We start from the raw sequence: 263061 nt of genomic DNA on the forward strand, positions 1-263061 counted from the left end.
AAAAAGTTTTTGATATTTATCATAGAAAGCAGAAATTAACCGTGATAAAATAGAAAGGATTAAATCCCTAAATAATTTTTTCAAACTGCACTATCATAGTTGCTAATGGGCACACAGTAGGATTCAAATGAAATGCACCAACTTGTGAGACCAAAACCTGTATGGCATCCATCAGGTGTAAGTCATGAACTGATAGAATACAAGTAGAACACATGCAATGATTTTTGATTGTAATACTGCCAAATTAGGACCTATGCCTACAGCAGATGCTTTTACCTAAAATGTTTTACTAATTTAAATTAATTCAAACACTTCTATTTTAGTCACAAAAAATTAAGATATATAAAAATATGGACTTTATTACAAGACTTGATAATGCATTTTCCAGCTCTGACATGCAATGGAATGTGTGATCGAAATAATTAAATGTTGTAAGTAAATTTCACAAAAAAATTAGTAAAACACTAAATATTCTGACAATTTTTGCTATGAATGTTAGGATTAATACAATCTGATATTATACATTGGGATAATATGTACAGTGATTTATGTGATTAGAAAACAAAAATGCCTTACTTTTGATTTATATAAAAGATTTCTCTCTTTTTTGACTTTCTAAATAATATTAATTATACACTAACTTCAAATAAAGGCAATTCATTAAGTTGTGTAATTTTTCTATTTCTACTCTGCAATGTTATGGTACTTTATCATTTCAGTTGTCAAGAAAAGCAGCTTCTCTTTTTAATGGGTAAAGCTATATCCTATGTGTAAGCACTATTTAAATTAAAGACCATCAAGGAACATTTATTTATTTATTTTTTGTAGTCCTGCAACTCCTTTGCAGAGATCAACCAACATGAAAGCCTCATGAAAGCCAGGGAACCCTGGCATTTCACTAAATGTATATTTTAAAGCAGGCCTCAGCTTCCATCTTGCTTGAATTATTAGAATTTAACTTGTAGTGGATTTAGCACTCCATCTCCAAAAATGACAAATATTTAATATTCATATTCTTTCTGAGTGCAACAGCAGCAATTCAGCAGAACATGGTAATGTAGCCCAGGAATCCATGCTTAATTTTCTCTATCTAGCAAAGGCAGGATATTAAATATTGATATTTTCTCATAATGTTCTTCCTTTGCTTCTCACACATTTACAGTCAGGCTGAAGGCTTATTTTACAATCTAACTGCATTACACAGAAGTTTTCTCCATATATCAGACTTCTGCACAACTCTGAGCTAACCAAGGCTCACGTTCTGCACCTGCAAAACAAGGAGAGAATTCTCATCCTTCACAGTGATGTCAACAGTGATACTGAAGCTTGTTACATGCTGCCAGGTCCTTGCAGCTCCTTGTGGAATTGTAATGGTCACCATCCTCTCCACCTCACACAGATACAATCTGAATGGCACCAGCCAAAGCCAAGCTTTTAGGGAGGCTCCACTTAGGGCTTTCACTAGGCTTCACTTAGGCTTTCTCCACCCTAAGAAATTTTAGGGTTTCTTATCACAACCTACACAAGGATCTGGAGGAATTCTACACCTCTGTTAAGGCCTGTAATTATGCACATGACTGGGGATTGTTTCTTAAATATTCCCAAGTACTGTAATTCTCAACCTGTAGGGAACATTGATCCAAACTGTTCTGGGGGACCCTAAGCAGGTCCAAAAAGAGAATGAGAACAAAATGAACCAACAATCGCACTTTCAATACTACTCACACTTCTCTCTCTCAAACACACTGCTGCGGGCATTGCAAAATTAAATCCCAAAAGATACCTGTCTAAATAAACAGCCATGAACAACTAAGTACTGACATGCACATTTCTAGAAAATTTCTTGCTTGCACTACAGTGACTGATTAGAAGAGGTACCCACACAAAAGTGTAATGGGATAAACTCAGGATACAACAACACTTAACTACCTGAAGGTGTTATTTCCACAAATTCACAAGCAATTTAAACAAAGTAGTTTCCTAGCAGCTTCTACTCTCTGTTCCTCACCATGATTTCTGAATGTTTGTAGAGCAATTTGGAGAGTATATTAATTATGAACTATCTTAAATTGTAACTTAGATGGCAAAATTTTGTTAGTCCACCTACCTCATTTCCAACTTTGTAAGAGACAGTTCTGTTGCAGTTAAGACAGCCACAACACACAGAATAACACCCTACCACTTCAGAAGGCTTCAAGCCTCAGTCCTCCTTGCTCTTTAGCCACACCTTTCATCCCCCTCATGTTCATGCACGGCACCTGTGTTCCCTTTGAGGTTGGTCAGTGCCCCTGGGCACTCCATGGCTCGCTGCTGTCAGTGCTGCTCACAGCTGTACCCACGGGGGATGAGGCTGGGCCAGCCCCACTCCCAGCCACCACAAACTCTGTGTCTACACAGTTCTTTATGTAAGTTATGCATAAAACTGCTGAATTTTAATCATTAAGTTAGTAACTAAACTAATTACATGTTTGACATCTCTAGGAAAAAATACAGCTCTAATGCTGTCTAGCACATTTTCAGCTTATATCACACTACCAATTCCACACATTTATATAATTTAGGCTGGATTTGGTCAGTCACAACCAAAGCAAGCAAGGGTAAAGTGACCAGGGACATTTAAGTCTGAAAATACCATTGCTATGAAGCAAGGACAAAGAATATTTTGAATTTTGTTCAAAAGCCTAGGCATCCTGCACAGCTAAGCTTGTGCCTAAGGGCCTGTTAAAATGATCCACTACTGTTCCTCTCATCAGTGAATCTTACCTTTCCCTCCTAATGTTAGTGGAGCTCCAACAGGTATCACAGAAGGCATTTCATCATAGTTCAGAGGCTGCACTTTCCTTAAATCTTTTTACAACCACTGGCAAGCTGCCCATCTTGATCACACACCCTAAAGCACAGTCCAGATTATGCTGTCAAGAGCTGCATTCTTCCAATGGGCTTCTCACTAGATCCCAACAGAGATTCTTTTTGAGGGGATTGTTTCTTTATTTTATTTTTAAATCAGCTACCCCACAGTGCAAGTAGAAAAGCTACCTAACCAAAAAGGCACTGAATTGTGAGGATTAACAACTGTAACTACACTGCAAAAACCATGCTGTTATCCTACTTCACACTCGAAGGAGTTTCCACTCAATCATCATCACAAAGTACAAAGCTCCAGCCACCAGCATAGGAAATTTCACCAGTCTTAAACCTCAGCAATTTTCATTACATCTTTGAAAAGTCCTACCAAAAGCTTTCCTGACTGAGCAATACTAATCCTCAGAAAACCTAGACATTTCTCTAATTCCATGTGGGATTTCAAGATCTTTTCAGCAAAAGCAGTTTCAGCACCTGATCAGTAGTTTACAAGCCAGAGACATCAACAGGTAACAGGAATCTGCACTGCAGTTGTACAAACAGCTACAAGCAGTCTTAGCTACTACTGACTCATTTAACTCCCCTTAGGTGTTTGGCACCTCCTCTCAGGCAGAGGTCAGCAAAGCTGTGGGGACAGATAGTAAGTAACCCTCAGTATTTTCAACTTGAATTTCAGAGGTCTCCCTCAAACTTCTCCCTCGGTCACTGGACTTCAAGGAAGTGAGTGTGGATCAGTCTAAGATCCTGCTCTGTTTCCCTTGCAACCTCTCCAACTCTTGGCAGCAGAACAAAAACCTTCAGTGCTGCAGCTCTTTGCTAAATGAGTGACTCATCACTCAAGTTACAGATGAGGAAAGTCAAGGTTTTGCAAGTGTTGTGCTTCAGCAGAGGTCAGGCCACTGTTCAAACATCTCTTCTTGCTGGTACCTAGGGCACAGCCCCCGGGCAGCTGTGTAGGCCAGCACTGAACACCTCACACTGGCCTTGACTCTGCAAGGAAAAATGGCAACAAACAAATACAGCGAGCTGCAGCTCACATTCTCCACAAACAAGTGCAATAACCCACAATCATGCCATTGGCTGGAATTTCATCAGAAGAAATTAAGTTTCAAACAAAATCAAACACACTAAGGTTGTCTGGAACAGAATAAAAAGCAATGGCAAAATTCCACAACCCCCATGCTGTGCTGCAAACATGCAATCAAAAATAGAGTTCCATTATAAACAGACAACATCATAACAGCCTTTTTAAATTACAAACCTTCATCACTGTGAAAGAGACAGCTGTGCTAAATAAGAATGGGGTGGGAAGTCGCTCTTTTAAAGCCAGGGTTTTCTTCTAATAAAAATCCTCATTTTAACACCAAAACTTCAATGGGGAGAATTTTGTGGCTATTACCCCCAAAAGAGGCTCTGTTTCTTTCTGTGTACAACAAAGCAAGCTCCACTCCTGCTCTCAGTCCAGGCAAAAAGGCAGATGATTTCAGTTTATCTCAGTATTGTTTTTCAAGTCAGGAGGAAATGCCCGATGGAGAGCAGCACTAATCAGCCATCAGGAATGCAGGAAGGTTTACTGACTCTACAGAGCAAGCAACACACTCCCAGAACCAAGGTAAACTTGGTTTTAGACCTCCAGCATCAGGTTGGGGGGGGGGGGGGGGGGGTCCCCTTGTAAAGATCTGGGAAAAAAACAAGTGTCAGTCAGCGGAGTCCTTTCTCCTTAATAATATTTTTGGATGAGTCCTCCTCTCTATTATTCATGGGCTTCCAGGCTACCTCAAGCAGAGTTTAGAACCCAGCCTGCTTCCCCAAGTCTGGCCACTCATAAAATTGGACCTTTTCTACAGTATAATGCAGGATGCAGGTGTAAACTCCATAAAGTCCTGCCTGTATAAATAAACATTTACAATTAGATACTAGTCTGATACAACTTTAATTCCTACAGACTTCAATTTTTCAATAGCTTACATCAGAGGCCATAAAATATTTTAAGTAGTTTTTTCACATGGATCTGTGTTACATATATATTCTCCTCCAAACAGTGCATACTATTTAGACTGAAAATACTAAACAGGAATAAAAGAAAGCCAAACTGGGACATTCTTTAAAATACCTTTCACAACTGAACTGCATGCAATGCGTAGTAAAGGTTTTACTGCCATCTGGCTGCATTTAGAAAACATAACATAGCAAGAAGACCATCACTTGAAGAGTTTAAAATAAAAACCACAGAGACTAGTTGTTAAATAAAATCTGGACCACCAAAAAGAATCCAAAAGTCTGTTGCTATTATGCAGAGCCAAATACCTCCATTAGCTTCACCAGGGACAATTTTGGAACTATGGATCCAATGGATAGTCTTTGCAGCCCATAGCAGAGAGCCATGGGGGAATTCAGGAAATTCCCTATTCCTAGGGATATACATATGTCCTGTAGAATATATCTATATGTAGATAGAAAGACATAAATATAGAAAAAACAGGGGGGAAATTACATCATAAATTGAATGGCAAGATGGCAGAGTGTATTAAAGACAATGAAATAAGTCTTCTGCTCTAAGACAGAAGAACAGGGCAGGCCTAGCATTGACAGGTTTTCCCATCCACCTCATCCTCAAGAATTGTTCTCCTCTCGTAAGGCACAGGCTTCTGTCGTGGCCTGACCATTTCTGAAGGAGTCTCTTTCTGCCTCTACTCTGCGCAACGTGCTCTAAGAAGATCTGCTTTAACAGCAGGATTACACTGGATGCTCACCAGGGGTCCCTCTCAGCCCCAAGCACCCCGTAACTGTGGAGGACAGCGGCTATTTGCCGGCCCGCTGTGTTCAGCCACCCCGGCTGGGCGGTGCGGGAACGCGGACTGACACAGCCCTGGGGCTCCGCTGAGCCGGCCCCGCCCGCCCGTGCAGCCGCAATCGCGTCCCCCGGCAACGCCGCGCGGCCCGCGGGGTCCGCCCGCCAGCCTGAGGCAGCGCCGCCGCCGTTTCCCGAGGGGCACCGCGGGCCGGGCTGCTGCCCGAGGGGCCGCGCCGGCAGGTAGAGCCCGGGCAGGGGGAAAACGGGGCGCCGGCACCTCCGCCCGCGCCCTATTAGCCGTGCGGACCGCGGCGGGGAGCGCCTGGCGAGCGGTCCATGGCGCGCTTCCCACACGGCGGCAGCGGCGCTATGTTGGCCCGGTACCTCCGGCGGCTCCGGCACCCCTGCGGGCGCTGTAAGGAGGGGTGGGGGAGTTGCAGGGCAGCATACACTGCCCAGCCCGCAGCTCTCGGGGGCTTTGGGAGATACACCCTCCCCAGCCGCACCGCGGGCCCGCTCGGCGCCCCTCGGGGGCCGCCCGGCTGTGAGGCGGTGGCCGCGGTTTGGGGCGATGGGCGAACCCCGCCTGACACACGGGGCGGAACCCTCAGTGCGGCCGCGGGGTGCCCGGGAGGAGCTGGGCGAGGCCATTCTCACCGAGGGGGGAATGATGTTGCGCCGCGCGCGGAGAGGCCGCGGACGGGCCGGTTTCCCCCCCTGCTCCCGCCCTCATGGGCCGCGCCGGGTTTTGGCGGGCTTTTGGCTGGCGGGTGGCCGTCCCTCACAGCGTCTCTCCCGGTCCCTCAGCCATGCCCGCCTCCGAAGCCGTGCCACAGCCGTCCCCCAGCAAGAGGCAGAAGGGCTCGGGGCCTGGAGAAGCCTCCACACGGCTGCGCTTCACGAAGCTGTCCGAGAACGCCTTCGCCCCGTCCAGGGGCTCCGCGCGGGCTGCGGGCTACGATCTGTACAGGTGAGGGAGGGTGCGGGTACGGCACCCGCGGCGCGAGCCCGCGCTCGATGCCGCTCCGCTCGGCGAGCCCTGGGCACGGGGCTCCGGCGGCTGAGAGGGCCCTCGTGGCCTCTTGCCGAGCTGCGTCCCCGGACACTCTCGCTGGCCATGCAGGAGAGGACGCCAGAGCTGATCTAGTCGTAGCTCCCTTGCTTCTCCATCCTTCACCATTTTCGGGTATCTGTGGTCCAGCCATATTACAGCGTAGATTTCATCAGGCACAGATGCAGTCCTTGGCTAAAAGTCAGGCTTTACAGAGCATCCAGAATTGCTGTTGGTGCTCATATTGGCCAAGTTGCGTTCATCTTGAAAGGAAAATATGGTGGTGCGCATGGGTCCTCCTTGCCAGCACTTGCGCTTTTCTGCTTTCCTCCTGGCTCCGGGGTTGCTGCCTGCCAAAGGGCCTTGTAGCAGTTTGATAGTGCTCCTAGCTGGAAACCACGTGGGTTCATGTACAGACTTAGGTTTTGGTTTGAATTAATAATGGCCCTTCTTCGATGGCTTTCACTGTGTTCAGGAATACCTGTAGCTAGACTTGTGGTTGTGTGCATAGTGCTTCTGTGATCAAGTCACTAGTTTTGAACAAGTGAACTTTGCTGCTGCCACTTCCAACTTACCTTTTTTAGTATTACGTAGAATAACCAGTCTTTTTCTTCCTTCACCTCTCTGACTTCTTTCCTGAAGATTTACTGCACTACACCTTACCCTTTTTTCTTTTTATCCCTTTCATCTCACCGGGTTTGTTTTTGTTCTTGTTCCAATGTTGCACTGTAGACCTGGAAAAAGTCTGTTTTGTAGAAAACCTTTCAGTGCTTCCCATTATTTGAAAAACAGCTCTTCATCAAGGTAGAGACATGACAAGTATTGTCACCACTGCTTTTCATTAGGCCTCCAGTTGGGTAGCTTCAGCCAGTTCTTAAAATCTCTGTAGTTCAGAGTTTCCAGGAGAATCATGTGAATAATGAACTGTCAGACTGCTCAGAAAAAAAACATGTTGCCTAAAAGTTAACTTACTAGATTGTTACTTTTGATTACAACTAGTTCATCTGCTGTAGAAAGCTTAATCAGGCTGTATTATTCATAAAGTTTTTGCTATTGCACAAAAAATGTATTGCCATGTTCATCTAATGGTTATTTTAACATTTTTTTTTATTTTTTTAATATCTTACTAATTAAAAGCCATTTGAAACTGGCAGTTGCAGGAGTATGCTGTTCAAATGACACTTCTGGATCCTTAAACTAGCACCATCAGAATGGCAACATCTTGTGTTTTAGGATCTGCATTCAATTTTGCAAATCTGTATATATTTATTGTTTAAATTTCATGGTATAAATCCCCTGGCAGATTAATTCTGGGTAATTTTGTACTTTAAGTTACAGTAAAGAAACTTTAAAAAATATTCTATATAAACTATTGTTTCTTTCTTTAATGTAGTGCTTATGACTGTGTGATACCACCCATGGAAAAGGCTGTGGTGAAAACAGACATTCAAATAGCACTTCCTTCTGGGTGCTATGGCCGAGTAGGTGAGTACACAGCTGTCAAAAGGCTGCAGAGTCATTCTAGAACAGGTTTGGCAGCATCTTCACATCTCTGCCTAAAGCTTTCAGACTTAGTCAGCACAAAAAAGGGATGCCACGTGGCTGTGTGATTTACTTAATCTTGCAGTATTTTCCTGTTACCTGTTGTCAGACACATTTGAGGTTTGGTGTATGTTAGGTGGCCAAAGGATGATCAGCAAAAATGCCTGCACTCTACATACAACTTTGACTTTATAGGCCCCACAGTAGTTCATTATTTGTATGCAGTTTCAGAATTGAAATCACAAAAACTAATAGGTAATGGACATACATTGGCTGTTTAAAAATTAACCCCAGAGTACCAGTGTAGTAGAATTTGATGACATACTGTGATAGAATAGTTATAAGGACCTGTACAAGATATTCTGTTTATTTTGTGCATTCTTTATCTGAATTAGGTATGAATTCTTAATGTAAAAAAGCAATAGCCAGTCCAGTGGAAGAACATGATCAGAGTTTGCCATGTCCTTTTATGTAAAAGAACACATGCATTTCTCTTATCCCAAAGAAAATTTTAAAGATCATACCATTTTTAGTTCCACATCCCAGTAGGCTAAGGTAAGTAAAAACCCAAATCCCCACACATAATTTGTCTGTGTATAGCACTGCTTAGGAAATTCCTTGCCAGATTTTCCTTCATAACTTAAATGGATTGACCTAATATTCTTCTGAGATGATGCTGAACCAGTAGTAGTCACCAAAAATAAACCAAGATTAGACAGTCTGCTCCAGTTGCTTTCCTTGGAAGAACCTACTCTGCAATTGCAGGTCAAATAAAAATACGTTTCCATTACTTAAAGATTGAAATTTTATTGTTGCCTGTTGCAGCTGTTATTCTGTTTAATATATATGTAAACTCTTAACATAATTCCTGTAATATGTTTATTTTAAAAAGACTGGAAACAATTGTCATTCCCAAGACTCTGCAAACACACTATATAACCTATAAATACTGTCTTTTTAAAGAAATAAATTGTAATACTTAAAAAAAATTTTTTTCTAGCACCACGTTCTGGTTTAGCTGCAAAGCACTTCATTGATGTTGGAGGTAAGCTTTTTGTTCTTTTTATTAAGACTTGGTAAGTACTGATCACAGAAGTGCCTTAGTTTCACACTGTAATGTGCAAATAAATGATGGCTTCTTGGGGAGTCTGGCCAAAAGAGATAGCTGGGTAACACCTGAGAGAGACAGGTCATCATAATTATGTTAAGACTTTCTTAATTATAAAAAAGATTACTGATTTTTTTTTAATAATAACAGTATCCTACTTCTGTAGGCAGTGCCTGCCATAGAAGTTCCTTTTTGGCTTAGGCATTAAAGATTACTTCTTACATGCTGGTTTCTCCATTTTTTTAACCAGCAGATTAACTTGTGAATTGCATGTTTTTCTAAATTTTCAAAACTCAGGGGATACTCCCAGTATTACTGGCACCTTAATTAGGAGGCTGTTCAGAAATGCCATTGGATTAACCCAAAACATTACATAAGAGAGCTGTGTAAATACCTTTTCCACACTGGAACTAGTGCAGAGATTGGATGGTAACTATGGATCATATGCACTGCAATTTTTTCAAAAGCTGAAGAAACTACTTTAAAAAGTAGGTTTTTCTTCTTAAATGTGCATTTGGTGGTTCAACATTAAAACTTCAAGGTACACTCATACTACAGTTTCCTCTGGTGTTAGTAATCTCTAATGGTAGTACTTGTATAAGCTGGGAATGTCTTGGACTGGCATTTAATTTTTTTATTTAAATTATTTCTGCAAGCAGACTTCAAAATACATACCACAGGGAGGCCCAAACTCATATTTTCTACTGGAAATGCATTTCCTCTCTCTGAGAGAAAAACTCTAAAGCAGAATATAATTGTTTTCATGTGCACTGGTAGCTAGTCTTCTGAACTATGTAGTTAATACATACAAAATAAAAGAGTAAGCTAGTTTTATATTGGTATGAGAATATAGCTGTATGACAGTCATTTCCTTACAGCTCTGATGCTGTTACCTTGCCAGAGGTACAGGATTTGGATCTGTGCAAATTCATAGCTCTCTTATATTAGAGTTAAAAACAGATTTCTGCTTGACACTGAACAAGCTGAAGCTAGCAGAACAAATGGGGCCAGAATTTAGTCCAGCTGTCTTGATTTCTGATAGGGTATTACTACTAAAATTAGTAGTGCAGAGGTAAATAACTTCTTGACACATGATGGGGTTTTTCAGTTCCTTTTGCAAGACTGATTGGCATTTTTAGATCTCAGTATTTGCATATATATTGTTAGTTGTGCATCATAAGTATAAAGGATGTCATTATGAGATACTGTAATCATTTATTAATCTAAAACTTAATCTAATCTAGTTATCTCATACACTGACATTTACTAACCGGGTACCTCTCAAAATTTCTCCTGACAGCTGGTGTTATTGATGAGGATTACAGGGGAAATGTTGGTGTGGTACTGTTCAACTTTGGCAAGGAGACATTTGAAGGTAAGTGTTAAGCCTGGTAGAGCCTATTTTCAGCCATGTGACTGGGCATGAGAAACTAATTTTTTCTTTAAAAGTCTGTGCAGAGGTAGAACTAACTGGGAACATTTTTCTTCTCTCAGTTAACAAAAACATAGACACTTAATAATGTCCTGTCAAGGGAACATGTAAAGATTTTACTCATAGCAAATTAAGCAGCATGCAAAAAAACTGCCCCCAAAACCACCACACCACCACAAAAGCAAACCAAAACATCCCTACTTACCTAAGCTTTAGATTCACAAGCTGTACTGAAATGCAGCTTTGTATCAAGTTACTACCTTTCTCTGAAAAACAAGATTAGCTGAGTAGTATTTGAGGAAAACCTCCAGAATCCTGGGAAACATGAGTAAGAAAGACAGGATTTTCCCTTTATTACACTGTCTTTCTGCAAAAGGTCAGTTTTAAGTTTCAGTGCCCAGTTGCAAGAGATATGCTTTTGTGGCCTCTCCTACATTCACATCACAAGCTGCTTAAGGAAGTTCTGTGAGCCAGATTGGTTATTAGTGAGAAAAGCTCAGTTTTTCTTTTATCAGTTTGCCTTTTTCCCCCCAGATTCCTGGGTCTGGTTCATAAAAAGAGCTACATTATCCATAGAGCTGTCTCTCCATCTCTGCAGTACTTGTACATAATGAACTTAAGGTGCCAGAGTATGGCATCAGGAATGAATGGAAGGGCCTTGAGCTGGTACAACTGCTGACATTCACCACAGAAGGACCAAACAAAAGTTTATCTTAACCTGTATTTTTCTGGGTCTGTTAACATCTGTTTAGATAAGTTTCAAACAAGTGTTTTCACTTCTAGTATATTCTGATATTTTTGAAAGGAGATTGTCTGAAGTCTATATTCATTATTCACTTTTTTGAAGGAACTAATAATATTTTAACTTCTCTGCAGTTAAAAAAGGGGATAGAATTGCCCAGCTCATCTGTGAACGCATTTATTATCCTGAGCTAGAAGAAGTTGAAGTAAGTTGACAAAAGAAAATATTCCTGCTTTTTCAATGATAACTAGTTATGTATATAAGAGGAAATTGATTACATAGATAAATACTTGGATAAAATTACTTTCAGTGGTAAAACTGCATAGCAGCAGTACCACCTGAATGAAAGTCTTGATTCTTTGTGCATACTTGCATCGATTTTTTTTTTCTTTTTTCTTTTTTGGTAAGTTTTCAGAGTTTTTGAGGAACAGCTCCATATATGCTAGAAATGGTTGTCTCACAAGCATTTGTTTAAGCTTGTGCAAAAGATACTGTAAAGTGTCTTGCATACATTTTTTTGTTTCTTAATTTTAGCCCTTGTTACAAGTAAATGATAGACAATATCTTTTGTATAGAAACAAAAAAGAAGTTAAGGCACTAAACCAGCTTATCATAATTGATGTCTTTCAGGCTCTGGATGATACAGAACGTGGCGAAGGTGGCTTTGGCTCTACTGGAAAGAACTAAAAATTACTTGAATACACTTTCTATTTTTGTTTTTTGCTATACTATTCCTAAATTTTCATCTGAATTAGCAGTAGGATTCCTGGAGTACATAAGAATATTTCAAGTTTTATTGAGACTTCTCTGTATCTATTCTCCAGTGAATTTGTCTGCATAATGAGGAAATATGCATGACTGGCTTGACTTACTAGTTAGTTAATGTATTATTTTATTTTCTCTTTCAAGAAGTTTGGTCCTCAGCAATAAGAACACATTGTTTATGTGGCAATTATACTGTAATAAATGAAAAAATAACTTAATGATATATTTTATTTTACTTACCTAAACTACAACAGCCAATTGTTCCCTTGCCAGTTTTTGTTAGACTTCTGAACACTGTCTTCCACATGGGTCAGGATTTCATATGGAGAACCCATTTCATACAGCATCAGTGACAGTATCAACAGGACTTCCCACTCTGACACCAAAATCAGAATAAGACAAAGATACTTAATATTGCATCCTCTACAACCTGTCCATATATTTGTGTTTCTGTGTTTCAGCTAAAGTTCTGACTTTGATACTTAGCTGATCTTCAAGTGGCAGTTTTTTAGCTCTCTTATATTAAAAGAAAAAGCAATACAGTTTAAGTAACACAACTCACCTGGAAATAACTTCTATGTAGTAAATAAGAGCTATGAATTACACTTTTGGAATATTTGTTACAAATTTATCTATATGTTACTGTATGGAAGAAAAATTCTGAGTTATTGAAGCAGTGCACAGTTTGGTTTTTTAAATTCACTTTTGTCCAGTTAGCAGAATGTTTTTTGAATCTGTCCTAAACCTGATCCAATAAGTCTGTGGAATTTCTTAAATGACTCTCTGATTTTTAGGTGAAAGAACATGGAGAGAAGAGAAGAAACAAAAAAGGAAAGAAAAGTTACTATTTTCCCACTTTATGTAAAAGAATTAGAAAAGGCTCTGAAGCTCTCAAACACTTTTCCTGCAGCTGTCTGTACTTTTAAGATTTTCTTATCTGAAGATCACAGGTAGGAAATACTGTGCTTTAAGTTTTAGCAGTGGAAAGGACGCCTTTGTAGGCTGATGTTCATACTGCTCCTCTGCTGGGCAGTTTCAGCTCAGGATAATCATGTTGGTATTAATTTCATGTTCTTGTCTAGGACTATTTTTAGTGAAGTAGGCCCAAAATACGACACATTTTATACATTTTATCCGCCTGCCCTGCAAGGAGCTGGAAAATAAAGAGCAGTGTGACAGCATCCAGATCCCTTCAGCCATGGGATAGGCATTACACTGGCTTGGCAGTGCTAAAACGTCATTTTGCTGTTGGTCCTTACCCCTGTGCTTGGATCTGTACACCCAGACAGGCCATCAGGAGCAGGCACACCCTGTGAAACGCCACTGTAAGCAAGAGCACGTCATACCAATGCAGTCTAAATGAACTGGGAAAGCTGAGCTTGACACTAATTCAGTTCTATACCCTGCAATAAAGGAACTTAACAGGCTATTTAAAGGTCTTAAAATCTATGATCCTTTTGTGAAAAGCTTCCTCTTCTGGACTGTAAGTCAAGAGAAAGTTTTGCTGTAATTTTCAGTTTCCACCTCCCAAAGCAAACACCCAGTAGGGATTCCACTGATGAAGTCGTTTTTTAAAAAAGATGGTACAAGAGGCCTCACTTGGAACAGCAACCTACAAGGAAGAAGCTGGAGTTCAGGTGATACTCATTACTTGTTGTACCTGATGAAAACTGATCTGATGTCCATTTTTGAAAATAATGCTAATACTACAGATTCTGAGATAAGTTTTTGCTAAAACATGATCTCAGGAGCTAACTCAGACATATGAGGAAAAAACAAATTTACATATGCATGCCTGCAGTAACTTGTCAACATTAAAACCATTATCTGTCATTACCAGGAAAGGTTCACTCGTTTTGAAAATGGTGGAGTTCCTTTCCATTGTTTCTTGGTACTTCTCTAGAGAAGTGTCATTAGCTTTAGATTGCTGCAAGGCCCTTCCCACTAAGGACTTTGGGAATGTTAATCTGAAATGAGAAACGCTTTCAAGTTTTCCTTTACACTGAGGTCCTCTGTGCACCAAGCTATTGCACGTGGGTAGGGAATTCTGGTAATTCCTGTTGGGGTTTGCTTTTCTTCAATAGAAGTACCAAATCTATGAAAGACAAATACTTCTACCCAGGCAACAAGAGTTACCCATGTACTGACAGTTGATACTGCTACTGCAGATCAAGGCTTGCATTTGAAACTTGTAGAAACTTTGTACTAGGAGTGAGTAGAGGCTTTTTAAAACAGCATTTGCTACTCTGTGGTTCGAATCAAGGTATCTACATCTCTTTTATTTATATTCCCACAATTTCATTAATATGAAAAACAATGCCCACGCAATTATTTTCATGTTCCTTTTTTCCTATAATACCTACATTACAAGAGTATATTATCTTGGTATCTGGCAAGAGAGAGGGGACTGGGAAACAATCTCTTTCTTTACTTTATCTGAGACCTACCTCCATTACCTAGTTGTAATATAGTTTTGTAATTCAGTGACAAACTGCCCAAGTGTGTCATTGAGTCCACATGCTTCAGCTGGGGCAAGGAACTTCAGAAGTTAGCCAACAGTGCGCACAGGGCTCGCTTCTGTGTAGACAGATTCATGTCTCCAGAACCTGCCCCTGGGGTGTGATTCCCCAGGACTCACTGCAGGTATGAAACTGAAGAGATGCAAAGCTATTTCCAAAGTAACAAAAGGAAAATCACTTAAGTAAAAATTACATTGGGTTGTTCTTCACTATCACTGACCAGATCCAGGCAAAGTTAGTCTTATACAACTACTCACATCTGCGAGAGGAGTTACCTAAAGCTTGAAGAACAATCTTGTGGAACATCCTCCGTGTAAATGAAACATGAAGCCTTTATAAATTAAAAGTAATTTGTTGGGAATTCTTAACCACAGCAGAAAAGAACATTTTCCTGCAAGGAAAGGAGAAGGACATTGCTGACTTACAATCTACCTCAGTTTTTTTTTTAAATGGATTTGACTTGTTACAGGGATAGAGAAAATCTAGCCTTTCACCCCAGGTGAATTTGGAAGAAAGTTGAGATGCTTAACCCCACATTCACCTCCATGGTTTGAGTTGTATCATCAGATCTGAGAGGGTTCTATTTTTTGATTGCAGCTGCAATATTTATGATAACCTCTATGTCCTTAGAAAGGCAGAGGATCATAAGCTGATGAGGGTTTTGAAGGAACATGGGATTCCTATACAATTCCTACCACTTGAACTCTCCACTTTTGGACAAAAACCTTAAAACAAAAATTATGGCAGTAGTACCACTGCTACCATTGATCTTTATTTCTTTCTTTCCCCCAGAGTGTTAACCTGGTGTTTAGTAGTTGAGAATTTAGGCACAGCTTCCTCAGCTCAGCTGTTATATTACTCTACGGCATGGTAGGAATTGTTTTATCTATTTAATGTTTTCTAGATCAGCCACTAGATGGCACTTAAAGTTTGCTTTCTTTTCCACTTCTTTTTCAGAGGTATTTTTCAAAGATCTGTTCATCTATAATTAAGAGTTGATGACTCCCACTGGGACTATGTTGGTGGAAAGAAAGATGCAGCAATATTTGAGTGAAAGCAGGCAAAAGTATGACCATTAAAGGGGGAACAATGACAATAATTTAAATAAGATTTGGGTGGTTGCAGTGTTTGCATAATCCCTCCTGGCATGCAAGAGCAGTAGAGAAGCCTGTGGCTTTTCTCTCCTGCTGCGTTTCAACAAAAATGGAAAATTGTAATGAACAGCAACGTTTTTCCTATCTTTCGTATTCCCTGTGCTCTTACTCTCTCTTCCTCCATTCCTTTAAGTGGAATGCAGGCTACTTAAGGATTGCATTGTAATGAAAGTAGTGTATAGCCTGGTAAACTCTGCATTGGATTTTCCAAATCAGATGCCTCTGGCTGCAAGTTCAGGTTATAAATTAAAATTTACTTAATACATGTTAACTCACTAAGGGTGGGTGATATATAATAACCTGAATTATGTAAATTAAGGTTCTCTAGTTTCTGTATTGCTTGCTGCTCCTGTAATAACACAGTTTGGAGTGCTTGTATTTGTCTTCCTCTTAACCTTCTAATTTTTCTTTTTTCCTTTTTTTTTTTGTTAAATAACTATCCTTATATTTTGGCTTAAAGATGGTTAAGTAAGTTTTGGTATTAAGTAAACTTCTATGACCCTGCCTATTTCCTGTCCTGTCAAACCTTTCCTTGTAAGAATAACAGTGTCCTTTTATTTGGTGGAGTGTAGCATGATGTTTTTGGCAGGCACGACATTTTTGACTTGCATAAATTTGTGACCTCAAGTGCAAGAAAAGTGAATGCTTGCTTCAGTACCTCATGGTTTTTGTCTAAAAAGAAAAGTGTTCACATGGCTAACCATTACAATTTCTGAAGGAAAATTATCAGCACACTTATTCCACCTGATTGCACATGACTGCACTTCCAAAGAAAAGAACCAGAAATAAAAATAAGTATTTTGCACCTAGTTATGTAAGTTACTGAAAGCCTGAAAATATAGGGCAGACTGTACTGCCTTACTGGTTTCTGGAATTGGCACACATGGCACTTCCCTCACTAACAGCTATTTGGCAGTCTCTACCTCAGTAAGGATGTGATTCTGCAAAGTGTAAATTCGGGTCTGCTGCTGGGCAAAGGATGTCATTGCATAGTTAAAGGTTGCAGGATCAGGTCTGAAGTGAATTTACGTAATTCTTTTCCTAAACTTTCCCTCCATTAACTGTGTGGTTATTTAGCTCTTTACCACTGAAGTGAGGCTTTTCCCCTACTCAGAACACAGCAAGAAAGCCTTTTATCCTGCCAAGTCTGAAAGCCTGACAGATTAATTTTATAATTTGAGAGCTCTCATCCAGAAAATAAATACTGTATTTTAACATGTAAAGTATGTTTAAACAAACACATGTGAGCTGTGTATGCCTACTTGTTTTCCCTTAGAATCTGATGGGGTTTTCTTCATTGTCACAAAAATTTTATATTATCATTCTGCATATTAGAGAACATTTGTATAGTATAATTTGTAACAAGAGTTTTGTATCAATCAATACTGCTCATAGCCTTGAACTGAAGAAAGTTATCTTTTGTCTACTATTGATTGTAGCAAAGGAATGAATTTGCTTTCATTTTGTAAAAGGAAAAAGGAAAAACAAACAGACATGAATGTAGCATCCTTGGCCAGATTCTTTTAACATGAGTATTTTTGTTTATGGATTCCTACTGTGAAAGGTTGTCTCCATGTATCCAAGACAAAATAACTATGTGTCCTCGTTGGAAGGAAACATCTTTCCTTTGCAGCTTAACTGGTTGTGCCGTGGCTGGCAAGCACGGTAGTTATCCAGTGCTGTTTTGCTAATACACCTCAATCCCGATGACAGCCTTCCCACCTGCTTAGCTTACACTGTTCACTGCCAAATTCCAGGCTCCCTTCCTTAGGGTGCAGGAGAGCACCAAGGAATCCCACTTGTCAGGTTTTCACAGCAGCAAACACAAAAATACCAGTCTCACTATTCCACATAGGAGTTACCACAGGCAGCAAGCCAAGCTGATCAGCATTACAGGTAATTCAAGCCATTTAAATTCTGCAAGAGGATTTTTCTTCATCCTATATATGATGCTGTATCTTAGCAACATGTATAGGCTAGAGCAGTCAAAGAAAAGGAGGTGTTTTGTCAGGGGAGAAAGTATATTTCAGTCCTGTTCTTACCTTTCTTCTCAACTTGCATTTAAGTCATTAGCAACATGAGAAAACTGAAAAAGGAGCTGTGACAACAACAGGAAATCATGGATTCAGCAACAGAGAACTCATTGCTCTCCCAGGACATGAAGAGGAGATGACTGAGAGCTCCACTCATCTTGGTGAGGGTTATTTTGTTTGGGATGGGATTTTTTGTCTGGTTAGTTGGGTTTCAGTACTAATCATATCAATTAAGCTACTAAAAGTTCTCCAGGAAAAACTGGATAGAACTCACTGCCTGGAAGACTGCCACCAGATGTAAAGCCAAACTGCTGCACCAGGGAGGCAGCAAGGTACTGGGTTTTTTGTCAAAAATAATTTTTTATTGTACACTTTGTTATCAGTTTCTAGCCAAGAAAGGCTTTAAGAGTGGCTTTAAAGAGAGCCTCATATTTCTGGAAGCCTGACAGATGTTGTGTCCCACCCTAGGTCACCTGCAAAGAGCCCCCAGACTGCTGTTCATAACTTTTCCAAATGGCAGTTGAGTAAGACTGACTAATAGTCAAAACAGGCAAGCTTTCACTATTGTATCTTGAGCAGGCTGGAGGTCTGCTGTGTGGGAGAAAGAAGCCTCTGTTTGCATTTACTTTTTATTTGGATGACCTTTGAGATGCTTAGCATTTATGGGACAGCCTGGACTGAGCAGAAAAACACTCAGGCACTTCCAGGTAGTTTGGATCCTACAACAGGATTTTTAATTTTTCAATTCTGTCTGCTCCTGGCCACCTGCTTGCCAACAGAACCTGCCTATTTATTTTTGCATCATTATTTTCTGCTAATAAAGTTGATTTTAAAACTATAAAAACCTAAACTAATAACAATAATAACAAATGGGACTCTACCTCTGTCCCTCTCCTCCTGAAGTTTGCTATTCAAATGTACAGAACTAATGTCCAAAGCATGGCTGGATATTTATTACAGCATGCAAATGATCACTCATTCCAGAGCTGCATACATGCTAAATGAGAAATTATTACTCATTTGCAATTATTCCAGGAAATCTTGAGTAGCTGCCAAAATAATAAAACAGCTGGATGAGAAGAGGGATGGGATCAGTTTAAGCTGGCACTCAGGCAAAAGAAACTCATGCAAAGTCACAGCCATGGGTGTCTGGAAGACTCAGCTTTATCCCACTGTGGAGCTGGTGCACAACATCGTGCATTGTTACGTGCTAACAACATCTGCCCAGAAAATGAGTTGCTCCTCCAGTCTCCATTGGAGAACACCAAGTGCCTCTAGAGCCACAGATCAGCAAAAACAACACTGCATCAAAATCAGAACCGTGATAGGATTGTTCATCAAGACAGTGTTGATACTAACCCAGGTTAGAAATTATGTAAGTGGAGTTCATCGCAAATACTGCGACTGCACAAATAGAGTAGATGTGGAGAAAGCTAAGGCTTAAGTCATATTTCGTGATTCCTTAGGATCTCCCTGGATAAATCCTTTTCTCCTCATGCCACTGCTCATTGATCTCTACTGTCTGGACCACCAAACTTTCATCTCCAGGTGTGCTATCAGGTAATGGTAGAAGTGATTAAATAGGAAGTTGAAAAATTCATGTGAAACTTGCTCCCTTCTAATGAACAATAGAGGAAATAATTTGAACTGTATTTAAATGGTACAAAAGAAAAGTGCTTATAAGGTAGGCATTAGAATAAAAAATTACACCTAAGAGCAAAGCTCCTGGCTTAGCACTATAAAGCACATGCCAATAATCCAGGGAAACTCTTTTCCTAAAATCCATCATAGGTCCATTAAAAGTTGCTTCTTCTGCTGGTAAAAGTGCAGTCCATGGTCTCACTGGTCTGTGCATATTCCCAAAGTCTGGTGCTGTTGCTGGCAAAGCTTTATTATATTCCTACAATACATAGAGCACTGTGCAAATCCTAAACAAAAGAAAATGACATCCAACTGCTAACAAAGACCCTTTCCCACAGCCAAAGCAGCAGTCAGACAAAGGCTTCCTCTGAATCCTTGCTCATTGTGTGAAGCACAATTCAAACAATCATCAAATGGTATTAATCATGGTCTTCCATAGCTCTATAACTAATATCCTGCATGGTAAATACAATTTTCAGCAGCTGCGAAACTGATACAGCCTTCATCAAAATGCTAAGGGTACTGGCATTGCTTTAAAACTATCTCCATACTCAAACAGTTTCTGTGCACAGATGTCTTCAAGAAAAGTCAGAGGATTGCATGTTTTAATAGCTATGGAAGCATTTTATTCCCTCTGAAAAAAATATTTGGGTTCATATTTATTAATGCCTAATGCTCAAGGTCAAAAAGAACGCTCATATATTTGGCCAGAAGTGTTGCTTTGCATGAGATCAAGATGCCAGAAGGTTATACTTGATCAACAGTAGGTGCCCAAGGGATTTGATTGAAAACATTTGGAAGTATTGAATCAATAGCTGTCTAGATTCCTCTATCTATAAATGCAGTAGGTTTTAGTAAACATGTGTTGAGTGGTTTTAATTTACCTAAGGAAAATATGTTGGAATTATGTTTTTTTATGTGTTTCTGGGACATGAGCTCACAAATTGCCAAAGAACTTTGGCACAATTAAAAGGAGTGAGAGTCAGACAGACACTTCAAACGCTAGTAAGGGCAAATTTTGAATGTTTGCCAAGTGAAGTGCAATTAATCAGGGTCTCTGCACTATTTACTACTGAGAGATGACAAAAATCTGTCTAAGGAATAATTACCAAAAGAGACAACTGTGGGGTGGGACACAGCATTGGCCTCATATGATCTGCATACAAGAAGTCATTAATATAGAATTACATCTAGATACAGTATAGTCATAAGACTGAGGGACCTTCTCCCAGAGTTCCTTTTCTCCATGAAAATGAAACATAGTATGCTTCTATTATTCCAGAGGCTCAAAGTTATTCCTAAGGGCAATTAGTAGTCAGCTATGTCATACTCTCCCTAGAGATGCTGTGGAAACCCCTCTGGCTTGATGCAGACAAAGAAAGGGAAAAGCATAGCACCAAGAACAGCCCAGGATTGGCTGGTAGGTTGAGTAGATGATCTGACATGTCTTTTCCATCTATAATTTTCTTTTGTGGCTTCAATGCTGAAGGCCCTGTGGACATCCACAGTGTTCTTGCTTTCCTGGAAGCCTTAATAAAGATCTGGTTTGGAACTCAGAAATACAACTAATACCACTGAGCATATTATTCTAGTGTGGCATGAGAGACAAAAAAATGCCAGTGAGAACATACCCCATCAAGCTAGTTGGGTTTATTCTGGCTTTTAACACCAGGATCCCTGAAACACTTGTATCAATGCATTCTAGTTGCAATGGTTGTCAGCATGCTGCTTACTTCAGTGCAGAAAAATCCTGGTGCATACCCAGTTATTGTACTGTTTACCCAAGAGAGTGTTTGGATTTATAAGCTCACATTTGACCTGGTCCCGAGACTTTGGTTCGTTAGGAGATGCAGAAACTAATCTAGATATCCTCACTCAGCAACAAACATCTCGGTATTTCTTCTCTACTCTTCACCTAGTCTGTGCCTACCAGAAGCCTCTTCTCTATAGCACATCCCCTTGTAAAGCTCACAAAACAAGCTCACAAAAGCCTCTTTATCAGATTTACCCATCAGTCTGAAGACCAGACTTTCTACTGTACCCTATTGCCACTGGGATTACTTAAGGGGCAAACATAGTTCCCGTTCTACCTCAGAGTACAGAAGGAAGATTAACAATCTCTCTTGTCACCCAAAACTTGGTCACTTGCTTCTCCACAGCAGATACACCAGAAGCCCCTAAGGCAGAACCAGTTTGTGAGTAGTTTCTGTTGGTCCCTGGGGCTGAGTTCCTCAGCCAGCAGTCAGATTTCCAATGGTTTGCAAAGCCAAAAGATATTGTGCCAATACCTTAACTAGATGAAATATGGTAGCATGTAGCCTACAGCAACCCAGATCTGAATCTAGAAATCTGGCCTTTGGAGGACTGGTGGAACCAAAGGAATATTCTGACTCAGCTGGAGCAACTTCTCAGATCTGAAGGAAACTTTGCCCAGTGGGAACTCACAGCAGGTCACAGCTCAGTTTCTCATGAGATTGGCCACATCTGTTCTCTTTTATGCAAGAGAAACACTTCATTAGAGCCCTATGTAACCTTCTGTTGGGCAATACTGGGCACTCCTGGTTTCATCAAAAGATGAATCAGTGGGTTCCATTATTGCTTCATACCTCAACAATAAAGTTTTGGGTGGGTTCTTGGACAAGAATCTTGGCTCTGAGAGACATGTTTGATATGGTAGCCTTGGACACAACTATACAATAATTCAAGAACTTCTTACAAAACACATGTGTTTGCTTACATCAATAAGCATAAAATGAAAGCCAACATTTTTGCTATTGTATAAAATAGAACACCTCAATGCTACTATATCTCTTGAAGTCCAGGGGGACCTACACAGACAAACATACCCCTGCTATGTGACTTAAGACAATATCTTAAAATCCTGACCTTTCCATGTGCTGCAGAATGGCCTTGTGGAAAAACCTCTTCCAGAATTGAAAGCTGACTGTGAGGTCCACCACAGGCCAGTATCCCTGATATTCAGTGAATCATGCTGCACATATATGGAAGGCAGAACAGAATCTGGCACTTAGTAACATTTAAGTTGCTCTTATAAAGGCCATGTTGGTATCTTTTTGAATGTTTCTTATGAATTTAGCAGTTTATTTCTTGGCTCTATCACAATCCAGTTTACTCTCCAGAGTAAATTTGAAGTCTAAATGCAGCAGCATTCTATTACCAATCAGTCACCCACTACAGAGAAAAGTTCTTGGTGCCAAAACAATTTTGTTTGTTCCCATTCTACCCTAATGTAATATTGCTGCTATATGTTGTGCTCCAGAAAGCACCAGAGACTGTGGCTTCGCAGCTCTCCCTTTCCGCTAAATGTCTCACATAGATGACACACCCTCGCAGGGCCTGAGCTTGGGAACATCTGCCTGTTCCAAAACCCAGAGTTCCCACATAACTACATAATTCACTGCTATCGAGTTACTGGGCTAGCCACAAATTGACTAATGCAATAGTCATCAAGGATCAGGAGGTTGGAGCATGAGTGCTTAAATTTCAGGGCAGGGTGACTTGTCCTTTAGTATCACAAACACTTTATCAACACACAAATGAGGAAAATTCTCCATCTGCCCACCATGAACAGTACAAAAAGAAAAGGAAATCTACATACAGCCTTTAATTTCAAGGGATGTACCCTAGACAGGGCCTTTCAATATCTCCACTGGTGGGGAGAGCACCTGGGCCTTGGCACTGGAGAGCTTTGCTTGCCTTACTGTGACTGAGGAATATCATTCTCACAATGGATATCACTCCCTCTCCCTTAGTGTTTTCAGCAAACAAACTAAACAGCAACAGCAGTCAAGAGCAATTTCTTTTCCCCCACATACCTTACTGATAAAATAAAACTTGCCTGAAAAATTCTTTCAATCTTAACAAACCAAATTAGTCTTTTTCTAAGCTAGAAGGATCTTCTGAGTTGCTCCTTAAACTTAAGCTTCACATGACTCTTTGGTTATTTCTCATAGTCTTTTAGCCACCAAACCAGCTCATAACCCACAAAGAGAGACTGTGCTCCATCTATAACAAAAGGTGAGATTAGAGGGAAACAGAACTTACTACTTAAGTAGTTTAAAATCCTGAACACACTGATGATGTTCTCTTCACCAACCCAGCAATGCTACAAACACTCAGGAAGCAAGGCAATGAGAAAAGCCTGTAATTATTGGCTGCAGCTGTTTGCCCCAGCCAGTCTCCTGCCTTTGATAGCCAGTGTCACAGAATCATAGAATGCTTTGGGTAAGAAAGAACCTAAATATTACCTAGTTCAAACCCCTGACCATGGGCAAAGACACCTTCCACTAGACGAGGCTGTTCAGTGTCCCATCCAAAACTGGTATATACACCAGCATGAGTATCTGGTGATGATCTGCAAATGATTGCAGAATAAAAGACAGTCTGAATTCATTGACAAGGAACTAGTAGGGAGAGTTCATTTCAAAGTCTGCCTGTGCTCTACTGGAGCTGCTAATCTACTCTTTAGTAATCTGTTTTCTGAAAAGAGTTTTCTAAATGTTAAACCACAATATCTAAGCTAGAAAGTTATTTTACAATAGATCATCCTTCTCTGAATATCCCAGTACCAGCAATCATTCATATTATATGATTTGCATAGTAATCAGTGAGGAATGTAGTTCTAGAACTTTTTTTCTCCAACTAGCTGTTGCATTCACTACATAATTTTATCTTTTTCATATGAAAATGCTTATGATTTCATCTCGAATGAATTTATTGAGTCTGCAACGAAAACTCATCTTAGTGTTATATATTAAAAAACTAATTTTGGAAGAGGCAATTATTTAACAGCATTGGACTGCCGCTCTCTGGGACAGAGAGGTTTTTATTGCTTGAGGTGAGCAAGTAAACACATTAAGCTTCCCAAATCAGGCAGAGACAACAGGACTACAAAGGTTTCATGTACTTATTGTGGACTTCATCAAATATGTTTCTTTCTTTTTAATCCTTCACTGTATTACAGTTTGCCATTGCCTCTTCTGAGCTACCACCAAGACACATTTCATATGCATGTTCATAAGCCATTTAGTTGTTTGAGCTCCTCAAGCTCCCAGTGCCATAAGCACAGCTCACCTTTTCCCACCCATGTTAACTGGGTTAATCATGCTATCCACCGATGTTGACTGTTCTGTCTTTATGTCTTGAAGATAAGTTGAGACAAAAAAGTGAAACCAAGTCCTAGAACAGATTGTAGACACACAGTCTCCTTCTGCTAGCTCTGCAAAAGAGAATAAGCAAGTGCTGTTTGTTTTGTGCTTATACCTGAACATGCAGTACAGAATTAATAGATCAATTTACATTCTTATAATTCATGAAAAGAAATTTGTCTTCACGCCACCTGCTTCTTCTGACCTGAAGGGACCAGGTCCTGGGGAAAAGTGTGAAGGATTTCACATGATAAGCTGATTGGCATTGTTTTGGGCACTGTTTCATTCTTTAGAGCACTGATTCTTAGGCCATGTACTGTCAGCAATCACTGAAATGACTGTAAAATTCAGAAGGAAACTGTACAGTCAAAGGAGCAAAAGGGGAAATAAAAATAATGGCTTGATTTTCAGAATCCAACTTGATATGTATTTGGCTCTAAGTAAAAACCTCTATGGTATCACACCACAAAGTGGTTGAATGATTTTTTTTAAATAAGACATTTATACCACTTTAGAGGGGGAAAATAAGTAAGATACAATTTTTCCAATTAGCTTCTATAATGAAAAAGAGGAATGGAAAGGAACCTCTTGTATAGTATTAAGGTTGAAATTATGTCAAGTCCTCTTCAGTGGAACTTTTTCCACAGTGACTATACACCATGAGCTAACCTTTATACTCACTGTTGCTTTCTCTATATATGTACTTAAATGTGTTCTAGTAAAAGTGCAAAGCCCAAAGCCAATGGTCATCCTCAACCAGACTAAAGCAAGAGCTAAATGTCAACCAGCTGCTGAGCTCATAAATGCCTTTGAGGAAGAAAGGTAGAGAAGGAGAGGCTGGATTTGTTGCCACCCAAATGAAAACAAGCAGGATGAGCTTCACCTGTATTAGACTGCAGCAAATAGGAAGGGGCTGCTACTGAATGTCATTGTGGGGACTAGACTTGACTGAATCTTGGCTCTTCCTAGACATAAAAGTCTTGCCTTTAGGGTGGCAGACTGCTCTTATTTCAGATTTGAACTGCCACCTCAATATTAGTGTTGAAAGAGCTCCATATATCAGAAATTGCACAGCACAGTTTAGAGATGAGTTTACCTGTGATAAGTGGAAGGGCAACTCTAAAGTAGCTGTCAAAGAAAAGAATATTGTTTAAATTAAAAAATGGGGGAAACCTTTCAGTCAGCTTAGCAAAAAATAAGGTATGGAAGAGTTGGCAAAACCAGAAACCAGTGGAATAGTTCTTACATAACAGCAAATAACTTCTTTAGTTGATCTTGTTAATTTACTCAGGTAGATGGTAAAATGTTGTCCCTAGAGGTTGTGTGCAGGGGTGATAGGAAAGTGTAAGAGGAGGAGGCAGTTAAATGGTTGTAAAAGGGGTGGGCATAATATGACACAGTGCCAAGTCCAGCTAATGAAACTGCCTGAATTTATAGCTGGATAAAATATATTAACTTATGGGTCATTTGAGTTCTCAAGTGACAGGTCAGATCTGTGGAGTGGCAAGCACAGCATAATTATTGAAAGAAGCATTGGCAAACTTGTTGCCCTTATGTTTAGTAACATTCGATTTTATAAGCAGTTCTGGATGATAGCAAGCGCCTGTTCTGTCTATTAAATGCACACAAAGAAGTGACTCTGGAGGCTGGATTACTGGCACCAGGTCGAGGCATTACTGGGTGGGTGGGACATCTCTCCATCTCCATACATAACAATTTTTATTTGTATGTTACTTATGCTCTGACCCTCTGGGAGCTCAGAGCAAAATTCCAGTGACCTATGAAATTCTGCTTCTGAGCCAAAGTATCTGCACAGCACCCATCTCACACCCAGGCCTGTCAGTACTGCCAAAGTGATATTCTCATATCTATCAGAGCACATCCATCAGAGCAGGCTCAGCTAAGGAAGCACCAGGGCTCTTCTCTGCTCTTTGTTTTCCTTTCCTCTGCTGGAGCTGAGGATGGCTGTGTTGAACATGGGTGAGATCCCAGGGGTACTTTGAGGATTCAGGGTAAAATCTTGTTCCAGAGAAATGAATGTGAGTTTTGCCATTGACTTTGGTGGGGCCGGACTTCATTCATAAAGTGCTGACTGTTTTAATAGATTTACCAGCCCTGCAGGCAGCCCATGCAGAAGTGTAATAGATCTTGCACTCTTGCTTCTAGAAATGAATCCCCTGGCTCAGCCAAGGTCTGCAGAGAGCAGCTTCACTGTGCCAAGCCCTTCATCTGGGAAACCTACCAAGCCAGTATTGCACTGTAAGTTTGCAGCTTAGTGGGACTGACTTGTGCCTCCACCACAGGAATATAACTACACGTGCTGGAGGTGTAGCCCAGGTGGTTCTGCCTCACAGTGGGCTGGGCCCTCAAGCAATAGCAGCAAGGGTGGACTTTGCCAGTTTGCACCATGGCCAAGCTGGCCTCAGCAGCCTCAGCACAAAGTTGGCTGAAGCCACCATCCAAGCTAGCAGCTGCAGAAGCAGAGGGATGGAGCCTGGCTTGTTATAGGGCCAGGTCCCTGCTGCAGTAGCCAGCAGTGACCCTGTGCTAAAGCTGCAGAGAGGACTGTGGTCTGAGTGCTGCCTGCCATTTGTCCTGCTGCCTTGGCATGATGGCACCTTTTTAAAAAAAGAAAAAGAGGAGAGAGGGAATCCTGCTCCATTGTCTTACTGCAAGTGGAAAAGGGCTGAACTAATTCAAACCAAACTCCAAACAGAAACTCCTCCCAGGCAGAGACATTTTTCTGTCAAGTTTCAGCCCTGGGAGAATTTTTACAGCTGAGCAATAAACTCTTGAAACAGAGGTTAAGGCCTCACTAGCTCCAGGCTTTTAATACAAGAAGCAGCACAGACCAATGGGTACTCAATGTGTAGGAATGTGTCAGACTGAAGGAAGGCTGGATGTACTGGGGAAAGGAGGGGGTTAATTACCATAATTGCCCAACAAACATTTCCTAATATTGTCACTTTTTACCCAGAAGTTACAATTTCTGTTACTATAGAAGCAAGATGTTGATACTGGATTCATTTTCTGGGTTTTATTCCTTTTTGTCATTTTTCCCATGAACTAATAAGCCACAGTGGATTTGAAAGTATGAGCAAATGTGAACACTATACAAAGCACTTTTATGTTCTATTGACATTTTCTTCCCACCCTAATAATTTAGAGCTGTTAACATAAAAAAAATTAAGATGATCATACTTCCCATCACTTTCATTTCCCATATTTATGAAGGAAGAATTGTGAGTAATTTCCCATAGTTATTGTTTGCAGCACAACACATGGTCTCAATTACTGGGATAAGAAACATAGCGAGGGTATTGGTGAGGATAAATGATTTATCTGTGCATTTCATTCAAAATTCATTTTCCATGCCATAGTTTATATTACTTTGATCAACATCATCTTTCTTGTTTGACTTTATAAACATAATTCAACTATTCTGAGCAGGACCTTGGGTCACAAGAGATCAGTTTGCTGACATATTTCTGGAGCAGTGAAGCATAAGCAGAGTGATCCTGCACCAAACCTACTTTCTGAAAAGGTATCTACCCAAGAAGGGCAGATTTGGACAAACCTAGAGTAATGGAACAGAAAACAACCCCTGGATTTGACTTTTGTTCTCATTTCTAAGTAAATAAAAAGGGACAACAGCTAGTGTCAGGATCCATCCCCACATAGAACATAATTCCATGCATTAATTTGTATTTTCTTTCTGGCACTTGGAGGTCCTTCACTCTTTGAAAATGCCTTTCTGCATTAATGACCTGAGTGGTTGCAGGCCCATGGCTGATGTCTCTGCATGGGAGCTGTCTCCAGGCAGCTCTGTGACAGCCCTAGGGCACTTGGCTCCTGCTGCTCAAGGAGAGGCAGGTACCATTGGCATGTGACTTGCTGAACCAGCACATGCTATAAAGAGGCAGCTTTAGCACAGATCACACCAGCTCAGATGTGGCAGAATAAGTGGATTTATCATCCAGGGCTGGATTATTGCTGTAGATTTGAAGAGTGTGTCTGGTGGGGACAGGCTGGTGGCACTGCTGAGACTAGCAGCAAATGATGTTTGGTTAATTGCAGATTTTGTAGGGTGGGGGTTCAGCTGACACCAAAGACAGCATTATTTTCTTATTTTGTTATCCCGCCTTCCCAACTGGTGCTCAAAGACAATGTTCAGCTGCTTCTCTTGTAGGACTGCTCTTTGTTAGACATTGTGCAGAACATGAGATATTTAATGCTTAGAGGGTGGATGGGGAGGTGCCCCTGCATAAATCCTTCACCAATTCTCTATTTCTTAAATAAATTCCAGGCTGGTCTGTGGGGAACTCAAGACTGTGGTGTTTGTTAGCGCAAATGAGCCCAACACAAATAGTTGGTCTTTTTGACCAGAGGGTTGTGCAACTCCAGTGGACTTGGCCTTCAACCCAGGCCTGGCAGCCACATTGGGACCCACAATTTCCTCCCATGGTTTTATCTGTGCTGCAGAAAACACTTTTGTTCTCAGGATATTTTGGAATATAGGAGTGTGGAGTTTGCCTGTGTATGGGTCACAACATGATCTGTAGTAAATTCAGTCTCCTAAATGACATAATCATATTATAGGGCAAATGTATAACAGACAAATTCACACAGAGCTGGTTTTGTTGAAGAGTGAACTTTCAAATGACAGTTCTGCTTCCTGGTTCCTTACCCTTGCTCTGAGCACATGTGTAGTGGATTTTCTCAGCCTTTTTTTCTCCCTTCCATTTTTGGGTGCTGCTTTCAGTCTTAAACCATGAAACACACATGGTTTAAAGATAAAGACCAGGTCCCTTCAGGACCTCCAGCCATCCTTCACTGAAACTTTTCCATGGCATACAGCAGCTCTCATGGCCTGAGACTCCACCTGGGATTCTCCAGAACTGGCCTCAGTTATATCATGCCAGAGTTGTACCCCACAGCAGAAACTGTTGCTGGTCTAAGACACAGCAGCATCTCACTTCTGTGGAGCTTTGATGTGAGAGTTCTACTAACAGAGGATCTCTGAGCTTTCCATCCTTTGTTGTGGCTGCTTCTCCCCAGTGCTGTGAGGACACTGAGATCTTGAAAAGGTACTGGGATATCTTTCTGGAAGCATATTTGAAAAATGGAGGCAAAACCATTATAGCAAAAAACTTTCTGTGAAGGGGGTTCATGCCTTTGGCAAATACAAATTAAACATGGAGTGGGAAATCTGTTAAATTCTGTCTTGATCACTTACCTTTTTGTTTTCAATTCAGTAAATAAGGAATTATCTTTAAGGGTTTATTAATCTGCACACAATACCTTCTAAAGTCTCACATTATAATCTGGACTTGATGGGCCTTCCTGGGGTTTTTCTCTTTGGTTCATTTGGTAACTTCTTACCAGCCAAAGACCTGTGTGCTGCTTTGCAGTCGTTCCTAAAGTGCTGGTTGGCTCAGGAGCATCAGCCCTGGGGAAGGCTTTGCATTAAGGCTGGCAGCCTTGTGCAGCTGAATAGCACAAAGGCAGAAGGCTGGTGATGCATGTCAGAAAGCCTTCTGAGCAGCTGCCCTGCAGAGCCAGTGCTACTGCACTGTTCATTCCCCTCCTCCTCTCTTCCAGTTCCCTGTTGTTTCAGCTTTGCACTGATGTGAACACAGACTGGTTCCTTCATATTCCTTGTCTGCTCTGCACTGCCACCTTCCTTCTCTCTTCCTGCCCATCCCTTCTATCACAGGTTTCTCAAAGCAGCAGAAACTTGTGCTATCACCTTCTTCTCTGGACCCACCACTTACATTCCCAGTTCATATTCTGCGTGATTGTTGACTCCAGATCCACCTCAAATATTTTCCATCTACAGTTTATATTTGATGCAAAATGAAACTTGTGATAAAGGGTTTTAATGATGATAATTCATTTTTTTAATTTAAAAAGGCAACTTTGTATCAGAAGATTCCTTTAAAATTACAGAATAAATCTAAAGAAATCTGCATTGATAAGTGTTTTTATCTCTTTTCCATCTTTAAGGTATCTGTACTGTGGTAGAACTGGCAGCACTGAGAAGCTGAGACCCACAATCAGTTCTCTTGACCAAGAGAACTGGCACCACATCATCTCAGCATTTCAGGTAGGAAGTCCATTTTGCCACTATATGCCTGGATGCAAGCTGTGTTTAAATGCAATATCAGGATAAGGGCCACTGGTCTCATCCCCTGAACTTACTTGTTAATTCCTTTGTTAGCTGAATTACTCCTCAAAAGGCAAACATACATTATGGACTGGAACTTTGTTGCACAAGCCAAACTCGAAGTCAGCGCACTCCAGGCTTGGAAATTGCACATACAACTTCAAATTAAGAATCTGGGGAAGGCTTCATTATTTGGATGGTTTAGTGGAGCAGCACAACCCAAACCAGACCATGCACAGCATCACCTGCAATGGAGGAAGAGATCTCAGTGCTGGTGCTTAGTGCAGTGCAGGGCTTTGGGCTCCCATACTGTAAACCAGTTTCTGCATGATTTGTCTTGAGACACCTCTTTCCTCTGGTTGTTTTGTTTTTATGGTCTAAACTTAAAACCAAAGTGAAACTCAGCCAAAGTGCCCAGATTTCCTGGTTACAGGTTGAAACCAAGCAAAAAGTCCATAGTTGATATGGTTTCAACCTAAAACCATAAATAATTTTTTATTCACCTAAACTTCATTCCAAATTTACTCAAAACTTGGCCTGGATTTGCCTGAAACTTGGCCTATTATTGCTTGAAAATGAGCCCAGCTTCAGAGAGGTCCATGAACCTCCACAAACCTGGCCCAAGTCTCGAGTTTGTAATGAAACCCAAAACCAGGGGAGTTTCACCTGATTTGGGTTGGGTTATAGACATTTCTCACGGCTCTAGTATTTATTATGATTATAATAACAACACATTTATACAGAGCTGCAAGCACACACAGAGAAGTCCAGACAGCTTTCCTACCTGTCCAAGCTCACCAGCTCAGTCATGTGCTGGACTTGAGCTACAGTCAAACTCAGCCCCAGATGAGCAGATTAAAAAAATTAATTTCTCCTGGGTTGACTAAGCCCTAAAAAAAAAAAAAAAAAAAATCACCCAGAAGAACTTCAGACAGAAACTACAGGGATAAATAATCAATCTCCAAAGAAAACTAAGCAGTAGCCCTGTTTTCTGACTGGTTCATCCAGCAGCCTGAGAGATAAGCCAGGCAGGCTGGCAGAGCCCAGGTCCTGCTCACCAGCAGTGTCAATTTTGATTATCTCCATGCAACCTGCTGGCCCTACCCAAAATCTTTTTTTGCAGTAAATTATCAAGAACTGACACTGGTTTTGCTTAGGTTTTTTTTAAACTAAGTGGCAGCATGCTGGGTGGGGTATCTATGGGAAGAGACTCTCCAGGGGCTCTGTGCAAGGGCATGGGGTCATGCTCCTGGCTTTCTCAAGAGTGTGGGGAATGGCCAAGGCTCCAGCAGTCTCCATCTGAGATGCATTTTAGTGAAGAGGGGCTGTTCCCATGGCTTTATGCCAGCTGGGGCTGTCATGGCTGATGAGCCCCTGTGCTTCTTGTCCTCTTCTCCAGAGACACCTCAGTATTTTGGAGTCACTCCTGGCAGAATGGCCATTGTCTGTGAGCTCTCCCAAACCAAAACATCTGGTTCTCAGTTCTTGTCCTGTAAAACAAGGATGACAAACATATCCCAACCTCACAAGGGTGTAGCGAGGAACATCCTACAGCCCTGGGAGCCATAGAGAAGCTCATAAACAAACAAACCTGCAGATGTGAGAGCCAAGCCAGGGAGAGGCTGGGCCAGCGCTGCTGCCACGTGCATGGGAAAGGTCCAGCCCAAGAAAGGGGAAAAGCCCTTCCTTGTACTTAACAAAGACTTATCACAGCATCACTTTGGCCTGGGAGCACCAAGATACAGTATCTGACTAGACTCTTCAGACAAAACCACCTACATTTCTATGTGCACATGTGAGCATGTGTCTAAGCAGGCTGAGGACTCGGATGCATACCAACAAGCAGCCATGGCACATGCTGAGCTGGCTGGCACCAGCACAGGGCTGCAGCCCAGCTTTGCCAGCACACTCCCATTGGTCAGGCAACCTGGGCCTCCACAGACACTTCCTGTCACACAGCACAGTAGAAATAGAAAGGAGAGCTCAAAATACAAAAATAAACACTTTGTTGACTTCTCTGGGCCCCAAGGTTCCTCTCCTGAACTCAGTGGGAAGCTCATAACTGAGAAACTGGCTTGGGTGTGATATTCCTCAAAAGCATTTGTTATGAGGGTGTGAAATATTTGGCAAGTTTTAAGGACAACAGAAGCAGATTGTTGGAATTTGTCAGAGCTGAAGTCATCAACATCTTCAACATTTTTGCTGCACAGAAAGAGGGTCTCATCTTCAGGCAAACCAGAGCACACAGCCTGCTCCCGAGGGATCGGATTTCAAAGTCTCCAAGAGCAGCACCAGCCTTGGCGAATGGGGACCACCTCCAGCAGCCTGGCACCAGCAGTGCCTCTGCCTGCTCCGAGAGCAGCCTGGGCATGTCCTGCTCTGTGGGGACAGCAGCTGGTCCCTGCAGCACCTGCCTGGGGACCTGCAAGGGACAACTCAGAAGCACAAAGCACCAGGGCTTGTGCAGAACCAGCACATGTGAGTGAAGCAGAACATGCATTGGAGCGCTTTAGGCCACTGAATTACTGCAGCATTCTACCCTCTCCCTATTTTTTTCCCTCGTTTCTACTACAACTTCTACAATCATTACATTTTCATTGGTGTAAATGATGGCATATTTTGCCCCAAATCACACCTGTCTGCTTGCCCTGTCTGAAGTTTTCACAGCATCCCAAACCAGCACTATCCCGCAGGTTAATGTGACATCCCACACCTGAGGTGCCGATGGGGTTTGCACACCGAGCGCTCCAGGCAGCTCTGTGTAACCACAGGAGCTCACACAGGGGCTGCACAGGTCTCTGCAGGCATCCAACATGCTCAGGCCACAGGCAACAACTAGAAGCTCTGGGATTTTCTGAACACAAGGGTTTTAGCCAAGTGCTAGTCTGCCAAGATTGTGATAACATGAGGGCTTACTCTGGGCAACTACTCTGGTAGGACACTGCCAACCCGGATTTACTGGATTAATCTGGTGTACATCATATCTTGGCCTTAGCTGCCGGCCACTCCTGCAAGCAGAAAAGCTGCAAGATTTGCTCTGGGAGAGACTGAAGTAGACAAGATCCTGGGCTCAGATGTCCCAGTTTTTTGAAGCTGGTGTGTCCCATTAGCTCCCGTCCTACCTGGCACAGTGCAGCTGGGGGGCACTGAGAGCGGTGCACAGCTCCTGTCCTCCAGCCTCATCCAATGCTGAACTCTGGCTTCCCTTCTGTAACTGAAAAAATAAGATTTTCTCATCACAGGGAAGAAAGAAACTCTCTCCTCTTCATCTGGTGCCTACTCAGAAAGTAGCAGCACAATGTAAGCTGTTAACCCCACTAATTTGGGCCGAGACTATCAGGTCCACAAGAGTACTGTGAGGCTTTAATGGTTCAAGTGGCCATTCTTTCACAGCCAACATCAATTTTTAGAAGTGGTGAGAAAGCTTTTGCAATGCCAGCACCACCACGTCCTCCTTGGCCCAGAGCAGCAGGTTTGGTGCCTTGTGATGCACTCACCTGTTATGGTGCTGCTGGCAGGGACTGGCAGTGCCCAACTTGGGCCCAGGAAGGTACAGGCAACTGCTGGACATGAATCGTGGCATCCTGCTCAGGCCTGTCTGTGCTGAGGAGTCTTGACCTGATTAGCTCTTCCAAAGCACAAAGCTGAACTTGAATCACAGCACAGAATATTTATCTTAGAGAAAACCTGAGTATGACCCTTCAAGACCTGCCATAAGAAAGCAAATACTTGGGGTTCTTTGAAAGTCAGCTTAAAAGAGAGACTGTGGAAACAGCAGTGTTCTGCCAAAATACACGTGGGCTGTCAAGTTTACAAGATACTGTTACAACACACAATAAAAGAATTATTTGCTGTGTACAGTAACAAGCCATCTTTGTTAAAATCTGATAACCAAAAATTAGATTTATTATCCATGCAATCATCTATGTAGAGTCATATGCACAATCAGTTATTTCAAACAATTAAGCATTTTGTTATTTCCTTGAATTTGAAAAATATCCTTTAATTGCAAAAGTATACACATTTAGAAAGACCTCTACTTCAGTCTGTCTACTGCTTAGAGTCATTCTGGGGTCCCACTATCAAATGAAATACAGCAGATTATTTCAAAATCACACTGCAATTTACAAACCACTTTTTAATTGCAGGTTGCATGCAATGTTATTGGGCAAGCTTTGTGCTTCACTGAGACGCCAAGGAAGCTGCAAATATTCAAACTAATGGAAATGATCATACACATACAGCAACTAAAACCAAGAAACAAAAATTATATATCAGTTAAAGCACATTGCTGCAAAGAGACAGATGAATAATGTATAAAAAAAAGTGGATTTTTATGTGCAGATTGGTACAGCACATCTGGGTTTTCCATTTTAAAATGACTAAAAGAGCTACTGTCAAGATTTCTAGTTTCTGAAGCATAGCAAAGGCAATTTGCAGAACACTGTGGGCAACACTGGGGCTGCTGAAACACGGTCCAAGAACCTTTGGCATCATAAGGTGTTACATGGAGCTTAAATGTAAACCAACTCTACTGGATAGACTCCTGACAGGTCTTTCTGAAATCATCCTTCTCAGTTCCTCTCGGTGTTTAGGGGCTGAGAAAAAAAACTTAAACAGTACACTTACCTATAAACTATACAATCATGCACATTGGCACTAAAAATCATTCCCAACCTGCTGATATAGGAGTGCCATTTACAACTGTAAAGTTTTGATATATCTCACCATAGTTATGCAACATATGGAGAAAATACACTGTTCAACATTCTGGCACACTAATAAATAAAATCCAGACATGGTCTATTAAAAATATCGAAGTAATCCTGTGCACAAGCTTACTTTTTATATAGTTGTATTTGTTATGCAGAAGAAATCACAGAGAGCAATAATACAATTTGGGGTAAATTATAGGAGTACATTTCCCTTCCAAAGCTATTATAGCTCAATATATGTTCCTGCTATCAACTACAGTGCTGTCCCAGCAGCAGTTTCAGTGCTTCTTTCTTCCAGATTTTGTAGCATCACACCTCAGTACAATGTTCTGCCACCGCTGCTAAAAGATACACCATGGCATTTGCATATACAAGTACACCCACATCACTGAATAATTCACTTGATATTAAAACCCATCTAAAGCTTGTGGTGGTTTCTGGTATTGGATCATTCCTCTGTTATCAATCTTGGGTTATATGAGAGTAACTGTTGAAGTGGGGGTAAAAGAAAGGAATATCTTAAGGCAGTTTTAGCAAACAATGGTGTTTTTTTCCACACCTAACTGTGTTTTCTGTATAATGATTTAACATCCACTTCTGCATGTTTTGGCTATCAGATTGCTTTTTGACCAGATTACTCAGGTCAAGTCATTGGAAATGTTCTCGCTTCCTTTCTGGAACCACACAGTAACTTGAGAGAGGTCCACTGCTGTTTAGATTTGTGAAGGGTTCTGTATTTCTTCTGTTCTTTCTTTGCATGAAGCATGAACAGCAGCAGCTCCCTCAAGGAGGAATCACCTGCACACACAGACAGATACAAAGACAACCCTACTGACAACGCCTGAAGTATAAGAATTCAGTCTATCACAGTTTTAGCAAAAACACAAGGCCACAGAATAAACTAAAAAAAAAAACTGTTTTATTGTGACATTTATGACATTGAACCCTTGTTGATATGAATGGCTATGGGCACTCTTGACATGTTACAATATGTCATGGTGTAGGATGGCACTGATTGTCATCTGACTTTTGAGAATGTTTAATGGTCCCTACTGACCTCAGTGCATTTTGGCAAGTCACAGAAACTTTATCATCAGGTTTGTGTATACAGTTAACAAGTAGTTGGTCTTATAAGCACCATTACAAACCCTCACATTAAGGGTATTATTAATCTAGTTTACAAATGCTTCATTGATAAAAATAGCATGATTACAGTATACACACACTTAATTTACATGTAATGTATTATAGGCATAACTGAGATAAACTACTGAGCTAACTTTGGTTGATTGAAGTATTTAGACTGAATAATGGCAATTTTGGCTTCTAAGTTGTGTAAATATTACAGTGCATTTATAAATCTAGGTTGAAAATTTACTAGCACCAAATGGATATCATAAATGGCTGACCTAGTAAGTTGTAGTTGGAGAAGCAAAGTTTAAGAATTACAAAAATAGAGCTGTCCATCAGTTGAAAGCACATTCTTGTACCTCTGCTGAAATGATGACGTGTCTCAGCATCAGTGGCCAACTTCCAATGATAAAAGTCCCAGTTTTCAAGATTCAACATATCAAGGTAGCTCAGCTACACATAAAAGCCTGAGGAAGTGGTAGTTTTGAGCTCATGTATTCATCCTGTACCTTGTTTATGTAATAATATGATAGTGCTTGTTCATACAAATGTACTCATGTAAGATTGTACCTATGATATGGAGAATCTGATTGGGAGGAATATTCAGTCCTACCTATCTATCTTTGGTTTAATTATTTGGTCTTTGGTTGATGAATTAATGAAGCAATATCTGAATTTTCATTTTCAGGTTATCTCCCAGCTCACCACTGAGGTAGTCTTTGTCATGTTTCGCTTCAAGCTGGTTAAGTTCCTTCTTTTTATAGAGTGGAATACTACTAATTTGTAATGAATAATTTCCAGGCACTGGCTTCTTCTTTGTGAAATGAAGGTAACTTATCCCGTCCTTCTTATTGATTCTAAAGAAACCATCTTCATTTCCGGAGTCAATTAAATATCGGTTATGGTTTGTCAGTGTTGTGAGGGCAGGGAGCAGCTCCAGGATGCGATCTTTGTTACTGAGATCTGAGATGTTGATGGAGAAGACCGCTGCTTTCTCAATATCCCAGCTGGCGAGACTGATGGGTGGCTCCAGCTCTTGCTGATCCTGCACAAGAACAAAGGATGTCAGTTGGCTTTGTCAGAGAGCACTTCACATGTGCTTGTGTGTATTTCTTGCCCAGGTCATTCATTACTAATTAGGCAATTTTTAAAAGGAGGTTCTGCAACATCCTCTGTCAAATCCACTCTTACAGGCCTAGGACTCCTCAGGATGAAGTACAGAGCTTGTCACCACTGCTGTGTGGGTTAGAGGAACCCAAGACACGTGCTGGAAGTTTCTGTGCATGTGCCTTGCTGCCTGACAGGTGAAGCCCCTGCATGCTGGGAGCCTGTGACCAGACTCCTGCAAAGAGAGCAAACAAGGCACTCTCCTCCTCTCTGCCAGGGGAGCCACAGGCTGAGAGAACAACTGTGAAGGACAGCAGGGTCCATGAGGGAGCCACAGCATTTCAATGGGGATTTTCTGCTTTGCAAGAATCATTTGGGTTAAGTGTGGAGCCAGGGTAGGTGCAGTAGAATGCTGGAAAAGCAGCCTCACCCTTTATCTCTGACTGGGTGGTAACATTTCTGACAGCAACACACACTGTAATATTTTCATTTGGAAAGCAAGAGAAGCTCTATATCACTTCTGAGACAAAAACACTACCTGACATCCAAAACCAGCTTTGATCTACTGTAGAGTGTAGATTTTTCCTGAGGGATTGTCTCTTGACACACATCCTTCTGAGTCCAGCTTTCACAAGACAGCCACAAACTCTTTCCCCCCAGAAAGGGTCAATTACCTCTGCTTCACTTGCAGTTTCATTAGTGCTCCTGCGCTTCCTTCCTCTCTTGGGATAGCCATTGATTTTACATTCATAACAAGCTTCTGGAGAGAGGGAGTTGTCATCTACTTCTCCACTGAGTGAAAGCTCTTGTCCTTGACCTCTGCCTAGTCCCACTCCAGAAACACAGTGTCTGAGGAAGGAAGAAATTCAAAATTAACTCCAGCGAGACATAGAACTTATCAAAAGCTGCATTTGGGGGACTGTAAGTACAAATAATTAAGTAATCATGTTGCATTCATTTCCTAGGAAAAATTTCTGCTAAAGTCAACAGACAAAATTCTCACTGAATCACAATGAGGCCACTCTTTATTTCAAGAATCTGCCTTCATGGGTTTTTGCCCAAGAGAGACCTGCCAATATTTAACAGTCTTAAAAACACAGGCTTAAGCTCTGAGTTGTTGTTAGCAATTTCTGTTATCCAGCCTGGAACACATTTAAAGACACCAATTTTCAACAACTGCTCAAAAGTCTGGAGAGTGAGGTCTTTCATAATGCATCCCAAAGCTTTTAGTCACTTACAAACTTTAAACCACAATCCTTCTGCTTTCCATTTGGGTTGCTTGGTCCTATATGATGTACAGCCCTAACATACCCACTGGGGCAAGGGAAAATTTGTTTTATTGATAAAGCATATTTATTTATTTAAAAAATATTAATTTGAAACACAGAAGAAGATGGAACATACAAGAACCTAAGAGCATGCAGAGCTGTTATTCCAACCAGCAGGTGAAACCTCTTGTATAATGTAATTCTTTTTGCAGCTGGTAGGGGGTGTTATTATTAATGTTTGTTTTGTTCTTCTTTAAGGAGAGAAGTGAATCACAACAAGGAGTACAAGCTCCCAAGTTCCAAGGTCAGAGGACTTGGCAGACTGCTGGGGTGTGCAGGAGAGGTGAAAGCAGTAGTTTAAAATAGAGGATTGAACCTAGTAGCCCTGACCAAATTTCAGTTTCAAGCATTAAACCCCTCCCTTTCCATGGTTACCTTTCCCAACCCTGCCCTCCCCCCTCCAATATCAGTAAGTGCATCCAACTCTTGAGCACCTTCCCAATCCTATCCCTTGTTAATTGCTGACAATCCCCCTGGTTCTGCTGCTCCACACTGCTAAGAAAGGAGTGGACCATGTTTCCTTGGTATCTGTTAGTTTAAAATGAGAATCCCTTACCCTTGTCCTATTCTGAAGTAACCAGGTGGACATCCACAGACGTAGCCACCTTCAGTGTTTGAACAACCATAGCTGCATGGGGCTTGTGCAGAACCGCATTCATTGATATCTTGGCAACCTCCACTAAACTGCTCATACTGAAATCCAGTAGGGCACATACATTTATAGCTTCCCAAAGTATTGTGGCAGGATGCTCCTCCACAAATATGTGCACTGAGACATTCGTTTTCATCTGGAAAAGAAGCAGAATATACCATGTTAACTTTTACCCAGGTACACAGTCCAGCCTACCCCTTGTACAGGTCGTGCTTGGCTGAATGTGCTGCCCCCTCAGATGGACACAGACAACTGGCCTTGTCCTTCCTCTTGGCTGGGGCAGTGCTCCCTGGGAGATGACTTCAAGCACACAACAGCAACACTGGGGCTGCTCTACAGAAGATATTTCATGTTGTGTCAGATCATGCTCTGGAGAGCAGCAAAACAGAGAATATAGCTTTTTTTTCCAGAAATAACTGAGAAGGATAAAACTTTGTACAGCCAACAATCTGGTCAAGTAACCCCTTGCTCATAGTGCTGTTCAACATTAAAGGAAAAAAAGTAGGGAATCAAGCTCTGACACTTTTTCCAGGGATTGAAAATACCTCCCTACACCCTTACATTTAAATATTCGACATAGGTAAGATATGGGAAGTCATAAAGTAAAAATAAAAGCAGCTATAGATACAAAAGACTGCTGTATTCTGAACCAGTCCTTTTCCAAACTCCCTAAGGGTGGCACTGTAGGAGTTTCAGGTCACTTCAGGCTTATTTACTGAAAATGGCTACTTTTTGAAATGAAGCTGGTCTGATTTTTGATGTCTGATGTGGCAAATTGCTTCCAAAAGTTCTGAATATTATTGTTCTCCATTTCCTGTGATAAATGTATATGTACATTTTGGGGGTGTGCACACATAAGAAACTCCATTTGGGAAGTACTGAGCAGCATCTCTCTGACCTCAACATCCAGGTTACAGGAGAATAAGTAATAAGTCAGAGCATAATTGTCTTTATCCAAACAATGTGGCTCTTTGTTCTTTGTTTAAAAGCAATGTCTTTGCTTCTTGCAGCCTGATTCACGATGTGGTGTACTGTGGAAGTGCCTGGGCAGGGGATGCAGTCACAGACAGCACAAGACATGGGAGGAACCAAAGCATTCTTCAGTGATTATCTAAATGTGTTGCAGCAACATAAAAAATCCCTGAACGATTCATTAAATAGGCTAAAAAAGACACAAACTGTTTGCAGAGCTGGGATTGCCAAGGAATATGAAGGAATTGTTGCGGAAAAACCTAGCACATGGATTCTTCCCCTGTGGTACACCCAGGAGATTCAGATAAGTATCTTAAGAATATACAGTTACAGACAGTACAATGTTAACGTGTGGAGACCACAAGGTATTAAAACCTGGGCCTGAATCCTGTGTTCCCAAAGCCTGTAAGGGTTTATCATTAACTTAGAGAGATGTTTCAGTGTTTCTCACACTTCAGAGCAGCTATACCAACATCATAAATGCTTGTTTGGGCCACAAGAAGTTGCTGCACCAAGAGCAGATATGCTCAGTTCACCACACTCCACAGTGGCAAGAAAGCAGACACTAGTGAGATTAACTCCCATATTTTGGGTGAGTGTCAGAAGAAAAAAATATGAAGAAAAATAAAAAAATGTTTGGGACCCTCAGACTGCACAAGCTGTGCTGTCAGGCACCAGCCTTGCTCTCCTGTGCTCTGTAACACACAGCTCTGTCATGCTCAGCTTCAGCAGGAAGGAGAAATGCCTCGAGGACAAGGATCCAAACCTCCTTTCCTGCAGCTTTGGATTTCTGCCTGGACTGCCCCATGTCCAAGGAGGTGGAAGTACTGGCTGAGTCTTGCCACAGGTGTGGTCCTCCAGAATTTTTCCTGGTGAATTTTCTGGTGGACCAGTATTTTTGGTGCCAAGGCTAGCACCTTTCTTTCAGTGGGACAAACACTCAGTGCTTGTGCATTTTGAAACTGGTATCCCCTGTATAAATCTAAACAGTAGTCAATGGCCTCAAAAGCTGGAATATGAGTGTACACCTGGTTTGGAAATATACTTAGTTAAATGTTTTCACCCAGGAAAACCTGGAAACAGCCAAGATGTTTCACAAAACTCAGCACTGCACTCTTTCAGATTCTGCAGTGTCCTCCAGCAGCCAGACATGACAGTGCTGGTTTCTTGGGGGCTTTTTGTCCTCCTGCAGATGAAATTCTAATTTAACCCTAAACTCTGCTAATTGAATTAACATTCAAAACCCCCACATGTTTGTGTTCCCTCCTTGCTCTCTGTATGTTACAGGCACAGAGTGCTGGAGCAAAGCAAATGTCACAGCAAGGCCTGCATATAATGTCAGGAGGTTTGATAAGCACAATTAAAAGCAGAGACCTCCCTGGAGCACCACAGTGATAACAAGGCAAGGCATTTCTATCTTTTTGAAAGCAAAGAAAGCCAAATAAAAGTTATAAAGCTCTTTGTTCTCAAAGAGACCATCAAACACATCTCTGGGTATCCACACAAGACTAGCTTGCATGAAGCCCTTTAAATGTGATGGAAACTGCACATAACTGTCACTAGAGGAAAAATTATTGCTGTTTCTCTTGTTTGAATATGCTGCATACTACACTGCTGAAACAGAGGCTTTTCCCATGACTGCTGCACAGGTAGCCCCATCTATGAGGGCTCAGAAACTTGGTACAGCTACAAAGTTTAGACAGGGAAGAAAGAGGCATTTAATTCAACAGTGTATTTACTTATGAACATAAACTTACAAGCACTAGCATTTGTTAATTATAACCAGAATTGTCCTGTAAGCACTCACTCTAAACTGTATCCCAAACCTTCAAGGAAGCACCTCTAGACAGACAGCTGCAGGTTTGCTCTAATATAACCATTTGTTAACTCTGTACAGAGGAGGGACTTAAACACAGCAGCCTTCCTGTGGGTGTTGTCAGAATGACAAAAGCACAGATCAAGTAGGATTTTAATGGAATTTGAGATTCTTGGAGCCAGAAGCTGAATTACATGATTTAATAATCCAAAGTTGTAGTTCTGAGAGTTCCAGGCTCAATCCACCATCCACTCTTAGACAGGACCTTTGTCCAAGCAGAAACCATTGCAGAGCTGAGTAAGATTTCCTTTGTTCAGATCACAAAATACCTGAGCAACACAAGTTTCCTCAAAGTCAATACAACCTCTAGCACCCTCAAGGAGAGCTTTGTGCTTAAACATTTCTGGAACCAGGACATGGATTACTGTGTGCTTCATATCCACTCTGCCTTCACAGGAGACCACACTTGTAATGAAACTCTGCTGAACTTAGCAAATAATCATCAGAAAAGAAAGTATGGCAAACTGCACCATTGCCCTTCACTTCTTGCTGCTAACAAAAGTAACATGCATTTTTATGTATGAATTTACAAAAGTGACTTGCCAACACATTGGTTCCACTGGTAATGCTGGAGATATCCTTGTGGGCAGCTGCACCTGTATCCTCCAATTATATTTTGGCAGCCGTGCTGACACCGGTGGTTACCATCACATTCATCAACATCTAAAAGGGTGAAACACAGTCTGAGTTTTGGGAGAGAAGCTCAAATTATGCTGTATTTGGAAAACATGTTACAAATAATCCTATATATATAAAAAAATAAAAAATATGTATATATTTCATGATCTTTCAAAGATCTGACCACTATGGGCCTTTTGGGTTTGGATTTGTGGCTCCACAGCAAGTAATACAGGGCTGAAAACCATAGAAACCATAGAAAGCTCTCACATTCGGCAAAAATTTTCAGGTTTTACATTCTGCTATGGAGCAGACAGGAGAAAGCCATTTGTATATGGGATCCCTAATGCCTTCCTTAAGGGTCCCAGCTCCACAGCAGACAGACCCTTGCTTTCACCCAGGCATGCAACCCAAAAATTTCTTTTTGAAACAACCCAAACTCTGTCCTAAGAGAAGGCTCTAAGGACCCAGAGGAATAAGTCTACAGCCCTTGAACTCTCTTTTTAGCAGGTCACCTTGGAGATGCAAGACTTCCTGTCCTTGAATCCCTCAGAAACCCATGCAGGATTCAAAAGAGGTTCACTGAACTTATGACACTTAAACTAAAACATTCCAGGCTACATCTCAGAAATTATCTGTCCAGCTCTTTAGAATCCCACAATATATCAATTTTTTTCTGGCCCATGAAGAGAAATACTGCCTTGTTGCTAAATTTCTGTACTCCCCCCTCACTTCAACCTACACATGCTTGCTTCTGCAGATTTTGGTGCTTACTCCTTGGGTGACAGTATGGGTGAAAGAAGATTAAGGAAGCAGGAGAAGGCCAAGTTAAATGCACTGTGTTGTACCCACCTTCACAGCTCTGCCCAGTTTGATCAAGTGAGAAGCCACGTTGGCACTCACAAACAAAACTTCCTGGTGTATTCTGGCAAATGCCCTTTGCCCCACAAAGATTGATCTCAGTAGCACACTCGTTGTTGTCTGGGGGAAAGCAAAGCTCAGTGTTAGTCCATAGTTGTCATTTCAAAGCTGATGTTTTGGCCATGCTATTGATGGAGGGGTTGTGGCAGGAGGTAAAGGCACATCGGTAGCACAGGTGTCTCACTGCCCTCCCAGGTTCTCACTTTGCATTACAGGAAAGTTTACCCTGCCTTCTTTTGAATTTGGAAACACAAAAGTAATTGGAAGGGAAACTTTCTTTTCTTCACCAAAATATGAAGTTTGATCGTTTGGTCTCCAAACACCTGCAAATTCCCACCAATACCATGGGATCATCAAACTGACACAGAAACAGGATCCAGTTTGCACAGCAGAAAGTGTGTTTTGCAGGAGAAAGCAGTTTAGTTTAACATTTCCATGTATCTAATGGGTATGTGATCAGAAGACAACTGCAGAAATGTGTATTTCATAGCTATTTCAAGAAGCCTTGACATGGTCTCAATGAGCTACAAAAAGAAAAATATAGCTAATTTTGCTCGATGCCTAAGAAAGGGTAAGGCAAGAATTAAAAAGTGGTGTTTGTACTGGCTGGTTCTTGCAACTGCAAAATTCAAAGACAGATTATGAAAGCAAGGGAAGGTAGGAGGAAAGGGCCTCTTTGCATCTCTGGTGGGATTAGGATCAGAATCTGGCTCATGTTTCCATTTGATTCCTCAGGAAGATGATTTTACCTCCTTGTTACCTTGCTTCTGGAGTCAGGGTCAATAACAAATCCCAAATCTATGTCTACCTTCCCACACCACCTACCAATGCAGGCTGTATGGTGCTGAGTGAATCCAGGAGGACATTTGCAAGTGAATCCCCCAATAGTGTTGACACAAAGGAACTGGCAGTTGTGCTGCTTTGTTGCACATTCATCAAGATCTAAAAAAAACAAGAAAACATCTTTCAATTATATTCCCTGGACTCAGAAATAAGTGGTTACAAATAAAAAACAGCAAATAAAGTCTTTTGAATTTACATCTCACTTTACACACTGGTTTCCAATTCCTCTTACATGAAGCCCCACATTTAATGAATGGGACTTTGGAGCTACAGTGACCATGCTAACACTGAACTGAAGACACCACTCCCATTTGTCTGAAAGTTTCTGTGATGTAATAAATGTCTGCTCAGCCAATAAATGAGAAGTCACCGTCTTCATGAGATCTGGCAGACTGGAAAATGGCATTGCACTGAAGCACACTATTACTCCAAAAGAAATCTTGAAATGCTAATGGCAAAGTACACTGTCATTCTGCATGCCAAATTTGGAATTGCTGCTCTAATTTGTGTGGTTTTAATCAAATCTTAGTTACCAAGACACATAAATGTATGGAATTCTAAAGAATATTCCAAATCTCTCCTGCACTTATTCAGCATGCTGCAAAAGCAGTAGGTAAAAATTCTGTTGATGCTGGGCAATGTACTGCAAACCACCTTTGCATCCAATAAGATCCATTTATCATTGAATGATATGGCTTAAACCAACAAGCTTACCAAAATGAGAACAATCCTATATATTATTAATTACAAAATCTTTTGAAGATCAGCTGCCATAACCTGCAAAAATTCCTGTCCATCTATTGTTCATCCAAATTAACAAGGAGTTAACTGAAATACCAGCTCCATCCTGCCCAGGCCACTTCCACTGTCTTTAGTGGAAATACTCACATGAATCAAGGAGACAGATTTGCCTCATTTCAATGTCCTTGCAATTATTTTTGCCTGAGAAACACAGTTTCTGCAGTAAATTCTTTTCTTGATTTTTACCTTTGCAGCTTCTCCCATCTTCTTGCAGGATGTATCCTTTTGGACATGAACACTGGTAGCTCCCCTCTGTGTTTTTGCAGATGAAATTGCAAGGTTTTGGAGACTCATTGCATTCATTCAGATCTACAAGAAGCAAAACCAGATACCTCAGTGCTGGTAATCAAGGTTTGTGATAATGTTTTACAAAATGTTCAGGATAGATCAGAAGGAAATCCAAATCCCCAAAGCATTAACAAGTGAAATTTTATTTTCTCATTTTTCAAAATCTTTCTATTTCTTTCTTCAAGTCCTCTCTTAGTGATAAACTTTATATACAAACACCACAATGTAAAACCTACCAATGCAAAGAGTGCCAGTGACATCTGTAGTATAGCCCAGATTGCAGAGACAATGGTAAGTTCCCCTCTCATTGATGCACTCCCCATTGCGGCAGACGTCGTGAATAACCTTGCACTCATCAATATCTGCAATTAAACAAGATTTAGTTCTCAGTGGAACAAAACTGATTTTGTGCAGCTTCAATAGGTTCTTGTGACCTGACACAGAGAAACCCACACCATACATAAAATAACTACATAAAACAGTGAAGTATTGCACAGATTTAAGGAGAACTAGTAAGTGGAAAAATATGGAATGGTGCATTACTCTAACTTTCTTATAGAGTAAACAAGCTGTAAATGGAAGGGAACAACTGAAGCTGATCATGTATCAGCCTTCACAAATCAAACAACCCTTTGCCTTCTTGTGCACAAATAGTTCTCAACATGTGCCTGCAACACACTCAAATGTGAGATGCAAATTCCCATTTGAGTGCATGTCAGTCAACCAGGACATAAAGCAAGTAACTGCCAAGATGGGATGGATGCCTCATCATCCGGGGCCTTTGGCTGTGCACCATCCTCCTAAAGGACTATACTCAGTCAACAAGAAAAATCTTGGAAAATTTCAGCTGATATCCAAAACATTTAGGACATTACAGTGTTCAAATATGCAAAAAGAGAGTTTATAATTTATCACCTAATTTGGCATTGTCTAAGAGATCATTTAATGAAAAGTACCTGCTCCACTGGATGTGTATCCTCGGCCATGAGGACAAAGCTTCTTGAAGGCCACGGTGCCTGGGAAGGGACAGACCTCACAGTTCTGTCCCCAGCCTCGGCCACCGTCACAGCAGCATTCCGACTTGGTGACAGCGTTCCTGTTGCTTGATCCGATTTGGCACATACTTTGTAAGACTTCAGTGAAGCAGTAGCCCTCCCTGTTGTCTGGAAAACAAATTGTGCATCACAGAGAATCCTAATGGTGAACTCCAAAGGCTCAAGAGATGTTGGGAATTTAGTCAGAAATGTACGAGAAAGGGCATACTTCACCCTGAGACTGTGGAACTGAGAGTGAAAGGCTACCAGCAGTAAGAACGAGAGAATGACATCTAAGGGAAACAAAGACAAGAAATTTAGCAAAAGGTGGAAGACAAGAAGTTACAATATGCTTAATAAAATGTATGTTTCTGTTTGAACCTAGAGAAAAAGGGACTGGCTGAAAATCAGGACCAAAGAAATGGCAGAGCAGCTCCTAGCTGACTGAAACCATGGAACAGTCAGCTTTCATAGCAAGTCCCCCCAGCTGGACTGACTGAGGCAGGGGTATGGTGAGCATGGCAAGAAGGAACTTGCGGGAGGACACCTACATACGAGGGCCCCTTCCCAAAGGCACGTAAATTCAAGAGTGTGTTTTCTCACCATACATTTGTAAGTTTAATTTCAGCCCTCACTGCAGCTATTCAAGTGACAGCTCATCCAGGTGTAAGCTGGGACTTACCAAGGCACTCGTCCTGGCTGTCGCTGACCGTGAATCCCTCGTTGCACTCACACCTGTAACTCCCCACTGTGTTCACACAACGGCCGTTCTCACAGAGCCCAGGTTTGGTCTGACATTCATTCTCATCTGCATTTTTGAAATTTTATGATGAAAATCAAGTCCATTATTAGATTAATGTCAGTAAGAGATTGGAATGGAACTCTTATGCTGTGCATTCTGCCTGGTTAAACTTCAATTTTTTTCTTTTTGTTATATTTTAAAGTTTCTTTTATTCAATTTTCACAGGAAACATGGCAATCTAGCTCACAATTATGATAAATATTATATCTGCAGTATAATATATATATTATATCTGCATTCCTCACTGGTTTAAAAAAAATCAGATCTACTTTCATTCCTGCTAGCAGAGATAAACAAGCCTACAGCAACCAACCCAAATCCTCACCTTCTTCCCTCAGAGCATTCAGCAGCAGCACAAACTGACTGACACCCACTCCCAGTTTTTCTACTTACTGCTTGGTTTTGCTGTTCAGATGTGTACATCTGAACAGCAAAACCAAGTGTGTACAGCGCCAATAGATCCATTACACAAGTTGCTGTGCAATTCTGCCCCTGAGTTTCTTAACACTTTGTTAAATCAAAAAATTTTAGTCCTGCTGAGGAACTGTGTATTTCAAGAGCTTCAATACTTCAGTGTCACTTACCTATACATCCTTCCCCGTCTGGTCTGCGCTGATAACCAGGCCCACAGATACACATATAGGTGCCAATTAGGTTTTTGCATTCCATCTGTTTTGAGTCACAGTCATGAATTCCTTCTTCACACTCATTCTGATCTAAAACACAAGATTTAGACTTTATTATATAGATACATGATCCTGGAAATTCACAATAGTAAATTTTGACTTTGGAATCTCTATCATAATCAAACCCTATACATACATTTATTGTTCTAAACCAACCATAAAATATACTAGCCTTGAGCAAATTGATTCCTCCCAAACACCCACTTTTAGGACAAGACAAAACCATATCATCTGATATGACCTCACTTTAGGCAGATGTATAAATTTACTGGCAGGACAGACCTAGTACAATCAAGTGCATAATGCAAACCATAGAATTTCATCACAAATTCTTTCTGACTCAGTTGCTCCCTGGAATTAAAACTCTGGCCCAATAGTGCAGTGAGTCAGAGCTCTGCCCCTGCAGGAACTGAAATCATTATCACACAACTGTGAGAGTCTGGTAGGAGCTTTACCTCTGCACATTCTCCGGTCCTCCCGCAGAACGTACCCCCCAGGGCACTTGCACTCGTAGGATCCAAAAGTGTTCACGCAGCGGAAAGCGCAGAGCAGAGGGTTCTGGATGCACTCATTCACATCTGGGTTTGGGGGGACAAAGACCATGGAGGGAGGGAAACACTTGTATAAAACTCAGCAGACTTGAGTGCACAGGCTTTAAATACAGGCAATACCACAGATCCCAGTTTACTGAGGACTAGATTTTAATAGCTGAGGACACTTGGTTCTACTCCTCATGGATTTCTGCAGAGAAGCAGGCACCAGACATGCCAGGATGTTTGCACAGCTACCTGAAGTTTCAATAAGTTGAACAGCAGGCAGCCAATGGAAACAATTTCCAGATCCATGCTGCCAAAATACTTGCTTAGTTAAAACTATATCTTTTCCACACCTAGGTTCGTTTTCTTTTTTTATTGGTTATTTAAATTCCACATGCAGTAAAATTCAGATTCTTCATAAACTGAATTTCACAGAACAATATCCTCACTTGAAACATTATTGTCCAAAATGCCTGGACTACTTGAGTCATCACTGCTATATAGTGATGTTTATGCACTCAGCTAGCTCCTCCTCTGCAATTTGAGCTTTTACCAAAATTCCACAGAGAAGCAAATGAAGCTTTAACTGTGTGTAAAAATACAGTTTGCATTTGCAATCTGATGCAAAAATAGATACATTCTTTTGCATGGGCTTGCAAAGAAATAGATTGTGGCAGATAACTTGGGAACAGCTGTGTCAAGTCAGAGGACAGTGTCACAACGTCCTAGGACATTCTCTATCCCTGGTGGTAACAGAAGGAGATGAATATTAAAAACCATGCATGCAGAGATCTTTCCCCTGATACAGCCTCTCAGTTTAAGGACTTCCACAGCCAAAAGCCACAACCAAACTATCAAGCTTAACTTCTACTAATGGATTCCCCCACAAATTTGTAAAATCTCTTTCTGGGTGAATTTATACTTGTGGCCTTACTAATATTCTGCAGCAAAGGGTTCCACAACTTAAGTAAGTACCATGCATATAAAAATATTTGCTTTGGTTTGTCTAACATGGTCCCTCTATTTTTGGTACCTTTACCACTTGTGGCTTTATGAAATCATATATCTCTTCAACCACATTTTCCACACTGAAAAGTTCTAATTTATTTTTCTTCTATAACTCTGATCTTCCTTACTTCTCTTCATGCATTTTCAAATTTTATCTTTTGAAATGAGATGCCAAAACAGGAAAAATATTCAACCTATGGGTACCATGGTAATTGTTGAGTAGTGTATCTGTATTTTCCTGTTTCTTCCCTAACTCACTCAAGCAGCCCATTTCCTATCTTCATCATGCACAGTGAGTCTCTTCACTCAAGGAGGTAGGCAAAAACAATACACGAGTAAGCAGCACTTCTGGGAACTGTTCTGGAGAGACTGCACCCCAATATGCTCCTCTCTGGGCAGTCCCTTAGTAGATACAACCTGAAAGTCTGTCCTCTCCAGCTCCCAGCCCCAGTCAGAAAAAACATACTACAGTTCAAGGTGGATACAGGAAGGAGGAGCCCATTTTCCCATTTCAGAGAAAGAGGTATTGTTCCCAGTGTCCATATTTTATTTTTAAAGCTGCTTTACTCCCCTCAGCTGTTTTCAAAATCAGGGAACACAATTACTACAAGAGTCCTTAGCACACAGGAGTCTCACCTTCACAGGTCATCATTGGCCCAGGCTCAAATCCTTCTACACAGGTGCATTCAAAGCCTCCTATCACATTCCTGCAAGTTCCATTTCCACACGGGTTTCCAACAGCACATTCATCAGTATCTGCAAGTAGTTAGACCAAGGCAAGAATACATGGTTATATACAACCAAAATGATAAAAAATCCATGTTGTTGATGTACAACCAGAAAAATAGAAAATGAAAGAACTCACTTAAAGTACTGAATTAGAACCACAGACTCCTAAAATCATTTGGGATTGCTAGAGGCTATCTGGGTTACCAGGGCAGGGCCAACTTTGGAGCAGATTGCTCAGGCCCTGCCCTGGCAGGTTTTAAGCACTAGCAGGGATGAAGACTCCAAAATGTTAGAATGAAACAACCCCACTGCTCCTTAATAACATGCTTAGCAACTCAGGAGAATCTTTAAAATGGAAGCTGGAACAGCTGTACTTACCCACACATTCTGCTCCTTGTAAGATGTAACCATATGGACATTCACAGCGGAAAGACCCATCTGTGTTGATACACTGCCCAAATTTACAGTTATCAGGATCGAGGCACTCATCCACATCTTAACCAGAAATACAAACAACACAGTAAGTGCAACTGGCTTCATGTGCTTTTAGACTTCTCTCAAAGAACAAGTGTTCTGGCAAGAAATATTTCTGAGATCACAAAAAAATACTAACGTTTAAATTCTGACATATTAGGATTAGGGCACAGAATTTGTTTTGCAGCTTTCAGAATGCAGAAAAGAAACTGATTCTAAATGTCAGATATAAACCTCTCTGACTGGGGCTACAGGGAAAGCAGCAGATATGAAAAGCAGTAGTCATCCAGTGCTCCTTAAATGCAAACTTTTGCCAATAAGGCTGAAGTGCTGTTTGTCTTGGGAGAGAACAGAATGTACTGAAGGGATCTGGGAAACTGTGGTTTGCACTTCTGGAGGATTAAAACCATTTACTGTAAACAGGCTACACATATTGTATAAGAAAAGACAAGTATGCTACATGACATTAGATCTATTCTCTAGATCCTACATAAGTTTCCTAGCTCTAAAACAAATTTAATTTCTGATATTTGAGATAGTCAAGCTGGAATTTGAAATCAGCATGAAAAATTGGGGAAGATAAAAGGTATAGAAGTTTCCAGAATTCATGGCTTTGGGAAATGGTTGCAGAGGTGTTATTGTCAATTGAAATGGAGAATGGCTTATAGGTGGAAAAGGGACACTGATATAAAATTGGCACCGTGCAGTTCAGGCACTTACCCAGCCTTGCATCACCAGGTCCAACAAGGATGCCAATTCCAAATGGACAAATCTGTCTGAATGCCTCTGAAAAAAAAACATAAAAATCAAACCATATGTTAAATTCTATCTTGGCAATCAGCATTCTGCACAAACTACCTGGAACCACTGTTACCAGTTCATCCTCCTCATGTTCGGGTCCAGAAAAAAAGTATGTTAATATATAAATTTATCATCTTATATTCATGCAAAAACTGTATGTTTGCTTTACGTTTCATCTGATCTCCTGTATGCATAAGTACAAAATCCCGTGAGTAATTAGCAGTATTTAACTTCCTAAAGAAACAAACTAATGCAGCATTTCTATTTTAGAAGTATCAGTAATAGTGACTGCATTTTTTCTGTTACATTTTCTGAAGAAGGCATAATTTAATCCAGACTTGGCTATTTTAAAGCTATTTCTTTTTTAAAAGATGAGAAAAGGGGCTTTGATATCCTTTGAGAGAGTTTGGACTGTGAAAAATACACATGCTGACACTCAAGGAAATGCTGCAACATAAGCTGTGCTTTTCAACTGACTTTGGTTCACATGGTCTGTGTCAATGGAATGAAACATGCACAGGCAATAGGCCTAGGAGGAATATTGCAACTGGCACTTCTAATTCTCTTTTCTAACCTCAGCTTTTGTGAGGATTTTCTGCAAAAAATCTACATGACTAATGAATGAAATGAACTGCAATCATGTATTGCTGAAACCAGTGATGCTGTTAACCGCATTTGTCAGCACAAATTACAGTCCATTCAGCAAATTGCACCACCATGCTACAGAGGGCTCTTGAGTTGCTTGATGTCGAGTTCCTCAGTCTTAAAAAGGATACTAACAAAGGAAAGTGTTTCTTTAGCAATGGTCCAGGCAGGCTTTCCTTCCTCAAGGCCTGTAATTTGTTATGCCCTGCTATTTTTGCAAGTCATTCACATTGATAAGATTGCAAATTTACATTTTCTTCATAACAAAATTCAGATGCAGATCCAGTTTAACTGTTTGGGTTTTTTTCAAATTAGATTTCATGTTTATGGCGTCTCTTCCTATACCTATTTACAATTAGAGGAATTGAATTTTTGTCTTGCAGGAATTGCTACTCAGAGCCTATCAAGGACCTACTTGCTGCTTTCCACTTTCTGTAGGCGGTATCACCATGGCAAAATACCCAGCACCTAAACACTGTAACAAGTCTATTAGCAAAGAAGGAATATGTTTGATATCTGACTATCCAAGGGACATGGTTTTTAAGAATGCAATGGCATTTACTTTACAGTGACCTATGACAATTACTAGGGTTAAACACTTTTAGAAAACTGGTTTTCAAAATTCCTTCTAATAAGAATCCCAATCTCCTTTCTGCTCAGAGAGGCCACATGGTAAGCTAGTCAATAACCCACCATCTGCTTCCTCTGGGCAGAGCTCACAGGGATCTCCCCATCCCTGCCCCTTTAGGGCACAGCAACACTCTTGTTTGGAGTGGTTTCGGGACTTCGGCACAGAACACTTCCCATCTTCAAACTTGGTAAAGCAGTAGCTCACTCTCAGATCTGCAGAGAGAAACACATTTGTTATGAGCAGTTAGAGTAACCTTGGCACAATTTTCACTTGGAGGTGTTAACTGCAAAATTTCAGGATACACACCACCAAAACACCCAACTTCCATCTAGCTCTGTTAATAGGGACCATCATTGTCTCTGACTGTGGAAGATCTGAATAAGGAGGGAAGCTCCCTACCTCAGGAAAGAAATGCTATAGAACAGTTTCCTACTTCAGTATGGAAAAGCAAGGGGTTTTCTCTTTGGTCCAGCAGAAATAGAAGGGCTGTACTGTCCTCTTATCCTCACTCCTCTTTGAAAAAAAACAGAATATTGCCTCATGAATTTATATTCTATTACTAGTAAGAATCACTCAAGTCAAGAGATTTTCATCAACTTGCAATGACAATATTGTGTAGTGCTAAAATGAGAGGCAATTTTCAACAGCCCTTTCCTTCCTCATTCTTCCGGAGGTACACACAAACAAAGCAAACTCTCCCTGTGGCACCACATTTTATTCCCTGAAGCTGGGTAACCAGGATGCTGGACAGAACTGAGATCACAGACCACAAGCATCCAGCAGGAAGGGAGCTGGCAGCTCTGTGTGCTGGCAGGGTGACAGCAGCAGGGCAGTTCTGGAAGCAGCTGCTCAGCCAGTTTTCCGGCTGCAGCATCAATGCTGGGCAATGTCCAGGTTTTAACAAAGTCCTAAGTAATGGGAAGTTTTAAACAAAACTTTGCTTGGCCTGAGATATTTGAAAAAAAGAACAGCCCTCTTTAGGGCATAGAAAGAAGCCCTTTTGAAATTCATACACAAGTGTGCACTCTGACTTTGTGTGGTACAGTGGCCTATGTTAAAAAAGCAGAAGATTGGGCTGCATTCTGTTTTAGAATTTTGTTTCTCGGTGGGTTTTTGTGATATTTTTCTTCTTACCTGAAGAAAAGAAAACCCACAGACTGAAGAAACTTCATTTATACAAGCTACATAAACACAGCTAAAACATGCTTTCTTGATGTTGAGTGAAGTAACTGTGCCAAACTGCATGGTGGTTTGAAGACTTGGATGAATGTTTACTGCAGGTTGGATTCATTTTTACCAAAACCACAATTTCATTTAGCCCACTGTGAAGGGAAGAACTCGCTATGGTGTCAACAAGCATCACTGCTCTGTGCCAAGCAAAACTACAGAGGTCCTTATAAAGGTCTTACTCATCAGTGGCTCCCACTGTGCACAGTGTATAAGACATTTAATGCTGTATCTATTTAATCATTTCCAAAGCCTTTAAAGTAACTCTCTCCCTAATTTGTTGTGCTTTTCCTTTATGTACAAAATAAACTAACCTGTTAGTTAAATTACTGGATATTCAGCTTTTAGCATTTCATCTGTTAGTGCCCATGTTTAGACTCTGAACTGTGTATGCAGTAATCTGGAAGCCAAATGACACTTCAGATTTCCCTAAGCAGATGGGTACTTATTGTCCACACAACATTGTTTGCAAATTTTTTCCAATAATCTTTTTTTCCACCCACATTTGCAGAGTGGATCAGCATATAACAAGTGTTATGGTGAATACGGTAAGTGCCAAGGAGAGTCTTAAAACTGGAAATGCTGTCTTGAGTCTCTTGCCTCTGCTCCACCTCTGCGTTTTGTTGCTATCTACAAAGAGTCCAGGTAGCCCCACCATTTCTTCCAGGGGTGCAAGAAAGGATTTCAGGACAAATAATTTCTTTGCTTAACCTGGTGCATTTAACATTAACTTCACCCCTTTTATTGCAGTGTTCTGTTTAATGAAAAACAGATGTTAGGGCAAGACAGAACCTGGCCACAGCTACAGAATTATCATGTTTTCCCTATGAAAAACACTGTTTGAGTCCAGAGCTTTCTTGCTGTATTAGAAACAGCTCACTAAAAAGGCTTTTCTGAAACAGCAAACAAATTTTGAAATGCCAGAAAATAGGAATGAACTTACCTTGGCATCGCCTGCCTGTGGAAGACAATACAAAGCCTTCTGGACACAGACATTTGAAACTGCCTGGAGTGTTGCTGCATGTGCCCAGGGCACAAATTTCTGGCTGTTCCACACACTCATCAATGTCTGTAAGAAAAGTAATTAAAGAGATGAGAAACAATAATATTTACACTGGCAGCTGTACTACATAAAGGGCAATCTTACATCATCACTGATATCTATCATATCTGACAAACAAAAAAGCCCAAAAAAAGAAAGAAAGAGGAAGCAGTAACCCAAGTGTAAAATCCACAGTTAGTTTTCAAATCCTCAGGCAGTAGGCAAACTTCAGCAATGTACCACCAAGGAAATAGCCTGGGATTATATTTTTCTAGGGTTCAGAGCAAGTAGTTCTGGTTCAAACAAATGTTGGAGAGACCTTTTCTAGGAAGCGAGACACTTACTAGTGGCTACAGTTCAGAACTGCCATAAAGGACTAAATGTTACTCACATTTAAATGCAAATGGAATAGGTAACAACTGTTAGCAGCTAAGAAACAGACAGAAGAAGGATTGTTCTGTACACACCTTCACATTTGTCATTCTGCAGGATGTATCCAGGAGGACAGATACATCTGAATGAGCCATCCAAGTTCTGGCATGTGCCTGGTGAGCATTTTCCAGGCTCCAGTGCACACTCATTGATATCTAGAAGAAAAGAAAGACAATTATTGGAGGTAACTGCTGTTATCTCAATAAATCTCTGACTGTGGCCACTTAAATTTTGATTCCATCAAACTGAAAGTGGAACTTCTCAGGAGTGGGAGGAGTCATCTTCTTGTCCTCTTGTCATTGTTTCCTTCTGCTAGGTACAATCATGGCAGTGTGACAGTTCTCTCTGACCCTACTGTTTCACTAAGCATATCTGCTCAAGGTTTGCCACACTTTTTTCAACCCTAAAAGAAAACACTCACCAACACAAGTCCTTCCATCCAGAGCCACCTCATAGCCATCATTGCAGAGACACTGGAAGGACCCAATGGTGTTCACACACTGACCATTCCTGCAGAGCATTCCATTTCCACTTGCACACTCATCCACATCTAGGACAAATAACATTGAAAGATGTCAGAAACATCAGCAAAAATGGAAACTGGGTAAGTGAGATTTCTGTTTCCACCATATCAACCAAGTAATTGATAACACAATCTTGTTTCAAAAGCAAGTGAGAAGAAATTACTATAGCATAAAATTGTCAGAGCAGGAGTGGAACCCAAATGTTCCTGTATCTTGGGCCAACATTCAAGTGGCTCTAGAAAAGTGAGCAGCGCATAATCAAAGAGGCCTTTTGAGACTGACACAATAGGGTTACTTAATGGTACTTATGGCACTTTTATTAGAAGTAGAACGCCTCAGGAACACGTGCCTGTGCTCGGACTCCTCACCTATGCAGTCATTGTTGTGTGAGAGGATGAAGCCCAGGTTGCAGCGGCAGTTGAAGGAGCCAATGGTGTTCCTGCAGGTTCCGTTGCCGCAGGCATCTCTCTCGCACTCGTTAATATCTACGAAGGAACGGGAGAGGAATAACCCACTGCCACCACACTGAACAGAAGGGAAAAGGATTGTCACAGCTCTCAAAAAGAAGATTTCACATACATTTACACACTTGGCATTAACATATACAAAAATAATGAAGGGTCCAACAGTCATTTACTTTACTTTGGCTCCTATATCACCCTTCCCAAAGTAAGTGTAAGCTATCTTTAATTGTAAGCATTCTGAAATCTCAATTTGTTCATAAAACACACAACTGGCAGCTGAAAATGGGTTTAGTACAAAATCTCCTTGTTAATGAAGATGACTGTTTCTGAAAAAGGTTTTTTTCTGGCAAGAAATCTACCCTTCATTCACTCTATTAACAAGCAGGCTGTATATAACTGCTGCATTGCAATATTAATCCATTAAATTTCTTGCCTAAAGGAATAAATGAGACAAGATGCTCCAGAAAATTCTAAGAGGAATGAAATATTTTCTTCAAAAATGAAAGCATTAGCAGTTCATTAGACAGGATATGTAATTTTAAAGGTTCACTCTACTTTAATGAGATGGTTTTCATTCAGTATCAGCTTTTTATCATCTCTAATGGCCAGTTTTGCACCTTTGTCTGGTGATAAATGGCTCACAATCTCAGATATTGTAATGCAACTCCTTATTACAGAGAGGACAGGCTTAGAAACTATTTTAATGGGAACCTAAGCTCAGTTTAATTTTATATACTTGCCTATACACATTGTCCTGTCATCATTGGTTTTGAATCCATTGTGACAAATGCAGTAGAAACTTCCAACAGTGTCAATACACTGCCCATGGCTGCAGATATTGGGAATTTCTTGACATTCATTCCGATCTGAAAACAAAGAGGAGCAGTGAAAGTTAAGGCTTCTGAACTACAAGGCTGGAAAGATGCATTAGCAGCAACCAAGACAGTATCCAGTGCATGGCCTAACTTAAAATAGTATTTCTAATTTATTAATGTCAAAAACATTACCAAGTAAATCCCAGAAAAGGGGCTTATTTGCATGCAAATTACCTCTTCCAGTATTTGTGGACCTGAAAAAAATTTAGCATAAAAATCATATTTAGCAACCTCAAATTCTTTCTGGAAGTAAAGCATATCGCCGTGGCTTTGAAAAGCAGAATTAATGACACAAGACTGGAAAGGGTCTGAGACTGAGGGTTCTATATTGACTGCAGGAGATATAAAAGAGGCATATGAAATACAGTTTGCATTCTGCTCATGAAAGCAGCTACTTGCATCTAGCCACATTTGGCTGTAGCACAAGTTGTGTGATCAACTCATGGAAATCAGCGGAACAGAAAGGGGAATGAAGGCCACACTTTTCTCACCAGGCTTAGAGAGAGACAAACAACACTGGATTTATCGACTCATCATGCAGAGAGAAAACAGGCACACATACATGTGCTGCAGCATCCCTGAAATGTGGTGATCCTATAAACTGGACAGAGCTCAAACAGCAAGTAGAGTTACTGCACTATGGATTCAGGGGATATTTTGTATAATTTTGCAGAGAAGGAAGAGAGCTCTCCTGCCAGGATGTGATTGCTGCCTTACAAGAGCAGGGCATCTCTTAGACTCGTTCAATAGCCAACTGCTTCCTGCTACTCTCGTTAGAAATGCTTTCAGGCAGATCCCAGGATTCTATCAATAGTAAATGAAATAAAATGTTAACAAACAAAATGTTTGCTCTCTGGCATTGTTTTTTTCCATGAAAAATCAGGAACATCTAATGAGGTGTTTCTGTTGACCTCATCACCACCAAGAGCTGTTTTGATTCAATATACTTCCTTTCTTCCTATGCTGCAGCTCCAAAATATGAGAACTGCAGTGCTCTCATGAGCTTGTACTAAAATTGATTAGGCTCTAGTGCTCACTAATTTTCCTTTCTATGCAATCTAAGCCAAGCAGATGCAGTTTCTCAGCAAACCATCCCCAGGTCATTGCAAAAGTAAGAGTCAAATTGTTCCTAATTGCAAAGAACTTAATGTATTAAAATTAATTTTCCTGCCTCTTGCTGCACTGTACTTGGCACCGGGACAGTCATGGATGATCATGACAGCCCCATTCCCAGGACCTCTGTACATCCCATGAGGCTGTAAGTGGATAGGTGTGCACTGAGGACCAAGCTCTCCCAATGCTATTGATGAGAGCACTGCTAATTACAGTTTAAAGGAGGCAGAAGGAAAGCCAATGCTGTCTTAAAAAGACAGAGACAGAGAGCAGAGACAAAGGAAAATCTATGACTCTCTGGTGCTTTGTGGTAGTCATGTGAAAAATGTCATGTGAAAATCTAATTTATAAGAAAAACGATTTCGTTTACCACAATAGAGAGCACCAGAAGAATGCTATCTTGAAGGTAAGATAAAGGCAGTACTCCTAGTGCTAGTGGCTGTGATATATTGGGTTTGACTCAATAGCACATAAACTACAGGGGTGTGATAGTTTTCCATGCAGTAGCATGGCTGATCCAATACTGCAAGGTGCTCACCCCTCTCTGCTCCCAGCAGAGTGGTTGGAAATTTCCTTCCTTTGCTGGATCACGTATTTTATCAACGACTTTTATTTTTACTCTAATTGTGTAACTTTATTTTCACCACATATAAAATAAGAGCTAAATACAGGGAAGTATTACTATTTGTGCCAATTCATCTTTGGAATTGTAACCCATATCAGAACCTCCCCTTGCTCTTCCTGTACTCCTGTAATGAACCCTTAACAACAACAATTACATTAGGAACATATTGAATATTTACATGTGCCACTGCATAGCTTAACAAAGTGAAATTTTAGTTCTCATGGTAGCGTTCTGATTTCCACTACACCCTTTTCCCACAAGGGTCACATGAAACAATGAAAAACTGCACTGCAAGGAAAAGTGCACTTCCTAAAACTCAAGTACTGAGAAGCAAAAACCCAAGGATAATGTTACTAGCTTCCGTTGTAATTCTTATTTTGTTCAGAAATGAATATAGTATATAATATTTACAGCAGCTTGTCCCACTGCAGTCTTTAAAATCTCAGCAATTTTTCAAGTAAGATAACTTGAATGCCTCTCTGGACTAAGATATTGTAAGAAAAAGCAAATAGATTAGAAAAGTTCAGTCCCACTCAGTGAGTATTTGAAAATAATGTTATGGGCCCTGTTTAAATCTGTATCAAATTCAACAATAAGCTTTTCAATTTAGTTATTGCATACAGGCAAGCAGATAAGTCTGCCTTACCAACAGAGGCTCCAGCAGCAAGTAGGGAATTATTTGTAAAAATACAAGTGGAAAATAAATTGCTAAAACAAATACAGTAAATTATCATGAAAATCAGAAAATACAGAAAGCTAGTGCAACAAATGTGACAAGACGTGACAAGGGCTAAAGAAAACGCTTGCATTTGGTGGGATAAAATGAAAGACAAACACTTACTTAGGTTCTTAACTCTGACTTACACATCCATGGATGGGCCTGGCATTACCTCAATGTTTATGGGATGCCCTAAAAGTCTTTAAGAGAAGAGTTCTAGAAGCTCATCTCATCTCATCTCCTGAAATACCAGCTTTCTGCAGAGATGTTTTCCAAGCCCTTCAGAAGCCCCCCGTGCCTGCAGCCCTGCCAGCACTCACCCATGCAGCGCCCCGTGGACGTGAACCTGTAGCCCGGTTTGCAGTCGCAGCGGTAGCTCCCGGCCGTGTTCACGCACTCTGCGTTCTGCTGGCAGACTGGCCCGTTCTGGCATTCATCAATATCTGTCCAGACAAAAGAGGAAATTGAGTTTTCTAGTAAGCTGGCAGTGAAAAGATGTCAAAAGCATATTTTTTTAGCATGCAGGTATTAATTAGTAGCTTTCAATGTAAACACCATCACAAAGCTTTAGGCAAAAATATTTTGATCAATTTTCTTTACTTCAGGTGCTGCTAAAGGAGAACCTTATCTTCCCAGAAATGTAATTGTTTTTCACTTAGAAGCAGCACACAGAAGAAGCTTTTACTCCAAGCTCTCAATGCCTTGCCTGCAGCACCCATTGTAGTTAGCAGTCATAATGCACAGCAGAGAATGACAGCAACTCATGTGCTACCTTCAGTTTCTTCATTAAAATGTTAGGGAATGTTTAAACTAGAAATAAACAACCATCTGTTTCTATTTTTTACAAAAATATTTGTTCCATTAGAAAAAAAGCATTTTGGAATTTAAAAAAAAAATTGTGCTCATGATCTGACTCAATACTACTATTTTCTTCTTGGCTTTACTGTCAAATGTGAAAAAAACCCCATTACTTCCCAGGACTGCTGACTCATGTGCCTTCAAGGCCTTAGATGTCTGACAGAAAATGTGGTATTTTCTATGCAAAAGAATTAAAAATGTCTGAATTAACACAGACTTATTACATTGATAGCATTATTTTCCCCTCATTAAGGATGCCTTCAAGGCTCTGATTTGGCAGTGTCTGAGTTGCCACTGGTGACACACCATTCCTCTGAATGAGAGGAGCACTCTACCTTCACAGATCAGGAGCTTGTCATTGTAGAAGAAGCCCACAGGACACTCGCACCGGAAGCTGCCAACCATGTTTATACAGATCCCGTTTTCACACACTCCAGGAATCTCTCTGCATTCGTCAATATCTGCAAGAACAATTTTTTTTAATACTTGTACTGAGAAATTCATGGAATCATCTGTTACAGAGTATGCCCTTATGCATTTACCTTTAAGATAATTATCAAACATAATGCAAGCATCAGAATGTTCCCAACTGAACAGTGAGCGAGTCGCTCCAAACTGTGGAAATTTAGGCATTTCCTGTTTTGTCAGGTTCCAACTCTTCTCTGTAGGTATATTCTGCTACAGAGGAATACAGAGGAAGACACATCCTTCCTTACGTCTCCCACCCACAGCCCTGATGAACCTCATCACCTTCCCAAGTGCCACAGGGGAGTTGTTGGGAAGAGCCAAACAGAGAGACAATGGAACTGGTTTTGGTTTAACACAGGAGAGCATGACTGAATGCAAACCCTCATCAGAATTAATTTTGCACTGTTTTACCCTAGTTAATCTGAAAAGACTTTCAGGGTCTTATGTAACAGTTTGAAAATGCCAATGACAGGTAACATCTGAAGTGCTGCCAACATGCTATTAATTAGATTGATTAAGCCAGGCAGCCAGGGTTTGCCAATGCTTTATATACACTCCAGTTAAGTAACTGATTTTGGCAGGGAAAAACCCAGCTGCTATTATAATTACATGTCTTGCCTATTGGGTCCTTACATATCTTAATATTCTGACATGAGAGAGTTTAGAGACTCCTCCAAAGTCTCTGCCTTCAGTAAACATTGACATATGCACTGAGGTACACAGTCATAGAATATGGTGGGAAATTGTCAGCTGACAGCAGTTTCCATCAGATAATGTGGTTTTGTTTGTTTTGGGTTTTGGTGGGTTTCTTTTGTTTGCTTTGTTTTTCTGCTGGATCCAACCCCTAATTTTCTACATTAGATTCTGTAATTTTGAGTCCTCTCATATACAGGATGAATAAAACCAGAACTATTTCTGTTTCTGAAACTAACACCTGGAGTAACTATATAGAACTTCAATCCAAACAGAGAGTAACATCGTTGGACTGTAAGCAAATATTAGAGGGTACACAGAGCACTGCCCCTGCAGAGGGCTCTGCAGGTGTATGGCACATGAGTAAGCCCTGTGCAAAGCAGCAGGCTCAGTGCTACAGCCTGGATCCCGAAGCAGCAGGGAGAGCTGCGATTTGCACAGCTGTGAGAAGCTGTGTGTGCATCAGTCTCAGCACATGGCTGCAGGCCCTGGCTGTGCTGGTGGCTCTGTGGGACTGCCCTTCTGTTTCCATTGGCTCCTGCACTGCACAGCTCTCTGCTGTGGCAGGGCAGAGCAGCCTGCAACACCCCAGCACACATGTCAGACACTGCAGCTGCAGCCTCTACCTGTGCATGCAGCAACATCCAAGGGTTCCTGCTGACGCTGATGAAGGGCCCAATTAGCTGAGCAGACTCTGCAACAATCTGGACTAATGCTAATATCTAGAAGGGGAAACTTTGCTTCCCAGCAATGACCTCGTAAAATAATAAATATTGTGCATTTCTGTAAACTCTTTAAAAATTACATTCCCCATTTTACTAGAAATATTTTCATCGAACTAGCTAAACCCTGCACCACAGCAACAGCTTCGTGCTAAAGCATCTGATTACTGCCTATATGCCATCTCTGTTTGTTACAGGGTACATTATCTGCTTTTCATTTGCATTTTAGTGTAAATGAAAACAAAAGGGAGTCCCATTAGGGATTTACTCAATTCCTTGTCCTAAAATTCCTCCTCTCTCTCTCTCTTTTTGTTTTGCAATTTGTTACTCACGATTCAAATGTAACACACAATAACATGTGTGAGAAATATTCCAGCTGAGCAGAAAAAAGGATTTTTGTGTCAAACCAATACCCAGGGGGACTGATGTGAAATGTCAGACTAAATCTTGCTTTAGTTTGAAGGAAAAGACTCCCAGTTCCTCTCAGACCAAATGCTGGTTGGCCTCACTCCCAGACCTCTCATTCCCAGTATCTGTGCCCTGCTCATGTAGCCCTGATTACAGCTGCTTTGGAGCTCTGTGTTGCCTTGATTACAAGCAGCAACTGTCACTGCTGCCAGCAAGGAGTAGCCAGTTTGCACTTAAGTTTGACTTAAACAGAGGGCTGAACTCCATTACACTGTTTAATTGTTATTCCTCACATGAAAAAAAGAAACAAAACTGGGAAAACAAACCTCCCCTCTTCCCTGGGCAGAGGTAGCATGGAATTTAGTTCAAAACATAAATTACAGCTCACCAACTGGTAATCCTGTATAAATGTCAATGAAGAAGCCAGGCCTTTGACTTCCACAGAGCGTGGAGAATTCATCTGCAACAGGAAAGCAAAGCAGTGATTAAAGTATTTGGAATTAATCAACAGTCAAAAAGTCATCATATGCTCTGGCCGAGAAAGTTCTTCTACTCTTTCAGAACCTGCAGAGCATGCAGAGGTAGGCAGTCCCTTTCCCAAACTCACCATGTCAGCTCCCTTGGGTTCTCATTCAGGTGGGATCACATGCTGATTTTGCTCTGCTTATGTCTATCCCTGTGCATTACAGTGTTTGCACACAATTTCAGATCTGACTCGTAAAAACCTGAACTACAAGTTGGAAGAATCAACCGTCTAGGAAGTTGCTCTTGAAGCAAACCTCCTCAAACCAGAGTGGGATGTCCTGCAGTCTCAGCCAGTGTGGAAGAGTCCTGTGTGCCCATGCAATTAGCAGAGACACTCCTACACCTTACGTTTGGCTGCTCCACACAGATCACTCTCAGAGCACACCAAGGTATCTCTGCCAGCCCCTGGCCTGCACAAAGCCCTCATGGCAAACAGCAATCGAGGCAGAGCAGACCAGACACTGTATTTGTTGGAGCAATACCAATAAAGTCTTGGTCAGTGCCTCAACAATGAATCAACAAGCACTTGCAAAGAGGTGGATTAATTGATATAAAGCATGAAGTCTCTGAGACACTGAAACTGGCACAAGGTAACAACCCAGCAGCACGGACACAAACCACTCCACATATGCCTTCATCATGACTAGGGCTGGTCATCTCCAGGACAAAGGGGCAACTAATCCCTTCATTTTAGACACATAGCAAAAAAAGACACAGCATTTCTAATGGTGTTACACTCACTAAGGGTAATTATGATGTTACCAAGGCTTCAGATAGCTTTGCAATGCAAAAATGTACCTGTGCTTGGGATAGGACACTGTTCACAAGGCTTATTCCAGGCACGCCCAATGTTGTAGGAACAGCAGCACATTTTCTTGGTCATATTGAAGAGCAGCTCACCATCACAGGTTTGATTGTCAGCGTAGTAATTTCTATAACACAGACTTCTTCTCATATCTGTGAAAATGAAGAAAACCTCAGGCCAATGCAGTAGGCAACTCTTAGGGGAGATGATCTCCCTGGCCCAATGCACTAAGACAAAGCTTTAGAGAAGCCCCAGCACACACCCATGCAGTTGTTTCCTCCATTGACTTGCATGTAATCAGGAGGGCAGATGCAGGTGTAGTTCCCAACAGTATTGTAACACGTGCCAGGCCCACAGATGCCAGGTGTCTCACACTCATTCACATCTGGAAGAGAACAAACAGGCAGTGAGTGAGTGGCCACAGAAGCTTTCTTGTTGTGCTTTTGAGAACAAAAATGTCTCAGTAATACCCGAGGTAGCAAGGCACTGGTGGAGAAGAGCTGAAAGGGCTCTGAGGAAGGTCATGGTGGAGTGAAGCCACACAGAAAAGGAAGTGGCAGCACAGGTGGCCATGGAAAGCCCAGCTGTGATGCAAAGATGGGAACTCGGATATGTGTGGAAAGCTCAGAAACAGCAATTTGATTTTGCATATATTGCACAAAAATTGTATTTGAGAATCTCCTCCATTCTGCACTCTAAGATCTAGAAAAGAACCAAAGTGGCTCCCTGTGGAGGTCCTCCTGATCATTGCCTGAGTGGGGAAAGTGAGCCACGTTCTTAACACAAATGTCATATTTACTTCATCAAAAGACTAAGTTTTGTTTAAAAAAATCTAACCAGAACCAAACACAACACCATCTCCAAAACACCTCAGTTCCCTAAAGTTCAAAAATATTTCCCCAGCCTTAAAATTTTAGATATCTTTGACACACCACTCAGCATCTGTCGGGCTACACAAGCATAATGTGGATGAAGCACTTTAGTTCAGCCTTAATTTAGGGCCTGAATGTTTTGTATTTCTGCAGTGGTTTGCACCTCATAGGCACTACATTGATCTGGAAGACCAAAGACAGCATGGACAACAGGAAATTTTAGAACTTGATGGGTCACTTAAGATTTTATAGCCAGTACACCTTGAGAGTGGCATATAATGTGACACATACTTCTGACTGTGCTGTGAAAAGGAAAATGTTTTGCAGTACAACCAACATTTTCACTTGATGACTGGATCAGCAGGAGTGAAAAAAGCAGTGGAAAAATACATGGACACACCAGTACACCAGATTCATGGGGAAAGTTTGTTTTTTTATCTGACTGCTTATTTATTGTTCATTACCAAACAGCTATTTTTTATAGCCAGTTACTAAATTATGTCTTACTTATAGAAAAAATTTGTTGGGTTTTCAGGTTTTGATCAAAATATGATAATAAAAAAAAAAACTTGCATCTACTTCAACATGGCCAAGAAGGAATTTTCACTCTTAATGCAGTATTTCAACTTGTTCCATTTTCCCACCCTATAATTTTACACTGCTTAGTCTGGTTGTGCTCCTTTTCAAGGAAAGATTCATTCTCTGCATATTGATCTGTCATTATTTTCAAAGAATAAAGCAGAAGACTAGTTGAGTGAAAGCTCCATACCATCACACACTCTAGTCTCTTCATTCAAGTAGTACCCTGATGGACACTGACACTGGAAGCTCCCAAATGTATTAATACATTTTCCTCCTTGGCAAAGTCCAGGCAGTTCTTGACATTCATCAATATCTGTCCAAACAAACACATAAACATTTTATTAATGTTTGCAATGGAAAAAAAAAGACCCTCACTACAGAGTTTTACAATTTCAGACATGTAAATATAGGAAATTGCAAACATTACCTTCTAATATAACTGTAATAGGGTTTGGTCTGAATCCTTCCCCTCCAGGGCAAAGAACCTTATATTCAGCTGAAAACAAAACAGATTTATGAGGATATGACAGTAGAAACATTTTCAGCACAATTGTTTTTGAAAACGTGTCAGATTATCACAGATAATTTAAATGTAAATTTACAAACTGACCAGCTAGAGACACTAGATTTTACTCTGTAACATTATCTGTTATTCCATTTCATAAATAGTTAAGTAATTTTCAGTGTAATAGCAAACTTTCTCAGAAGAGATAATAATATTCTGACTAAATAATCATTCTGAAAGACTAGTAAAGTTTTTGGTGAAGACCAGTGGAAGCCAGTCCACAATAAATGCACACCAGTATTTGAGCTACCTGGCTAAATTAGGTAAAACCCCACCAAACACATTGCTGTGCTCAAGCCAGGAAATGCAGACTTACTTGTGTTCACCAGTGGGCAGTGCTCACAGGGAACTCCCCAGGCTTTGCCCAGGGAGCAGCAGCAGGAGGCTTTGGAAACACCCACTCCAATCTCATTGCTGCAGAAGGTGCCACCGTTATCTCCCCGAGTTTTGATGTCCAGGTAACAGTTGCCAGATCGTGTATCTATTTACAATGCACATAATGACAAACACATCTTAGGAGAGAGCAAAACTCAGCACATCCTCCCAGGGTGAGGGACACCTACAAATGGCTCCCATTTCTTGCAGGAACAAAAGCAAGGAAGTTGTGTTGCCCAGGGGGCTCCAGCATTTCCACTTAGGTAAGCTGCTGGTGTGCCATTTCTTGGCTTTTTAGGACTTTTCAAAAAGTAGGAAATTTACTTATTGAGTCCAAGGGCATGTCAGCCAGGCTTTTTCCCATTTCACTCACATTTTCCCTCACATTTGTACATCGTTCCAGTTCCAGATATCCACTGCTTTCTCCTCTACTCAAGGTTTACAAGCAGGAAAGCATCTACTAAATCTTAGGAATTTCAAACACATTAAAATTTGAGAAGCATCGCTACACCCTCTTAAACAAACAAAACCAAGGAAATATTAGGATTACTAAGCAGTTGGAGCCTAATACAAGAGCATTTCCATTGGTCATGCAACTGCACCTAGCCAAGTGCACTCAGTGCTCCAAGAGCATGGGTGGCTTTATGCCACAGCTTCATTTGCCTGCCATCTTGGGGCCAGCTGGATGTGGACTTAAGTTTGTTGAATTTTAAAATTGTCTCCTGCTTGCTGTAAATTGTGGACAGCTCTAACAAGCCCCAAGGGGTTGCTTCTGGCAGCAGGGCACTGCTGGCATGAGGCATCAACTCTGGACATGCTCCTGCTGCCCTATTACAGCTTCTAAGCCCGGGGCAGTGAGATGGGAATTGAAGAACCTGATCAAGCCCTTTCCCATGACCCAGGACTTTATTGCTAAGCAGTCAGCTTGGAGTCCCTCAGTGGAACTTCCCTTGTGAACAGCACAGGGAGAGGTCTCTTACCAACGCATCCAACGCGGGTGGGATTCAGCTCGAAATCAGGAGGGCACTCACAGGTGTAGCTACCAGCAGTGTTGATACACGTGCCACTAATGCAGGTTGTGGGGTCTGCACATTCGTTAACATCTGCAAGAAAAACACAGCATGTGCTAAACAAATACTCAAGGACATTAAAAACTGTTGATATATTAGGTACCATATGCTGACCATCACAAATCCATTAGTTAGGAGATGCTGGTCTCCAGAAAGCTCTAAAAAATAAACAGGCATTTTAGAAGAATGGTAGTCTGAGATGAATTCATTCTTTCATAGGAAAAAGAAAAAAGCATTTTTCCTTAGCATCAATCTATAGATTGATTTCAAAAATCAATCTATGAACAAGATTCACATGAAGTACTAAAAAAGGTCTTAAGGGAAAAATACAAGACAAGGCCACAGCTTACCATCCAGTACTGTACAAGGCACAATACATCTCTGCCAGAGGGATTCTCTGATGTGTTTTTACTTTTCTTAAGGGGATATCAGAGGTGGACAAAGAACGGTAAAGGGGAGCATAAAAAAGATATAGTGAATCCTGTGTTATACAGTAGGGAAGTCTGTATTTTCCTATATCCAGTTTGATTTGTACAGCTTCTTAAAAGAATTTCCTGAGGAGCTGACTATGGCACTGACAGCAGATTAAAAGGCATGCTGTTCAAAGTTTTACCTGTGCAGTTACCACCACTTCTGTCCAACTCGTAGCCCACTTCACACTCGCATCGGAAGAGTCCAGGGAGGTTATGACAAGTACCATAGACACAGATGTTAGGAAGTGAGCACTCATCAATATCTGATTAAGGAACAGGAGGAGAAAAATATGAGGTTTCATGATCTTTTTGAGACATAAAGAACTGCAAACATTTTCAGCAGCATGGATCTGGAAGACAACAGGTTCTGCACATTGTGTAAGACAAGAAAAAATAACATGGAAGATTTATGTTGGAGCCTAAGGAATCTAATCCATAACGATTTTTTGAGAAAAAGGCTCCTTCCAATATCTCTGGAAGCTATGCCAGAAACTATCCTAGCTCATTAGTGGACTAATCTGACAATTAGTAATATTAAACATAGCAGAAAATATGCCTTAATAAAATGAAGTTTATTAAAAATCAGCAGTCATCTGCAGAAAGCTGGACACCAGCAAGAAAAAAGCCTGTGCCTAAAGGTGAGCTTCAAAGTTTGGTAAGCAGACACTTTAGTGTCTTTTCTTCAAATCACTGAGTCTGAACCAGCATTTACTGAATGCCACATGCACTACACAAAGAGCAACTAATTTGATACAATAAAAAAGTGTGTGTTTACAAAGGACCTTAAAATACTGCACTTAGTGTACACATCTGAGATATGAAGACAAGTCTGTTTTAGTAATAGGAGCAAGCCTCTAAAAAAGCTATTTAAACTTAGCTAAAAGGTTTGAAAGTAAATTGTTTCATGAAACATTATGAAACCTAATATTGGTTTAGTTTAAAGAAAAACTCACTCTCAAATTATTTGACTCAGTATATTTCTAAAAAATACACAGAACACTTTTCAAGGGGAAAAATCCTCTTTAAAGTGATGTACTTATGAACTCCATTAAATACCAGTGGTCATGAGTTATTAGTATGTCAGATGATAGGGCTGCATCTTCTTGACTGACTTAACTCACTAGTGTTATAACAAATGAGGATTTCAAATGTTCAAATCAAATACATGACCTTAATCCTGTTGGTAACATCTTTATTATTTGATTATTTTGAATCTTTGCATATGCAAAGCTCTTATGAATGAGCTGTAAACTGTTAACTAACAGCTCACTTTTGAAATTGAACAAATAGTCATGCAGGATTTTTTTTGGTGTAGTCATACAGACTTTCTGCAAGGGTTCAAGCCCTGATTCTGCACCTCACAGAAGCCCTCAAAGCATATGCATTGCATTGGTTACCAAACCACTGCTTTTCAGTTTCAGACATACCAATGCAAACTAACAACTTTTTCTGTTTAATTGTTTTGAATAAAATGAAGAACTGGATATCAATGATCAAGAAGAAATGGCAGCTATCAGTGCCATTTGGATCACTAATTGGACCCCAAAATAATATATCATAATATAGGCTTTGAAAAGCTGTTCTCTTTACCTCAGCAGGTAGATGAACATCTAGAGGTCCATAATAAATGTATGAAGTGCAAAAAAGCAAATACTATTAAAAAAATTCATGCAGTTCTCAATACAACCACAACAGCAAACAATTGTAAAAAATTGGAACATAAAACAGTATTAAGGTAGAATCTGTTGAGTGTTGTTTAAAGCTTACAAAGAATTACCTTCACATGCTTTCCCATCTACACTTGGCAAAAATCCCATTTCACATTCACAGCGATACCCCCCAGGGGTATTGAGGCACTGCCCATTTTCACAGAGATTCAAGTTTTCTGAGCATTCATCAAGGTCTGTAAAAGGAAGAGATATTGCAAGTTAGCAGTAAAGATGGTTCTCTCCCCAACGTTTGAGCTGAAGCATTCAGTGTTCCAAGCATTTTAATTATTCTTTCTGAACATGTGCAGAAGAAACTGCAATCTAGTTATGTATACATGTAACAGCTCTGTATATTCCTGACATGTTGCAAATACAGCTTCTAATCAAAAGGAAAATCTTTAGGAGACTCTTACAGTAGCTCCAGTCAATAAAAGTTGGAGGTAGTCACAGGGTCAAATTTAGACTCAGAATGAGCACATGAAATTTATTATAGTTATTGTTTCTATTACAGCAAAGCCTAGAGGCAGTAATTGGGGAAAAAAAAAAGAGGTTTACTATGCAGTGAGCAAACATATGGTAATAGGCAGTTCTCCATGCCAAACATCAAAATGCTGACAAAAAGTGGCATGAAAAGAAATTCATCAAAACTAAACTGCAGGTTAACAGCTGATGAGAGAAACAGCCTTCCTACTGGACTGCACTCACCTTTGGATAGATCATGGCCCTTACTCTCAAGCTGAAATGTTACATATCACCAAAACACCTCCTTATTGGAACAGAGTCTGGCTGGCAGCATGAGTTTTGAAAAGTCCATGGTTGGTAAATCAAAAATCACCTACCAGGGAGAATGCTGCACACTTTGGCAGAGGGCTTACAGAGCATTTGAGTGCTCTAGTTTGAGTCCCAGACACCTCTTGAATTCACAAACAATAAAGTATCCAAATAGAAAAAAGGTTCTGCATGCAGAAATTCTGTAAGCACTCCATCTGAAGGGTGGAGCTTACAGACTCCTGGAAATCATCATACAGGAAATTAACAAAGAGCACTGGGTTAGGAAGGCCACTGAGGAAGCTGAATCAGATTCAAGATGAAATTATACCGAGAGAATTAAACAGAATTCCAAGGCCTCCTTAGAATTTGGAATTATTCAAATCCAGCCTTAAACCTGATAGTCCAGATTCTCAGATGCTCTAAAAACCTTCTGCAGCTGATAGAGTGCTGAAAAGGTGGCCCACCAGCTCTGTCACATGGCTATGTGCCAAACAGAGAGCATCCCCAGTCACACTGCAACCCTCAGTGCAAGAGCAGGGCTCCTCATGACTAAGCACACATGAGTTAATCTGTTCTTCAAAGCAGAAGACTGAAGTGTGGGTGGGAATCATCTCTCTAGCAAAGTTTTATAATCTCATTTACAGTTTATAAAAGGAGGTTTCAAAAGCAGCTACTTCCTTCATTCTACATGCCAGCACTGCAAACTGACAGCAGCTCTCAGGATGATGGAGTAAAGCAGACAGACATCACACACTCCCTAGTGGAAAGGACAAACATTTTTAGGCAACTTTGTGAAGTAATTTTGATGCATATGCCCTATTATTTAAGTATTAAGGTGAGTAGCCAATGGACTAGTTTACTAACTAGCCAAATTACATAATCAAGCATTACTTTAATAATTTTGCCACTCATTTAAATTAACAAGAAAAGCAGAATGAAAAATTTCATTTTATCAAAGGAAAAAAAGTGATTGAGTTAGACTATGTATAATGTATAATATTTCTTTTAAGCTATGGCAACCTAGGTGAAGGAGAAGACAATTAATGATGACATAATGAAAATTTCAAAGGTTTAAAAGCTGGTTTTGTGTATTGGATCACAGGCTAACTTAGGTTGCACGGAGCTCATCCTTTGTTCTCATCAGCCAGCTCACCTGTACAAGTGAAACCATCCCCAGTGTAACCCTCTTTACACAGGCAGCGGTAAGAGCCCATCGTGTTCTTGCAGTCAGCATGTGGGCTGCACATGTGGGTTCCATTGGAGCACTCATCCAGATCTTTAAAAGAATAAAAAAGGGAAAAAATTTAGTTAAAAACCCATACATGAATACAAAGTTTAAATAGCCTATGGCACACAGAAGCTCTATTTGAAATAATCTTCCACAATAAAACCCATACATATGTGTGGCCATCTGATTGAAAAAGTGGGGAACAGCTTATTTGCAGCCCATCAAAGAAGTCTGACAAGGTAACTGTGACTGAGGAAGCTCCAGGGCACTCAGTACTAAGGCCTGTACCTTGTTTTCAAGGGGAGCACCAGGAGACCCCTCACTGCCTCCCATCAGCTGCCCTCAAGCACAAAGCATCTCTCTCTGTGGCTCAGTCTGTTCTCATCATTTCACAAGCCAAACATGAGATAATGCTGATTTCACAGATACCACGGTGGAGGACTTGTCCTCCAACAGATCATGTCAAAGCAGCCTAACAAGTTCAATAATCATTTGCCTTCTCATTTTATAGGTGCAGTCCTACTTTTTCCAGAATTGCTAGAAACTTCATCGTGGTCTGGCCTTACAAATAAATACAAATGCATGACTCTCACCTGTGCACTTGATGCCATCTCCAATCCAGCCAGGGCTGCAGCTACATTTGAAGCTTCCTGCTGTGTTTGTACATATGGCATGTCTGTCACAGTTATGGGCTCCAATTTCACACTCATTGATATCTGTAAAAAGAGATGTTTGAGGAGCTCATGGAACACACTTTCCCATATCCAGATAACTGACACTAGAATTTCACAAGAAAGGCAATGTGAACAAGAAAGCAAGCCTGCATTTTTTACAACATGACATTTAAAAAGGAAGCTGAAGACAAAATCACAGCAAAGGAAAGGAAAGCAAAGGAGCACATAGCACATTTCAAACATGCTGCCCCACTACCTGATCCTCTGATAGGCACATAAAGCAGCGCTGCTGCAGCTCACTCCAAATTATATTTGAGAAGGAAGACAGTACCTCAGAAGACAGCCTTCCCAGAGTGCCTATCCTGGGGACTCCTGGAATGCAGCACTCCCACAGCCCCCACATATCTGCACAGAGGCTGATGAATTTCCCTAAGATTTTACCTGCAAACAATTAGCTCTTTAAAGAAGGTGAGGTTGTGGAGCTAATGCAGGAAGTGTCCAGGTATCACCTAAACTATTTCCTTTACACCTTCTTAGGTTTTTCTGCCCACACTTCTCTAGACAAAAGGCTGTGTCCTTTCACTATGCCTTGTACACATATTTTGCCTTTTCACAAAGGCAACACATGACTTCAAAAAGCAGACAACATCTGTCTATTATCCTAAAATGAAATATTCAAGGCCAGAAAACACCCAAAATGACTGCTGGCTGGGAGGCACAGGGTGTTTGTTTGGTGAGCTTTGTGCTTTATGGGGTTTTTGTTGTTGAGATTTTGGGGCTTTTTTTGCAATTACGTTTTTGGGTTTTTTGTTTTGTTTTGTTTGTTTGGGGTTGGTTTTGTTTTGTTTGGTGGGTTGGCTTTTAATGTTTTGGAGTTTTTTTAGTCTGTTGAAGTGGAATTTAATCCAATCTTGCTTTTCTGAGTCTCTTTCTAAGTGAGGCATTGCCTTGACTCAAACCCCAGACATGAGCATTCCCATAATCTGAATGCTGACATCTAGATATGAATCTAAATCTGGCAGCTGGAATCTACCATTAATGAACGTTAACTCCAGGCCTGAAAACGTGCAAATGGACACACACTTCTTAAAACTTAAAAAAGGGGTCAGGAGCAAATAATCTCAGAACAGTTTTGCCTTTAGCATGTGCAGAAACTCATGAAGATAACATCACACTAAACAGGAAACTCGCATCTGTCAAAAAATCTTAAGGGTGGCCTGAAAAAAATGCAACTAATTTTGGCTTGGGGAAAGACTAGAAGGAATTTAGAGAGGTCAGCTGCAGTATACACTGACATAAAAAAGCTGAGGCAAACACTCTATATTTTAACCTTTACATGATTTTAAACCTCAAACTGTTAAACCATTGCTCACATTAAGACTACACTGTATTTGATTTTTTGGTGCTTTGAAACAATCACAAGCTTCCTTCTACCCTGCATAGCACAACAAAACACAAAAAATCCCCATCACCAGTAGAGAGGTTTCTGCCAAGAATTTTTTTTAAACCACCAGCAAACACAAACAAAAACTTGCATGCAACAGCTACACCACAATGAAGTCATGCTCAGGCTCAGATTTAAGGAAAGTCAAGCCAAATTTTCCACTCTCCATAAAGTGACTGTGGGCTCCATCCCACCACGCAGTGACCCACTGACACATTGTACCTGAGAACCCCCACTAACACCTCCCAGCAGAACAGCAGCACCACAACACTGGGGCCCTTGCAGTGGACACTTGTTCCCCATCAGCTGTTTGACTCACACTCTAAAAAGCTTAGAATCTTCCTTGGAATGAAAGCTGCAAGTATAAATCTATACCAAAATATGGGTATTTAAAATGGGATCAACTTTCTCAGGCATGAGCCACTGAAATGTCCTTCCACTTGCTTTGAATAAAAAAAAAAAGCTTTTCTCCAGTAAAAAATTTCAATAGGTTTCCATACTTTTTTGCCTGGGTAAAGATCAAATAGGGAATGCAAATTGTATTCTCTAATACCATCTACCTTTAAAGGCACATTGCAGGGCTTATTTCCATGATGCATGGAAAGTTTTTTCAGATACTGAAAAGAAAGCTGATTGAGGCATATAAAATACCATCACTGGCTTCATCCCAGATTTTACTTCTTTTCCCCTGTGTTTAACTCAGATGTTGTTTTGCTATGATCCCAATTCTTTCCTTTCATTGCACAGCTGAGTTGTAAGTCTACATTTATTACACTGCCATTATTTCCAAGGCAAAAGAGATCTCAGACCAAACATGGTTCTGTGTAAACAGTGCACTGAAATCACTGGAATTTATGCCTTCTTATACTGGAGCTTAATATGGATTTATGTTGCCATAAGTATTGAATTATGGCTTCACAGAATGAAAGGAGAAGTTGAGCTCTGTAAGGGAAAAATTAACTCAGTATCTTTAATAAAAGCACGAGTCCAGCCTGTTCTGTCTGCATGGCAGTACAAACAGTACTATACTCTTCAAATACTCCAGCTAGTTTCATTTAATTGTCTGAAGACAAAGGCATTACTTGGTCTGAGTAAAGGTATCATGACCCAAAGAGCACCCACGAGGACACTACTGAAGTCAGGGTTTCACACAATGATGGCCTATTCCCACTGACTTCATGGGGATTTTCACTAGAGTAAAGGAGTGAGTCACTGATTTATATCAACCTTCTCCTTCTGCCTCCAGCATGAGTCCGTGACAAGCCAAGGAAAATAAAGACATTCCAGTCAGAGACTGACACTGCATCCTCAGCCGGTCCCACTGTGCCCCAGTGCTGCTGCACACATGTTCTCAACTTTGCAATTGCACAACTCCCATTTATACTAAGAGAGTTGTCTGCCTACAACAGATGAGAATACGCACAATAAATAATATGCAGACATCATAACAATCCTAAGCACTCTGGGGAAAAAAAACCTGTCAGTTACCCTGTTTCGTTGGCTCCTTCAGTTCTCTTCTTTGGACAAATATTTTTTCTCTTGAGCTTTTGGCAATTAATAAAGTGTCTTTCCCATTAATCACAGTGGCACAAATTTTTAGGGCTCTCAACATGTGTGCAGCAAAAATACACATCATATATACCTGTCACCCTTCGCACTATGCTTGCAAAACGTGGCAACCAAAGGAAAGAAACTAATAGCCAATATCTGCACAACACACCCTTACCCACTCTGGAAGTAGATCATTGAAGCTGGCCAGAGAGGAGCATGGGAATAAGTCACTGTTTCCTCACCTATACTCTAGAAACATTCCTTTGCATTTGAACAGAATGAGAGTGTATGTTAACTGAAGAAAATTCACATGTTCATCACTGGGCTTGAAATCCTCTAGGTACTCTGTGTACTGTTTTCTCTTAGGTTTCACTGGGCTTCAACCGATCTATAAGGATCCTTAGCAAACTGTATATTTAATTCAGACTCCACCTATAAATCAGTACTGTTTGTCAGGAATTATGTAAATCCCTTAAGCATTTTCTGACTTTTACATTTTTTTGGCAGTCTCTGCATATCTGTGCATTTTATCGCGCTGACGTTTCACTGGCATTTCCAGCCTGGGTCCAGTTCCCCCAGGGCCAGTTGTCTGGTGGAAGTCACAAGGCATTTCCTCCTCCTGGGTTGCTGCCCATGTAATCAGGTAGGAAAAACGAAGGCTTTTCAGAGGGAAAAGACTGTGAATTTCAAATTGGCGCTCATACTAGTAGAAAAATATATGGAAAAATTCCCCTATTCTGATCTTCCTGTATGTAAAATTGTTTTCTCTTTTGGAATCACTCTCAGATTTTATTCAGTATACTGCATTCTTGGAGTTTCACATGGGACAGTTCAGCTCTTGCCTGATATCCATCCTTACATCATCAGCACACTAAGGCACAGTGTGTTATTGCTGGACAGATGCCTACTGCCAGTACACTCCTCCTGTAATACCCCCCTTTGGTGGGCAAGATTTCATTATCATCCTCTGGTATTTGGCCTGACACAGCCAGCTCCCAGATTCATGATGGCAAACATATGCTTCACTGGTACCAGAACTCTCTTGTGCCATCAAGCCTGAAACACAATGTATTATTAATGGCCAGAAGCCATTAATAATGGAGAGGAGAGTACATGATACAAGCCACAAAATATTATGGCTCTGTTTCTGAGGGCAAATGACAGGCTCACCTCTTGCTTTCCCTGTCTCAGATGTCTGACCTCTCTAGACCCAAGTTCCTGTCAGCCATGCAGGTATGCAGTGTGCCCTCACTCTTCCTGCACCCACTAACGTCATCACTGGAAGATGCCCCACACCAAGGCTGCAGCTGAGTAACCTCCACTAGCCTTCCTCCACATGGCAACAGCATGGCCCTTGCAGAATCAGAGCCTGGCCTCAGCCTTCCAAGTCCCTGAGCCTGCTGCTCAAGGTCCAAAGCAGGACTTCATTTCTGCATAAGAACATGTATACTTCATTGACAGAAAAAGTGGAGACAAGGTATTTGTCATAAAGCTGGGTGATCTGGAACTGGGATAGGGGAAAACACAGCAATCTTCTCTCTAGTGGCTGCCTGCCTAGGAAAATCTAAAATGAACTGTTCTAAGCCTGTATTATCACAGTTTGCCTTGTGAATGGAAATTAAACTATTCACAGAATTTGATGTTGGAAAGCTGCATCTACAACCTGTATTTCTGCATAGCATTTTAAAAATCGTATTTTTGTTACTAAACTCTGTCCACATTCTTACCGAGAACCAAGGAGAGGGGAGAACTAGGGCAACTAACATCTGTGTGGGATGGGAATGTAAGTCAGTGGGTGGATTCTGAATACTGCTAAATGATTGGGGGGGAAAAAAACAAGTTTATTTGTTAAAATGAAATCACTCAGTAATGACAAGGGAGCTGAAATATTTAGACAAAACTGGAATGGAACCAAAAGGACATGATTTAGTTGATCTCAGAAACAGAGGATCTCCCATTCAAAGTGCTGTCCATGTTTTTGTAACTTTTTTTTTCCATGGGAATTCCTAAAAACTGTGGATGCTTTCAATCTGTCTGTAAGACAAGAACTGAATTCTGGAGTCAAGATGCTGTTGGCAAGGTCCTTCCCAAGAAAATATTCAAGGAGGCTCTCATGGTCTGCAGTACCTGGGAACTTCAACTCTGCTCTAATACTGTGCAAACAAGAAATGGGGAATTCAAAGTTCTCCAGCAGCAAATCAGACATTTTAAAAAACAGAATGTGAGACCCCGCACAATGTAATCACTATGGGATCTGTATCCACAGTTTTTTCATTATGAAACTAATCTAGAAATTTTCTGCTCTGCTTTCTGCTTTCTTATTTAAATTTTTTAAAAAATCATTAGAGTATGATTCCATCTCAGCTGTATCAGCATAACTGATACTTCACCTTTTCATCTTAGACCATGGGGCTTTCAAATTCCTGAGCCCCTCGATAGTATCTGTTGGAATTAAGGTGTTCTGCTGTTTTTCTTCGTGGGTGCCAGCCTCTCCGAAATACTGGCATGCAAACAAAAGCAGCAGGAAAGGTTAAAAATGTGTAAGGAGGTGGCAAGAGCCCTCGTGACAGACAGTGTCCATCCACAGGTCAGGGCTTGGCTGGGACCAGGACAGAGGGATTTCCTGGCATCTCCTTTAACAAAAAAATACTGCTTGGGACATTTGCCACTACCTTGAATCACATGATAGTAGCCAAAATGGTGGCTATTTCCAGGCAATTCTCCAGAAGCCATACATCAGATTCCTCCCCTGCCTCCACAACTTTTCTCTGTCTTTTGCCTTCAACTCACTGCTTCATCTTCCCAGCCTGCTCCTTAGGCTGGGACTGATAGCTGCACCATGTGTAACTGATCAGCGTGAGGGTGTTCAGGTCCAGAGTTCTGAAAATCTTCATATATTTTAGCACAGAAACAAAGAACACTGAAATGTTGGTCTAAAGAGTACAATTAGGGATTTCTTGGATTTAGATCAGTTCATATGTAAGTCAAAGGCAGCTGTTACTAATGCACAATTATTCAACTATAGCCCAATATGCAAAATACAACTCCAGCTTTCAGACTTTTCTGTGAGAGCTGTAAAAAACCAGCTTCATATATTAAAAAAATATATTATTAAATCTGTACAATAAGGGCAGACTAAGAATAAAAGTGTGTCTCAAAGACATTGCCAGAAATGTGTTTACCCTAAGTCTACCTTAAAAATTATATTAAACATATGTTTGCATTCATATTTGGGCAAAGTCTAAGACTCTCAACACCTTGGCTTGAGACACCAGCACTTAGATTATTAATATCATGCCCTCAGAGCCTGTATTTTTGAATCTCATTTCTGTTTGCTGGCAATACATGAAATAAAGCAAATTCTGATTCAGCTGATCGAATGTAGTTGTGCAACTGTATTGTCGACACTTTGCAAAAACTGAAAATATATTTTAGCACATATTTCAAGCCATCTGTGTTTGCCAAATAATACTTTGAACAGATATATTTTATTTGCTTGCATAGTATACAATTAACTAATCCAAATGCAGAGGTCCTCAGGAGTTTGTCAAGTTACAGAGAATTACATTTGCTGTTGTCTTAGATGAACAACCGTGCAGTAACACGCCCAGTTTTGATCCCAATACTTGCCCCACTCATTTCAGCAGAAGCAGCATCAGGCTGAATGCTGTACCACTGAAGTTTAGCAGAACACAAGCTCAGCAAATTTGGATGAGAGGTAAAATAAGAGCACAAGTAAGTAAAAAGAAGCACAGTGAGAGAAGGTTCTAAACACCAGAAAAGCAGACTCATGAGTTTAAGTAAAAATTAATAATTAAGCTTTAAAACTTACCTGTGCAACCAGTTGTGCCTTTCTTGCCTGAATATCCCATATCACAGTGACAGATAAATGAGCCTTTTGTATTCTCACAGGTTCCACTCAGACAGATGTTTGGATGTAGATCACACTCATTAACATCTAAAAAAACCCATGAATTAAAATTTATTAAATATAAGTCTTAGAAAGTAACTGGGAAAATCTCTTTAGATATTAATTCTGATACAAACACAGGTCTAGATATGCAAAGAAAAAGTTGCTTATAATAATTATTCCTTACCTAGCATACAAGCATACATTTTGAGATCTGGGGTAACTGTTAATTACCATACCTGCATTAATATACCTTTAATACCAGCTTTTTGTTAAAATAGATAATAAGGTGCAGTACATTATCCAAAGAATGACTATGATTATTGATAATTCCTACATATATATATATCTGTATACATTTATATATGCATGCATGCATTGTCTAGTTTTGTCAGACATTTCTCTCGAAATACACTCAAGATTTTAAATTAAAATGTGAAAATGTGGTTTTGGAGATAGGCTGTTTCATAACTCTGTCCTACCAAGGCACAACACTTCCACAAAGTTTTGTCTCAGTGACAAGTTTGAATCAGCACTGCTAGTTTATCTTGCTAGAAATTTTCCACAGCACCATCTACTTCCTTTCTGCAGGCCCTCTTTAATCTACATTGCATAAAAACTTCACTGGAAGAGGACCCCAAAGATGCAATGCTATAGATCATGTTTGCACCCCAGTCTACAGGGATATACAGAAGATCACATTTGCACTTTTGCAAGAGGGCTAGTTCTGTGGTCAGGTGACCAAAACTAGGAAATAAGGGCAATACTCTACAAATATCATTGTCTGTCTACCTGGAAAGGGTGCTTTAATAAATATTTTTTCAGTGTTTAATCCAGATTGGAATATATGTACTTTCATTTACCTATGCAAGTCTTCATGTCTTCAGATGCCATGAATCCATCATAGCAAAGACACCTGTATTCTCCTGGGATGTTTGTACACTGGCCTCCATCACAGATGTTAGGATTGTCTTCACACTCATCAATATCTAAAGGGGAAAATCAGATTAAAATATGTTACCTTTATCCAGTGCAATGAACCATCATCACGGCAAGTAAGCACTTTAATGCTCTGGTAAACGTGGTGAAGACTGAATCCTTGTAAATAACTGAGCAGTACATTGCAAAATTGTCCTGATGAGTAAGCTCCTTGTCTCCAGCTAAAGTCAGTGGCAAAACATTCCCTTCTGACTCCAGTGGGAGGAACAGGAACCAACTTTTCCTTCACAGAAAAAATCTCCAACAGAACCTTTGTCACACCACAAGGCCACACATAATTGAGCAGTCTTGGATACAAGCCATCATTGTTGAAATCAATGGAAGCTCTGAAGTCAAATTCAGTGACAAAAATATCAAACTTTCTAAAATCTAAAAAAAGCCATCATACATGCGAAGTACCTTTACGGATCTCAAGGGTAGTGACAAACTGGAAACAGTTCAACTCATTATGGGAATAATTACAGTATATACATTTATTTTACTAAAAGATTTTTATGGTCTTATTTAGTATTTCAACTGACTGGCCAGGCCAGCCATACACTTACATCCTCTAGGATGAAAAGTTATTTTCTCAATTGATAACTGATAAAATTGCCATCACTGATTGGAGCCAAGCTGCAGAAGCAGATACATTATTATAATAAGGCAATCATGCTAAGTTCTGGTCAGAGCTCCTGGGGTTATGCTAGTGTTCCTTGTAAAAATCCCTAGAATCTTCCTGTGTCAGCACCAACACAGACCAGCAAGAGCAAAAATCAGAATCTCTGCCTAGTGATACCATGGGAAAAAAATCAGCACAAAAAGGACAAGATTCAGGAATCTTCTCCAAGAGAAAGGGTGTAACTCATTATCAGAACAGTCTATTGTGGATTGCAGTAATTATGCAGCTGCAGAAAATGAACTCACATTAATTTAAAATATTATGTATGTTCATTATTCTGCTGTATTTCTAGCAGCTAGGGCTTGTGTGGATACACAACTTCTGCAAGGAAGAAGGCTGACCAGTCCTTGTTTATCTTAACAAGCAAATAATGTTGACATGGACATGAGCCTGAAAATGTTAATTTGGAATGGAATTTGAATTAACATGCAAATTTAAGCTCTAGAAATGGGAATAATAATGACAGAAATAAAGAACTTTATTTACCAACCTGCCACTGTACCGATTTCACAGTTGGGGGAAAATCAGCTGACAAAGAACCTGTTGTTTCTCCTAATTGAGCTGATTATTTATGCATAACCTCACCAATTCAAACCTGACCTACTACTGAACTGCAGAGCATTCTTACCAGGTCAATTATCAGCAAATACATTCTGTGATGGCTTGCAGCTTTGTGTGATGTTAAAGATAAAAGACATGTTCACACACAGAGAAAACTGAAAATGTAAAATATGTGTTTCACAATTGAAGGTCACAGTCCTATTTTATCTTGAAATCTAACAGTGTAAAACCGGATATTTAGTGCCATGAAAGCAAAGTCACAAATTATTTTTCTTCTTAGTTTGAGCATAGGCAAAACTTTAGTATGTGGATTTTGAATACTCACCAGATGTTTACATATGTAAACACCAGGTGTTTACAGATGTAAATAACATCTTTTCAAGAGAAGGAAGCAGTGTTTTCAATACTAATAGAGTAGTGAAGGTGACCCCTCACATCTCTGGATATTTTCTTAGATTTGACTTGACGTCCAAAGTTGTCTGGTGTTTCTGCTATTTAAACATTTTTATATGAGGCTAACGCACTCAAGTCCTTATAGAAGAGAGTATGAAAATGAATAGCTAACAGTTATTACAGCTGGTCTGTGAAGGAAATTCTATTTTTCAGAGTCAAGGTAGGATATGTAGAAATTCACAACTGAGATAAGATCTGACTACAAACTTCAATGGATGTGTTCAGGGTCAGGTTAATGTGTGGACAAACCACAGAGAATCCATCCCCTTCCCACAGCAAAGGCAGATACTTGCATTTTGGCTTTGAGAACAGAAAGAGGATAGTTTCCTGTTCCAAGGTTTTTAGTTTAATATGCAGGAAGGTGCTGCAAATGATCTGTTCTGGTTTTGGGTTTAGAGATGTGTTTGGGTGGCAAAGGATAAGGGGGAGTAAAGACAGAACTGTTTCTAGCCAGCAGACTTGAGATCCCAAAGACTGTCCAAGTGCACATCTGGGTCATTTGGTCTAAGTCAAATAAAGAAGATAAAAAAGAAAAGTGGCTCAGAGACTCTGCTCCCCTCCCTCCTCCCTTCCCTCTCATGTCACTCTAATCCTCTCACTGGGTTTAGGTTCTGGCTGAGGCACAATTTTGATCACCCAGTTTTATTTTTGCATTAAAAAAGTGCCCCAAACACCAATGTTTGGGCAAGTTTTTGTAAAAGCTTGCCTTTTCTAGAAACTTGAGCTAAAGCAAACTACTTCTAATCTAAATATTTTACATTTTCAGGATCAATCAAATCTGCACTTTTTCTAGTTGAATTCTTTCTTTGAATGAGGGTCTGATACTTGCTGAAGGCTGGCTACTTTACATCTTTCTGACAGAGCAAGCCACAATGTGGGGGAAAACTACATTTTGCTGTGCTTTAGGGCTCTTTTATCGTCTGGAATGGTAGTGAGTGGCCTCAGGGTAATTGAGACCCTGGTTCAAGGTCCATAAATATTTACAAATTCTAAATGTGAGCACTCTAATAATCCAGTATAGAAAACTCTCCATTTGTTCAACTATAAAGGCAATTCTATTCCAAGGGATTAACCCTGTTATAATTCTCATGGTCTTCAAGGAGCTCTTGGATGGAATTGGCAAACAGCTGGCAAATATTCACATGCCTCATCAGGCCAGTGGCTGTGTAGCAAGAAGTAAGAGAAAACTATCTTTCCAGTAACCTATGTGGAAATCACCAAGTACAATTCACTTCCTGGGATTATGACTTCCAGATTCCCAAAAGGAGAACAGCCGGCCATAAGAGAGCTCTGAACATTTTCTCACAAGCTCTTCTAAGAGTGTAAAAGACCTAAGAAAGATTCCTATTATTCAGACTTCAATTTCTCTGCAAGTCATTTAGCTCTGTATTAAGGCAGCATACTTGCACTTGACTAAGCAAAGAATTAAAAATAGGAATTTTCTTGCTTGCTTAACAGCAGATACCAAAAAAACAACAGAACAGAGCAATCAGCTTCTTTTCTAGCATCTTTGTCTATCCTCTCTCCAACATAACCATACAATACACATGCACAGCATCTTGGCTTCTGTTCATGACAATTTTTTAATGGTCTTCAACCTGTTTTAGATTTGGATCTACTACAATACCTTAAGGGGTAAAATTTATCTCCCACTGAAAAAATTAGAAATTTCTGTTATTAAAATCAGAATCAACTTGCACACTTCCTGAAATTATCAGCAACCAATTCTCTTCAAAGCACTTCTTTCTGCAGTTGCCAATTCTGATACTTCAGAGATATTTACTTCAGAAAAAGAACTTCACTTTCCATTTATTTTATTTTTTTAATAGTGCATTTGCTACAATAAGTTTAACCTTAAAAAGAAGGCTCATTTTTTAACTATTGAAATAAGCCCTCTAAGCAGAAAAGTTCCCAAAATCTCCCTTACCAGTGCATGTCCTGTGGTCTGGCATGAGTGCAAAGCCTTGTTTACAGCTACATTCATAGCTGCCCTCTGAGTTTGTACAGAAGTCCTCACAGCCACCATTCATTATTTGGCACTCATCAATATCTAAAAAGGAGAAAATAACAGTTAAAACCCACAATACCTTTTACTGAAAAGCACATTTCAAGGACATAATATGAGTCAACTTTCCAGTACACCATCAATCCAGAATCTACACTTGGTGTTTGCACATTGACATTCAAGTGTTTGCAAAGGTAAGCACTGGGAAGGATTCAGGTGAACCGGGGATGGAAAGACTGCATACACAAACATTTCTGTGCTTCTCCTTCCACATATAGAAATAGCACTGAGTTACCACAGAACCATGAGGGCAACAAAGTTTTTGTAAGATTCAAGGTAAAAAATTACTTGGCAGAATTAAAGCCAGTGGATTTTTCCATGGCACAGTAGAAGGAATGTATGCAACTGAACCTCATTATTTTATTTCATGGTCCAGCAGAAATGATGATTTTTAATTAAATATATAACTAATCTAACAAGTTACTCCCTCTTAATCATTGAAGTCTGAAGTCTGAAGTCTTGGGGCACTAAAAATAGTATGTGATTTTATGCATCATGATTGATTTACTAGAGAAAATAATGTTACTCAGCTAAGTGTAGCACTGCCATAACTTCATTCAATTCTCTCAAAAACAGATATGCATGTTTTGGAGATTTTGCATACTATTTTGACAAACTGAAATAGATTTTTTTCATTCATGGTAAAAATTACTTAATATATCTACTAAACTGAAACAACTCTGTGTGTTTTATCTTCCCTGTTTGCTAGAGCTCCTGTGCAAATTTTGTCCTTACCAATGCAGTATAGCTTGTCTTGTGTGGACTGATAGCCAGGGTTGCAAGCACACTGATACTTTCCAATCAGGTTGACACAACGGCCATTGCGGCACAGGTTGGTGCTCAGCTCACATTCGTTGATGTCTGTTGCAAAGGAAAAAGAGGAACACATTTTCATCCAGAAAATAGTACTAGAGCAAACGCTGCAAAAGCACAGCACAAATGCTGTGCATAGTCTTGATTTTGCCTGCATGTCTCACCTACACATGCAGAGATATTTGGTGATATCTGATGGCCTGGAGGGCAGTCACACCGAAAACTTCCCTCTGTGTTGATGCAGGTGCCACCTCGGCAGAGAAGGGGATTGCGCTGACACTCGTCGATATCTGTGGGGAGAAAGGAGGCACATCAGTGCAGGGCCAGCACATCCCTCACCACAGCCCCTCACCCATCACAGCCTGATCAACCCTGCAGCCTGTCCTAGAGCCAGTCATCCCTTGCACCATAATGCAGTTAGAAAAAGAAAACAAATTCAAAAGACTTCTTCTAAATTTTAATTTACCTTAACTTCAAAGTTCAGGATGGTGTCCCACTCAGCAAGATGGGGATTGTGGGGAAAATTTAAAGTCCTAAAATCCTGTCCCTTGCTTATAGGCTTTGGCAACTTGCAGAAGCAGCAAATTGACATTTAAAGTTAGCTTTAATAAGGCTCACAAAATGAGAGAGACCTAAACCCAAGCACAATCAAATCTTAAAAAAAAAAACCTCCAAGAAGCCATGCATAGCATACTAGCACATAGCATACTATTGTACATCTAAAGTCTGTAAAAACATACCCATGCAGTTTTTCATCATCATAAATCCACTTTCATAGCCTTCAAAACATTCACACTCGAAGTCTCCAGGAGTATTGACACAGATGCCTTGGCCACAAAGATCAGGAGAGATGCGACATTCATCAATATCTGTAAGACAAAACACACAGGGTTTTCAAAGGAGTTCAGTTTTCCCTTTTCAATTCACAGCTATGAGAGAGACATCCATGCAGTTTACCTGTGCAGTTCCTCTCTTCAGAATCGAGGGCAAATCCACTATCACATCTACACTTAAAACTGCCAATGGTATTTCTGCATTTGCCATGGGTACAAAGGCTGGGGAACATTTTGCATTCATTGATGTCTGAAAACGAGATAGTGTGGACATATATTACCATTGCATACAAAAACGGTGCACACAAGAGCAATGCTGACATCAGAGCTCACCATTTTTCATGGCAGTGACCCCTCCTTGTGGGAAAATTAGACCACAGTACATAAACTGATACTGACTTCCCCTTAACCAACAGTGCAGACAGATACTCTGTGCTGGAATTTCCAAGAACACTTTCTGCTACAGAATAGTATTAGTCTCCCCTTTGTCCTGCAGCATCTGATATGCAGCTCAAAAAGATTTCAGCCGACAGAGGATGAAGGCAAAGACAGCTTTCAAAAGAAGCACTCTGTCATCTAATTTCTGAGAAAAAAAATGTGACTTCCATGAGTCACAGAAAACATAATGAGCATAAGTAAAAGCACGTGTCACTTTCTTTATGGAAAATTAATGGCTTGGTAACTGTTTATAAAACAAGGCTGAAACTAACAACAGCAATTGTCATTCATATATATATATTTCCCTCATTTCAGACTTCATAATGCTTGGCTTTTGGCTAACTTCTGACATTGTCCAGCTTGACCTCAGTGGTAATCCTGGAAAGACAGCTTTCAGCACATGATGCTGGGGTGTCACCATGTGATTCCCATTTAATGTTGGAAGTTTACCAACAAGAGTCATAACACAACTAGGTTCACTGTAAATAAAATTCTGATTTGAGCCATCATCCTGGAAGCTATTTCTTGAGAAACTGCTTGGAGAAGTAAAGGAAATTCCTAAAATTATTCACCATTTCTTCATTGTTTCACATTAGAATTAAAGTTATTGCACCCTTCACAAGTAAGGATTGCTCCTTCAATACATCCAAAGCTGACTGCCCAGTTTGTTCCAGTTCTTGCACTATGAGATGCCAGGAGGCAAAGTCAGGCATAATTTAACCTCTCTAGTGACACAAATTCTGTGTTTTGAGCCTGCAGTATTATACGGTATTTAATGGTCTCTAACACAAACTAAATTCCCTTGTATTTTATTTGGGCTTCAGCTGCCATGAAATCTAACTGGATTTTCAGACATGCCTTAGGGTGAGTGAAGCGCCTATCACCAGAATTTTCAAACCCAAAGGAGGTGTCTGATAGAAGAGTAAAAGTAGAAGCCATCGGGATTTGCTAGCATTAACCACAAATGGATCACATACCTTTGGAGAAAGGCTTCCCACTTATTTCTACCTTTGTAGAGAAGCCAGGACCCCTTGGGCAAAGAGCTTCAAACTCAGGAGTTCCCCTGAGAGGACACTCCTCACACTCGTAGCCCCAGGCCGCCCCCACGGAGCAGCAGCAGGCATCCATGCGGTGCCGGCCGGGGATCTGCGACGTGCACTGCTCGTCCTCGTGCTGCAGGTAGCAGCTCTCCAAGCGAATGTCTGTTGGGCAATTTAACAACATGTTGAGAAAGAAAGAGAAAATTTACTTCACTGCAGAGGAATTTTTTTTCAAAATCCCTTGACAGGACAGCTCGCTCCACGTTTTTGTGGACTTGGAGGAGCGTACCAAGCTCTCATACACTGCATAATTCCTAACAGCAAAATATTAACACTAAACTCAGAAATTAACAGTTTAATTAAGTTTAAAGCATCACTCTGAAAAGTGGTGTTCAACACTTGAAGAAAATTTTGGATCAGAAAAGGATTTTAAACATTGCAGCTTGCCATACTTATATAAGGCCTTTTAATTATTACAAGCTAATAAGAGAGGCAAATCTCGGGCATTATTGTCACAAATAGACAAAGGTGCTTTGGGTGGACAGCATATAAAACTTGGATATTCTGTTGCACACTGCATCAAGGTGCATGGTGTGGCCAAGTCCCAGTCCACAGTGGTGTGGCCTCCACTATTCCAGCCTTTGTGGAAAGTGGTTTCAGTGGGGCTGCAGATGAAGAATGCTAAGAGCATGGATGATCTGTAGGGATTTGTCAGATGAGCAATCTGGAACTAAATCACAGCTATTCACCAGCTAGCAGATGGTGATGGGCTTTAGCTACTACCATTGGAAACTGTTCCTATTCCAGGTGAACTAAGTTCAGGTCCCTGACTAATTCAATTTGAAAAATGGGCAAAAATAATTTCCTTTCTTCTCAGAAAACACACAGTGCAACCACTGGTCACTGCATAGATCTGCTCCTCACTAGCAGACTTGTACACGGATTTAACACCTACCAAGACAAGTCCGTCCAGAAGCATCTAAAGTCATTCCATTGGGGCACTGGCAAACAAATGATCCCAAGGTATTGACACACTGCCCATTTGTACAAACTCCAGGAAACACCTCACATTCATTAACATCTATTAAAGAAAAAAAGGAAGTACAAGTAATCACTAGCACGCTAAACATGAACAAATTAGCAAAAATATAAAAAATTATAACATTGTAATGTTTTTAGGATAAAATAAAAAATTACAGCAGTCTAAATGGCCTGAAAAAATTAAAAACATTTACAACTCCCAAAGTAAGTCAGCCAAATCCAATTAATTACAGAAAACTTCTGAGGATCAGAAATAATACATGTTATTATTAGCTATTCCTACATATACTGAAATTAAATTCAAAAGTAACAGAAAAGGGAGGGGTGTTTAAAAACTATATCCATTTTCATACTCACTGTGGGCCAGATATTTGAAGCAAATGGACAAAGAAAGATCAAAATAAGTGCAAAATGACATTATGCATTATTTCAACTAGATTCAGTATTTTTAAAAGATTTTTTAATATTTTCTCTAGTTGCTCGTCTGGAAACTCCAACACCATTTGAAATCTGGGTCTCTGGCCTTGTCAGCAATTAGCAACTTTACATATATTAAAATAACCTCCTTAAAACTACACACAGAGCTTAACTTTGTTAAGTAAAAACTCTATTTCTATATTTAAAAGGCAAATTTAGCACTTTTCGGTAAGGAAAAATTGATTATATGCATTAGCTTGGCTTGAGCTTAAATAAATGTTTAGTAATCTAAGTGTGAGGTCCTCCCACCCATGTCCTTTGTGGAAAGCATATGCTTCACAACTGTCTTTGGGAAAAAGCTTCCAGCATTAAACATGCTCCAAGATGAAGCGTTACAATTTTCAGGACAGGAGAGGATAGGAACAAGAAACTGAAAAAGAAGGATTGGCAATCTGTAGATGAATAGTCATGTATAGAGTAACCAAAAAGTGGGAAGGTTGGGCTGGTTAGGCCTCCAGACAAAACTCCTGGTGCAGAGACTGCATCTCTCAAACTTCATGGAACACGACGGAGGATAAACGCTGCAGGGCAAATCAGTGGCCTCTGCCCTTGAGCAGATATTCTAAATTGACTGGAAGGTATGAAGTAAAGCCAGTGGATTATTAGAAACCACTGAAACACTGTTCACAGCCTGTGAGCAATAGTGCAGCTGACAACTCCAGGGCTCACCCGTAAATGAGAGGAATGCTGCCAATTTAGTTTGCTTATTTCCCCACACAAGATTACTCATTTTACATAGGCTGTGTATGGGAGAACTGACCATCACCTTTTGGGAACTAAACCTACTCCTGTCTCTAACTTGCCAGTAAATTTCCTAGAGACCTTTCCCTGTCTTGAAAAATGCTTACATTGGTTGAAAACCAAGTAAGGCTTCAGCAAGGTTACAAGGAAGGCAAACTACTCCGAAAAACCTGGGGCTATCCAGGTCCCATAGAAACGAGAAAGATTAAAGCATGCAATAGATGTAATCCAATGTGCTGGTAAAGGAAATGCTGAAAACAGTTATGTCTGTATCTTGGAAGGATAAACCTTCCATCCCAGCAATGTTGAAAATGTTCTAAGACTTTCCTTGTGAAGAGAGATAGGTGGGCCCACTTTTTTTTTCTTTTCTTTCACTTACACACTCCGCAAAGTGTTGCTGAGGTCAGATAAGTTATGTACAGTGGGTCTGCAGCACAGACGTGCCAAGGTATTTAGTCATCATTTGGAAAGCAAAGAGTATGTGTGAGGGTGTTCCTCTCTTTTCTTTTTTTTTTAAGAGAAAAAACAATGTTTCTTTATGGAAGCTACATATGGGAGTAATTTTTAAAAAATATTTTAACTGCAGTGTCATGTCAGATGTTGTCAGTCAGGATGACCCACAGCAGTTTGAGACTCTCTGAGCTTCTGCATATTATGTAAATATGCAGTACTTTTCCAGGGGTTCAAATCAATTCAAATACAGATGAAATAGGGTGGGACCTTCAATTCTCACAGAATAGTATAGAGTCATCTCATACCAAGCAAAAAACTACACATTTAAAATATTAACCTTTTCTTTAACCAAAATATAACTGTCCTGATGGTTTTTGTTTGTTTGTTTGCTTGTTTTTATAGGACAGTGAAAAATATGTTTTGGAATGTGTAAGATTTCATATAATGTCATATGGGAGAAAGCCAAGATTAGGGAAAAAAGAAAAAGAAAACTAAAGTGACCTACAGTCCTTGAACGTTCTTTTACTAAAGCATAGTAATGGCTTATCATACCACAGTATTACTTATGCCATGTTTTGTAGTATATTTAAAACACATAATTTGTAAAAACAGGTTACTCAGTTAACAGTGTTAGAAGAGAGAGAGCCACCTCCTTATACTGGTTGACATTGTATTTGCAAGCGTGTACTTTGAGATAAACTGTGAGTATGCAGGAATGTTAAACAAACTGAAACCAAATTCATCCCTGACATAACTCCAATGAAGTCAATGGAACAACACAAAGTAAGAACTTGGCATAGTGTTCCTCTATGATAAATTAACGATTTAAATCAAAACACTGGCATTTTTTTATTCAAGCTCTGATTTATGTTAAGGCAACAATAAATACCTTCACACAATGTTCCTCTTATTCTTGAATATCCCTTTTGACATATTGGGTCTGTAAAACAAACAGAAGTGAAGTTTCAGAATACTACAGTCCAAAACTCACCATTAATTTATTGTGCAAAACTGATCATGTGAAACCTTATCTAGTTTATTGCTACGAGAAATCTGAGTGCTTAGACAGTATCCCAGTATTTTCTGAAATAATAAAGAGATAAGATGGGGCAACTACATAAACTATATAAACTATATAGAGTGTCAGCCTTTATCCTCTTTTGCTTCCCATGTGTCTCAGCTAGCTAGCCTAAAAGTGGTTATGATTTCTGTTTCATTTGAACCAATTAATTCATTTCACTCGATCACAGCACATTACAACCCCATTTACCATGGATGAATGAGGATGAATTCTGTTAAGATACACAGAATGAAATTAACCGAAGATTTGAGCAAACTAGCAGCTTTCAGGATATAGAAATAACAACCCACACACATTTCTGCATTCATCAGCTCATCCCTGGGTTCCCAGCTCACCCCAGAGTTCAATAAAAATATCAAATAAATATGCAGCGACCTCAACCCATTTTTTCACCAACTGTACGATTCTCCAGGTCATCAGTTAATCTACAGAGTATGATAACATGGGCTACTCCCTCTCCTCCTGTCATTACCACACCAAAGATCCATTTGTTGTGAACATTTCCTTGGGATCTCAGGGGAACATGCATTTGTTGCTACATCATTAGGAACTCCAGACCACTAATTATGACAAACCATGCTAAAGTAAGGCTGCCAGTTACAGACTGTAGGTGTGGTCCCTTCCCCTCAGCACTTAAACTTGTAAAATATGTACTGTAAAACCCAGTTAGAACCCTCTATAGCTACATGCTCCCTCTCAAATATTAAGACTTCTCTTTTTTGGGACTGAATAAAGAATGACTGCTTGAAAATAGAACAACTAAAGTTATTTGTCTAGCCTGTGCCCAAATTCTACAATAATAATCTCGACCAACCTCAGAGGAGGAAAAGTTCTAGGTTCCTGAGGAAAAATAATGGCATTACCTCGTTCACATGGTGTACATGGGCTTCCCCAAGCAGCACCTAGTGATGAACAGCACTGGGACTTCAGAGTTGCTCCATTGATATTTATTTCACACCTTCCATTGACTATGTTCTGCCAACAGGTACCCTTGACAGTTTCTGTTTGGAAAAAAACAATATATTTTCATGCAGATTCTCTAGCATTATGCATTAAACACATGTGCCTTTAACCATAAAAAAATTAAATTTCATTAAAATTTACCACATCAGAGCTGAATTTATTTTAACATCTCCTAATTTCACCTTTTCTATGTTGGAATATAGCCTGAAATCATCCCAGCACAAAGCTCTTGCAAATCCTTGTTTATGCTTACTGTCCTTAACAGGGAGTATGTCAATACCATTCAAGATCTGAGCCTCTGTACTGATTATAACTCAGATTAGGAGCACATGCAGAAAAACCCTTGCTACAGCTTTCATTATTTTACTAGATCCCCCAGCCTGGATATCTTTCCACATAGGAGAGTGGCAGGAGTTAGCTAAGGATCAGACAGCTGTAGTCCTACAGTTTTCTTCACTGACTAGAAAAGAGCTATAAATTACTGTCCCAACAAAACAGGCAAGAAAGGAAATTATGAGCCCACAGACTGAGTCACAGCATTGTCCATGGATGCTCTTGAGCTGGTTTGGACTGTGCATAACTTGTTCATGCACCATCTCAAATACAAAATTTTTTCCAGAGAGCAGATCCTAATTAGAACATGTTCACCTTATTACAGGAGAAATTAAGGAGGTGAGCACAGACCTGAAATACTGGTCATAGGATTTCTGTGCTGGTTAAAAAAAATTTTCACCTCTCTTTCAAATTTGACATGGAAGGACACTAAGCTCCCAAGTGCACCTTATGCCCCCAGAGTAATGGTGAAAAAAAGCACTTTTAAACATTGTTTCTGTTATGTTTCCCATGAAATAAATCTACACAAGTTTAATTTTAAAGTATTTTCTTAACCTGGTGTACAATTTTCGCATGTCACCAGACATTTTTAACCAGCAAACATAAAATCTTCAGAGGAATAAATACCTATGCAGATGGTTCTGGTTGGATCCAAAGTACTTTCAGGAGAACATTCACAAACAAAAGAACCTGGTGTGTTTTTGCACACTCCATTGACACAGGGGTTAGATTCACATTCATCAATATCTAGAAAAGAAACGCATTGCTATTAGTGCCAGAAAACATTAACAAAAACACATATGGGTCTTTTCAGTTCAGGAAAAAGAGGACAAAGCTTTCCTCATACCCAATCTTGCTGATATTCCCCTTTTCTGTTATGAACCCCTCACAACAGACTAGCAATGCATGTGTCCAAAAGACACCCTAATGCATTAGAACTGTCTGTGGCTCCAAAAGGGTTCAAACTAGGAGTACTTTGGTTCTGTTCCTCACACAAGAGATTTGTAAAGCTTGGTTCTTCTCACCCTTGGCACAGTGTGGGATCACTGGTAGTAGTAAATAGGGAGAGTAAATACAGGCTATTCCATGAGGTTATCTAATAATTTCATTTTGGCCTTGTCCCTCCCTCCTCATTCTCCGACTTTCCCTACTGAATTTATTTATTGTGATTTTTTTTTTTTAAGTTTTACACATTATACCTTCATGAAGGTTCAAAGTATTTCTGGCACAATCTGAGAATAATCCGTATGAATAAAACTATGATGAAATGTTGCATTTCCACTTACCTTCACATGTTTTTAGATCAGGAGTGTATACAAATCCTTTTGGACAGGTGCAGGTGAAACTTCCAGGGGTATTTCTGCATTGCCCATTGTCACAAAGCAGCATGTTCAGTGCACATTCATCGATATCTACAATGAAAATAAAGAACTTTTTAAAAAATAAAACATTTCTGGAATAGAAGTCAGGACAGAATTTCACTCCCAACTTCCACTTTTCAGAGCAGACAAACAGGGCAGGGGGATGTGGAGTATGAAAACTGGGTTCTTTCTGTAGACAACAGGTTTGCACACGAGCTTGTACTTTCCTTACATATTCATAGTATGTAACAGCCACACTACAGCTCAAAACAAAGCTGGGATTCACACGTTCATCCTGCCTTTATTATGGATTAGGTCTATGCAGTCTCTGAGTCACTGCACAGCAGCACGCCCAGTCATGACAGAAACAAGGAGAGGATTGGGTTGAAAAGGTTTGCTGATCATCTTGGTCTTTAAATCACCATTTTTTCCAAGCTGGTTCTGAACTTAGATGTTATAGTTAACAAGGCTAATGTAAGTCTCCACTTGCTTCAGAGATGAAAAATTTAAATAGAATAGCTAGTGCTAAATTTAAGAACCCTGAGGAAATCTCTGGAAGAACTGCGGTTATTAGGGAGAAGTTGCTAGAAGGTGGCAATGGGCCATGAATAGCAGGTGAAGACCAGGAGAGACCCAGAGAGCAGACAGGAACAATTGGCCAAGTCAGAGAGGCCTAGAAAGTGTTGAGAGAAGTTGGGAAGACTCAGAGGGTCAGTGCAGCAGCTGGGAACAGCAAAAGTGCTAGGAAAAGAAGGGAGACTAAAACCGACCATGTGGGAAGCTTCACAGGAGTTCAGAAAAATTGAGAGAGGGCCAGGTGGAACATTACAGGAGAATGAGAAACAGCTGTGATGGAGCATGGATGTGGGCTACAACAGGGTGGGCTGGGGAGCATCTGGAAAACTCACAGATGGATTGGGAGAAGAGAAGAGATGCCATCAGCTACAAGCAAACACTGAAATAGGACGTGGATAATTAAAGCCAAAGAAGCAAAAGGGAAAATGGGATGAATTACAGTGTGATTTTTATCTAAGAAAGATCAAATCTTTTTTTTTTTTTTTTAAGATAATGGATAGTTTAGACTGGGATAACACCCATGACTTAAGCTATTTAGGTATAAGTAGAGAATACAGAACCCAAATAAAATTATTATGTAAGCTGGAGATAATAGAAAGGAATTTAAGAATTTTAAGGTGGTTCCAGAGCTGGACAAAGGAGAGATTACAGTAGGATATATTAAAAAGGAGAATAATCATGATGAAGTGAGGATATCAGAAATGCTTTCAGTGGTCAGACTTGGGACTGATCCTATAAAATATTCATTTTAATGCAGAAATAAAAAATTAATTGAATCAAAAATTGTGGACAACACTAAGCTGGAAGTTATTGCCAATACAGAGAATCAGGCAAGGCTAAATTAATCTTGACAACATGAACAAGAAAAATAAGATGAAATATAATCACCAACATTCAAAACTTTGCAATTAGGGACCAGTAACAATAACAGGCTAGAAACCAGAACTCATCAGCTGAAGGCTAGTGAGCAAATTCTGGATGTAAGTTTCAATTAGAGGTTAACTTTGATCCCACAGTATAACGTGTATTTGAGAAAAGACTAATGCACACTAGAATAGGTTTAGGCAGGATATTCCATGGGGAAATGCAGAATTTCTGGCACAACTATACAGGGCACCAGTCAGACTTCATCAGAACACTGTACACTGATGAGATCAGTCATGTTCAAGAGAGGGCAGAAGCCTCTATTTGTATGACAAGAATGGAAGTATAGATTTGGATAGTTTAGCCGACAGAGTTTGAGAAAGGATATGATGATTCTTTATAAATACTTAGAGGATAAGACATTTCATACCAATGCAGTTTTTCCCAGTTGAGTCTACTTCATATCCAGGATCACAATAACATTTGTATGTTCCATGCAGGTTCTCACACCTTCCATTTGGACAGAGATCAGGATCCAATAAGCACTCATTAATATCTACATAAAGATAAAAAAACCCAAACATCAGAGCAGCAGCTGTTGAGGGCTTGTAGTGGTTAATTCTCCAAACTTGAAAAAGACAGTTTCAATATCATTTTATGCTGACAACTCCATATTTATAATTATGTAGATTCTCATTGGGAAAGTCACACCTAAATATTCACACTCAAGAGAAAAAAGCTTCTCTTTATCACTGATTTATCTCTAGCCCATGGTCATTTAGGAAACTTTCAACTGCAGGGAAGAACTTGGATATTAAACTGGGGATCAGAGATTAGATTTAGAGAGGCCCATGTGTGAATACTCTCCATATCTCCTGATTCATAGCATTTCCAGATGGCATCACTTGCCAAAGCATTAATATCCCTCCTTTCTGAGTGCTTTTCCCTATCTACTGCCAGCAAATCTACTAGTAAGCACTGGCTGATTTAAGAGTTTGCAGTTTCACAGTTCTATGACTACAAAGCTTTCATTGTAATAATTTCCTTCTTCTTTACATTTAAACAAACCCTGGCTTATTTTGACAGATGAAAACACAAGTAAGCTCAATGTTCAATATGGCTTTATTCTTCAGGATGATTTCACCTGAAATATGCAAATATGACTTACATACAAAGTCATGTAGGTAATGACACTTCTCATAAATTTGTCATTATTTTATAATGACAGTTACAAACGCTCCATGATGTAAACCATAGAGGCCCCACTGGTGAAATGGCATGATACTGAAGCTCCATGCTCCATTCATTTCACCCTGTCTCCCATTCTCTTCTGTCACCATCCCCACCAGCACAGCTAACAAATTAAGGATATCAAGGTAACACTTTCAGACAAAAGTGCTATAAATCTGAATTACATTAGGTGATCTTACCATTTCCTCCTGCAGTCATGCCTGTTCCACTGCTACACAGAGCCTGATATTCAGCTGGAAAAATTATTAAAAAACTTATTGGAATATTCTTTCTTAGCTCATTGCTTTCAGCATCACCATTTACAGTATGGCAATTAATTATTTGAAAGAAGTAACATGCCGTCCAATTCTTCTGAAAACATTAATAGCCTCACAGTATTCTGAACCTGTGAAGCATTTTAGCAGATTCAGGGTCTGAATCTGCTTATGAAGATGGATGAGTAAAAACTTCACATGATCAACCGTGGCATTTAAGAATAAACTTCATGCTGGTCCTCCTACACAAATGAACCATAACATATTCACAGCAAGATTCTCCAGAACTTTATGCCCAAGTCCTTGTCCAAGGTGCATGTTCAAAGAGACCAGGAAACAGAACATTTTTTCCTAAAAATCTGCCCCATATTTAACTCCATTTAGCAGGAGTGTCTTCATGAGTTCACAGCAGATCAAGGGTATCTTATCTTATGGTATACTTTGTTTACGTGCAACAACAAATTTGCTGAGTAACAAGAACCACATAATAAATTTCAAACCAGCTCCCTGCAGTCAGTCACCTCCAGGATACCAAGATCTCTTTAATTTACTGGCTTCACAGCAAGGACTGTGTCAACAGAGTCTTGTTGGAAGAATTTTCCTAAAACACTTCTGCCCATTGAAATGGTTAGGATTGCTTTCTTGCCAGAGAGAAGTTATGTCCCAGACAACTTCACTTGGCGGGGATTTCAGTGACAGACTCAAGTATTTGCAAGAAACTGAACTGGACATTTGTCTGTGCACTGACTACCCAAAGGCAAGGTACTGAATAAGCTACTTCAGATAACCTGAAGGATATAGCAGCCATGCAGCAAACATGTGACTGGCAGGTATACCTTATGGATTTGAACTTATGAATTAACCAAATTTTTTCCATGAATAACTTGGGTTAATATTTATATTTTTTGTTATCTACATCTACCAAAATACAATTTGTTGTCGGAAAATGTCCTGTTTGTTTTTAATGTGCATATCAAATCTGGGGCCAGATATTGTCATTTACTGTTGCTTTAAGAAATTATCTCCTGTAGTCTTAAAACATATGAAAATAAAAGATTGCTCAAAACATGTAACGTATTATACAACAATGTAATCTCCTGATTTAAGTTGCAGTGTTAATATAAAACTTTCTTCTACCTTTCTAAAAATAGTGTATTAACAGAATTTGTAAATGAGAAGATTTACCGGTGAACATGCCATACCTGAGTTTTGTGCTGGGCAGGGCTGGCAAGGCTCTCCAAAGGCATAGTCAGTGCTGGCACAGCAGCATTCTGACTTTGTAACTGCACCCGTTAATGGTCTCACACATTGTCCTCTCTTGTAGCCACCATAGCATGTGCTTCGCATATGTGTATCTGGGGGAAGAAATCTCTCTTAATCCTGCCACAGCCAACTATCCTGCCATAAATTATAGCAAGCATTAAATGTAACTCCGGTGTCATAAACACCAAAAAATAGCTGTCAAAACAAAGTCTCTTTCACAATTTCCCTCTGCTTTCCAGCCACCTGTATGCACCCCTCTACTAAGGACAAGAATATTTTCTTCCTCATGCTCCCAAGAATTAAGGCATAGTCACTGTATTTAATGACTTAACATGCATTAGTGGACGACTAGCCAAACAATCAATTTTTAACCTTGAACTAGTGAGAAGCTGTGGGGAAAATGGACAAAGTCTTTGCTCTTTCTTTGCTTGTAAAAAAACCCAAGGAAAAGTCATTAATGCTATTCCAGTAAGTAAGGCTTGATATGTTTATGTTTTCAGGTCCAGGGGTGATTTTTCTCCTTCTTTAAGAACTGGCCCATAAATAGCTTTCATGCATATTAGTATTTTATAATCAACACTGAGCTTGTACAGAAATGGGCAGAAAATTAGGTACATGCCATGTTACAAAGACCTGACAGAGTAATTACATCTTTAAGCTTAGTGACAAGTGAAGAATTTTACATTGACAGAAACAGGACAAATTGTCACCTACTCAGAACGGATGCAATAATAGTCACCTCTACTCTGTATAGTCTACCTGACCTTGTGATTTGACCCACACTTTTTTTCTCTTTAAATAAAAAGAAAATGAAAACAGAGCAAAATGGGCTATTACAGTAAACATTACAGAGCTATTATTATCCATTATAACTACTACCCACCATATTCCATGAAAAAAATGGTAAAGTCTACATTCAAACTTGATCTGTTCATCAGACTAGCACTAATATCTTAACTTTGGTTAACTGTGACTCCATTAAGTTTGTCTTACCAACACAGACACGTCCATCCAGTCCTACTGCAAGGCCAGGGAAGCATTCACATCTGAAAGAGCCATCAGTGTTCACACAGCGCCCGTTCATGCATATTCCATCTGTCTCACACTCATTGATGTCTGTTGGAGAACAGAATGAGCTTTATTAGAAGTTAAACTACATAGTGTTCGATGCCTGGCTGAAACTTGCATTGAATCTCCCCAGTCAGCTTATTTTCAATATATCCTATAGAAAAATATCAAGGGTAAATGGAAAGTAGTTCAAGTAAAGATTTTGTTAGAAATAATGATGAATTCGTTCTTTGAAATAGAATAGGAAAATGCCAAATTCAGGAGAATTAAACAGAACAAAATTATTTTGCTCTCCTTGGAGAATAAAAGGGACTTCATTTTCCTGACTTGTTCCCAAGAGGTACATGTTACGATTTAAGGGTCATCCAGGCAAAATCATAATTAGAGGAAGGAGGAAACTGTGGCTGCTAAGACAAAGGACTTGTGCAGTATATAACAGGACATTGCCTTCCCGTATTAACAGTTCATGCTGTAGGAAATCAGTCCAAATAGCAAATTGAATCTTTCACCCCCCTGACAAGGTGCCTTCATAGGGCCACCAAAGAATTTCCTTTCCTCCTGCAGCACATCTGAATCTCCCCAGTCAGCCCCTGCCTGCAGTCCCTGTCTCTCTGGTGATCTGCATGACAATTGGGTTTTCCTATCCGATGCTCATTATAGCCCATTTAAAAAACTTTCAATGAACAGAGTGCACTCCAGCCTTGAAAGGAATTCATCAATGATTTGAGCCCTGCACAAGCCACCATCTTTGCCCAACAATGGCACATTGGACAATAAGGCCCATAGCAATGAAATACAGGAATTAAAATTTATAATATTAAACTATCACATAGACATATTAAATTATACATAAGCTGTGTATCCTGGTAATAGCAAGATCATTCTCTAGATACAGAAAGCACGCTATCCTTTCAGAAATGATAAAGAAAAGGAGTGCTATAAATATTGTTTGGAATTATGTACAACCTTTATAAAATAATCACTTCATAAGAATTCTCCATACTATATACAAGAGACAGTGTGTGTGACAATTTCCTTTTTTCTGACCTTAAAAGGGCAAATTGAGAGTGAAACACCTCTGTGTTTTATTTAGTTTGTGTTGTTTGGCATAAAAAACGGCTTGTATGATCCAAGATTCCTTCTTCAAACTGCATTTTAAAATAAAAGCTATATTTAAGTACCTGGGCTCTAATAATTTTTACTTCATTGTACAATCTTTTGTTCCGTTAAGACAAATCTTAGATGGTTTTCCCGCTTTAAATTTGGTCCTTGGTCAGTGCAGGTAAAAACAGAGTTGGGATTCAAAATGAGCCCATGCTATTTAATGGTGTAGACAGCTTTTGGTGAACAACACTGAACTCCTATAACAGATTCTTCAACAAGCAAAAAAAGAAAGAAAAAAAGCTTTCCTTTATAAAGGTTCTTTCTAGAAACAGAAAGGCAAAATTACTTCTTTCCCATTTCCTGTAGTTCATTTTTAAAAAAAGATTTTGTAACCTAGTAAAGGGAGAAATGTGTCATCTATTTTCTTTTGTACTGATTTATGAATGTGTTGGAAATACCACTATAGAATTTTTTAAAGGTAAAGTGGGTCACTTAAAATGGTGCAAGTCAGCTGAAAACCTGGTTCCTGTAAAGATGGGTAAAAAGCCTCTGCTTTTACCAGGCCTGAGATTCCACAGAGTAAACCAACTTCACCCACAGGAATTAAGTCCAAATTTCTAACCTTGAGAATGCTCCACTATCTTCCGTGGTAAAAGTCACCATTTGGATGACTTAAAATATATTTCGCCTTGTTCTGTAAACCCAACTAATGGATTAATTCTCCATGATCAATAAGTTTTGCCTTTTTTGCTTAGCTTATTTAGTAGTGCTAGCTGGGTACACAAAGTCCTCTAATTTTAAGCAGGAAAAATTTACTCAGACTACTAAACTACCACTTTCAATTGTCTTTCAATGACTTTTAATTTGAGAAATTCCTGCTGATCTAAAGATTAAACAATGTATGGAATAGAAATAATGCTTCAAACTTCTGCATGCCTGATATGTGTTTCTAAAAAATCAAGCAAATCATCATTGAAAGAAGCTAATGGTGAATAAATTTAGCATGTCTTGTATTTCAGGGAATATACAAGACTATGGTATAACATTATTTTTTGGCATGTTACTTCAGAAAGTCTAAGTGGAATTTTTTACCAGACAGCCAAGCATATGCCCTGTACTTATACTTAAATTCCAGTTTTATGGAACTAAGTGTTAATTACATTATCCCCATTTTTGGGTTAGAAGACCTTCCTAACAGCTGAAAACTCAACATGAAGGACATCAAACAAGACAGTTTTAGAAGCAATGAGTTGCACTCTTCCATTCCTTTGTCGATCCCCTAGTTCTGCAAAACCACACATGCAATTCCCTATCAAAACTGCTCAGGAAGGAAATTAATTTGCTGCAGAAATGTCCATTTGTGCAAACACTCTGCACACCCAAGCATGACCTTAGAGTTTTGTAGCAATGAGGAACAAAGACACACGGACCTCCTTCTTGCTTGTTCCAAAGATGATCACTTATTGCAACAAGCCAAGCCTTCTCATGCTCTAAACTTCACCCAAACTGCACACACTGGCTGCCTGTTCACGTGTCCTTTACCCAATGAGCTCTCTGATCCCGTGGTGTCCACGTGTCTCACCAACCTACCACTGCCTCACGCACAGGGCAACCACACGCCGGCCAGGCAACCCTGACTCTGGTTATATGACCTGTTCTTCACCTCGCTCTTAGCTGAACCTTTCCAAGAGGGCTTTCTGTTGCTCACCAGAAGGGAACAGGATTTCTTATCTCCCATATCTTCCCCTTCTTTGTTCAATCAATAAAAACACAGCAAAAACAACTATGACACTGACAAAGAGACCCACAGCATAGGAAAACAAGACGACAGTGTCCAGTGTCCCCAGGAAGAGAGTTGCTTTTTCTGCCTTTGGAAATAAATGGCTACTGTTCCCAGGTTCACGTGGCCTGGGCTCAGGGGCTGTGCTGTTCAGGCAGGAGAGTCCATTGGCAGGAAATGCTGACTTTGGCATTTTTGAATGTCTTTCTGGAAGCATGGAGCAGGGAATAACTGAAGAAAGTCAGCAGGAAAATAACAATATGATGGCGAGTGCAGTGAGACACAAGGCCTCTATTGGCAAGCTGCCTCTGCAAGCTTTCAGGCACAGCCATGTTCCTGGCAGCCCTACCCTGCTCCTGCTTTGGCCACAAGGGCTGAAGGGTGATTAGGTCATTTTTCCTCTCACTGGGGTTTGTCTCGGAGGCGATCAATGTTTGTCCAGATGAGCAGGTGACTACTTTGGACCTGCTGGTGATAGAACACATGTGTACCTTATCCCCTAGCTGGGCCTTGCCATTGCACCCTCAATTGTGGATAAAATTTTTGGAAATTGGTTCCACACACACAGATCTTCAGAGCAGTATCACTCTGGCAGTGATCAAAATTTATTATCTGCAATCATAAAATTTAGTGTAAATATTGCATTATCTAAATGTTCTTGAGGAGCCATATTCCCCTTTTTTATTTTTTGATAACATGCACTTCTCTGATTATGAACAGTAAAGCAATGCATCTAAGAAAACAATAAGCACACACCAACCAAAAATAAGCAAGGTAATACATCATCAACTGCCTAAATACTTTACCATCACCCAGGGTCTGCAATCACTGGGGAGCCCCATTTCACAGTGAGAACCTGAAGGACCTTTCCCAGGAAAGGTTTCTAAGTTTACTTTGAAAAGGGGGTCCAGCTTTTATAAGACCATATCAGCAAGTCAAAGCGACTTGATAACATTTTTAGTGCAGAAACACCTGGGTCTGCTGGCATACTTCCCAACCAGCCAGGACCAGGGCTTGGCCAGAGCCTAGGCCTTGACAGGAAGGGTTTCCCTAAAATACCTTTCAAATAAACCTCTATCTAATATCAGTTAGGAAAGTTTCTTAAAATGAGACATTTCTTGCAGACAAGTAGCTAAATAATCAATGGTAACGTGAACGACCTACAAAGGAATGCATATACATAATATCTAATAATTATCGTACAGCTAAATCCCATTACAAAACTCTATGTATTAACATTATGATATAAAGAACGTATTCAGAATCACTAATCATATTAACTGCTGAAGACCTGGGAATTGTTTCATGATACTCTGGGCAAATGGAAGAAAGACACAGAGATGAAGAAGGTAAAAAGTGTAATTTGGGTATCCAGGTTTCAAAATCTGGTTTGACTTTGACCAATAACAACTTTAACATGTAATAATGTTTGCATACTCATTCACAAAGAACAAGGCTTAGCATAAGTGCAAAAAGCAGTGGGAGAAACCCGTCTTTTTACTATAGGATTTGTTCCAACTTTCAGTAGGAATCAGTTGAGTTCTCTGCAATTTTGGATAATTGTCAAATATTCCTCCTTTGATGCAGAGAAGTAACATTTCTCTAGGGCCAGAAACCCCTTTTTGACTGTATCCATACTCCTAGTCATGAGGCGCATAACAGAGGCTGAACATCACTGTGTTTTACGTAGTCAGGTAGAGTTAGCATCTTCTTGGGTGGCATTGCATGGCACAGACTGATATAATTTTTTAAAAAAATTTAAAAAATACCAAAAGATACTCAAGGCAAAAATCAAGAGAAGCATTTGGGCTTGGCTGAGCTTCCGTCCATGAATCAAATCCCTGTTAATGACACAGAGAGCAGCCACTGATCTCTGGGAACACAACTGGCTGATGTGCCATGGCCTGATGGGCATTGAAGTCTCACTGACATCCCACACATAGACCAGCTAGAAAACAAGCTTTGGCAAAGCACACACATCCCACATGGAAATCAGGTAAAAATTGAAATAAATGCCATTGCTCTAAGTGTGTGAAGGCTGCAGCCAACACAGCTAGCCGCTGATAAGCTAAGGAGACACTTGGGTGGTAATGCACAATAGTTCATTTGCACCCATACAGCAAATGGAAAAGACAATCTTGCTGTGGTGCTCATGTCTGCATCTTGGTCACACCAAGTGCTGGGCATTTCTCAGAGATGCTCTATTGTCTAGGAGCACCCAGACAGGAATCGGAGAAAAGCCAAAAAAATGCAACAAGCCAGGATGTTTGGGTAGCCAAAGGCAGAATACTTTCAAAGGCCAAACACAAAATGTAAAATACACTGGAACCAATCTGCAGAAGACACCATAGGCAAAAAAACCCCAGAGTTTAACTAGGTCAGATCATGCAGTCCTTGCTCAAAGAATATTTCCCACTGGCTGGTTGGGGCAATTGCTCAACAATGTGGAGAAGACTGAGTACTGTCTGGCACAATGACAAATAATTCCAGCTGATTAAAAAAGCATACCTGCTGAGAACTCTGCCCCATTCCTCTTGTTCCCAAGAATCACAAAAAAGGCTATTCTTGAAGCTACCCAGAGAGAGAAGACTCACAAGTTTTGGGAACCCAGAATTTATTGTGCTTACCTGTGCAATAGCGTCCATCAGATGCTAACTGGAACCCTGGTTTACAAATGCATTTAAAACTGCCATCTTCATTGATGCACATCCCATTGAGGCAAATGTTCCTGATGCTGCATTCATCCATATCTGAAAATGTAGATGACAGACATAATGCTCATAATGTTCACGCATAAGAACTGTTACTGGTAATATCCAAAAGATACTCTTTAATGTTTTTCTTAGCTGTCAGAGCTATAATGATATTCAGAAACATATGATGGGACATACTGCACAGTCCCAGAGGATGTGTCAAAGCAATGACTCCATTTTTCATAATGAATCATTGACATAAAAAGAAATGAATCAAAAAAAAGCAAAGAGAACAAAAAGCGGATGAGAAACTGGACAGCTTAAGAACTTCCAGTTGGTAAAAGTCATCAAAAAGTGAAAAGGGATGTAATTAAAGAGGGTTTGACATCTTAATCTAAAGAGAAGCTAGGTTAGAAGCAGCCTCCTGTTTGGAATGTAAATAACATTTTATGTTACTAAGAAGATCTGAAGGGAGAGGAGCGAACATTTGGGTTTGGAGTGAAAACTTTTATAACCTCCACTGGACAAGTCTAAGATTTATGGTATGGAAGAATTCCCAGCACTGTGCTCAAGCATAAATTCTATGAGCACTACCATCCTCAACTTACATTTAAAATAAAACCTGCCCCCTTCCTGCATTCAGCATGACAGGCCATACAGAAGGGTACTTACTAATTACAGCTTCATGAAAGCATTATTCATCCTCTGATCTAAAAGGATATCATGGAGGATTCAAATAGGAAAAGGTGGAGGTCTCAGATACTGTTATTCTGAACCCTGCACAGTTACTCACAAAATGGGAAAGGAAAAAAAAAAGGCAAGTACAGAGAATTCTGTTCTTGATTTGAGTAAGCTTTTATATCCTCTCAGTCTTTACTTTGTCCTGGCACAGATGAAATCAGTTTCGGATATTACATCCAAAAAGAAATCTGTAGTATTTACCAGTTTCATCTAAAGAACTACACACAGTTACATTAAGGTATGGCACAATGCCATGGTCTTCACTGATTAGTGTGTGTGCATACAACTCAATGCATTACAATGCCAGAGATGAAACTGTTTCATAAGTGGATGCAACAGACATTCTGGCAGCACATGCAATGGAATTAAAAATGTTTTACCAGACTGCCGATGTCCTGGTTTTCATTACTATTAGCACATGGCATTTGGTGGGAAAGGAAGAAATCAGAATAGAGAGTTTTTTCCTGAATAGTCTAATTTCCAAATATATTCAGTCAATGTACTTCCATAATAATATATTTTAAAAGCAGCTTATGGTGCTAAACTGTATCTAAAAGAGAGTCAGGAAAAATAGAGTCTTAAAATGTCTGTCTCTACCAAGGATTAACAGAATCACTACTAGCACATAAAATCACTGAATCATAATGACATTACAATATATTCAGAATCGTGCTATTTTCCTTAATATTGCAGCTGTCTTGGACAGAAATTACACTTCTAGACATAGTGTGTTTTCTTTTTACTTACAGGCTAAGTCAGACAAAAATAATTTATGATTTTAAAAAAAAAAATCGCGTATCTATCCCAACCAGGAATTTTGGCATTAAGTCTTTGAGCTGAATCACTGAGATAATATTCTGCCAAAAATGTTTCTAAGAACAGTGCTTGAAATTCTTTTAACGTATGAATAGATCATTGGGAACCCTCCCAGAGACCTTGGGAAGCATGATAAAGAACATTCTTCTTTTCTTCCCCTTTACTAAAGGTCTGGGAGGTAGGAACACATCAATTACGTTTACAAATTTTTGTTAAAACAATTTTTATAGGTCAGATCAGCCTGCATCTACATAAACCACATTGCTAGTCACCCAGTAAGATCCCATAAAGCATGCTGTTAAGCACACAGTAAAATCAGGCAGCATGTGACTTGTGCTATGTTTTAAAATGTACCACTCCCATCAAAGAAACTGCATTTTGTGATAGTGGTATGTGCTATTTCTCCTGCTGGACAGACATCCCGTTGAGGATTGCCAAGCCAAGGCTCCAGAACTGGCTGCAAAAGACATTTTACTTGCCCTCCCAGATACAGCAAAAGGTATTTGGATATATGAATCCTTGTTCCTTCCCTTCCCCCCACCAGGGGTCCTTTTCTTTTTCATTGATGTGAATAACCTCTTGCAACTGTAATTACTGATATGGAATAACTTCAGAAAAGTCTTACCTTCACAGTTTTTCCCATCAACTGCCACTTGAAAGCCAGCATTACACACACAGTGAAAACTGCCATCGGTGTTTATGCATCGTCCATTGTTACAGATACGACCATTCTGTAAGCATTCATCGATGTCTGAAAGTCAACCAGAAAGAAAAATAATATTTTGGGAGATTCTTTTTTATACTCAAGAAGAATTTTTCCCATTTGCCCTTCCCCCAGGTTTTTAAACCTCCATGGAAATTGTATTACCTGAAAAATGTTTTATTTTGATTTCCATCACTGAACGTTATGGGGGTGGAAAATGTTTGTGAGCTTGAAATTTCAAGTTGCTGTGAAAGAATTTCAGTGAACACTACCCTGCAGCTTTTTCAAACAAGAATCACAATTTTTGCGGGTTTTTTTAAATTTCTGCTCATCATTAAAATATTTTTACTGAACTTTAATATAATTTAACAGTACCTAACTACTTAAGGAAATATGTGGGAAAGCTTGTCTTTTGCTGCTGCTTTGTAAGATAACAGGAAAGTTCAAGACTTTCCCACCTCAGAAGAATTTCTCCTGCTTACTTTGTATTTGAAACATCAGATCCTCTTTCCCCTCTCTCTGCAGGAGGTGCTTGGCAAGTGCTTTGGAGGACCTGAATAGTGATATCACACGAGGCTGGCAGCTCTCCCTCTCCTCCAAAGGAGGGGAGAGGAGATGCTGAGACAGACTGTCTAGACATTTTTCAGATTGCTCAGTATTCTCCATCAAGGCCTGGACCATCTCCCAGAGATTCCTGCACACAGGGGACTCTGCTCACAGAGCTCACAACCAGCCCATGCAGACCTGTCTATTATGCACCCACGCTTCCCAAATACCCTGGGGGTGCCCTTCCTGAGCCCTCTCTGTGGAAATCCATTGCTGCACTTCAGGAAGAAGTGGAGCACAGGGTGTCCTCCCAAATGCCCCTGCTCTCTGGACACTTAGGCCAGGGGAGCTGATGCCTCTTGAAATTGTGAACCTGTATTTGCCTTCTTAGCAGCATGGTAGTGCTGTGAAGAGTCTAAGAAATCCCTGAAAATCACAGTTTTTCAAGCAAGCAACCATGCCAGCAGAGGCAGGAGTTGCTCAGTGACCATTCACTGCAGCAGCAGCTTGCAGCCCTCCACCTGAAGTGTACAGGCTTGATAAACCTCATTTGATAAACAAGCATCATCAAGCAGCAATGCATGAATATGAGTTTCCTCTCTGCTCAGTTCCTTTTCACCCCACTTTTCCAGCCCTTCATTGTACCCGTGTCTGCCTTCAGCTACTCCATCAGCTTTCTTCCTTAGGACAGGCAGAAATGGTAGAGCATCTCAAGGCCCTTTAATTTTTAGAGCTCATTTGTTTTTGTATTTTTATGCATCTGATGCCATTTAAATGTGTTGAAAATTAATACTGAACCTCATTGTTCTTTACTTACACACAGCTGATCAGAATCCCACCACTACTCCAACATAACATCACCATTTTTTTCTCCTCAGAGAAACTTGCAAAACATCAAAGTACCCTCTCTCAATGAAATATCCAAAATTGCTGTCATCTCCCAGTAAGACCTGACCTCTACTCGTCAGAAATGCCGAGCAGATTATAGTAAGCACTTAGCTATTAAAGCACACATTGATAGCTAATCATAATAAAATTTCACCTTTTTTTGAGGTTTATTTCATATCATCCCTTCTGCAATTGAGAAGCTTTTTTTGTTCAAATCATTAATCACAATATGACTTTATTCACCTATGTCTCCAATTAAGATATTAATCCAGCCAAGCTCATATTAGAATTATGAGGGATCCTAAGAAGGGATGAATCAGTAGCTTGCAATAAAGACTACAATCTTTAGTCACCAATCAGAGTCATCATGCAGAAAAAATCCTCCCTTGGAACCTCAGAGCAAGGAACAGATAAACATCTGGTCATTATGGAGACTTCGTTTTTCAAGAGCTTGAGAGACTTCATAAGGAGCACATTTCCAAAAGCACATCGGCACAGACACATTTGTGCATGCAAAAAAATAAAATCTCTACATCCAAAGGAGTCATGCAAAGTAATTGTACAGCAAATGCTGATTCGGCAGGCACCAGTGCTACACGTACACTTTACCAAATGCACCCCACTAGTTTTTTTTTTTTCCCTACACTGGTCCTAAAAATTCCTTTAGAAAAACAAGATTCTGCACATCGAAGCATTTTCTGCTCTGACTCTCAAGCAGGCACAGCTCCCATACACTGCAAAGGAACTGCTAAGTGACCACACTTAAATGCCATTAAGCTACTGGGCTTCTGACAACCATGTGTTTGTGTAATGAATCAGTCAAATTAAAAGTGTGTGACAAAAATGACTCATGAGTAAATTCATCACAGCTGAGACTCCCCTTCAGCACTCCCTCACCACCAGTCAGCTGAGCTATGAAGATGCTTCCGCAACACGGCTGCTTGGCAGCAATTAGGTCAAATACTCCCCAGCAACAGGCAGCAGTGGTGCTGGCTCTGCCTGCATTCTTGGACCAGAGAGCAAGCTTCTGTACCACAAACACCTTTCTGATTCACAAAAGGAAGGAAAGAAATGCACACTAATACAGGTAACTTTCTTCTGGCTTTTTCAAAACTTTCTGCTTCAGACTGAGTACATGCTCTGCACCCTGCACCCAGTGCAGGAAGCAAAATATGAAGACAAGCTGTGACTCTGAGCATTCAAACATCCTGTTTCATTTAGATGCTTCATTTCTTATGGAATATCAAAGCAGTCATTTATTCTTCTGCCAGAAATCTCTCATCATGCCTTAATTATAAAGGACTGCATCCATCTACCTTTACAGCTGAATCCCTACTACAATTTGGGAGTCACAAAACCCTGACAGAGGGTTGGTTGACCGCTGAGGAGTTGTGTGGTCCCACTCCCATAGAAAGACAGGATGAAGACCATCAGGACTACAGTCGAGTCAGATCTTCAGAATAACTATAATGAGGATTCTGAGGCTTCCCCATCTAGATTTTCCCTACTTTTTTTTTCCACTACTTTTCCATACCTAAGTTTTCATTGCTGTAATTTATGTTTAGTTGTTTCTCTGGCAGTAAGCAAAGACAACACACAGGCAGTGTAACCTTACATTTACTCACTGGAAATTTTATCTTTCTCTACAACTTCCTCAGTCTTTTATACATAAAGTGTTTCTCCAGTGAAGGGATGCTTAATTGTCCTTGAGATCTTCAAGCAGCAAAAGAAAATAATGTCTTAATATTAAAAAAAAAAAGCCCCCCAAAAAAATCAAGAAAATATTTCTCTTCTATTTCAAAGCCATAACCTGAATTCTTTTTTTTTTTAACTCCCATATTTGACCCATCTGTTAAATTTTACTTGCAAACTATTTTCCCTCCTGATAAGTAGACATAAGCAGATGTGGCTGTATGCCCATTACCTCGGCACTCTGTTCTGGTGGCCGTGCTCTGATACCCAACACGACACTGGCAGATGTAGGATCCTTGTGTGTTCACACAGTCTCCACCAACACATGGATTCCTTTCACACTCATCAATATCTGTGGAACACAGACAATACAATTTTATTACCGCACTGGCAGACAGTTATTTTTGCTGCAGGGGTATTTTATAATTTTGTACTTGGAGAAATAGTGGCCTTCAATCCCTAAGAAAAGGGACATCACTGAGATCCCAAAGAAAGATCCCATGTTTTAAGACAAACACGATCTGGGAAAAATGAATTTTCAGTAAAATATTGCATGTGTGAGAGATTGAGTCCTTAATCCCATATCTTCACATTCCCGACTCCACTGAAGATTTTGAGAGAACCAAAATCTTGCCTATAAGAGACAGTTAATCCTTGCTTCTGTTGTTGAGCTCTTGCTAAGTTCCAAGTCTTAAGGTCTCAAGAGCCCAACAAGGTACTACTCATGAAGTTAAAAAGGACTTGTAAATCCTACTAAGCCTAAATTTATGAATTTTTTTAACAATAGGTCATTGCATACTCAAAAAGCTGGTAGCATTTTAAAGAGACCATTTTCAATAACTAATAAACGCATTACAGTAATGGGTTAGTAAAATAAGAAATCCTTGCTTCTGTGTAATTTTGTTACAGGATTTGTTAAATACTGTTTTAAAGGCAAAATTGTTATAAAAATAAGTTTGCCGTTGAAATCAATCAGTTTGTCAAAGTCTCTTTACTGGCTTTTTTTTGGAGGCGGGGCTCTTCTAGTTAAGAACTCAGTTATTACATTGTGTGGAAAAGAATGTTTTTTTCTCTAAAATGAAATTCCCCTCTGTGATTTACAGCAGAAAACCACATACCAAGGCATTCCTCTCTACCATGCAGTTGGAATCCTTTGTTGCACTCGCAGCGGTAGCTCCCAGGAGTGGGAATACAACGCCCATTTCGGCAGAGATGTCGGAATGCTTGGCAATAGTCAGTTAAGTTCACCGGCAAGATTGCTGAAATAACAACAGTTGGAAAAATATTTTAATAGTTCATCATAATAGCTTCTGATAACCTACAACTTGTGCAGGATTTTCCATTAAAAATTAACATTTACCTTCCATCGTAATGTGAATTACATAGTGAAATGGGAGAGAGAAAATGGCACTTTGAGTCTTAGAGATTTCTTTGAAAACAGCTAACAGCCACAGAAATTTGTATTGAGGCAAGTCTAGTTGTGTTTTCATCTTTTGTCCTGTCAAAGAGGACTATGTCTGCTCATACCTAGAGGTAAAGTGGATGTGTGGCACTGCAGGGACTCTACTAAAAGCCAGGAGTAGCAAAGAGCAGGCAGACTGGTTCATTATTTTCTCTTTCCCAGATATTAGTGAGGAGGACAGGGATAACCCTGGGAATATGCCTATACTGTCTTTGGCAGGCAGGCGTGAGCTGGCTCTGTCCCTGCTACCAGCTGACCAGAAGCTGTGCAACTACGTCAGTGCAGTGTCAGCCTAAGCTGAAATACTTTGCCTCTTAGGCTTACTAGCTCAGCTTGGTGCTGAACCAAGACTAAATAGTTTCAGCTGGTGCCAGTGCAAGCCGAGACTGCTTGCATCTGCACAGAGTATGGGCAAAATCAGCTTATGTTTACTTGCAAAAGAGTATGTGGTTATGCCAAATGATTTCAGGTGGCACATGCCTACTCCAGACCACAAGGGCATGTAGTAAATTCTCTGAGCAAAGACAAAAAAAGGACTATATTATATTGGTATGTTGCTCTATATTGGTAGGCTGCTTTGGCTTCCTTCTTACTTTAGGGAAAAGTAACCCATCCATGTGTATCTCTACAATAGTTCTTTCTGTGCACTGGGTCAGTCTCAGTGTCCAGCAGAGTACAGCAGAGTTTTAATCAGTACATTTCCTACCTGGCCAAGTGCAAGTGAGGAAAACAACCTGAAAGACGTTGCTTTCTCTCAGACAAGCTCTTTAATGTAAATATCTTTCACAACCTAGTCAAAGAGCTATTCATTTTCTGCTGTGCTGACATGCAGCAAGGCTCACAAAAGCCTTAAAATAACAGTAATGTAACTACTGCAATGCATGAGCCACAGTACAGACAGTGAGACAGTAATTTTTGAAACCTATCTCATCAGGGAAAACACTACTAATGAGATAGGCATCTTGATAGAAGGTACATAGTAGGCAGGCTCAGATTAAAAGGACATCCAGAGACTCCATGTCCACATAACAGCTGAAGGGAGCACACTGCTCCTGAGAAATGCATCTTTTGAAAGAAGCTAAATGCACATGGTGCAAGGCGAGGTAATTTCTGTCTCTCTTACGATGCACTGGTGGAGCCCGAGATGGATAGATGATCTCTGGATGTGGAGGAGGGTAAACACCAGGAATGAGTGGTGGGGGGATGACGTCAGGACGGGCCGGAGGAAGGTCAGGTCTTGCTGGCAGCATAGCAGCTACTGTGCACAATTTACGATACTCGTCTGAAACATGAAAACATGAATGCTGTTTTAGACTCTTGCAGCCTGTTCCATTTAATCCAACACTCCCCCTTTTTGCAGTGTTTCAGATTAGCAATAATAAACTTTAAATAATCTGGAAAATGTGAGCCTGTATGTTTTCTTCATAGCAACAAGCTTTGGTCTCTGAACTGAGTCATTAATCCACAGAATATCAACACTACTTGTCAGAAGACTGCCAGTAAAAAGGTAACAGAACTGATATTCTGGACATGAAATTGAACAGTGAGGCAGGGACCTGATCCTAATCTACTTAGTCTTCTTTCAAGCAAAAATTTTGGTAAACTCAGTGTGAAGTTTACCTAGAGAAGGACTTCTGGATTTGATCCCAACTTAATTTAACAGAAAGCTTGCCACAGACTTAGAAAAATACTGAACAGGGAAAAAAGCCCAGTTTCAACTGGGTTTCTTAAAAGTTAACCTCCTAAAACAAAGAAATACAAATACAAGCAATGAGGCAAAACCAATTAGAGAATGAATACACTAACACTATTTCCCTGGGAAAATTAGGTTTGCCAATAAAAGCAGAAACCAAATAAGGTGCAGTCTAAGCAGTGTAGCTAAAGAGAAACCAAGTCAGATTCACATATATTCGTCCTTTTCCAGGTGATGGGAATGATCTATGACAAATGATCTATTTTGCTCTAAGAGTAGTCTATGGTGAGTGTGTTGCATTCTCCTATTCTTTATCTCTATTAGCGGCATTTGCCCTACTGCCCCACTTTTCCTCTTGCCCATGACTCTTTTGTCTTCAGGAAGTGTGGGTTTCCAACTTGCAATCCAAAAAATGCACACAGTATCACAATTAAAGACCACATTCCAGCTGACCTAATTCACGTTAACAATTTGTGTGCACACAAGTAATTATTTGTGCAGCCAACATCTTTGAACTTCAAAATTTTAAGTGTGTGGAACAGGGAAGAGGAATTATACAATGGGGAAAAAATCTAGAGATTAATGAATTCCTGAAACAATATGAAAAACAAGAACAGAAAAATAAAGTAAATGTTGGGAGAAATAAGCTGGATATTTCAGCCTTCAACACTTTAATCATATCTGCTTCCACCTGTAAAACATTAGAAGCTCTTCCTAAATCACAGGGGATTTGTTAAACAAACATCATAGCCTAAAGTTCTGCTTTTCCTGATTATGATGTTTGCATTTATTTAATGCTGTTGGGCGATCAGTTTGCTTCATGTGTCACTGCATTTCACTCTATTGTTCCTTTTAGTCTTTAAATAGTGTCAATGGTAAACCCTGTTATTCCACATCAACAATTACCACCATATTATAAAAAATTACAGTGCAAGCCTTTTTTATTGCAGCTTCAATTTCCATGTGTAATTCCTAGCAATTTTGTAGTTACCATTTTGTAGTAGCAACTGGGTCTGATGCCCACATTTAAAATGCAACTACTCAGTTACATTATGCAGCTAGTGCTCCCCTTTATATTGCAGTAAATTTCCATTTCAGAGTTAAAGATGCTTTGGGACACTGACAGCTCTAAATTCCTTGTCTTGCTTTCTCAGCATATACTATGAAAGAAATATCTGAACTTGATTATGTAATGACAGCAATACCTTAAATGCATGTAAAGCTTTTCAGAGAATTTCAAAGCACTTTTAAAAAGAGTAATTTATAGCCTCAATTTATGTCTCAGGTCAGAAGCAAAAGCAAAAAAGAAGTGGCATGTAACCATGATCTGGAAGACCTTGCTTGGATTTATGAGTCAGGAAGTCCTGGGTTCTAGCTCCTTCTCCATGACGTCTCAGTCTGCAGCTTTGGCCAAATTACTTTACTTTTCCACCCAGTTTACTCACCAGTTAGATATGAACAATTAGAAAGTATTTGAAGAAAGCAAGAACTGTGTTAAGACTGAAAGATTTCTCCTTGTCTTCCTATTTCAGAGGGTTATCAATAGAGTGCACTATGTTTTAGCATTGTTCTAGCCAGTTTTGAACTTTTAACATGTTCAAATATTATTAATAAGACAGTGACAGAAAGTCTTCCAACAGTTCTGATTGTACATTTCTGCTCCGTATTATGCAGTTTCATTCAAAGGATTAAAAACAAGAATAATAAAAACTCCCATATACGAACTCTGACAATTTCTTTAGTTACACTGCTATAGTGTTACAATCCCATTCATCCATCAACTCTGCGCCTCCCTTAACCTCCTCCTATAAATTCTTAAATTTCTTGTATCCTCCTCTTCTAAAGTATTTTATTAGGTCTCCAGTCCTAAACAATCTCAAAATCAGTTTCCCTCCAGTCCCTCATACTTAGTTTAACAATCTTCACCATCACCATCTTCTCTCAATTCAAGTGATACATTATCTGAGGATCTCAATACACAAGGAGGCAATAAGGAATTTTGGTAGCAGAGAGAAATCATCTTCTGTGTCAAATTTCAGGAAATATATGGCACCTCAGAAAGCTTGTCATGAGGAAGGAAATCCCTGTTTCCCAATGAGAATGAAAATGCAGAGGGATTAGGGATGTATTAAAAGGGTCTAGAGGGAAGTAGCTTTAAGAGGACTTTGAAAACAAATCTGAAGCAGGTAAGGTCAGAATAACTTGACTACAAAACACTAACTAGCAACAAATAATTCTGTCCGCTTGCCCTCCTGGGGGTCCTGAGCACTCTTCCATATAGGAGGCTTTGCTTGAGCAGGGGAGTTGGACTAAACAATCTGCCAAGGTGCTCTTCAGCCCCAACCATTCTGTGTAGCTCTTTAAGGAAAACATTACAGCTAAAAGACCAACCAAAACGAAATCACTGCTAATTCAGTGTTGAGCCAAGCTGACTGGAGCTCAGGAGGGTTCATACCGGTGGATCTGATGGGGCACATCTCCGGAGCGGCGGCGGGGGCAGATGACCAGCAGCGGCCGCTGTCACAGCAGCACTGCATCTTGGACAGGGGCTGCGGCAGCTGGCTGCCACAGCGCCCGTTGCTCAGCGTGGAGTAGCAGAATCCAGGGCGCACGTCTGCCGAGAGAAGGAAATGGATGGGTGACCGTCAGTTCAGTGAGAAACGTGGCTTTCACAAAAGGGAAAGGTCCCACTTTTCCGGAGTGATTTGCATTATCAGTGGCATAGCCCTTGCAACATTACAAGAATCAGAAAACGAAAAAATCTACAGAATTTTGGGCGGCTTTGGACTCAAGAGTAACCTGTGAGAAAGCAGCAGTGAAATATGGAGCTGCAATGCATTAAAGGATGCAAAAATGCAATAAAATATAATTAGTATGTAACAACATATGCTTCCATGGCCCTAAAGAAAAATTGCAGTATCATCTTTATTAAAGATAGTACCAGATCAATTAAGTCTTGCTTTGAAAGCACTGACGCACAGCAATAAGTTCACAGAATTGCAATTCACAAAGCATCAGTTCATTTTTCATTAGTCATGGCTTCCCCAGCTGAAGTATGTAGTGATTTGCAAGATATAGGCTTGCAGGCAAGAAAGTGCAACACAGTTTTAACCGGTGCAATCACACTGTTTATGGAGATCAGTTGGCTTCCTGTCTAAAAGGGTAAGCATGTGCTGTACAAAGAATGTCCTGTACCCAGATTTTATATACTCTGTGCAATGTTGTTAGAGATAGCTCAGCTTAGAGAAGGACAAGAAAATGTGGATGGGATTAAAAAAATCATAAAAAATAATCTTGTGATACCATCTGAAGCTTTGAGGAATTGTTTCACAATATGTCACATCATGTCAAAATCAATGTAAGCTGTAATGTGATTTAACACTGCATGATAAACCAGACCAAGTTTGTTTCTGAAATATACAAATAGTTGCTGTCAAAATGTAGTGGAAAAAGTTGCAGATCTAGTCTTACAACAGCAGACATCATTCCCTAAAGAAACAGTACCTCAGTTACCCAGGGTATGGTGGATTCATCTGTCTAGTACCAGTGCTTTGCAGAATTCACTAGCTACACAAATGGATATAAAAAAACTAGGAGTGTTTCTTACTATTTTGAGAAAATTGACATATAGTGATATGTTGTGAGAATCTGTGATAGTTATGTCTTTCATTAGTTGGAACCCTAAACATGGATATTACTGACAATACAGCTAAAAGAGTCAGTTGGCCTTTATTTCCAAACTTTATAGGATGGAAACCTGAAATAGAAAACAAAAAATCAGGTTTCAGTTCTACTACTGGTTCTCTATTTTCTCCTGGCGCCCAGCTAAATTGCCACACATATTTACTCCTTCATCTACCCTTTTAAAAATCAAATAGAACTCCTTGGAGTTGAAACTGTTCTCCACTACCCCTGGAGAGATATTCAGTGGTTTGGTGGATGGGAAGAAGGAAATAATCTAATAGACCTGATCATCATCTTTTGTAATTCATCCTTCTCCCTTTTGGTCAGTACCAAGTTTTGAAACATTTAAGAGCAGTAATGGAAAGTGGAAAAGGAATCTACATGGGATCTGTGCAAGTACACAATGTGCCATGGAGAGATAACCACACAGCAAACACCTCTATCTACCTACAATTATAAGAGTGTGTCCAAAAACTACATCATTTTCAGAAAAAAACTCAGCAAGTTTATGAGAAAAATTCCAAATCTTTCCATATTCCTAATCAAAAGGAATTATTCTTACTCCCCCCCACTTCCTTTTCTCTTCCATGATAAAAAAACCCAAACCAGGACAAGAACAGCAGGAAATTACCTTTATCTGTTTCAGTTTTCAGTATTTATTGTTTTTTACTAAAAATTATAGTCTTCCGAAAAGGCAAAAAATCACCACGAGAATAAGTTTCAATAAAAACATGTCTCTCAAAAAGAAAAAATGTAAAAAGAGGCCATCAAAAAGTAACACAGACCAAATAAATGTATGCCAGTTGGAAGTATGGGCTAGCAACTTTCTTCACTGCACTCTTCATGCACTTGGGATGAGATGCCCTGCTCTTGTTTCTGCTCTGCAGCTCTAGGAGATAATATCTTTGCTTTGTCCATTCTTATTTTTAAGATTTGTAATAATGGAGCTCCTGGTGAATCCTTTGGATATCTGGCCCCAGTGCTGCTGAGCTGGAGTCCCCTAAGGGATACATTTCTCAGAAGCATTTCCTCCTCTCTAACAGAACAGACACGTCCAGCTAACACTTTTCACTTAAGACAGGCATGTTGTAATTAAATCAAGATTACATGTTTTGCCCAGCACTAACACAGATCTGGGCTCTGTCCCTGTGAATATGGCAAGAATGTGTCTGCAAATTAGACAAGAATCCAAAATATCTGCAGACAATTGATAGTGCTTCCCATTTAGCCCATTTTGCCTTGAACACAAAGCCAAAATTTCAATGATGGCTCATAGTCTGACATATTATTTATCATACCTTGTCACCATTTAAAACTGCAATTCTTTAGCTGAAATGCTTCATCCTACAAATACGGGGGTAAAAATGCTGAGAAACTGCAAGAATACAACACAGGTCTGAATGTCGGGCTGCCCTGACAGACTGGTGATTACAAAAAATAAAAAGCAAATGCAAGTTGTGCATCTCTAGAAAATTTTTCTTATGGAAAGGTAAATCTTGCTCACAAATATTAAGTATAAGCAGCAATCAATGGTTTAATGATCCATAGCAATTTAGAAGCTATTAATCTGAAGCAATAAAAGCAACTCCCACTGGCATTTAATTGTACAGTATGAATCAAATCTACAGGAAAGATATTCTTGATGATGGAAGAAAAGCAGTTTATTTCTTACCGCCTGCAGAAATCAAATGGCACCATTCAGAATTAATCATAACCCAAACTACTTGCAGACCTCTTGGGAAAGTTAGTATTATTTGGTACTGATCTCTGAACTTTGGGATTCTTTCCAAAATTATTTCCTACCAAAGGTACTAAACAGGATGTTGTATTGGTTCCTAGTGCTGACACTGTGTAAGAACCATTAAATAAATATGCTAAAACTGAGGAAATGAACCTTTCATTTCATTTTTGCTCAAAATTCAGCACAGGCACTGAAAAAAATAAATTACTGCCCAAAAATTAGGAAAAAAACCCAATTCATTAACTACTCGACCTGCCTCAGAGCAGGCTGTTAATGCTTCCCAGAAGCATTAACTTCTTACACTGTTCTTTCAGGGCTTTGGCACTGCAGTGGCAATCATTTCATTCACAAAGCTCTCTGATTCCCAGTCCAGCCTTTGGAAGATGGGTTCTGCTCTACCACAGTGGAAGCCAGAAAGAACAGCTCTGCCAAATCATCAACGTCATAAAAGCACATAAAAATATCCCATACTCAGTCTATCACATTACTTCTTTTAATTACAAAGGTCTGCATTAGGGTTATAACAGTTGGAATGCAAATTTGCTTTTCTAAATGAGTGCTGAATATAAAACAGACTAAATTAAAGACAAGCATGAGAGCAACAATACCAAGGAGACCTTTAAACAAGTTCTAAGGCAACACATGACATAACAGAAAAGCTGCAGTAGAAAAATAAGAGGTCTCAAAGAAGATCAAAAAAAGAACTATCCTGCAAATGGAAAACTCATTTCAGAATACATATACAGGCATGTGATGTACTTCTACACAAAAGAAGGATTTCAAGTTCATGTTTCTGACACATTGCTACCCATTCTTGATATTAATGAATTGTTATAACACCTACTGTCCTATTGTTCGCAGGATTCTACTCACCTATGCATTTTAAGCCATCGGGAGCTGTATAAAACCCTGGAGGACACTTGCAGAAGTAACTGCTAACGGTGTTTGAACACTCTCCTCCATCACAAATTCCAGGAATGGTGCTACATTCATCAATATCTTTAAGACAAAAAGAGATGCAGAGGCAGGTTAGCTAAATTAGTTTTGGCACAAGAAAAGGTTTTATAATTTTATAATTAGTAGTAATAATCAAATTCAGGACATAATCAGTAGTTTTGAATTAGCATCTTTCGTTAGGCATCTTATAAACGGAAATGAAACAGAATCTAAAAAATATTGCGTCTGCAAATTTAAAATACAGTATCTGTAAACTGCAAAAGTTTTACTGCTTAATATGGATGGATGAACATCTTAAAACTGCAGAAATTTACTAATTCTAACAAAACTGTAACTCATCCAGTCTGCATTCTGCATACTAGAATTAAGAAAACTGCATTGGGACCAGCGCGCGAGCTGCGCAATGACCACAGTGATCAGGAGCTGAACCATCACCTCCAGCAGCACAGCCTCTCCTGGTACCACACTGAGGCACTGCTACAGTACAGACTCACAGGGACAGGTACCACCTACTGAACTGCCTGTCCCTCTTACTGCACTCGGGTTTGTCTTGGAAATACCCCACACAAAAGCACTGACCAGCTAGGTATGGTTCAACTAATGCAATCTGACAGGATTACAGCTCACACCAAGATAACTGCAGGCAACAAAAATGATCTTCTCTGACTTTCTCCACTAAATCAATGTTCAGAAGTTTCAACAAGTTTCTAGAGTGTAACCAAAATATCTACTGCAGAAGCCAGGCATTGTCCATAATTCTCCCCACATTTTGTCAGTGATTTTAAAATAAAGTTTCCATATCATGATTGTCTCCACTAACAAATATCAATCCATATACTAAATCATCATCATAGATACAATGTAGAAAAATTTTCAAATCTGCAGGGGAAAAAACCTAACAAATTCTTACAACTCATCATAGCTGCACAGAGGGAACTTGAAGGGGTTCTTCCACAGCTAGTTTATATAAGCTACAGCTATATGAATAACGACCTATGTCAGCCCCAAGTTTCCTTAATTACCACCAGTAGCCTGCCTGGGATGTGTAGTTACTTTCCTCTTGGTTTCCAGTGACTGTCTTAACAATACAGCTGTATCTAATTAGCACTGCTCTCATCTCCTAGGAACCTGGAGTTCTGCTGAGCTTAAAAACAGCTCACTCTTTTCCATGATACCTACAAGGGGAATCAGCCAAACAGAGCAGGAAAGGAGGTTATTCTCTAGACTGATCAATGACATCTGCTTGTCACAGCCATCTACAATCACCCAGTTGCTCTCCTGACAGGGAGCATCCAGCTAGAAATAATGGCATCAGAGGACTCTACCCAACCTCTCCTCCAGAGATCTACGAAAACACAGACACATGACTGTAATAATGATTTCACCAACCACAAAAATTTCTGAGATGAAATACTTCAACACCACCCAACACACCAAGGCAAGGAGTGAATAATACTGTAGTCATTAAAAAGGACTGGAAGAGTTTAATGTAACGCATAAATTGGAATTTGGCCCCAACAGATGGGGGAACACCCAAAGTCCCACAGGGCCATTAATGAGCATTTTAGCAAGTAGAAAGGATCTCAGCTCTACTTCTTCTGTGAAGACAGTAATATAAAAACTAACAACTCCTGATCTCCTAGGTAAAGCATGGGATGCTGTAGTATTTTTGTGGCTCCTTGCCTTTGCAGGAAAGTAGTGGAGGGACTGGGATGGCACAGAGATAACTCAAGTTTGCAGACTCAGCCACCCGAAGTGGAGCAAGGCCCTGGGTCCCCTGTGCACACATTCTTCCCCAGCATCTTGCTAGTTGTCCTGATGTGGGTCACATTCCTCACTTGGGTGTGTGAGAGGGGTGTGACCTTTTTTTCACTGCTACTTGGAGGATGTTGCCAAAGACTCAAGTCTGAGTGCCCTGGGAGCACTGCTAAGAGACTTCTGGCTTCTGCTCCAAGATTATACACCACAGGAGTCCCACAAGTCTCAGTGACAAAAAATGTGGAAATTGAATTTTGGTCTGAATAAGGCCCTTAATTAACAGAGAAAAATGCAATCGTAAATGGATCAGATTCAAGCATTTTCTGACTCAAATTCACCAATGTTTATCTTAAAGTCAGTGTTGCCACTGTTTATATAGAATCCGACCTTTTTAAAAGCAAAATCATCACTCTTTATTTTAGGATTGAGCCTAACCCAAACAGTATTTCACTATTTATATTAGTGTTGACATCCATATAAGCAACATTGTCGTTGTTAAGTATGCAAGTTTTACCAAGGTAAGTATATTTGATTTACTTGCAGACTTAAATGTCACTCCAGGAAAAATTACTCCCCCAGTCACCACAAAAAATAGAATTTACCTCAGCAGTAGTGCAAATCAAAAAGTTATATCAAACAGTGAAATAATGTAGCAGTTAAAATACAGATTTCCACCAGCTATGCTAACAAAGAGAACCTCGGCCAACCCCACTACTTTTCCATCTTGTTGATTCTCTACCTGTCCTTGACAATTGCTATTATGATCTTACTTTAATGGAGACCCCCTAAAAAACCAGTAATGTAATTCAGCAGGTAGCTCCCAGTTGAACTTAATCAGTGACCAAGGACATATTACAACTGCTAGAAGTCCTACTTGCTAAATACAAAGCTAAACCAAGCAAACAATCAGATGTTATTCATTATATATCAGAATTAAATATAGCTAATTACTGTGAACCAAAAAACTTGTCTTATACTGAATTATAGAATTCAAAACATAATTTAGAAAGAACAGGATGGATGGGCTGTTGTCGCACGATCATGCTTTTAAATGTTGTGTTTCGATCTTATTTCATGCCACTAGTTAAAGGTGGAGCTTTTAAATCTTTTAATTCTATTAATACCTACACAGCTTTAACTAAAATTGCTTGGTACATACAATATGAAGATGTACTGAAAGTACAATATGAAGAATCTCTGTCTGCAGAGATTCAAAAATCAACAGGTATGAATTTCAAGAAGGAAAAATTCATCTGATCTTTGCAGAAAAGGGATCTGATCACTGCAAAGGGATTTCACATATCAGGGAGGAAAGTTGTCGCAGTATTTGGGAACACAGCAACCTACATCAGGTTCTTGAGTCAACTTCCTTAACTGTTAGCAACTGCAGGTTCATAGGGTGGTCACTGTTTGGGGTTTTTTGTTATTTGGTTGTTGGTTGGGGTTTGTTTTTAAAATGATTCAGCAATTGAAAAACACCATCGAAATGTTTATGAGATGTAGCCTACAGCTCTCAGCTTTTCATGCACTAATACTTAACAAGGCACATGTTCAGTCTCTCCTATTCACCACATTCTTGGTACTTCATCCACAGAAGGAAACACTTGCAATGTTGTTCAATTCTAAATGTAGGTTACATTCTGCCAAAATCATTGGCAGGCAATATGTAAACCATGCTGTGTACAAGCTCTTCTGAAATTGCTCTCCCTAACCTGCAAATAAATTATAAAGTTTTGCCTAAAATAGCTATTTTTCTTTTGAAAGAGTAATTCATAATTCTTCTAAAATGACTAAAAAGTTTTGAGTGCTTCTTAAAGGGAGCTTGATGCAAGAAAGGATGGTGAATGCACACCTTCCTCTCACAAATACTTTTATTGTACTGAAAGTTGGCATTCCAAAATCACTAGCCACTTATGAAGCTTGTCTACTCAAGTTAATTTTAGTCTAATGATTGAAAGTAGAATCAGTTGCAAGAGTTTAAACATTATCTGGACTTCACTGTAAATACAAATCGATAATGTGCAACTAACACATTTTAGTACTATGTTCCTTATCTACTCAAAATTCTCTTACAGCAAAGATGACATCTATGCTTGATTATTATATTAGAAAGAAAAAAAATCCTATCAAATCTCAGTAAAAAAATAGCATGATTCCATAATCACACACTGCAAATTTCCACATTAATATCTAGCACCTGCTGTACGCCCAAGTGAGGATGACTAGTAAGTAAAGATAAAATGTTTGTCCTTCTGTAACATATGCAACTCTAAGGCTGAGTTTAGAGCACAATCCAGCAGTCTTCACACAGCAATGTCAGAGTTCACCTGAGTGGGCAGGAATGTGTTGAATCTTCCAGTCATATACACTTTTTGGTCAAGATCCACAAAGAAACATGTGCCTCAAGCATTTCTAAAGCAACATATCAGTTAGAAAGTATTTTAATGTTTTAATGTTTAATGGTAGATGTACCTTCAAATCTGAAATGCTACATGAATAAAAAGGCTATAAAAATTGTAGGGCCAATATTTAACATTCTCTGGTTTGGGAGAAAGCACCCCTATTTGTATTTGTTGTCAATAATGTTACCTGCATGCTCAAGGCAGAAGAGACAGTAAGTTAGTTTGTCACAAACTGTTACAAACCCCAAAAGAAGACACTCCTCCTTCTACTTGCAGAAGAAAGTTCTAGAAGTTCTTACCGTCACATTTTTGTGTTACTTCATTAAACTTGTGTCCAGCTGGGCATTTGCACTCAAAAGATCCAACAGTATTAATGCAATTTCCCCCTTGACAGATCCCAGGGATGGCTTGGCATTCATCCACATCTGTGATATAAAAAAGGAAAAAACACCCACTTTTATTTCATTTCTCAAGAATGGCCATAATAATTTGTCTACACAGAAATGAAATATGCCTAAATCCATACTTCACCCATCATTATATTATGATACTTGCTTGGGAAGACAGACACTAATTTTGTAATTACTCTATGCAAAGTATGATTAAGTACAGTACTCTAAATATTTTCTGCAAGAAATCACATGGTTATTATTGTTACAGACATTAAATATCTAACTGCTATTGCTTTGTTTTTCCAAAACATCTGGGGAATGGTGTGCAGAAAACACAGCCTGCCAGAACTCAAGTTTCTTTGAAGTGTCTAAAGCTGGTCACCCAAAATCACTTGCCCCCTTGAAAAGCTTGGCAATTCCATACAGTGCTTAGGCCACCCGCATAGAGGAGCGGTTGCAGTGTGCATGGAGGGGGTCTCATGGAGAGGCACAGCAACTGCAGAGTCATTTCTGATGGAAATTATTAACCTGACACTCCAGCAAGATCAGCACCAATGACATTAGACTGTGGTTAAGATTTGACTCAAAAAGTTTCATAGCCATAGTTAATGTTTCAGAAGGAATTATTAATGACCTGCTTAGACATACATAAATTTGAGGGTTTTTTCCCTATTATTTTTCTTTCTTTGCTTTTCATTTTTCCACCGATGAAAATGAAACAATAAAGATGATTTCACAGGCTAGGTAGTAAGCTCAAGACAAACATTTTCAAGAGGCCCCAGTTTGTGGCCTCACAATTATTTTAGCACAACAACATGTGTGTCGTCACTTAGCTGCAGAAGTGTTGCTATGGCTTAATAACAGCTACAGAAACGAGGCTAAAGGAGGCGGAGGAGTGGCATTGCAATAGACACTGGGGAAGTCTGGTTTGCAGTCCCCAGGGACTGCCCTGTCTCTGCTGCTCACGAATTCCTTCAGAAGCACAGAGCTCTCCACTCTCAGATTACCCCATCTCCTCAGGAGAACCAGCTGCTGCTGCTAAAAACCGATTGCTTGAGTTCTTGGACTTCACACTGACATAGGTTTCAATGCAGGGACACAAGCTGAAGGAGATGATGCCTTCAAATCTCTCTTTATAAATCCCAGAGACACTGCTATAATGTGTCTTGAGGTCTGAAAAGCAAAGTATTATGTCTGTACAAAAGGCTGAGAGGCAATTTTCCTGGGAGCCACAAGTAGGAAGTCTCAGGAAAACCAAGGAGCATATCTGCAGCACATGGCAGAGCATTCTATAAAGATCCCTGGGTGAAGGGATCCAGGGCAGGGGGCAGCAGCAGGGCTGTCCCTGGGGGAACCACTGTGCTGGGAGGTCACAGAATCAGCACAGCCTCAGCAGCCTCGACTCAGCCACAGAGCTGCAGAGACTTGAGCTACAGCAATGGGCTGTGCTTTAGCAACAGCAATCAGCCAGACTTCATGGCACTGTACTGAATTAAAAAACCTCAAAAACTAAAGAAACAGAAGTCATGCCTCTGAGTCATGATGTCTGTTTCAAAATCCCACCTTTTGGTTTTATTTTTCTTCTTTGCATCTTTAACAATCTCAGCTGTGATATTAATTTAGCTTTCAGCCAGTCAAAATTTGGGCAGTGATATTCTATTTACTTTTGAAAATAACCTTGCCCGCCCTCACTATTTCTTTTTTTTTTTTTTTTTTACTTCCCCACACAATAATAATGATTTCTTTTTCTCTTCAGAGAACCTGGATTTTATTTAACCTGTTTTCCTTTATTTAGATTGAATATGGATGTGAAATCCCTGAAATGTCTTCAGTCTGAATGGATGTTATCGGATTTCAAAAGAGCTTAGTAGAATTGCATGAAAAATAAAGCTAATACATGATTCCATAAAAGATCTGTTGAAATTACAAATGCAATACTTAACAAAGGAAAACTGGAAAATACAAGTCAAACATATTGGGCCAAAACTCTGTTGGCACCACATACAGATCAGCATCAATGTAGCTGCTTGCTAAGAAATGTGCAGTAAGCAGAAGTATCCTTATTCCAAGCTGCACAAACCCACTGGAGAGTTCACTGCAGCTTTCCCATGACACAAACAAAAGGGATATAACTAGGTGTGGCATAGCTTCAGGGGTGTGGGCCACATATTTATGTACATAAGCTTTCAAAAGTGTCCAGAACCTCGGTTCACAGATTCCTGCACAATTTGGTCCTGACCTTTACAGTGAGAGGGGGAACAGAATCACTGAGGTCAAAATACAGGCACTTCATGCAGTGCACACAACCATGTTGTCTATTTTGAAGTTCATCATGCCGGTCTGCAGGCACCGGCCATGACTTGGCCTGTGACAGAGGGTATTTACATCTTTAATGCAACGGAATGCCTTGAAGTCCCTTCATAGGTATTTCATGATTATATAAAATTACTCATAGATTTATAATCTTTATCTTCCCTATTTTCAAAAATATTGTAACTTATTAGAAAACATTAGACAGATTGAAATAAACTGGCCCCAAAGATATGGTGCTGGGAATGTATAATCCACATCAGTTTAATACATAGTTGCCCCTGTTAGCTTTCTCCTGTTTCCTGTCAGACATCCAGACAATAAAAGAATTTATACAGCTGGAAGTATTAGAATAAAAGCCAAAAGCAGTGTAAGGACTTTCTACAGTAAGGCATGCTCTGAAAGAAGTAAGCAACATCTGGGTGGATTTTATGATTTGAAACAAATGCAAATGCATTTCCAAAATTGTATAAAATATATAATAAGGCATAACAAATGGCACGACAGGCACTTTTTTCCAGGTCAAAGCAATGGAGCTCAAGAGATAAGACATCCAAGATGAAACCAAGTTACACAACTTTTAGCTAATAAATCTCACACCAGGTAATTGGGGCATTATTGTCACAGATTGATGCTTGCATGTTGTGAGTGCTCTCTGAAAGAACAAATTCCTCCACAGAATGATCGAGTGGTACACTCAGAAACACACCATTACAGAACCAAGGGAAAGCACTGCTGGCAGTGAGAAATTCATTAAGATGCTGGCTGCTCTCACATGACCTGAGTTACTAATGTACTCACTTGAACATCAGGCACTCACTGAATCATGAAGTAATGCATCTGACAGTGTTTTTCCATTCTTCACACATATAGCTGAGAATGGCTTAGGACAGGTTATTCACAGCAGTGTAACTCAATTAAGATTAATCCAGTAACAATTTCAGCAGCTTTTGGGGAAGCTTTGCTGGTAACTTACCTTGACAGGCCCCCGTTCGAATGTTTGGAATGAAGCCTCGGCGGCAGGGATGCGGCTGGGCAGGACACATTTCACAGGGGTGGCCCCACGCTCTCCCAACAGTTGCACAGCACAGGGTTTTTGTGCAGACAATTCCACTGAGCTGGCCCTGGCACATCTGGTTGGTTACCAAAGTGAAGCAAGGACCGGTCCTGTAATCTGTGCCAAAAACAGGAAACCTGATCAGCTTCACAACAGAAATACACAACAACGCTCTTAATAAAGCAAAACAACAACACATTTAGGCAGTTCTTTTTCACACAAATTGCCCACCAACCCAACAATTTATGTTTGAAGTGTTCTACAGAGGATTTTTTTCTCTCTCTTTAATTCAAGTTGACTGAAAACAAACTGCGACTATTTTACCAGGAATGTTATATCTGTAGGTCCCCTTTGCTGCTTCCTTTAATCACTCATAATATTCTTCCAAGGGTTTTTTCATCAGTTTCTTTTAGAAATATTATATTCAGTGCATTATTTAAAAGAATACTGATAAAAGAGTTAGGGTATGTTTATTTCCACAAGTTGAATGGCTGTTCTCAAATGAGGCTCTAGGGAAGCAAATACTACAGAAGCAAAGACTACAGAAAGTTTTCTGAGGACAGTTTTCACTGCTATTCAGGCATATGCTGTACCAGATATGTGGGCAAGCTTTGCCTACAGCTGAATGGAGGGCATGTGGAACACATCTGCTTTGATTTGTTTATGGTAGGACAGGACCCAGCCAACAGACAGAATCGAACTAAGATGTTAACAAAGAACCAGTAGGCTTCATTTTGTTCCATCCTCCAAGGGAAAAAACCAAGCAGTGGTAGTGCCAGCCCCTGCTGTCTCCTGGACATCCAGGGCACACACTCCAGTTAATTCTTCTCTAAAATACTTTTATTGCAAACAACTCTAAAATGCAAACAACTCTAAAATGCTTTTATTGTTATGGTGCACCAGGACAGAGTCCAGCATCCTGTAAGCATAGCCACCAAATTATAAACCTGTTGCTTCTTTGTACTGAAGTAGTTACCAGATCCCTCAGCCAAGGTCACTAAGCAATCCACACTGCCTTAGAGTCGTGTCATTATAAATTCCTCCAATTTTCATCCACATCCAAACTTTGTTAACAGTAATAAGTTTTCACTAAACCATTGTTAAAAAGTGTTTAATAGGGCAGAAATGAGAATGGATGTCTTTCCCATCTGCTCCATCTCCCCACACAAGATGCACTCTGAAGCCTATCATCTAATAAATCTTTGTCCCAACCAGAGATGGCGTGTCCATATGCTGTAATTCTCATAATTCATCAAGCCATTCCGAGATACAATCAATAAAATGGCTTACAGAAACCCTGTAAAGCAAAGAATAATGCTATATTGCTACTGTTATCATCATCAATTAACATGATGGTATCAGAAAGGATATTGAGTTAGATTGAAGGACCTTTCTCTGATGAACTCATATTAAGTGACACTAAATACCACTTAATCTTCATTAACTATGTATCACTCTAATAACTGCCATTCTATCTTTTGTCTGTTTAACACACCTATAATCATTCAATCTCTCTTCCTTTTAAAATACTGGATCAACAAAAATTTTCTTTCAGCCTCTGAAAATTTGTCTTGTATTTCCAGTTCTATGGTAAATTAATTAACCTGTGAGAACCGACTAGCTATTTTCAGGCTCCCTGGTTAGCTGGACTAGCTGTATAAAAATACTTAAATCCAATTCCAGCTATTTAATTTCAGCCTTAAAGGCTATCAGATTTCAAGTATAAAATTCCTATCCTATCCCCTCCAAACAGTACAGGTACATTTCCCAAACACTTCTCCCACTCTTCTCTAGTAATTCCACCAGTCTCATCATGAAACGAGTCAGAATCTCTGATATCTCTCTTGCCCTTGATTAATTAATTCCTTATCATCTTCCTATCAAATAAAAAAAATATTTCCCAGATTGATTTTTCATCCTTGATCAAAATACGAATATGAGCTTTACTCTGTGCAAAACTCCCAATGTTATAACTCCAAATATTAAAACAAGAGACAAAAATTTCTTTAGAAATGCCAACGTTTTGTGCTGGCAGCAGGAAATCTTCCGGGTACCTCCCCAGAATGAAGTCCCCCATTGTAGATTGTCCCGCTGCTGTTTATATATAGACGGGTTAGAAAGGAGTCATTTTGTTCTCTGTCGCAGCGGGAGCACGCGTCAGACAGTAGTGAATAACTCATCTTGTGTTTTATGGTAGGATATGAATGGATATGAAAGCAAACACTTGTTTGCTTTCAAGCTATAAATGACTTAGCAGTGGCTAATATGGCTTAGAAATATGGTGAACCCAACAAAGTTAACTTCATAATCATGCAAATGTTTCCACCAGGTCTCAGTAACAAGACATGGGTCGAATACGCACTCAAAACCAAGCAAGTCCAGCTCCTATTTGTTATTAATCAAGTTCATAACACTTCAGAATGGAGAATTACAGACTCAATTTTCACCAAATAGTTTGCCTGGATAAATTTTACTCCTAATACTCAGTTTTCTTCTAAATAGAGCTTCCCTTCTATTTTCTCAAATACAGTGTTCCACATTTTCACAACTAAGATTTTTTCTTCTCTATTCTTAATGAAAAATTCTAAAAGTCAGGAAATCCATATGAAAAAGATTTGAATGTACATGCCAGCCTAAGGCCACAGAGAAATCCACACATCAATTCATTTTTTCATACAGAGGTCAAATAAAAAAAACTTTAAAATGGAAGTGTTTTAAATAGCGAGTTTTAGATTTTTTTACTTATTACAAGATGAAGACCTACAAGAAGAAAATGAGATTCTACTAACACAGTAGCGAAATGAAAAGAGGATATAAGCTTAAAACACTAATCCTTGTTTTGTAGCATCAAAGTTTCCTTATACATTCATGTAATTTGTGATTATTCAAACTACTTTAATAAGTAAAGCTCAAACACAAGGTACCAGCGACCAGTCAGGAGCTGGAAAGAGAGAAAGAAGGAAAATATATCCAGAAAAGTTATTACACAATCTGTATGGGTTGTTTTTTTTTTTTTTTTTCAAGGATAACTTCAACTTAACTGAAGAATGTTGAGGCTTGAAATTATTTTAGTAAAATGATTTAAGATGTGTGACTGGTAATTCAAATCTTTCGAGTCACTTCTAATGCAAATTTCAGCACGTGCAAGCAGCCCTCAGCAAGGCAGTAGTCATCATTATCTGACAATTTTATCTGCTTCTTTACATACTTCTTAGCTATTTTGATAAGGAATAATTCCACAGGGAGCTTCAGACAACTCAGAAGATGGTAGAAACAGCAAAACCACATTAAGCTAATATAGCATCAAGAAGAGCAAGAGGGCAATAGAATGACACTGGTTTATACCATGCAAGAATACAGCTTATTAATTCCACAGGCAAGAATCAAGCTGCATTTTGATCTAGAGCTCATTCCTGTTTCAGTCAAAACCACCAAATAATTTTAGTTATCTTCTCAAAAGATCCTTCATATTCTTAAAAGCAGAAAAGAGGCTGCTGAAATACGTAGTTCTGGTAGGCTTTGATCAAAACCAAGCACAGCAATAAGTAATGATAATTGTTCCAAGTAATTCTGGACTGCACCAAAGAGACTACAAGCACCAGGGCAGTGCAAGATTTCTGGCACTAGACACACATCTTAAGCTCCTAGTTCACAATAACTTCTGCTTTGTTTCAAGCACAATATAGTTTTTAATGTAAAAATAAAGTTCAAAAATGTTGCGAACTAATGGAACCTGGATTAAACAATTATGCTAGTGCAAGGAGCCTGGATAAAATTTGGTCCCTCTATCCTCTAGGATTCACTAAAAATATCCTAATAGAGCTCTTGATGTTTCAAGTTAACAGCCTGATTTTGCAAACTGATAACCACCTGTTAAGGGAGGCTGACAGACTCCTTCATCTCTCTTAAAAATAAATGAAAATTGAATGAGTGCAAAGGTCAAAGTATGAGACTGCAGCAAGCCAGCATTTATCTGATCATGATCAAGACCTCATTACAGAAAACAGGAAAATGCCACCTCTTGCCATCACAGAAAAATGGCTAATGATAAACGAGTGGTGTTTTTCCAGCTCTCCACAGGCAGCATGCACAGTTCCCACAGTATCTCGGGCTGCAGCACTGCCCGAGCAGCAAACCCAGCTACTCCCAGCTGTTAGCACCTCATAGGGGACAATTCAGCATGAACCCCCAAACACAGCCCAGACTGCTGTGCAACTGAAACTCCCCTTGGCAACACAAAGCAGCAACTTCCCTTTCCTGAGTACAGGGCGAAAGGCAAAGAAAGGAATATTCCATTATCATACAAATAATGAAAGAAAGGTCAGAAAAGGCTCTAAGGCAAATGAAGTACCTTAAAGCTGATCATTAGTACAACTTATTTTCCTGACTAGCAGCACTTTTGTTTCTGCTGTTTCAAGGCTTGTTTGGGTTTTTTCACCAGCTGGTGATAGAAGAGGGACATTCGAAGAGAGACTGCACAGGGCAGAAACACCATCTCATCTCTGCACAGCGGCTCAGCGCTGCCCAGGTGCAACCCACTGCACCTGGCAGCGTGTTCCACAGCTCAGCTACATGTTAGAAAAGGGAGTCACAGTCACTTGTACCTGAGAATGCTCCTTTGGAACCTGATCCCACACAGCCAAAGAATACACAAACAACTACAATGTCCATGGAAAAACACAGTGTCCATTACTGTACGTTTCACGGTACTTCAGTCATTTCACTCTCTTCAGAGAAGGTAGTAAAACACTTGAAGATGATGGAGAAAACTATAATGTGCCTCATTTCTGAAGGCAAGATGTGCTGTGTCTGAAATGAGAACTTTTGCAGTAAAATTCGAAGAATTGCAGAGAGTCTTGGCACTGACAGAAGAAAACAGCATGACCAAGCTGACTGTAGCAGTGAGCATCACCTTAGCAGAGTTACAGAACACAAAAGTTTAGCACTTCAGGCTTAATTGCAAAATCAAAGTGATTCTAGATATTTTCAGACATACTAAAATCTCCTGATTTTAGAGGACAGAGAGAACAAATAAAATGCTCTACATACATGAACCTCATCAAAAGTTAATGCAAACCTCTGTGTGTCACCATAGAAAGAAAATAGGTAAGAGCAACAAGCTTGTAACCCCATCTTCACTTGCAAAATTTTCCTGTCAGTTGCTTGTAGACTTGAAATTATACTGATCATGAAATTATATTTTGCATACAAGAGCTTACAACTTTTAACTTTTGACCAGAAAAGTGAATGACCATGCTCAGGGATGACCATGGGATAACTATCATTTACGTCCCTCTTTTCTAATAGGGGACAGTCTCACATCTCAATTCACAGACCAAATCAAGACCAGACCCCGACACATTCCCAAGTTAGTCCAATAAACTGACTTCCAACTATTTTAAAACTCAGACACAATAATGCTCTGTCCACAGGTGACACTGAAAGGCCAGTTGATAAATGCATACAATCACAACACACTTTTCTTTCCACACAGACCATTTCCTTAAATAATTACTCACTGTTAAGCACTCCCTGTCCTCTCCTCCCCCCAGCCAGACACCATTACTCACCCCAGTCAGATCCCAATGTGTCATCATTGGAAAGTACATGGCAAAGATATCAGAGGGTGTTCAGAAGGAAAGAAAACAAAACTCTGTAAATATTTAAAAACTTATTTCCTATGATGTCTGACACTTCTTACCAATGAGGTTTGGTAGGTTTGGATGTGGTATGTGAAGAAATTATCACCATGCCACTTCTGTCTGCTCCCTTCCAGTGCCAGAGATGGTTTCACATATAAGCAAGACCATTTTGCAGCTGCTTCAGTGCACAGCACAGCACTGAGCTCAAATAGCTGAGATTTAACACTGGCTAGTACTAAGATGTCACTGGAACTAGGGACTCAGAGTGCAACCATTCAGACCCTGTTTCTGGCAGGGATATAAACCTGGCAGCAGAAATGTCTCAAACTACTACAGCTGTGCTGCGGACAGATCGCAGCTCCAAGTTGCTTCTCATTATTTTCACAAGAGTGAAAAATATCCAAGGAAGCATATCTAACACTGGTACCATCACTCTTTATTCTGTATTAGGCAGCCAAAAAGTTAGTTACTGCCTCATATAACCCAGCCCCAGGAATATTATCCTTTTATTCATGAATCTGATGACCCCATTTCTTCATGTCTTCCTCACCTTTGCTTGCTGCAAATTGTTCTCATATATTGACTTGCTGGCACACTTCAGCTTAAATTTATTTTCCATTCCGTAAGCTGCTTCACAAATCCATTTCTGCACAGATGATCTGTTTAACACGTCTATCTAGCAAATATTATCTAGTCTTCCTAGGATACTGGATAAAGAATAGGACTTTGAAATAACAGCTTACTAATAATATGAGACTAACATTACCACTTACATTTGATGCACAGAACAATTCAGGCTATTTTATAAAGCATGTTGGCAATCTATTTTCCAGAACAAATATACAACTATTTTTATGCCAATTTTGTTCTTGCAACTGACCCAGTTCTCAAAGTCTGTAGCTAAAAAGCAATAACATTACAGTAATAAAATAAAAAAATAGTGTTCAAAAATTATTATTACAGAATTGGAGTGATTTGTTGCACACATTTTAATCCAACATGCAGACTAAGCATTTCACCAAAATCAAAGCCTTAGCTCTGTTGTTCCCAATTATGTGCAGCAGCAATCCAAATACAGAAAATTGTTACCACATTTTATTCTTTTCCATGATGAAGAAAACAGTAAGCAATGCAGCTAAATGTAGAATAACTTCTCATTTCTGAAGTCAGTTACCTGACAAACTCTAGCCTCCCCTACTTTGCTGTATAAGCTGCAAAGGACCATGTCTTTGCAGATTTTAATTTTTCCAATATCTTTCACAGGCTAGCAACAATTAAATAAAATTCTGACTTTATTTTCATCTCCCTTTCTGCTAAAAAGTAACTAGCTTTGGTGACATATTTATTGTCAAGATCAGATGATTATTAAGGAGTACCACAGAACTTTGCACATTTCACTTAAAAAGAGGTGACTGAAGTTTATCACTATTTTTTCAAAAGTGTTTTTAGGAGTGCCACGTTATAGAAACTCTCTTTACATACCACTAAATATTAACCATTAACTAGCATGGTGAAGACAAACTAGTAGACAAGCTCTGGATATTTTTTTTTTCTCTTTGGCTTCAAAAGACACTGACTAAAGTAACTAAGACTATCCAAATGTAGTGCAAACTGTTTAAGAAAAATAGAACCTCGTGACTTCCAGAATATTACATAGAGCAGCATCCAAAGAGAGGGGAAATGCTTTCAGACAATGCAATGTACAATTTAAAGAGATACTGTTCACATTTAAAAAGGAGATAGAGTGGTACAATACACTAAAACTAGCCTTTTCTTTTCTAAAATCTAAATAGTCCTCTGCAGTGCCATGAAAAAAAATGTAATTACAGAGCACTGGAAGGGAACTCAATCCAGAACTGAAAACTGGTTATAAATAAAAAGGGGAGATGGGAGGGAGAGAGGGAACTGATTTTCAGTGCTCAGGCTCAGTGAAACACAGCAGGAGTAAACATACAGCAGGAATGGAGAGAAGTCGACTTGCTTGCAGTGTAGGAAGGCATTAAGTGTAATAATGATGGTTGGAGTGTTGCAAGGAAATGTTAACTTAATTATACACACACAAATAGTGGTTTTGGTCCTAACAGAACCCTGAACTTCTGGCAGCTCTTTAACATGGTGATTAGAACAATCAATACCTTTTACTCCTTTATAACAGGAATCATCAAACTTGTCTGAAGCAAACTCCCTCTTTCCCATAATCCAAAAAGACCAGCACTCCTGAGAAATTATAATGGTGGAAACCTTCCACTGAATGAAAGGAAGGGGCAAACAGATTGTATCCCTGTAAAGACTCTTCTCCACATGGCAGACAGCTCCCTGGCCAAATTTCTTCAACCAGACACTCACTCAGGTTTTTGTATTGTCATATACATGTATTTTTGTTATATGATCTTAGTGATGACAGACTTTATATGATGTAATTTTTTTTTTTTTTAACTAGCCTAAAGACTTTGGGAAAGCTAATACTATTCTTCTTGTGTAAGGCTGTAACACAGAGTTTTATATTTTATACAACCAGCTAAAGAGACATGAAAAATATTTGGAAAACAGTGGCAAAACAGAGTATTTGATTTTTACAGAAATATTTTAACAATTATTTCACTTCATGGTTGCACATTAACCCACCAAAAATCTCAGGAAGCATTAAAAATGTAAGTCAATAACATACAAGAATTGCTTCAGACACTAATACCTCACCTCTAACTCTATAGTGAAACACATCAACTACCTAATTGAAATACCATGCAACCCTCTGTGTTACAGTATCAGATTCCTTCCTCAATTAAACTGTGGCATCACTCTGTGTGTACACCAGTGTAATCATGACCAGAATCTGGATCATTTCACATAACCACATATATGGGATTTGCATTAAGACTGTGGTCCAAAAATAAACACAGCAATAACGTGCACTATTTAACTCTAAATAAGCCTGAGGTGTCTCTATTAAAATGCTACAGAATACATACCATAACTCTAGAATTATCACATGTATTCAATTTCTATTACTAGAAGTAAAAAACCAAGAAGGTAAATGATCCAATCTTGATTCACCAGTTTTCAACTAAGCAAGTGTAATTTTATTAAATATATATTATACCCATCAATATGAAGAACATGAGACGCTAATACAAGCGCTTCATTACTCATATTATTGTTTAATGCCTTCCGTCATTCCTGTCTCACTGACCACTTGGTTGAAAGAGCCTTCTCTTTGCTTAGCACTAATGGGTGGATGTCCCCCAGCATCAGTAAAGGATCAGCCTCAAGTGACTGAGGACCGTCACATCTTTAATCTAAGATTACACAAAATATTTATGACAATTGTTCAATTAAACTCTTTGTAAAACCACAACAAAAGTCTGATTTCCCAAGCAGTGAGAGAGTACAGAATAATATCTTAAATGGGAAGGATGGTGATGGGGAGGGATATTAATCCACAGACAATTCTCAAACTGAGGGTGAAGCTCTCTTCTTACTTGCATGCAGCAGAAGAGAAGAACAAAAGGTCTTTACTGACTCCCATTAGTGATGTAATGAAGAGCACTTTTTGGTTCTTTAACTTAAGTTAGTAATTAGTCGAGAAGAACCGCAAGTTTTTCTAAGAGACTTTGAATTACCATGAATACTCCAGATAAATATTGGAAAGTTTTCATACATTTACTCAAAGTGTAAGCAACTCCACATTCTTAGCGTAGTGTTTAACACTTTTAAAGTTTTTAATAGCAGCTGTGCTGATGCCTTTGGCCTTTTCTCACTCATCACACTGGCTCTGTATACACTATTTTAGTCTAACAGATATTGCAAATCTATTTTTACCTCAGCACTGGAAACTGGCATCTCTTCTACTTGCTGAAGGGAATGTCAGGTCCTAAGTTTTCATTTGCCTCCACATGTAGGACAAATCATTAAAACTTGGAAACAGTCACGAGCTTGAGTGCCTTCAACAAGAATATTCAAGAACTAGGACTACTATCCTAGCAGTTTTTTCTTTCCTTTCTGTTAGATAGGACTGCTTGGTTTTGTGAGTGCCCAGCCACGACATGCAGCATGAAGCCCAGTCCCAGTTACCAGGGAAGGGTTAGACTCACTGACTTTGATGAGAGAACGATCATTCAGTGGGGGAATCCCATTGTCTGTGACTGCATGGAGATTCCCTCACACTGAGAGCGGCCAGTGTTTGGGAGGGTGTTGGGGAAGAGAGACCCAGCCAGCTTCAGAGGCCTCTTGTCAATAGCTGGGCCACAGTGGTTCAGCGGAAAGTGACACACTCCAGTTGTAATTAACTAATTGTGTGCTTACAAGGAATAGCATTAGAATCCTGGAAACTGCCATGTGAACAGAATGGTCCATTACACTGATCACCATTTTGAATAATTTCTCATTTATTTTAGAAAACAAGGCTTCTCTCACCTTCACGATGCATAAATCCCATCAAAGCTGATGGGTTTTTTTCCATTACAATCACTGAAATTTATCTGTGTAAATGCACACAACATCTGGGATTAATGGTTTCAAATAATGGAGGTCATGAAGTGGCCCAGAACATACATGAGAGCCAGTGAGAACTAGATATGTAATTTTTCGGGGGGGGGGGGGGGGGGGGGGGCAGGGGAGGGATGTGGGAGAAAGGAATCAAGGGATCAGGGGTTCAGCAAACAAGCCAGGTGTCTGTGAATAACTAAGTAGTGTACTGAGGGGAACAAACAAGCCTGGCCTGTTCTTTGTAGACTACCACACACTAATGCTGATTTCAGGCCCAAACTGGGAGATCCCAGTTGAAGAAGGGGGATGGTTACATAGGTACACATATTCACTCAAACTTGCACTTCTTTTATCCTCCTCCATTCAGGGTACAGATTCAAGCTGAAATTTTGTTACACTCCGGCTACGCAGAGATGCTCCAAAAGATAAGCAAATACTCAACATAATAGGAATCACTCAGATTTAGGTCAGCAAACTGCAAGCCTCACTAACTCTCAACACAGAAATACTTAACCTTTGCATAACACTGGAGCGTTAGCCTGTCATACGACCCCAGCCTCCCTCTCTGAGCTTACACCGCGTGGTGCAGCGCCCTGCACAGCCTGGCGGAGCCACGCATCACTGCTAATGCATCCTGATGGATGAGTAGCACCAGAATCTAAAACATATGAAAATCAGAGAGCCACACACAACAGAAGTCCTCTAAACACATTTTCCATTCTTAAAAAAAATCATTAAAATGCATTGAACTTAAGTACAGGCTTTATAAATTTAACTATGTTATTTATTGATAAAATAATAATTTATGTAAATTTTACAAAGCCCTTGCAGGCTTTGCTTCTGTTTACAGATAAAAGTATCTGCAGAAACTGCTGCTGATCCAGATGCCTGTCTAATACATAATACTTCACAGCCTTGCAAAATGCTGTGTATTAGAGGTTGGAAACTGCTTCTTGGCCTACTTTCTACACTGACATACTGAAAAGGAAGGAGAGTCTTGTGGTTGAGACACTTGGCTGGGACTGGGATGACCCGGGTTCAGTTTCAGACTCTACTGCAGACTCCCAGTACATCCTTACACAAGTGACTTAATCTCCCTGTATATTAGCTCCCCACATGGAACGTGGGGCTGCCAATATTTCTGGATGCTGGTGGGGCTTTTTCCTATTTAGACTACACAGGCTTTGGGATGCAGACTTGTGTGTTTTCTGAATGATAAAGGGAGTCTCAAGCTGAGTTCAGGCCTCTTGGCATTACTCTAATAAAATGAGAAAATATCTTTAATGTAAGGTTTTTTGTGTTTTGATTCTTCAAGGTTTTATGGTTGGTTGGGTTTGGGTTTTTTCTTTTTTGGAGGAGGAATGGTTGTGGTGTTTTATGGGGGTTTTTAATGTTCAATTAATTGTCAGTTTCTAGCAAAAGACAAGAGGAATTTGCTCCTGAGATTTTCTGTACTTGGTGAGTGCAACAGCAGCAGAACACATTCCACAGAGGAACTCATGCACAATCAATTAGGTCGTCTAATTAATTTTCCAACTCAATAGATGCTATGAACTTTTTTTCTTCAGAAATATATCTACACATACGTGTAAAAGCAACCCAAAAACTTTTAAAAGGAGAGGAGGACTGATCATATTCACTTGAAGGGAATGGGCTGCTACATGGAGCAATGTCCTCTCACACGGAATTCATATTTCTGTCATGAAGGGAGAAAACACATATGGGGGGCATAAGAGTATTTTCCCATTGACAAGGTTGTGTAGTTACCATTAGGGACTGACTTGTTAATCAGTATTTAGAGTCATTTATGATACTAGGTTACCCCATAACTAGGGAGAATAAAAACATGTGGAGAGAAAAAGACGCATTTTAAAAATAGGTTTGAATCAAATAGGGACAAATAATGTAGATATTTACAGGGGGTTTAACCACATATTACATCAGATGTGCTACAGCATCTAACAGGTATCTGTTTCTCTAGTCCTAACTCAGCTAAAACTTCAATCAGCACCACTGTGTCTGGAAAAGGACTCTGGATCAAAGACTGAAAGAACCAGGAGAACAGCCAGGTCAATTTTTTGCTTTCTCTCACAGGGTTTTACAGCAGCAAATTTTCAACTGCCATGAATTTTCTCTGCACTTCCTTTCCCATCATTGTGATCACCCACAAGTCCTTATTCCACACTAATATAATGAAGTGTTTGTGGGACCAGAGTTATAATTGTGATGTCTGGATTAAAACAGTGAGTTGTGACATTTCTAAGAGTCCTAACAGGGATGACAGTGAATTACAGAGAATACACAGACACTTGATAGTCCACAATTATGGGAAAAAAAGGCACAGAAGCACAATAAAGTGCTTCAGTTGGGGTTTTACTACCGGTGTTTCTATGGAAGCATAGACTAGATTTATGAAGAACTTACAAAAATATCCAAAGCAAATAAAAAGTGATAAACATTACAGTTTCTCCAACCTGTAACACAAATCAATGTTGTGTTAGTAACTGTTTCAAACAATGTGGCTGCTAGGTCAGATGAACAGACAGGGGAGAGACAGCAAGCTCTGGAAAAGATACATACTGCTTGTAGGTAAGGGAAAGCCAGAGCAAAAAGCCTTCAGGGAACAAGTGTGAAGGAAACAAGGATACAAAGAAGCAAAACAGCAAAAGAGCAGAGGGACGAAAAACAGGAAGGCAGCAAAGACGGGATGGATCAAAGCAAATCTAAGAAATGAGTGGGAGGCACAGAGAAAAGGAAAGATAAACAGTGGGAGCCAGCAGACACCATGTGTGAGAAGGGGAGGGAAGGAAAAGGCTGGCCAGCCTGAGAGCTTCACCAGCTGACCAGGAGAGGGAAGTTTGCCAGGACAGGCCAGCCAACTACCTGGGTAAAAATGAGAGCCAGAGAGCCAACTAGTAGAGAGCAGCCAGGCAGCAAAAGCCATCCAGGAGAGGAATCCATGTATGGAGCAGGGTGGGCACAATCCCAGCTGCACCCAGGAGCTAGGTACGCCCAGCAAGCACCACAAGGGGAACAGACAGGAGCAGCACCCAGTCCCGTGCTCCAAGAACTGCAGTGAGCAAGAAGCAAAAAGATGCCTGAGAACATCCCAGCAATAGAGTGAACATCTCACTCACACATCTGGCTATGCACTCTGAAATACTATCCACCAGGATCATTGGGTGGCCAAATATGAATAAACAATGACTACACAAATTGCAGCTATTTACCATCCCTTTTCCCAAAAGGCATTTTCCTCCCATTTGTAGGGCTGATATCCATATTTGTCTTCTACTTTGATACTTTCAAGATGACAAAGTACAAATTATGTACCCCAATATTGTTTATATAGTTAAATATCATAATCCTAAATCAAGAAAAACAAATGCCAGCCCAGTGATAAATAAGAATACAAGATAAAAAAGGCGTTACAAAACACATGAAGAATGGCCTAATCTAGCAGTGACAACATACTGCTTATCTCTTCAATTAGGCAGCTCCTATCCACCCATCTCAAAGAAATAAAATTAACTATACTGAATAAGAAAAACACTGGAAGCTGTTACTAAAGGATTTCTACTAGATAGGAAAAAGTTGTACTATCTTCTGAAATATTATTTACACTAAAAGAACAATAGTTGAACAATTGTGTTCCTATCTTCAGAGCTAAAATTTATTTTAAAAAAAAGCAGTAAGGTGTGTGTGTATGTGTGTATATGTATATATATATATATATATTTAAATTATTTCTCAGAAGAACAAGCTTCATTTCACAGTCAAAACAGACTGTTAAGTGCATCCTGTCCATTTTTTTCTCCCCAACAAGTTTTCTTGGTGTAAATCAGCATCATAAAAAGCAGGTACTTAAATTATTGGTTGATCCTGTCAAGGAATCAGGACTCAGAACAGAACAGGTGAAGGCAGTGTCTCAATGTTTACCTTACCTTTCTGGATATTGAACCTGCTCCATACCACCAAAACTCCTGAGTATGTTTTTCCTTTTAACTTCACTGGGCTTTGAATGAAGTATCAATCCATCAGGAAGCCAGTGATGCATTAAACTCCCTTACCCTCAAACCAAAAGAGATTCACGGCTGAGACAGATGATATTCTAGGTATTGAAAGTCAAATTCTGCTTGGGACCAAGTGCAAGAGAGCAGCACATGCCAGGCAGCACCCTGGGGTTCCCACAGCTGGTAAGAGGAGGGAGGGTTAGGGAAGCAGGAGGGAAGAGGGAGCACCCTTCTACTGCTGGGGAGCAGTGAGGAGTTATGAGGGGGAAGTGTACAGAGTGCAGCACAACACAGTTTAAAGTTCTTCTGTGGGAGCTCTGGTACCTGCCTAAGCTGCAAGGTTTAGCAATTGCAGTGCCAATATAAATTTGTACCTAAAAATATAGGAAATACTTTCTTTCCATTTTTAGTAGAATTGGTACATTTAACAATCCAGGTGGTCATCAATACATATGTGATTCACTTCCAGCAACATTAGTGGAACAACAGACTGTTCTGTGGGGTGTCTAAAGTTTCAGCTGCTTGTAAACCAGCACTGTGGGAAAACTTAGGTGGCTTTAGAAAAATTCTTGTAAAACAGTTGAAAGCTCATAATTTAAGACAGTTCAGTGGAAGAGAAAACTTCCTCCTGATTATCAGAAATATTTTGCACTACATCCAAAAGGCAAGTAGGACTTCCTCCAGGAATAATGTCTTTTATCCACATCATTCTTGTCAGGAAAGAGTCTGAATATCTGCTTTAATAATTAAGTTTCAGGTTTCAACTACACTTGTGATAAATAACATTCACAGGAGAAAAATGTTTTTAGAGCATCAAATAGTTTAGTCTTATAAAATAAAATAAGCTTGTGGTGGTTAAACTACCCTTACATAAGAACATTTTATTAGTGTGTGAATATACTATAAGCTTAACTTATAAAGATATTTAGCCCACACGTTTGAAATGAGATAACCACTGGATTGGAACTCTTGCCTGGCAGCATGCTGATTTCTTTCTTCTTCCCATTTCATTTAATTAGCAACTTGAAATTGGATCAGCAACTTTTAAACAGCTGATTAAAAGCCCTGTTCACAGAAGTGATCTTGGTTATTTTTCACATGAGCATCAGGCTGCCCCTCTGCAGAGCAGTAATCTGCTGTGACCTCATTCCACTTTGGAAAAGGTGTGGAGAATCACTGGTACCTTGGGTACTGCATCTGCATCAACATGCCCCACTGCAAACCACACACAATACTGACTACTTGAATAAAAACAACAAACATTTTAAAAAAGACACAAAGACATCACCTCAGCAAAAAAGGAAAGTCCAAAACTCTTCTACATCTGCTCAAATTTGAGCATAAACTAAATCTTACTAAAATGCAAACATCTCCTTTAGATTTAAAAGAGCTACTTATGCTTCATCAGAGGCTATTGGAAGACACGTATACAAACTTGTCAAGGTGTTAATCAATGTTCATTAACATACTTGCATTCTAAAAATGCTTTTTTCAGGATGAAATATCAGGTGAAAGACACTGTATGTGGCCCATAAGCCCAAAAGGAAAAGAACAGTATATTATAAAATTGGAAGAGGCTTACTGATTTTCTTTGATATTTACTCTACTAGAGTATTTCTCACTCATCATCTTGAAATCCCTAGTTGCAGTTAAATAAATACCATTCCATATAATGGTATTTTCTATCCACTATAACCACAATCTTCACTAAAACATATTCACATTTGTGGCTTATCCATTTAATCACTTCTAACTTTTATCCAAAAATTACTGATTGATATTATTGTGCGGTAGCACAGCACAGATCTAATTACTTTCTCAATACCCTTACTGAAATCTGACTTACAAGATTTGATCAGGTCTCTCTGACTCCTGATTCAAAGCCCACTTAGGTCTTTGGGCATTCTTTTATTTTATGTGAGTAGGTTTTGGATCACTTCAAGAGTGACAGTGAAGTTTCATCCAGGCTTCATCTCCCTGAACAATATCAAGTCTTCTACCTTTAGGTTTAAAGTACTACCCAAATATCTGAAAATAAAACTAATATATAGGCTCAAGGATGTGTGAGTGTGTGTGTGTGTGTGAAATGTAGGTATAATCTAACCTCTGGACATAGCAAAACAGGCTGCAGAATAAACACAAGCCATTCCCTGCAGGGTTCTGGCAATAGTTTACACTAAGTGGCAACTCATTACTGCTTTAGATATTTCTTGAAATGCCAGTCATCTTGAACTCTTCTGGTATTTCCTGGGGTGCAATGGGCAGTTGCCTACACATTCTGTATGGGGTATTTGATGCCAAATCACTGTGTAACATCTTATAAGATTACCTAAATATTTATGAACAAAGAATAAAAATCATGTATGCATATGCACAAACCCCATCTAATTTGTTTAAATAATTTCAGACACTAAAAAACTCAATTTTCATATCAAGAATTCCTGGAGCAGACAAACATGAAGCAGTCTCTCAGTAGTGGGAGATGTTAAAAGGAGCTCCTGTAAGCTGCACTCCAGACAACTCCCACTGAAGTGTCAAAACCACCTTAAATCTTCTCAGTAAGTCCCTCCCTCTATTATGCTGAATTCAAAGGAAGTGTATTTATTCATTCACTGATTTCAAAGAGGACCAGGATATCAGTCCTAATATGTCTGGGGGATAGACGAGTCATGGATGTAAAGGCTTGCTGCTGCTGCAGAGTAACAAAGAGAAATTCCTCCCAGCTTGAACTGAAACGGACATCAACATGGAAGGCTGCAGGAAGTTGTTATTTCTACTCAAAATTCTAAACAGCTGTTTTCAAGGCAGATTAAAAGATTTTTCAATGTTTGGATTCAACTCAAGAGCTTTATCTAATGCATACTTTGTATTTGAGTATTTGTTGAATTAGAAATTTAATAGAGCAGCTGAGTATTTTAAAATCTTTTGGAAGATGCGAAAAAGGGATGTGAACTCTAGCACACCCTGTAAAACATAAATTTCTTACCAAAAGAATATGTTATTCATGTGCTCTGTACATTAGGTCAATTATTACTCACTTTCTTTGGAGAACCACCAAGTGCCTCCACCCTTTCTAACAGAGCACTGTAATCAACTGTAGTAAGAATAGCAGAATTATTTTAATACACACCGGTGGCTCAGGCCTGAGCTCAAGAAGGCTTGAACAGTAAGAGACTAAGAAGGATTTGCCATCGTCTTTCCTTTTTAAGAGGGAAAGAAATTAATGTTTCCTTGTACACCTCTGTAAATAATTTCAATTGCACATAAATAGGGAACAATTTATAAAAAGGAATGCTTTAAATTTGGCCTCCAATTTAAACACTTCTGTTATTTAATGACAAATTCCATAAACAATCTGATACCAAAACTTCTTCCACAGCACGTCTTTCATTTCCGCTAACCCAATTTAACCTCTCATCTTCCTTGCACTCAGCAGCTGTACAAAGCACAGTTTTTGTACTGACATCAGCAAGTGACTGAAGTGTTAGTGCTAAATGTAAAATGCCTTCTAAAACCATGACATTTTGTATTGAATTTGGAACCAAGTTTGATACAACTTGTACTGTTATTTTAATATAGTATCACCTTTCATTAAACCGTATCTTGTTGGGTTCCTGCTGGGACCTGAGAACTGAAATAGCACAAGGCTTAATGCATGGCACTTCATTTTGTGCAGCCTGGCTCAGGCCAAGAGAAGCATTTCAAATTATTTAGATAACCACACGGATTAAATACCCAGCAAGATAGCTTGCTAAGTCATTCATCATTTGCCATTCCTGGCCTGTGCTTGTGTCTAGCAATGTTTTCACTAGAAGAGCCATTCAGATGAATGGAATGCACATCTCCACTGAGTCTCCCCTGCCCAAGCAGCAGTCTAAAAGCGTCTCAACCGGCCTCCCATGCTCTTTTCCCCAGATATGTGAAAACTGGCTAGATCCTCTCGGTCATCATCTTCTTGCCTATCTTCCCTCTTGGTTTTGCTTTATGAGCCCTGTAACTTTACTGAATTTTAGTGTATTAAAACATTATCTTCTCCTTAGTTCAATCCCTCAAAAAGTTCACAAATCATCCTCTTACTACTCTTTACCCCTCAACTCAAGAACCAAGTAGCTGGAATTAGTTCACACCATGGGGTGTAATTCAATTTCATACATAATATTGGCATCATTAAGCAATATCTTATCTTAAAGGTTATTGGAGCCTAAGTAACTTAATGTCAACTCTCCCTTCACAGAATCCTTTCACAGAGGTGGATCACTCACCTCTTTTCTCACTGCAGATCTTTTGGCCTTTGAAGCCTGTGGCTTGGAAGTAATTTTTGACCCTGTGGCTTCTTCTGAAGTCTGTATTAATCCAACTGTAAAGCTGCCATACTTGCATTTTACAAACCTCTCCAAGTTACCACCCATACTGTCCCACCAGGACATGGAGATTCTCATAAAGGCTTTAATCATATCCCAGCAGGACCATTATACTTCACTGTTTGCTGGTTTGACTATTACTGTTTTTAAACATTTCAAGTCCAAGTAGTGTTCTGTCACTATACTGCTCAACTGAGCTAAGACATCTGGACAATCCAGACAAGAGACCAGTCCTACGGCCCTTGAAGAAACAGTTCAAGGTGTGTCTCACTTTAAGAGTCACCTTAATTGCACTTTAAAGAAAGTGCACAGCATGCTTTTTCCACTATATGTTTATCACTTTCTTCTTGCTGTAGTTCTCAGAAACAGAAGCAAACAGGAGCTCTTGAAGTCCTAAAACCTCCCATCACTGAGGTACCCAGCTGCTTCCTAAATCAGGTGAAATTAGCAAGTACCTAATAGGTCTCCCCATCTTTTTGCATTAAGTGACAAGCAAGTAACTACAATGAGTGTCAAGTGCAAACAGGAAAACTCTCCTGACAGTGTGTCTGTAGTTATTAGTATTACTTGGATTTAAAACCATTCCCTATTCCACACCCCATGAACCACTGTAGTTTTGTCAGCTTATTCTTCATTTTTAAACGAACTGTTCCATTTTTAAAATTTTATTAGGCAAGTACATTAGATGTCATCAGCATAACATGTGCTTTCATTTCACAGCACTCAATCAATCACTGCCACAGGAAAAACACTCTCTGGATAACAGAACAAACAAGAAAAAAATTGCAGAAGATCCAGAATTATGAGCATTTGGACAATGTTAGCAGTGGACCTTCATTAAATAGCTAATAGGTCTGAATGGTACAGTTGGAGGTGTTACAAATCACAGACTAACACATATTTTAGGACATTTTCCACAGTCCTGGACAATCTGCTCCAGCTGATCCTGTTTGAGCAGGAGAGTTGGACTAGGTGATCTAAAGAGGTCCCTTCCACCCTAAGCAATTCTGTAAGCTGAAATACACTTAGAAATTACCCTCTCTCCCTTTAAATCCTACAGTTCTGTTTTTAAATGAATGTAAATGCATTGTTTGATAGGCAGGAGTTACCCCACTAACCAGCAGATATGTGTTTTGTTGTGCTGCCTGTTTTTGCCAGAGATAAACTGATTTTCCAAACCTTGCTGAAAATTCAGCTATCAATAGATTCAATGGAGCAATTGTAAGTAATGGGACAGAGATAAAAGGACCTAGAACAAAAGCTGAAGGCTTAGTCTTGAGACCAAAGAGTACTATGAGGTCCCTGTGCATACAGAAATAAGGAAACTGTTAAGTCTTGTAAAATATCACTGAACTTATGACCACTGCTGCAATGCCAGCAAGGATGCCTCTGGCTTTGTCCCATGCTGTGTGCAGTGGTGCAGGATGAAAGCATCAGCCACCACCTCCCCAAGGAGGCAACAAGTGTGAGTATACAGGTTTCTCCTCAGCTCCTGCTTCCCTAAGACTGTCAGCACCTCTGTGTCAGAAGAAAAAGCTCTAAAGGGTCACAGAAGACCATTCATTCCAAGGAGTAAGGAGCAAATGGGGACAGCACTGAACACCTGGCAATCACTGGGTAAACTTTGCAAAAAACATAAACATTGAGGAGAGGACCATTATAAAACATGACCGAGATCACTTGGTAAGCCAGGCTTACTCGAGTAAATGCTTTTTAATAATTGAGGCACACACTAAGTTAAACATTCAGGGACAAGTAAAACAGTGCAGAGACCACTCTTTTAGAATGGGACACCTATAATCTGAATTACACCACTATGGAAAGAAATGAAAGGTATGGCACAGCAGACTGAGCTCCATTAGCTTCTCTAGTTTAGCTTGGGTAACGCCTGCAACTAAGTAAATGTATAAGACCACAACCAAAACTCAGGTGCTTTAAGGTTCACATTTCTTAAAATATAAACCCCCAGGGATATGTGTGTAAACACACACGCACTTTTACTAACTTTCATGCTTTTTTAAAATTACACATCCATAGCCTTTGCGCACTTAGCTACAGGGAAGGGAAATACTGAATCTTGGTTTCTTTACGTAGCAGAATTCCACCTTTTTTTCCAAAAGAAGTTTCTTCTGGATAAAGAGTGCAAAGCCAAGCTCTGTTTTACAGCATAGCAGAATTTGGAGAGTGATATTTCTCTCAGGGCTCCTTTCTTTTCCGACCTTATTTAGGCCTCTTTTCTTTTCCTACAGCATTTCTCTAAAGTGCCAAACTGTACAAGCTATCTTAAAAAAAAAATACATATAAAAACTATTCAGTCATTATTCATGAACCTCTCAAGAGCAACTGGAAGTGAGAATGTGCCTGTCCTTACAGCTGCTCTTAGGTAGTTGTTTCCCACAATTTTTTGCAGCTTTTATGCTGATACAGGGTAGATCTCCTTCTAAATCTAACAGTTTACTTTAGAAAAGTCTTGTTTTTACAGAGATTTCAACAGCTCTGTTACAAATAAGTAGCAAAAAAACTTACATGTGTCAAAATAGTTACACTGACCACTTTGAGCACCTCTGGTTAAGATGCATTTTCATTAGCATTTTGCAGCTGACCTACATAAAATAATTGTTTTACTTGGAAATGCCTTCACCAGTTTATCCTTTCATTAGGTTAGATCTATGCTTTAAAAGAGGTTTCTTTTCTTTGTTAGAACTGGCCGTCTAAAAATTTTTAGATCACTTGTAAAAACAAAGAAAAAAAAGTCACAAACTCAACTGAGGCATCATGCATACTGATAGTTGCTTCTGCGGCAACTCTAACAAAAAATTCTCAGCTTACCAGCCCAAGAAGAAAAAAAGCCATGAATGGGTGATTCACAAGGAAAACATTTGTTTTCACTGTAACAAATGAGAGGATTTCAGGTGGCTGTGCTTTCTTATATCAAAATATATAGCAGCCCAGAGAAGGAGTAATTTTCTCCATGAACAGCTAAATAGGCATTGTTAGGTAAGTTCTCCACTGCATTTACTCATTCCCTATGTTAAGTCAGACTCTGGGAGTCACCATTTCAAAGGCACCTTTTCTTTGGAAAGTTCCATGAGAAATCAGTTGTGGCCAGCTATTTTATTTTTTACAAGTTCTGGCTGAAATTAGAAAAATGGGCCTGGTAAAATGGTACTAAGAGGGGAACATGAGCCCTAAGATACACATTCTGAAGGCCTCAAATGTAACACCATGCTGCAACGACAACCAGTATCAATAAAAGCTTATTCAATCTTTCAGCACACATTCACACACACAAAAAAATTACTCTCGTGATACAACACATGAGAGGGATTCTTTCCAATTCTCCCTGGAACACTGCAGAGCACAGATCTGGCAGTGAAGGCCAGTCAGGGAAGCTACAGCTTTCGACTGTCTGCACTGTGTATATAGAAGTTATAGCTGTATGATCTGCATGTAACATCCCATAATCTCTCCGTGTAGGTAACTTCTACAAAGTCTCTCCTCCACTGGCCTCCACTCTTCATTTCCCAAGACACTACAAGGCAGACAGCAAGAATCACACGCAGATAAAGCAAGCACAAGGTCCAGCCCGGCTACAGTGAGAGCTGAACTCATTCTTTTGCGTAGCAAACAGGAGCCAGAAGCTGCCAGCAAAGCTGGAGGCAGGAGTCAGGTTCAACAACAAAGCTGTTTGCAGTACCAGAAGAATGATCTAGTGACTCTCCTGCGAGTCCTTTCAATGTCCTAGATACAAGAACCAAATCTTAAAATCTTATGGATTAGAACAATGCAGCTATTTCATTCAAACGTTTTGGTGATAATTTATACCAAATCAAGACTTGACAATTTGTGATTAAATTTATATGCATCTCCACTGCTACGACTAAAATCAAAACAAAGCAAAGTCCAAACAATACTTTACTGCACATCTAAAGGTCAGTGTCCTTAGCAGCCAATCAAGAAAGCACGGAAATATAAAAAGGTCTGCCAAATAGCTGAATGAAAACTTTAGATTTGTTTGACTGAAACCAAAACTCAATTTGGAACAAAATGTAAATGTTCAGCTTCATGTACAAAAGTTGGAGCCCTCACATCTCACAAGAGACCTAAGCCATATGAATTTAATCATTTATGGATCTTGATTAAGCTTATAAGCATATATCTGAAGAAACATTTTAAAACTGGCTATATGATATTTTAAGACACACAAAGCACAGGGCAAGCAACACAGGACCAGTTATTGGGTGAACATGCAAGGACCAGAACAATGGATAAAAGCCTTCCTATATGTAAGATCCCTAAAAATGCTTTTTGGCATCAAATAACAGACTGAGCTGAGTCCTGAGTTCTGATCCAGAGATCTATTGATTATATTGCTAAGTATTACAAACCACCTAAATCACACACAATCATTCTGTAGAGGCTGACTTCTCAACCATAAAGCTGCACTTCAATTTTAAAAATAAAAAAACTCCTTCAGTTATTTCAACCTCTTTTTTAGAAAAGATAACCCAATGGAATTTTTATTCTAAAACTGAAAGACATCAAAGGTGACAACATACACTCAAATTATTTTAAAGTCAGTAAAACATCACTCTGTCACTAAATATATTGATCTTCAGTCTGAAGTCATTTTTCATAACTTTTCAGGGGGGAAAAATGTGTGCAAGAGTCCTTATTGCAGGCCTTCAAGTTTAGCCGTCCTTCAGTTTGCTGCTATACCACTGTACATGCATGCATTCATGTTACAGAGCTGCAGAAACTACATGTCTATGTCAACAGATGTGTTTCTTGGAAGAAAGCAACAGAAATCAAGTTTATTCAAATGTTTGCCAGCTACCATATGCTGCAATACTACTTTAAATGCAACATAAGGCTTTGGGAACATACTTTTACTGCTATCTACACTTTGTTATTTACTTTCCATTTAGACTAAATACCAGAGACGGGGCACACTAAGGGGTGCAGTGTCCTCTTTGTAAAAACATTCTACCCGTTGTAGTATTTAGAAAGAAAAAAAAATATACAGAGCCCTACATTACTCTTGACCACTTTCAGCAGCTGCACTTTCATAGGGAGGCTCCGGGAAAGATATTTTTACATATGGCATTAATTCTGGGAACTTTTAATAATGGCCAAATATAATTAAAAATTATGCAAAAATTCCTGCCATGAAGAGAGCAGTACAGAAACTACTCTGTTTGAAGAAAAAGCAATCGTTTGCTCATATTCTGAGTCCATAAAAAAACAAAACACACGTGGTACGTTTTTAATATTTGAACTACATCAGGCCCAATTCTGCTCCTATGTGAAGCAAGTGGCAAAACTCCAGAATGCAGCAGTATTGAGCCCCTGATGTTGTCACAAGCATTCAAATAAACAAACAGGTCTGTAACACATTCTAAGCTTCCACTGTGTTCCTCTAAATGAATCCAGACAGAAAAAGAAAAGCACATTTCATTGCACTTCTGCAATACAAGGATAACAACAATGTCCAACCTTCTATTATATAGAACTCACCCTCTTAAAGTATTATCACCCAAATGTCTAAAGAGAAATAGTTTCAAAGAGTCAAGAAAACCTTTGTGCACAAATCTGTAGACAGCTCTAACAAATCTGGTTTTTGATCTTTCTGAGCTCCTAACAACAATTTTTCTCTGGACTTTCTCTGGACTTCCACAAAGTGCAAGATACAGGGATGTTTTCACATGACCCAAACGTGGGCATCTCCCACAGCCAGCTAAATCCCCTAGGCTCTTTTACAGACAATAGAAAGAGCTGTCAATGTTCTGAATCATCCTCAGGGGAACATAAGCTAAGTCTCTGCTCTCAGTCTCTTCAGCAACTCTAAAAGAAACTGCAGGATTTGTAACTCACTTAAGTTATTCAGCATTAACAGTAAAATGGCATAAGGATGGCATCCAGTTTTTAACCAGTGGGAGAAATTTTGCTTTGTCCACATCTTCATTTTCTGCTATCTGTGGTTTCATTAATAATATGACTACTGATAAACTAAAAGCTGAGTGCATCTCTCAGATCTTAACTAACTCTGAAAGCTTGGGCCAAAATCCAGCAAGGCCCTTAAGCACTTGCATAATTCTAAGCATATTGACATCTAGGGTTCGAACTTAAAGGCATGTCAAAGCTCATCACTGGACCACCGCCAGAGAACTCAGCACCTTCCTAAAAGAAGTCCCTGAAGCTCAATTTTTAACTGAAGCAATATCTGTGAAATATTTTCCTTCTTGGGCTATGTGTTTTAAATGTGTCTTAAATGGCTGTAGGAAGCATTCCCAACTCCACTACACTTTTACTGTTGAGTTTATGGCAAGTCCACCTTTTTGAACACTATCCCACAGAAAAGCCAGGTCTGTTGTTTTATGACACAGCTGCATACACTTGACAATATGTCCAGGCAGCTTCTCCTGCTCTGGAAAGGAGCCAAACACCACACACAACAGCTCAGGAGTTCATGATACATGTGCACCATGATAAAGTTATTGACCCAGCTCTGGTGAAGCCTGTCTCACCAGTGACATGGCATACACTCCCAGGACATGAAGAGGAACTCCACTGATAAAAGTGAATCTCGAAATTCCTTATGCTCATGTTTATAGTGTAAAACGCTAAGGTTAACACTTCTAAGACATACAAAAAAGCAATTTGTGTGCCAAAATGGTCCAAGGCTAGCTGCTACCCTCTCAAAGAATGACTGAATAAATACATAGAAATACTCACGCCACAAATCTGATGGTGTTTGTTACACTTTGAAAGCAGTGGGTCTTTCACCAGACAAAGCCCCTGACCTACACAGAAGTCTTGTCTTCATTAACAATCACATGGTCGACATTTACTGAGGTAATGTATGGAAAAACTACTTAAAACAGTAGACACTGTTTTAGAACAGAACTACACAACTTGTCTCTGTAGCTAAGAAACTGGATCTAATTTTGTTCCAACCACCTGCAACATTTTAAATGTTTTCCCTATCGGATTATTAGAATAACCCCACGTGTTTGGTTGCCTCGACATCATTTTATTCAAGTCAGTTCTAAGTTATGACATATGCAGCAAAGGCTGGAATACTCTTTGGTGTGTGACATATGTGCCACAAACACTCTTTGACTGTTACTGTTAGTTGATGCTTGCAGAGAAAAGCACTGGGTGATACACAGCAGTAAATTACTTCCATAACTGTTAGTTTGTGGGATGGCATAACCTAGAAGTCAAATCACAGCCAAACAGATGGAGAATGTGTATGCCACAAAACTGTATCACTTCACATTACGTTTATATCCAGAAATGGTGTTTTCAAAACAATCTGCTTCTCCTACTTCTGCCAGAAATGGCATAGTTTAAGACACCATTTCTCTTGAGTATTTTCCTTCCCCCTCCACCTCCATGCACAGAGATGCTTTGGTTTTGGTTTGTTTCCTCCCCTCTTTCTTTTCTTTCTAATAAACACACCATTTTACTCCACAAGGCATGAATCTTGTCAATTTACTGGCTAACATCCATTCACATGTACATCAGAAGCCCACCAGGGAGTGTCAAATCCACAGAACTTTCCAAAGCTAGATTCAAAATATGGACCTCTTACTTAGCTGACAGCTGTGTAAAATCATATGCAGCCAGACAACTCCCCAATGACCACACAGGTGCATGTGCTGAACAAGGCAAGTTATTCTAAGACCAAGATTAGTTTATACTTGAAAAGTTATCTTCAGAAAAAGTTTTTCTCATGGCATAATGTGATTCTGAGACCAAAAACCACCACACCCTTTTTAAAGGAGGGGAACATATTAGCTCAGCTAGGTAGAGAGGCTGCAGAAAATCTGTGAAAGCAGCCAAATTTCAGAGGTTTTCTGGGAAGATATGACAATCATTTGGCCTCAACACAGCAAGCAAGCATTAACCAGGAATACTACAGCTCATTAATGTCTATTTTCTCTTTTATTGATAACTATAAAATCAAACAGGTGTTTTAAGTACAAAACTGCCTATGGACAAGGCATGTAAATTACAGATTTCCACCTCAATTGTGCTCAATAGCATGCATGTAATTTCAGGACAGCCTGACTTGGCTCAAATGGCTCTGTGCCACCAGTTTCTCACTCCACCCACCACTAGGAAGGAGCCCTGAGGAACAGGACTGAAGCTGTTACCAGGATTCAGCCTAGAAACTTGCCCATATGATGTAGAGCCAAACTGGTCTCAGATCAGGAAACACAGAAGCAGCACTGAACAATCTTCTTCTAAACTTATACCTTGCATTCCTCACCAGACTGAAGGCTCAAAAACTTCACCCATGAAGAACAAGCAGTAATTGCTTGCAATTCCAAGTCTTTCGGGTAATATTCCGTGCATTCTCACCTATAAGCATTTATTCGCTTCAAAATTAGGAACTTTAACCCAATTGCCCATTCCTCTTACTCCTCTCCAGAAGTGAGATTCCATGATTCAGAACTGAGCTACTTTTCAATCCTTGGAAAAAATCTCACCATTGGTTTGAACTACTCTTATAACATCTGAGGGGACAACTGGCACGACTTCACACAGTGCCAACACAACAATTTTATCTGTTGTAGGGAGTGCTGGAAATACCTGACTCATCAGTTTAAGCACAGGAAAAAAAACCCTTTGGTCCCCTCAGACTTGTTGTTCTGCATCACCCACCTACGCTAGCACATAAAAAAGCCAACTGTTACTCCTCCAAGTGCAGCACTGACAGCAGAGATCATGTGACACGCTCATTGATAGAAATTTCATGTGCTAATAAGCACATTCTCTACATGGAAGCTGAAAATGAGATTATTAATGTCTACTCTGATCCCAGGTTCATAGAGATGTAACACAACCTATTATATGAATAGAATGTATGAATTTCCAACTACATAGACCAATTGCTCTGACAAATGAAAATATTTTATTTGCATTTTTATAAAACTCATCAGGATTATACCTAAACATTGTCCACTGCTCACAATGTTAAATTGGTTTAATAACCCTGAAAAAAAATCCACATACCAAATAAGGTAGTTGGTATCATTGTGTTCTCATTTGAAGATTATCACTATGGATATGCAACTAAAAAGCTAGATTAAAAACAATACATCTGTACGAAATGGAAAAGAGAATTGAATAAACTCTGCATAAGAAAACATAACAAAGACAGAGACAAGATGCTACTTATCATGTATATCAAATTCAAAGACCTTTTCTGATGACTTACTTAGAAATTGAAGTTTGAGCAAAAGCACGCAAACACTTTCATTTGCTAGCTCTTCCACTGGAGTGTTTTCATCACAAAGTAAACAGCTACGTCTGTGTTTCATCCTGCCCTCCATCCTTATGAAGTTCACATACTTCTAAAAATGCTACTTACAATTTATTTTCTGTTTTGAGACCAACAAAAACAAACACAGCCAATTCAGCTACAGAAAACAATAGGTAATGGCCCAACAGCCCTACTGCTGGAAGTGTTGGAACACCATTATTGCCACTGATTAAGGGCACGTACCTCTCTCACACTGGGGTCCAGTAAAGCCATATGTGCAGGCACAGCGGTTCGGAGCTACGCATCTCCCTCCATTTAGACATCCATTTTCACAGACAGCTGGATCAAAGAGAATGCAAGAGTAATCTTTATTGAGCTGTTTTCAGAAAGACATGAAGGTATGTACTTGGCCAAATTAGGTAAACTGGTAAAAATGGTAAACATACCAAACTCTTTTCCTAGAATCTACTTCATGACCTTTTACTACTTCCTGGCCTCATTAGTACCATGAGCTCATCTTTTCAGTGGAGCATAACACAAATACAGGAATAACTACAGCTTTTCTGATGTCTCAGAGCCTTTCTCTTTGGGATAGCTGGACAATCCCATAACTTCACAATAATATCTTTCAAACTTGTAACAAACAAACGCTGATAGAGATTGCAGATAAAAGATGGAGAGGAATATTTCATCTCTAAATCCTCAAATGTGTTTGTTCCTTCTGTAATAATCCAGTATTAAAAGGCTGTTTGCTGGTGTTAAATAAATAAGGCTACTAACTAGGATAGCAAAATTTAATTAATATCTATTCCATGTTAATTCAAGATACTCTTCCTCTGTATCATGTTGTCACTAGCTTCAGAAGTCAATTTTTTAATAATAAACTCCAAAAGAAATTCTTCTCAGATATAATTAGAAAATACAACATGCACATGAAAAAGGAGATTTTAAATACAATTTCATGTTCATTGAGTAATGTTATTCTTTGTTCCATTTCACATTCACTTCAGTAGAAAGAAGATTTCCATTTATCCTCTTTTATCCACTTGATATTTCACAGTGAAGGCAGAAATACAATTCTTAATCCTTTCACCATGTGATCCTCCTCCAGATTATTAGGGTAAATTCCTGATCCCACTGAAGTTCATGTAAAGTGTGCCATTGATTTTGACAGAGCACAAAAGGTTTTCATTAAATGAGCTAAACACATTTTCTGTGTCACTCCAATATTTCACTAGATAGCAACGTGACAGCCTTGGTTAAAAGCAGTGTCTACATCCTTATTTGGGTTACTTCACAGCATTCCAGCCAAGAACAAGAGAGCACCAGAGTCAGTTTGGGAGAGATTTCAAGCAGCACATCCAGGATTGCTCTTGACTAAGGACTGATTGAGGAAATAAAAAAATCTGTCAATCATCTCTAATAAGATGACATCAAAATTTCTAAAGCATACTAGCTAAGCGTGATGCAAAATGAAAACAAGACTTTTTATTAAAAATACGAATTTTATCTATAAAATGAAAACTGAATCCCATGTAAAATTTAGATCTATGACCAACTGCTCTAGTGGGTAAGAAATCCTGGAAGTCAATGGGAATTATGGCAGTGTGAGAACTATAGGATCAAGTTATATCCAATTATTATGAAGTCATAGTGTTATAGTTATAGTGTTTTTAATAGTCTTGATCAGTAAGATTCACTCAGCATTCATTACATTTTTCTGTAAAATTTCACTATAGCTGATCATAAACTAGCTCAACAGCAGCTGAAGTTTAGTGCTAAAGAGTGTCCAGTCCACACATCCCAGAGTCACACAAGAGTATCTACATTCCTAGGAGTGTACTTACGCTGTCCACAGTGAGTTCCTGTATATCCCTTCTGACAGAGGCAATGGTCATCACTGCAGCTACCTCCATTCATGCACCGGATGTTACAGTGTTGGACTTGAAAGGAAAAAAGATTTTCCTCAGTTAAATCAAACCAGTCAGAAACACTTCATTGTTTGCTAAAAGTGAACATTTACTTTTACATTTTTTTTTAGAGATTGATTCTGTGAACCACAAAGTTTTAGAAGTCAAGAATTTCAGGACAGATTTGGAAAATGGCACTACAGAACACAATGCAGATTCACAGTTCCTAAGGATTATAGGGCATGGTGCAAAAATTTGATGCACCCTCTCATTCAAATGAAGTCAAAGGCATTTCATATGAGCATAAATCCTCAACATTTCTTTCCTAGTTTGCAATTATGAGAAAAAGCCTTCAATAAGGGAAAAGTATTAAACTTCTGGCAGACAGCATCATTAGAAAGGGAGCCTTATCATCTGGGAAGTGGGGAAGTGTTGAAGGGAAGCACGTAAGGAAGCTCCTGAAGACACCCCTGTTCTGCTAACACATGCAACACCAGAAGCTGACCTGGCCAAGCAGGATTTCTTGCATATAAAGGAGAAATAACAGAGTGATTTCTCTCTGTATGCCAACTTCAGGCTCACCCCACCAGTAGAACTGCTGTGCTTGGGAGCTGCAGAACTCACAGACAGCCCTTCCCCAGAGACAACAACCTTCATCTCCCAAGGGCAGAGGCAGGGGAGCAGCAGCACTCTCTCCTCAGCTGCAGCCCCACCACTTATAATGGTTAACAGGCAGCTTAAGCCCCATGCCATTAAAGCATTATGTCTGTGAGTAATTTTTCTTGTAATAAGGGCAAATACATTTCTTAACTAGACGTGGGAGCCACTAAAAGTATGTCAGGCTCTTTGTAAGGCATAGAGAAGTGGGCAGGTCTCCCAACAAAGCAAAGTCCTTACAGGTCCTACTGTCCAACACAGCTGGGAACTGGGGCCTGCACTCCAGTAAGCAGCTGGGAAATGGTTTTCCTCTTAACAGGAACCACATGAAAGGCTCCTCCCCAGATAGAATTACAGTCTGATCAGCTTTTCAGTAGATTGTGATGGAGCACTGGATACCTACACCATGCTGTCTGAAATGCTCAGGACCAAAAAATGGAAATTGCATGTCCTGTCAGAGCCTGCAGATAACAGGTGCCATGCCAAACACCTAATTTTTCATCTCACACAAAACCCTTGAGCATCATTTGGCTTTTAACAGCTCAGAAGTATGTGAACAGAATTTTTTTAATTTTCAAGTAGAAATAATAATTTTAACTATACTGCCTTCTATAACAATATGATTCCACAAAACAGAAGTGAAACATAAAACTGGAGAAAGAATTGAAAGTAATCTAGCATTTAAAACACTAGTAACCTTAATTCTTCAATTATAAAAGCAAAAACTATGTATTACATTTCTTATGTGTCTAAGAGCTATTATACATCTTTGTTCTGCTTTGGATGTACTTCAGTACTTCAAGCAACAAAAATGTACTAACATTCCTCAATAAAAAGTAAAATTGTCTGCAAATACAGAGTGAATATCTGGTGAAGATTTTTGGACAATGTCCTAAGTAGGTCAGAAAAAGGTGCACAGTTTAAAATGTGTAGTTCAACTAGCTTTATACAATCTTAGAAAAACAGAGGGGATTACAAAAAGCATAGGAAATGATATCATCTGTCAAGCAGGGAAGGAACTTAAAAACCACAAACTGATTTCAATTAGAGCAAGCTATGCCAAGAGCTAATTTCCATTCCCACATGAAGACCAAAGCCATTTAAGTAGTTTGAACTACATTTGAGATTAAAAGGTTAACAGTAGCTTAAATTACGATTTTCATATTATCTGTTCACGTATAAATAAAGTATGAAGACACCCCTGTTATTCCTCATTTTGGGATACACGCACAAAGTTTCTATAACTTGTCTTACTGCTTCTTAAAATAACTTTTTCAAGGTAAAATACAACTTCCTCCTTTTAAAACTAAAATCATCATGGAAGACTGCTGGGACATCCAGTTATCCTTACTAAAATGAGCCATTTAAAGCAGTGAGCTTTCTTGTCTATTACCAGGCAAGACGATCACTGACATAGTAAACTAATTACTTATTTTCTGCTCTCTTTTGTGGGAATGTTGGAAAAGTACTTCCAAAATTATACAGACTGTTCTGTAATATTATCCTTCCAAAAGTTTACAGAAACACATTCAAAGGCTGTCTGGAGCTCAGATGATGATTTTTAAAATACATTTTTGAAAACTAGCATATTGATGCAGGTCCAGGTTCTCTTTTCTCAGCTATATCAACAATTCCATTAATGTCAGTGGAGATATTCTGGTAAATGGAACAACCTGTTCGAAGATACCACACTGACAGAGACTCAAAGAAAAAGCACAGGAATTACCATAAGGCTGGTAAATCAGTGCACATAGCTTTGCCTTATCTTGGCGTGCACAGGAAACGTTAACATCAATAAATGGTTGCTTTCCATCAATTATTGTTCTTTTTCACATCCAATTTGTAAACAGTCTGCACTGGAAATATCTGAAGTCAAAACAGGAATAACTGCAGGAACACAACTTTATAAACCCGCAAAAGAGCCAGCAAGACCATACATATCCACACAGGCTTTGCGTGTGGGCAAAAGTTGTGGTTTTTATCAAAGCGCTGCCCTCTTAAGCATAACAATTCTTGACTTTTTAAATAAATACCCAGCAAAACTGAGTAAAGACTCCATCACACCCAGAGCACTGCCACAAGCACAACCGCTCATGAAACGTGCAGGAGCTCACCAAGCAGACGAGAGGTAGCACGCTGCTGTCTGCTCTGCCATCCCAAACTGAGAAACGTGAGGGGGGAGGCTCTGCATCCTCAGGTGGGAACCGGCGGCGCCGCTGGCCCGGCGCCTCAGGCCGCGGCCGGCAGCGCGGCCGGCGGGCACCGCAGGAGAGGCCGGCTCTGCCTCTGTGCCACTGCCGAGGAAACGCTCCCAGCCCCGGCCGTGCATGACGCAGGGCTTTGCCTGCCAGGAGCTGTAAACAAGGAATGACGGCCGCATCGCATCCCAGATGCTCAGCGTGCTTTCTCTGTCAAGTGACTGACTCAGGAGAGGGATGGCAGCTAGCGCCAAGGCGGGACACGAGCCTGCTGCCCCACAGCCCTGCACAAGGCATAGACAAAATCCGCAGTACCCCCAACAACTCTGGGAACATTCGAAATTCAAGACCTTACCCCACCTCTGACAGTAGTAGAATATAAGGCAAGGGGCTGAGGTTTTACTGCCATTGAGCAGATGCCTCTCATAGCACCCAAAGAGTGGGGTCCCAGGGCACGGAGCCAAGGCCCGGGCTCAGCCCCACACCACGGGCGGTCTCTGAGGAAGACTCCAGGCAGGAAGTGTCTGAGGAGGAGCTCAGTCCTCGGCTGTGCCTCTGATGCTGCTGGCAGGGGGGCAGAGCAGGCCCTGCTCTGGACACCGACACTTGTCTCCAGAGCTGTCACCCCGAGCACCCACCGCTGCTGCCCCGTCACAGCTCCCTTCCTTCAGGAACAGCCCCATCAGCAAATGCCTTCCCTGTTTCAGCCAGCCAAAACGATTCTGACTACAGAAGCAAAACCAGGGGCTCAGCTCAGACAGACCTGACCCATAACCCTGGGGGCAGCCTGACATCCTCCTCCTCGTTTGCCCCGTGCTCGCACAGGGCCAGAGCAGCAGCTCTAACACGCGGCAGGATCACAGAGCATGAACAGAGCAGCAACATGGACAAAGCAGCCTCAGCTGTGACAGCACCCTGCAGCAGTGCAGACACGGACACAGCAGCCTCAGCTGCGACAGCACCCTGCAGCAGTGCAGACACGGACACAGCAGCCTCAGCTGTGACAGCACCCTGCAGCAGTGACAGACACGGATACAGCAGCCTCAGCTGTGACAGCACCCTGCAGCAGTGACAGACACGGATACAGCAGCCTCAGCTGTGACAGCACCCTGCAGCAGTGACAGACACGGACACAGCAGCCTCAGCCTGGGGGCCCTGGGGGCGGCAGTGAAGCCGCTGCCGCCGCAGAGCTGGCAGAGCACGGAGCACAGCACATAGCCCACAGCCCATAGCCCACAGCACATAGCCCACAGCACATAGCCCACAGCCCATAGCCCACAGCCCATAGCCCACAGCACATAGCCCACAGCACGGAGCGCTGCACATCCACACACAGCTGCACCTGCAGTGTCAGGGCACCCACACATCACAGCCAGCAGCAGGGAGGCCTCCACATTTGGCACTCTTATCTCCAAGCCTGCTGCAAGCACACCCAAAAATTCACTAATTACACAGAAATAACCACTACTCAGCCAGTAAGTTTACTGATGTCACTAAAATCCCTGCTGAGAAAACCACCAGTTGATCTTTTCAACCACAAATCAGATTCCTAAAGCTGACTCTTAACCAGAAAAGCCCCAGAAACTGACCTGCATGAGAATCAAACTTGGAGGCTTTGTTTTGCTCTCGAATCTACATGCTTTCCAATCCATATTAAATATTTTATTTCGATAGACAACCAGAGTATAAGAGTCACTGCCAATTCAGTTTCTGTCTATGGCTGTACCTGCTAGAAAATCCATGCCCACTACTGATTGTTTAAGTACGAAAGACACATAGCTTAAAATATCCAAAGGATATCTCAGACACATCTCATGTATCAGAAGCTATACACTTAATTCTGAGAAATCATGGCATTTTCACTCATATTTGCTATTTTTATTTTGCATGTGACAAGCACATATCATTTACGTTTGATTTTTAATTATTTAATTAGATTTTTTCTTATTTTAAAAACATATTAAAAAATAAGGCTTAATGAATGCATATTCTGACAAAATCTTACCAAAGGTAGTTGACAGTAAACATTTGATTTCAAACAGTACTTTTTATGTTTACTTTGTTTTCTAATTGCAGATCTAAGTCATTGTGTTCTGTTGTGTAAATACATATTCATGGTTTTGTCTACAGTGCCAACAGTACAAATGATTTATATAAAGTATGTTCTGTAAGTCCTAATAATGTGCTGAATCATAAAAATATTACACATGAGTGCACAGAAGCAGTGGAGTCTCTTTTCTCTACAACTTACCAGACACTTTTGCTTCTAGAATTGGTATGTTTTAATAAATAAAGGGAATGTAACCACATGAACAAAATGTATCTTACATTACTGCAGAAATTGAACAACTCAAATGAAAGCTGAAACTGTGGAGAACAATGGTAGAGTATTTCAGAACAGCTACAAGAACCAAAAACTTTACCCTATTTTTCTTTTGAGTCTTGACTCATAAAAGGCTTCAGTGGGGCCAAAGAAAAACATGAGATAAGGGCCACTTGTCCTGCCAAAGGTGCCTAAACAGATACAGGGATGTATCTCTCCTTCTGTGGCCCGAAGGGTATGGGGAGAAGGTCATACCTTCCTTTACTGGCTTACGGGACTAAGGCATAAGCACCTGGTAAAAACAATAGCTGCAAACCCAGGCAGGAGCACACCACCACACATATTTGTGCAGCATTTTGCCCCCTTCCCTCCCTCCAGTACTCTCTGGGAACTCCATAGCTCCACATCTTGTTCACGCTATTCTCTCCCTAACATACATCACGGGAGCATAAGATGGGTTGAACTACAAAGAACAATATTTACCATTTTAGTACATGCCATTCCATTACATTCTGCAGTTGTTAATGTTTTTCCACTGTTATTGCATAAAAAGGATGCTAAAACCACAAACTGAAATGGTCAGTTATGTGGGAAAACTCTTATCAACCAGGAAAGCAAAAAAATGGCAAAGTAAAAAATACAGAAGCAAAGCAGACCACACACTGAGTCTCAAAAGATATTCAGAACTAAAAGGATAACCACTTTGCATAATATTAGAGACCTCAGCTGAGTGCATCCCCCACTGATTTCTGTCAATATGTTGTTCAGATAGTTACAGGCATTTGTGGGAACAAGTCTCCCCCAAAATTTTTTCCAGAAACTTCATGTCATAAAAAAAAATCTAAATCTTCTACATTCTAAGAGACAAGAACCACGTTCAAATGAGAATACAGAGTACTTTACAGTTGGCATCTCAGATATGAATCCTACTCAATATCAAACACTCAACTCTTCTTTAGCCATTAAGTTCTCTGTTCATTGAATGAATTTAATTTTACTTATTTTTCCCTGGCTCTGGGGAACCTTCCTTGAAAACTTGAAATATAAACATTTCTAGGAAAAGTCATCTCTCTGGAAAGCTTCATTTTCAAAGAATCTTTGTTTTTCTGATGAAAAGCTGTTCCACTTAAAACCTTGAGCAACTCTGTACCTCTAGTACCTACAGAAGTGTCACCTGAAGAAAGTCAGCAGTATTAGATTCAGAACATATGTACTGAGCCTGGCAAGGAAATGCTCTAAAGCTTGTAGGCCTAGGTATTAGCATACAGCATACACAGTGTTATAATCCTTGAAATCTGAAGGAAATTCCAAAGCATGTCAAGATCAGCCAATTGTCAAGAATTGTCTCTCTATCACAACAACTTTTGTCATATACATGCTCATGTCTACCAGTGAACTGAAATAAGGTATCTTCCAGAAAACAAGGAGGACTGGAATTACTGTTACAAAGTGGCAAGTGAAAATAGCCTCCAATAAGACTGATTTGGGTTTGATTTGGCAAAAAAAACCAAGCATCTCCAAAAGCCCATCTCTCAGTCATTCTTCAGTTTCATCATAGAAAGCTACACTTCCCTTCCTGTGGTAAAAGTATGTCTGGTGACTCAGAGGTTATTTATCTTAAATACTGACCACTGAACTATTTTACATACCTTAGTAGCTTCACAGACTCAAAAGAGCAACATCAGAGACACAGAAGAAATACTTACTTGACTTTGAACCACAGGAGGGGGCTATCTGACCATTTGGGCATGTGCACATGTTTGGTCTAGAGCAAAATCCATCCCCACAGGAATGTCTGCAGATTGCTATTAAGAAAACATAAATGCCTTTAAAATATGTCTCAAAAACCTCAAACACATAAAAAAACACCTGACAGAAAATTCAGTACCATAACATAAATACCCACAAACTCATTAAACTGCATACAACAGATCCCAAAACAGTTCCTCCTGTTCATCTGCATCTTTATAGGGGGCAGCTAAGACCTAGACCTTCACCATCTGCTATGAAAAGGTCTGGGAACATGCCACAGGCACACTAGATATGGGGAGATTTCCTTGGAAAAGTGAAACTGTTTTCCATTTTACCAGACCTTCTTGGAGGAAGGATGGCACTGAGGCAGCAACATAATGCTTCCTTTATTTCTGCACCACACACAGACAAGAGCAGTCATTCCCATCTGACAGCAGGCTGCTGCAAGATCTCTGGAGAGAGCCTTGGACAAAGTGCCTTTAGGAATTATTTCTGGTACACTGTTCTACTACACATGAATATGCATACATCACTATGATGTATGCATATATTTACATCCCTACATATATATTTCAGGGATATGGTCCAAAGAAGTGGAGAAAAGGCATTTGCTGGCCTGATGCTGTTGCCTCCTTCCCATTAACCTAAATAGATTAACATATTCCACTCATTCCCAAGAGTTCACACACCCCTTGGAATCCTTTACTAGAGACTTAAACAGAACATGTGGATGAGATTAATCATTTGTTAAATATTGGTATCACATCACTGTGTTGGAGCCCATGAAACTTTGTATATTAGCTTAATATATTCTAAATGGTAAAGCAATCATGCATAGCTGCTATTGAAAACATACAGAAACACACCTCAGTTCTGGTATACAATTAAAACCACCCTGAGACATAGAAGGACAAAGATAAACATCAGTCATAGCACATAACTAGATTAACTTACGGACTATGCATTGGTTTCCACCAGGTAACGTTTTCCATCCAGGGCAGCAGTAGGCATTGTAACGTGATCCACACACATTTGGTCTGGAAAAAAATAAAAAGGATAAGGATGAATTCTTATTTTTACTCAGAAATATGTTTTAGAAGTAGAGACATAAAATGGAAAAGGTAAATCACTGCAATATACATTTCAATAATTAAATTTAGAAGTGTTGTATGTTTTTGGCCTGTAGTTGTTGGGGTTTTTGGGTAACATACACTTCTATAAATTAAAGATTACATTACAAGCACAAAATTGAATCAGTAACATCTGAACAATGGGAATAGAATGGGGAAACCTTATCACACAACACTCTGTATCTGAAGAAGTAACCATCCAGGTTTATTGAGCAAAACTCACACTTAAATAAAAAATGAGCATCCAGCATCATTAATAACCACAGATTAAATCAAGTGATCTTTGAGTGGGAATTTTTAATCTTCCTGCGTCTTTCTTTTCTTTACTCTAAAGTACTATGACTGTTCCCTGTTTTGTCCATGAACAAAACTATGTATGTGTGAGTGAAACATGCCAACAAGAACATTAGCCAAATAAATGAGTCAAAATATGTTAATTCTTCATTAGGAAAAATTACTTACTACAAAAAATAATCAAGGATGTGGGTGTATGTAGTGATAGGGTGCTATGAAATTAGTATGAGGGGCCTACTGCCCTCCTTAAATGATGTATCTACAGGAATTTTTCTTTCCAACCCATTCCCCTCATCCACATTTACCCTGCCAAATAACTTTATTACTAGAGTTAATGACAGCTGAAAGCTGACAGGACATGACACTATTCCTATCATGATTTTATTGACAAAAATAGAAAAGTTGAAACTATTCTATGTTCCTCATACACAGAGGGACAATAGATTTTTTTAATCTATCTTGTACTATTTATTTGATGAATCTATCCATGCAAATAAAGCTAGTAAGAATACTTTCAAAAATGGGAACATGTGCCTTCTTTTGTTTTACGCTTACAATAATCTTAGCAGAGGGAAATTTTACAAACTCTGCTAATATTGTGAGCAATTACTCAATAGATTAATGCAGCTAGAACCAGCTAGAAACTTCCTAGGAACTGCTATATTAAAATATTGTATACAGATTAGAGACAGATTGAAATGTTTACTGTTTTAAGAAGGGTTCTCTATTATTATTTTGTCCTTGGTCTTTCACAAAGTTCTTCATTTCTAGTATTGCAACGTCTAAGTAAACAATAGTTACTTCATATGGTGAGGCCACTTAAGACAAACAATCTCAATATATACAAACATTTCTTTATGCATGTTTTCCAACTAACAAAAGTTATATACTCTGTTTATTTAGGGATATGCAGTACTAATGCAATTTCAAGTATTCTGATTACACCAATTTCAGTGACACCTACTCTTTCCAACCATGGCCAGAAACTACTTAAGTCAAAGCAAGCACTACCATTACCTTCCACTGGTTCTGGATATTTACAAAATAGTAACAGAGGTGAATGTGAGCAACACAATTGGACTTGTTGCAGGGTCCTTTTCCCTTCCTGACACTGGTGTTACAGACTCAAAGTCTTATTCATTTAATTCCAATGTATTCAGTTTTAGTAATGTCAGCCACTTCCCTGCAGGGCTATAACCATGTAACTTTCCTAGAGTTCCCTGTTCATCAATGCCAAATGTTGCTCCACACTCATCTGCCAAGTAAGACTGGCAAGCAGACAAGTGAGATTGCTTTTCACCTTCTCCAGTCAGAAGAAATAATGGAACTCATTAAGACAGATAGAATGGGTTTGTTGCTACCTGTTACAACCTATGGGCATAAACCACCCATTTCTGCTTCCAGCTGGTGAGGATCTATAGAATGCTGACCATAAAGTGATGTTTATGTACTCTGCCAAATTTCAGTCTCAGCAAGTATGTGGCTTTGGGGACCATCTGGTCCACGTTAAGAGTCAAAAGCAAATTTCTGTGTCACAGAGAAACCTGGTTTTAAAATCTTTTTCCAAAATGGGACTCTGGAAAACCTAGATGTGCCAGCAACTATGAAGTCAGAGACCCTGAGAGCCTTGAAGCTGTCCACAGGGTAGGCTAAGCCATACAACCAGAAGCCTCCAACTCCGGTGCAGTGTGCTTAGCTTTGAAAGAAAAAAAAAAGAAAAGTCATCAAACTGTACTTCCATGGAACAGTTTGAGCCTGACAAGTGCATTTTCCAGTGGAACACTTTTTCGTCAGAAAGCTGCTGTCTAGCTTATAAAAGAAACCTATATTAAAGTCTGAATGTTGCTTCTTTGAGACAGAGGGAGTGTTCTTAAATCGTGTATATTTGTAAAATTACTTTGAAAATAATTAATTTTGAAGGTTAAATTAATTGATATTTATGAGGTGATCAGACACTATAGCAATAAATCCCCATAAAGTATTCAAGGCAATGATAAATAATTTACCTCATGTAAAATCATGGAATCCATCAATCAAATTGTAAGGGCTCTATCATGGCACTTACTTTGAACAGTTACCCACTCTGTGTTGAATAGAGCATATTTTCCTGCTGATATTATAAGCTATGAATACTAAAGAAGTGCTTTATATTCTTATAAAACTGTTTTCCTGAACAGCACTAGAAACAGAATTCAGTTATAAAATCTGATTTGTAATGATAAAATAAGCAAAAACATATCCATATACCCTGAAACTACCTACAGCACCTTCCTTTCACTCCAAAGCCCAGAGAAGGAACAGAGAATCTCAGAACAAAGCTGTTAGCATTGAAATTAAAAAAGTCTTATGCTTTATTTTAGAGACACTTAATGAACTTGTAAAGTATAAAAGGATTTCTTTACTGGTATGGTGCTGAGAGACAGGATGGCTGATGCCCAGTTTCATCAAAGATGTCCAAATTAAACAAGATATTATGTCTTTGATTAATGATACGCAAGTAGAAATTCAGTAGCAAAGTGAGTTGAATTATCAAAAGATATCAGACATGAGTCATCAACTAGAAAAATCTTGGAACAGCAGAGAAAAAGGTTCATCTGGAAATTCTGATAACCAACACCTGAGAGTGATAGGTTTGCATAGATATTGACAGCACCTGCAGGTACCAAACTAGAAGATATTCCTGGCAGAAACAGCCACAGGGGCCCTACACTCATTACCAAGTAAAGCCGTGTGGGTCCCTTCCCAGCGTGTGCAGAATGAGCCGGGCAGAGCTGCAGCATCAGCTCCTGGAGAAGCGTCACCACCTCCGGCTGGCACAGCCTCTCAAATAAAAGGTCTCCTTTCTCCACAGGGCAATACTGATGTCACCCATGGAAAGGACAGACTGGGGCTGTCCCTCCCGTGCTTCCAGAGCCTTGGCTCAGCAGGGATGCGAGGCTGCCCGGCTCCCCCGACCTGCAGCCAGTACCCAGGCACTGCGGCTGGATTGGTAGAGTGGACACAGAGAGGTAAAATAAAGAGAAGCAAACCATGCTAAACTTGGCAGAGTCTTCTTATCAGCTATAACCAGGCAGCGAGAGTACATGACAGCCAGAGAAGTGAAGGAGACTTTCAAAAGCCCTGTGTGAAGCCGGCAGCAGCGAACACCCAGCCCAGGAATGGCAGGGACACCTCTGGCATTGGGACTGTCCTCTCCGGTGTCCCGGCAGAGGCACCGTCAGAGCCCCGTACTGCAGCCTGCCGGGGGGAGGGCTAATTCTCTGCATCCCCACTCTGCCCTGCCTGTGACCCTTCGAGGAAATTACAGCCCTCTCCGGAAGAAAGCATTGCCCATCTGCAACTCCCATGAGAGGAAGAGCTTCTGGCATTGCTGTGAGCGAGGCTTCAGGCAGAAATTTTGTCAGCAGCACTGCCATGCACCGGCCAATGCTGGCGTAATCCGTGCTGAATCAAACCCAAAGCACGGGTCTCAAATAAATTACACAGAGACCAGACAGAGTGGGCAGAGAGCAGCTGAGAGAGCAAGAGAAACAGCTGACCACCAGTTAGAGAGCTGGGATGCAGGGATACTGAGAAGGGTTTCCCATCGCTCCCTCAACTCGTTTTTCCTCTCCCTAGGAAAACACAAAGGGATTCTTCCTTGCAAGAGAATGTTTCATGAACAACTTCTATTAACTATTTGGCTGCAGTGGTTAGCATATGACCCAGTTTTCTGGCAGAAAAATACAATTTAAAGCAATATCATCAGCCAGCAGTTGTTTTTAGAGAAAGCTTTGCCTATTTTCCTTCTTATATGGGTAACTCTTGTAGCTGCTAAAACTGTACCCAGAACTATTTGCTGATCATGTCCACATAAAATTGGAGTGATGTTTCCATGCTTGCACTGGGCAGTAAAAAAGAATGACAAACCGCACCTGAAAAAATGGGAGGCTGGTCTTAAAAATGTGCTTGTTGAGGCTCCAGAATGTGATGATGAATACCTTTTACAAGTAGGTTTCAAGAGACACAAAATCAGATCTATACTTTTTGCTGTAAACCAGCTTTATGTACCTACCTAAATTTCTCAGTGCCTCAGAATAAATACTAAATACACAGACTGGAGCAGCTCTGCTGACTCCACTGGAGTTTTACTCAGTTTTCCTACAGAATCATGAACTTCCATCGCCAGATATAGTCCAAACTTTAGTGGACACAGCAATGAGCAACCTGATTTAAGTTCACCCTGCTCTGAGTGGGGGTTGGATCACATGGCCTTACAAGATCCCTCCTCACTTAAATGACACAAGCCAAGTATGCATAAATTAGAGGTCGGTATCTAAAGCACCTCCTTAGCTGTGCTGGCACCGACCCCCACCTCGAAGGAGCAGCAAGCAAAGCAGAACTGGGAAGGGAAGATCTGGTTCCTGAAGCTCTTTATTTCAATCATATAAAAGGAAACCCTATGAAACTATGCTATACTCTGGAACAACCACGAAATTTAGCTTCTATTATACTAAAAAGAATAAGCATGCACTTTTAAGCAAAATACGTATTTTTACATAGAAAATATTGCATCTGATGTACTCATTTTTACACTGCAATAAGTAAGCCTGTGCCATGCAGAGAGCCTAATATGATAACTGTTTCTCACTCTGACAGTAAGGATACCGCTGTCCCAGAGTCCTGGCTCAGTTCAACTAAAAAAATAACACACTGAGCAACTCTACGGGTATCTTTGGCTCTGGCCAAAAGTTCAAAATGACATGCAAGTTTCCTGCAGCAACACTGAACACTTTTCTAACCCTAACCTCCATCACACTGTGACAGCTAAATGCAGCAATCCAACAACAGCATTGACATTAAGAGAATTCTTCCGCAACTGCTCTGGAAATCCAACCCTGTCTTTTGCAGGGACACGCTCATCTAACCTGACAGCCAGGCATTGTTCTCATTCATAGCCAGGGACAGACGCGTTTCTGGCATGTATTCCTTCATTGTTCCACTTGAGAATGTCAACGGGTCCAGTTCAAAACCCATCTACATGGCTGTGTAAGACACATAAAGTACAAGGACATCACCACATGAAACTATCTGCTGGGCAGACAAGTGAGCAGATAAACAGGAAGGATCCCTCAGGTACTTTCTTAGAACACACACCAAGGAAAAAAAAAAAACCAAACTAAAAAGATATATTCAAAGGACAAGAAGTCTTTTCTATCTGGTAGCACTAAAAGCATCCCATGGGAAATGGATGTAACTGTGGGCTAAGGCAATGCTTAGCTGTCCAGATGTCCCTTCCAAGAGGGGAACAGGGAGAGATCATTTCTCTCCTCCAGATCTACTCCCCACACTCACCATGTACCCACTAACAGTTCCTGAGGAGGCAAACCTCTAACAGTGTCCCAAGGGAAAGGACCCAGGGAGCTCAGGATTTCCACCAGCCCATGCCCAAACTGACAGCAGCACAAGGGCTGGTGTGCGGCACGCTGGCCGGACAAAGCCAAGGTCAGCCAGCCCCTTGTTGAGGCTTCCCCGGAGGCTGAAGGTTGTGCTGGTACCACCCACCATCCCCCCCATGGAGGACACCCAATCCTTTAGGGAATCTCCTATACCTGACACTTGCATCAATACTGGCAGAGAATGCCCTTAGGTGTTAAGCAATGCTATTAAATTGTGTAGCAAGTGCTCTCCCTTAGGCTACTAAGTTATCAGTATTTCTCTTCCCTTCACTACACAGTACTCTACCCTTTGTCTCTCTCCGTGCTGGGACAGTGACTCCACATTTTCAAAAGGTTAATTACCTGCACATCTGCCATAAGGAAATAGGAAAACCCTGTTTTAGTTCAACTTGTCCCTAGCAGACACTGGTAATTTATTCTGTACACAGGGAAGAGAAAAAGATGGAATATTAAAGGGAAAAACAAAGAAGAAAAGAAACAGGAAAATAATATTCCTGAAAGGAAACAAATTTTAGTTTGAAACCTCAGCTGAACATCACTGGATATTCTGATGTCCTCCAGCAAAATATGAGAGAGAGGGAAGCTTTAAAAAGAGGATGAAAATGATTAAGACTGTAGACAAAAGAACTGTGGCTTTCATTTGGTATTTCTGAGGCTATAATGGTAATGAATCATTTCATAAAATGAGAAGTAGAAAGGAAAACAACAGATTCTCCAGCAAGTCAACATTGAAAATATTTTTCCAGATAAAAACTAGACCTCCTTCATACTTCAGTGAAGATCTATAAGCAAAACCAGAAGGCAGAGGTTTTAATTTAACAAGCTATATTTTACATCCCAATGTACCTTCCAAAGAAGAGCCCAACTTTACTGAACAGTCACAAAAAACCAAATGATTGTCCTCATGCCTCTATCTGCACACCAGCCTTAGCATGAATGAGGCTGTTCAGTAGGTCTGAAATCCTTTTAAAAAGATTAAACAAACAAAACTAGGTGGGAAGGTCAGAATGGACGAGAAAACAACCAAAGAAGAAATGTAAGATTGAAAAGCTACAAATATATTTCCCAGCACAATGCAATGGTTAATCAGAAACGCTCCAGGTGACAATTGCTCCATTCTACAAAAATATTTACTGAGTCTGGGGAGCAAGACCAAAGTGACAGACATGCCTCTATATCCACTTCATCTTCAGGGTTCAGGAGGGAGATGAAGAAGAATGACATGGGAGTCATTCTCATTGCAAAACAAAAAAGTTAGTGATTAATTTCTTACTATTTTCATATGTGCAAATTCATGGTCCTAAAATCTTATTTAAGTAGAGATGGCCTCCTATTACCCAGTGTCTACCACATTTCTACCAAGAGAAAATTTTCCTAGTGATCCATACAGCTAAACATTTGGGGTCTTTCATCTTGGGTAATACTATTCTAACAATCACAGGTTGCTCAGTCCATGAACATATTTAAAGTGACCCTTGTCCAAAACTGTATTGAAGTTCCTACATTAAACATTCAAGTTTGCAGGATGGAAGAGGAATGACAAAGACTGTCCTAAGTGAGCAGCAATGCTAAGCAACACACCACAGGAAAGGAAAATAAACATACAGGGAAACAGAAGCTGTAATCTTATTTGATAAGGACAACTGTAAGTGAAGCTGACAGATGGACTGCCAAGCTCTGACCCAGAGATCCTCCCTTTGCTCCCATATCAACTGAGAGCAGCCCTTTGCTTACTTCAAGTCTGCATCCTCAAGTCCAGCACAGTTCCAAAGGTTCTGACAGCAGTGTAAAGCTGCATATAGAGCAGAACTTATCCAGTGACCAAGGGAAACTGACCCAGGTGATACAGAATCTAATTAACAACTTGTGGAACCACCACTGAACACAAAATGTATCCTGTGCAGGCTCACAACAGGGGAGAAGTCTACCTTCATAATACTTAAGTAGCCTCTTGATTGAGGAAAGTGCAGCTATGCCAAGCCAGAGTTTGTTCTGTCTCCTCTAAGCAATTCTCTCAGGAAACTTGCACTGCAAACTGCATATTACTGCACCCTGCCCCAACAAGACACACTTTCTGCAGGTGCTGTAATTCCCCCCCAACTCTTTATGCCTCCAGTTTCTAAACACAGTACACCCCTGTCAATAAAAGTTCAATCAACCACTAACAAGATGAGATGAGAAAGTCTCCAGAAAGTCACCACCACACATAAGATGAGATAACTGCACACCAAATCCACAGAAGAAAATTATTATCTGGAACACAGAGAAAGAAAATACTATCCATGACATCTTTTTTGTCTGAGTAAGGGCTGTGGGAATAATCTGTTTCTAACCTGCCAAGCAATTATGTCATAGCAACAATCAGCCTTAAAGGACCCCTCAGGATGTACCTTCCTGCAATGGGACACAAAGTGACAACCCTGATGTGAAATACACAAATCTCACCACAGGCCAGCTGTGACTGGTCCTGCAGCATGTGGGGCAGTGTATCAGACCAGCCTGATACAGCCAAGAGCTAAGCAGAATAATGAATAAATAGATAAATGAATATATAGATAAATGAGGGGAAGAAAGGAAAAGAATTACATCCAGTCTTGCCTTCCTGATGTTCAACATGTCAACTTGGCACAGTGGTGCTGGGTCATAGGAAATCTGCTTCATCTTAGTCTTCCAGGCTGATTTTACAACAATTCCAAAACAATCTTGTTTCATGCAGTACATCAAGAATGCAGCTACACTATTGATTGTAGCCTTTTTCCTCTGCTTCTCTATTTATGACCTACTACCATCAAATGGCAAAAAAGTAATCATCTAACGTATTTTAGGAGAAGCACATGGCTCTTCAAAACCATTTGTGTTCTGCTAGAATATAATATGAGAAAGATCACAAAGAGGAAGACTGGCTAAGCTGTTAGAAGCAGAATCATGTACCTCAGAGCCTCCCACTCAAAGGGAGACTACAATAGTATTCACCAAGAGTTTTAACCACAGGTTGCACTGGCATGCCCAAAATGAATAAAGTCCTAATTCTGCCCTACAAACTACACAGGTGTAGAAGCCTCCCCTCAAAACTGACAAACCAGAATTAGGATTAAGGCTGTGCTTTCTAAAGAGATGGTGTCCAAATAACACAATTTGGACTACAAGGACCACAAAGCCCTGAAGATGATTTACTTTTTACTGTTTTTCTCCTGCTCCACAAAGTCACACCTACACCAAATCACATCATACCAAAAGAGAGGAAACACATATATGAGGCACAGTGCCAATATCTATGAACTAATTTCACTCCAAAACTAGATTTCCAAGGATCATGTAATAACAAAAGAACAGTACCATAACCATTGGCAAATATATTCAGAGAGGTGCAGAATATTAACACTATGTGTAATTGCCAAAGACTTCGGTTTCCACACTAGGATATGCTGGAATAAAAGTTCTTCATCTTCCATGTAAGCTTTACCCCACAGGCACAGAGGACTGGAAGGAGGCCAGCCATGCCACCTGGAAGCCAGGTGAGTGCTCTAGCACATGGGGTATTACAGCAACCTGCATGTATTTTTAATTAAGTTTTTTATTTCCAAGTATTCAGGCTGCCTCCCGCTTGCAGAGTGGCATTGACAAGGTGTGGCACCAGCAGCTGTCCAGAGGTGTGCAGGCCACAAGTGGCAAGAAAAATCTTTGAGGTTTTTCAGTATAAACAAATATTTACCAGTACAGAAAGTCTGCTTTTCTTCAGCAGGCTTTTAGTGGTAAAGATTGGTTTAAAACGAAAACCAGAAGCCCTAATTATACAGCTGAACACTAGAATTAAGTTATAGATTAATAAGATTATTCTAGTTCAGGGAGCACTGATGCATAAAAAGGGTCAAATCCAACCAAGTTTACTCAGAGAAGTGTATCAGTAAACCTGTGGTCTTCATTTGAGATACCCAAAAGAAATTGGCTCAAAAAGCTCAATCCCCTGTTGAATACCTTTAATCCAAGACTTTTTTGAATCCTTTTGGAGACAACTACTCTGTTCTCCGATATTCACTATCATTTCGACTTAATAAAAATAAAGAAATTAAATAATTCTTGCACAAGTATACTTAATTAGTCTCCTAATTAGAAACATGTCAGAATTCAGCTATCTTGAAGAAATTTCAGTTCTTTCAAAATTTCTGCTATTTGTCACGCAAATCATTGCTTTCTTTGGTCATTGTACTGAGAAGACACTGATAAACAAGACAAACGTTGCTTAAAATGTTATTAAGAACTGACTGATTAGTGTTTGAAGTCTTCTAGCATCACCAGAAAATGAGAAATCCTAATTAATTCTAAGACTTTGGGTACAATACTTCTTGTATTCAGACAAATACTAATCAAATCACCAGTAAATTATTTTATGCTTTATATTCAAATGACTGAAACACATAGGAATGCTTGTCTTCAAGTATATATTGTTTAGAAAGAACTTCCTGTTCATGGCCACTTTTGTAGGGTTTATTTCTTACAAAAGTTGACACTGCATTCTTGGGTGCTTAGGAGTAGCAGGATAATGGATTGATGCCTTATAGCTCAATACAATAACATCTGTGATAATGTTCTGGGGATCTGGAGGAGAAGTGTCTCACTAGCAGCTTATTATTTTAACTTGCTGAATCACAATGGATTCCAGCAACATTTCCATGACCAGAGAGTTTAGTTATATTTTTTAATAATTAATGTCTTTATTCTGATTGCTTTCTGATCACTTAGAGGCATCATGCAACAGCATATAAATATACATTTAGTTAGGCCAAACATAGATGGCATTAAAATTACTTCACCTTTAATGCCTCCAAAGCAGGATTGATTCAAACTATATGAGCAGCAAGTGTAACATCCTTAAATGAGAACCTAAGAGACACTTCCAAGTAATTTATAATTATTAAAATTAAAATATGCTTCTAGAATCACATTATACATTTGGACAGCTCATTGCCATAAACAATGAGGCAAAGGTCACACAGATGAAAGCAAACATCTCCTGCAGTCAACAGCTTGCAGTAAAAAATGTCTAGCAGGAAAAATCATGAGAACTGAAACAGATCTTAAGCTTCTTCATTTTAACATACAAGACCAGTATTTACACACAGAATAACCTCAATATTTTCAAATGCTGTAGGACTTCCAATAGCCATTATGATCAAACACACAAAATGACTGAAGTGTAAAAGAGTTTTCTTTACAAATGTATCCCCATGTGCCTTACAATCAGAACAAGAGTTCATTTCAAAATGAAAAGAAACCTTCGTCAATTGTAATAACACGGAAATAAAGTTTCCCGGCATCTGTTATGACTTGTATTACAATTAACAGATTCCCAAATGTATTTGTATTGATGAACAAGTTAAAAAAATGCTATGCCTTCTTGTAAAATCATATTTTTAGTGCTTTAGTCCTCCAATTACAATGAATAATGTATATACAGTTCCTATACATTCAAAATATGTTTTCCATCTGTCCTTCCAAATTTGTTCCAACCTTGTCTGTTAGAATGACAATTCTTTTTATTCACATTGTACAGTACAGTACCACACCTAAGAAAGTACTCACAAGTTCTAAACTGGAAATATCCAGCAGCATTCACCCAACAATGATCAAAATTACTGTCCTCCAAGCAATTAGGGAACTCTATATTCAGCCTCAAGTCAGGGTTACAAAAGAAGGTCAAACAAGAAACCAAACTAATAATCTGTTTTGTCTTTTTCTCAGTTCATCTGGCAAATTATTACATCCTTGTTAAGAATCTGCTTCCCAGGGGCACTCATTCAGGTTGGTAATATTCCAAAAAACTGACCAAGATACAGAATAACTAAAATTTATGTTGACACTATCTCTAGATTTGTAGATTACTAAGCAGATATATAACTCATAGATAACAGATGATAAAAGGAAGAATTATTGCAAAGGACATAAAAGATGGCAGGCTTCTGTTAAGTATAAGAATCAACTCATAAGATTAAATACTTACCCTAACCCATTTTAGATTCCAAAAATAATTAACACATGAAAGATCATCCCTGGATGCACTATGTCCGAACAGCACAGTTTAGAGTGACAGTTACACACACCAAAGAAATTTTATCCTCAGCTAACATGCCTCTAAATTCCACCAAGTCAGCACAGTATGCTAGATAGCATATTCTGTGCCACTGAGCAAAAAATTGTGTTTATCAGTTTGATATTATCTCAGAATCCTATAATAACGAAGGTTATTAAAACACCCTAAAGAATACAAGCACTTTCTAACAAATGTTTTTTTATGATCATTTTTTATTGCTTGCAATTAGTCTTTCAAACTTTACTGTACATCCTCTACACCTCCTAGATTTTGTCACATCTACTTTGGATCTGCTTTGTCCAACTATTTCTTTTGTGACAAGGTATAAGAAAATGAAATAAGAGAGTCTAATTCTACAAACTCAGATCCATGAAAAATAATGCTGACAGCTTGCATCCATTTTTGCAGCATGCACATTTAAAAACATAAACCCTTTTCAATCAGGCAAGCATTAAAAAAGCCAAGATTGTAAATCCAAATATAGGTAAAAAGTACTATAGGACTATGAGGAAGTTAGTAAGAAATTAAAGCACGTTCATCAAGGCCTCTAACAATAAAGTTGTAATAGCTCCTTTTGAGAAAATGGGGGCAAAATAAGCAATAGCTTGCATCCCTTACAGAAGCCTAACTATTTTAATATGTTTGTTACATTTCTCCTCTGTCTGACAAGAGAAAAAATTTGGCTATGTGCTAAAAAGGCACATTGGATCACCTGAGAAAGGAAACTTCTTTTTTATTACTTTGTTACAAACTTTTCACCTTCAGTGAACTAGATTTTCTACTGCACATGCACGCAATGCCTTTCAGCTGACTTCACAACTATTTCTGCATTGGAAAGGTGTTCCATTAGAATGGGCAAAAGTTTGCCTGACGGAGATTTAGCCTTTAAAAAAACCTCTCTGCTAGGCATGTACCACAATGTTTCCTAAGAAATTAAATTAAATAAAACTCTTGTATGTTTGGGCTCACTCCTACTAGTTAGACAGTCCATAAGAGAGCAAGATGGATATCACAAAAGACTCAAGGTGGAAATGAGAGAGCACAGCTGATGGAAAGGGCATGCTGTGGGCTCCAGGCATCACCGTTATTCTGCTTTTGGGCAAAATAAAAGCGCGGGATGCGGGAGGAATGCACAAGCCCTCAGTGTGCCTTTATCTAAGGCCTTCTTAGAAGACAAATTAGCAACCTCCGCGCTGCTGCGGTTCATCCCCACGAAGCATCGCCCACCCAGAGGTGAAGTACGGCTGCAGGTCGCAGAGGACCCAGCACCCCGTCGGGCGGCGGGGGCTGGGAGGGTGGCGGGGCTCCGCGCCCCGAGCCCTGGCGCTGCCCTGCCGCGCTGCAGGCGGCGTCTGGCGCACCCCAGCTCAAACCGCTCCTCCGTATGGGCAGCCCCAAGGGCGCTCGGGGAGCTCTCGCACCCCCAGAGTACCGTCAGGGGGTTCTGGCTATGGACACACACACACAACACACAGAGGCAGATGTGCGCCGGCTGCCCGGCCCGCGCCGCGGCGCCCCGGGAGGGGCCGGGGCTGGCCCCGCACCTACCCTTTGAGCGCGTCGTGCCCGCCGCCGTGCCCTCGCCTCTTGGCCCGGCTGGACCGGCTCTCCTTGGCGCTCACCCCCTCGGTGTGCCCGGCGGCGGCGGCACCAGCCTGGGACGCCCACAGCACGGCAACTCCCAGGGCGATCCCCAGCAGCCGCCCCCGCCACATCGCGTCCCCCGAGCCCCCGGGCTGCGAGCGGCCGCTGCCTCCTCTCCGCCGCCGAAGACTGCCGGTCCCCGCCGCCCTGTCTCCGACCAGCCTCTCCAATGCGAGCTGCGAGGGGAGAAATGAGGAGGAAGGAGAGTTAGAGACCGAGGAAAAGCGGCCGCGGCCACCCCGCGCCCCCCGTCGCCTGCCCCCGCGCCCCGGCGCCGTCGGCCCCCGGCCAGCCCGGCGCTATCGCGCCCGCGAGAGGCGGCGGCCGCGGGGGACGGCGAGGGGCTGCCCGGGGCCGCGCGGGCTCTGCCTCCCCTTCAGCAGCATCCGCGGGGGCTCCCGCACCCGCCGCGGACAGACCGCGGCCGCCGCCACCGCTCCCGAAGCCGCTCCGGGGCTGGAAGCGTCCCCTGGGCACGAACCCTCCCGGCTCCCGAGCCGGGCACCGCTAGAGCCGCAGCGGCCGGAGCGCCGCGGGCAGGAGCCCCGCGCCCAGCCCGCCCGCCCCGGGAGAAGCCGCTGCGAGGGGCGCGCACCCGCTGGAGCCGCCGCCGCCGGCTGCCGTTCCCGCTGCTGTTCCAGCTGCGGCCGCTGCACCCGCCGCTAATCCAGCTGCGGTTCCAGCTGCCCCCTCCCTCCTCCTCCTCCTTTTTCCCCTCCTCTCCCCCCCTCCCTCCTCTTCAAGTATCGCCCGCCCAACCCTTTCTCGCGAGAGAGAGGGGAATAAAAATGTTCCCCCCACCCCCGAGCCGCCGACCCGGGGGCTCCCAGCGGTGCCCGGCCGGCTCCCGGCCAGCCGCGCCGGGGGTCACCTGCGGCCGGCCCGGGGCTGGCGGGATGCTCGGCCCCGAAAAGCTCCCCGGGCGCCGCGGGAAGCGTGCGATGTGCCCGGGAGGACGCGGCGCTGCCGCTCCCTCCGCTCCGGAGGCAGCTGCGGCCAGGCAGCGCTGCCAGCTCGGGTTACCCCGCGGGTCCCCCGCTCACACGGCGGCAGAGGCATCAGCGCCTGGGGTAGCCTTAATGCTGAGCCAAGTGTGTCAGACGGGAGTGGGGGGAACCGAAGGCAGTGCACGCCTCTGCCTCCATCTAAATGCCTAGAGATATGTAGATGTAGAGGTATCTAGTTCCTAGAGGTGCAGCATTTTGCATCTATAGCTTATGAAAAATAACATAAAGGTATCTGTTTCCCTTATAAGGAAAAACAGCATCGATGGTGGCTGCTGCAGAATGAATAATGCACTTTCTAGCAACTAACATGGCACAGACAGCAAGGCACCAAACTCTTCTGTACCTACTCCTAAATCTCCACAGCCAGATCCAGAACAAATGCCCGCCTCATCCTTCTCAAGGAAAGCCCTGCGGCTTTTATTTATGGTTTAAATCAAAAAGAGCAAATCACTACCAACACCTGAAAGGTATTAAGGCTTTATACTGAAATAGTTGAGCAGGGAACACAACACAGTTAACAGAGTTCAAGCCCAGATTCTATATGCTCCTATCAAGTAACTCTCTGTACTAGGATTATCCCATTTCAACATAGACAGGAAATACAAAAAACAAAACAAAGAAACAATTAAACTGAAAGTAAATTATGCAGTCTGCTGCTGCTCGCGTATAAATACTTTGGCAGAAATGTTGGGTTTCCTAATTTTCAGGTATTTTCCCTTTTTGTTAGTTTCAGGTAGGTACTGATGGTTAGTGGTTCTGTATTATTGCATTGATGTTGCAAATGCTCAGCTGTACAATTTCATAAGTAAGCAGCTGATCAGGCACAGCAGCTGCCAAGCCACCCTGCCCAAAGATAAATGCATGGTGTATTCTGCCACTAAAACAGTATCAGAAATAAAAGGAAGTAGCGTGTGAGATTTCCTAGTACCAATCTGTTTACAGCTGAATTGTAATGGTGACACAAGATATGACAGATGCTAGTTGAAATATACAGTTTGAATCAGTTTCCAGTAGTTTATATATTACATATATAAATATGCATTGTGCTTCTAAACATACATAGAACTATTTAAACTATGTACTAGCCACAATAGCAGCTTTCTAATCATTTTGGCTGATTTTTATCAAGTGTTAGATTCTGCAAATTACAAAACAGTGGTTTGATATTGACCATTTCAATGTCACAGTTTAACAGTGTAGTGTTAAAACTTTCAGATAGAGAGTATAACATAAAATGTAGATGTGAAATACTGAGATACTATGAGATATGGGGTACAGAGTATGCCACCTCAGTGTGTCTGAACAAGGCTCAAGACATTAGCAGCCCACACATTACATCAGTATTTTGTAACTTGTACAAAATTAACTAATTAATTTCAAATCTGCAAACAAAGTATTACTGATTTGCAGTTTGCACCACAGAAGTAGAAGTTAGGGGTTGTGATTAATGAGAAACATCAATTTTTCTCTTACAATCTAGTTGGATAAATAGGAATCTGATTTTTCAAAGTTTTTGTTTGTCTGACACATAAACATACAAAGATTAAGATTTTTTTAATGGCTATGCTTGTTGAAGAGACAATGTAGCATTGCCTAAAGTATTTTGTATTTCTTTTGCAGTGTCAAATTAAATTTTGCTCAAAACCAAAAAGAGATGAGGATAAAGGTGGTAGTAATTATCCCTTGCATTAAGAAATTCAGGACAAGCATTACATTGATATACAGTTCTCTTCCTTCACTATCATCTATGCATACAGCAAAATCTAAGCATTTACTTAGTTAATATAGAAGTTAAACTGAACCTGAAAAAATGTCACTAGATATTGACTAATTATGTTCATAATGTGAAGATAGAAATTACCAGTAAACAAAAGTGAGTTATGAAAGGAATTTTTGGTTGCTATTTATTCCAACATTCTTTTGGTTTCAACATTTTCTGTTTCAACCACTTTAATTCTGTGGATGAGCTACTAGAAAAATATCTAGTCTGTGTCACAGGCTCTCATATCTTCTAGCACATTTTATGATGTATTTTTTGGTATCTTGCATGGTTGCAGAAATGTGGATTACACTATATGAAGTCATGCTACATGATATGTGTGCTGGAAGTTCATTAATCTAGTGAAACATGCAGCACATCATCAACTTCTGGTGTGTCATTTTAAAGAATATGCTTATACATTAGAAGTATTTACATTGTTGACAACTTGAAAATGGTGCCCACCTGGGTTCTCAAACCACTAGAAAAATACACTGTCACAAGCCAAAGACTTAACTTCTGCTCTCAGCTGCTGAACAGAGCAGACCCTACTAATAAGGGTCATCCACACTCTTTCCCACAGCCACTTGAGTTTCTGCAAACATTTGGACTCTGAAGAACATCTAGACAAACAGATTTCTATATGGCCTCCAAAACACTTGTCAGCCACTTGAAGTTTCACTTAAGGGGAAAAAAACCAAGGCAACTAAGAAGCAATTCTGATGATCCAGTCGATCACCATTTCCTGTGACAAACAGAAAGATGAACTCTCTGATTAACCAAGATCCAGAAACTCAGTGATATTTGAGTTCCTTGATCAAACCATGGAATCAAATCTAAAAATAAAAGACACGAAGAACAAGACATATAACATCATTTCAACATGCACAGCAGAATTTTCCATAACATTTAAGCAACTCTTTTTTCACAATGCTCATACTTCCAGGTGATTTGAGGATCTTATAGGTGTATTTTGAGGGATGTAGATGGCATGGACTGTGGTGGCAGGGCCAAAATCAGGGCAGGATAATTACAGGTAGATTGATTACAAGTAGGAATGATAGAAAATATAAAAACCATGCTTTACAGTTGGCTATCACCTGGGAAACAGTAACCCTAAATATTTACATAACTTTATACACACTTTAAATCAAGTCCAGTATATTCCTCTATTAAGACATGCTACATGCTAACCATGCCTTAGTGTACCTCCCTGTGCTTATCACCATCATGTACATGAATCATTTTACACAGGGCCCAAATTATTGACATGTAACTGATCCTCAGAAACATCCTTACTTGTCCTGCTGTTTGGTTTACATAAAAAACACTGAACTGAAATTTTCAGTGCTGGTGATCTTCATGCTCAGCAGCCGAGATGCAAAGTCCTGGTCTCCCTCCTTGCTGGCCTTTGGCTGGCCAGTCCTCTTCATCTTACTCATACACTCCTTCCTCTCCTCCTGAAGGATGGCTAGCAGAATAGTCATATTTCAGGCAAACTGTTTTGAACTGTTGCAAATAAAAAAATCTTATCACTTGAAGTACTATGATAAGTTGGGAGCTCATTTCAAAAAGTTTTCCTTTATTTCAATTTGTATGAACTTTTGAAATTATTGCATGTTTTTAATCTGTGAATTTAGTCTAACCCAAGTGAGCAAAAATAAGTATGTCCATCTTACATATTTCTTTATTAAGAGGGCCTTTATTATGCCAATGAAAACAAATAGTGTGGGAAAGTTTTAGTGTGTGTATTTTTTTTAAGTATGTTAGAAGCACAAACAGTAATTACATCCAGACAACCAATTAACTGGTTTAAATCTAAAAAAATAAAATTTAAAAAAATTAGGTAACCCAGAATAAAACACATTAACTTTCCTTAATGCTGTTTGGTCAGACAAGCTGTGATAAGTAGCTGTGGAATCCGTTATTAATAGATATGGGGACATATTTCACACCAGACTTTTACTTCATTTTTACAAATGGCTTAATTGAAGTTTTCATCTATCAGAAGAGTTTACAGTGATGTAGAAGGAAATCCAACCTACATTAAGAACTAGTTCCATCATTTGTGATACTATGCAAAGTGTTGTTGTAATATTTCTGTAATATAAAAAATATGAGAGGAAATGAAAGAAGTTCTTTCTTGGCTTAGACATTAGGGGCCTATGCACTTCTGCAGAAATCACCATGTTTTATCTCAGTTGTATCCTAAGCGAGCATAAATCTATTACATTTTATTACATTCAGAACACATCTCTCCTATTTATGGAACAGTTTAAGACAGATCTTATGTTGTCCTAAACAAAATAACATCTTTAATTTACAAGAAGAAGGCAAATTTATATATCACCCCACCAAAACCCATACTTTCTCTTTACTAAGACCTGAATGAAACAGACGCTCTTTCTCCTCCAAAGCACCTGGATTCCTCAGTATCAGTGACAAAGAAAGTACAAGGAAACTCCAGAGAGACCCTAATTCAGACATTCCCTTCTCGGTATTTTTTTTTAGGAATGTTCTCTACCCCATTCATAGTTGATTTTGTTTCTAAAGCTAGATCTCATTTTAAATCAATGCTTACCCAGAAAGGGTGAAACTTATCCTATGTCTCCATTTGCTGAAGGCAGATCCATTATCAGTTATTCTTCAGGGGGTCCTAAAGAAAAGAATAAAACCAGAAGAAATCCAGACTTTCATTCTATCTTCCAGGTAGGGGAAGCACAACCTATTTTTGTAATACTAGTGTTGAATAAAAATATAACTAAAATACAGTGGAATTTTATTTTTAATCCCAATCTAATATACATACAGTGATGTATTTAATTATATGTGTACTGCTAGAAAACCTATCTTAACAATAGCAATTGCTTCTTTGATTTAAAAATAAGAATTTTAATCCACCCTTAGTGCAAGAAAAGGATATATATACTACTACTTTCTGTCAGCTAATAACCCTGTCAAATTTAATGGGAATTTTGCCACAGTAACAGTTGCAAGCCAAGCTTCCTCAGTGTTACATTTGTCCCAAATGACCTCTTAAATCCCACCTGTAAACTCAGAAGCAAAGTGAAACAGTTTTCATGGCTTAGCATAAAATGCCAACTGTTGGGTGAATTTTCAGGCTAAAACACTGGGCAAAATGGATATAGCTTTTTATCCAAATTAATACATTCCAAGTGGGTGGAAATCAGTAACCAAGAGCCTCTTCTTTAAACTCTGTTTTATGCAGAACTCCCTACTGACTCCAACAAAGACAGCTGAATCAGGCCCCACATTCCTTCAAACACTGTCAGCAAGGGATTGGGTGTCTCTGCCTCTGTTTTCCATCCTAGTGTTCCTCTGGCTATGTGATGTCTCGGTTGATAGGGAGTTGCCCCATGATGCAGTTAAAATAATAAAATAGGTAATAGGAGACCAGGGATTAGACACTGAACCCACCACATTCCATTTGCAAGGCCCTTCCTTTGAGAAATAGCACTATGAGAGCATTGCATACAGCTCTGATAGAATCAATGATGAGTTCAAATAGGAAGGGATTTGTGAAAGTCCTTCAGTCCAGTTCCCTGTTCAGAGCAGGACCAACTTGAGAATGGGCTGCTCAGGCTCTGTCCACATGAGTTCTGAATATCTCCAAGGACAGACACCCCACTTTTCTGGAGTAACCTACTCCATTGTTTCACAACCCTTGCTGTGACAATTTTTTCTTAACACTTAGTAGGAATTTCCCTTCCCTACAATTTGTGCCTGCTCTTCATCCTACCACCCTCCAGAATCAGGTGCTATCTCCTCTATTCCCTGAAGACAGCAGGAAGATCCTCTCTAACCTGTGCTTCTTAAGTTTGGATGAGCCCTCTGCCCAGAGAGCATCACTTTAGCCCCTCACCACATTGGTGTTCCCTGCCAGGCTTGCTCCAGGTGTCAGTGGCTTTTGTGTTTAGGGTTTTGGGACTGGTTTTTCTGTGCCAGGGTGCCCAGAGTTGGATACAGCACTGCAGATGCAGTTTCTAAAGCACCAAGAGAGTAAAGAATCCCTTCCCTGCAGTCCCATAGCACAGCCCACGTGCAGTCGGCCACCTCCGCTGCGAGAGCGCCGCTGACTCACGGAGGACAGGGATGAGTCTCTGGCCAGGAAAGAGTTCAGAACAGCTCTGATCTGCACTTTCCTTTATTCAGTAACTTTCAAAAGGCTGACTTCATTTCCTCAGGTTTTCTAGATACCAGTAAACTGAGACAACCTCATCTGGAGTCTGAGATTCCTTACTGGGCATAAAATCATTTGGGGATTTCCCTCCCACTTTGTCTGCTGAAAGTATTAAAATTTACTTACTGAGGATCACTGGGTGGGTTTTTTATCAGGTTCACAAGTTTCAGCAGCCAGCCTTCATTGCCTCCAAATGTCCATCAGATGCAAGGTCTTTGTACACCACACTGGGTAGAACATGATCCACTTACTAATACATACATCTTTAATGTAGTGCATTGCACACTTCCAGTACAGTGACTTAGATAAATTCAGCCCACAGACATCAATAGGAAACTTCCTATTAACTCACAGAGTATTCTGTTTCATTTTTAGCCCCTTCTCATTTATGCATTGGCTCAACTCATGGCAAACTGATTGATTTGCTGTATATAGATGCTTGATGGCTATTTTTTCAGGATAAAATCAGGTTGCCTTTACTTATAAGGAAACAGGGGGAAAAAAAAGGCAGTTAATTAAAAAATATATTCATTTTACCAGTAGCCAAATTAAGTAAAAAAAGCTATTTGAGGAGGAAGTTGCAATAGATTCCCCATACTGTTGCTTGAAGTGGGAATGAGAAGGGACAGGAAGAAAGCTCTGTATGCTTTTTGGAGGTTGAAAACCTTTACTCTCCTACAGAAAATTAAAATACAGGGATAGAGTTAAAATCTATTCAAGAACACTTGAAATGAGAGTAACTTTTACTAGTTTCTAGTACAAATTATTCAGATTATGTTTAAATGAGGGAAGACATTCCAACAAAAAAAAAAAACCTTTTCAGCTTTTTTTAAAACACAGAATTACTGCCTCTAGAAGTCCCTAATGGTTTACAAATTACCAACACCAGGTCCACCCAAAAATTGCTTTTACTGTGATGAATGGGGTGGAGTTCAGAAGAGATTGAGCTGCTACATTTCTTTTTTAAAGAGTCAGGTTTTGACACTTGACAAATTTGAAATAAAGATGCTGAACACTTTTTCTAACTTCATGAGCTACTTTCAATACCAAGAAAAATACCACATAACTTCAGACAAATAAGAATGAAGGTCAAACAGGCAGAGTCAGCAGAGGAAATGTCACTTGAAACACATGAGGGAGAGCCAAGAAAAAATACTTGACAGGAGATGCTTGGGAAAAAGGACATCTATATCTATCTATCTATGGATATATATTAAGGCTGACTTTTCCAACTCCTGTTCATCAGTAAAAGGAAGGAAGTGTAATTTTATGGCTGAAAAGTGGATGATGTCAATAAGGAGATTCATGGTGCCTTTTTAAGATAAGGAAATCTTTCAGAGGCTCCAGTCTGGACACATTTTATGATAAACTATTGGGAAAACAGTTTCCCTGCAATGATCTGGAGAAGCTTCCCTTGGCACTACAAGCCTAGTCCAAGCCCAAGATATTTTTTTTTCCCTCTCCACTTATTTCAGTGGAGTTCAGAGCATGCCCTGACTTCAGTTTGGTGAATGCTATTCCATCAGTTAAGCTAAGCTAGGGCAGTGAAATTTCTGAAAAAAGCCTCTTACATAGATTTGAAAGCTTTATGGAGAGCTGGAAACAATTCCTTCCATACAGTTGGCTACAAAGTCTTTCCTCCTGTTCAAAGCATGCAATCCTCTGCATTCATTGGTCTGTACATGAGGTTCTTTACCTACTTGGGGTTTTGTCACAAACAGTGACCTAACAACAAAAAGCCTGTGCAGTCTTGCTGACTAAATATTCAGAGTCCTGCACAGTGAAAACACAATGCAAAATTCCACAGGTGTTCTGTAAACCAAGAAATAACTGCTTTTTGAATTTACTCAAACTTGTAAAAAATAAGTCTTCAGAATTCACATATGTATCATGCTCTAATACACATGTTCAAGAGTGTCAAATTCAGAGCTAAGTGTCTTATAAAAACAACTGTACCATTGTATCAGTTCTGCAGATCACTGATGTGTGTGTGCCAACAGCAGTTATTCCCCACTGAATTCTGAAGAAGTTGTTTCTTCTCAGACAGCTCAGCATTTGAAATCTAACTACTATTTTTTGTGTTATTTCTTTTTGTTTGGTTTCCACCTTTCCCCCATCACAAACTCCATTTTAAGGGCAGCTGACTTAGGCAACCCTGGTAGCTACTTACCCTGCTTTGACAGGTTTGTTTCACAAGCTGTCCTTCCCCTTCCTGCAGTCAAAAACTATATAATACCATTTGCAAGTAAAAAATAAAGTTTAAACATTTTAAATTGAGTATTACCAATTATGCAATTGGCTACACCCATAATATGGGAAATGTTAGTCCTGTGCTTATCCAAATCCCATGCTGGATAAGACAGCTCTTCTAAAACATTTGGAACTAAATTACATTTACTGTGATTGAAGGACCAGAGCAGAAAGAAAACATGAGGAATTTCTTCCATTCATGAAGAATGCAGGTGGGATGTAGCCCAGGAAGATGCTGCAGAATACAACAGAGTGTTAATCTGCAAATCCCAGCTATAAACCCATTGGAATCTGCACTGTTCAGCCCTGCTCCTGAGCTACCAGCAGCCAGCTGTGTGTCAAGAACATCTGGCAGCTGCCAGGTGTAGAAGCTGCCGTTCTTCAGATGATCAACAAAATATGTTCCACAGTTACCAGCACTTCTGCAAGAAAGCATTCAGCAGACAGTGTGGTGATTTAATTTATAAGGTTGTTCATACCCCAGGAGCTCTCAGAAAGCCCGAGGAAGACTGGCCTTTTGCAGTGTATGAACAGGACAGAAAGCAAGCTCCAGACAACTGGCCACTGCCTTTGACATCAGGTCTAGGCAAGGTGCAGCAGCATTGGAAAGACATTTGGACAGCAAGGCAGAAACACATGCAGCAAGTAGCTCATCTCTTGGGTTACTCCAGAACTTCATTTGCCATAACAGCATCTTACAGCTTTTGGATAGGGCCACTTACACAGTCATTTTAAGACCTGTTTTCCTCATCAACAGCCTCATTCTTCTCAAACTACAAAAAGGGAAGAGAATAATTATAAGGGTAGCAGAATGTGTCTCATTATTAGGGATTTTAGCAAGTATTTATCAGTTAGAGATTTATGGAGGTGACTGAGCACTGGAACAGGTTGTGCCATAGGAGTTGTGGAGTCTCCATCGCTGGAGATATTCCAAATCCTGGGCACCTGGCTCTAGGTGATTCAAAGGAATCTGTGCAATCACTCCTCTCTGATACTTCTATGGGACACAGTGTTCCAACAGATTTTCTCTTTCAGAAACCCACAATCACTGAGTTTGGATCCATACTGGCCAATTTCCCTGTTCTCCTAAGCACAAGAACCCTGCAGTCCTACTTTGACTCACATGTTAAGCTGTGTTAAGCTCTAAAATAACGACATCTGCTCCTTGAGGAAGGTGCTGGAGCATATGCCTGGAATTGCAAGGTTACAGGACTACTCCACTGGATGCAGAGAGCTAACCAATGGAACCCACAACAAATAACAGCAATACCACAAAGGAGGCCAGGAAACGTGTGTCAGCTCAGCCCCAGCGCCTGCACTGCGGTGCTGGAGCAGCAGTGCTGGGTTGGGCCCACCTGCAGAACTGCCAGGGGTCACACAGGGTGCCCAAGCAGCAGCAGACCCTGCTCAGGCCCACACACCCCCAAGGCAGGGCCTGCCAGCCCATTGAGTGAAGCAACTTCTGCACCAGCTGCCTGCCTGTGTGCTTTATACAGCTATACAGGTGATTTTGTTTCAACACTGCATGTCTTACCTGCTTCTTACATGTGTACATGGGGATGATTTTGATTTAGTTTGACTGCTGACACTGCTGTTCAAGAGAAGAGTTAAGAACAAGTTAAACTCCCTGGCTGATGAATTGGTCACAGCTTCCCACAGGGACTGCTCAGACATCCGCAGTGATAAATAGTCAAAGTCTCTGCTGGCTCAGCTCATGTTTATTAGAACTATCTGCTAATGACCTAAAGGGAACAATCTTGAGAAGTGTAGGAAATAGTTTCCCCAGCTATTGGTTATTGTAGCATGCATGGCTGACACAGGCAAATAGTCTGTAGCAAGAGCACTGCAGGAAGACAGGAGTTACGTTTTATGAAGGATTTTACTTTTCACGTTTGGTTTCCTTCCAGTTTGGAAGGAAACTGAGATACTTAAGTTTTCCACAAAAGAAAAATCACGTGGGGAAAAAAGGCCGGATTTGGATCTTCTAAACTGTTTTGTTTCAATTTTGACTTTTTAGAGCTGCAAAAGTTTACAAACCAAGACTCATTTTAAAACAAAAGGTTCCAGTCAAAGAGTGTTAAAATGTTTTCATTCTTGGAATGTTTCCATTTTTCTCCCATAACTAAATATGAAGACAAACACAATTCTGTGAAGGATTTTAGAAGAACTGTATTTTTCAAATGGAAACTTGTCAACATTTTCTTTATTGACCCTATACTCTTTTTATTCCCCTTTATTTTATTCCAAAGTATTCTAGAAGAAAATGAAAATGTTTCTAGTGGGAAGTTTGAAAAGAGCAACTAACTTCTGAAAAGTGAATCCTCTATCTACATTTTTTTATACCCTCTGCCTAAGCAGAAACAGATGATAAGTCTCTTACTAGTTACCCTGTCTTCTCCAAGGACATTAGCAAGCCATTTATGTTTAAAATACAGATTCCAGGAAGCAAAGAAAAAGACAAGAACTTACCCATTAACTATTGCTAAATGTAGCTTGTGGTGCACACCTGGATTACAACCTCAGTAACCTGAGCAACAAACCAGGGAAATACAGGAAAAGAAAAAGTTTCCATTCTGATCCTGTAGGTTCTTGCCTGTTTTCCACCTCATGAAAGCTGCATAGTACACAAAATGGCCAACTGGCAAGTTTAAAGGAGGAACCCAGTCATCTGACAGGCTCCTTATGTCCCACAGCTTGCACAGGCCCAAACACTGTTAGACACGCTCCAAAACCTGGCACGTGCCACAGAACACACACAGAGCAGCATTGCAGCTAGGACTGGCTTCTGCTGGTGTTTCTACAGCCCTGCCTGCAGTTTAAGTCACTATGACATTGACACCAACACCCCCTGTGAAGACCTTTGAGGGCACAGCAAGTAAACATTTACTACATAGCTTTGAGATTTTTCTGTATGTACAGATTTTAAAGCTGGGGGTACAGTTTGGCCTTCAATTAAAGTCAACATATAAAGAAAATTTCACTTAGAGACCTTCATTGGCAAGAAAACCAATCCCTGAAGAGATTTCTCTATAGAAAGAGAAGAGGAGCAGAAGGAAGGAGAAGTTACCAGAAGACTTTTGTTTTTTACAGAATACTAACATTGTCCTTAAACGTATGGTGATGAAGTGTTACATAAACGTACGTGTGGTGTGAGACCACTAGAGGGGAGTAAAGTAACTTACAAGTGAATGTTTCCTCTACTCGGTTTTGCTGTACAAATTGCATTTGCACATGGTAATTAACAGCTATAGTAAAGCCAGAGTATTAAAGAATTGCATTTGCTTAACATTCTAAGCAAAGTTGATTAGATAATTACAGTATTTCTGTACCATTGTCCCCTCTCACTAGGCTGCAGGCTGACAGGGAACATTCGTCATCTGGATGAAGCCAGAACACCAGGGATGGCATTCAGCCAGAACATTTGGCAATAGACATGTATTTCTTTACTTGTATTCAGATTTACAAAGAAGCAATGCTGCAGGATGGAAACAGACTCATTTTACCAAGTGTGAAAAAGGCATTGGGCTCAAAAGCTTGCTTGGTAGGTAAGCATGTACAGGAAGGAAATGAAGAACATTGGTTCTCACACAGATCACCATCAAAGTCTACACAAGAGTAAAATATTTACCCAAGCAACAAGAACAGAGAGGAGCATGATTAATTTGCAAGTGCAAAGTGCTCTGCATCAGAATGCTGGGGGAAATCTCACTACAGCTGCAAGTAATGTGCTCCTGTATCACTGCCAGGTTGCCATCGTCTCCATTGTAAGCCATCCACACTGTGGGAGACAGGACTGCACAGTCAATCTGCACAAAAGAGAAAAATAAATTTCAATGGGAAATCTTAGCAACTCCCACAGAACAAAGGGAAACATGAGAACAGAGTTCCAACAGCAGAAGAATAGCTTTGACAGCAAATTTTAAGGATGAGTGACTGAAATATATATATATGTGACTGTGTATCTCAATACTTCTGAGAAGTGTACCCAGCTTGAGATTTTATGGGAAAGGGGACATGATACAGTAGTAAATAGATCTTCAAACCTCAGAGGAAAATTCCACCTATAAAGTAAAGTAAGAGGTAGAGGGCAAACGAGATATGAAATTGCAAAGGTGGTAAGTAAAGCCTGGGAATGCAAAGCAAGCCAGAGATCTCCTTAGCTGCACATCCACAGGTGATACATAGGGAACTTGAATTTAATCATAGCAGTCTTGAAAGGCTTTCATAATCTGACAGAGTATTTTGCAAAGACTGCAGTCATTCTGCAGAATGGACAACTGGCTGAACCAGACTGAAAACTATCAAGAATGGTAGTACCAAGATTGTTGGGTCTAATGTTTTTCTATTTATCATTTGCAAGATAAATCAGCCAAAGAAAAAATAGGGAACACAAATACAGCAAAGACAAGAATACCACTGCATTCTGCTACTTTGGGGACATTGTTAAAAAAAGTTTAAGTTAAATAGTGCCAAACTGTAACATTACTAGAATAAATCTTGATCTGGCTCCTAGAGCATAAACACAGTGCTGAAATCATCTGAATCAAAAACATACAGCAGCAGGTAATCAGTTCTTGAACAAAGCAGGTAAATTCTTTCAGCCATATAACCTCATGGGTAAGAATACATGACAGGCTTATTTTAAGAGATTCATTTAGCAACTCCACTACAATCTTGGCTCAACTATCCAAGTCCAAGCACACATATTGCAACATTACATCCCCCTTGCTGACTGGTGTCAGCTGTCCAATTTCAGGAGTTGCCACCCCCTATGCTACTCTTAACTGCTTCATTCTTTCCTACTGACATTGAAAGGAGGAGGGCTGAGGAACTCTTTTGACTAGGAGCTGTTGATTCTTGGACTAAGGATCATCTTGCACCTTAAACTTTACTCACCAGGGTATGATTGCTGCTATATCAAGGCAGATCTTCCCTCTTGACCTCTACTTCTCATTAAGCAGAACTTAAAATCTCCTTGGCAGCTCTGGGGCTCTCTGGAGTTATCACTGCAACAAGACACACAGTAAACATGATGGTGAGCAAGAATTTACCTGAATCATTACCTACCTTCACATTGTCCCACATATTTCAGTTTTGGTCCCTGTGGTTGCCCAGTAGGACACAACTGAAACTGCAAGACAAGAGCAGTCAAGTGGAAGGTCCCTCCCCATCAGTGTGGCCCCAGCTTCTAAATTTAATATGTAGGATCAGTAAATACTTCACTCTGCATTGAAACCACTGAGCTTTTAAACACAGGGAATTTGTTAAAAGCTGTGGAAATTCACAGTAAGAGTTAGGCACTCAACACTGAACAAAGCAACAGAAATGCTTTACAAAAAGTTACATTTTAGAATTTTAAAAGCAGTTTGCATGACGTCACAAACTGTGGCATTCAGGGGAGCAACTACAGAGAATCTTTTGAACCCACCTCAGATAGAATATTTGGAAAAGTTCCATTTAGTCCACAGCAATGAGATGATGGGCCCTCAGCTGCTGTCTGAATGGCCAGGGACGTCCTGGATAGCTGGATGTTTACTTGTGGAGATTAAATCTGTAAGCTGGGTCGGATTCTGAACTTGCCCAATGATTGAATCAGTCTGATGCATTGGCTTAAACACTTAAACATCTTCCAGAGGACTAAATATACTTCTTTTTTACCTTGTGGAATTTGGGAAAATGTTTAAGCTAACCAGAAACAGCCACTCATTGGGGAAAAAAAAAAAAAAAGGAAAAAGCCTCCACTTGGGGCTTAGAGGACAACTAGTAAAAACTTTCCTTTGCAGACAAGGCCACAGCTATTTCCTCAGCTAAGAGCTCGGAATTTGGCCCTTGAACTTAACCACGGCCCGTGTTTGTTTAGGCACCAGCGGTCTCTCATGGCCTCAGTTTGCTCCCACAGATGATGACAAACCCCACCTCAACTGAAGAGGAAGTGGGGTTGGATTTATGGGCAACATGAAAGCCACCAAGAAATTCAGAAGTCTCTTGTTAGAGTGCCTGTGAGAGTCTCAAGTCACAACCCAGGCCTGTGTACCAAGAGCCAAAATGCATTCTGCCTGGCCAGTTGTCCTGGAATATAAACATGCAGGACATATTTGTAAAGGAAGTGAAGCACATTTGTCTTCAGATTCTGTACTATTTTCCTCTTAAAAGATTCTCAAACCTGAACTGTGATGTTCAACTCTAAAAGACCAAATAAGCAACCTTCACAAATAAGCACTTAAATGTTACTTATGAAAGGCATACAGAAGGTCCTTGAGAGAACAGTCAGACTTTTTTCTTCAAATGTCACAGAACAATAGCAAGCAAAACCTTCTACTTAGAAATCCCATATTACTGTGGCTGTGAATTGCTGGCCCATAACTATTAATTGCAACAAGTGTGATTTAATTACCCTCTGCATAACCAGCAGCAAAATCCTCTGCTCAGCACAGGATCACTGGAAATGAAATGCCATCACAAGGAAAGGAAATGAAGATACATTTTGCAATTCTCTTTAAAATGTGGGCAGGCCTTTAAAATAGGAGATTTCTAAGCATCAGGAGGACAAAGTACCACATCTTCAGTTTACCCTGATAACACAGTAATTAAGAAACATCTACAGGAATATGGTCATTCTAACTTAAGATACCTTTCTTACGGCCAGTATCAGCTATTTTTTGCTGTATCAAAGGGAAGAACTGAAACGTGATTTGTTATGATAATTTAATGAAAAAATGCAAGCATATTTGCTTTTGTTGTGGGAACACAAGCAGAGGGTTACAGGAGGTCCTTCAAAATGGAAAAGTCAATTAAAATACTAACTTCAAACATCTCTCATTACGCTCTGAAGGAATTTTGATAACCAGCTTAAAAATGACCACAAGTTACAGTAGCTTGGTTTTAGATAAACACTGCACACTAAATTGAATATAAAAATAGATTCTATTTAATAAATTTATATTTAGTGCACTATAAACATTTATGAAAGTGTTATTACAAGGGTAAAGAAAAGTCTGTAATAATATTTCAAGTAACTTGATAACATTTGTTCGTGTAACATTGATCATGAAATGGACACGGAAAGATTTTCCTCAATCATCACACTTTATTTAAACATCAAGTTACTTTTTTCCTTCAAAAGAGGACTGCTGGTATTGGTTCAAACTAGAGAGAGAGTGGGCTAATTAAAAAACACTATCTTGCTGAGACTGGGGATCCCACACCATTTTTCTCCAAGCATTTGTTGCAGCATTTTCCTACATTTGAATCTGATGTTGCATTGAGATGTGGGACAGCTGAATTCAATTTGTCAAGAGTTGAAGAATGAAGTATGCTCTGGGTTTATCATCTGCTGGCCTCTACTGTAAACTTTTGTGCTGCTTTTTGTACTGAGAGTCTTGCCACTGCCATTAGAAATGTCTCTCCGAGAAGTAACATTTTCATCTGCAGGAGAAAGTGACCTGAGGTGAGGAAACTCTTCACAGTACACAGTCTGTGCTTGAACATTAGCACTGGCTTTTTGCTGAGGATACAAGAGAGGCATTTCACCACAATCCAGGTACGTGCTTCCATTCCCAGAACTCCATTCACTACTGCTTCCTTCATCTCTTTCTGGAGGGTCTTTAAAATCAAATTCCTGACTTCTCTTAGACTTAGTTTTCCATTTTCCACATGATTGGATACATTTATCCTCTTTCAAGCCTGTTCCTCCATTCTTGCTCTTAAGCACATGATGAGTTGGCCCAGAGCTGCTGCGGCCAGTTGTAGCCCTGCATATTTGCCTATTTTGTAGTGCCCCCTGACCAGCAAAGGGAGGAGCATCACCGTTACTCACAGCACACAATGGTCCTTTGTCTATATTTGCAACGGGGCCATATTTTTCTCTTTTTCCATCTTCATTTGCGGAACATTGTGGTAGAACACCTCTAGATGCACCATCCAGATTTTGAGAATTATTCCTGTTCTGAATATCTGAAGTCACTGTTTCACAAAGCACATGTTGAGTTTTGGTCTGTGTTGCATCAAACTGCTGTCTCAAGTCACGTGGAACACACTTCTGGACAACTTTATCAGTGCCTTTTTCAGTACTGCTTTCACTACATGATTTGCTTTCCACATGGTGTGACCTAGTCCGAAGCACACAATCTCTTTTGGAGCACTCACCTCCAGGATCAGAATTTAAACGCAGAGCTAGGAGAGGAGGGAAAGAGATAGATAATATTAAAAATAATGTTAATACTGGAAGAAAAGCATTTTCATTACTACATGCATTAAATAAAAGTATGCTTAAGAAGAGCAGGAGCACAGAATCCAGCTCACCTGGGCAGGCAGATTTGCGCTGGGGAATGTGCCTAAGAGGGGTTTCCAGTCCTTTAGCCATCGTAGCAAGTTTACTGGCAGCATCCATTATTTTCTTCTCAGCTCTGTCAAGAATTGCAGAACATGAGGGGGAAAAAAACAAAACCAAAACGAAGTTTAAGGGTAATTCAACTCTACATTTTACTTCAAGGCAATGTTATTGAGAGTCAGAGAATACTGACAGGACAGTGTGCCAGGCAGCTCAGCAGTGACCTGGCACCAACACGCACACCCTGGCAAGACTTCAGGCCAGGCGCTGTTTGCTCCTAGGTGGACAAACACCAAGCTGAGATCTACACACCTCTTGCACAGCCAACAGTCATTTCCAAACATCCTTGAACTCACCCTTCATGTTTGCCATTATCAGTGAGCAGCTGTTGAAGGCATGTCAAGTAGTATTTGCGCATTTTCCGTGCTGTCTCTTGGCGCTCTCTTAAAACCTCCACTTTAATCATTTCAGCAGCTCGTTCCTTACTTTCACGGATATAACAAAGCATATCACCTACAAACACACTTCATTAGTACCAGTTTTCCCCCAGAGTGGGGAAGAAGACAACACCACAAACTGGGATTGTCTAGCAGATCTGGAACAAATCAGCAAAGACATGGATTTACCTGCCAACATTCCACCAAGTCCTCGTGCCAGTTGCTGCCTACTGGACGAATGCCAGAGCAAACCAAAGCAGGTCAATATGAAGCATCAGAAAGGAATTTAGTTGTCTGATTCTGCATCTTAAACAGGCACAGGGATTTGGGAGAAATGTTGGCTGGTAAAAATATGGGTCTAGAAACTTTTCAGTGGCCATGCAGAAATTTGGGGTCCTGATGCACTCAGGTAAGACCTGGTGTTACACTCAATCCTTTCTCCTCAGAGAGAAGGTTGCTGACTAGGCCAGAAGACAGGCTACAGCACAAGAGAAAAGCAGACTTTCTCTCAGGAGAAGCTACAATCTAGGTAGATTTTTTTTTTTCTGGAGAAACAAAATCAGTACTCAAAACACACTTTACCACTTTAAAAGACACATGGCAGTAAAACAAAGCAGTGATGATAAAACAAGGCTTTGCCCATCACAATTACACGTTGAATTTAGGGTGACAATTCCTTTTCTCACAGTCACTCTAGTAAGATGGAAAAATTTACTTCTCATGTGATTTGGTGGTCAGATTCCTCTCCAAGCTGGCTGAAGGAGGAAGCAACAAAGTAATTTATTTTCCTCCACTAAATCTTTAACTAGAACTTTAGTACTTACACTTAATCTTGCTCAAAGCTTTGATGTAGTGAGCACGCATTTCTTCCAGACCTTTCACAGAGTCAGAGGATGCACAAGGTTTTGAAATGCCTTCCCTTGACAGCGACCTGAAATGCATACACAACATACTGCACGAAAAAGGCAACTTTTACCTTCCCAAAATAAGATATCATCTTGTTTAATTTTTTAAATACCTTGGTGGTGATCCCTGGTCTTTCAATTTAGTCTTCATCTCAGAGTTTTGTGCAATTAGAGCTCCTGGAACCATTTCATTTTCTATTAAAATAAAAAGATGAATCATAATTCACTGCATTTTTCTAAATTCAAGCTCAAGAGATGCTTATGTAATAACTGCTGCCTCTGGTACAAGACCTCAACGTCACAAAGCATCATTAGTTGCAGTACAACTGTTGCAGTAACAAGCAGACACATTTCAATGAAGTCTGAATATAAAAATCATCTCATACAGTAATTAAATAAGCTTAAAGCCTTCATATACCATTACTAACACTAAACTGAGATATCAAGTATACTTGGAGAGAAAGGACAGAACAAAAAAATAACAAGGGTGGTTTGGACAAACACTGAAAAAGAATTATTAATTTGTGTGTTAGCAACTGTGCCTTTGAGATATAAAGACACAAGATAAAACGTGGTAGGTTTTGTCAGTTTATTGTAGTGAGGGGTTTTTTTGTTTGATTTGAGGTCAAACCCCAGTATCCACTGAAAATTAAAAGATCCCACAGATGAGAGAATCAAAGTTGTCTTTAGGTGATTATCAATCCTGACCTTGGATTTACTCTGACTTAGCTTCATATTCCTTCACAGCAAGCTGAAGATGTTTAGGGGCCATCTCCAGCTCTCTTTTCAAGTCCTGGCACACATCCTCTCTTTTTTCAAGCTCCTGGCAGCAGTGTTTGCAGCACAAATCTTCCTGAGACCCAAGGTTCCTTTTTTTACATTTCTGACTTGCAACAGTAATTGCTAAAAGTTACACATCAACATGGGACCAAAAAAAAACAATCAAGCCCAACCTATTTTCAATGTTCTACTTAGTCTTTCTCCTCACTGGAAAGTGTGTAATATTTTAGCCCAATTAAACTAATCACAAGATGCTGGTACTCTGTTCCAGAAGGTGCAGCAGCATCTATCAACTCATACAGCCCCCACAGCCTCAATGCACTTCCATCAGTGATCATCTGAGTTCTTCAGTCAGCAAAAAAACTTGCAGGTTAAATGCTTTTAAAAATTTTAGTTTTTTTTTTAAATAACAACAGCCAAGCAGGCTCTTTTGAAGTCAGCTGAAGGAAACTGTCCCAGCTGGAAAGCCTCACACACGTCTGAGCCTGGTTAAGGGATACACAAAGACTGGGCTCCTTCCAGGCCAGCGCTGGCTGCTCCACAGCCAGGCCAGGGCGCTCTAGAGACAGGAGCACTGCAGTGCTGGTATTGTTCTGTGCTAATAGACCACTCGTTATGTTGGTGCTGAAGGAATTCAAGCCACACTACAGGCACAGAGCCAAAAACTCTCTTGGGTTTTGTTGCTTTATGTTTTTCAGTTGCGCAAGATCTCAAACTAAACAGAAAGCCCCAGGGACATCTGTCCCTCCCATGAAGTTTTTCCCATCTACACTGTCTCCAGTTTTGCCATAGTACACGTGACAGCCCTGGGAAGAGCTACAATGCTGAACTGCATACTAGGCTCAGGGAGTGGGAGGAAAGGGAAGAAAGGGGAAAAACAAAAAAAAGAGAGAAACACCACCCAGGGATTCAGACTTTTTTCAACTACATTCTTGACCAAAAGAACCAGCTAGGATTACCATGCCAGGTCAAGCAAGTTCTTGACACAGTAGTATCTTTTACACGAATGCAGAATTCCTTGTTTTGTGTAATGCCAAGAACAAGCAATATAATTCAATCCTTGAAGCTCCAATCTAGTACTACCCATTAACAAAACATAGTTTAGACCATACCCTGCATATCATGGCTAACACTGCCTTGCATGTGAACTGTTATATACTCCAAAGGTTTTGCTGCTAACAACCCCCAAAGAATACCTCTAGCAGATGAGACAGCTATTTCTTTCTTCCTGAAGAATGGCTTTAAAAAGCAGAAAGCTACTAGCATTTGATAAAATGAAACCTCAAAGCCTAGCATTAAATCAGTAAACTGGAGACCAGTACCATTTGTTTCAGTTTGTGACTTTAACTTAGCTTATGCAGTATTAAACAACCTTACAGTCAGAAGAACTGTATCTTCCTCTATCACCCAAATATTTACTAATTAGCTAACTTTGCACTGGGGTCATCAATAGGACATTGAATATTACAGACTGCTACTAACAAGCTAAATTTGATGATATACAATCTGTCAGAATAAAATCCTGTCTGTCAAGCCCAATACCTTTGTCTGTTCCAGCTTCCTGCAAGGGTGTCTGTCCTCTCAGTCTCCTTTGTGCTTCTGCTTGGTGTCCAACATTGCACACAGAGGGTCTTGCCACATCCACTGTGTTTCCTGCACCATGTTGTGGGTAAGATTCTTTATTTGCATTACTCACTAGCTCTTCATATTTCTGCAATTGAAAAATACTTCCTGAAAACGCAACACAGCAAGAAAAGTGCTCTGCACCACAACCAACCCTGGTCACCAAGTAGCTTTAGTAATTTTAACACAGGTACCTTAAACCTGCAGTAAAACCACAGATTACAAGTCAAATCATGAAGAAAACATCTATTCTGTGATATAGAAGTTCTATTTAGCATAAATCATTGCAACAGCAGTGCCTGAATATCTTGAGTATTATTTGGAAATGTCAGTAGCCCTTAACACTGCAGATCTATACCCTGTCTTTGAACAGCTGGGGATAACTTGCTTTTTAAAGAGAAAAGACATTACTAGGAAATTAAAAAGACTTCACTACATAAGGTGGTTCAAGCCAAGCAATGTTTTGAGATTCAAAGGCACATTAAACAGTTTACCAAGAGACATTTCATTTCCATTCCAGAAGGTGCTTAAGGCACAGGAAAAAAATTATTCTCTTTATCATTGTTGATATGACTTGTGACACGAATATCTTTCAGGCCCACTTGCTGAACAGAAATATATTGACACTAAAGAAATGGTAACATGCCATCTTCTCTTGAAAAACAAGACATTTTCTCTGTCTTATTCTCAGATAATCCCCCAGCTACTAACTGCTGGGTAGCAATGGCATTTCTGGTGGGATGCTCCCCATAACAAAAAATTTATTACAAGCATAAGCACTGCAAAAAGAGGAATCTGCTAAAACAACAGAAACAAGGGCTTTGGGAGACAATTTGACTTAGCCCCAAACTCCTCCAGAAGCGGGTAAGACATCTTTCCTCATTTGGGAAGGCACACTGAAAAAGATTTCCTACAGGCACAATAAAATAGGCAAGACTCTTATTCCCAAAACAGAACTGACTGACAAACTGACCTACTGCAGGCAACTTGCAAAAAGAATTTTTAGTTCTGCAAGATTTTCATCTTTATTTGTATAAAGAGGAGGGAAAAAGAAGCATAACATGACCCATAATCACTGTCCAATCACCACTGCAAACGGGATTTTGCAGCTATGCAAAAATCTGAGGTGGATTTTGTCATTACAGCCCATCAAAGAGATTATAAGGAGCCTTTAACAGGCTCCCAACCTCAAGCAGGTGGATTAATCTTAATTTAGAAGTCTTTGCATAAATGACATTCCTAACCTGCCCTTCTCTTCTTTAAAGACTGAAGATGTCAAAGCTATATCCTTTTCCTTTTCATTTGTTAATGGTAGATTTAGTCTCCTTTTAGTTTTAAAATACACTCTAAAATGAACACAAATGTTGAATTTTCTATTTTTCACAATTACATGGATATTTCATGGGAGAAAACAGGCCTGAGTGACTTCTCAAATCCCTTTTCTGACTGGCAGTTATAACTTACAGAAATATTACCTCTTTCCATTCTCGCTCTTTCTTTTCCAGAATTGTGCACACCGTGGTTCTATAAGCCTTTTGTAAACAAGCCTTCAGTTTGTCTTTGCCTTGACTGGTTAATTGAACATGAGAATCAAAACCCTTGTCCTTCCAAGAATGTTTACTCTGTGTGCACTTGACCAGTTCTTCATGAATTTCACTCAACAAATACTCCAGCTCAACCAGAGTCTTCTCCTCATACCGATTCATTTCATCCTGCAATCTCTTGGCTTCCTGAGCCTCCCATTCTCGCTGCTTTTGGTCTAGTAACATCTTGATTTCTGCTTCTTTCTGAATGGAGAGATCATTCTTCTGCTTTGCAAGGTCCTCCTTTGCTGTTGCAAGGACCTCTTTAATTCTGTTTCTGTGATCATCTAAGAATGATTGGTAGTCTCTCTCATTTTGCTCTTGTATCTGCAGAATTTCTTCTTGCTTTTCTTTGTTCCACTGCACACGGGCTTTTGCTAGTTCTGCTTTGACAGCTGCAGGGACTTCCTCTTTCTTCAGCTCTAATTCCCTCCTCAGAGAAATTATCTTTTCTTCAAGTTCTTTAACTCTTAATCCAGATGTCTCTGTACTTTCATATTCTTTCTTCCATTTCTCCTCAGCAGCTGAGAGAACCAGGGCTAACTGGCAAATAAACAACACAGTCATTAGAAATAAATACCCGCATTCATAGAGACACAAAATGTAACTCTGAGTCATTAAAAATCTATTGGAGATCTTTTCCATTTATTTAATAAAAATTAAGCCTATCTAGGCAAAAAAAAAAAAAAAAAAGGGTGTGGAGCAGAGTACACAAAGAAACATCTTTCCTTAATCACTCCCTGTGCCTATGTCTACATTCACTCCTCAGCAATATATGGGATCTGGAAGACTTTACTGTTTATCAACACACATATAGCAGTATTTTGGGCTACCTGCTCTGCTGTAGTCTTTTGGTGTTCCTTTTCCCATTTTTCTTGTTCTGTCTTTAGATTTAGTTTGTACTCTTGCAGCCACTTGGCATGAGCTTGGGCTAAAGCTGCATCTACCTTTAAACAGATAAAAAACCTGCTTCAGTAGGTAGGTAGGTAGACTGAATACATTTTTATTATTACTTTCATGTAACAGTGCAAGAACAGACTTCAGTTTGGATTGCCTACATTTATAGAAATTAAAAGAATCATACCAGCAGCACTCCATGCATTTCTTGATGCAACAATTATGCCAAAATTAAAAATACTAAATTTATTTTTAACAAAATGGTATAAAATCTAAGTCAGTGTTACTCAGTTCTGTTCAAAACTCCTGCAAAACTTGTTTAACAGTGTGAAAAACAAACCACATGCTACAGTTTTCTCAGAAATTTTTAAGAACTCTATTTCTAATACAGCAAATATCAATACTAAAGAGGAAGTCAGTGGAGGAGTCCACTTTTTTTTTTTTTTTTTAGGTGACTTAAGTGGACACAGCAGTTTCACAGACTCCAGGCAGAGAGAACAATTATTTGTTACCTGGCTGGCAAGATTTTTACAGTATTTATTTTCCAGTTCTAATTCAAATTCTTTTAAGGCCTCTTCAGAGGCTGTATTTTCTTTCAGAGCCTTCTGTATCTGCAGCCTCTGGTCTTCAACAGTCCCTTCTAACTCTTTAGTTGAAGCTTCATCCACAACTTGGTCAGTCTGGCAGCTGCAGTCATTACATTCAACTACAGTTCTTCTCACTTCTTCCAGCCTACTTTGCCATTCTCTTTCTAATTTGGCAAAGACTTGTTCTTTATTCTAAGGAAAAAAATATTTTTTAAGAAAATCTCCCCAATGTCTGAATAAAGATTTCACTGGTGTTTAGAAAATGAAACACTGTTCACATCAATGATTCTCCTTAACAGGAGAACAAAACCATGCAAAGAGAGAGGAGAGTCTGGTGACTCATCAGAGCTTTCTTCTATGGGATAGGACACACAAAGGATTTCTACATGATACCTGAGTGACACAACAGAAAGCACAACCCTTCACTCAAGCACCAGGGTGGAAAACTCCACCATACTACCAGCTGTGAGATTCAGGGTATTCTGTTTGTTACTTTGCAAGATCTAGGTTTTGGGTTTCTTTAAAAATATGAAACATCTAAAATACCTAATGACTTCTTCAGAGGCTTTTAAAATGACAAATCCTTAACAGCCACTTCCAATGGCAGAATAGCAGCACATAAATCTAAAGTTCTGTTTCTGAAAATAAACAGCAAAGCAACAAACAAAAAAATTGAAATTCCCTGATCTAAGTTTCACACCTGTTTTTCTTCCTTTTCCCAGTGAACTTTGGCTAATGCAACTTCCTCTTGAACTTGCTGACTTTTCTCTTCCAGCCACTGCTTCTTTGCTGCTATCATAGACCTGATGTGCTCCTCTTCAAGCTCAGTCCTCAGAAGTTTAAGGGAGAGTTCTTTTTCTTCTAGTAGCTGTTTCTTGAGCTAGACCAAAAATAAATAAATGAAGTATTCTCCAAGGCACAACTGCTCTGGCACAAAACTATGAGAACACATGAGACACATGATTAACTCTCTAGAGGCTGTGCACAGATGCCACCTAGACAAGAGATATAACTCTCAAAAAAGGTGTTTTAAAACGATATATCAGAGGTTATTATAGACTATTGCTGTAAAGTAAGTTTTTGTATCAAATACCTTTACTCCCATCATACTTTGAGCTGCACCTTTTGCTTACCCAGCCCATTGATCTACTTCTGTCACTGCTATCACACTGCTATCTTCAGAAAATAAAAGTTTTTAATCAAATCGGTCTGAATTGATTACTACTTTAAAAAAACACAGTATTTTTTAGATCAGTTTTGTATAGGAAGCAGTAAACTTGCATCATCATTCAGGGTTTTTTGAAAATTATTTATGAATGTAAAAGATAATACTGCTGACTAAGCATCCTCAGAAGTCTGAATTATGGAAGTTCACTACTTGAAAACAAACAGCTATTGGAAAGAGTTATTTGTACAGAATTTCAAAGCCCAGAACACAACACCAGCTTAGTTTAAAAACCACTAAGTCATGTGTATGAGCTTTCTGATTCAGCTGCATCTCTTCCGAACAGGTTCCTCAAACATTCACAAAATTAAATACACTTACTAATATCACATCTTGAAAACAATGAGAAATTATATGGTTTATAGGCATTTCCATTTGTACCTTCTCTTCCTTCAGCTGCTGCTCTTGTTGAAATTTCTGTCTTAAAGTAGTTTCCAAGGCGTCCTTCTCCCGACAAACTCCAATGTAGCATTCCTTCACTGCAGTAATATCTTTGTTCAGCTCCTCTATGTTATCCCTTCAAAGGACAGATAACTTCTCATCAATTGGCCTCAGAGGACCAATTGTAACTAATAGTGAAGGTCAGACAGGAAACATGGAAGTTTCAGTAAAAATGGAAATAATGCTAAGTCTTACTTTAACTGCGAGATTGTCTCTTCAGAAGTTTGAAGAAGCAGCTGCTTTTCCACAGCAAACCTCTCCATCAGCTCCTTCTCAAAATGTGCTTTGGTGTCCTCATGATGTTGCTGATAAGTTCTTTCACACCTACAATTCCAAGAAAGGAAAAATAACTACCTGATTTCAACTACCTAGGTTCAAGTTTTCTGTAAGAAAATACTTTTCTAACATTGACCTCCTCTTGTACCTGACAGCTGGAACAAGATTATGTGTGCAGGATGAAAATCCACAAATTAAACTAAACTAAGCTAAGAGGCTCACCTGTCAATGGCCTCTTGCTTATCATGATCAAACTCCTGAACCATCTTTCTCATCTGACAACAGAGGTCTTGATTTAAGCTTTTCAGTTTTTCCTCATTTTCCTTCAGTTCTTCAATGGTTGAAGTATGAGCCTAGACAAACAAGGGTCAAGTAATATGGGCTTGTAAGAATCTTTTCTAATCACATTTTTAGCACGGAGTGGGGTTTTTTCGTGATTTTTTTTTTTCCTGTAGTGGTAAACAGCATCTCTGTCTTACCTCAACTTGCTGTAGCAAAGCCTCATTAGCCTTTTTGAGTCTCAGAACTTCTTCCTTTAGATTATCAGAAGCATCCTTCAAATTTGTGGCAGGCTAAAAATAAAATTAAGATGATATCTTTCGAGATATAAATGATTTAGCAGTTAACGCTCAAAAAGTTCAGTTGTCAAATAAAAATTGTACTTAAATACAGGAAATTATTGCATTGCAAGATCAGAGAATCACTGCTATTCAGTGTAGTGTTTGCAAGCTGAATGACAGCACTCATCCAACAGAGAGCACACTTCCCACATACATTGGATTCCTATCCCATATCCAGGTCTCCATGTACAGATACTGCAACGCTGATCAATCTATAGAGGGAAGGCAATAACGGGGTGAAGAGAGATGCAGTATCAAGGAGATTCCTTATTGGTCAAATTACCTGTGAAGGCCCTCTGAAGGCAATGTGTTAAATGTTCTGATTGTATAATCTAATGGTACTGTCAGCCCTCTTGCAGAAATTACGAGGTCCTTTGGCTAAAGAAAACCATCTTTTTCCAATGAAATTTACTTCTAACACAAATAGGGCAGACACCAGACACTCTCAAGCATAAAAGCATCATTTTAGGACTCATTTAATAACACATATGCTGCCCAGGCTCTGCTTCAGTTGTTTTTTTTTTTTTTTCAAACAAAGATACAAAACCAGAATTGCTATGAATACTCAGCCATGCATAAATTTTTGATGTCATAAGAAGCTTTGGTTTTGTTCACCAAAAAGCAGGAATACTTGACTTTTAAAGAAGTGTAAAAGAACAAACCTCTGAATCTCTTGATGCTTTTTCTGCTTTCAACTGCTTGTATTCCTCTAGTGTCTTCTGGCAATCCTTAAGACTATTTTGTAGTTGAGTAATCTGGTTTCTCTTCATTTTATTACTGCTCAATAAACGTTCCAGCTCAGCTTTTAATTCTACAATAATTTCATCTTTAGAGAGTTCTTTATCCATGTCTCTGTTCTGTATTGCACTATCAAGAAAGACATAACCAGTTCAGTATTTAAAAGACAAAACACATTTAGCTGAAAGCAGTGGTAGCAAAGAGAGGAGTAACTAATGCTACCAGAAATACCAGGATGTTTAAGATGTAATAGTAAAAAGCATAAGAGGACATGAATATCAAAGGTTTTCCATCAAGTTGCAATTAATTTACAGAGAACTTGTTAATTCAGCTGTTTCCTCAAAAGATTCATTCTCTCACAATGTGAAGAGTTTTGAAGCAACTCCACTGATTGATGTAAAAGACAGCTTTAGCTTTAAGCAACTATGTGGAGTCTTTGAGCAAGAAAAGTATCCATGAATATAATTCAACAATTAAAGGAACAGCAATACAGTTCCTATAAAATCTGAAGACTTATTAAATAGCAAACAAGACATTAATTAGGCAACCAATTTATGGTGTTAGTACAGTTTCTCTCATATTACCTGGCAATAAAAGCAGTATGTCAAATATCTATCAAAAACCTATGTGTTGATCCAGTAGAAGCATCTTTTTACAAGTAACTTGCATGATTTCTTGAGGATTAAAAATTTTTCTTTCAACAAGAATCACTCAATACCTGCAGAATTTTGGCTTCTTCCCTGTGATTTTTTTAATTCCCAGTTCTACATAGGAATCACCCAGGCTCATAGGTCGCTCTCCACCTGCATCATTCAAAAATACTCCAAGCTTGGCAGCAGATTCATACAAAGCTATTTCTTCTTTCAGTTCCATTAATTCTTCCTGAAGGAAGAGACAGAAAAAAAATTACACTGACCAGAAAGACTTCAAGCCAACATATCAGGACCATGATAACTCTACCAAAGAAAATAAACACATGGAGCTCTTCCTTCTAAATATAGTTATATTTAGCTGCATTTAGTTGAATTGTCTAGCATTAACTTACTTGGACTTTCATTTTTCATTTCTGATACCTCTAGCAAAGCATATATCAAAACTTAAAAATTTGTTAAAATATACAAGAAATATTCCCTATTGTTCTTGTTACAGTCCATCTGTGAAGTATTATTTCTTTTGCTCTTTTGCATTCCTAGTGTCCTTGTACAGCAAAATGGATGACAACAGAAAAGTACATACCTGGAGAAACAGCTGTTACCCTAGTACTTAGTAGGATTCACAGTTTCCAAGACAACAGATTTAAATCAAATATATGAATTGGAAACACAGACTTCCACTGATGCTTTACAGAGACTTTGTAACATTCCCTTTTGCTGACAAAAGATAAATTACAGAACATGGTATCTCTTCATTAAATTATAAGACTTCAAGCACATGGAATTTACATTCAACTGTTTTTCCAAAAGCAGGCTGGACAGAAGTATGAGATCAGATTTGTGCAAATACAATTGCCCAGCTGTGTTTTAATTGGTGGGGAGGGAGAAAGTCCAACATACAACACTGGGAGAGGAAGTAGTCAAAGATGATGTACTTGTTTCCTCCAAAAATTTAAAGTGTTTTAATCACCAACCTCTTAGTTATAATGCCTCTCCCCCCTCCATCAAATGAACATATTTTATTCTAACATAAAATATTCAATAAAATTAACCTGCAAAGCCTTGTTCATGTTGTTGCTTATAATCTGTGCAGACTGAGCTTGCTGCAATTGAAACCGCAACTGATTGGTCTCCTGCATTGAGCCTATTGTAGGAAAGAAAAGGCAGAAGAAGAGCAAGTCATAAATGTGCAAGAAAGTCTATGCAATCTGAAGAAAGATCTCTGTTAAAAATAATGTTGATTCTGGCAAGAGACATTACTGTTTCTATTTCCTTGGGCTCACTAACAGTTACTAAATACATTACTGTGAAAAGACTTCAATGTGTGAAGGTAGGCAAAAGTTAAACACACAAACTGCAAAACATTTCCCAATCTATTTCTATGACACAGGTTTCCAACAGCCTCCAGCTCCCAAAACAATTCTTCTCACTAGGACTTGAATTTAGAACGGCAATTCAAGTCAAGCTTAATACAAAATTAAGTAACTTGCATCCAAACCCTGTTGTTCAGTATGAAACAAGGTTTACATATGCAGCACAAATCACACATGAAAACATTTTAATCACTGTTGTTTAGGGTTTGGAGATGATGTTTACTTTTATTCCTATTTGATTTTTACATCTTAGTCTAGAATGAACTTTCAATCTGGCTAATCCACTGCACAGGAAACAGTCTAGAACACAATTAGCTTGATGCTGATTCCACTTCCATAGAAACATCAATATGCAATTTCATATTCAGAAAAAATGAAGATATTTCTGCAAGGAAAGGTATGAGTAAAAGGCTGACCTGTTTGCAGTAAGTTTGCACATTGCTTTTGGCTTTCTTCTAGGCTTCTTGTCAGTCGATTTATTATTTCAGTTTTTTCACATTTGGTTTCTTCCAACAATTTTTCAAGTTGCTTAACATGCTCTCCTAGATTTTTGCAGAGCTCTTTCTAGGAAGAGAGTATTTTTACTTGTTTTACAAACATATCACATAGGCCTCATAATGCTGAGACTTTCCATTTTCTTAGCAGCTTCCAGGAGGAGTTATTAGAATTGTAGGTCAAGAAATGCAGTTTGGGAAATATGGGGAGCTCTACAGTGTCTCCAGTACAATACTCAGCATCCTAAAATAATTTCTCACCTCCTCTCTGAGTGCAGATTGTGTAGTATCAAGTTTCTGCTCTAATGACAATACTTGCTGCTCATACTTCTGCTTGAGTGCAGAAATAATGGCCTCATGTTGTTCTCTGGCTCGCTGGAGGGCATCTGATCTCTGAAGTTCTAACAGCTGCTTTTGCATACTTTCCATGGCCACCTCTGCCACTTTGGATTGCTTCAGTATCTGTAGAAACAGTATGACAGTAGATCCTGGTTACATACATTTCACTGTTGCTCCAATATTCTCACATCAGTTCATTTTTTCTATGCAAAAGTTGCCACAAGTCCTCAGATGATGCCTGTGTTTTCATCCACAGTATTTTCAACCAATGAATCCTACCCATCCATCATCCATTTAGCTTTTGCAATGATCATGACCTGCATTTCAAGAGATTAGCACTTCTGTTTAATGTAAATGTACCACAGCTTGAATTGTAGAGGTCTCTCACAATAAACAGTCTGGAAATATTTACAGTACCTGCTCTTCATTGGTAGTAAGAGTCTGAATTTGCGTTTCAAGGGCCTTGATTTGGCCTTCAAGATGCACTTCCCGTTCCTTTCCATTCTGATAGAGTTTCTGAGACTCATGAAGACTAAGAGCCAAACCATCCTTTTCATCTGAAGAAAGAGACATAACTGCATGAGAACCATGGCCAGCCACCCAAGAGCTTCATGCAACACAACTGTTCAGTACCTGCTCTACAGAACCATTCACCCTGCCTTGCACTGTGGACAACAACAGAAGACTGAACAAAAACAGTCCCCATCCAGCACCCACTGTGTCCTCCTGGCAGCAGGGAGCACTCCAATACACTGTTTCCAATAGGGTCCTGAAGGTACAAGCCCCATCCTGGCAGCAGGAAGTCCTCACATTCACATTCTCTGAAAAATCCCTTTGCCCAGGATTTTTCTCCTGGGAAGCTGAGAAGCTTCAGAGAGAAGGGAAACAATTATTATCTCATTTGATTCTCCTTTGTTTTGCTTGTCTGCAATGTGTTTGGAGATTGTTTACCACAAGTGATTGTTTAATTGGTTTCTGGTGTGAATTGTTTTCACTCATTGGCCAATCAGGGCCAAGCTGAGTCGGTCACAAGTTTTCATTATTATCTTTTTAGCATTGTGTAAATATCCTTTGTGTATTCTTTAGTATAGTGTCCTTTAACATAATATAGTATCTTAAAATAATAAATTAGCCTTCTGAGAATATGGAGTCAGATTGATCATTCCTGCCACGAGGATCCCCAAAATATAATATCTCATCCTCCCTTACACCATTTAAAGGGAGAGTCCTCTGGAGGAACAGCCAAGACACAGCCAAATGGTTGACAGTGGAACTTTTCTCTCTCCTTTGCTTCTTTTGCATTCCAAAAACTATATTCTTAGTTCTCTATGTTTACTATTTTTTTTTTGTCTGTTCCTGTAAGAAATGGGAAACTAAGAAACTCAGATTTTGTAATTTTTGAAAGAGATTTTCTCTACATACAGTCTATGAAATGACCTGTTAAACCACACACCACCAAAAAAAATTTTTTTTTCATAGATGTCCATTTCTCCTATTGGGGTTTGGGTGTTTTGGTGTCAACTTTTTTTCACCCCTTTCCCAACTTTGAAAAGACTACTTTGGCAGACTTCTCACTTTTCTGTACATTTGTGATGCCTGATACATGGGGACTCTGGAAAGCAACAGTGGTGTTGAAAATAAAGTAAAAGTTAAGACAGTTATGCAGTCAGGCACCAATCCAGAGATTTTTACTTAGAACAATGTTTGGGAGAAGAGGTTTAGTCACATATAGTCCCAAATCAAGTTTATAAGTATAATAAATACTTTCAAAGACACTTTCTAAATCAATCAATCAATCTCAGAATTTAAAAGTTGCTAGATATTAATAAAATCTAAGAATTAGCACAAAAGATTTTACCTTTGACCATTGAAAGCTGATGATTCAAATACCTAATCTGCTGTGCACTCTTTTCTAGCTTTTCATGAAGTTCTTCCAGTTGTCTTTCCCTTGCTTTATTTAGAACCTGAAGTTGAAGAATCTGCATGTTTTCTGAAGAATCTGCCAAATTTCAAACAGCATGCAGACAAGTCAGCACAGATACCAAGAAAATCATTGCTGTAATTCCTGCTGTAAAATTTTTTTTTTTTGGGCTAAGTTCATTGCTGGTGCACAAAATCTTTTTTTAATCCACATTTGATTTGCATCACACAAATTGCTCTGGCAGCAATGGCTGAAGGATTGTGCAAACTACAATTCCAACCTTACAGCAGGCCCAGATAAAAGTTTACATGCTATGAACTCACAGACTTGTGGCCACTACAAGTTTACAACGTGTCTGACAAAGCAGTTCAGTCATTTGAAGTGGACCTAACAGAAAAGCCCAATGTGGCATCACTCAGAGTGCACTCCCTAAGGTACAGTGAGTTGTATTATTATTCCAATATTACAAAAGGAGGTAAAGTGTCAACAAGGTTTGACATCAAGCCACCAGAAATAATTTTTCAGTTTCATCAATCAAAACTACATTTTCAGTGCCCAAAACTTATATACCCTGAGCAGAAAGAGATTATTTCTAGATACAAAAGATGCTATACTTCAACATACTTTTAGTTGTCCTCTTACTGAAAAACTACTGAAATCAACATGTTCACTGACTTCCAGTGAACTTTTTACACAAGTTTATTTCAAGTCTAAGCACCAAACACTTACTTTCATCATTGCCCAAGAATTCATGTTGCAAACCTTCAAACACTTCATTTCTTCTGTTTCCTTCTTGGATTCCTGGAATATTTTGATGAATGCCATTTTGGTATGGTTTATAAGTCACTTTGTAAGATTCTGGTGACTGGCCATTGACAACATCAGATGCAACAAATTGCTGTTTTGACAGTACACACATAAGAGAAAATACATTAAAACTACAACTGTAGTCTTGCTCAGTGAAAATACTTTTCATTTTACAGGTTGACATTAGGAAGAGTTCTAGTAGCTCTTCATTTTCAGGCTCCAATCCAGCACACCATTTAAGCATGACAGAATTCTTCATGAAAGCTTCCAGCTTAGAAAAGCAGTGAAGTGGTAATTTAAACAGAATAAACACACACTTAAGTGAACCACATTCATTCTACCTCATGGAATTCTACCAAGGCAACAGGAGAAAGAACAAAAATCGTAACATGAACATATGAAAATTTAGTCACTAATGTCTCATTTTTTAAAATAGGCTACATAAGCCTCCCAGCACTGTTTGAACAGATTGTAAGAGACTGAAGGCATGTAGAAATATTACTACCAATAGCTAAAGTTCTGTGAAAATATTCCAAGAGATAGAAAAATTTGTCAGCTTCTAAAATACCTTAAGATGTTGCTTTGGATCATCTGAAAAATTTAATATTTTATTTTGCTGATCGTCAAATTCTGGTTTATGGCCATTTGTATAAGGCCTGAAGTTTTCAGGAAGATGATACACATTGTTCTCTTGGTAGCAACTTGGAGAGTTAAACCCATCTCTACCAAGATACACATGATCTGGATCATCTTGGCCATCCTGGCCACAGTAATCTTCTTTAACATCATATACATGTTTCTTCTCTTCATCATTATGTAGGCCATTCCAATTCTTCCCATGTTTTTCAACATGATCAGTTTGCTGGTCACACAAGAATTGTTCAGGGTACAGATTTTGTCCTTGTTCATAGCCCTATGAATGGATATGAGGTTTAGAATTGCTCTCTCAAAATTCTGATTTCACCCCACCCTCTTTTTCCTGAGGTTACCAGCCCTCAAGTTAGAAATACTTCAACTGAACACCAAATTTAAACAATTAATTTAAACAATATTTAGCATCTTATTATGAACAAGCAGTAATTACATCCCTGCTCAAACAAACTTACATTTGGAGGATCACTGATCAATGGATGATCCTTCCACCTTCCATCAAGCTTCCCAGGCTCATGTGACCTAGAAAGACACAAGCAGCTTTACTATGTACTAATAACTTCAGGGAAAAAACAAACCTTCTTTTCTTAAATCAAGGCACATCTAATTTACTGCAAAATGCACTACAACTCCCTTTTTGCTTGGATTACTTTTAGACACCTCATCAACTCAGACTTTGCTCTATTCTTGAAAGCACAACATAAATAATAAAAAGATCATGCCAAATGCCTTACTGCTCCTCAGGCTCCTGAATGCTACAGTCTGAGTAACTGGAGAGTTGGTCTCCACTGTCCTCCAGCATATCATGGGGAAGGTCTGTCAACAATTGTTGCAACTGAAATAGAACAAACAACATTCATTATATGCTCTTCAGGATAACTGATACAAGTTCAGCCCAAAAACATTGGCAAAGTAGGTCACTTGCACAAAATCCTGGTTTTCTTCCTCCAAGGAGGAATTCACAACATTCACAAAGACACTTTAACCACAGAATGCTTACTAGACTAGAGTACCAACCAAAGCCTTTTTTTGCCAAACTCTTGTTAAGAAAACAACAGCAGCAGAAAGAGGTAAGGGAAATCTAGAAGACATGTCCCAGGACAGACTAATTTCAAGGAATCATCTCCAAACTGATGATGCCAGGATTTCTCCTCTCTAATCTCCAGGCTAGAGAGGTAGTAGACATTAAAAAAATGCTCTTTCTGAGAAGTCTGGATGGAAATCCAGATAAGAACTTGCCAGTCAGTATCACTAAATTCAAGAAGTCATCACTGCAATGATTAGTGCTCTGCTCTGGACCAAGCAACTGGACACAAACAGAGAAATACACCACAACTAAAACACACCCAAACTTCACTTCTTATGCTTTTCAAGAGTGGCACAGTCTGCACCCTCTTTTGCCCTTACCAGACTCCATAAACCTTTTTCCTTTCTTTTTATGCACTTAAAAGAGAAGCTAAATTCACAAGCCTTCAGATTAAATTACTTAATTATTTTTCACCTCTTGTTCTCTTGCATAATCTTCTTGGTCATAGTCTTCATCTTCATGTTGAGTTTGTAGAGCTCCACTATCAAAGTCAAGGGACATTGTTTTCTAATATTGATTTTGTGTATCCAGCAAAATCTAACACAGAACAAGAAAACATCACACGTGAGTAAAATATACAAGGAATCAAAAAGCACCACCCTCATCACCTGAATTACTCAGCATGAAAACATAATTCTTGAAACAGCCATTGCACATTATTTGTTTCCCATATATTAAGGCCTACTCACTTCCAAGAATGTAGCATTTAAAACAAGGCTGACGTAATACAATTTCTTAAATTTACTTGCAACCAGACATTATTTTCGGCATGTTCTAGTACTGCAGAGTACACATATGATGTGATACATGATGATAGTAATGTCCACTTTTGAATTTCGCTTCCTAATCTTCTAGAGAATAACTATATTTCGTATTAAAAACTGAAAGTATGCTGTTCCTTGTTCATTTAGATAACAGCCCCAAAAGGAAAAACAGGAAAAGCATCACAGAAATCTGAAAAGCATCACGAGTTGCAGATTTCACTGCTTAAGAAGAGTCTTGACTCCCAAGGGCCTGCGCACCCTTCGCAGTGCGCTCACAGAAAGCTACTGTGCGGGTCCAGGTTTGGTTACAAGACAAGTTACTCCCCGTTCAAGGGACACTCGTTTGGGCACACAGGTGTAGCACATACCGAAGTCTTTGCTTGGTGTAATGTAACATTACAAGAGCATTATTTCCAAGTTAAAAGTCACTTCATCACGTTTAAAGGACCCTCTTGCCCACTGCTGTTCAAGGAAACTCTCCAAAAGAGCTGCAGGAGGCCTCGCAGCGCAGCCCCTGTCTCTGTGCCCCCCCGTGACCCCTCTCACAGGAGGCTCTGAGGCTCCCGCCTCCCGCACACCGCACCGGCCGAACCACCGGCCCTGTCCCCTTTCCTTAGGGCCCTCCCCAGCCCCGGGAACGAAGGCAGCCGGTCGAGAGTGCGCAGCCGCCAGAGCCGCGACCAGCCCCGGAGAGCCGCACCTGGACGGGCCGGGGGCAGCCCTAGGGACGCGGGGCGAGCTCGGCCGCCGCCACCTCAGTCCGCTCAGACGGCGCGCGGGGCGATGCTGCCGTTATTCAGCGCATCTCCCGCGGGGCCCCCAGGGCCGCAGACGGCGGCAAAGCGCGGCCCGAACAGCGAAACCCACCTGAGCCGCCTTGGCCACCCGCCCTCCACAGCCACCCGCGGGACGGGCCCGCCGCGCTTCCTCATCAAACCCGGCCCGAGCCGCGGCGCTGATTGACATCCCCGGGCACCAACCCGTGGCCAGAACCGCCCCTAGCCGCGCTGATTGACAGCTCCGGACACCAACCCGCGACCAGAGTCCCCCCCAGCCGCGCGGGAGGGCGGGCCCACCCCTTGCTGATTGTTTGAAAGCAGGCGCGCATGGTCGCGGGAATGCGCCTGGCGAGCTGATTGGCCGAGCAGACAACCAATGGCAGTGTGAGTTCTGTAGAGGGGCGGGGTCTCCGCAGGCGGGCAGCGGCGCCATCTCGCAGCGGGACGTGGCGGTCGCCTGGCAACGCGCGGCCGCGGGGTGACGTCACGTGCCCGCGAGCCGCGCCTCACGACGGTGTGACGATGGCGCTGAGGGGATGCGGGGTCACCGCTCCTGTCCGAGCCCCTTGCCCAGGCAGCCTTCGCTTGGCTGCTCGGGAACCCGCTCTGCTTCCAGAGCTCATTCCTTTCAAAAACTGAAAACCTCCTCAGAAGGAGCAGATTGATTGCGCAGAGTCGCAGGAAGCAATTCTGACGGAGAGTTGGTTCCGTTTGTAACAGCCCCACCTGGTGCCTCGCCCTCAGCCCGGACAGCGGGAAAAGACCCCGGGGCAGACACGTTTGGGTCATTTGTTAGAGGATTTTTATTGATGGGAGGAAACAGTTCATATGTTTCAGTGAAATTTATATACGTTCGAAAAGGAGCGAACAGGCTGTGTCTAGTAAAAGTGTGACATTATAGGCGAAATCAGCCATTTTTCCCAGAGGATTCTAGTAACCATTCGAATAGAGATTAACCAATTCTCATAATTTTTACAGGCATTAAATGACTTAAAAAAGAACAAAAAGGGTTTAAATGTGTCTGACAATTCATATTGAGTTTCTCAAGAACAATATTTTGGAAACTTTCCAAAATTCAGGCAACTATTTTTCTTTTTAGCATGATTATTTCTAAGACTTCCACAGAGGAGCTGACAGTGTATTTTACATAAGACAGCTGGGCCGCAGAGCAGCATTAATAGCTTAAATGAAGGCACGTAAATTCTAGCAACCAAAAACTGAGAATGAATGTAGTTTGTTCTAGGAAAATGCATGGATGCATTGTGTTTGATTTCTATCTGTAATTAGTTGGATTATCTGCTTTCTCCCAGATCAGAAGATTTTGATATACTTCTTTATTGCTGTAGCACCCAATTATCTCCCTTTCCTTCCTTTTTACCTCACAGTTCTGCTTCAGACACGTAAAAAATATGCAGGAGCATCAGAACAAAGATCCAGGTCTTTCAAAAGTTTTACATTGGTGATATTCAAAGAGAGAGACACACTGCATTGTCCTGTGATATACATCACACACTAGCTCTGGCTGTCCTTATTCACTGGTTAAGTGAAAACTGATGAAGTGAAAAAAGTCCCTGAGTCAGCATCTTGACTGGCAAAGTCAAGAAACTTTGATCTCCTACTATCACAGCTCCAAATGCTCTTATTTAAGTCCTGAGTAACTCTGATTTGTACTAAAAATAGAGGTGGAGTTCTGCACATTTTCCCTCTATGACCTGTCATAAAACTCAGCTTTGATGCAAAAATCAAAACAGATCTTTCTCTCCACTTGACATGCCACAGAAGTAGCTGGGTTTGCTTCATTGCTTGCTCCATAGTCATATCAAGCACATTCTGAAGTTTGACAAGATGTGAGAATAGAAAGGACATTATGCAGGGGGTTGATATCCCAGTTACAGTTTCTTGCTGTGGTACAAAGCTCCAGCATGAACTCTTGCTGGAGGCTGTCACAGGTGAGCACCTTGCATAGGATAGAAAGGGCAGAAGTTTGGCTCAGGGTATCAAAAATGCCAAACTGTTAGCAAGAAAATCGACTACTAATGTTTTAAACCTTCTCACTGCTTCAGTAGATGCAATTGAGTAGTTTTATCATATTATTATCAACGAATTAAATGTATTTTTATGGCTAATAGCTGAGGATAAAAATAAAGACATGTTTTCTATGTTTTCTGGATGTTTTCTAGTAGGCTCTAAGTGTGGCTCTTTACATTATATTTTCCCCTCCAAGGAAGCTTGTTTTCCATTATTTTATAAGACCTCTCCTCTTGTTTTCTAGATGAAAGAGCTCATACTACAGTGTTCCATTTACCACGAACACTGGCAAACAAACAATGTATTTTTTATGGTCAAGATTTCCAGCAACTGCTGAACTCCACAACAATTGTCTGCCTTAGGAACTGAGCCGGTGGGCTGGGAGACAGACAGAATTGTATCTGTTCATGCCAGAGAATATTGCTTGTCTTAAATGCACCACTTCCCTCAGGCCATCACCTGGACTACCAGTTCATTCCCCAAATCTCCCCTGCCTTTCTTCAGTCACTTATTAAATCACTGTTTCTTCAACAGGAAGCCAAATAAATCACTGTTCACTCTGAATATAGGATTGTTCATGTTTAGAGTATTTATTGTGGCAAAACAATTAATAGATTTCTTTTAAAAGATTCTTCCATGTTTAGGAACAAATGGACTCTATGTGAAGAGGGGAAAACTATCTTGTTTTGGAAAGAACACTGACTAAGGACACATGCAAAGTTCAAACATCCTTTAAATAGTTTTCTCCCCAAATGTATCATTAGTTTTGTTCAGCTTTTCTAGTTTGTAAACAACTATGTAATCAATGAAAATATATTTAGCCTACCTTTAAAAAGATGTTTCCAGTATTAAGTGATAATAATAGTAAAATCATATGCAAGACAAAAATATTAAGATCTAGCATGCTTGTCCCTTAACAAGTTCTATTCCAAAATTATATTACATATATTAATTTCAACTTTGTAAATGTTTGTAATCTCAAATCTTTGAGTCGTCAGACAGTGACAAAAAAATTATTAAGAAACTGGACAACCTTTCTGTATTGTGAATGCCATTCATTTCAAACGTTACTTGCTAGTAAAGTGCTGTTACAAGCAAAATGAAATTGTTAGTGTCTATCGAAAGAAGATGACATTTTAGTAATATTCAAATTGTATTTGTTTTTGGCAAATAGTTAAAAGCATAGACATGTTTGTTTAACCACCAAAACTAATTCAGTATAAATAATATTGGTTTCAATAATTCTATGCTAAAAGGCACATACTAATGTTCCAGCAGTTCTTTCAAGTGAGCTTTTGTATGCAGAGTTTTAATTGTGCTTTTTAATAGTTACTGATTCAGTATGACCTTGAAAGTGACATTTGTGCATGTCTAAAATACCCTCTCACAAATGAATCTCACACTCTGAAGGTGTAATTTTGTTAAGATTAAGATTATATGTATCTATATAACTATGCTTGTTGATCTCTATAGATCTACATAGATATACACATATACATATATTCATACATACACACACACAAAGGGCTTCTTCTGGAACAGCAGCAGAAAGTGCAGTCTATACTTTTTTGACTTGTCTTCATAATAGAAAGTTCAGGTATGAATTGTCTTGGGATTTGTGAGATCCAAGGGATTATTTGTGATACTGTGTATGTCCCATATTACTCTCTTTCCTTACAGGCTGCTTCAAGGTCACTTCACTTCCAGAAGAGATGATTGGCAAATTATTTTCCATGTGATACTGAATAAGATGACCCACACTATCAAATATATGATCTTTGGTTCTCACCTAGAGGAAGAAGCAAAAGAATATATTTAAGGTCAGACTGTGCTTATAACCAGTTGGACATGAGGCTAACACATTAAAATCAAAAGGCACTTAAGCCACTGAACTCACTTGAGCAGGATCATTAGGCTGTAGACAGCAATTCAGATCTATCCTTTGGCCCACCATTAGCTCACAAGAAAAGTAGTGGTAAAGTAAAAAGACTGTATGTCAAACTGGGCTGATTATGCACAGGGGAATGAAATAACCTTTTTTTTTTCCTCCACAGAAGAGAGATATTTTTCTCTAAATCCCATTGAGGATTACTTTTTTTGATTTACTCTCTCCTCAGAAATGTCACTCAAGACTGCTCTTCTGAGCAGAAGAAAGTAGAATTGAAGTGACAGAAAACATTTTTTGTATCCAGAAATTCATAATTAAGGATAGGATTATAGTAACGGTTTCCAGGATGTGTTAAGTGTATACACTAATTATCAGCACCTGGAATAACAGTATTTGAATTCCTCACTGCTACTTACATGATACTTCAGTGCTTTTAAGTTTGTGAACTTTCAAACCTACTGCAGCCACTGGCTATATTTAAATTAACCTGGATGGAATCAAATCACTTCCACTTCATGGAATGCACCCATGCATTTTGACTGAAATATCTGAGCAGCACTGAAATTTCATTATATGAAATATTCATACCTTTCCCTCAGGATCCACCAAGAGTAGATGCTTTGCCTGCCCTCCCTGAAGTCCACTGAGGACATACTGACCAGGTGACGTTGTGCTTTCTCGTACCAGAAAATCCCCATCATTGACTAAGAGGCTCTCTGCTGCTTTCCTGTTCAATTTGCCATGGTAACAATCTTCATTCTTTAGCTGTTGCTTTATTTGTGGCAGAGCACAGAGACCAGCTGTGTTGCTTGTGGCACTCTGCTGAACAGGTTCCGGTAACTCTAAAATGAAATGAAAGGGAATGTATTGGATACTTCACCTAAAACTTCATCCTAAAAGGATGCAAGCCAATATCTTTAATAGCTTTTAAAATATTCAAACAATTCAGTCTTGAAGCAAACCAACCTTACAGACTGTAAGAATATGCACACATGAATGCTCATGACCCTCCAGTGCATTAGGCAAAATTATCACACCACCTCTTCCCCTACCTTAGATGGGAAAGCCTTTGGTCGCTAGGCAACAGGGATTAGAAAGAGGAATTTTTCTGATGCTGTACTGGTTTGGGGTTATATTTCTTTGTATGAAAAAGTCAAATTTTCCCTGTAAAAACAAGATTTTTGTTGGCTTTTTAGCTTTATTTTTTTTCCCTTAAGATCTTGTTTTTCCTTCTTCCTTAACAAGCTCTGAAGTGATTGTCACAGATCATTGGGAGAGTCATGTTGAGTGGCTCCAGCTATGTGCAGGAATGTAAGACAACATAGCCAATGTAGCCAGAAGGGAAGGATTACAGCATGATGCATTTGCTGTTAAAAAATGAACAATTACCAAATGTACTAGAAAAACTGGGTGGTTTGGGATATAGCCAGTCAGACTGCAAATGATTCACAGGCAGGATTCTTCTAAGGAAAATATGAGGATACCACTTCTTCAATGGAATTGTGCAACCTAAGGCTCCTCAGGATATAGGCAGTTCTTTTTAGAGCATGATGCAGTCCCAAGTTGGAAATGTCTCAATGGTGACAGATTTCTTTATTGGGTTTCCTTTATTGTCCAGTCCTTTTTCCACTTTCTTGTGTGGAGCCAACTCTGACAGAGAAAACACTCAGTGGGAAACCATAAAAGGCAAAGCTAATAAAGTATATTCAATAATGAGGACAATCAGTAGCAACTCTATAATCATTTAATGGATATCCACCACTTCGAGTCCATAAATCAAGTTTGGACATATATTTAGTTGATACCACAGATCAAACAGTTTGATTTAGAAATTACTGGATGAGATTCAATGGTCACTTATGGAAGAACTACTATGGAAGAAAAGATAGTCACAATAATCCCACTTTAACCTTGCATGCTACTGCCTGTGAGGCAAAGGCATCTGAGGTCATTTCCATTAAGACCTTGAACATAGAGGAGAAGCCTTTTCCTTGAGGCAATGTGCAGTCCCAAGCTCCTGTCATCCTAAAGACTTGCTTTCTAATACCTGCGGCACTCCATTCATTGTCACCAATGAACTACAGAAGATGAAAGGTTACACTGCTTTTTTACCATCACTATTTCGGCTCTTTAATCCCTTTTCTCTTGAATCTAACATGGAAAAAGAACAACCAGGACAGACTTCTTCCCCCCATCTTTTCTATATTTCTTATGAGAAAGCCAATCTTTCTGCATGCAGAGAAGTGAGAAGCTCCCCCTCCTTCCAGTGCTTAGACAGGTATGGCATCACAATGGGAACCTACTGGCCTGGCGCAGAGGGCTCCCAGGGATCTGTGCTGGTGCTGGACCTCGGGCTGCACATGCTGAATGCAGGGACTGGGTGTTGATGTAACATGGATCATCAAAGAGATCTGCTTTGTAGGCAGGTTTCAATGAGGTTGCCTCTTTTATTGTCTTCTGTGACCTCTCATCGCAATTACCTGCAATTAGTATATAGTATGCACAGATTTCCTTTTTTTTTTTTACTCAGCTTTAAGTAACTGTAAAAGCTGAAATAGGAATGATGTTCTTCTTTGTAACCCACTAAAGTAATTCAGAAGGAAAATAAAAATGCAAATGAACTTATTTTTCCTGTTGTCTAGAAGGCATCAGGTCCAAAACTAATTAGAATGAAGTTTTCGGAAATGTTCTACACTGGTCCAGTTCTGCTTCAATCAATGTCAGCAGTGAACCCCCCACAGTTTGGAAAGAAATTAATATATATGCCTCTATAGAAACACAAACCATACATGTTATTTGTTGCAAAACCCTTTCCTTCCCCTCTGCACCACAAAAAGAGCTTGTGGGAAGCTGAGCAATTCTCTCTCTTGCTATTCTGGTGGAGAAGGGAGAGATGGAGGAGATTGGTGCTTTGAGGCTCTGCCTGGAGAGCCCAAACCACATCTGTCAGGTTAGGATCCAAGCCTAGGAACAGGCTAACAGAACATCCCCTGCAGGGTATGAAAATAATAGCACTTCAGCTAGCCAAATAGCAGGCATATTTTTGCTCTTCAACAAATGTTTTATTAATAGATCTATTCATTCATTCTTTTATTTGTTCTCCCTCTCTTTGTAGAAACCATTTGATTCTCCTTTCCTTGAATTGGAAATAACACAAGAAACTGAAGTATCCCCTACAGACAGTGTAATGGATCGCTTTAGAGCCATGCAGGTGGGAATTCAGAAAGGACCTCATTGTGCAGTGAAAGAGAGGAGCTGAGGAAATGTGCTCAGGGCATCAGCTGTGGCAAAGGAAGTCCAGAAAGGGATGGAGGCTGATGATCTCCTGGGGTCCCTGAGAGCAGACTTTTGCTAAAGGCAAATTGATCCCGGGCACAAAGCTGCCTAAGGCAGGGGAAGGGCACAGTCACACTGAGAAACCAGGGATGCTGGAAGCAAGGGGCCAGGCTCTGTTGGAAAAACCCAATGCTGAAACTCTGGATCTCATTGAGCATTTGTAAGAGAAGGGGATGTATTCAGAGACTGATAAGTAATGAAGTATCTTCCTTTTTCAAATGGTATGAAGACAGGGAACAACAAAGGAACAACAAAGAGTATGAAAGAGAATAAAAAAAACAAAGAGCTACTGTACAGTATCATGAGAAGTAAAATGAGTAAGTCTGCCAGCAGACATGAAGATAGATTAGTGGCCTTTAGAAAAGCTGTAAGGCTTTTTTGTCTGTCCTCCATCTAGGGAACTAAAAATGACCCACTAAGTAGACACTTTTCACCATTGTATTGAAAGCCAAGGGACAGCTCTTCCAGGCAGCCTGCCCTGGTTAATTCTGCATATGCATGAGAAGGAAAAGAGAGTACATACCCACAGTTTTGTTTTCTTCTGGACAATTTTCATATATATTGATGAAGGTTGGGCTGCCTGTCTGTAGAAAAATTTTAAAATCAGTCACATAAGATAGTCCCCTAGAAAAACTCAGGTAACTTCAAAACATCCATGCATTAGTTAATAGATAAACAGGTAATTAAACATGTTCTTCACCAAAAAATTCCCATCTCCTCAAATAATATTTCACACTGATACTCTTCTTTCTTTAGATGTCACATCTGGACTCCAATGTGAGTGTCATAACTGCCCAGTTATGTATCTGATGTTTAGTATATATACAGTATAACTCCTAGGTAAGAAAGCTCAGATTTTCTAGTAAGTGTCCCTCATCATAAAATCAACTACAGGTATCATGGTTTGAAAGTGAAATGGTGAAATGGTTACTAAATTGTCTGAGCAGCACTGAAAGAGAAAGGAAAACCAAAAAGTAACACCCCATGGGAAAAAGGCATTTGCATTTACATGCAGAGTAACTGCTTGCAACAGTACTGGTGAGCATCAGGTGCAAACTCCAGATATAGTAAAACATTTTTAGAATTAGAGAACTGTTGGGGAGGTGGGGACCTGATATGCAGAGTATGGTTCATGTCAGCAAAAACTAGATGGTGCAGTAGCACAGGAACACACAGCAGCCCGGGAGCAGCTGCTACCAAACACAAATAACACCTGGGAGCAGCAAGCTTTTAGACAGAACCAACAGATTCCAGCAGGCACATCTGAGTGTGCTCCCTCTGAGCAAAGTGGTGGTGCCTTCTTTCCTGTGTGGGGAAAGGGTGGTGCTCCCGAGGCCTCACACAGCAGACTCTGAAATTTGTGCAGCCATCTGAACTTGGCTTGTTTTACTCCCTGATTGGTTTATATTTCCCTCTATGCCAGACAAGAGCCACAGATATCTTTTGCTGATTTAACAGAGCTCTTTGAAACAATCCAAGAGTAATGAATATTGTATATATATTGCAATCAGTCAATGTTGTATATATAAGTTGTAGAGCATAATGGACAGGATGAAATATTTATTAGATCACAGAATAGGGAGCCAGGAGGTCCCAGATTTTGCAGATGTTCTCTCCAACAAGCCATTTAAATTGGTATCTATTTTCTTCTCACAGCTAATGAGTGAACAAGGGAATATTACTTGGTCTCCTGAAAGTACTCTAAGGACAAACCAGTTAATATTCAGAAAGTGCTTTGGGATTCAATTATGTACTAAGCATCATTAAATCTAGCCTAAAAAAAACTTTTCCCCGGATAATCAGGACCTGGTTCTGATGTTAATGCCATGCTTTAACACCACAGAAACATTTTATTATTCATTCCCATGATAGGCAGTGAGTATTTATCCCAGCAGATGCTGTACTTACTGAGCAATAGTGCTTTTTGCACTGGACAGGACACTTAGCCCTTGGGTCTGTCTGCACTTTCATTCGCATGTCTAACACTCCACCGGTGGGAGGCTCCTTCCCTGGAATTTCGTTGTAATATTCATGATGATCCTCCCTCTCCTGTGAATTCCCAGCTGATCCATTAGCATTTGCTGCCTCACTGAAAAAAATATGGGGGAGGAAAAAAAATGAAGCTTCTGATGCAATCAATTGCTTTCTAGTGTAGGCAAACATCCCCACTGTCTGCACAACACACAATACACAGATCCGCCATATGGAGGCTGTAAAGGGCTTTGGGCAGGAACTTTCAGAGCTGTTTATTTTTCCAGTTACTTCTTCCTGAATTAAAAATAGTCATGACAGTTTGGGGTAAAGGGAGGTACAGTCATTTCATTAGCACCAGGCAGCCCAGATAGATTTTCAAGTCAAAGAAAAGGTAAGAGGAATCTACTGAAACTTTAAGAATTCCAATGCATTGTTCATTAGGGTATCCAAAATGCTGACCATAAAACTAATTCTTATGGCTTCTTGACTGAAGTCTATAAATCTAGAGATTGCTGGGGGGGGGCAGACTTCAAGAGAAAAATTAAAACCTCATGGCATTTAGTCAGACAAGCCTGTAACTGTTTTAGAATATCAAATATTACTACCAAAAATAAAAAAAGTAGCTGTTCTTAGAGGCATTTATCCTGATTTTAATAAGCACAATCAATATTCTGGCTCAGCTTGAAGGGAACACTGAATGACATGAAGGAGAGCACACAATGTTTTTCTGAGCTAAACCAGAATGATGATAGTTTAAATGTACAGCTGATACACTGCAAAACAACTAGGTGCTTCCTGTACTGTCTCCGGTCCCAGAAAAAAAAACTCATCTCAAATCTTACTTCTCTGATTAACAAGAGTATAATTGGATAAAAGGCCATGAGCAGGAAAGAGATAAAGTTCAAGTAGTTGATTATGTGATATGCAGTGCAAGTATTTGATTATGTGATTCATAGTAGTTTGGAAGGGAGTGACTCATTCACACAGCAATATCCGACTCCTCTGCCTGAGGACCATTCTTGGAGGCTGGCTGTGGGTTATGCTCAAGGAGGAAATCTAATCACCCTCTTCCATTTCTCCCTGCTCCTATGCTGCTTGTGACATAACCTAGCAGGATTTCTTAGGAATAAAACGCTTTTCCTCTGGTTATTTTCCCCAGGAAAAACAGACCAGTTTTAGCAGTGGAATGGCAAGAACCACCATATACATTGAAATAAATATAAACTGGAGTTGCGTTTATGCAATAAAACCAGCTCTGCTGTGATGCATTAGGCCCTGTTCCACTGACACTGCCTACTCAGGACTCCTGTGCTCAGGGTGCAGGTAAGCAGTGCCACAGCTTTACCTACTCATGGGAAGTAGCAGACAATCAAATTTGGTGTTACAGTAAAAAGAAGCCTGAGAAAAATAGGCATGGCTAATCTGTGAGGAGAGCCATAAATTAGAGCAAGAATTGTGTCCCCAGTGCAATGGAAGAAGGGTAATTGAAATGGGGAATTGTGGTCCAGAAACGAATCTAGGCCCTGTATTTCGGGCAATGTGCAGAGGGCTTCACACTTAAACATTCCAGGTTGTGGCTGTGTTTATTTCAGTTCATGAGGCCGATGTAAGTCATGCCAGGTGAAAACTGAGACTGCTGCGAGGACATGAGCAGAATAGCAGAAAGGTCAATTAAAATGGCTTTTTTCCCCACCACGCACCTTCCACAGCTGCAGCAAGCTTAAACTTGGCACAGGTCAGGACTGAGCTCAGTCTCAGTCTGTGTGTGTAACTGCTATTTATAGAGCTGAACTTACTTGGGCAGAGTAATTAGAACATTTGTTCAACTTGCATTACTTAAAATAAAGCTGCTTTATCTAAGGAACAATACAGCTTAATTCTGTGTTCTGCACCTGTACAAATGTCACAAAAATCAATGGAGTTCACTGGAATAAGCTAATTTTGGTAACTTATACGCTGCACGTACAGGCATACACTTGAATTATCCTATGTCCAGAAAGCATATTCAGAGCATCTTACTTATGGATCACTCTTTGTAGTGTATTGTTTTCCTGAAAAGTACTAAAGAGAAGGAAACTGCCAGTTAAGTGACTGAGAATGTGCTGACCTTTCATTAGATGTAACCAGGCTAGATGGGTTCTTCAGGTACTGTCTGAACCGGAGCTCAAAAGCCTGCCCTATGGTGTTGATCACCTCCTGTGCCATCCCATTGGGACATTCCAGGATGTGGCATGCTGAAAAGAGACACCTTACTTTAATTAAGTAAATGCGGTTAATACCAGAAAGTAAAGACTCAAGCTATATTGATTATAGCAAGGCTCCTATCCCTTCGTGGAGCCAGCAGCTAGTACAGCTTTAGTCTGACCTGCAGATTCCCACTTCACTGCACAAAGAACATGACATTTAAAGCCACAGCCTGCATACTATTACCCCTATACATACAGCAAAGCCAGAAATCGTACAGAGTATTGAGCTGAGTTCAGTAGCTTCCTTATTTTAAAACTCAAACAATTCCTTGGTACATACAAATAAAGCAATCATATAAACACATAACAATTGGAAACTTGTTTCAATACCTCTCTGATTAACAGGGTCTTTTGCTACATATGCCACGTAGTCTGTTGTATCCTACAGGGAAGAAGACAACAAATGACTTGAACATTGTAATTATGAACAATCCTACCATCACAGCACAGCAATTGCATATAGACAGGTACATTTTTAGCTTTAAAATGCACACTTCTTTCAGGGAAAAGCAACCAGAGGTGCTAGCAAAGTGAGCCAAGGAAAATATCAATGACACATTGCTGGCTATCAACACAGTAATTGTCCCATATTCTTTTTAGTCTAAAAAATGGACTAGACCATTTGTCATTCTTTGGATATCGTGTATTCAATTCCAGCTCTGCAACAGGAGTAGAAACACAACTGGTGCCTCATCAGCAGGCAGTGCTGCTCCTTCCACTGCTCCCATGGAGCTCACAGCCTTTCCCATGTAACACATCAGGGCTGTGTGACCGCTGCTCACAGCTTTTGGCTAGAACAGTCCTTACCGGAATCACTGGAAGATAAAATAGCGCTAGCATACTGCAAAGGACAAGTTTCCAGTGTTCCCAATTTGTAGCAATAAGATTGAGTTTTGAAGCATCTTAGAGAAAAGTTAAACTTTAAAATTATGCAGAATGAAATGGATATCCAATCTCAATTGCTTCTGCCCAATTTTAGTCTGGCTACAATCAGGTTAAATTGCCCTGGATCTCAAAGCTGCTGCTGAGATCAGACAATCTCAGTATAATCAGTTTTCTGTTTCTGATTCTCTTTCTAGCCAGCACTGAAATAATCTTCTTTTTCTAGTCAAATTGAAAAGGGAACTGGAATAGAAAAATTAACATTTCTAATGATACCGCAAAAGCAGGGTGGCTTGATAATTCAGTGTTATAGTCAAATTGGTGAGGTAATGAATAACATTCTTTTAATTATTAAAGATGCATTTTGTTATTTTGGATCTTTAAGGTGGGACAGGGAAAATGTAATTCACAGCTTAAAGGCATGGCTCTCTTGAGGGAAGAGGCAATCAGCTGGCAGGAAACAAGGCCCCATTTGCAATATGCACAAGAACAATCATTTAATAATTCACAATGAATGACACAGGAGGCAGGTCTTAGGACCAGCAGAACTTGTCCTAGATTTTTTTTTTTAAATCTCTAAAGTTAATATCACTAAAGCAAAGCAAGCTAAATATTTCTTATGTGTCTAGTGAACTCAATTTCCTTCCTTTTCCTTTCAAGTTTTTCTTAAAGTTCATAAATATTTCAGGATAGATATTTTAAAATAAATCAGATCTAGGGAGTAACTAGAAACTAAAGTAACTGGAGCAGCACCTGCTATTTTTTATGTCTTTTTAATGTTTATGTAGATGCCTGGATGATTTTGCTTTAAAATAAAGCCAGAATAGGCTTAATTATCAGGCAGAATAGTGCTACTCCTTCACAGCCCAGAACAACACTGAACTTAACTTAGACCTTGAATCTGGGGCAGGTGGAAGGACAGGTTGTGTGGAAACTATCTCCTGTTTTAAATGTAAACAGAATTTTGAAAAAGCTACCTGAACAAGACAACAAAACTGCCCCTTATGTGAAGGGCAACTAGATTTATAGTTACCACTGATGACCAAGACCTCTATTTTACATTATCCTCCCAGTAAGAAGTGTCAGCAGCTGCTCCATCAAGCCCATTTCCTGCAGCACATCTGTGCATGCACATCTCTTGCTGGCCATTAAGCACTGACCAGACCCAGCCCTGTGTAGCCTCTGAAATCTGAAGTCACTGTGCAAGACCAGTGCAGGATAATAATATAAAAAACACTAAAAAATATAAACAAGCCCTAAGGAATTACTTATCCGACCCAGATAGATGAATTTCCTGCTTACAGTCATTACAGTAAAGAGTCTGAAATAGAATAAAAACCCTCTGACTTGAAAACATCCATGACTGCATGGCAATGACACTAGGAAGAACAGCCCTATCTGCAGGAAGAAGGTGGTTATGCCACATCTGTCTCATAGGAGCTGTTGGCTTGAGTCAAAATTAATCTAAAAATTTAGAGGTGCCAGTGCTGACAGCTTTTATGACAGGTATTGGATCATGGGGACCACTGAACTAATCAATTCCTATGTTCACATTCTTATTTTCAGATTCCCCAAGTCAGAGGCTTTTGAATGGACTGACTCTCACTGATGGCAACAGGAAAGTTAACTATGTATCTATTAAATATACACTATTCCACCTTTCCTTTTCAGTGTCAGTACCCCAGTTTTCTTGTATTACTGCTCATGATCCAGAAGTGCAGTGTACTCTGTTAGTGCTTGTGGAAGGAAAGGATGAAGCAAAGTATTTGCAGGTAACAATTATTACATGAGTTCATTATACCTGCAGAAGTATATTTTATAAATCAGTACTTACTGGGTCACCTCCAGAAGCAAACGAGATGGACTGCATGTGATGGTTGGCAATAATCTGAAAAGCAAAATTAAACATGTTCTTGGGCCATACATCAGAACATATGTCTTTATAGAACAAGAAAGTAAATTCATAACAATCCCATTTATTAATTTATGCATGTATCATTTAGGAAGGAAAGCGATAAAAATAGGAATATTTTTGAGACTACCCATTCATGCTTAGCAATGTCTAGATCCCTGAGTAATCTTCCTTAAACGGTCTTCAGAATTAATTCAACCACCAACATCTAATTGTACCCAAAAGGAAGGGAAACCTGGTGTCTTAATCCCCTCCCAGCATGTGCAATGGACAGGAGACCTCTGCACTACAGACAAACCCCCAAGAGCTCCTTGATGCTCAGCTGGCACCTGCTCAGTGCAGCATTCCTCAGAGCCAGAGAGCCAAAATGGCCTCCCTGATGTTCCCCTGCTCCAGCCTGGAGCAACGCCTGCTGCTGGCCCAGGGTGAGATCACCCAGGGAGCAATACCAACAGCTGAGGGAGGAATTAGGTGGGCAGGACAAAGATCCTTGTCATATCTGCCAAGAAGGAAGGGAGCACAGCCCAGTGCCAAGCAAATCCAGGCTCTCAGGAACACACCTCAATAGAGCCTAGAGACTTTTCACAGTATAATTGATTATACACATCTATTATCCAGCTGTAAATTAGCTTTGGATGATACCAAAGCCAAGCTCTGACTTAATACCTATATCATTTTTTTTTCCTCCTATGACTTGTCAGAAACTACAGTCAGAACTAGTGCTTTGTTTATTGGCACTTTACAGGCCAACACATCCAGAAAAACAGTTTGTCAAGAGCTCAAGGATCCCTCCCCATGGAACACTCCATCATGAACAAAAAGGACCTGTGCTGTATGTCAATTCCTCCAAAGTGCTTTCATCTTTAAATTCAGAGGCATCATGTAATTCAGCTTTACCAGCCATGCACAAGTCTGCTAAAGGGTACTGCATTCCCTTTGCAGGGCACAGCCTTCCCTCAGAAGCCACAAACGAAGACAAAAGTGTAGCATGGAGAAAAGGACACTGATTACATGTATCCTACCTGCTGCGTGTCAGCATTAATCAAAGTGAGGCTGCTTGTTGAAATGGTCAGCTTTATATTCATGCCAGAAAACTGAAGGTTACTTTTGCCAAGTACAGAAGACAGAAACTTCACTGGAGGCTTTGAACAAAGAAAGAAAAGAATGAGGCTGTCAGCCCAGTCTGTGAGGGGCAGAAACATATGAAAGTCAAGGAGGTTTTATGGTAACTTATTGAGACTTTCAATGGAGCAAGGATAATGGCTTGATCAAATGCAAATAGATCTTCTAACAAACATCAGCTCTGAATGCAATACCAGTAGGAATGAGTTTTATGTCAATAATGGGGGAAAAATCCCAGTGAGCTAAATGTTATAGCTGGCTCCCTAATTCAGAATGTGCAGTTTTCTTTTTGAACTCTTCTTTGTTTCTGAAGAATGAAGTGTTTCTGGGTAGAGCAAGAAATTCTCTCATGTATTCCTCTATCAGGAGCAAGTTCATTCCTCCTGAGCTCCACAGTTACAGAAGGAAATCTAAGTTCTGCTGGACACAACCCAACAGTAACCACTGATGTTGCCCCTCACTACATCCCAGTTACTTAACAAAATCCATTAAACACTGCTATTTTAGTTTAATGTGTTTAATTTTTTTAGTATATAAATAAGCAGCAGATAACATTCCGGTGAATTAGCTCCCTCTTGCAAACCAAAAAAACCAAAAAAACCCAATTCCAATAGTTTAGCAGCCAAAGCCTTAAACTTGTAAAGCACCATGCACTGCAAGGGCTGGTAGAAGCAGGAACTCTGGGCAAAGCATTAATCCTGAGAAAAATAAAGTAGGGCAGAGCCTCAGCCTCAAACCAAACAGGCTAAACACCCTGCTACCAGCACTTCCATGTTATCCAGGCTGAGTTCAGATGGATTAAAATGCACTAATTCCAGCATGGACTGAAGCCTGTTAGAGAACCATGTATCAAGCTTATCAAAAGCAGATATAGAAAAATAATTGCTGAGCTAAAACAGGATTTACCTTCCGCTTTTTTATAGCTCCATTTGTACCCGACACAGCTTCACACAGTCGGCTTATTGCTTCCCTGCAAATAAAAAAAAACAGCACAAACCATTGGATCATTTCACATGCACCATCTGTAACAGAGCCAGCAACTCTGCAATTTATTGTTATCGGCCCACTTATAAACTCTTAAATCTTCTGGAAGGTCTTTCACAGTTGTTTTTCTTTCTTCTTTCCTCCCACTGTTTAAAAAAAAAAACCAAAAGAACTATTTAACAAAACACAGTGATTCAGCAGCCTGGTTTGGATTCTTTTTCTTCATCAAACCCAGCCATTTCACCTTATGAAAATTTGTTTAATAAAAAAACCCTCAAACATAATTAACCAGAAGATAAGCAACCTAATACCTTCAAAGCCTTTTTTTCAGAATGGTTGATAGGTCCCTTGCATGATAGAAGGGGCTCCTCCCCTTAATCCTTCCTATTTAGCACAGCAGGTGCATGCTGAGTGAGCCCAGCTGGGTTCTCTGATTGACTTTCTGGGGTTTGGGATTTCTTTAAAAAAAAAAAACCCAGAAAAAAATGCAAAACAACACACCCCCCTCAAAAAAACCCAAAAAAACCAGAATCAAACAAAAAAACACAATAACCCAAACAACAGTGGAGGGATGGGGATGTATAATCAGCTTCTCCAGTTCCTTTTCAGAGCTATCAATCCATATCTTTCCATCTCTGGTAGGAATTTCCCAAACTAGACCTTCTCTCTAGCCACCCATTCTCCTCTGCAGATTCCTCTCAGTTCAGGCAGCAGAAGGGTAAAGCATAAAGCACGCACTGAGCTCATTTCTAGATGAAAGATATATCACACACAGGATAACAGAGTCCTATGCTTGTTTTCCAACTCGAACGAGGCACATTCTGGCCTCTGCTCAGGCAAGTGACTGGTTTGGACATACAGCACAGCACTGGTCAAGGTTAGCACAGCAGCTGGGACAAAACCTTTCTGCTGGCAGTTACAGGCTTTTCCTCACCGATAGCTGCTGCTTTGAAGCCAACAGGAAAATGGTGCCTTACTGGGCTGGGATGTGCTCAGCAAGTTTCCATAGCCTTGCCTGCACATCCCAGTTGGAGCGGCAGCCCCGGTGTCTCCAGCTGCCCTGGCCCTGTCCCACAGGGGCTGGGGTCTTCTCAGGCTTAGGCTCCCATATTGGGCAGTTCATGCCTCAGCCTTTCTCTTGGGGCTGAATTCAGACTTATCATCCAAGGATGGGATTTTGTTTGGTTCTAAAGGGGAAAGGAGTTGGTTTAATTGTTTGTTTGTATTATTGAATTATTATCCAAAGAGCTAATTAGGAAACGAGCTGGTTGGGAAAGCTTGTCTGTTTCCAGATCCCGGCATGTGTGTGGGAGGAAAACACCACTGGCCTTCACCTCCTGAGAAATATTTAGTCCAGAAGGATAGAAAGTAACAGGAGACCGCACAATGACAAGAGGCTCCAGCCAGGTATGTCTCCTGAAGCAGAGATGCCCAGTGAGCAGTGTGGTCCCCCCAGGACCCTGCAGATGAGAGAGGAAGTAAAGCCAGCCCAGCACGGATGAACCCCAGTCACTGCTGCCCCTGCTCAGTGCCCCAGGGGCTGCCACACCAGCGGGCTGTGTGCTGGAAGCACTGAAGATCAGTGATATACACTGAGGGAACACCCTGAGAAAGTCAACCTGGATGCTGTCACATGAATGGAGCCCTCACCCACAGCAATATATAATTAATATTTTCTGAGTGAAAACATCAGGGAAGGAAAAGGGCCTCATTGTGGGCTACACAAGATCAGAAACCCAGCCTTTTAAACACTGACTCTCCTTAGTATTTAAAAGCAAAGTACTTCCCCCTACACAACTGAAAATATGTTTTTTAAGCAAATTCCTGATACTTTTCTTGGTTAGCTCCTGTTTTATATAGCTGTTATCAGGAGGAAGGCCAAACATGACCAAAAAACAAAAAACAAAAAAACAAAAAAAAAAAAAAAAAAAAAAAAAAAAAAAGAGGAAGGCATCCTGCAGGATGATCTTGCAGATTCCAATAATCAGCTTTGAAAATGAGAACTCATCTTCTCATTCAATATTAAAGGAAATTAAAATCAGAGCCAAGACATTAAGGCTACTTGGAGCCTTCAAGTCTAGCCTTACCTAGAAAGAAAACCAGATACAGAACAAATTGGAAAAACAGGGAAGTTGTCTCTTTTGGTGACAAATGAGTTATTGCACATGTCAGGCAGCCCATGTGAAATCAAGAGTTGCAGGCAGAGTTGCCAGCCACAGAGCCTGTTCTTGTACAAGCCACTGTGGTGGCTGCCCTCTTCACCATGCTCTGAATCAACTGTCCAGTGAAAAGGAACCAAAAAGAAGCAAACAATTTCCACTTAATAGTTTCTATTACCTCTCTTTGGTAGGGGTAATAGTTGTACAGACATTTCTTACGGCATACCTCTGGATGATTTTCTAAGTGATCTAACAAAACTTTACAAATATTATTTGAAAGGTGTGAAAAACAGGAGTTTGGTAACACCTGCTGCTACAACTGAACACTTCCTACATGCAGTCATTTCCACAAACTAGAAACTGCACCATGCAATGGGAAGAAAAGAAACTCTGGATGCACCCATGATAAACCAAAATGAGTGACCCATTTTTGGCATCCATAAGCCTTTAAACCAGGGTTTTGGGGGTTTTTTCAGGCCCACTCAGAAGTCCACAGGTTTCCTGTAGGTCTGCAGCCCTGGAGTGAAACCTGTGGCAGACCCAGCTCCTGCAGCTCCCAGAGCGTGCCCATGAGGGAGCGCGCCTGTGGGCAGTAACACTGAGCCACTTTGTTCATTGTTCCCCCAAAATGAGAATAAAAGACGAAAGATGGGCTGATGTAAGCAAGCAAGCATGCTGTTGAGGATTTGCTTTTAAGCGTCTAGGGCCCTGCCTACACCATGTAACAGAAAGGGATTATGTGGCTCAACAAAGTTGAAATTAATCTTCCAAACAAAGTCAGCCTTCTTCCAGCAGCCCTCCCTGGCTGCACATTTCAGACACCCTTCACCCCTCACTGCCTGACCATTTTCGAGTTTATAATTTAATGCCCCAATCCAAGATACAGAACCGCTTTTCCCAGAAATGCCCAAATTTGATGACTAATAACCAGCTTGATTTAACTGAAGTAGGAAATGTGTAAGAGGAAAAGAGCTGAATGGCTGGACAAGAGAAGCATACATTAGGGTCCAGCAAAGGCAGGACCTGCCACAGCACAAGGGTGACAACCCAAACACATCTTGTATCCAGAGCAGCAAGCACAGGCTAACCATTAAAAGAAAAAATACAAAGACCCCCAGGCAGAAGAGTCTGTTACACTTACTGTTATTTTTTGGTGTTACTTTTGTCATCTACATGGAGTTTGAGATCACAGATTTCTGCAAAATGGGAGGAATGTTGCTAAGAACAAATAGGGTCATGGGCAGGCAACAGCAGAGAGCTGGAAAACTTGCAGTGGAATCTCCTGTGCCAATCTCCTCACCCCCCAGCTGCTGAGGGAAAAGCACCTCAGTGCCCAGCCCTTCTCCTGCTGTGCTGTGGTCATTTGGCCACACAGCACCTCTGCATCCCATGGTCATTCACAGCACCAGAGAAGCCACTTTCTGCCTTCCCTGACCATGTGCCTGCCAAGCAACTGAAAATGCAAGTCCAGCAAGAAAGCAGAAGGTAAATTCTCCATGTTCACTCCTTTGGACTCCTCACTGCACTTTGGCAAATATGAGTTTGTTGATCTTTTCAACATTCTTGAGAAAGGTAACTAATATCTTCAGTTTTAGATACCATGAGGTAACTAAGCATGCACATACACATAAATCAAGGCAGGGTGCAGACTAGAGACCCTTTCTACATCACTTTAAAATAGAAGATGCCTCTTTGTTCAGTGAAATGCCATCAAAGTAAAAATATTTTTTACCCCAATTCAAGTAACAGACATGGTTAAAATGGGATATTTTCCAGCAGCTCCTTGGTTGGTGCATTGTGCATGTGTCTATAAACTTACTCCCCCGAGAGAACAATACGGGAATAATCAATGTTATCTTTGCTCCAGTCAGCTTGTCATCGATCGAACTTTAAAGTCTGCATGTGTGAGCTCAGCACTTCAGCATTTGGTTTGCAAACAGTTTAAGTTTTGAATTTCTCATGCACAAAAGAGCCCGTTAAGGTCAGCAGCGGCATTTTTTTTAGGTGATGGAAATATTTCCATTGTTAAGTTTTGACACAGTTCTGCTTAACAAAACCTTACTATCTAGCCCAAATTTAAGTTGGCAAGCTCTTGTCACGCAGTAATTCATATTCATTATTTTCCTGACAAACCAGCCAAAGCTCTGTTCTGTTAGCACAGCAGCACACACACCTCTTGCAAACAGGAGATAACCTCGCCCTCTGGCTGAGCTGTGAAGAACAGAGTGGCCTGGGCTGGGTGTATTACATGGCTCTTCTTGGTCTGTAAAGGACCTGCCTGAGGGAAGTATATTGGTATCTCAGGCACTTCTTCATACACACATGGAGGAACTGGGTGAGTGTGTGCTTATACCAGTTCTACATGTCAACAACTGCTGGTTTTGAATATAAAACAAACTGGACAGCTTTCAAGCGAAGTCTATAGGCATTGAAGGACTCATGTTTTTCAGGTCCTTTCAGCTGGTAAGTCTGGGAGCCAATAGGTATAAATGTAACACTAATCCCTTCACGTTGCTGTGAATTTTTGGATACAAACTTGAGGAAGCAAAACAGCATCTGAAAATCTCCCTCCAGCAGCAAGGAAGAGCTGGGCAGGTACAGGAAGCCTCAACCACACTCCTGGCATCCTCAGCACGAACTATGCCAGAAAAGCAGCTGAGAGGAAAAGGGAACATGTCTAAGGCCAGGTGAAAATAACCTGCAGCCACTTACCTCCCCAAAAAGCTGGGTGTCTGCTGGGGCTGCCTGGCACTAGTCCTAACTGGTGGACCATGAGCACATCACAGCACCACGCAGCACTCAGAGCTCCATAGAAGGTGATTGTTTTGAAAACTCAAACACTCCCGCACTGCCAGACTTACAAGAATAAATCTAAAAATAAAATTGCGCTTTTCTATCTCTGACAGGAAATTTCAGCCACCCCACAGGTGGAGGGGTGCTAACAATCTAGACCCAGAAACTGGCAGTAAACTGCAACAGAAGTTGCAAAGTTCTGAAAAGACCATAAAATATTTCACGTTTTAACCACATCCCCAGTTTTATCTGAGAATGAAACATTAATCTTTTTCTGATTTGCAGCCTGAAAACTTAGGCTTGCAGTACAGATGGAAACAGCTGTATTTCAACATGTTTTCCTTGTGACTCCACTTCCAGCTGAGGCTGGTCTTGGTGAAGATGGGGTGAAGCGGTGTCATGACCTTGCTGGATCGAGAGACTGATGGCACTTTCTGCATCAGTTGGGAAGCAGTGTCACACAGAGACCCATGAGGGTCCTGGCTCTCCACCCTGGCCATGGCACCCACAGGCACAAGAGCACCAGTGGATTTCTCCATGCCTTGCAAGAGCCGTGCAGGCAGCGCTGAGCCACGTGCAGAGCCCAGCTGCTGCCGGTCCCCAGCTGGCTGGGGATGTCTGCTCTGTGCTGCCACTGCAGGGGGAGGCTCTCTGAGCAAGAACTGGGAGAGAAATTACGTCTGTGCCTGAAACAATTCATTTTCCAATGCAAATAGCCTATTGTAATGATCAAATAATTCAAATCATCACTTAGGAAAAGACAAAACAAAACATGCAAACTCCTATTCAAAATTGTCTCAGAGCTTGGCACGCACCCTCAGCTTTATACAAAAATTAGCACTCAGGCTTTTCATTCTTGGGCTGAATCTCAGTTTTACACCACCTACCTGGTGACTTGTGTTCGTGTGCCAAAGTCCAGGGATCTCATTGACTGCAGCACCTCAATACAGCCCATGTACTATGGAAAACAGACAGAGAAAAGGGAGAACTGTTAGTACACAAGCAAGAGGAGGATCACAGGAGGAAGCAAATCTGATTATTGTCCACTAAGTTTATGCAGAACCACAGTCTAAATGGAAAATCAAATCAGCCATCCTAAAGCTGCTTCCTAAATAGATCTTGTTTTACTAAAAGTGTAGAGAAGAGCAATAAAGATACCAATGGCTTAAACACCATAGCACCAAAAAAAAAAAAAAAAAAAAAAAAAAAAAAAAAAAAAAAAAAAAAAAAAAGGCAAAGCACTCTGGACACACAAAATCCAATTATTCCTTTTTTCCCATTTCTGCTTACTCTCACTTATTAGCCTGTGACACTGAGCTGGGAGGAATACATGAGGAAATACTGGAGAGAACAGAGTCCTCGGAGCAGAGAGGCTCTGGAAGCCCCTTGAGACCAATGCACTCAGAGCCCCCATGCAGAAGAGCTGAGTGTCCCTTCAGAGAGTAGGAGGCATTACAGGCCACAAGGAAAACCACTGGCTCCACACTGCTACATGTCTGATGACAAATAACCTCTGCAGAAGATGAAGGATGTGAAGTTGCAATTCCAGCTCATAGCAACAGCTCTTAAGAGCCTACACTATAAACTGACCTGCTTTAAATTAAAGGCTGACTGCCACACTTCTGTTGTACGGGACAGAGCTGGGCTTTTTCTATACTCATTTGGGATTTGTATAAGACTAATTCTCAGAAATATCAAGGATGTGATGGTATATCCCTAACCATATCTTACTAATCTTTCAGCATTTCTATGGATGTCAATCTCTCTGTTGTTGAAGCAGTCTGATCTCTTCATTTCAACAGGCTGGCACAGGTCTGGGTCTCTCATTTTTCCTCTTGGGACCATCCTGCAGTGCTCACACAGTGCTCGAGGGCTGTAGTCACAGCATGCCTGTGCAGACCTCTCCTGTAGGAAGTCAAAGCCTCTGGGACAATTTGGAAAACCCAGGCAGGGTCATGCATACTCTGTCCCTTGTCTGAATGGATGGAGGAGGCATTCTGTGTCAGAGAAAGGTACCATATTTAGTTCCTCTGCCTCACTTTGTCTGTAAATCAATTTTTCTGCTGGGCCATTCAGAGAGGGTTTGATTTAGGTATCTGTTTCAGCTTTGGAGACTTTCAGAAATAAGTGTGTGAAAAAGAGAATATTATATGTGCAGTCAGGGATTCCACAACAATTGTATTATCCCTATTTTGCTTTCTTTCCAGATAGCAATGTAACCCTTGGGAGAACTCCAGAATTAGGTCAGAGACCTGGAAGGACATCAATAAGAATCTGAAAGGTTGGCAGAACTGCTTCCCTAATGAACATTTAATGACTTTGAGAGCTATCTGCCTTGTTAAAGATATTCCTGCTTAACAGGAACAAAGCAAATGTGGAAAATATGTCTAGAGCCTCAGCTTGTAGCACAGCAACGACCTCTGATCCTACAGTATAAGGTCAAGCATCCTGTAAGCTGGTTGGCTGCTCCTCTATCCTTGAAAAAAAAATAATTTAGAGAAGTAGGTGAGTCATATGCTGACAAGTGAGTCCCCATTGCATCCTGAACAGATGCGTGGGAAGCTACTCTAAGCAAAGATGAAAAATCAATATTAGGTTTTTGCATAAGTGACCCTGAGTGAAGCTGAACTTATCAATGATTCACAAAAGACCTTTTTTTTTTTTCCCTTTAAAAGCCTAAGTAGGGAAGTGCATTAACATGGCACCTCACTGCATCTCTCATTTATTTTAGCTGTCGTTGGTTATCTGAACTGGCACAGATAGAAATGGCTGAGCCTTCACATCGCAGTATGAGGGTACAGAGAAGCAGCAGAGCCTTGGGCAGGGGGACAATGTGAGGCTGGAGCAGAGCAAGTCAGAGTCACAGAGCCTGGGAGAAGCCCATGGAGCACACAAAAGGACAATGAAATACCAGAAGCCTATTCAAGAGAACAAAAGATGCTCTCCAAGGAAGAAAAAAAATTAACAATAAACAAAAATATTAACCCCTCCATAGCAAAATATGAGAAGCAGCACAACCAACGCATGAGAGGAAGGGGAAGGCAGTGGAGAAGGACAATGTTTGTCTCAGAGACTTCTGTACCCAAACTCCAGTTCAGGTGGTGCCCCCACTTCCTGTCCTGTACACCCCAAACAGCACATCCCAGGAAAACAGAAATGGGCTTCTCTGGTGATGCAGGGTCAAGGCCAGCTCCATCCTTCCTGCTGCAGGGAAGGTTAAACTAAAGCATGAGCAGGGCAGCAACCACAGGTGCCTGGGAGACAAAGCCACAGCAGTCCACAGCTCTTGCTCCAGTGCAAGCTATTCACCAGGTGCTCTCGTGAAAACTGAGTCCAAAGGTGGTGTACAGGGAGGGGTGTTCATCTTCTGAAGCCCACAGAGAGAGGCAAGGCACAGTTCACTGAGCTGCAAGGAAGCTGGGGGAAGCTGGACACAGGCCCAAGGGTGCACTAACCAGCCTGGGCAACAAGCACAGATGTAACTGAAGAATTCAGCTACCTACAGAAAAACAGAACAGCAACAGTGAAAGTGCTAAAGATCTGACATGGCTAATGAAAGAGGATGCTGAACCCACTGTTCTGTCAGCAGCAGGATGGAGAGCTCCTGCCAAGACAAGCAGCAGCTCTTAGGAAGGAAAGACTCACTGGCCCCTGCTGGAAAGGGAAAGGCTCCACTAATGGCAACGTGTGCAGAGATATCCCATCTGCCTGCAAAGGGCTGTGAGAGCACTGGCACCAGGACTGCTTTGTCCCCTGGTGTTTGAGCACAGAGGGTGATCTGGGGCTGGCTTGCATTTCCCCACACCACCAGGAGAGAACAGCAGTTATTGAAGATGCACACACCTTTTCACATCTATTTACATGAGACGACAGAAAGTGACTGCAAACAGGATGAGGAACTGCGTGGGAGGAGATGAGAAGGCACCAGGCAGGGCCCATGTGAATAAGCAGCACATGGCAGGACAATGCAGAGTGCCAGGCTCAGGAACCTGTTGTGAGATTTCTCTGCTTTCACCCTAGCAGGAAGGTAAAGTGTTGTCTTCCTTCCATGGCAGCCAGGGATGTGGGGAAGGAGCAAAGCACGGTTACTCTAGTTTTGGTAGGGAAGTTTTCTCAGGCCTTCCTTAGATGCTGTCTGTGGTAGCCTTGGGGTTAGAAAGTCACTGTGTCCACTGGAAAGCAGAGACCACCAGAGCTCCCCTGGCATGGCACTGCTCCTGCCAGCACACAGACTGCACTGTGCCAGTCAGCTCAGCTGCTCATCCTGCCTCACACAGCAGGGTTTACTGGGCTGGGGTAAGTGCTCTATAACACTGTAAGCAGCCACTAGTCAGGCAGCTAATGAAGAACTTTGGCCCAGGTTTGCACCCTGCAGGACATTCAACTGGCTCATTCCTCAGCCTGAACCACACTGGTTTCCTCCAGCAAACGCCAACCCCATCCAGATCCAAAAGCAAAGCCAGCAGAACCTCTGCCATCCCCACCACAGGAAGCAGAGAGGCCAAGGCAGCCCACAGCAGCAGTGCACACCATTGCAGACGTGGGTGGTACCCCCAGGGCACCTGTGAGACAGCACAAAATCCAGGCAGAACCAGCTGGAAAACAGACTAGATACCTTCAAGGATTAAAAGAGCCCATTAAAGATCATTAAGCACAAACCCACGCCCTCCCAGTAGTTTGTCAGCGCTAGCCTAACTCTCCTTATGTGCTTGCCCTGCTCTTGTCTTCCCCCCTGCAGCAGCAGCAGTGCAGACAGACAGACAGGCCCTTGGTCTGTCCCACTCCTCATGCCCACGCAGCACAGCCTCTTCCCTGAGGGCAGCAAGCCAGGGCTTTTTGTGAAGAATAGCTTTTGATAAATGAAATATTTTTTCTGGGAAAGTCTGACCCTTTCATTCACAGGTTTTCAAATTTTAAACATATCCTGAGTCGGGGGTGGGAGGAACCAAACAGGGGAAAATGATAAATACAGACATATAGAAATATTTCAGTTTTGTTTTCTGAAAAACCACTTTCTGCAGCCCTGCACTCAAGCCAGGTCTCTAACAGAATTGTTCCCAATCCACCCTGTCCCCGTTCTCCGGCTGTGACAAAGCAAATGGCCTGAAACACAAAACACGCAGGCTCCGGAGGGAATCGATTCCCCAGAGAGGCGCGAGTGCCCCGCAGGCGGTGCCGCGTGCCGGGGCGCATTCCCGTGGGACGAGGCGCGCACGGACGGGCGCTGCAGGCTGCCCAAACCCCAAACCCCAAACACCCCGAGCCCGGCACTGCCAGCACCGCCCCGGCACCCCCGGCTCATGATTCACAGCTGCGGCTCTGAAGCCATGAATCACCGGAGCCCATCTCCTTCCTGCGAGAGCCCCGGCTGTGCAGACGCGTGTAGTTATTTATTTACGACGGGCGATGCAGAGCAGCTCTCCGGGTGCAGTGTCAGGGTGCTGCTCTCCACGGAAGTGGCTGCAGCTCAAATACCACAATATTTCCCTGCCCTGAAGATGGAAGAGGCGCTGGTGGCAACCTAGGACCAGGAAAGGGCTGTGCCGGACCCCCTTCCCCACACAGAGGCGAGGAGCACCTGCTCCAGGCTGACCTGTCGCATCCTCCGTGGACAGCAGCAGGACTGTTCAAGGCACTGGTGCCCACGTGTGCTTTCAGGGTGCCATTCATGTAATTCTGAACGACCGTGCTAGAAATGATCAGGCTTCTTTTAATCTAGAGACATGTGGCTGATTTTAGACATACATGATGGCATATATCTATACACATTCACCATCAAACCACTAGCAGAGGATCAACCTGTACATTGCTAAAAGCCCTTTGAGACAAAGGATGCTGCAAACAACCTTTACCATATTATTATAAAGTATAATGGTATTGTAATGAAATACCTGGCAATAGTATTTCCTTTTCATATTTTCGTTAAATAATTTTTAAAAACCAATCATCTTTCAAAGAGACTCATGCTTTAATTTAAGCTCAGGTACAGAGCCTTACTCCATGTTAGGTCCAGTAAACATGATCCTTGCTATTCTCAGAGAAACCACTGATGCAGGACAGTGCTGAGAGACAGATCTTATCCTCCTTCTCAGCAGCAGCCACATCCCTGGCACTCCCCAACAAGCAAGAGAAAGGGTGGCAAGGGCCTCTTGGAATATCCCTCAGGTTCATCACAGCCATAGCAAACACCAGCAGGAATGATAAGTGCCATGGCCACTATGGGTACCATTCGGAGACAACCTCAGCTCCAGACGGGCAGCATTGTGGGAAGGTTTTTAACAGGTAGAATGTGAACAAGGACATGGTAAATATCCCCCTTGTAAAACCTGCAGCAATCTGTGTACAAAGCATGTTTTGAAAGACAACAGTGTGAGAATCAGAGTTGTCCAGGCTTCTCTTAAAATATTAGTATTTGGGCTCTTTGTTATTTGCATGAGCATTTGGGGGGACCAGGTGCTATTATGGGTCTCAGCTTCCTCACCAGGCCCGGGTGACACGTGCCTGTGACACCGGTGCCCTGTCACCACCAGTCACACACAGCCACAGCTGCCTCCCCAGGGGATGCAATGAGCCCAGCATGGCCCCTTGTTAAAACAACACCAAGAAAATTTCTGCCTCACTCCAGTCTGCAGGGGACAGCTTCTGCCCTACAACATTTCTTTAATTCACCACATTATTGCCTTTCTAAAATAACTGTAGATCCTCTCCATGTAATTGTTGAATCCTCCTCTCTGATTAAGCTGCTAAGGCCAAAGATCTCTGGCAGCAGCAGTCCCAATAACATAGACCTGACCTGCCTCCTAAAAGGGTCTCTGTGGAGATCCCAGCAATTCCATACCCCAACAGGGCACAAGAAGCTGCATGGGGAGAGTGAGTCCCTCCAAGCACACAGGAGGGAGGGGAAGGGCCAGGGCTAGAAGGTAAGGACTGGAAGCAGCTCCAAATGCCTAGCCCTTGGTCTCTTGCCCCTCTTTGCCTTCAGGTGAGACCATCCCTCTGCACCAGAGTCCTGCCATGCTGCAGCCCTGGCCACTTCCCAGCCCATCTGAGGCTTCATAACCAGCTACTGAAGAAATCTGGTGATCTCTGGGGAAATTAGCACCTTGCTCATCCTCTCACTTTGCACATCCTCTGATGCTGAAACGCCAAAACCCCCATGTTACTTATTTACCAATCTGCTTGTTACTATTAAAAGGGCTAGTTGAAAAAAACACCAAGATTTTGGCTAGGACATGACAGCGATGTTCCTGCAGCTCTCCTTGGGCTGGTTCCTGCAGGCCCACAGCCATAGGAGCAACATAACCAGGAAGATGAAGGGAAAAAAAATCTTCCTGTTGCATTGTGAGGCTCCTGCCAGTGAACCCCCTTCTGAGATACTGCCCACAAAAGGAAAACCAGCAGAAAACCATACTGGAAATACAACCTGGGCAGTGCCTGCCCCACAGCCTCCCTGACAAATGCCAGCAGCGTGGGCCAGAATGCACCTAATGCCTGGCATTGCTTTCTGTGAGGGATAGGAGGCCCTTTCATGGGCCAACATGCAGAGTAACCTGTTTCAGCTGCGGTTCAGCACTCCTCAGAGGGTCTACAGGTAGTCCTTTGGAAGTGGATGTTGTGTTACCTCTGGAAGCAGCTGGGGTGTTTTTAGCTCCCCCAGCTCTATGCCACAGCCCTATGTACACCAGAAGACAGGAACTACATGGGAGAACGCAGTGGTTTGGGGAATGGACTCTAGGGGCAGGAAAATGGAGGTCACTCAGCAGCCAGCTGAGCTGCTTGCTTTGTCAGAGGATGGAAGCCCCGGGAGAAGTACTCACCCGCACGCTGTAGGTGGTTCCTGGCTCCTGGCTGTACGTGCTGTCACTGCTCTGGGCCAGGCCCCTGTCCTGCCTGCCCACAGCAGCAGCCTCCTCAGCACAGTCACCCGCTGCTTTTGGGGTCAGGACCAGCTTGTCCAGGTCAGGCTGGGGGTAGGAGGCTGACAGACAGCTGATCTCAGGCGAGGTCGGGCTGCTCGGGATGGTAACGCACTCCGTGAGTTTAATTCGTGGCACCTCTTTGGTTCCCAGGCAGAAGCTTTTCAGGCCCGGCAGATTGGATGGGTTGGCAAGTTTAATGTTGGCCATCCGGGGGATCAGCGTGCACAGCGTGGTGCAGGTGTCCTGCGGCCCCAAGGAGACATCTTCTGTCAGTAAATTGGGTGTTGAAGAATGGGAAGAGGAGGAAGAACCTTTGATATTTAAAGACGTATTTTGTGCACCTTCATCTAGGGAGGTTATGGAATCATTCCTGAATCGGCTGTACTTAGCCCTGTGCAGCATTCCTGGATGTCTGAATAACCCTACATACAGGACGTGTCCACCGAGGCTCTGCTGACTGCGTTCTCTCATAGCCTTGGCAGGTCTGTAACTGGATAGTCTTGCATAAATTAGCTTTTGTAGATAAATTATGTGGAAATCAAGCAAGTCAAACAATTTTCAAAACAGAAACCTACTGGATATTTTTGCTGACTCCCTCTTGATTGGTTTATTTTCCTCAAAGAACAAGGCTTAAAACTGCATGGACATCTGGCATTTTGTAAGCAGAAATAAAAGCAGCATACAGGAAAGCACATCGGTGGTATAGCAGCTTAAGCTGAAGAGCCACTATCCAAACCTGCCTTCATTGCTGCCTCAAGCCAGGCACTAAATCCCACCTAGCTCTGAAGATTCACAGCTGTAGCATCAATAATTGCAGAGTCCTGGCTGCAGCGAAAGCTCAAGCATATTCCACACAAAGCAGATCAAGACAGCTACAAGCCCAAACGTCTTTTCAGACCGGCATGAACCCCGTAAGGTGTCCGGCTCTCTGCACTTCCACCGCCGCTGCCCCAGAGGCGAAGAGCATCCCTGCGCTGCAGCTCCTGCCTCGCCGTCAGGCACAAACCCAGGATTCTTTCCAAAAACACTGAGTAACGTCGGTCTCGCTAATTCCTGCTGGAAAGTCCTTCAGCACCATAATAATCCCGAAACAACGGAATATTCCTGCGGCTCCGGGGCCGTTTCCCGCAGCGCCGCGGGGCAGCAGCTCCGCAGCGCCCGGGCCGCCCCCGCCGCAGCCCGGCCGCCGCCGCCGCCGCCGGTTTTATGAATGAAGTTTTTGTGAATGGGCTCGGCGCGTGCGGGCGGGCAGCGCCGTGAATGGCGCTCGGCGCGCGGCCGCGGCCCGGCGGCCCCCGGGGGGCGCCTCGCAGCCAATCGCCGCCCGCCGCCGGCTCACGCGCCCTCAGCGCGCGGGGAACGCGGGGGGCGGGGGGAGAGGGGGCGCGAGGGACCCTCGCGTGGTGCCCAAAACCCCCCAAAATCCCCCAAAACCCCCCAAAATCCCCGTTCTGCGGCCATTCCTCCTCCTCGGCTGCACGGGCAGAGCCAAGGGCCGGGGCCCAGCCGGAGCCGGGGCTGCGATGCCTTCCTGGGTGCCCGGCCGGCGCCGAGGAAAGGGCAGGCTTGTCCCAGCGCTCCGTGCCCGGCAGCTCAGCTCCAGCCCGAGGGGATCCCCCTCAGGCATCGCGGGTGGCTCCGGCAGCCAAGGAAGCGAGACAGGTTGGTTTTACTCTCTGCAAACATCAGGGCCCTCGGCACGAGTTCGCTCCGCTCCGTGCGGGGCTTCGACACCCGGGGCAGAGAAATTCAGCACCACGGGGGTCGGGCCGGGAGAGGAAACCCGGCAGGAGGGCCTCGCTCCCTCCCTCAGCTGAGGCGTTTTCTGTCGCTAGATTTGCCATGTTGAGTTCACCTTCCTCATGCTTGCAGCCGTGCGGCCTCATTCTCTGCTGGCCTTCAGGGCTGGGCATCAGCTGCTGGTGCCTGAGGAGAGGCCGTGCTCCCCATTGCCCTGCCTGTGACAGGCGGAGAAAATGACAGCTTCTCTCTGCCACAGACAGAAAGCTCATCACAGCCATTCCGGGTTTTTACCTCCTGTATGAAAGCTGGTGTTAATCCTAAAGATGCCATAGTTGCTACAGTAAGGCAGGAGGGAAAAAACCAGTCCAAACTCTTTTAGTGAAATGTGGCTCAAAGAGGAAGTGGCTGCTTTGAATCAACCCATTTTGGTGAGGATGGCTCAGACTGCTCACAAAATCAAAGGCAAAACCTGGATCAGCCACAAGTTACAAAGAATGACTAATTTCTCATGAAGCTTTAATGATGGCTTTGAGCACAAAGGAACAGAAAATTTCAGAAGTGATTAGCTGCACTACTGATTGTACATAAAGCACAGAAACTCTCCTAGCATGAGCATTTTTCTTTCATTTCAACGCCATGCTGAACATGACATCAACATGGCTGGAAGGAAAACTGGGTTGGAGAGGCCATGGGGCCCATGCTGGTGATGAGGAGGGCCTGGAGGGGAGTGCAAACTGTGCTTCCCATGGAGGGAACAATGAGGACCAGCATTCAGAGAGATGCTGATGCCCCAAGCTTCCATATGGGGAACCTCCCAGATTTGTCTTCTTTTTACTGCCATGAAAAACATGCAAAGAGACTAGCCAAATTTCGTCTTTGTGCAAGATCAGCCTTACCATCCTTCCTACCTTGTCTCAGGATCTTCTTGCCTTACAGCAGCCCCTTGGCATAGATGACAGCACCAGGAAAGTATGACTTGGTGACCAGGACACTCCCCTGTGCCTTAGGTCCTCATCTCCTGAGCCTGCCTGCTGATTCTTCCCCAGGAGGCGATTTGAGCCTTCTTTACTTGTGTGAGCAAGAAAATGGGCAGGTGGGGTCCCTGCTGGGCCTACAGGAGATGAAATCCCCTCCACATCCCACTGGAGCTAACAGGAACTGGCAGGTGAAAAGGGTTAATGGGGCAGCCTTTAAACCTGTGAGGTGAAAGGGGACATTTTCAAGAAAAAGAAACAATAATGCAACAGCCTGTCCTTCACTAATCACACATCAGTTGTGTCTGGAGCCCTGCATGGCACCAGCATCTGCTGCCCCAAAGCCAAAGCCTTGCTGCCCTCTCAAGGTGCCATGGGGGGCTCAGGGTGGCTTCTCCAGAGAGACAAGGGAGGCTGGTACTTTAATCAGCATTTCTCTGCTCACAGGCACCAGCAAGTGTGATCACAGTGTGGGAGGTGAAGAATAGCTGGTGTTTTACTGCAGGTTCCAGAGAAAAATGCAATTGTGACAAGCTCTGTTTTCAGCAGTGATCAAGAAATACAAGCTCAAGAGCAGAACCCCCTTGGACAATGCTGCTCTTTGCAGCATTGTCCAAGCAATACCAGCCATTGTGGGGAGGGAGAGGAGGGAAAAGAAAAATGCCGTGCCTTTATAAATTAAAAAGCTTTTTTTCTCAAGGCTAAAACAAGATTTCTGTTTAAGATACTGGGAAATCAGCCTCTAACCAGCACAGAGAACAAAGCTTCTTTAAGCACTGGTGAAACTGAGCCTACAGCCTTGTCTAAAAGGAGCCTGTGTTTCTTGCTCACAGCTCAAGTTCCCTATTGCTCACTGTGTTCAGGGCTCCTCACCCTCCCAGCTCCCTGCCCTACCCTGCTGCTGCCCCAGCAGGACACAAGAAAAAACTATCTTCCCCCTCACATGGCTGCTGACCAAGGGCTGTGCCACACATGGGAATGCCCTAACAGTCATGAGCTGAAACCTCTCCCTCAATCTCTGTTACCCATCCCACCCCAGCCCTCCATCACACCCTGTTTACAGCCCCAAGCAGCCTCTCAGCCTCAAACATGCTGCAGGAGAAACTGCTGTGAGCAGCCCCCAGCCAGGTATTGTCAGAGGGGACAGGAGCTTCGGCAGGTGTGGAGGGGCAGCACCCTTACTGAGGAGCAGCTAACCAGCTACAGCCACTCCTAACACCCCTGTCACAGAGCTGCAGAGAAGGAAGCAAGGCAGCAGCAGCCACATCTCCAGCATCACCACAGGCAGCCGCTCTGGCTGGAAGCAGCAGTGTCAGCCTGGAGCCTCAGGCACCCCTTGGCAGTGGCCCCGTTTCAGCTCTGGGGCTGTGGGACCACGGCTCATTTTAATGCCACCACCCCACCTTCTCTGTCCGTGCAGGGGCCAGGACAGGGGCACACAGCACTCGCTGGGGATGGGAGAGTTCACGGCGAGCAGGGGAGCAGTGGAGAGGAGAGGAGAGGAGGGCAGGCAGCCCAGCAGTCTCAGGGCGGGAGTGTGGGGGCAGCGCACACGGGAGAAACGCTGCCCGCACCTGCAGAGCACACCCGACCAGCAGCTGCCTCTTGCAGGGGCCCAGAGGAAGCCGTTACCTGCTGCTCTCAACCCGAACATCAGAGCTTGGCCTTTCTGTTAGAATATGCACTAACCAAGGGACTTTTTTCCCTTTATAAATAGCAACAGCAGAGTTAACTCATGCTGAGGTGCACCAAGCCGATCTGCCTTACTTCCTCATTGACATGCCTGGCTGATCCTGGCAGAAATCAGCAAATTGTTACAGAATGGCAGGAAAATCCCGTGGCAGGTAACAACATAGTTGCAGCTACCTCTGGGAAGCCTGAAGTAATTTATTTCCACTAGAGAAGGTCACACACACAAACTGTTTTATTTCAATTGAGAGAAATTTATTTTCCCCCATGTTGAATCATTCTCACTGTTTTTTCTCCCATCCATTATTCTGAATGAGATAAAACCAAGCGTGTTTGAGAACTGCAGTCCCTCCTACTTTCCAGGAGAGTCCAAGAGGGTTTGCTTGGGCTGAAAACACAGGGATCAGAGCTACTGGGTTTGAGGAGGACAAAGGCAGGGCCCTGGATACAAAAATCAGAGATTAGACCATTAGTGTTTTTTTCCTATTCTAGCAAATCCCAGAAATCATGTCCTAGGGTGAAAAAGTCAAGTAGCAATTTCCCTTCTTGGGCGCCATGCTGTGTTTAGCTCAGCCCAGTTTCACCAGCCACAGCAACACTGCTCTCTCCAAAACTGCAGCTCTAAGACAGCAGTGGGACAAGGCAGCAGAAGGCAGGGCAGCTCCACCTGGGCAAAGCTCACATCCTTGCAGCTGAGCAGGATGTATGGAAGGACCCAGCCTGCTGGGCAACAGGGCTGAGCTGGATATGCTCCATGCCCTCTGTTTTCATATCCTCTTTGCCTGGCAGGACCACCACCTCCTCCTTCAAACACTGCTGGGCTTTGTCGTCTTTTCCCCCTGCCACTTCTATACTTGATCATTGCCTTGAACTTGGAGAAATCAGAAAGTAAACATTGACACGGGGGCATTTCCAATCACTTCTTTTTGTTAATTTGCTCTCTTCCTCTACAATCAACATTCCTTTATAAGGAAAACTTTCCAAGAGCTGCTTCTTGCTTTTTTTTTTTTTTTTTTTTTTTGGCAAACATCCTCACCTCTCTGGTGCTTACCTATTCCTCAAGACAATCAATGACAAAAGGGACACCTGCCGGCAGGAAGTCCCCAAGACCTTTAAACGCTCTTGGGCAGAATGCATCTGAAAATGCAGCCTTCCCTTGCAGGAAAAGCATTATAAGGAGTTTAATGCCCTAAACATACATTTAGGGTTCTTTTCCCTGAGAGATGCCCCTTAACAGGAAGGCTGTACAGAACCCCCAAATGTTTTGAGTGACAACATTTATTATTGCTTTATAACTCCGCAAGAAATGAGTAACCTACTACAGCAGTACAAAGCCTTGTAGAGGCACAAAGTTGTTTTAAATTTGGTGTGGACACACATTAACTTTCCCTGTAAACACAGGGATTTTCCACAGGGAATTGCTGTGGGGGTGAGCAGTGCTGCTACAGCCTCCAGAGTCTCCAGAGGAAGCCAAACACAGCTCCACACAGATAACTGGGACATGCAGTTCATCCCATGCCCCCTCTCCCATTTCCCTTTGCAGAGAAACAAGTCTGTTATCAGCCTTACATGATGATTAAATTCCTCATTACGCACTGAGGCTGTATCCCTGGAGAACACCACAGGAGAGAGCTGGGTGTTCTCATGGTGTCCAGACAGAGCCCCCACGCATCTGCCTCATGTGGGAGCTCCCCAGGCTCCGTGGAAAACTCCTTTACCAGCTTGGAGCAGCCTGGGGCTGCAGCTGGGCCCAGCAAGTGCATTCCAGCTGAGCTTCCCCTGCATCTGCTAACTCACAAGAGCCCCTGAGGTAAAGAGCCTGCATCAGCTCCTTGGGGGGTGGGTTGGTTTTGCCCCATAGCACTTAAAAAAACCACAACAATAAACAAAAAATTATTAAAGCCCTGTGTTTATTCACAATAATCCTAAAAAACTAAAAGCAAGTCTAAGGAGCTGTCCTTTTTGCTTAGTGCAGTTTGACTGACTGGGGTTTTCCACACATTGTGGACACACAGATTCAGAAAATTCCAGCCCCATCCCTATAAACCTGGTATTGGAGAGCCCATGCTGCTGTGGCAGCACAGGTTGCCTGAAGGAATTAACAGGAGCAATTATTTTCTTGTGGTGACTCTTTTGGTATGTGTAGAAGTGCAATGCACTTAAAAACTCACTGGAGGCAAGGAAATTTGCTCAACCTTAGTGTTTCTTAAATGGTGAAGAAATGAAGAGGGAGGAAAAAACCTCAGTTTGTAAAGGCCTAAGGGTAACTAATTTTTTGTCATTTCCATAGCACAGGTCACACTGTGCCACCCACTTTTTCTTCTACTTTCCAAAACTCGTATCAGGTTGAGAAGACAGAGACTGAACCCAGACAAGAGGAGTAATTGGTGGAGTAATTCTGACTGCAAGTGAGGTTTGTAACAGAAGCACTTCCACCAGAAGACAACTGCAATAGCAGAACCGAAACATGAAGCTGAGGTACATAAAGAGAAACTCCAGAATTACAGGACAAAGCTTTATCCTTCTCATGTGGGAGCTGCAAAACCAGTTAATGACCCTGTTACAGGTGAGCAGTTAAAGAGGGGACAACATACAGGGTGTTATTTTCCAACAGTGACTTCATCCATCACTCCAACCATTAGGGCAGGTCAGCTGAAGTTCTCATCCAGTAGAGTATGAGAGAAATCCCAGCTTTTGGAAGTACCTGTGCTTATCCTTGCTCATTTCCCTCTTAAGTAAAACATTATTTCCAACTCAATATTCTGGACCTGCTTCAGTCCCAGGGTCTCTGAAGAAGGGTGGGTTTTTCTATGTAATATTTTTCTAGCCAGTAACATGGTGGGTGACAACAGAGGGCTGGGATCCATGTGAAAAGCCCTCTGCTTATCCTGCTTTTTGCCTCAGCCACTCCCCTGCCGTGGTGAGGGGCTGAGCTCCCTGCACGGGCTGTCACCCCGAGTGCCGCGGGTGCCACCACACGGCTCCTCCACCCTGTGGCCGCAGTGTGACACACACCTGTCCCAGCACCTGCAGCGCCACGGCAGCCCCTGCCAATCAACTCAGCATCAGAGTCCTGAACAAACACAGCACTGTAACACCGCCATAAATTTCTACAATCAATTTTATTAGTTATGGAAGAATCCCCACTAGTATTTACATAGTGCAAAAAAGCTGTTATTACTCCAAAAAGTACGGTAGACAGAACAGTTATCCTTCATACAGCAAAAAAGAAATGGAACAAACCCCTTCATACTGTATTTTATAATGGTTTTTCTACTACTTTAACCTAAATATTACTATAAATTTTAAGACATTAAAGATTAAACAGCTTTCCTTATTAGAATCTATTTTAAAAGTAAATTATATGAACTATTGATGAACATTTAGAACGTGGGCTGTGCCAACTGGGTTTCTACTTTCAGCATTACCATTCATTGGTGAGGAAGTTTTGGGTTAGACATTCTCAGGTTTCCTTGTGTGTGGCAGGCTGAACCCCCGTTCCTGGTTTCTATGGCTTGTTTCTGCTGGGTTCTGTTCTGTTAACAAATTGCCATGTCTAATTTTTAAACGGCTGACACTGAAATCAACTGAACAGTTTCATTAGTTGGCACAACTTCACAAGAAATACTAAGTGACAGTTTCAGCAACAGCAGCTTTTCAAACAATAATACTTTTTTACATACATATTTAAAGTAACATTATTAAAATTTAAGCTTGTGTTAAAGAACTGGACAGAACCACATTGTGTAAGCTCCCACCCACCCATAAAGACACCTCTTAGCTTTACCAGAAGAACACCAACAAGTGCATTACTGAACATTTTCTATAATGAATTTTTAAAACACAGGTCAATATTCTCTGTCACTGTTTAGCTCCAAACCTACAACAACCTGCACACAACTTAAGCAGATAAACAGGCCACCAATTTAAGCCAGTGGCACTAACACTCTAAAGTATGTGTGAGCAGGATCAGGGCCTTTGCCTTAATCAGACCTTGCTATTTGGTCCAACTAAGGACTGAAGTTCTTCAAAATTTTTCCCTTTTACAGATTTGTAATCTGTGTTTTATTATTGACAGAGATACTTAAGAGTATTTATATAAATAGGTTGTATACATAGCCACCTCTATCAGTTTTAAAGATCCCTACCCCTACCACAGATACATTATTTTTGATTTTACCAGATAAACTAAGTGGTGAAATCATTTCTATAAACAATGCCTTAAGAAAAGTAGATTTGTTTCCCAAATAATTATTTTCACAACAAAAATATGTATACACCTATAACTACAGAAACATCTTTTCATGGCGACAGTAACAACCTGTATAAACTGCACACTTTTACACTGAAATAGAAATTCAACAACTTTTTAAAAAAATCATGGTATTGTAGAATATTTGTATGCTTTCTTCTTAAATTCTGCTGATAATAGAACCAAAATTACCACAGTGAGATACTCTCCTTAAGTGCTTCAAGTGGCAAGGAACTTCCCTAATTTCCGATGCAAATGGATCACTTCCAAAGCAATTGCAATTTCATTCTTACAGTTATTGCTTATTCCCAGCTTATCAAAAAGGAAGCACTAAACCCAGTTTTCTTTACTCAGTTTCAGTTTGCTCCCCTAAGGGTGATCTGCCACATTTTAAAAAGAAACTAGTTCCTTATTTGCTGGCAAATTGAGAGATAATTATAAGTGCTGTACCACTTTCAAGAACTCTATTAAACTTGTAGCAAAATTGCAGTTAAATAGCGGGCTGAATATTACAAGACTTCTTTGATATAAATGTCAGAAAACTTTAAAATGACAGTCCAAGTTCAGAAAGACATATAAAAAGATGCGCCTCTGTTGTTAATACTTCAAGATCAAAAGTTATTTGAATCACTGGCACTGAAAAAGCTAAAGGAGAAACTACAAACACCTTTGTTTTTTGATGTTCTGGCGAAGTTTTGCCCTCAGTGTATGCACTGATCTCACCTGTGCCGAGATATGCTTACACATCCAAGGGCAAGTTTTGCTTGTCAGCAGTTCAAACACTTGTCATGTCCTAAAGCAGAAACTCTTAAAACATACAGACAGAAATCTGCCATGGGGACAGTAAAAGGTTTAACATTCAGGAGGCATCATTCCTCAGTCCTTGTTTTCCTATGAAACTGTTCTAACACCTAGGAGGATTACACTAAGGAGCTAAGAACGTGACAGAACAGCCAGTTGTCACAGCAGCTCTCTACACTGCTTATCTACATAGCATTTGCTATGCCTATAGCTATCAAAGCATTATTTACATAATACACAGTTTCTATTATTCTCATTAGCATCCAAAAACCCAGGGCTAGATGACTTCTAAACCTGGAGTCTTATTTTCCCAGTGCAACTTAAAACACCAGCATCACTACTGCTATAAACATTGGTCCCATGTTCCTAAGTGTGGACTGAACACCCAACTCGGCTAATTGCAGTTTCCTGTGGTTTTCAGCCTACCTAGAGGCTTTTCATGCATTTTGATACAAGTAATCAAAAAAACTAAGTGAAATTAAAAGAAACATGTTTGCTATGAAAGTGTTATTCACGTGAGTTACTCTTTGGCTACCCCTGTGGTGAAGCTCCTGCTGCTGGCAGTTTCAGGATATCCCTTACCAATACCAAAGATGGAAAACAGACTCCTGACGTGCAAGGTTTAGACACACACTCCATCCTCAGTCTGAAACAAATTCATCACCAGTTAATGCATTTCACTCCAGTATTCAGAACAAAACATGGAACAATTCTCTAGCAACAGGTATGTTTCAGAGAGAGCATATTTTTGTTTCTTTTACCTCTGCACCACTGAAATACTTCCCCAAACTACAGGGCACTTCCTCATTTCCTGGAATAACTACTTTCTTCTCTGTCTAGAGGTCAACTCCTAAAGTGGTAACAACTGCAAGAAGAGACAAAGAGGTCACGTTTTCAGCAGTAGTTCTTAAGATACATCCTGGCCAGGATCACAGCACGCAGGTGAATGCAGAGATAGCCACCACATCATTCACACTTGCTGTTAAAGGATTATTCTTGCTTTTTGCAGTGTTATGCAGAATACAAAATGCAAAACAGCATTCCTGAGGTAAGTGACAGGAGAGAGAGGAAGTCATCAGTTTACTAAAAGCCCTGAATAGGGATTATGGTTAATGAGTCACTTAGTGTGGTTTGGCAGACAGCAACTGCAGAGAGAATGGGGAATTTTTGTTTTCATTCCTGGTTTTTTTTTTGGATTTTTTTTTTAATGCAATATTTCTACCTTGTAAAGAAAACCTGCAAAACATTAATTACATCCCTCTGGTTTAAAGTTTTTCTGGAATCAAAATTATTATAGCTTATTGTAACCATTTCAGCTATCAGCAGCTTTTTAATGATGCATTCACCAAGATCAACTAAAAAGCTGCATCTATCTTAGCATAAGAATCACACACAATTTCTCTACTATTTAATTCTAATTAAGATTGCAAATGGCTTTTTCTAGCTTTTTATGAAAGAGAATCAAAATTTTCTTTTTATTTCTAGATAGAATTAGAAAGTCATGGCCAAATACACTGACAGGCCTAGTATAACACCATACCACCAACATGAACCATTGGCAATTTGTCAGTGTTAATGTAGGTTACCTGTTTGAAAAGAAGCTTAAGAGTCACAACTTCAAAGAATTTTTCTTAAAACTGGTAAATTACAAGATGTTTCCTTCTACAAAACATCAAATGAATGCTTACTGACAACTTTTCCATACGGTTTCTAATCTGGAAAATCAGTACTGATTAAGAGCTAAGATAGTTTTTAAATCAAAAAAGTAACAGACAGCTACAAAAATATTGTTGTGAATTAAATACAAGTATTAAATGTTTAACAGTGCAAAATGTTGAGATGAAGCATATGGAATAATGGCTGCAACCTTTACAACAGTTAGTTTTACTATAGTTTCTAAAAAGTTCCTGAGTTCCTGCTTATTTTTACGGCATATAGATGGAATCTGTGTGTTCTTTATTCAAAGAACTGCAGATGGTGGGTTTATGTTGAGTGTTACTTGCATGCTTCTCATTTGTCCATTCCTCCCCATCAGTGACGGGATCAGCCTGCTCTGAGGTCTCCATTTCTTCCTCTTCACTTTGTTCAGCATTGTCTTCTTCAGCACCACTAAGGGTCTTCCCGAGCTGCAGCGTCTCCATAGTTCTCTGGGTCTCTGAAACCCAAGATTCAATTCTGCTATTAAGCTGAACTTCTACAGAAATTGGTTCGTGGGCATAATCCTCATCATCATCATCTTCCTCTTCCTCCTCCTCTTCCAGCATTCCTGGCACAAGAGTACTGGTGGTACTGGTCATGGAGGAATTCAAAAGGTCTCGGCAGCTGCCATCCAGGGATCCTGTTTCTGTACTCTGCTGTGAGGCCCATTCCAGATTGTCATCTGGTTTCACCTCATCTTTGTCACCTGGGGTGGATTTTCCATGATTTGTTGCTGAGGTAGCGGCAGTTGTAGCCAGAGGTGGTTGTTTATTAAGAGTGGTTTTTTCCATTTGGCCATTGCCAGCTTTTTCTGGTACTGCAGCCTTGCACACAGATTCTCTCTCATTTTCAGAGGTCTCTAACCCATCAGATGTTTCCACCATATTTCTCCAGTTTGTTTCTACAAATTTTGAAAGAAGTTTAAGTAGGAAACATTAATTCCTTGTACATAAAAATATTTCTCCTGAGCATGCAACAACAGCCTAAATAGCAAAATGAGCTAATATTAATTTTATTCTATGCTTTCTAGAAAAATCTCTACTAGAAAAAAAGAGGAAGAAGGGAAAAGGAGAGACAACAGAAAGAGCTGTGAATAACTTTGGGTTTTTAGAGTACCCCAAAGCAGATATTAGAAAGTTGAAAGTTTGTAAACACAAAATGTAGTACTAAGAGTAGTCAAAGGTTACTCTCAAGTATAAATTAAAAGAAGAAAATTGCCACCATCTTAAGTTATTATTGAAGGATTACTTATAAAAATTTAACTCCTGAAACGAATTTAAGATACCACAAAAAAAAAAAAATCACAAAAAAGACAGCATTCTCTTTAATTCACTCTCAGACAAAAAAAAAAAAAAAGGCATTTGACTTCTAACAAGTAGTCTCCCTTTTATAGCTTTTATATTCTTTAAGCAACTGGATAAATTAACTCCCCTTTGCTCAGATTAGATTCACTCACTGCTATCTCAATTTTAAAAATGTAAGCTACATTTAAGATGTCCTATCTTCAGAGACCTCATATTTTAGTCCCTGCTGTCATCAGTTCTTCCTCAGTCATATGATCAATGCTGTGCTATCAGTTTTAAAACAGTTCAATAAAACTCATAAAGCCACCTCCACTGATCTTAGATACCTATAACACTTGTGAGGATTAGAAATTATTATTTTCTGTATTTTTTCAGGGAAAAAATTACTTACGAAATTAACTGAAAACTAACTCATCTTTTCTTACCCCTGGATATTGCAGAGTACTGTAAATTCAGAAGAAGGACTGTATCTTTAGCTACATTTCACAAAAAAACAGCATTTGGAAAACCCCAGCTCTTATTTACAAAGCTACTTACCATATTCTTTCTCATTGACCTCAGATATGGGTTCAGAAATAACACTACAGAATGAGATAGCACTTGCTGCAGAAGGGTTCCGAGAATGGCCCATGTGATGTGGGGCCTTCTTGACATTCTTCAAGGCTTCTTCTGCCTGTTCCTGCTCCATTGCGGCCACCATGTCCCTGTAGGCTTTCCTGGCCTCTTCAGTTAGGGATACCAGCTTATTAAACAGATCCTAAGTACAAAGGCAGTTTTGTCAGCAGTCATTCTTACTAATAGTTTTCACTTTACATTACTCCTTTCAGTCCAAAGTATACCACATATGAACCTCAAGATAAGCACCAAATACCTCAACTTTAACTAAGAATTAGTTCTTCTCTGTATTAAATAATAAAAAACACCACTCCAGCTTTATGCAACTTTGAGGAGATGGACATAACTTTAGGATACTCTTTTTCTTACATTCTTAATCCTTGCAGAGAATTTCAGATTACAGTTTAAGTCTGTTTAAAATCTACAATAAGATGCTGTGACCAAAGTGTTTTAGCATAGTCTCTCAGTACCATAAAACTGAATTTCAAAAAGAAAAGACACCATAATATAGATGAGATCAGGGCTACTATCAAAGGTGTATTAGGTGTGCTCCAATGCCAAACCAATTCTTTACTACATAATTGTTTACTCCAGCGACTCATGCGATTGGAATGACTCACCTCAGCACCTGAGTAGTTGAAGATACCCACAACACTAACAGGAACCAGCTTGTTCACACAGCGGCCAAGAGCCTTGCGGCCCAGAGCAAAGACAAATGGAATTTCTTGTTCCCGTGCCATGGCTATTACATTATACAGAGCCTCATCTAGTCCACCTTGAAGAAAGTAATTTTAAATAGATATCTAGTCACTTGAAGTCATCATATGGCATAATACAATTCTCTAATCCACTTTAACTGCAATTAGCCAGTAAAATTTCAATATACACATCAGCAGCACCTATGTCCCAGAGGATAACACACAACACATTTCAAGGGTAGTGAATGAGTAGAGATGAAGGTGATATTCTGTATTCTCTATTAGTCCTGCACACAAACCAGAGTTTCATAGGTCTTCTCTTAAGCAGAGCTTGGTTATTCTCCTGTCTCAGGAAGCCTCTGTTTATACTTCTGGTTGTGGCAAAATGCTTTGGTTGGCTAACAATTCACATTCCTGTTAAGGAATCTTCCTAAAAAGCACCCAGAGCTCAGGACTCTCTGCAAGGTGTATTGAACACAGAATGAAGTAACACACAGAGTAAATTTCAATTCTACAATATCTATTTTTCTTTAAGCTTTTCACCCTCATGAACGAGTTTCTTCCAGAATGGAACAGAAAGGAATAAATGTGGAATGGCAATTACCCAGTTGGAGTCTGGGATGTTATATCATGCATAATAACAAATGTTTCTAACCTTGCTAATTAACACATTTAATCAGCACAAGAAAACTGAAAAGAGCCAAGTGCACCACTGGTTTTTATCATTTATACCTTTTGACTGAATTTTTTCACAGTTGGGGGATATGATTACACACTTGATCTTGTTTAGTTTCATGTGTTTTGTAACCTCACGTAACCCCATGACAAGTCTCCTCCTTGCTTTAGCTCTCGTGGGATCCTTTTGGTAAATCCGTTCCTGGAAGCTGACAAGCTCTTGCAATAGCAGAGTCACGCACTCATCTATTTCTTTACTTAGAACTTGGTTACAGTATCTGTCAATTCAAAACAACATTGACAAGTGTCAGCATTGCTACTTCACAAATGTTAGCATAACCAATGTTTCACCCGGCCTTTTTGCAAATGAAAATAATTTTACTTCCTCAGAACAGTTATTTAACTTTTACTAAAATCAGTAAAGGATTTAGAAATCAGACTGCAAACTGTAAGTTAAAAACACATCCATAAAACATTTGTATTTGTAGTAATATCCCTTACTTCAAGAAGCTCATCAAAAATAATATTAAAAATACAAACAAATACTGCAGTAAGTGCCACAAGCAATTTTCTTCTACCTAATTTAGTACATTACAAAGATACATTAATAAAAAAGCCTTAACACCTTAAGAGGTACTATTACAGTATTTTAAGCATTCCTAAGTATTCCTTCCTTTCCCATTCAAAGCATACATAACCTTCCTTTAAAAAATATTTTTCAGAGAAGACTCCCACATTGCTTATTTGCTGTGGCAACGAAAAAGTCTCAAGTGAGTGTTTGTTCATGTATACACACATTTGTGTGCAAACACAAGCGATCCATTTAGGGGGAAAAAAAAGAAAGTACTTGCAGAACCTTCTATTTCTGAAAGGGAAGCTTATGTTCATTAAGCTCTTAAGTCTACTAAATCTACCCACACTTGAAACACAAGGGTGACTGACGTGCAAGCCTTGAATTTTTATTAATAAAGCAAAACTCTTACTCTCTGAATCTCTTGCTGTGAATTTTGGTTATTGCAGAAGATGCCATTGGACTGCCTATTCCAGAACTAGCAGGTGAACCCTGTGACACTGGGGTCATGCAGTACGGAGAATTCTGACTTGCTGGAGAAAGTGAAGTATCACTAGGCATACTCAGACCAGTTTCTGAAAGGCAATTTTTAAACATTACAAAATACAAATACATTTTTAATGTGAAAGAAGCAGAACCACACTTCTTGCGTTATCACTCCCTTACTTTGTCCAAATTCCATTTTGAAAACACTAAGCATTATTCTTCCCTCCCCTTCTGGAGGGGTAGGGGGAAGGGGAGAAAAACTGAACACACATCCACCATTCAGCATGGATTGGATAAATAAGCAATATTTGAATATTCATTTAAAAAAATCTTGAGCTTACTTTGGGAACTTGATAAAACAGAGGAAAAAACCTGTGTAAATGTTATTACTTCTTCCAATAACTCCTTACTATTTATATATATATAAAATACTCAACTAACTTATTCCTAGAATGTCTAGGATGTTCCCACTCTAGACAGACAGGTCATTCAGAAGAAAAAGTTACAAAGCAGTACATGCAGAACCCTGACAGACACCTCCTTTCCCCACTCCCACTGCCCCAAACATGTTGAAGACATTGAACATTCTCTGGAGTTTCTCAGTTGCTCAGTGCTGCTGCTGTAAATTGACAAATCAGAAATTGCAGCTGATTGACATGTTCAACAAACTGGAAAGCCCTATTTACAGTTTGCAACTTCTCTATCTGGAAAACTTTCAGTATGTTCATCATTAAAAAATACTGTGATCAACATAGCATGGTTGACAAGAGTCACATTTTGCTTGCTTATCAAAAATACTATCAACTGTGACATGTGGCGGGAACATGCACTTGAGATGATAATTAAAATCCTAATTAAATGTATGGAGATCATGTACTGAGAACCCACAGTGTATTGAGCCTTCCACAACTGAGGGACAGACAAGGCATTTTAGAAGAGGGTTTCGATTGCTCGTATTTCATGAAGTAAAAAAAAAGCTGAAAGGTAACATCTATAAATTGTGTGGCATAAGAAGAGGAACATAAAATATGAAAATAAGCAGATTAGTATAGCTGAGGGGGAGTGATGGCCATCTAGAGACAGAGACCAACCTTCCTGAGAGGCCAGCTCCTGAGACTGGTCAGCAGTCAAGTTTAAATGAGCCTCTTTCTGTTCATCAGAACTCAGAAGGCTGTGGTCAGCTGATAAACGGCCTTTCTTCTCTTCTCTCTCCTTCAAAATAATCTAGAAACAAAACCAGCAGCTGTCAGCATCTGAAAATTAGATATTCCTGCTAAAAAAAACATCCCTTTCACTGAACAAAACAATGTTAAGTGAGGTGTTTTGAACCTTCTTAATCATGCCAGGTTAGAAACCCTGGAAATCATTTCAGTTTCCTTTTTGATCACAAAGACTATTTCAGTGCAGCATTTTACAGATGGTATACTCAATACTCACACACTTCTACATAAATAGTACTTTCAATAGTTTAAGTATTTTCACAGCTTCCTTTCTGATACATAACATTAACCCATTAACAATTCCTCATCCCCATGCCTGTAAAAGAATACCTTATGCAGGCATACCAATCATCTCGATGAAGTACCTCAATAAAGAAACCCTTTCTATAAAATAAAGGCAAGTGCAAAGGTAAGTAGCCATGGATATACTGCTATTACTATCATTTTTAATAGCAAAAACATAAAAGCCTTGACAACAAAGAGTTTAGAAAACTTTTCTGAACAGGTGAGTTCCTCTAACTCAGATCACAGGCAGGTCAGAAAAAGACCTACATTTTTAGGCTTCACTTTTTTATATTTTACCTTCTGATCTCCATATATATACTCTATTCCTTTTGCACATATCTAATTTATGACTGCATGAATATAGATATATACAAGCAATAATTATTTCTCAGCTTACTCAAAAATTCTGGGTTTGCTTCAAGTTCTTTACCCATCTCTATAAAAAGGAGTAAGAAAAACCAAGGTTACCATACTAAATTGCACTACAGACTAGGAATCAGCCACATGAAAAACCTATGGAAGCTTTTCCACGTGTTCTAGTGCCTGCAGTTAAAAAAAGAAAACACCCTTGCAATCTGTATTGAGATACATTTTTATTAACTTCAACTGATTATGTGGATATAAAAGTTATGTTACATGTCTAGATCCAAAGGAGAGGGCATCAGTTTAGCAGAACTGGAGGCAGAAACTCTTAACTCCCTCGCCCTATGCTCATGGCAACTAGTCCTCGACTAAGAAAATAACAGGATTTTTTAAATATTATTTT

General features: G+C 40.5%; 5 protein-coding genes across 9 annotated transcripts in view; 1 reads left to right on the forward strand and 4 right to left on the reverse strand.

The window, feature by feature from the left end:
* The first annotated feature begins 5761 nt into the window (after window positions 1–5761).
* On the forward strand, window positions 5762–13595 carry DUT (deoxyuridine triphosphatase). Of its 2 annotated transcripts, none has more exons than XM_084213746.1 (7): window positions 5762–5896; window positions 6464–6626; window positions 8101–8192; window positions 9250–9294; window positions 10658–10732; window positions 11666–11736; window positions 12162–13595. In XM_084213746.1, the coding sequence occupies exons 2-7, from the start codon at window positions 6466–6468 to the stop codon at window positions 12216–12218; spliced, it is 501 nt and encodes a 166-aa protein (XP_084069872.1). In that variant the 5' UTR covers window positions 5762–5896; window positions 6464–6465; the 3' UTR covers window positions 12219–13595. The 2 variants fall into 2 exon arrangements, with proteins under 2 accessions (XP_084069872.1, XP_084069871.1); XM_084213745.1 differs by lacking the exon at window positions 5762–5896 and adding an exon at window positions 5903–6071.
* A 23006-nt stretch (window positions 13596–36601) lies between these two features.
* FBN1 (fibrillin 1) lies at window positions 36602–179586 on the reverse strand (the record flags this gene model as incomplete). Of its 4 annotated transcripts, XM_084214115.1 has the most annotated exons (65): window positions 36602–37868; window positions 38605–38779; window positions 39815–40046; window positions 43302–43421; window positions 44229–44357; window positions 45123–45239; window positions 46128–46250; window positions 46466–46591; window positions 47186–47392; window positions 47946–48071; window positions 48650–48781; window positions 49207–49329; window positions 50932–51051; window positions 51403–51519; window positions 52219–52284; window positions 53638–53787; window positions 55746–55871; window positions 56312–56431; window positions 56698–56826; window positions 57169–57285; window positions 58005–58130; window positions 60916–61038; window positions 61789–61914; window positions 64133–64204; window positions 65068–65226; window positions 65337–65459; window positions 66716–66841; window positions 66956–67024; window positions 67410–67574; window positions 68449–68571; window positions 69152–69274; window positions 70789–70914; window positions 72645–72767; window positions 73313–73435; window positions 80221–80346; window positions 81162–81287; window positions 84900–85022; window positions 85773–85898; window positions 86015–86140; window positions 86591–86719; window positions 86808–86933; window positions 88099–88323; window positions 89117–89242; window positions 91763–91813; window positions 92818–92955; window positions 93878–93997; window positions 94537–94662; window positions 96482–96607; window positions 97482–97535; window positions 98759–98911; window positions 99813–99935; window positions 105399–105521; window positions 107647–107772; window positions 111083–111202; window positions 111969–112109; window positions 113436–113594; window positions 116461–116619; window positions 120304–120429; window positions 124847–124972; window positions 128226–128423; window positions 156325–156420; window positions 157929–158024; window positions 164876–164974; window positions 165876–165958; window positions 179420–179586. In XM_084214115.1, 65 exons carry the CDS (start codon window positions 179584–179586, stop codon window positions 37479–37481), a joined length of 8595 nt encoding a protein of 2864 aa, XP_084070241.1. In that variant the 3' UTR covers window positions 36602–37478. The 4 variants fall into 4 exon arrangements, 3 of the variants coding, with proteins under 3 accessions (XP_084070241.1, XP_084070242.1, XP_084070243.1); XM_084214116.1 differs by lacking the exons at window positions 164876–164974; window positions 165876–165958; window positions 179420–179586 and adding an exon at window positions 160763–160905; XR_014616473.1 differs by lacking the exons at window positions 36602–37868; window positions 38605–38779; window positions 39815–40046; window positions 43302–43421; window positions 44229–44357 and adding an exon at window positions 47498–47556 and having other exon boundaries at window positions 45223–45239.
* A 16335-nt stretch (window positions 179587–195921) lies between these two features.
* On the reverse strand, window positions 195922–215037 carry CEP152 (centrosomal protein 152). Its single transcript, XM_084213968.1, has 26 exons — window positions 214913–215037; window positions 214146–214246; window positions 213867–213933; window positions 213329–213673; window positions 212683–212851; window positions 211891–212031; window positions 210450–210589; window positions 209955–210155; window positions 209616–209763; window positions 208879–208970; window positions 207892–208055; window positions 207098–207302; window positions 206295–206387; window positions 206038–206168; window positions 205735–205863; window positions 205480–205615; window positions 204574–204753; window positions 203799–204065; window positions 203223–203336; window positions 202282–202932; window positions 200726–200894; window positions 198517–198598; window positions 198323–198429; window positions 197418–197574; window positions 197034–197137; window positions 195922–196904 (listed from the first exon to the last, which is right to left on the reverse strand). Exons 1-26 carry the CDS (start codon window positions 214997–214999, stop codon window positions 196024–196026), a joined length of 5061 nt encoding a protein of 1686 aa, XP_084070094.1. The 5' UTR covers window positions 215000–215037; the 3' UTR covers window positions 195922–196023.
* Window positions 215038–219255: 4218 nt separating this feature from the next.
* On the reverse strand, window positions 219256–245755 carry SHC4 (SHC adaptor protein 4; the record flags this gene model as incomplete). The annotated part of the gene is made up of 12 exons (XM_084214094.1): window positions 219256–219858; window positions 220546–220799; window positions 222261–222437; window positions 223817–223877; window positions 225202–225382; window positions 227375–227501; window positions 227844–227895; window positions 230230–230283; window positions 231330–231449; window positions 232336–232399; window positions 238253–238323; window positions 245183–245755. 12 exons carry the CDS (start codon window positions 245753–245755, stop codon window positions 219703–219705), a joined length of 1890 nt encoding a protein of 629 aa, XP_084070220.1. The 3' UTR covers window positions 219256–219702.
* A 7050-nt stretch (window positions 245756–252805) lies between these two features.
* The window catches only part of SECISBP2L (SECIS binding protein 2 like), a 28083-nt gene continuing 17827 nt past the window's right edge, over window positions 252806–263061 (reverse strand). Inside the window, 6 exon segments of the mRNA XM_084213807.1 lie at window positions 252806–257342; window positions 258283–258502; window positions 258981–259135; window positions 259791–260011; window positions 260717–260879; window positions 261882–262014. Of these exon segments, the coding sequence (XP_084069933.1) occupies window positions 256669–257342; window positions 258283–258502; window positions 258981–259135; window positions 259791–260011; window positions 260717–260879; window positions 261882–262014 (1566 nt within the window). The 3' untranslated portion in view covers window positions 252806–256668.

This window comes from Fringilla coelebs, assembly GCF_963513975.1.
Source record: "Fringilla coelebs genome assembly, chromosome: 12".
NCBI lineage: Eukaryota > Metazoa > Chordata > Aves > Passeriformes > Fringillidae > Fringilla > Fringilla coelebs.

Coding starts and splice junctions, on each gene's coding strand:
- DUT (XM_084213745.1), top strand. CDS start 5,993: ATGGCGCGCTTCCCACACGGCGGCAGCGGCGCTATGTTGGCCCGGTAC. Junction 6,627..8,100: donor GCGGGCTACGATCTGTACAG/GTGAGGGAGGGT, acceptor TCTTTAATGTAG/TGCTTATGACTGTGTGATAC. Junction 8,193..9,249: donor TGGGTGCTATGGCCGAGTAG/GTGAGTACACAG, acceptor ATTTTTTTCTAG/CACCACGTTCTGGTTTAGCT.
- CEP152 (XM_084213968.1), bottom strand. CDS start 214,999: ATGTCCCTTGACTTTGATAGTGGAGCTCTACAAACTCAACATGAAGAT. Junction 212,852..213,328: donor ATCCAAAGCAACATCTTAAG/GTATTTTAGAAG, acceptor CTGTCAAAACAG/CAATTTGTTGCATCTGATGT. Junction 202,933..203,222: donor AAAAGACTACAGCAGAGCAG/GTAGCCCAAAAT, acceptor TTTATTTGCCAG/TTAGCCCTGGTTCTCTCAGC.